The 231206-nt window shown below is 44.4% G+C and overlaps 6 protein-coding genes and 1 long non-coding RNA gene across 10 annotated transcripts; 5 read left to right on the top strand and 2 right to left on the bottom strand.

Annotated features, from left to right (window-relative positions):
* Positions 1 to 2950: 2950 nt before the first annotated feature.
* GTF2E1 (general transcription factor IIE subunit 1) lies at positions 2951 to 52224 on the bottom strand. 2 transcript variants are annotated; one of them, XM_085572303.1, is made up of 5 exons: positions 52068 to 52224; positions 43322 to 43799; positions 12634 to 12835; positions 7722 to 7969; positions 2951 to 4707 (listed from the first exon to the last, which is right to left on the bottom strand). In XM_085572303.1, exons 2-5 carry the CDS (start codon positions 43767 to 43769, stop codon positions 4277 to 4279), a joined length of 1329 nt encoding a protein of 442 aa, XP_085428429.1. In that variant the 5' UTR covers positions 43770 to 43799; positions 52068 to 52224; the 3' UTR covers positions 2951 to 4276. The 2 variants fall into 2 exon arrangements, with proteins under 2 accessions (XP_085428429.1, XP_021404649.2); XM_021548974.4 differs by lacking the exon at positions 52068 to 52224 and adding an exon at positions 51354 to 51429.
* On the top strand, positions 51647 to 63395 carry RABL3 (RAB, member of RAS oncogene family like 3). The gene is made up of 8 exons (XM_021548808.3): positions 51647 to 51714; positions 51894 to 51985; positions 53607 to 53736; positions 56592 to 56706; positions 58258 to 58408; positions 59050 to 59121; positions 59940 to 59978; positions 62581 to 63395. The coding sequence occupies exons 1-8, from the start codon at positions 51669 to 51671 to the stop codon at positions 62644 to 62646; spliced, it is 711 nt and encodes a 236-aa protein (XP_021404483.1). The 5' UTR covers positions 51647 to 51668; the 3' UTR covers positions 62647 to 63395.
* A 150-nt stretch (positions 63396 to 63545) lies between these two features.
* On the top strand, positions 63546 to 94024 carry HGD (homogentisate 1,2-dioxygenase). The gene is made up of 14 exons (XM_021549007.3): positions 63546 to 70910; positions 76055 to 76126; positions 78936 to 79024; positions 80684 to 80789; positions 82808 to 82867; positions 83345 to 83436; positions 84020 to 84054; positions 85166 to 85245; positions 85375 to 85474; positions 87799 to 87923; positions 88195 to 88299; positions 89426 to 89552; positions 92886 to 93067; positions 93653 to 94024. The coding sequence occupies exons 1-14, from the start codon at positions 70896 to 70898 to the stop codon at positions 93782 to 93784; spliced, it is 1320 nt and encodes a 439-aa protein (XP_021404682.3). The 5' UTR covers positions 63546 to 70895; the 3' UTR covers positions 93785 to 94024.
* Positions 94025 to 97769: 3745 nt separating this feature from the next.
* NDUFB4 (NADH:ubiquinone oxidoreductase subunit B4) lies at positions 97770 to 100478 on the bottom strand. The gene is made up of 3 exons (XM_021549026.4): positions 100253 to 100478; positions 99487 to 99633; positions 97770 to 97935 (listed from the first exon to the last, which is right to left on the bottom strand). The coding sequence occupies exons 1-3, from the start codon at positions 100451 to 100453 to the stop codon at positions 97870 to 97872; spliced, it is 414 nt and encodes a 137-aa protein (XP_021404701.1). The 5' UTR covers positions 100454 to 100478; the 3' UTR covers positions 97770 to 97869.
* Positions 100479 to 100495: 17 nt separating this feature from the next.
* LOC110480739 (uncharacterized) lies at positions 100496 to 141050 on the top strand. 3 transcript variants are annotated; one of them, XR_014952993.1, is made up of 5 exons: positions 100496 to 105157; positions 123490 to 123620; positions 128821 to 128882; positions 129665 to 129812; positions 130980 to 141050. It is a non-coding gene; the product is annotated as an uncharacterized LOC110480739 (long non-coding RNA). The 3 variants fall into 3 exon arrangements; XR_014952991.1 differs by having other exon boundaries at positions 129665 to 130301; positions 134506 to 141050; XR_014952990.1 differs by having other exon boundaries at positions 129665 to 141050.
* A 6058-nt stretch (positions 141051 to 147108) lies between these two features.
* Positions 147109 to 199292, top strand: FSTL1 (follistatin like 1). The gene is made up of 11 exons (XM_021549021.4): positions 147109 to 147183; positions 147282 to 147341; positions 184819 to 184923; positions 186141 to 186270; positions 187429 to 187461; positions 189032 to 189162; positions 192120 to 192238; positions 192982 to 193094; positions 193889 to 193999; positions 195714 to 195811; positions 196085 to 199292. The coding sequence occupies exons 1-11, from the start codon at positions 147181 to 147183 to the stop codon at positions 196127 to 196129; spliced, it is 948 nt and encodes a 315-aa protein (XP_021404696.1). The 5' UTR covers positions 147109 to 147180; the 3' UTR covers positions 196130 to 199292.
* Positions 199293 to 201850: 2558 nt separating this feature from the next.
* Positions 201851 to 219358, top strand: LRRC58 (leucine rich repeat containing 58). The gene is made up of 4 exons (XM_021549047.4): positions 201851 to 202407; positions 211522 to 211650; positions 212945 to 213222; positions 214667 to 219358. The coding sequence occupies exons 1-4, from the start codon at positions 201890 to 201892 to the stop codon at positions 214873 to 214875; spliced, it is 1134 nt and encodes a 377-aa protein (XP_021404722.1). The 5' UTR covers positions 201851 to 201889; the 3' UTR covers positions 214876 to 219358.
* Positions 219359 to 231206: the final 11848 nt, after the last annotated feature.

Here is a 231206-nt window from a genome sequence, read left to right as displayed (position 1 = left end):
GATGGTTGAACTAATACTCACTGTTCTTATGTTTTTTAATGAGGTACCAGGTGCTTCCAAAGTCTGATTTTTGTTTGAATATAAATTAGGCTCATTCTCTCTCTCTCTCTCTCAATCTAAATGCTGGTAAATAAGAAACTGCTTTCTGGCAGCTCATTTAGGTATCCCAAACAGGCAAAAGCCCAGATTTCCCTGGGTAAGTTTGAAAGAGAGATAAAATAGCTCTGCCACAGGGACAGGACTATAGTCCCGAACAGTCTGGTGCTGCTGGTACTCTGCTCTCTGCTTGCTAGCAGACAGGCAGGCAGCTTTCCAAGAGCACCAGCACTCAAGACATTGCTCCCCACGCTTTGGGCTGCCACTCCTTTTAGCAGTGGCCTCTCCAAGACTCTCTGTGGATTCACATCTTAAACAGATTCAAGTATCTGGCTACACCTCCTATCAAGGCTGCACGAGTGATGATCTCCTAGGACTTTGTAAATATTGATCATTATTCTGGAAGCAGCTCAGCAGAGAGAAGCTACTCTTCAGCCCCAGCTCTTTTGCTGCTGGAGGAGTCTTGTCTCACAGTCAATACCTTTAAACTATTGTGATTGTTTAGGGATCCTTGGCTGTCCATGCTCAGATCAATATTCCCAAGCCTCCTGTAAACAAGCCTGGGGCATGGTTACCTAGCCCAAGGCTTCCAGTGGGACAAAGCAGTACCAGTCCTGGACAGCTCAGAGCAATAACCTGGAGCACTGTGTGACATGCCCCTGCTCCAAAGGACAGGGCCCAAAAACTCCCTTGTTTATGCTGACACACACCAGAGAACTGAGGCTGCTGCTGCTTTGCCCCTGCAGCCCGCCCCTGGACAGCCCGCTGGCTCGCCCTGCTGTCAACATGTCCTTCCACCTCATCATAACCTTTCTGTTTCCATGAAGGCTTTGTCTTGCATTTGATTCCTGAGACTATTTTCTCTCTCCTCCCAGGGAGGCTCAGTGGGAGACAGAGACCCAAGCACAGCAGGCTGCTTCCCCTGCCAGGCCCTCTTAAACTTCACAGCATGTCCTGGCGCTGCAGGCATCACCGAGGGACAGCTCCTCAGATGTCTCAGGAAAGAGCTGATGCTATTTTTCTGCCCTCTAGGATTCCTCCAAGGGATCTTCAAATCCCTTGACTCTCACAGAGAAGCCGGTTTAATCCAAGTCTGAAGGAGGCAGCAGTACAGGAAGAGTTGGATGGATTAAGCCAATTTTTGGAAGCTTAGCAGAAAAGATTGTAATGCTTCTGTTCTTCAGGGTTGACAGTGCACATTCCCTCCATCAACAGCTTGGCTAATCTGCTCTGGCCTGGTCTGTACCTGGGCCAGGGAGCACATAACTTAAGTAAAGATGCAGTTTTCTTGACCTGCAGTGGTAGCAGAAACAAAGGCAGCTCTCACCCAGCTGGGAGAGGCACCTCTGACCATTGGGAAGAAGAGCACAAGCAGCCTGAAAAACACTTCTTTCTAGAGGGAGCTCCAGTGCCCTGCCCTCATGTACATCCACAGAACCATGGAATACTCTGAGTTGGAAGGGACCCACAAGCATCATCCAAGTCCAGCTCCTGGCCCTGCACAGGACACGCCCAACTGTCACACCATACGCCTGAGAGTGTTGTCCAAATGCTTCTTGAATCCTCAGGTATCACTTATCGAATAAAATGCACTTTATGTCAGAAGCAGATGCAGAAACTGGTTTGGAGTTAGACAGAACATCTACCCAGGAAAGCTTGACAGCATTATTGGGTTAGCGTTAATGCAGCACACGTGGTCCAGCAGGCAGGGGAAATGGCTGGGCCTTCCTCAGAATTAATGGCTTTATCCCTTACATTATCACCAACTTGCTGGCAGTGCCTGGCTTTGCTTGCAGAAGCTGTTTTTCCCTTCTGCCATGCGTGCAGAGCCCTGTTCAGCTGCAGGAAGAGGGCACTATCAACTGGGTGTTCTGTTCATTCAAGCTTGATTGTCATGACAGGGAAGCAGCAGTGTATGGCTGTCCTTCCAGAGCCCAAACTAGCTGAACAGAGCAGAGCAGCCACCCTTTCTAATGCCAGAACTGTTGGAGAGGGCAGGAAACAATGGCATCTGCTCATGCACCTTTGATCTTTCTAGTCCTCCCGAGGGCTGCATCCTGTGGTGGATGAGAGATGGAAGGCAAACCCCACAACACTGCTCTGATTTCCCCATGTGCAGGATGTGCCTTGCTGAATGACAAAAACTGCAACCGCTGCACAAACCACAGTTAAATGTATTTATTAAGAAATCCACTACTTTATAGATGTTTATGCTGGGTATTTCTTCACTTCCTCTTAACTTACAGCTTGATTTTGCAAACTGAAAACTCAGTATACAGTCCTGGTGAGTTCAGAGTATGAGCAGTTTTCTGTATTCAGGATTAGTTCTCAGTTTCTGCTTTTGGCTCCTTGTAAATCTACCTGCTTTTCTCCAGTGATAATATTGAATTCAGACAGATTAAATCTAGACAGAATGGGTACAGTACGTTTTTTTCTGGTAGCTGATCACTGAATCTGACTTATCAGCTCTATGACTTGATATCTAGAAGCTCGATACAAGATCTTGGAAGCCTGTCTACACAAGAACACCATTTTAACCAGCAGTACGATGTCTGCAAGTCCTCTACCATCAGCCTATGCTTCCCTTGAGGAAGGAGGAAAGAAATGGAAGTGGTGATCAAAAGCAGCCTCTGTATTTTACATAGCACCGATGTAATGAAACAGTCATCCTGGAAATGCAGGAGATTTCAGGAGGCATTCAAGGAACCTCTGCTAAGGAAAAACAATGTGCAGTGGGATTTCAAATGGTCCTCTCAAAGGAGACCTCAAATTGTTTTTTTCTTCTTGAATCCAATAAATCAAAATGATAAGCAAACAATATTCCCAACTAGGCACAAGACAAACTGAAACATGATAAAGGGGAGAAGTTTCTGTTTATTTATTCCTCTTTAAAATTACTTAAAAGAAAATTCAAAACACTATTTAAAAAGGAGGGGATTCAGAGTATTGAGAAGCTGAAAATCAAACCACAAAGGAGGCATTACAAGGTTAGCAGAACATAGAAAGCATAGTTAGTATAAAAGAGATTTACAGCCTCAGTGAGCAGCAAATTTGTACCGCCCATGTAAGTGGAACAGCACATAATGCTGCCCCTACTCTCTGGAACACAGAACTCTTTTATAATTTTGTTTTATTGTAGCACTGTGTAGGAAAACAGAACAATTTTAAAAAAGCAACATTTTCAATTGAAAGAGAAAAACATTAAAAACATTATATTGCTCTATAGGCACTGATAAATGTCTTTCTGTGGAAAAGAGTGTGCCAAGCAGAATTCAAAATTGTATAATTCCTCTTAAAATCATATAGCCCTAGTGAGATTGCAAATAAAACTTAGTTATGCTACTTCTCTGGCACTGCTGGACAGCAGCTCTGACCACTGTGAACTGTCTGCATGTCTTCATGGACAGGGTTAGGCAGAAGCAACAGGCAGCAATATTGGAAAATGAAGGTTTCTCCTGGCAAGTCAGAGCACAGGCAGCTCAGATCCATGGAGGGCATTTGTTACACTGACAAGAAGTGACTGACTGCATGTGCTTGCCAAGGCTTTCACTGTTTCAAGTTACACCTGACCTTGAGGTGCTGAGTCCCAGTAGGAAGTGAACTGGAGCAAGAAAATGTTGCAGCCTACAGGCCTGCTTAGAAAGAGCCACTCTGGTGGCCATTGGCTTCTGGCAGAGGGTCAGCTACAAGCCCTGTCTGAGCTTATCATCAGGAGACAAATACTTCCCTCTTCTCTCCCCTTGCTGAGCACCAGCAGCTGTATGTTACATATGCCCTCCTCTGCAGAGCACTCTGCTCAGACTATGGAGCCCTTATGTCCCCTGAGAGCAGGGATGAGGACATCACTGGGATCTGCAACAAAAATCAATTAAAGCCATTGGGAGAAAGAACTGCTAGGGCCTTGGAGAAGGTTAAAGCAGGGCCTGTGCAGGGCACCCTGAAGCAGGTTTTTACCGTGCAAGCATCCTCACTTCTGAGACTCGTCCTCCCCTATGTGTTTTGGCACATGCAGCTCTGCTGCTCCCCTGCTCTGGCGAGCAAGATGCCTGAGATTAGCAGTGCTGAGCTGCAGTTACCCTGCTTGTGCACAGAGAGGGAAGATGTGCTCCAGTCTTCTGTTCTGCTAAAGAGTCTCTGCCTTAAAAAGTCAACTTTGAAAAAACGCCCCAGCAGGGACCAGTTAATCAAACATGTCTTCAAACATGCGTTGCCCCATGGCTATGTAAACCTCTTTTTCCTCCGGTGTCATCTGGGCCACCAGCTCAGGGCGCTGGCTCACTTGGCTGTAAGAGTGCGGGCGCCCAGCCACTGTGACAGTGGGGTCTTCTGCCACCACCTCAAACTCTTCATCCTCCTCCTCCTCCTCCAGCCCATACGTTGTGGTGGCTGTGGCGGCAGGGTGGGGAGGGGACTCCTCCTCCGACTCACTCGTTTCGCTCTCGGAGTCGCTCGCGTTGCCGCCAGAGAGAGGAGCGGCACCGCTGACGGTGACAGTGGAAGCAGAAGGCGTCTTCTTCTCGTGGATGAGCAGGGCACGCATCACCTCCTCATTGTCATCCAGGGCTGCCCGGCTCTCCTCACGCTCCTGGAACGCATTCAGATCCCGGCCCCCTGCAAAGGGACACGAGGGAATGAGCATTTCCTCACAGACATCTGTGTGACGGACCTGAAAGCTTTCTTAACCTTCATTAATTACTGCCACTGAGCTCAGTTGGAAAAGTCACACCCTTTCTCTATACCAACTCCTCCTCTCCCTTGAAATTCTGAGACAGTTATGTCTCATAATGGCAGAGCAAGTACTGACATTTCCTAGGAGCCGGGGGGCCTAGAGTCACCATGGCTCCCAGCTGGAAGCCTTGACCAGGAGCACACTGCAAGTGAAGACAACAAATGCATGATGGGCAGGCACCTAGAAAAGACTTCCCCAGGGAGGTGTCCTACTCAGGCACTACAGTGAAGCAGAAAGCAAAGCAATCCTTAAAATACAGACCCCAAGCCCAGGTCCTATCCTGCTGAGCTCCCTGCCTGCAAGGATGAACACAGAGAAGAAATGGATCCAGGCAGACAAAGAATACGTGGAAATCATGTGTTATAAAGCAACATTTAGAGCAGCCATGCCTAGTGAGCTCAGAGGTGCACCTATACCAGGCAGAAAGGGGAAAAGCTCCTTACAGGAAGATGGTGATGGCATGGAGCAGATGCAGCTGACAGCCTGCAGCCCAGCTGTGCAGCACAGCACAGAACTAACCAGTGCCTGCTCTCCAAGCTGAAACACAGCCCAGACAGTCCCTGTGGCTCCCTACCTGCACCTCTTATCTGAAGCAGACTACAGTGTCCCAGCTGACACACCTGGCCTGTGCTCCTCTTTCAGAAAACTTGGCTGAACAACAGCTGGGAGGGCTCAATATGGCTCTGATAGGCAGGATGTCTGCAGTTCATGGATTCTAAAGGTAAAATTCTGCTCAAAAAGCAGCATCCCATAGAAAACCTCTCCTAATCCTTCCTACCTTTGGTGAGAGGGCTGTGAGTCCACCTAGTACTGAAAGAACTACAGGCAGTATGGGACAAAAACCCAAAAGACCTCAAAAAGCACCACAAAACAAAAAACAGAACCAAAAATTAAATATGGGGGGAAAAAAAAAAAAAGTCTAAAAAGTAGGACAGGCTCCCTGTGGCAGACTTTCTGTCTTACACCAAAAGATGTTGCCCATGAACAATTGCTGGAGCTGAGGTTTTGGCATTCTGCCTTCATACAGGCAGCCACTTGCCCACTCTTCCAAGACACAGACCCTCGTGGTTTCAGCACCACATCCAGGCAGGCAGGTCCCAAGTCTTTCCCCTCCCCAGTCAGAAATGTGCTGGTTACGAATTTCAACTTGAGATTAAAAAATAATGTGAAGGAAGTAAGTTTTGCATTTAGCACTAAAAGCCAGGGCACTTTGTGGTCACTCCTTTCCTGTGGTAAAATGAAGGCCAAAAGAACCACACCTAATTTCACCAGAATTCTGTTTTCACTGTAAATAAAGTTGTAGTAATGGGTGATGACTACAACTACTAATACTAGAGCACTGCCAAATTCCTGAAAGAAAGAATAAAGGCATTGTGTTGGCAGTCGTGTGCTCAGCTCACTGCTTGTGACTGTGGAGCAGAAAAGGCTGTAGGAGAGCATCTCTGTGAAATAATATAGCTCATCACACTGAGAGCTGTGAAAGGACAACAGCCAGAGTTAGCTCCACAAAGGCTGACTCTGTGGCTCAGAGGGGCTGTATGTTGCTTGCAAGAACTGTTTCTGCCAGATCCAAGCAGTGAATCTTTTCTGTCAATGGTCCCACGTTTCTGTCCTTCCTGTTTATGTGTTGCAGCAGCAATTTCAGGCTATTTCCACAAGCTCCCTCTTTGATCTCCAGTAGCTGAGGAGGTTAAGCAGTGATGCCAATATCCTGTAAGGAGATATTCCACCTCCATGTCCCTCAGTGACTTCTTGGGAAATATTTATGCTGTGTATATCAAAAGTTGTCTCAAGGAGTTGATTTAAAACTACAGGTGAATTGAATGTCTAGCAGAAAAATGGGGTGAGAACTCACCATGGCTGGTGAGTAACAACAAAATCTGCTACATACTGCAGGAGCAGGTTGTTCAATCATCTCACTTTGCTTAATCTATTTGAAAAATGTTTTGGATCCATAATACACTTGAAAGGCATTACATGTGAACAAGTTCTTTGGGTATCTTGTGACCATTATATCACATCTATTTTCTTCCCTTCTGCTACACCTAAGTAGTCCACTCCTCCCCTGAACATGGCACAAGTTCCAGGGTCACATACTCACACACATGATTCCCTTTTGCCATATTTTCCTGCTAGGGCAACAGTTTCAACAGTTTCAGTCCATAATTCTAAAATTTATCTATTGACTCAATCTTGTAAAAATCAAAAAAGGTCTCCATTTCCAGTTTTGGCATGGAAGCTTAAAAAGCACACATACCAACGCAGAATGTTTCTACTAATGGTTATAAGACCATTAGTCTGTGGATAACGTGACTCCCAGATGAATGAAAATAAAAGCAGAGATAATGAGAAACAAACAGAAGGGAATAAAGACCCACCTGTCATGGTGACAGACCTTCCAACTGTACTTTCAGAAGCTGTATTTCTGAGTATTGTTCAAATATAACGAGTTTTGAGAAACTATTATCAAGAAGACTGGGAGTATATAAACAGTGCTGGTAGATTTAGTAGACTTCAGGGTCACTGAACATTAATAAATATTATTTTTCAGCAGTGACCTATTAGGGAGACACCTTTCTAGATGAAACTGAAAGAACTTAATCTAGAAGCAATAAACTCTCAAGGTAGAAGACAACAGTTATTTAACATTTTAGAAACCCCCCCAGAATTTCATGGACAACTCCTCAGCTTTACTGACCTAGATTTCCATCCTGGATCTAAGGAATTTTTACATCTGCCTACACACAGGTGCTTTGCACAGCAGAGGGGAGCAGACACACCAGTGTTGGGAACAGCAGCTGCACACACACACACACACACAGCAGAACATGTTTTTGACAGCACTGTAAAGGCCTTGTATAAGCCCAGCAGTACTTCTGCTCTGTGAATTTCTTACCATCTTTGATTTCATCAGGGTCGTAAGCCCCCTGCACCGTGCTCTCCCGCAGCCAAATGGGTCTCTCTCTGGCTGGCTTTCCTTCACTTGCAGACCGGTTCAGATCCTCCTGGTCCTCCATGCTGATGACAACATTCTGGGTATACAAGTCCTCGTATGATGGTCCCTTTGTAGTCCATGCTTCCCGATGGTGTCCACCTGCAAGACCAGCTGCTGCCCCTGAACCAGCACCAGCTGCACGCTCCTTGCTACATGAAAGGTAAAGAGAGAAAAACAGAGCTCTCAGAACAAGTCCCTCCTTAGACAAAAATACTTAAATGATGATTAGTTATCATCTGCACTGAGAACTTTCATTCTCAGTTCTAACATGTGCCACCAGGAATTTCTGTGCCAGCTTGCTGGTCTGGGAAACTTGCGGATCTCTAGTGGGGAAACCCTACATAGGGCCATGGCAACATCCACCACAGACACTGAAAATAAGAGGCAGCACTAGAGATGCAAATACACTTAGGTTAAAACAAGCATAAAATCCCTGAATTCCCTGAAACAGAAGCCACAGCAGCAAAACACAGTCAAACAGTAGTCTGGTATTTGAAAAAGTCTCTTTTTGGCCTTCACACAGCAACCAAATTCTGCATTAAAAAAGCACGGAAGTTTAACCAAGGTAGATAGTAGGCCCAGGGACTCAGCATGCTCAGAGCTGTGAACTGTTATTAATAACAGGATTCCTGAAGGAGTCAACTCACCATGAAAAACACAAGTCAAACCTTTGCTTGAATTGTGAGTGACAATGCACATAAGAAGACACCTCTCCTGTGCTATACAGGCGACCCATACTATCCACAGACACAGCCTTGGGAGGACTGAGGAGTCCAGGCAGAGAAGAAGGAGAGAGCACCTTCAAACCAGAGGACTAGGGCTGGACAAATAGCTTTGTGTACTGATGGAGTGCAGGAGGAGATAGAACTGTCTTCACTGCGGAAAAAGTGGAGAAGTAAAGGTGCTGACCCATGTGAAGGGTATGGCAGTCAAAGCCCAACCCTCCTTTGCTCTAAGCACATTTCCCTGCAGGGCCCCTTCTAACTCACAAGACTGATGGAGAAAAACATTCCTGCTTGGATCTGATCAAAAGAGGATATCAAGTGAAATATTTTCTGCACACTGATGATGGCAATGAGCCTAAAATACACACTGGCCTGTGCTGCTACGTATGTAGAGTGGGAAAAACCAAACGTGACTGTTCCTCTACTTCAGATTGAGATTTCATCTTTTCAGAGAAACAAATCCACTGCACACTGCACCCACCCTCAGCCATATAACTTCAATCATCCGATTGACAGGGGTAACTACAGCTTTTCATGAGGAACAGCCCTTCCTTGACTCCTTCTCTTGTCCAGATGAAATTCATCAGGGATATACCAGGATGCCAGCTGAGCTGACAGTTGTCATCAGTGAGCATGGTTCAGTTGCTGCTGTCTACCCAATGACCTTTTCTCCAACCAAGAAGCTTAAAATAAAGTTGCATTTGGAGAAGACCTGATTAATGTGTGGGTTTTTTAGTTCAGCAAGGACATTACCGCTTTAATTAGTTTGATTAACTAATTCTGTTGGGATTTTTAGGGGTAAACAGTGAGGGAGCATTACACATGTAGGTGAACATTGCTCTTCCCCAAATAAAAAATATCAGTGTGTTCAGCCACAGTGTTGATCAAGAGCTACTCACAGCCTCTCAGTAGTGGAATGGCTGGGATCTGTTAACAAAATACTTCACAGCATCCTTGTTAGCACGAATGGTGTCCTTAGCAATCCTGCAGCCAGCTCGGCTAGGAGAGCTTCACAGCAGCCTTGAATTTTGGGGCAGAAGGCTCATGCGCATGTATTGCTTATGTAACCTAAGGAACCACACAGAGACCTTCTCCCCAACGTGTTATTTCAAGTGTTGGTACCTTTCAGCTCTCCAAGACAGGCGTGTGTTCTGTGAAAAGCACCACTCTGCTTCCCACACAATAGAAATCTCTAACTAGCGTTTCCCTGACGATTTTATGTAATCCACTTTCCTCACAGGATGCACAATGCAGCTCTCCCTCCCCATGACTACAGCGTGACACTAAACCCTCAGTAGTGCCAGGAGCTACCTAATAATACTTCTGCACAGAAGCCCCTGTGAGTGTGCCTGAAATTGACTTTTTTCCTATCCAGAACCATTTAACAGCAAAACACTTATTCCATGACGTCAGGAACGTTTCAAAAATGAAAGTAACACTTCTAAGAGACACCTACAGTACTAATTACTTCATGTCATCTACTGCAATGTCCTACACTTGAGCTGGAACCATCTAGACACTTTCTGTCTAATTTTGGACCCCAGTGAGCTTTGCAAGTGTGCTTCAATTGATGTCTCTTTATCTTCAGTGATGCTGTTGGTAGGTGTGAGCATCACCCCAAGACTACCTGAGCAGGGAAACACTTCATTCTGCAAGAAGAGAACTTACTGTTTAGCAACCAGTTCCAAAGTACAGGATTAGACACCATGGACCAGGCACCAACAAAAGGCCAGGTGTGGGAGCTGCCTTACAGGCAGCACAGAGCAGATAAAGGGACCTCCTAAATCCCTTTCTCTCTTAGATCCACAAACTACTTTTCCCCTACCTTGCTCTAGACTTCACATGGACACCCTGCAGGCAGGAACTGTGGCAGCTCAGTGGCCCAGATGTGGCTACTTTTAGTCTGTTTTATTCACCTCGATGGAAATCCCTTAATGAGTAGTTTAGCTGTCTCTAAAGGCAACATAAATAGCCCTTGACACAGCTGAGGTATGGCCCACAGAAACCACACTGTGCAGTGGGCAAATAGCTTCAAATTTTCATCTCAATCCTGCCCAGACTATTAAGAAAGGTCTTGGATAATGGGGATAACTCTCTTTTTTTTGCCACATTTGAGATAAAACACATTTTCACTGTGCTGCCCTTAAGAGCTTCAACTTCACAACAGACAACCCATGGTTCTTGACAGCATGACCACAGAAAATTAATTCTGTGAAGATTTTTGTTAATTGAATCATGCTATTTTGACATAAGGAAATAGAAGGGTTATTAAAATCCATAATTTTTCAAAAACCACTGAGAAGGGCTTAAGTAAAGCAGGTTTATTTTGAAACCTGTGGGGCTAATTCATGCTCTCCCATGATTAAGAAAATGAACAGTCTTAGGAAAACATAAATGAAGATCAACCCAGTTTCCCAGGGCAGGTGAATGACAGTTATGCAGTGCCAGTGGGACCACTCATAGCTGTAACTCTCCTGAAAACACGTGAAGTTACCTAAGTTACTGCAAAGAGAAGATGCAGGCATTTTGTGACCTTTTTGGTTTGTTTTGGAATCACCAACTGTCAGTTTTGTCAATAATTTCAGACACTCAAGACTCCATCAAAGCAGAGAGGATAAATAACCTAGGCTTGGCACTTAAAAAAAATCTCACAGCAGTGTTTTCATGGAATTAGCTGCTTTGAATTAATAAGAGTTAATAAATAATTAAATCACTGTATGTGCTGAAACAAGTTGTGTTCAAGTACGCATTTAAAAAGCTGCCTATTTATTTTGTCATTTCTTGCACAGAGTAATTAATCATTTACGATGTTTTTTAAGTATTTAAGAGTCAAGTGAGTGGGCGCTGCTATTTAATCATGGGACTGCACCAGGCCTCTGCTGTGATAATTTCCTGTACACAAAAAGGGAAGACTGAAAAATTACTCTCTTTTTGGTAGGGTTATCCCAGTTCTACTACTTAAACTACTGAAAAGGGATTTTAAAGCAAAGTCTAATGATTCAGCTTGGGTATAAAGGCTTCAAAGAATTCCCCATATCACCAAAGACATGTTGAGTGACCTTGGAAAAATCTTTTCTGCTCTTTATATTGCTTCTGTTTTTCTATCAGAATGATGAGGAAAAATAGCTACCTTCTTGGCTAGAAAAAGACTATGAATAGACAAAGAATTTTTATTATATTAATTAGAAGCTGTCTAGCATGAATATATGAGGAACATTCTTTCTCAAGGTTAGCCTGAGAGAAAAGAAAGAGTATCTTGCTTGCTCTCCTATTAACTAAAGTCAAGCACCCCAAGGCACTGTGGGAATGCTTCCCCTCATGGTACAGTTCTTTTCCCCCATGTGTATAATTAATTTTTTTTTAAATACAGAGAAGCGCATCACATTTCACCACAGCTGACAAAACTGACAGCTCCCCACATCTTTTTGCATTATTTAAACATCATCTGTTTTTGTAAAGCTAGGAATGTTCTGAAAGAAACATTCATATCATGGGTAAGAACACTTAAAGGAGTTTTTTGATTCCAACATGGTCTTCTTCTGAAAAGAAGAGGTGTGTAACAAGTTGGACAAAATCAGAAGAAAAAAACTGCTTATTACAAGTATTGTCTTCAAACTAGAATGCTGCAATATGAGGATTTGAAATACAAGGTGTGGACTGCAGATAGCTTTATTTCAAAAGCTGGGTAGGAGCAAGGAACAGATGATAGCTAAGTATTTGAGAGATAGAAGACAGCATAGGTAGCACCTTCAGAGCTTTGTCAAGCAGCTGCATTTTTTAACTATTGGGCCAAGGGCTTGGTGTGCATACCAGCTGCAGCATGGCAAGCAACAGGCAATTCAAGCATCCCACCTCACTGAAAAACACATGCAGAGGGCTGACCAGAAGAACAGTTATTTGCCTTGTTTAGTAAAAAATGGTTACAGCCCTCTGTCATCTTGTAAACCACACATCCCTGGGACAATCTGTCAATTGTTTCCATAGATGCTGCTGTACAAGTCTTGCACAAGGTTTGGGAAAGCCCCGCAGAGCAGAGGAACACTCTACAAGGAAGCAGTGCTGTGAGGAAAGACCAGGCACGCTCCCACCTCTGCTTCAGGGCAGGAATCTCTGTGGGTTCTGGCTCCAGGATTTCATAGGCTAAGTTAACGTCTTCCGTCTCACGAAGCAGCGCGTAGATGGGCTCGATCTGCTCATTAAATCGTGCCACGAGTGTCCTTGCGTCCTTTTTGGGCATTGCCGACTCATCTTCTTCCACTTCAGTCTCACAGAACGTACAGCGGAAAGTTCCTAAAATGAGAGAAGTTGCTCAGTTGGAAGGAAAGCAGCAGGCCCAGCTCCTCATGCAGCCTTCCCAACAGCAGTATCCTGCTGTTCCCTTAGCTGGATGCTAAGGAGTTCTTCTGCCCCGAAAATCCCTTCCCACACACGGTGTACCTGGTTATTATTCAAGCAGACAACAAAGGAAGCATTTTGATACCAGCCAGGGATACCCAGCTGGGTACAGTTTCTTGCTCTGAAAAGCCCAGATAGGCTGCAATACCTCTAGTGAGACATCTCCTAATCTCCCCCCTTCCTTGCTGCACATTTTAAATGTCAGCTATGACTGGGCTGTGATAAAAAGCTACACAGTATCCTCTAAGGAGTTCAAATATCTTCTGTTTCAGGTGCCTGCGCTGCTATGCCACACCAATAGGCTGATTTCACAATAAAACAGTGCAGTTTTACACTGCACCAACCAGACTGCAGTAACTGCTAATCTAACCATTGTCACTTTGCAGCTACTGCAAAAAAGAGATGGCCTCTCTTTCCATTTCAGGGCCAAATCAGGCAAAAAAGTCATTACTGCAGAGCAGCCAATGCGAAAACTAATCCCACCCAACTCCCATACCAGCTTCTTAAAATCACAAATGTTAAGAAAAGAATCATGTGAATAGCAGTTAAAAATAAGTTTGTTTTGCAGACCTCATCAGGATCTATAAAAACAGGTCAGACTGAAATGGCTACATGGCAAAGCAGCTACAAAAAACCCACTGAACCCCTGCACAGCAGCTTTTGGGTTTCATCACTCCATCTGTGAGCAGGGCCCTTGGGGTGGTACACGCACAGTTGGACCTTTCCATCTGGTCTGCTAGGAGGGAGCAGAACACTGTAAAGGCTTCGTCTTGCAAGTGCTGGACTGGGAACATACTCCTGCCACCTCAGAACATGACATCCAGAGTGATGCTCACAGGCTTCTTGATTTCTCTTTCCCCTGGGTGATATTTTTTATTTATCCATTCTGTGACACCCATGCACATCTAGCCTCACCTCTCAATACCCCAATGAAGAAACTACAAGATCTTTTCACCAAGAAGAAGCCTGAGGATAGGTCCTCCCACAGAAATTATAATCTTATGTATAAAAATCAGAATTAGAATCAGTATTGAAGTCTGCTATGTCACCAATGCTATGGACAAACACAGTCAAAAGAACAGGGCTTGCCAGGGCACTTGGGCATGATGTAATGAGACAGGCTGGCAAGCCAGGGCTTCTGGTATCTTGGTTTGCTGCTTACACAGATTTGCTAGTGTTGTCACTTCGTTTTTCAGCAGACCTCCTTCCCTGCCTGTAATGCAGTGATAAACGCAGACCTAACTTCTTCAGTGCCGGTTGTGAGGGCTAGACAATGCTCACACTCGTCTCAGCAAACACAAAAAGCACTGTTTATGACAGAAGGGAGATCTGTTGCCTCTCACCAGTCTGTAGAGATGCAGTTTTTGTACCCTGGCACCATCTGAAGCAGCTTTTGCTCATTGTTACTCAGAAATTAATGCATGCTGTGTATGTGGCCTGTAATATGGACACATTTCCTGCAATAAAATCCTCTCTTTAGAAAGTTTGTCTTACCGACATGCAAAAGCCAGAGCAGCCAACAACAGCACTATGCAAAGTAAAAGACAAGTGGATAAAGTGCTCTTCTCTCTTTTCCAAGCACAAAACACTTTGCTTACTTTTTTCCAGGCTGTAAAACCTGTCCCTACTGATTCAGAACTGTCCATTATATAAGCTGTCAGTCCAGTAAAAACTGAACCCAACATTTGGTCTCCTAATCCCACATCTGAGACTATCAGTGCGACATAAATTGAATCAATTAAAAATAATTAGTACATTTCAGTTCCCATAATTAACTACGGGAACAAATGCAGGTTAATGAAGAACACTCCCCTCTTTTTACACACCCCCCAAGTCCTGTTACATGTTCCTGAGACAGCTCAGACTTTTCACACTTCCATCTGTGAACCCCATGAGTATCTGCAAAAGATTAAGATCATAGGGAGAATGGTTCCAATTCAGAGTACCAAAAAATCAGAAAGTAAATACAGCTCTAATGAAACAGAACTCCTAAAGCTATCATGGATTTGCTGCAACTTCCACCCCTCAGGGTTCATAATAAGCAAAAAAAAATTAACAGATGAATTATGTAAAGAAACTGGGAATGAGTGAAATGACAAGCTTCCTCCATTAATATGCTGTTTTTTTTCAAGGTGATGCAGCATTTCACAAGAGGCATATGTGATTAGAGAGCTGGGAAGCTGCTTTGCCATGGCAGATGGCATTTACAAGTGGCAAACCTCTTCCATTAGTTTTTAAGAGGTCAGAAAATGTCACCAAAGCTTTTATGACATGGCACATCACATCAGCAGTGACACATGTTCCTTTCAGATATGAATTGCATGTGACAAACATGAAGTGGAGGCCATCCAAAGGCTGAAAACTGCAATGTTTCCACTCCAACTATGTATTTTTTCCTTCAGCCCTTACACAACAGAGTTTTTAAATTCCAAAATGCTGCATAAACCAGGACTAACGGATATCCTGGAACAAACAGACATGAGGCTTTTCTGCATCTTGGAAATGCTAACAGAGAGCACATACATCCCCTTCTTTGAACACATGCTCAGGCACTGAACAGACCTCTTTGGCTGCACACTAAAAACCAGCCATCTGAAAGAGATCTCATATGCTCCCAGACTCTGGGGGGCAGATATGCTGGCTCCCCAAGGCTTACCAAGATTAAAGCAGCTGAAACTCTGAAGTATGGGGCCAGAATATTTAGAGATAATTCCTAATGACTTGATTTCACTTGAGAGAAGGAAAAGGTCAACCACCCACACACACTGAAGGCAGGATGTCCAAGTGTGCAAGCAGCATCTGCTACAGTTAACACATTTAACTGGCTATAGACTCCTGAGTCTGAGCCCAGGCCCTGCTTACACCCCTGTCAAAGGATTCAAGCCTCACCCAAGCCCAACAAGGGGTCTTCAACTCTGTCCTTTGGGATGCTGCCCAAGACTCTCACTGCTCTCTTAGAAAACTATTTGATTTTCAACCTCAACTTATTCCCATTCATCTCAAACCTAATGACTGTTTTGCCAAGAACTGTACCTCATCTCATCAGGTTTCCATCTTGCTGTTAATCCTTCAGGTGTATTTACAAACGGCGGTCTTATTCATCCCTCAGTCTTCATTTTGCAAGTCCATATATTCTTCTTTACCTTTTAATTCTGGCCACCCATTCTTTTGACTTTGCTAACAGTCTCACTGTCCCTTTGTCCAGTTTGCTCTCATCTTTCTGCTGTGAACACTGAAGTATAGACAAGTGTCCAGATGAGATCTCCCAAAAGCTTAAAGGCATTAGTGCTTCTCTGATAGCCACTGAGACCTTTTAAAAGGTCTCAGTGTAAGAGACCTTAAGGTCGCACACTGTAAGAGACATCATGAAAGTGATGCCTCAACTATCACAAGTAAGCAATGTTCCCAGATATTTCTTTTCCTTTGTATCTTTCCTTCTCTGTAGTTGTTAGTTGATGAACTCCTTGTTTACAGCAGACATTTGCATTAGATGGTAGGTGCATGACACTACTTCATAGTATAATCTTTCAGCTCCTTTATATTCCTCCAGCTTTCACCCTTATCCAATTCTTTTTTCTTGACTGCATCACAAAACATTAAGTTAATTTATTTTCAAAATCTCCCACAACCTTCTTTTAGAAGTAGCATTATTACCATTACATGGTGAGTGAGCTGAGGCACAGATGGCATAATTTCAGAAGTATTTGCTGATTTGAGCAGCACTTGATTTGAGATGCTTTTCTGAAACTTCCTTTTCAGAACAGAACGTGCAATATTCTTACCATTCTTCTTTCAGACTCTAGGATTGGGCATCTCCAATGAGTTACATACAGTAGGTAATGACAGCCTCTGAAAAGCTTAAAATGACTAGTTCAACTTCACACAAACTCAGATGGCCTGGAAGACCAGATCATGTTCTTGTGGCTTCTAAAAGCCACTTTCCTCAAGTAATTCTCTGACTCTTACACTGTATTTTTTCTTTTTCTGCAGCACGCCAGACAAAAAGTGCATTCTATAAGCATAACTCCTCTCTCTCATTGAGCAAAGCATGTTTTGGCAGAGGGAGGAATTACATCACAGGAAAAAAGTTACAGGATGCACAAGCAACTTTAGTTTAGCACTCCTTAATCCCAAGCGCTTCACCTGATGTTAAAATGAAAGTATAAAGACCCTGAGGAAAGGACAGGAGTTTCCTAGGTCCCTACCACCAGGAAGGCAGACAAATGGCTCCCACCACGGGATGCTGTGCCAGCAGCCATACGGTTCATCTGCAGACCTGGAGCCCTCAGTTCCGCACAGGCCTCTGCCACTTGACTCGCCAAAGGCAAGATGACAACCTGCTCATGCTGCAGGGGAGAGGATGCTGCCTGCTTCCTCGAAGGGAGCATGAGAAGGAAACACCTTGGGTGCTGCTCTAGCTTCTTGAAAGAGAGGTGCTTTGTGGGAATCTGCTATTCTACCTGCTAGCCCAATGCCTAAAGTTTCCTATCCAGCTCTTCCCATCTGCTTCCTATCCCAGTTCCGGGCTTTTCCTTCTCTGATAGTCCTATTCTCCTCGCTGTCCTGCTTTTTCAGCCTGGGCTTCACTCACTTCTCTGTTCATTCTTCTTTTCCTGGACTTCTTTTTCCAATTTCAGCCTCTTCTCATTCCTGTGCCTCTCTGCCCCACACTCTTAGATCACCTAATTCTGCCTCTTGATTTGAGCTCTGGTCACCAAACTAATTTCCTGTTTCAAGCCAGAGAGATGGAATATCTTTTCACAGCACCACCTATCATTCAGAACAATACTACATAGGCAAAAGAATATACGTTTTTCTGGTTTCCCCTTCCATTTTCTCATCAGCCCATTCTTCAATACAGCCAAACTGTTTTTAATTAAATTTTCCTAAGCAATTTAAACATAGTCAGACACATAGAATGGGAAAAACTCACCATACAGTAAGTTTTTGACAAAGTTTTGAACAGAACAAAAATCACAGAACAATTCCTATGCCTTCCCTCCACCAACGAGCCAATCTCATGTAATGAAAATACTTAGCAACCTAAGTAACAGGCAGTGCTGTCAGTACAAATTATAATTAAGTTCCTTTCATTTAGCATTGATTTTTAAGATTTAGAGGACGGTTTACAGCAGCACCTAAAGGCATATCTCTGCTGAATCATTAAAGACACAAATAATAGGCCAAGTGGCTACAACAGACCTGGATCATCAGTTACCATAATGTACTCTATGTTAGGCTATAAGGACACTCAACCTACTAGAAGGGGCAACCTGAGGGGTTAAATGAAAGCAAAGAGAGTTTTAATGACCTTAATGGACTGATCTGGTAACAAAGCTAATTGTTAAATCAGTTGATTGTTAACTGGATTAATCATAATGCAGATTAGACTGTGGCAGCTGTTGTCCTCTAGTGACTCCCTTAAACAGACTTTTCAGCCGTCATCAAACTGTTCTCACCTTCTCAACGAGAAAGCAATCCAGTGTGTCCGAGTGGGAAATGCACTCCTGCCACACAGAAAGATGAGTCTGCCGTTTATTTCCTAAGTCAGCCTTCTCTGGCCCCATCCTCTTTTCTCCCTGTACTGGAAACCCATAGTCCCTAGTACATTCCTATTCACATATGAGTTCCAAAAATGCAGCTGCTTTAGGTAAAAAACAAGATAAAAAACACCAACAAAAACTGTCTCCTGAACACCACAGCAATACACCATTCTCTCCTGCAAGTAATTCAGTGATTCTACACATGCAATAAAAGAGACGGTTACAGAGCACAGTGTGTTACATAAAATGTAATGCCACTTCTCGTCTTTCTGAGACAGGTTTCATGGTCCACTGGATCTTAAGCTCCTGGGGCCACTCCACAGCCCAGGGCTGATTGCAGTACTCTCTCTTGAAATGTGACACAGAAAGTTTACTTTCTTATATTAGTCCTGTTTGGGATAGCCCAGAACAGACCCTGTTGTCAGAACTCATGGTATGAAAACAAACACTAGGCCACGTGTAGAAAATGTCAGCATTTTGGGAAGATTCGCTGACCCGCTTCTGTAATAAAACATCCAGTTTTCTAACTATGAAGAAGATCTGGGATATTGCAATCGAGATCAGTAGCCTTGCTCAGAGATGGTGACAGGGCAAATGCAGAACATGTGGGTGATACCTGAAAGCAGAGAACTGCGCAGTTCATGGGCCAGTGTGGCCCAGAGAAGGTTACTGCAGTGCAGCTTGGAGCCAAGCACACAGCATCCCTCAAACAGCACTGCACCCAAATCACCATGCTCGCTGCATGAGGCCCGAGCAGATGCTAAATACAGATCCTGCCCCCAAAACTGACAGCTCTCCTAGTAACAAGCTCATGAACTACAGCATCTTCTCCATCCCCCTACTCTTTTTCTGAAGACCTAATACCAGATATATACAATTACCATTATGGGCAGGAGGCACAGCAACAATCAATACTGTACACTGCTGGACACATCCTAGAAATTCTGTCAGATCCTAGACAGAAATTTGCTAAAACATTTTTCTATCACAGTTCTGCCTCAGACAATTGAGGAAGCATGTGGAGTGCACATTAGAAAATGTCAAGCATGGCACTTTAGCTAAAAATGGGGCTAGGAACAAATAATGTAAGTAATACTATTATCTGAAGATTTTAAACTCTTTATTAACTTTTTCACAATATCTGAATTATTTAAAAATTGCGTAATCTACTTTTTACAAATGGGATCAAGACTCCACAATGAAGTAAAAACAACCCCTCCTTTCAAGTTTATGTGCCCCAAATCTTGATTCAGTTTTTCTCAAGTCTGTACATATTCTAGCATAAATCCTACTGAGTCAACAGCTATGAGACTGATCAATCTCAGTATCAGACCATAAGGTTTTAAGATAGGTTTCTGTGAGTTAGAGAATGAGTAATGACTGTTCACCTTCTAAAAGCTTGTCTTCACTGAACTGCTGTTCAATATGAAATGGGACTGTGTAGTGGAGATAGGAGAGTAAAATCCAGGTTCCTGAAACAGCATTCAACTCCCTAGCCAACAGGTTTGGGAAGGAGTCATACATACTCCTACCCACCAAATCAGCCTTTGAAAATGGGTGATTGAAAAGAGCTTATTCTATAAATTTATTAAGTAGAAAACCCAGTTTTCTACCATACAATTTAACACAATTTCATAATACATGCATACCAAGATACAGCTCTGACTTTTGAGTATCTATTTTGAGCCTTAATAATGCTTTTAAAACATTTTAATATTAAACACGTTTAATACAGATTCAGAGTATTGAATTGCCCATCAGGTATTAAACAAAGAGTAAACATTTCATTTGGGATAAATGTCAATCAGTTTCCTTTCAAAACTTCTATTCTTCTAATATAGATGTAGCAGCCACCTCATTTAAGGGCACTCCTGCAGTAGCACTATTTCTGATTCAGATGAGGTAATGCTGCCAGAAACGTGTTCAGAAGATTTCAAAACTGCAACTCAGTAACACATGAAAAATGATCAATTTGTTCAAAAAAATAAAAACAAGATGATAACAACAGCAACAAAAGAGATAAAGGCATACTCTTCAACACACAGCAGGAATAGAAAAAGATGAAAGAAACATATTTTATAATTGTCATTAAACAGTGCCTCACTATAATCAGAAGGAAATTTCACTTAGCCATTGCATATGTTCATGTATTATTTATTCTTCCAGAGAGCAGTGTGTAAATGTATAAAAATTGAGGGACTGGCAGTCCTGGAAACAGAAGGTCCCTCTGTTAAGCTGCAGAGAGGATTTTACTCCAGCAGTTACATTATCCTAGGCATAATTTGGAAGAATGGTGGTGCTAGAATGTTGTTACAGATGGCTAAGAATAGTGTTCCAGCACTCATTCCGGACTGTCTCGGCACAAAATGAACCCTGCAGTTAACAACAGAAGGAGGAATTGCCAAGATAAGACACCCTTGGCAACACCTTCAAATACATAGGGTCAGCATTCTTCCTTGGAAATCTCAAGTGTTTGGGGACAGGAAAACAGAAGGTTTCAGAGGTTTCTTCTAGAATGCCCTGTTTCAGGCAATGGCAAATGTTAAATACCTTCCCCATGCCTGAGATCCACTTGTTAAACTACACTAGCCCTGCTATTTTCTGAGAGAGATCTTTTCTTCCATGTTCACTGCCACTACCAAATCCCTTCAGTAATATACATGTTCCTGAACAGAGAGATCCAGAACTCTGGCACATCTACTGTGCTACTTATACTCCAAGAGCGCTTCAAATTCCACTGCTCATAAATGGCAACAACTTAAATCCTTTACTTTCAAATTCTCCTCAGAGAATTCAGAATCAGAGTTCAAGCGCAGCAAGAAAAATCTCCCACATCAGCACCCAGAGCCACCAACAGAGAACAATGCAGATTAATTTTCAAAATGGCATTTTTTGCCTTATTATAATAAACTCCAGTTAAAAAGAAGGGCACCCAAGGGACACACACTGGATGCTGAGACTTTGCATTTCATATAAATCTGCTCCTGTACATACCAGAAATCTACTTAAGAAAAAGGAACAAGAACAAAATCCTTAAACCATGGTCCCAAGGCAGTATTTGAAAGGCTAACGGGACCAGTATCATAAGTGTGCTTGGGAGGCAGCAGCTGGAAATAGGAAGAGAGGAATTAAAGGAGGAGCTCCAAGCCAGCATATTGTTTCCAGTCTTAGTTTCAACAGCATCACATAATGGAATGGGCCAATGCCAAGAGGACAAGCTGCTCTTAAGTCTACTTCTCACTTTTTGTTTCCAAGATGTTTTGGAGGTCCTTAACAATAAACAAAGCAGTTTTTTTCTGATGTTGGTTACTTAAGAATAAAGACAATTACCAGAACAGATGTCACACTACCCTCCTTCTTCAAGGTCTTGAAATAATTTATGGACAACATTGACCAACTGTTTACTGGTGGAAGAGATCATGCTCCTAGCTTGCAGCTTTTGAAGGTGCCTCAGCACTGCAAAAATATACATCAGTATGTGATAAGAATGAATGCTGCTTTTCAGCTGGCTTTCTGCTGGTAATGTGAAGGATGATGCAAGGCAGCATTTTCTACTCAACTAACTAGGATTCTCAACCATACATAAGGTAACAGATCTCCTTAAGAAACTTCTGCACATACCCTTTGCCTGGAAGTGCCACCTTTTACCTGCTGCCTTACATGGTATTTTTGTCAATCTATCGATGCATTCTGTATTTCTCACATTTTAGCACATGAAGCCTCACTTTTTATCTGCCATGAAGGAAACAGAAATACCCATGAATTCTTTTTTGTTCCTTCAGACTTTTTTCTGGATAGTCAAGCCACCTGCTGTTCTCTTTTCTCCTTAATGTTATTATGCCTTTTAGAAACTCCTTTGTTCAGAAGTTCTTAGTTCTTTACTCTCAAAGGAAGTATCTTTCCCCTGCTCCAAGTGAAAACTACATGCCACATGAAACCAAGTTCCAGTAGTGCTCCATGAAGGGCCACCTCTCCTGGCTGGGGAAGGATTACAGCTGAGCCAGCTCCCACCTGCAGGACCCCCTGCACATAATCTGGGCCTCAGGCCAGAGCTGGCAGAAGAGAGAGAGGTCCAAAGAAGTGTGATGGACAAACTTCCTCCAAAGACAGCACTTAGTGCTAAACCACCCTTCTTCCCTCTGTCCATGCAGAGCCATTAGAGTAATGGGAGCAGCCCTGAAAGCTTGGGCAGTGCTTCCCAGAGGCGACCAGGGAGGACTCCATTTTCTCATTAAATGTAAAGGAGAATAAATGCAAAGACAGGCTCCTCAGGACTAAGCTGAGCTCCAACTGCAGGACGGTGCCAGAACTGCCATGGACAGAAATAAGGTGGCGGTTTCTAAGTGAAAAAACTGCAAAAATGCCAGGAGGGAACCTTGAGCATAAGGGGAAACTAACACAAACTAGGACTACAAAAATGTTGAAAAAAGAAATTAGGAAGAAATAAGAGGGCACCAGGTGAAACATGCAGGAGAAATTGCTGAGGCTGCTCAGGTACTGGCCCATTTTACAGGGCAGGATCTCTTGTGAAGCCTGGACTGAGGTCTGGGTACCTCTCTCCCTCACTGCCTCAGGGAAAGAAAGAGTAGAGGAGGTGTATTTTTTACCTTCTCTATCCTTTTCTTTTGAGTCTTGCAGGGGGAACCACGTGGGCCTGTACAGGCGAGAGGGACTAAAACAACAGCATGGCCTGGTGAAACACTCACAGGTGCCACAGGCTTTTGTTAATAAACAGAATTTCTGCTAACAACACTTCAAAGACCAAATTCCCAGCACTCTCACTTCTACTATCTGCTTGGAAAGAAGGTGCTTTTTTTCAATTACTGTTCTTCTACAGCTAAAGGCAATTTTTGCCTTCTGTACTGCAGTCTCTCATCACGGGTTTCATGGTAAAACTGAGTAATGCTCACCCATGGAGCCAGGTGCCTCCGCACTGCAGGGTTTGTACAAAACCTCACCAGCATCCAAGCACTTGAAAAGATTTAAAGAGAAAGCCACCCCACGTGCACACAACTTCCTTTAAACCATCCTCTCACTCCAGCAACATGCATACCAAAAGCAGCAGCTTGCAAGGGCAATGAAATAAACAGGTTCCCAAGATTATTTCACTTAGTAAAAAAATAAATAAATAAATAACAAAGGAGATTTCAGGTACTACAGATGCCAAATAGTAAGAGCCTGACCTTCCTGCAGCAGCACACAGAAACAAAGCCAGTGAGACCAGTTTTCAGTTCAGTCTGATTTATGCACATTAATAAATACCCCAGTAAAAAAAATTGTTTTAATTCTCATCATTTCCTACACCAAGCAAGAGAAAATGACTTGGTAGTATCAGGAATACTTTAAGAGAGTTCCTGATCTACAGATTACTGCTGTTGCACATAACCCACCAGTGATCTGCCATCTCAGTCATGAACTGTTAAAGACAGAGGCTGATGAAGCTCATAGCAATGCCAGACAAAGCAACAGGAAGTCTGACACCTGCAAATGTTGAGTACAGAGGTACCACCTCTCTTTATGCCATTCTATCTTATTTCTAATGTATCAAATTAGACCACCTGAAAAATAAAAGCTGAAGCAGTTGAATTCAGCCTTGCCTTGCCTTAACACTCCCTGTTCCATATAGACAGAGCCCTCAGATTATGGTATAACCTAAAACAGCACTACTTTCTCAATAGAAAGTATAAAAGGAGAACAGATTAAAAATCTGAAGAAATAGCAAATTTAACCCAAATATTTGTATTTTTTTACTGCATATTTGTGGAGAATATGCTATTTAAGATAGACTGTACAGACCTGACAGTCTTAGATAAAAAATACTTAGTATATCATCTTTCAAAACAAAGCATAAATTTTCCACAAATTACATCCCAGCAAAACATATCTTTGGACATCAGCTTGGGTGGACTTTGAAAGGAGATACCATGACATAGCCTGGACAACAGAAGCTGAATACACAAAATAAGAAATTTGGTTTAACACATGTTAGTAGCTTAACAAAACAGACTGACAGGTTATCTAAGTGGGCAAATTGATCAAAAACTACCATTCTTTTTTATTACAAAACAATAATCAAGAATGTACTTCCTGTTTTATTTCTTCATGTGATCCATCACTGCTAATTCTTAAACCATTTCATTAACCCCTTTAGTGAAAAAGAAGGTAACAGGGATACTACCCTTCAGATTGCTAAAGCATCAGAACTGATACTGAATTTCAGCTCAGCAGGCTGAGTCAGCTTTTGCCTTGTCTGTTTTGTGAGTGTAGAGATTTAACATTTGTGAAGTGTTTTGAGCACAGCAAGTGTCAAGTCCTTTCCTCTGACACTGATCACAAATCCGAAACAGGTGCATTCATGGATAACATTTCACACTAGCAACAGAGATAGTGCTTGTAAGGGTCCTATAAACCTCTTAAATCTTTTTATTTCGGATTATCTACAACTCTAGTGAAATAATGCAAGAAGAAAGTGACCAAATTTTCCCAGTTGCTTTTCAGAAGCAAAGCACACCTGCAGATATATAAAAGTGTTAGTACATTAAAAAAAACCAAAACAAATCCTAAAAACATTCCTGTTTTGCTTATTAGAGTCTTTTCTCCATCAGAAACTTTTTGTATCTTCAAAACAAGTGATTTTCCAACAATTTATTTTACAGAGCTATTTCTCTGTTCTTTCTTCTCTTTTTCAGGGAAAGCAGTGGCTTCACTGATCATGTGTCACAACAGCTTCTGATTAATTCTGATCGACAACCAGCAGTTAGCTGGCACATCATCATCATCACCCTAGGATGAACAATAATCTGCCTCACCATCTGCTCCCAAATTTATTTTTAACCAGCCCCTGCTCCCTCCAGTGCAGAGCATAGCAGGAATGGCAGCCTTCCCCTGGGAAGTGCTGTGCTGGGAGGTGGTGTCAGGGGCCAAGAGGGGACCATCCTGTCACACACCCCTGAGCACCACAGTGGATGGGAAACAGATGGATAAACGCAGCATCCCAGGAAGGAAAAAGGGCTTCTGCACCAGTAGGGCTGGCAACTGCCTGTTCTCCTCCAGCAGATAGGGAACACCTGCTGGTTTTTCAGTTCCATGGGCAAGTTAGATAAGGTTAAATGAACAGGCCAAGGTGGTAGGAGAACTAGGGGAAAGTGATGGATGTGGACCAGTTACTGATGGGAATATGCATGCCTACTTTTTCCAAGGTCCACCCAAAATTTCAACATAAGAGCTTTTTTGAACACTTCAGCTCACCTCTGAAACTTAAAACTGTGCAGCATTCACAGACAGACACTGGCCCAAGTGAGCTGTGCTGCTGTGCCAGTTAGTGTATGACATCTCTGGTGTAGCACAGACTAGATTCAATAATTTCCTTTGAGAGGGAGCACCAAGATGCTACATCTCATGGAGAAGGAAGATGGGAGGCAGAAGAAAGACAAGCAAAGGCTTGATGAAGGCACAGGTGAGTGAGAAGGTTAATTTTGCAATTGCATAGCCCTGCTTGCAACCTTCAGAAGCATAGTCCAAAGGTGCCAATTACAGGGTCACTGTGGGTATGCCACTGCTCGTAAGTGCTGCTGTCATCAGCAAACTGCCCAGAGACAACACTGCAAGTGGGCACTGATATGTTGCAATAGAGAAAAGAAGGAAATCAGCTGGAACCTAAGCTGTGCACAGCTGGTAAAACAAGTTACACATCTCCGATACACCATCAGCAAGATCTGATGATGATTCCCTCAGAGAAAACAGGGAATTGTTGAAAGCAGGCACTGGGACATGAAGAACTATCAAAATCTCAGGACAAACATGAAGAGTAAAAAGACCAGATCTGAGAAAGAATGGAAACATAGATGGACCTTAGCATGTCTCCAGTTCAGCCTCTTGCATAAATGAGGGCAATCAGACCTGACTGCTCACAACTCTATCTACTGATGTCTTGAAACCTCCCAAGGGTGGAGACTGCACATCTCTGGGTAGTCTTGCTCAAGGTGAAAAGGTCATGTATCAGTTCAGACCCTCTTGTCCTCCAGCCTGGCACGACTGAATATCCTGGCTTTGTCTTCCTGGAGATCACATAATTACAAACACTAAAGAACAGGTATTAGGTGTGATGCAAACTGATGCTGGACTGTCCTGAAAAACATCCTCACTAGGGAGAAAGGCTACAGGTGAACTGACAATAAGGAGGATGTACAACTGAAAAATACTCTCAATATTCTCAGTAAGTAGGCATTAATAATTTGTTATCAGGTGGGAATGAACCAAGGCCCTGATCACAGAATTTTCTAGTGAGTGTCAGGTAACTAAATTTTGTGAATTTAGCTCACAAGTTAAATAATAGGACTTATCAGTGCTTTAGGAGACAGGACTGCCATTCTAAATGGAGAAATGCTTGGAATGAATATAAAGAAATTCAGTAGAGGTTTGTAGAAAATATAGCACTTGAGTTAGGGAAAAAAACAGAAAGAAGAGAAAAAAGAGAAAAAAAAAAAAAAACAAACGAAGGGGGGTGAACCAGAAGGAGAAGGGGGAATTGTTTTGGCAGCACACTGCAAAGAACCTCAGGTTTATAAGAGGACAAAGCCAGGAAGCAAACTTGTTGTGCTGCAAGGAAAGGAAGAAAAAATCTGGCTGCTATGTATATTAATAACTATGTCGTGCATGACTATGACTGTTACTCTCCACAGTATGCTACCCTGCTTTATTCTCCCCTATGAATATCTCCTCCTGATAAACCAGGTGCAGCTTCAGATTCCATACTTGAAGATAGGGACCAACTGTAAACATTCCAAATAAACAAAATGACACAGCTTAACACGTTTCATTAGGAAAAAATTGGAAAGACAGACTTGTTTAGTTTTAAGAAAGTGGTGGTAGAGAACATCAAATTTTGGGTATTGCAGTAATGAAAACAGTGACAAACTCTTCTTTCATTTCACACATACATAAAAAGATTACTCACAGCTTTAATTCGGGGTAAAAAACCCCTTTAGGTTAGGGTATTATGAAAAACTGAGGATAAGAAGCCCAGAATATGCCAACCATGAAGGTTAAATTTACCCTGCTTCAGAGAAGGATGATGACATGGCTATCTCTTCTAGCCCCACACTGCATCTGAAAATAACCTTCAGCATATTCTGAAATGCTGATACTTTTACTGTATACTCATTCCCTATTTTGTATCTACTTTTCAAAGCAGAAACACACATGTTTTTAAAGCCACAAACATAAAATTAACAACCAAGTATGAAAAATTGAAACAGAACTTCCCTCCCACCACTGAGGGCTGTTTAATAAATAGAATTGTTAACAACATCTTTCCTTGGAAAATTTGATTCTGCATCAACATTCTGGTTCACAAATGCTGTATCTCTTGTTTCAGGCTTTCTCCTGTGCATTTTAATCAACAGATTGCTAGTTTTAGACTATGTTTACGCTGGAAGCCAACGAGCCAGGGTCACAGTAATTGAAAGGCACCAGAAAGCACACTCCTCTGAAGGCCTATATGATTATCCATTCTCCCTGGCCTTCTTGTTAGTTCCAATAACTGATATTTTAATCAATACCCCACAGAGCATTAATTACTTTCTTGCCGCCTGTAGCAAACACTTGCACCAGTACCTTACACATGGACTGACAGACCATCTGCTAACCTGTTCAAGTGCAAGTCCCAGCTGTGTGTTCTACTTTAACAGGTTATTTTATGTCTGACTTAGCACTGAACATCTCTTGATGCTCTGTTTTCCCAGTCTCCAACACATGCAAGCTGAAAGAAGAGTAAAGAACTGCAGGTTGATTCCTATGACAAAGTCTCAATCCTCACATTTCTTTTCTCTTGCTCCTAGCACACTCCCTTGCAAGGTATGCTGAGGCACACTCTTCCTTTGGGAGACTGGATAGAGTGAACCTGCTGATTTCAAAGCTGGAAGGGAGATTAATCCAACTTGAATTCATTTAAGCAATGACCACTACAAAACCCAGACCAGTGAAATGCTTGTCCAGGGCTCAAGACAACAAAGCACACATGAGGAATTTTACCTTCATACTTGAAACACTGTACAGAATCTGAGCCATGATATTTGTGACCTGGTTGCTACTTGTGGTTTTAGTAAATCAAAACAAAGCACAGCTGAATAATAATGATTAGCACAAAACTATCCTAAGTGATAGAGTTTGATTTCACAAAGAAGAAGTTTTACTAATGAATAGCTGTCTTGAAGAAAACTAAACCCTGTTACTTCTGTTGCACAACTCAATGTCTCTTCTGAATTGGGTTGTTCTACACAGAAGTTTAATAGACACCAGACCATATGTGAGCTTAGCTTTAGCTCATGCCAGTTTAATAAGTGTTCCAGAGTCACAGAACGAAATTGGCATTCCCATGGTGCACATGACAGGCAGAAAGAACTTTCACCGAACTTAGGACACTTAAAACCAGACAAGAACATAGGAGTTACTGCTGTGCAGGGCTCCCTTCACTGGTAGCAGAGAGAAAGATGCTCTGTTTACAGTTTTCTTCTGCCTCAAGTGTTCATGTCTGCTCTGTAAATGCTCAAAATTAGAAAGATAAATACCTTCCCTAGTGTCAATGCCCATACTTGGGAAGAAACTCTTTTTCTCTCTCTCCCATTTACTGAATTGTATTACTGGAACATTTTCTAATGTTCTGCAAGCAATTTTTTTTTTAAACAAAACCATTGTTGATGCTAACCTTGGCTTCCTTCCAATGTCTTCAAAAGAATACAAGAGATATCTGCATCAGTTTCCTGAGCTGCATTTTCCTTTTACTTTAGCAGAATTAACTAATGAATAGTGTCACTCTAAATATCATATTTTGAAGCACAGGCAGATGAAAGGTTCTACAGTTTCAGACAGTGGCATCAGAAAGAAAGTAACAATATCCCAGCCTTTCAGGTTTTCTCTGAGGATAATTTAGAAATCTGAACTCAGAGTCTCTTTCTAGGTTTGTCACCAAGTTATTTCCAATTAGGAACACATCATACACCTACCCATGCTATTTATTTACATTTATATATACTTTCACAAGACCTCACTGTAACACTGTCAATTATTGCCATCAGAGATGAACACTACTGACACAATTATTAGTTCTTTCTAATTAATTTAGCTGCTAAGAATGACAGCATATTTTAACATTATACATGAAAAAGCAGCTTAGTGCAAACATACATTATCTGATACAGCATACAGGGCAGAAAACTCATTTGCAGAAAAACAGTATCTTGCATTTCTTCTGAGAAGGGCATATGCAGATTGTGTCAAATGCTTATGTACAGAAGAAATAAGTCAAAAACCTACCTTAACAATGGTAATTTTCTGATTTTTTAAATACCAGTTTTTCACTATTCTTAAACCCAAGCCAGAAAACTCTTTCTAGATATTTCATGTTCATCACTGCAGTAACTTGTAGAGTCTCATGTCAATAGACCTTTTACTCTGTCTTGCATCCTGAATAAATTTTTGCATGTCTACATTTTTGCAAAAATCTAAAACAGTTTTCTGAGTACCTCTCTATGCCTATATTAAACACACTTTTTTGCAGAGCAAGTTTCCATCAAAAAATTATCTTCCTACACAGATAAGCATCTTTCCTTACTTACACAATCCAAGATCCTATCACTTTTGCTGGTTTTTCTTTCAACCAAAAGCTCCAACTTTCATACATATTTCCAAAATAATTTTTCCTCACTCACAACAACCTGAGGAATGAAGCAATTTGTTCTGGTTCCATTTGAACACACAGGGATGTTCAGGGATGTCATAGCCTTAGAGCTATGACAAAGTAAGGTAACAAAGGATAAAAACAAAAGCAAAACCTCAAATCACATAACCTTGCTCAGCTGCAACCTGCAGCATTAAGAAGAGAAGAGCTTTTAACGGGAAGCAGGCACAAAAGCAATCACTTGTTATCGCTGCAATCCCAAACTGGAATTTGGTCAATTGTGTCAATTCTCTTTGGGCAGAAGATGAAGAACAGCACTACAAAGTTAGTGGCACCCTCTTCTGTGTGCTTCAAGGACTACCTTTCAGCCTGTTCATCATGTAAGAGCCACAGCAATCCTTTTTATCTGATGCACATCCAAAGGGATGCACGGAAACACGTGAGACAGATTAAAGATGCCAGAGATATCTCAATTTCACAGCAGCGTATTCAGCACGTATAAGGAATCTATTTCAGGGTCAAGGAAAGCCAGACAAAAGATTCCAATGGAAGGAAGAAGAAACATTCAGATTTTTTACAAAAGCAGTCAGCAAGAGATCAAGGTGCTTTATTAAAATCCATGCAAGCCTTCTCAAGAGCACAAAACACTGCCTTTCAAATTTATAAACAAACCAAGAGTGTGATATAATTCTCAAGTAACAAAATCATAATGCTCTGGATTAAAAAAATAAGGATTAAAATAACTTCCATAATAACATCCTGATATGGGCAAGGGACTGGAAGTTGTCTCTGGAAGAGAAAAGAAGAAATTGGAAGCTCCAGATGACTTTTTTGATTGCACATCCCATCAGTAAAAAAAAACTTTTGAGCAAACTTTAAGAATATTTACTTATAAATTATATATGTAGTACTGTAATGATATGCTATATATTATAAAGCATACACAAAAATAGAATTAGGGGCAAGAAAAAGATGAAAAACTGTTTTAGAAGATTTTTATTGATGTTACAAAAATATTTTCTTAGTATTCCTCCCACCGTCATGGATTGTTTTGCATGCATCCCACTTTGGAGTGTGCTGCAGATGGCTTTTTCTCCTCCTTCCTACTTACAAAGACATTATCTAATCCCTTGAAGCTCAGTGAGGAATAGCATTTACCTGGAATTAATGCAGAGAAAAATAACAACTATGATGGCAGAGATCTAGTGACTGGAATTCAGGACTGGGGAAGGGTGGAGGACAGCTGAGACTCAGCCCATTTTGTTAGGGGTTATACTCCAGAACACATTCAGGAAACTGGATATTGGTGAAGGCTAAAGCATGGAAAAGAATTTACCCATAAGGAGGGAACTGATCAGGATTATGAATTATAAGAGGAAAAAAGAAGTGAGGTGAATTTTAAGTTTTAGAGAAGGATAATGAGATAAGATAAAGGATAATGAGAAAAACAGGAAGAAATCTATTTTGTTTGGGAGAAGAGATGATCTTCAACTGTTCTGCATGCTTATCAGCAAACAACAGAAACATCACCCAGATAAATTAATCACAAAATTATTGCACACCTGGTGGAGAACACCACTTTCAGGAAAAAAATCATTGCTTACTGTTAGCCTTAGAAGGCATTTCAAGAGTCTGTCCTGGTTCACTTCAATTTCATACTTTCTCCTAAAGACTTTTGAAGGTAGATGCTATGTACTAACAAGACAAAATTGGAAAAGGTGGCAAATCCTCGGCAGAAGACACAACTGGAATGAAAAACTGTCTTTATGAATTACATAAATTGTCATTAGTGAACAAGATGCTGTCTAGTTCAAACCATCCATTTATTTTTTCCATACCTGCACTTACTTTCTAAACAGCTTACAGATGATGGTTGTGAGCCTTATAAAGGCACCTTTGGATTGGCAGAATAGGTATAAAAACAGCATCTTCTATCACCATTCAGACTCTGCAATACTGGGACATGTGCAAAGACTGATGCACACAATCCAAGTGAGTGCCTATGCCTGCAACTATATCACACAGGATATTCTCAAACAAAGTAACTTCTGACTAAGAAATCAATTCCAAATTTTAACTGCTCTAACCTGAAAAGGTGTATCAAAAATTATATTAAAGGATTTTGCATCACAGCTGACAGTAGAATGAAGAGCTATCACAAGTTGAAGAATCAATGTTTTGACACCATGAAATTCTACAGCATATTTGTAAGCAGACATTGCCATCGCATTAAATAAAGTGACTTTATATAGCCTTAATAAAAAAATCAGTGAATACATATTTAAAATGTTTTATTGTACAAATTCTGATGCAGGCAGCAATCTGAGAAGAGAACAAACAACAACTACATAAATTAATTCTCAGATTTCCAAACCCGATTTCCTGTCTTTCAGCATTCAGTAGCTTACAGGGTCTTAATGCTCTTTCAAAACTGATTATAAACAAACATACGGACATTTATTGCAAATCCTTGAGCCCTCACTGGGAGTTTCAAAGAGCAGGCCTGCTGTGCTGTTTACTTGCATTTGCTTTCCCTCTCCTTAAGCATGCACTCATGCTTGGTGCCACAAATGCTTCCATCAGAGCAAGCAGAATTGGCGCAACTCCAAGGCAAATTGTCATTTTGCTATTAGAAATGCACCAGAGATAATAAAAGTGAGCTAATAAACTAAAATTCAAATAAAAAGGGGTTAAGAGAAGAAAGCTCTTATTCCTTTCTTTTACAGGTGCAAGAGCAGCTGTGCTCCAATGATCTTGAATCTGAGATACAACTCATTACCTGTACTCTGAGGAGGGAGAAGCACGGTATAAAAGATTAATTTATCAAGGTAACAAAGTCTCTTTCAATCCAAGAGAGCAACAAAAGACAGAAGAACCACAGAAATTTGTAAACACTTGTTTATAATTTTGTCATCTAGTTAAATATAAACATAAAATTTCAGAACAGTGCTGAAGACCAGCAGAGACTCATTGGTATTCATGAGGCATTGGTCTTACATGACATACAGAAGTTCAGAATTGCACAGAACCAGAGTCCTGCAAAAAATATTTGGTAGAAAGTTCTGTTTCAAAAATTGTCAGTCTAACCAGGCAAATCAAGCAAGTGTGAGGAAACAGTGTTATTCATTTCTCCCATTTGGAAGACAAGAGAACCTAAGTAATAAGTGATAAAGCCATGTAAGGATACTGGAGCTCATGCCCAGTTTAAGCTCTGGTATCTAAACAACACAGTCACCCAAGGAGCATTTAGGAGGAGCTAAAAGCTGCATGTTGATGGGCACAGGTCAAACTCGGGCTCAGTCACATCTTCCCTGGCTCCACAACTGTAGCTGTTTTCCCTGCACTAGACTGTAACCACTGCAGTCCTGAGAATACACAAGGCAGCAGACCCTTAACACTCCAATTCCTGAACGAGTACTACAGATTCAGATGATGACCAAGATCATGTTTTGGAATCAAATACTAAACTGCTGAGAAGCACAGCAGCCTTCATTGCCTGAAAGCATCAAGTTCCTGTCAGCTTTACAAGTTACTGCTTTTGTGGGTCATTAACTTCCAGCTCCAGGCAGATTAGGATGAATCACCAAAGCATTTACCAGTGGCTGAGAGGAAGGACCACATGCAGGACTGAGGAACTCAATCCTGAACAAAAACATTCCGGCCTAGACACGAGATGTTCAGTTATCACATAAAAACATCTGGGTGATAGTAAGTACCTCAACTGTGTCTTGATACCACACAGATTTCCTTGAGTTAAATTCTTTAAAATGTAAAAAAGGATCATGTCAATCACAGAACCCAAAGGAATCCCAAAGTTTTAGCTGATAGAGCATCATATACAGCAGGCAAGAATTACTGCCTCCTCCATCAGCTTCTCTGACATTTTTAAGATTTTTTACACCAAGATTTTTACATAGACACACAGATCAGCCAATTTAATTACAGCTTTTGTTGTCTTCTCATACAAAAAGAATGTTCAGATGAGTTTTGTTGGGTTTTATTTAGTTTTAAAATTAATGTGTTAGTTTTAATATTAATGTAAAATTAATATGATTATTGTTCCCAACAATAATCATATATTCATGTGATCTTGTTCACAAAGCAGGAAGAACCACTGAGACTGCCATCCCTCCATTTCAGCTTGAGTGAAGATTCACAAATCACCTAATGTTTTGTCTTTTATGGTCAAGTTACATCCTTGTCCTCACTGCTTTTTAGGCTTCAGGGTAGATAAACAAACCCTTTTTAATCCATTTCAGCAGCTCAGTGCAATTATTATGGAAATTAAAAAGGTATCTCTTCTTTCAGCTTCACTGAATTACATTCAGAAGTTGCTAATCTCTTTGCAACTTAAAACTACAGTATTCAAGTATTCCCATAATCATGGACACTAGGAGTTTATATACTCCAGTCATGCAGTAAAACTACTAAAGGCATTTATCTACTTGTCAACAGGATTGTTTTCAGAAGCAGAGCAGTTTAACTCTTTTCCCTAGCCTGAAGTCAGCAAACTGGATCATATTGTTTCAGACTAACAGCAAAAGGAATCCAGAAAAGACGGCCTGCCTTAGCTCCACCTGTAAGCACAACCAAAGAATGTGATTATTAGCCAGTTGTGTTAATTCACATTAAGTCCCCAAGAACAACAAGAAAGTAAGAATAAAACTATTAAACAGCCCAAGAGGAAGAAAATTTTTTTCTGTGAAGAGAGAAAATGCTTCCATGATGCAATTTTAGACTGGCATTTTCAGAACAGATTTGTATTATTGAGCTTTCTCCTGTTCCATCAAAGCAGCTGCCTGTTCCCTTCTGACACCCAGATTTCTTTTAATCAATGAAGACATGATGCTGTGTTCTGATGAAATGCCCTTCCTGGCCATCCCTAGCAGAGAGAATTAAAAGCCTTGCCAATCCTTTTGAAGTGCAAATCTACACCAAGTAGGTTTCGTGCCTCTTGTTATTGTTGCCTCTCTCAGGAGAACACAGTTGAGCTGGAACACTGAACACTGGACTGTTTACTTATCTTCCAAAGCACATCCTGCCTTCCACTTGAGATCCCATGATCTCTGTCTGCACTTCCACTCTCCTTTTTCTGCATTCCCAAATCTTGCATTGTTCAAGCAAAAAAAGCTTTGATAACTCTAGACTGCAAAACAGCTCATTCCTGAAGTGGCAGAATCGCTTACCTGAACATGGGTTGACAGATTTTCTTTTCTTCAAACTCCATGCCTGACCTCTAATTTGCTCTGGAAGACATGTATCAGTACAGGATGGGCACACTTGAGCCTCCAGCTTGTACCCTGACAGCACTTTGGGAGAAAACACACCCAGCTGTATCACTCTGATCTTAAATTGAAAGCCAAGAAGACACCAGCTTTTTTCTGGCCGAGAACCAAGTGCAGCTATACAAAGACAGTCCAGGGGCCCAGTCAGCAGTTTAAAATACATTTCTCTAGAGCACTGTAAAGGATACAAGTTAATAAGCTCTGCCAGGGGGCCACAGCAGGTTATCAGTGGAGAATGAGGCATGCAAGGTGCTCTAATGGCAAAGTAGTGCTGTAACTCAGCTGTGAAATAGCACCCTGATCACAGACTGCAATGTGTATACAGAACTGCCCCTCTATGTATTTATTTATTGATCAAAATTTCGGCAGCAAACTTGAGAAAATTTAAGATACCAACCACATTTCCTTCAGCATTTCACAATGACATTAACCTATACTTTGTTTCCCCTACAGTTTCCCCTTCCTGATGAGCTGGATTTGCAGTTAGACAAGGGGAACAATTTAACCTTTAATGTTTAAAAAGAAAAAATCAGCACCTGAAGAACAACTTTATATTATTTAGAGGAACACCAAGTTGCTCATTCATCTCAGTGTGCCGATCATTCTTAGCTCAACTAAATTAAAATTACAATTTTTAAGCAAAGACATTTCTCTTGAAAAGGTAAATTAAACATTCAAAAATTGGGCTGCATGAGACACACATCAAATTATTTTTAATTCAGAAGCATCAGATGATTTAATCTGTATTCACTATAAACTGGAAGAGAGGAATCCTTGTCTCCTCTCCAGAAGCTAATACTGCTGCAGCTCGTATGCCCAAACTCAGCAGCTCTGAGCAGACAGCTCTTCCTTTGGTTCCACTGTGGATAAATTAAGCCAGACACTAAGGCAAGAAAACACAACTGGACAGAGGGACTATTCAAAGGAAGCCTAGTGAGAACCACAGATAGGTGTTTTTTCTTTCAGTCAAGAAGACCACACCAAAATACCAACTGAGCCAACATACTATACCCTTGAATTGCATGCAATAGCAGAGACACTCCATGAGCTCTAGAGCTGACTTACAGATGCCCATGCCTAAAAGAGTAACACCCTTCGCAGACAAAATTACTAAGGCTGCAGTTTCAAAAGAACAAGTCACTAGAATAAAAGAAAGGAACGCTGCAGTTCAGCTTTCATCACTATAAATGGCTTACAATATTAACAGATTTCACAGAGATCTTCTTGCTGCAATCTATTTCAATTTGCAAAGCTAAGAGAAGTTAAAGTGATAACCTCTACTTGAAGGGCAATTACTTCTTGTACTTCAAATAATAAAATGCCCTTCACAGATAAAACAAAAATAAAAAAAAGGGCATCAATATTGTAAGTCAGGGCATGCATTTATCAGATAGGTTTTTTAATCTGAGAGCCACAAGCATTCCAGCCAGAGGTCAGTGTGGAATACAGGGAAGTGATCAGCCAGCATTCTACAGGCAGCAGCTTATCCTCTTGGCTGCTCTTCTGCATAGAACAGGTTCCAACCTATTTCCCCATCAAGCTGAGAGATCCATGGTTAGACCAGCTGGTTATTTTCCAGACAGGGTGCCCAACTCACAGAGAATGGGTTCAAGTTATAGATGCAACCTTTAACTCACTCTACAGAGTATTCTTACTTTGAGGAAAATATGCATTAATTCTAGTATGTTTTTCTCAGTTTTCCTTTCCCTGTGGCTCCAAACCTTATCAAGCTGAAGCAGAGTGAAGCTGACAGGAATACTCTTGTAGATTTTGCCAGGAATTTGAATAGAAATAGAAAAACTAAACCGAGCATGGACACTTTCCTTCTGCTGGTGTTTGCCAAAAGCTCTCAGTGGCAGCAAAGACAAACAAAATGTGCTTGTAAAGTCAAGGAAAATAACACTGATGGGTTTTCATGCACTTGGAAAGCTAACAATAATAACAAAAACACACAACTTCACACAGCTTGAAGTTGTTCAAAGGAGAACTGTTCTGAATCCTTTCTTTTTCAAGACAAGTTTTAGTATGCCTATTTACATTAAGACTTGCCAAGTCCTCATTTTGGCTGGTTAAAAGCTGTAAATTGTTGTAGTAGTAGCATCATTTACCACATACATGGAACTACATGGCAGGCAAAGCTATCCAGAATGTCTGAAAATCATTGAACTCAAAGGACAAGAAACAACAGCATAAAGATCAAACCGGACTGGCTACATTGTATGAATATATATAATAAATATCTCCATGTGATTTTTTTTTTTCTAGTGGCTGGAAGGGACAGAATACAAAAAGAGATGTACTAGAAATGGACACAAATGCTCCCAAAGAAAGGGTAAGGCAAAAAAAGGAGGGAAAAAGGGAAGGATAATAAAAAATTAACAAAATAGATAGGACAGGCTCAAAAGCAATTTGAATCAGATGAGGAACTTTTGAAGCCAACATAGAACTTGCCTGAGGAAGTGGGAATTCAAAAGAAGATGAGAAGACAGATGTGTTCTGAGCAGCTCACTGGGGATGAAGTGAGGAGCTGAGCACTCAGGAGAAAAGGCAGTAGCTCCAGAAGTCAGCACACAAAACCAAAGCAAAAAAATGAAAGACTAATCAGATTTCTTATCTCAGAAAAAGGGCCCAAACCATACAAGTGCTCAGCTGCACACAGGCTGCCTGAATGTGATATTAAGTGCCTTGTGACAGGTACACAAAACCAGTCTCTGAATGTGTTATGTGCAATTCTGTTAGGAAGTACACAAAGGACATGTGAGAGGCTGACAGTAAAACAAGTGGGTTAAAATTATATTCAAGGTGCTGTCTTTCCTTCTAGAAAACTGATATTGTCACCTTCAATTTGTTCTTCCCAAATTAAATTTCTTATCAGTACACAGAATAAAAAAGGCATATAGATACACAGTATGTTACCGTTACAGTGCATTTATAGGAACAGCAAGACATTCCCACAAAATCACCCACCAAACCAAGAGCAAACTGTGGGAGGACAAAGAGCAGACAAGTAATTGACTGCTGTGATTTCAAAAAACAACAAAATATTGCAATGATTACCACTGTGATTAAGAATATCCCAACAAGCATCACCTTTCTGATTCACATTACCCACTTGTCTTCCATCCATTTCATTCCACTACTATTCACACCTTATCTAATTGAATATTAGGGTGAGGACACAATGTATAGATGGACGTGAGAGATCAACTGTAATTACAACATACTGGTAATATCTGTATTTTTCTTCACAGTAAGAGAAGTGAAAGAAATTCATGACTGGGTAAAAATTATATTGTAAAGGTGATAGAGAACAGTGGAAAAACGACTTCATCTAGCCTTACACTTTCTAACATCAAATTCACTTTCTGCACTGGTGAGTATCCTAACAGTTTGATACTTAGAATACCTAAGAAAATCCAGGGCTGAATACCGGTGTGATGCACTGCAGAATCTCATTTCTGCCACTCCTTGACTTCCAACTCGTTCTACCTTTTGCATTTTCTAGTCACATACTTTCTTTCAAACTGACCTTGAATTTGACAGAACTCCAACACCACACTAAGATTTACAAATATGATTAAGGTTTGAGAATAGGATACATTAGAGACCTTCTCCAGCCAGATCCAATCAATCACACTACAGAAACACACATCTATGAACATAATTTCCAGTGTTGTGACATTCTATAGATTAAGCAAGCCAAGCCCATCTGTAGAGAGAAAAGACAGAGCCCTCTACCGGGTGAGAAATGCAGCTCCTCCCGTGCTTCCCCCGCACACCACTGCACACACGTGGGCGGATTCAATTCTCCAAACATCCAGTCCTCAAAATGGTATCGAGTTGTTTAGGTTGATCTGCAATTCAAGGGATTGACCTGCAGAAGCCAAATTTCTGCAGTTTCCACATTAAAAGCACAGAGAAGAACATTCTTCCCATAGGTTTAAGAGACTAATGTAACATCCTATCTTTAAGTGAAACAGGAAAACCCAATGTTCCTTTGTGCCAGTGTCCACTTTCGGCCCAGGGCTGGCAGTAGACAGAGTTCAGCAGTGTTATTCACATCACACATCTAACAGATGGCTTTACTGCTCCTCAGCTAAACTTTTTCCTTGTACACCCCCTGCCTCAAGAGACAGCCTTAATCTTGTTCAGGGGAATAGCTGAAACTTTCCACCTCCATAAGCATTCATCACAGCAGCAGCTGCAAATTCATGTGCAGAATGAGGAGTGATGAAATACCAGAGTACAGTCAGACAGCAGATGATGGAACAAGAGAAAGGCAAGGACCAAGTGCTCATAGTAGGGTATTCCAGGAAAACAACTATCTTTTTCTTTTCTCAGTCATCCTATCTGAAAAACAAAGCTAGAAGTAAAGACTTTTCATTCATCAGCACTATTGTTTTCTCTCCTGTAGATTTCAAAACACTCACAGAAGTGGCTGCTCAGCCTGTAACAACCCAGCCTGCACCAATTCCCATCCATAGGCAAACTCTTCAATCAGAAAGTTTTTCTAAGGTTTGCTACAAGCTTCCATTGCAAACTTTTGCACAATAAAATCATGCTGTGTTCACACTGTTTGCCTCTAAAACTAGGGGTTACTGATACAGCTTCTTTGGAGGCAACAGTGAAAAACACTGAGGAGAAAGTGTGACACCTAGAGATCTGCTCAAGCTCCTCCTGTAGAGCAGATGGGGCTAAAACTCCTGACCTGGGCATGCCATGCTCAGAGTTAACAGACACTGAACTCACTGGTCACCCAACCAAGCAACTCCTTCAACACAGCATGCATTTCTTTCCACTTTTCAGAAGATCGCCTTGTGAGTTGAAGCAGCAGAAAAACTCCAGTTTTTGGCATCATCTTGACTTTCACTGTCACACATCCTGTTCTTGAACTTCCTTCAAGTACTAGATATGTTGTTCAACCTTTGACAACACAGAAAGTCTTTGGAGGCTTTTTTGCGTTGAGACATTTAATGGTAGAAAAAGGGATGGAGAAAAAAAATCTTGCAATGCTTTTAAAAGCAGAGGGAACACACTCTCAAAGTAACACTTCTACTATTTAAAACTACTGTAGTGGCAAGCACACTACTTTGTTCAAAATATTTTTCCCAAGTTAATTGAACAGCAGTCAAAGCACATCCGTACCTACATGTCCTGAAAACAAAGCCTTCTCATTATCAATTATTTTTTCTCAGCAGACTCATGCTTACCCTCCAACACCATCAATAATCACATTTTCTGATGAAAAAATACACACTTAGGTTTATTTCAACACTATTCAGAGATGGAGTAAAGGAAAGAGCCAAAAGAGAGCTACTTGACCCATAAGAAACAAAGGTCTGCTAAATCCAAGAGCTAGACACAGATGCTGTGATAAAAATTAAAGAGCTCTACAGATCCAAATTATGAACAGGCTCTTTATAAGCACTCTTAATTCACAAATTCCAGTATAATGACCACAGTCATGGAGTGGCTCTGGAAACCTCTTCACCCATGCTAATAAGGAAGCGTTAAGAGCAACTCTTCCAATTCTGCAATTGCTGAGAGTTTGCATTTGAGCTGTAGATAGGAAAGAGAAAAGCAAAACAGATGAAAACACAAGACATCTAAATCACACCCCTCTCTGAATGACAAGGACAAAAGACAGGCTGTGAAAGAGGGTATGTTTAAACAAAATACTCTCAATTTAAGTGCAGCTTGGTCCAGATTGGTGCAGAGAATGCCTTCCACATCCTACCTGCTCCATGGATTAAGAGATTTTGGCCCTGCAGGCCTTTTAATTCACAAAGTTTTATCAACACAGCTGCAGCCTAAGAACAGTTCAGGTCAACTGTGACTGAAGCTATGTGGCTCTCAGCTACCCTTCAGCAGTTGTACTGCCACAACTTTCCATGAGTGGGAGAGGTTTATCTTTAGCACTGACAGGAGCTAAAGACATTCTTGGAAAAGCACAGCTCTTCACTGTATAATAAACCTTTTTCTCTGCATGCCTTGACCTCATGAGCTTCCTCTGGGAAAGACCTAGGGGTCTCTCAGGTCTTTTCTGATAGAGAATTCAGAGCATCAGGAAACATGGAGACACAATCCACTGCAATATAAAGCAGACATACAGTAGTATCATTGTGCATTATCTAGATGGAGCTATCATTGACTCAAAAATAATATAAAAAGAAACAGAATATACGTAAATTCTATGCAGGTATGCTCTTACTGAAAGTAAGTGGAGGCAAACTGACAATCTTGTTATTTGCACAAATACTGACAGAACTCCTGGGAATTGCTGAGAAAACAGCACTCAGCCTTTTCCTCCATCAGAACATAAAACACTCCATGTGCCAGTGAATTATTTCACACTGGGGACACAGCCAGTGCCTGTACTGCAGGCAGACCCTTGGTTGACCTTATCAGTTCCTGGAGTACAGGCCTTGGTATCAAAGCCAAATCCCAGCATTATTATTTTCAGCACCTCCCTGACAGGCAGTTCTTTGCTCTCAGAACTCACTGCCCACACAGGCTGGGAGGCAGTGGCCACAGGCCTTTGCCAAGTGCTACAGGTCCCCATGGGGTGTCTCACATTCCCCACTGTGTGTGTTGGTTCTCTACTCTCTCCTTACCAATGCAAACTGTAAAAGCACCATTTCCTTTCAGCCAACACACACAACCGTAGCCACCACAGATGACCATTAATTGTGGAGGGCACGTAGAGTTTCTACCCTCAGTGGTGAGCACAGAAATTCTGTGCGGGCACTGCTGGTTTGGTGCTCTACAAGGAAGCAATTTCTACTCAGCGAGCTGCGCTGGATTTCATAAACAGATGTTACTTAGTGGATTCTGCTTCTCTAGTACTAAGTAATATTTTCATGGTTGCTCAAGTAAAAGGAGTTTCATAGCTTTTTAACTTTGGAGGCATGAAAAAGGGAAAATGAAAGGCTGAACATTTCTTGGGTGTTTCCACTTGGCAGATTAAACATCAGTAACCCCAGATTAAAAGATTCAGTGTTGCTAAACAATCAAATTTACAGCTTCTCATTATGCTAACTGACACAAAACATCATACTTAAACGTATCCAAGAGCTCTCCTAACTTCTATCCTCTTACTTTTCTGAAAAATTAAAATCAGGACACAGAATTCCAAAGAAAAAATTTAAAAAGTAAATGAACACCTAACCCTCCCTGCCTTCCCCCCAAAATAATCCCAGATTAGACTAGTAAAACAGTCTCATCGGGTGCAGGTGTGCTTCCTTTTATTCCCTGGCACAGAAGCACAAAGTAGACAATGACACCCAAGAAAGACTCTTATTTCATATGCATGTGACAGATATACACTTCCACTGATACTTAGACATGAATAAGAATCTTCTTTACTCCCAACCACAGACAAGACTGTAATTAATTTCTTTTAACTTTTGTGAGACCGCCTTGCACCGGGGAAACAAGGTTGTGCAGTATAATGCACTAGGCTAGAGAATATTAAAACAGAAACAACTCACCTCTTGCATGATCAACTAAAATCAACTCTACATATACCCCCTCTGCAAACTATCTGGACAGTTTACTGGCGAGACCAGGTTATACTGAAAAGCCATCAGCTTCCAACAAGGACAGATTGCGTTATTCACCCTTGAGTGACTTCAATAAGACTTCCATTTCTCTACTTCTTGTTACTCAAAAGCATTTCACCAAGATTCCTCTTTGTCTGTATAAATCTGTATACACTCTTTTTGTGTTTTGCTCAAACATTTACCACCTGCAGAAACAGAGTGCCCTCTAGCTCTGGCCAAACTAAAAGAAAATTTTCCTAAGGCTCTGTCTCCTTAAAGTCCAGCACGTAGAGTCACAGGAAACAGCAAGAGCAGTCTGTTAGCTGTACCCTTACCTGTCCTGGGGTCAAACAGCTGGTTGGCCTCCAGATCTGTGAAAGTGCTGAAGCAGATGGGGCATTTAAAAGAGGCGCGGTTGGTGGAGTCTCTCTCGTCGGTCTCGATCCTGCGGCGCATGTGGTCCAGCTTGTACTTGACCACATTGACAAGCAGGCGGTAGTTGATGAAGTAATAGTTATGGCGTGTGGTCTTGCCATCAGGAGCTGTCTCGACCCTCATCCTGCATTTGATGAACTTGTCACCCTTGAGGGTGTTGAGGACAGCCCTCAGCTGCTTCCTGTCAAACTTCAGGAGCTCCAGCATGTCCTCCTCCTTCACACAGGGGTTCCTGATGAGGATGTCCAGAGCCAAAGCATGCTCGATGCCATAAAAGCCACGCACCACATATTTGGCAAGGCGTTTGAGAGCTGCTGGGACCTCAGTGAGGACGTCTGGGTCAGTCATAGCAGGTCCAGATCGTGAGCTTCATGTATACTGCAAGGACAAAAAGGCAGATGGATCCTTAGCTAGTCTTCTAACTTCCAAAGTTCTTATTTATCTTACGTAGAGGTAAGAAAAGGATGGGGTGTTTTCCATTTCCCTTTGCTAAGCCTTGTACTTTCTCCTTAGGTGTCAATAATGCTACAGAAATACGAAATGATACCTCTCATTCAAAGCAAAACAATGTAAAACTTTTTTTAAAGCTCACAATAAATTAGTACCAAAACATACAGCAGATTTCATTTGTATTCAGTCACAGCCAACACAGCTTGAGTAAGAAAGCTGTCCTCCAGAAGACAGCTTTGAGATAACTGAGACCCATAAATTGGGAAAAGCAGAAAATAGCTACAGAAAGAAAGGTCGTAAGACAGTCCAAGAGTGGAGTCTGAGGGCCTCAGCTGACATCACTTGATTCTAGTGTAAGCAGCCCTGTCTAGTTTAGCATCTCAGCCATCCCTGGGCAGAGATGCCCTATGAGGACAGCTTGCTGTACAAGCTGGGATGCATTCAAGCAAAAGCTCCCAGCTGCACCATGAGAAGAGATCCTTGCTCATAAACAGACCTCAGTCAATTATCTGCAGCATGAAAACCATTAGCACTACCAACTCCTACACCACAAACTGCTTCAGTCTTGTTCTTGTATGAGCAAAGAGGTGCTTATAAAGGACTGAACCTTTATTTAAAGTCCCACATTCAGGCCTTAAAAGCCCATGAGCATTGTAAATGAAGAAAAAGTCAAGACATACCAAACATGATGTGTTAAAAAAAAAAATATTCCATGAAGTATCCTTTGAGTTACTTACCACCACTTACCAGGCTGCCTGTGACAAGACAACTATTTCTAACTACTCTATTTTCACTTCACTTTTCTCCACCATAACATCAAATGGCACAAAAGGTCATGACTCTGACATATATGGCAACATATATAAAATCACATGTAAGGAATTCCTCACATTGTCACCCTTGCCAGATCTAGCTCACAGACAGCACCAGTGATTCAAGGGAAGAACAAAGTATTAAAGGTGCTTTTGAAATAGTCATTCAGAAGGTTACACTTCCAGATTACATTAAATAAGACTCTCAACTTTTTCAGTATGAGTTTTCTATGCTAGTTTAGGACATGAGTAACCATTTCTTCAGCAAAAGGCTGCTTCCACTGAAGAAAACCCCCCTCACCCTAATTTCTGGTTTTTTTCGTCATTGCTATGCATTTTTTATCTGTGAACTAATATATTAAATTGTAAAATTCTACCAATGCTTATTTTCACTTCCATTAGATGCTTCACACACTGTATATATACCTCCCCAGTATTCAAGCCTATCAAATAAAGCAAAAAGTGAAAGCAGAAGAAAGGATGTGGATGAGTATCCTATTTTTTTCATCACTGTCATAAAACCACTGATAGGCCTTTTCACACACACCATTACACAACCTTTGTCCACTCCCCACACTAAGACATCCCTCTGAAATCACCAACTCTCTAAGTAATCAAGCAGCTGCTGTGTCACTTCCATCAGCTACGATGTCTCAAAAATCTGTGATCATTTATCACAGTAGTCTTGGGTATTTTTTTCTCTTATGATAAACAGTGTCCTTTCAAAAAAGTGTAGCATTACCCACTGAAGCTTGCTCTCTTCCACCCCTACCCTCTCCTGCCACTGAGGAGGGATGGTGCTCTCAAGGGTTATGGTACTGGCATACTACAAAGCAATTAGGCTGTGGAATGTGAAGCTTCACAGAAACTAAATTAAGATCATCCTGTCTTTTATGCTTGTTGGATAAGAAAAACACCACCTTTGTGGTTTTCTTTTAGAACACTTCCCTATTTGAGCTTTGCTTTTCCTCTAACTTAGAGCCAAATGGTATTTGCAGTGCTCAAACTGAAATTAACTGAATGACATTTGTTGACTGCTGGTGCCCAGGCTGACAATAGCTCACAGCAAACAATGCCTGGATGTCCAGCTACAGCTTCCCTTTAAGGAAATTCACTTAAAACACATCTATCACACCATGAATTAACTATGAAACACGTACTTCTAAGAGTCAGCCAGGTTTCTCTTTCATGCCAGAGACACAGGGATTCATCTCACACAAAGGAGAGTTTTACAGAGCTTTGCATTGAAGGTAAAAGTATTAGCAATAAACAATGTCCCACCAAGACTTAGCCATGCAGTATTTTGGAATCTCGAAGTCAGACCAAATCTAAATACTGTCACAGGATATTGTCTCTAAAGATTAATGTCATTCTGTTGTTATTTTTACAGTCTTTCAGTCACTTAAAGACAAATCTTGGTTTTGACTGTATCTGTCAACAACATACTGACACTATAAAACAATGTCAATGCAGGAGCTGGAGGGAAGCCTTGATTTATTCAAAATGATGAAATCTTATTCAGAGTTAAAGAACAGTAAAGAATAAATGTAAAGATCAATTTTAAATAAAACCTGGCACCCCAGGAGAGTTAAAAAGTCAAATTTTTAAAGTCAAAAGCCTGTTAAGTGATGAGAAGCTGATGTGAAGAGCAGACAACTTTCTCTCCTCAACAATCCACTTTCCCTAAAACTTCCTTGCAGAAAAACTTGGTGATGCAACTTGCAGGGGCACAGTGACCTTCAGACATCAGTTGAAATAAAAAAGAGAAAAATGCTTTTAAATAAGCACATCTCACTCTGGACACCTCATCTGAGAGCTGATGGAAAGCACTTTCTCTGCATTGATAAGACAGCTGCAGATCTCCACAGATACTTCCAAAATAGGTTTAAAGTACAATTTCCTGAATAATGCACTCAAACAGCTTAAACAGAGACTTACAAGGGACCAATAAATAAAACCAACTCTGTGAGTTTTCAGCAACATTCAGAGATTGAATAATATTTCTTAGTGTCAATCACTAGAAAATATTCTTTTTCATCTAGTGGGAGTAGGACTTTTAACAGTTTCTTTTACTCTGCTGGAGATTTTGAGTGATGTTCAAATCTTCTGCATCCTCAGGTTACAGAGGGCATCTTGACTGTGGCACTGTTTTCTTCCAGGTGGGGATATATGGAAATACAAGCATTCTGAAAACACCAAGAAACCATTCTCTCCTGTTATCCTCCAAAAAGTGGATTAACACACTAAATTCTAAATCCTGCAGAAAACAATCTTTGGGTGAAAAAAAACAACTGACTAGTGCCATCTCTGAAGGGAAAAAAAAAAAAAAACAAAAGCAAGTGCATACCACTGCCAGATCTCACCAGGCCAAGCTAATGTCTTGTCCATGAAGAACCCAAGACTTTTAATCCCTAAACTGCAAATTTTTACCATCTTTCACCAGGCAAAAAAGACACTGATTCAGCTCACAAAATTCAAACCCAGGGGAGTTTACTACTGCATCCTTCAGCAATGACTTCACCTTCCCCTGAAGCAGTAAGTCAAACCTGAATTAATTACATGTGCCAAGAAATATGATAACACCTTTAACAAGGTTTTAATGGACGTGCATCTGTTTCATAATAATGTCTGAACTGACCTTAATAATTTATGAACATCAAGGAACATTTTCAGGGAAAAAAAAATGCAATGGCCAAGATACTCAGCTGTGCCAGTAAGCACCTACAGCATCAATAATAAGGCACACTGGACAGCATCATATTCAGAAACAGCCAAAAGAAGAATTTCCAAATTTAAACATGGACTTTATTAAAAGAGACAGTTGGTGGGGAATTGTTCTGGGTAATCACATTAATACAATTCAGTATTTTGTGTACAGGAGGAAAGCAGACCTGTCTGTGTTAACACAGTAGGACAGCAAACCTAAAAACACATCTGTTGGGTTCTTAAAATTGCTGTAATTGAAAGAATTAATATTGATGTGTCTATAAAAGGCAACACTGGAAAAAGAGTTACAGTTACACAACCCAATCAGATCTACTGAGTGAAGAAAATAAAGGTACTTTCTGCAAGATTTTACCTGAGGTTTAGTAAAATGTACGAGGCCTTCAGTATAATCAGAGAGGCCAGAAAGGATGTCGGGGGAGAAGAAGTGACTGCAAAAAAACCCTTTGGTATGATGGGATCAGAGACCACACAGAAGCCAGAAACTGAGCTGAGCACTTTCAGGACTTTTCTGATGCAACATGAAAACAACTGAACTCTTCTTCTCCACACATAATTTCAAGAGTTTCCAATTCAAATGAACAGGAATTGTGCTAATGAAGTTAGATCTGTTTTTCTTCATGCTTTTCCTGACTCAAACTGAGACAAAAAGCGCTAGCAGGGTGGTAACCATTGTGGTAGAAGCCACAACATAGATGAAAACAGTACTAGAAAATATGAAAATCTACATCAGCCAGTACATTAATATGAATTTTTATCCAATACTGCAAATGTAGATCATCCTGTTTCAATGTGTAACTTCTGAGACTTACATTCATTTTACCTAGAAAAATAAATGGCGTCACTATTCATATATTTGACAGGGGATCTTTAAAAGCAGGATCTTAAAAAAGGAAGCAGATTGCTCTTCAGACTCATATGGATATACAAAGGTTTTGTATCACCCCAGATCTCTTCTGGAGGAAAACTATGGGGTTGCAGGTCTGGCTGTGAACACAGGCTATCAGACACACTGTTAACACTTGCACAGGTGCTTCCTGTTTTTCCCCAAATTTATTTAATTAGCGTTCTTTTCCACTAAATCTTTGAAACCAGCTTTTGTTGATTTGCTTAGAAAATGCTTCTGCAAGCTTCTGACACACAATTTTTAAGAAAGGGGAAAAATATTACTTGCTTGCACCACTGACATAGTTTCTTCAGGTAAAATCAAAATCAGGTTGTAATAACAGAATCCCCTCTCCCGTGAATGTAGCAGGTACAACAATATTCTGCTCCTGCTGTCACTTGCAAACACCAGATCCCAGCTTGTAGTCTCACATTCTAACTTGATTTAAAATTCTGCTTTTCAGAAGATGATGCGGTTAAGCTAAGAGAAGAAATCCTGAATCTTCCTGAGAACAGGAAGGAAAGGCATACATTTCAGAACTACAGTGGGAAAATATGTCATCAAGACTTTCAATATCTGTACAACGTAACCTCAGACACTATTCATTCTTTCCAGAAAAGGGCACAGAATCTTCCACTTTGGAGTTTTGTTTTTACTTGCATTTCTCTGTAGTGAGTCTATAATTGCTTTTATCCCACATCAATTTCAAAATAAAGCCTTCTGACATTTTATCAAGAGCTTACTGAGTTTGATTCCCTGGAGAGTTCACAAATGCTGCTGCTCAGCCTTCCTCCCGCACAACATCAGGATGAGAAATAAGTGTATTTTCATTGCAAGACCTGCCTTGAAGTATGAGGGCAGAAAAGAACAATCTTCGTCCACTGAAATCCCATCGTCTTGTTGGCTTTCCATAAACTGAAACCAGGAAGCCTCAGGTATCAAAGGGGTTTATTCACTCAGCATGAGAAGTTGTGCTGCAGCTGAACACAGAAAGGCTGAGGGGCTTGGCTGAAATGAGGGCTTTTTCCCCTAATTTCACAAGTGAAAACACATGGAACCAGATGTAGTAAGGCCACAATGTTTAACCACACCAGGCAGAAACTGAACAATGCAGGCTCAGGATGTAATTCTCAATCACCTTTATAATCTTAACCCAGCATAAACAATTGCAAGGTGTCAGGAAATTAAAGGACCACCTGTGTGGTCCTTTAATGGATGAAATTTCCTGTTGCAGCTAAAGTCAAATTTCAACTTCCCTCCCCTAAGGAAGTCTTTCTTTTCCTTCCTTGCCTTTAGCCACAAGCCCCACCTTTCTGTCCTAATTCTGGCAATTCACTAATCCTGTAGCAACAAGAATCAATTGATAAAAAGTGAAAAACTGACATATCAAAATAAAAAGTGGGACATTTCAGAGAGAGCAAAGGGGAAAAGTTCAAGAATTTAATCATTTATGTTACCAGACTAGAGCCAACACAAAACAAAGAAAAGAATGCATAGCTAAGGATGTAGATAAGTGGGGAGCTTTCCCCACAGAGGCAAAACTGACCTAACTGTAATGTGAGGCCATTAGAAAATTTTAATTATGGATACCAGAACCTCTTACAATTTACACTCTGATCTGAACCTACCAGGAGAATATGTGTTATTTCAGAGACGTGTAAGCATCAGCCCTCACACAATGTAGTTGTAAGGTTTAGGGGGTTTCTTTAAAGGGAAGAAAGTAAGATCATTTCTCTCACATATCAAGCCTGGGAAGTCATGATTACGCCAAGGCAAAGAGAGCTTAACCCAGCATTCCTTTCTACGTTTCTGACAGAAAAAAAACCACAATAATTGCTTTTTCACATTATGGATTCAATAAGACCTGTAATGCCACACTTTTCATCATGATAGATGATGTGAGCAATATTGCCTTTTGGAAATTCCAGAAAGACAACGAAAAATTATGGAATCATTGGGTTAAGTACAGTTTTAGTTAGGTGAGTATATACTCTGGATAAAAGCAATAAAGAAACAAAGAAACTAAGTAACAAGACACTAGATTAGCTTTAATTAACATAGTTTCTTGTTCAGAAGAATCCCATAAAGCATCCTGTGAGAAAGTGAGCTGTATGTGACAGGAAGTGGAAGGCAGGAATGCAATTCCCATCAAGCCTCACTCTGGCCTGAAAACATGTTCTCCTTCCCAGGCATATGGCTCTGCCCTCACAACACCACCTTGTGCACCAAACTGATTGCTTAAAGGTAGGAAAATACTTTTTTCCCCCCTCCTTTTTGCTATGTTTTCCAAGTTAAGTGAGCTGGTGGTGAACTCTGATGAGCAAGAGAACCAGCACGTCCAGAGAGGATGCCACTGCAAAACTCCACCTTTTGTGGATGAAAAATATTAAGCTATCTAGAGTTCAAGAAAATGCACCTTAGCTGTGCACGGCTAAACACCCTTTTCAGAATAATCATTCTGCTTTTTCATTGGGAGCTGCTTGGAATGGCACAAGCCTAATAGCTGGAGCCATTGAACAGCAGCTCGGTGCCACTATGAGATGTGATGTTGGCCTGCTACTCGGGGAACCAGCACGCTGCTGACACCAGAAGAAATATAATACACCAAAAAAAAAAAAAAAAAAAAATCAAAAACAAAGCAGGAACGAGCTCACTTTGCCAGGCAGCTACTCCTGAGATGCCCGTCAGCCCGCATGCCCCTCCGAAGCACACACGGCAGAGCTCCGGGCGTACAGCAGCACAGCGAGCTGCAACGCCAGCCTGAGGGGAGAATCCCTCCCCGTCTGCACCGCTTCCCACTCCCTACCCGCTTCCATGTGCTCAGCTTTAAACACCGAACTGTGTGGGATTCTGTAGGGCAGGAGGAGGTCAGCAGAACCTCCTTTTTAAAAAGGGAAAAAAAAATATATAGAAAACAAAGGAGCCTCAACAAACACCGCAGGAGGAACGGCAAACGGTGGGGAGGAGCCAAGGCGAGGAAGGGGCCCGGACGGGCACACCGTGCGCGGAGCAGGGGCCGCGGGCCGCAGGCAGCACCCCGCTCCCGGGGCCGGCACTGACCTGGCGCCGCTTCCAGCTCTCCCCGGCTCCGGGCGGCGCCGCCCGCCTCACCGCCACGCGCGCCGCCGCCCTCAGCGCCACCGCCAGCGGCGCGTGCGCCGCGCCGCCCCTCCCCGCCCGCGCCTGCCAAGCGAGCCAATCGCCTGCCCGCACAGAACCGCGCCTTCCCGCCCTCACCGGGGATCAACCAATCAGAAGTGACAACCGCGCCGGCCGCTCGAGCAGGCAGCCAATAGGTTGGGAGGAGCGGGAAGAACACGCGCCGCGATTGGCGGGCGCCCCCGTGGCCGGGCGTTGTTGCTAAGCAGGGTAAAGATGGCGGCTCTGGACAGGGTCAAGGTGCTGGTGCTGGGCGATTCCGGTGAGTCCGTGTCTCCAGGCCGGGTGGCCTGCGGCCGCTCCTCGGCCATCTGCTCCTCGCTTCCCTCCCCGTCACCCGCTGAGGAGCCGGGACCGCCGGGACTCAGTGCTGCTCCGGGCCTCGCCACCTGTAACCTTGGCACCGCCTCCCAGGAGTTGTTCTCTTCTGTGCACTTGCAGGTGTCGGGAAATCGTCGCTCGTCCATCTCTTGTGCCACAACCAGGTGTTGGGAAATCCGTCCTGGACAGTGGGCTGCTCCGTGGATGTGCGAGTAGGTGACGTGCACGGCCTCTTGGTGGCCCTGAGCCTGACGTGTAAAGGAAGGGCCTTGACTTTTTATTTTAATTACTTACCTCCCCAGAAAGAGGTGTACTTTGATCATGTGTTTTGCTGAAGGCTTAATCTTCTGATGCAAGTAGCGTCAAATGTGAGCCAAGCACTTGTGTAAGCGAGTTTTGACCTTCCAAGGTTGTCACAATCAGACAAGACATTTGACACTCTTTGCTCTGCTCCCTGCTGCAGTGCCCACTGGTGTGTTACAAGTCACAGGGTGGCCAGTTCCTTGAGAAACAGGCAAGGAACGGCCAAGTTGTCAGCCAAACACAGTGGGAGAAAACACTTTGCTTGTTTAGGTTGTGGGAGCACAGGAAAGCTCTAGGTCATGCTCATGTGTTAGAAAAACAAATTAAAATTTAGGGCCTGGCATGCTTCAGTGCTCTTAGGGCTGGGTGAGGAAATTGACAAAAGAAATTTACTGTTGAGACCTGGACACCAGGAATGCAGAATTTATAAACCACAAAGACAAGTTACAGAAAGCAGAGCTGAGGAAGAAACTAACAGACAATTAATAAGACTGTCCCTATCTGGGAAAAAGATAATAAAAAAGGCTGAAAAAGTAGGCTAGTTATCATGAGAAGTGAGAAATCAATAACCAATAGAAGATCAAATACTAATTAATGAAGAGAACTGCATTACTTGTAAGCCAGTGAGCACTAATTCCTTTGTTTGCCAAAATGTATTAAGAATTTTAATTTTTGGTGACTGATGTACACATTTGGTGAAGTGCTACTCATGTACCTCAGTGCTGAATAAAATAGTGTTGATTTTCTAAACTAACTGGGTTAGAGAGTTTATTTCCTGGATTTTAGTGACAGTTGTGACCATGGAGTTGCTTCTCCTCCTGACTACTTGCTGCAGGACCTGCTGTGGGAAGAATGAGGATGTCCATCCAGCAGTTATTTGGCCCAGCCTACAGCCCTCACGGGACATTGATAAATGCTCTTCTCCTTCATCACTCTTTGCTGCATTCTCCTTGAAATGCATTGCCCTAGGTTAGGAATGTATTTCCAAAATCTGAGGAGAGGAACGTGGCAGTCCTTTTTGACTCTGGAGCAAAACGACTCAGCAGATCTGGGGGCAGAAGTTGTTGATTAATTCAGTTGAGATGCCAGAGTTTGGGTAGGAAAAAGATGTGTTCAGTTGGCATCCAGGTCTGTCACCTGTGTTTATATTCTTGCAGTGCTGCCCTGTGGGTTTTAACAACTAAGAAGTCATGACCTTAATTTTTCCATTTGCTTTAGCAAAACACCGTGTCCAAGCACATCATGAGATGTTGGGTTTGTTAATACTGAGATGCAAAGGGTGCTCCCCATTTACTCACCAGGCTCCCTCTCACATGAGATGGTGATCTCCATCTCTGTGGTGCCCAATGGCTGCTGCTTGGCTCATTCCATCTCTCTTCCACTCAAGAGGTTTGAAATAGTGTGTCAGCATGAGAATTTCCAAATTTCTATCCAAGTGCAATAATCCTTCCAGCTGGAAGTGTAAGTGCCATGTGGATTAACTCCTGTGACATGGTGCTGTGGTTATGTATAATGTGAATTTTTCATCAGATCCATGACTACAAAGAAGGAACCCCAGAAGAGAAGACCTATTACATTGAGCTGTGGGATGTTGGAGGTTCTGTGGGCAGTGCCACCAGTGTGAAGAGCACAAGAGCTGTGTTCTATAATTTGTTGAATGGTAAGTGTGCTTGGTGTAAATATGGTTTTTAATTCTGTTTCTGTTAGGAACTGTCCCTTGGTTCTGGGGCAGAGTTTCAGGCAGCCTGCCTGGAGGCTACATTGTTCTCCTTTCTGATTTATACAGGAACAAACCTGATACCATTCATAGGCAGAATTTTATGGATTCAGTTGTGAATGGCAGATACTTCAGGCAAACCTGGGCAGATGAGCTCTATCAGCCTCCCCCTTCAGTCTTATGCAGCTGGCACAGCAGGGAGGCTTTGAAGGTGCAGTGGTTACCTCCATCTTTCCGGGTCTCCTATACTGCAGAAATATTATTTATATTTTATAAAGATTTTTTCATGATTTATATTTTCTTATCTGTTTGGTTGTAAAACTTACAGCAGAAAAATTACTGTTCCAATTTTTATGACTTCAATAGTTACATCCTACCCTGGCAGATTTGAGCTGTGTCCCATAAAATTGCCATATGCTGATTACCATCTTGCCTCTGCTCATTTAGCTTACCAGCTTATTTTTAAGAGTTAAACCTTGCCACTTACTGCATATGTAAAAAGTAGTATTTTGTGCCTTCTGTTGAGATATTGTCTTAAATGCCTAGTAGTTAATTTGTGTCTCTAACAAGAGCAAGTAAGAGATTATAAACATAACAGTGCAGTATTTCAATTGTTACTTTTTGTCATCCCAGGACAGTTCACTAAAAATAGATGTGTATCAGACTAACACCAGCTTATGAAAATCTGGCTCAAATATTGTGTTTGATTCTCTTTGCTTATTCCCACTCATTTGAAGATTTTTCAATAACATGTTAAGCCACACAATAAACATTTTTGGGCTATGATTAACTAGTTATTTCTTCCTCCTTTCTCAGGGGAAAACTATTAGTTACCTCTTGCTTATACTGTTAACCAGATCTCTGTGTATAAGACTTGAGTTGAGCTATGCCCTCAAAGCAAGCCTCTTTAGGATATGAAAAAAAAATTGATTTCTTTTTGATCCCAAATCTACAGTGTGCCAGGAAGTGTGGGTCAGACTTGGAAATACCTTAGAACAGCCCATTAAAAAATGAAATCTTGGACTCATGCATCTGAATTATAATTGATGACATTAAAATAGAGTTATTTATCTCCACTGCCCAAAAGATACTAATTAGACAGCTTGCATATGAAGAGTTGACTTTGGTAGTTAACCTTGGGTCTTGTTTCTTTCATTAGATTAATTTCTCCATTAGAGCTTGTCTCACAAATTGCCTCTGCTTGGCCTGATTTAAGAAGAGAAGATGAATACATTCCTTCTGCTTGACTGCTTGTGCTTTCTGGGCTTGCAGTGGTCTGAAAGCCAGTCAGTGTTTGGTTGTGGCAGCAGCTGTGCAGGCTGCCGGGTTGTTGACAGGGCTGGTACACTTTGGTTTTGGATTATCCACAGATCTTCTTCTTTGCTGAATCTCCAGCTGGTGTGGGGACTGTGATATCTGTGGACAGTGACTGGGCAGTAAGGCTTTGGCTTGCAGACCTTGTTGTGGGAGGAGCATTTCCCTGAGTAGTCATTGGTCCTGCCAGCTCTTTTTGGATGTTGACAGTCTTTTTCTGCTGGTGCAACTAACTGGGCAGGTTTTAGGTGAAGCAGATAAGGAAACTGACCAATCAGACATAACTGAGGGAGAGTGTGTGGAGGTGGGAAGTGTTTCTCACAGGTTGTGCAGCAGTGCCTCTGGATCTGTTGCTGTAGGCCAAGTTATGTTGTGTCAGGCATTTTCTCTCTATGCTGGGGGTGGACATGCAGCAGAGTTGCTTTTTTATACTGTTACTGAGATAAATGCTTGAAAATAGGGCTATAGCTGTGATATGCTGGGAACTCTCGTGGGAGAGCCTGTGCACAGTCATGTGGGATAGTGGAAAATATTTGTGGAAATGCAGTTTGTTCATGGCGTGTACAGTGGGTGGCACCTCTGGAAGTTACGGTGAAAGATAAATTACTGAGTTTTTTCCACCTGTGGGCTGTGAAGTGTTTTGAGAATGAATCCTGATGCAGATAAGGGATATAATTGCATTTTATCCTTGAATTGATGATAGTTTGAAGTCTGGAGGAAGTGGGAACATTCCACATATTGCAGAAGGTGTGAATAAATAGAATAAATTTGCTAGCAGGAGTTGGTAATTGAGTTAGGAACTGTGGTTATCAGAAGTGGGTGTCTGTTAATAGCACAGCTAGGAAGCTTGACTCTGTCTCAGGATTTACATTTTGAAGGCTCATAGTAATGAAAAATGCTAGAAACTTAAGATTAAGTGCAGTAAGTCTTATTAATTCATGCTTTTACCAGCCATTTAGTGGAGTATGAAATTTTGCCAGTGTCTGTTTCCCCTTTGGATACCTCCCCAAATATATTTGCATTAAGTCTGGAAAATGTAGGAAGGCAGTAGTTCTCTCTGAACTCTTTTGAAACAAAGAAAAAGCCTTCAGACTTTATAGATGGTGTGATAAAAAATAATTATGTTTACCAGAAAAAGGCTAAAATTTTCTACTGCAGTAATATAGAATTTCAGTATCATGAGAAGTAGACAGACTCAGTGAATGCCTGCGAGCCTTTTGCAGATTAAAGCCTGAGATGGCTGTTTGTTTCCTGCTTTTCCTGATTTTTCTCTTAGCTCTTAGCCAGTTCTTGATAAGCAGCTTTAAAAAACCTGTTGCATCCTGATATTTTCAGCCTTACTTATTCACTGTAACTGAGCTGGTTTCTCGTGCACACATATTACCTTCATTCTCAGATATCTGGAAACCTGCGGGTGTCATTTTGGTAAGATAAGGAGGAGAATATCTTTAAATGGCATCTTGCTGTCTTGTCTTTCACTCTAGGGATAATTTTAGTGCATGACTTGACCAACAAGAAATCATCCCAGAATTTGTATCGCTGGTCTTTGGAAGCACTCAACAGGGATGTTGCTCCAACAGGAGTTCTCGTGACAAATGGGTGAGTGAAAAACATGCAGAGCTCAGACATGGTAGTTCCAAGCAGTTGTAGAAGCTTTTGTTCATTTCTAAGGCTACTTGGTCTCCACTGGAAAGTAGATGTGGTTAGACTCAGAAGAAAGAAAGAAAGAAAGAAAGAAAGAAAGAGAAATGGGGAGTATCAAAAAAAGGTGACTGTTGATTGTTCTTGTTATTTTATACTGCCAGGCAGTATTGGGCGATTCTGACAGCAGATTCCCAAACTGGGTGGCAGAGACCTTGCTTTAAGGGAAAAGATGCTTATACATCCTTTATTTGTCTGAGGCCTCTGTGAGTGAGTCCAGTCCCAGTTACAAGATTTCTCTGTCTGCACTGAGAGATGCCATTGTACAGGAAATGTCATGGGATAATGTGGGCATTATAATATTATAATATAACATTATATTATAATGTGGGATAGTCTGGGCAAAGAGGCATTCCCACCATGCACCAACACTGAGGAAGTTCACTTCATACACTTTTGGTTTGGGTGGTGGGGGAATTATTTTAGGAGCATGGCTAAAAGAACTTAGAAAACTCTGCTTAAACAACATGTTCATAATTAGCTCTCCAACACTTGTCAAGGATTTCCTCCTGCACTTCTGTGCTCCTGTCATCCATCTAGTCAAGGAGGTTTTAAAATCATTGCTAAGTCTCACACATGAGCAGGAAGGAAATAATGAGTAGCTTTTTGTGGGAAGAATATCAATTGTTTGTCTGTTCTGGTACACAGGTGTTTCTGTAGAAGGGTAGGAGATGGGAAGGAGGATTTACATTGTATAAAGTGCAAAATTTTCCAGTGTCTCCACAGATGGGTTCTTCACAATTGTTGTAATTTTCAGAAATTTAACTTCTGTCAAGGACAGATGTTCAGCCACTAGCAGTTCCTTGCTCAAGTTGTTGCTGTTGGTTGTAAAATTACTTGCTAGAAAGCTTTGTTCAGGTAAAAATTACAGACAAGTGATTATCCTAGCTAAGGAGAGTGATTGAAGCTTGGATTACTATTTAGTGACTTAGATGCAGAAGCCCTTCCTTAATTTTAAGATATTGTATCATTATTGGACACAAATTACACAAACTCTTGGTACGTTCAAAGGCCAAAAAAGAGAGTATTTTATTCAAGTATCAGGTATTTATAGAATTGTAGAGGTGACTGTGGATTGGAGGATGGAATTACCAGCTCTCCAACCACACTGGTCAAACCAACAGTCAATCAATTCTCTCTTCTTACAAAGAAGAATGCAAAACAATCATTATTTACATGAACAGTGTGAGAACTCTAGGAGAAATATGTAAACAGATCAGCAGGTTGAAGAAGTTTTATGGGAACTTTAGAACTTTCAAAATAACTATAAAAGAAAACTTTAACATTTTCAAAAATCAGAGCAACAATATAGCACATTTTAACTTAGATAAATGGACTGTTAATAAATAAATTACTGATTTTTGAGAGGTACAGGGGAGGTGATGTTATATTTGTGCCCACTTATGTGGCCATTGCCTAATTCAGGATTGTCTTTCTTTCCCTCATCAGTGACTATGACCGTGAACAGTTTGGTGATAACCAGATCCCACTGCTGGTAATAGGAACTAAACTGGACCAGATCCCAGAAACTAAGAGGAATGAAGTTTTGACCAGAACAGCATTCTTGGCTGAGGATTTCAATGCTGAAGAGATAAATTTGGTTAGTATCCTTGTCATCTTTGTTGTTTTTCTTTTGTATGGGAGTGAGTCCAATTTTTAGTAAATAAAGATGTAACAAAAATTTGGCTTTTGGACATTTTTCCAGTAGTGCCAGTCATTCACTTTTCTGTTGGCTCTGCCCCTTGCTTGATGAGACACATATCTTTGTTTCACTATAGGGAGATGTAAGGGGTATTAGATAAGGTCACTTAAACTTAGAATTGTTGGCTGGGAGTTAGATTTTCTTTTTCTTGTTCATATTTTTGATATAGACTGTCTGAATGAAACATGAAGATGACTTTATATAGATCTGTGGGTATAAAAATATACATGTGCTGTATAAATGCTTGTATATACACTCCCAATCTCAGGTGTAGCCTGTACAAATCACTGCCTGACTATATAGCTGGTGGTGGAAGGAAGATGTAGAGCATATGGGGGCTTGCTTGGAATTTTGCAGCTGATTCAAAGAGCAGTTGGTCTTTTCTCTGAAGTGACTGTGGATCAGAAATCAGCAGGTCCATTGTTTTCCCTTGCTGATGGTGTGTGTCAGGGGAAAGGGTATGTTCCATTTCCTTGTGTTTGGCTTCCTTGCACTGATTTCCTTGTGCTTGGTTTGTTGTTGTCTTTTGGGTGTTCTAGGACTGCACAAATCCTCGTTACCTGGCTGCAGGTTCATCCAATGCTGTCAAACTAAGCAGGTTTTTTGATAAGGTAAGTCAATGAAATGATGTTTTATTGTTCTGTGCATCAGATGTTGGGATTTGAGCTTGAACAGCAGTGTAACAGTTTTCATATTCCACTCTCTGAGTTGGTTAAAGACAGGTGTGGAGAGGCCAAAGATAGATCTGCTTTTGGAACCCTACAGAAGATAGCTGATCTCCTTGAAGATTTAGTTCCTGATCTGCATAGAGTAGTGAAAAAGAACTCACAAATGTGCAAAGACACTCTGCTTATGCTTTTGAAGTTGTCTGGCAGGCCAGAGGGGTTGCAGCAGTCTGAGCTAGTAATGTGAGGAGATACAAGACTGGTTAGCTCTGTTGATCCTAGTTAAAGCAACCTTTAGGAATTAAGAAATTAGTTAAGAATATTATTCTCCCTTCCTGAAAAAGATACCATTAAGGTCCACTGTGCAAATGAGAAAAGGAATGCTCTGTTTTAAGCATCCTCTGAGCAAAGATAGCATAGTGGGGCTACTGTGCAGTAGTAGGAACCAATATCCCTGCAAAGGGAATGGAAGTAATTGAGTCTGAAGCAGGAGACACACAAACCATCACCTCCATTACCCAGGAGGACTGTGTTGAAGTTGAGGATGATTAGACAGCTTAGACAGCTTGTCCAGGAATGGCTGTAGGTGGCAACTGCTGTGTGTGCTAGGGCACTGCATAAAAGCAGTAGGCCTGGAGTAGAGATGTGGGGTCAGACCTTGTCCCAGTTAGCCATGAGTGTCAGTGCTCATGTGTGGAGTGTTGATTGCAATCTGAGGTTATGCATGTGCTGTGCAAGCTAAGATCATTCTCTGTTGTTTCCAGGTCATAGAGAAGAGATACTTCTTAAGAGATGGCAATCAGGTTTGTCACTTTTCCTCCTCTTTTGTTTCATTTCTCCCTGTGTAATGTGAACTGCTGACATAGTCCTCTTTAAAACACAAGCTTCAAGCAACCTAAATGACAATCTGTGCTGGTAATTTAATTCTTGTATCTGTGGGAGCACAGTTGTTAAGAATGAATGACTTTTGTAAGCTGAAGTATTTGCCTGTAAAGTGATTGGCAGTAAAATACTTAAGTAAGCTAACATAGTAGAAGTTAGAAGAATGAGGTAAAATGGCCAAATATGATTTCTTGCAGCTCTGTCAACTTCAAGCTGCTTGGTTGCAGATTAAGGCCATAGATGTTATCCTGAAGGGCAATAAAAGGGTTTTTTGGACAGATGGAATGAGATTTTAAGTTTAATACAAGTAGTTTCCAGAGACTCAGTGGAGCCACAAGGAAAATGGCAGTATGATATCAGCTTGTAATTCATTCCTAAAGGGCTGAATTAAGTGTTTTCAGACAGCTGGGGAAGTACTAGCAAAATGACTTCTGGTTTGAGCAGGCCACTTCAGCTTTTGTGCTCCCCACCTTCTCATGTGCAGTCTGCCATGCTGGGAGTAGTGAAGTTGCATTTACCATATGTAAAGTGTTGCAAATTAAAACCACAAAAAGCATCTCTGAAGTACAGTCACACCTGTTCATTTTTAGAGGTAGCTGTGCTGAAAGCCCCTTGAGGAGAGTCGGGGGAAAATAGTCACAGATTACAAAATATTTCCTTTCTTTGAGCACTTTTGTCGTGCATTTTGAAAATAAAAATTTTTTTTGCCTCTTTCAGTTCTGCATGATGCCATTTTTTTGCCCCCTCTCCCCCTTGCCTCCCCACATTCTAGTGAAAGGAAGTTTCTCTTTCATGGGAATAATATCTTAATGCAGAAATTTGCTTGTGTGCTGGTTGTCTTTGATGCATGATGTAAGATTTTTATTTTTATCATTTGATCCTATTTAGTGACTAGCCAGGGATTAACTATACATTCCTTTTGGCTGTGTGCCAAAGATTGCAGCCTGCTGATGATTATCTACTTCCCTGACAGGAGCTCAAAAGCTGAAAACAAATCTTAGACAGCAGTCATGCTTAAAGGGGCAAAATCCAAGTTGGAAATGGAGACTTTAATACAACCTCTTAATGTTATCATTTGAAGTTATCTACTTAATGTAGCTCTTACTAATATGTTTGTGGGTTTTCTTTGATAGGTTGCTATTATTATTCATGTTTTGAGGTCATGTTTTGAGGTATTTCTGTTATAAACTTCAGGATGAAAGGAATTTTAAGTTTCAAATTGTTCATAGCTATTACTTAAATCAGATACATAATAAATAATTGATGTAAAAAATGCTAAAGCGGATAACTTTTTACCTATGGTGTTCAGGTACTTTTTAGTTATATTATGATTGCATTTTTCCTCTTTGAATTTCCAAAGCAGTTTTCAAGAGATGAACCTTGATACAAAATCTGCCCAATTTAATCCTTAGAGATGATTGCTTTTCAGAGATGAATAAACCAGTACTTTAGTGAATACCTTGTGTATTTGAGTTTTGGGCCTGAAAACACCAAGTAAATTTAATCTGTGGAGTTTTTAGTGGGCTTTTATTTTGGGACAGCTCTTCAGCTCTCTGCTTACTAGTGAAGTGTGTAACCTGAGCAGTCTGCTGTGAATTGTAGATTATGCATTTGTCCTGTACCATCCATATATGCCCATGTTCTTCTGGCATGATTTCTAGGGCTTGGTTGACTCCCTCCATTTTAATAGACTGTATGGCTATGATATAGACTTTCCTATGAATGTGTGGAATTGTTTTGGGAGGGTGTGTCTACAGGGTCTGCTGTAGACACACACACAGGGTCTGTCTTTTCTGCTTGTGTGTAGTCAGTAAGGTAAAAGTTACTCTGGTCTGTAATCAAATAGTTTTATTATGCCAGTAGGGTAGATATGCAGTATTAGAAAGCAACACATCACTTTCTTTTGGGGATTCACAGGTGCATTGGATTGAAAATCTGCCTGAAGTGCTGTTAAGGCCAGAGAAGCTTCTGATGGTTTCAAGTCGATTTTCTTTGTAAACATCCATTGTCACTGTGTAAGCAGTGTCTGCAGATGGGCTGCAAAAGCAGGAGTGCTAATCCTTTGTATTGTTGCAGCCAGTTCTATCCTAATGTTTTTCTTTAAGCTTGCAGCCATTGATAAAACTGTACTTTCAACAGCCACTGAAGTGCTGCTGCCCATGTTTGAAGGCTTAAAGCCTCAACAGCTCTTTGATAGGACTTGGTTTATATTGTTTTATAGTTTTAAAAATGAATAGAGGATAAATCCTTCTATGCACTTGAATCTGCTTTGAAATCTGTCATTAGCTGTGTTAGGATTGAGGTTTTCAATTTCCCTTGCCAAAAAGTCTTAAGGATCCCCACAGAACAGATGAGCCATAGTGGAGTTAGGCATTGTTTAATTAGTAGTGCTCTTCTAGCAGAAGTACTGTGGCCCTGATTCTGGAGATGGTGTGGAAGATGTTGCACTTGGCTTGGTAACAGTGTGGGCTAGAGGGAGCTCCTGCTGATTCTGACATGAAAACTTGTCTTCCCTGCCTCTAGATTCCTGGCTTCTCTGAAAGGAAGAGGTTTGGAGGAGGAACACTGAAGAGCCTTCATTATGACTGAGCACTGAAGAAGTGGAAGATGACTTCTCCGAGTTCCTAATGACATTCCCATTTTGACTGGATGCTCGAAGACAGTAATGCTTCTGTCAAGCAGAGTAAAATTATATTACAGCTGGCTAGCCTGCTGAAGCTTCTGTTGTTGGAAAAGACTTGGGAAAGGTTTTCCAAAAACATAATTGGGAGCCTAGAGTTTTGCTTAGGATTTGCAGACTATCTGGATCTATGGAATATCAGGGGAAAGTGTGCAATAAGTTGAATACTTCTCACTGCTGTGGGAAACTTCATCATACACAGCACATATACGTGACATCCTTGTCTCCATTTGGAAAACTTATGGACAGTCTTTGCAATGATTTGCATTCATTTTACCTCTAAAGGAAAGATGACATTGAGTGGGCTTCTCATGTACACTAAAGTGACCAAAACAAGTGAACAAAACATAACAATGGGTAAGGAGTGGTCTGGAAAATAATGGAATGCCTTCATTAGATGAATGGATTGTTGTTTCGCCTAGAGCACGCTGTTCATTCCTATTCAAAAGGGATAAAAACAATAGGCAAGATATGAAAAAAGATTTGAAGCCTTAAAAAGCAAACCATTAATAGCAAACAACTGGTGTTAGTTCTGCTGCTTAAATTAAAATTGTTTACTTTGGAGAGGGCAAAGTAAATCAGGTTCTCCTGTTTATCTTTTCATAATTGATTGTGGTCTTGTTTTTATATTAAAAATTAAAAAGCAATTAATTGAAAACTGATGGAAAAAGTATGTTTTTATACAGTACTTATTTGGATCAAATGTGACATCGTCCTACTGAGCCTGAGGACTTAGTGGTTTCAGAAAACATGGAATGTAAGTAAATCCTCTGAATTAGAATGGGTGGAAATTTAGAAAGTATATAAAGATGGGTAAAATGTAGGAACTGAGCATGATTAGGAAGGGAGTTCTGTGAAATAGATGTTTCCTTTACATAGTTCGCATTAAGGATGAAGGAAACTTGGTCTGGTCTGATATCCTGTACAGGATCTTGTTTTCTTAAATAGCCCAAGCTTTGCATGGTTTCTCCCCTTGCTAGAATTCCATGGAGTGGTAAAAGCTTTATTTATGGCAGGTCCTTCTTTCCACACATTCCTCACAGTCACCTCTAATGGTTAAGCCTCTGGCAGGGAGCAGAGTTCTGCAGTCTCTGGTTTACCTCTGCCTGCAGCTCTTCTGGCAGCTGCTTGGCAATAAATGGAAACCTGCCTCCTGCCACTAATCAGGCACAAAAGTGACAGCTGAGGGCACCAATCAAAGTTATTAAAAAGACGGATGCTTTGCTTTTCCTTAGGCCATTTCCAGAAAGGTCTGGGAGCAGTTGTAAACGGTGAGTGCAGTTAAGTTTTCAGGTGCTTGTGTGAAATAGTTAGTTTACAGTTAGTTTACAACCAGAAGAAACAAGATACAAAATATTCATAATAAAGAACACGTCTGAGCTGTACAGCTAGTGACAGCACTAGTGTCTGTCTCTTGATCCTTTGACAATGAAAGCTGGAATTGTTTTCTCAAGGTCAGGTGCAGTCTTAGGGTAACCAGATCTGGGCTCCCTCAGGTTTCTAAGGAACTGCAGACCAAGCAAGCTGTAGTGCTATTTCCTCCTTCACCCTGTGGCATCTTTAGAGTGGCCAAACCCCTGGCTGCAGCTCACCTGTCTGCATGATATAAAGTAGACCTCTAATCCAGAATCAATATCTTGTTTGTTTAGATCTCAGCAGGTAACCACAATGAGGTATATTTTTTTTCTTCTTAGGACAAGGTAATGTGTAATAGAGTTGTGTATGTAGATGATGTTACATTTATTTTTGCAGGAAATTCTAGCTTCTTGTCAGAACCAGGAGTATGTGAGCAGCTGGAGTTAGTTATGTTGCTTTTCCACCTTACCTGTTTCAGCTGTCCAAAATGGTTCATTTGCAAGCTTAGGGATGTGACACTAGACAACTTTTCTATGTCACACTTGTTTTATGTGTTTTACCTTCCTTTTCTCTACACACATACACCTCTTCCATGCCCTGTGACCTTCCTGTCTGTCTTGCCTCTGTCTGCCTATACCTCATTCCCTGTTCCTCCAGCTCCCTTTCTCACAAATACTATCCCTCTTTCTCTCCCCATTTGCCCCGTTTGTCTGACCCCTCTGTATCACAAGAAGTCACAGAGACTCCTCTTTGCGCTTCCTGCTTAGCTGTCTGGTTTCCCCTTTTTTCCCATTTTCCTCTCTGTTTCTCTGTGCCATGCTTTGTCTCTCTTGCTGTAGCACTGAAATTTTGTTTCTCTGTTTTCTTTCATCTCTGGTCCTGTCTGTCTCTGGTTTGTACTACATGCACACACATTTCACATCAAAACATTGTTACCCAGTCCCTTTAAATTGAAGCTACTCAATATCTCTGTTATTTCCTAGGCAGAAATAAGTGCCCAGATGCTGTGTTCCAGAGGTGTCAGTGAAGGTGGCTCATGCAGGTACATGTGAAACATGCTGGACCTCTCATGCACATGGAGGTGAAATGCAAAACAAATAAACCATGAGCCTCCCCTGTTCCCAAGGGGCTTGATCTATGACCACTTTGATGACTGGGCGGATAATCAGAATGAATATGAGTATGTTCTTATCATGGAAAATTTAGCAAGGATGCCACTGACTTTTTAAGCATGTGAAACCTATCCAGTAATGGGATTTTGGGTGCAACCTTAATACAAATTTTCATTATTGATTATATTTGCAGGGGCAGCTGCAATATGCTTCATTTGTCACAAATGAGAGATGAACTGCTGTGTCGTAGCCTGCAGTTGGTATCAGTCAGCTGTGGTGAAGTTGGGTTTGGGTTCTCATTTCTCAGTGGATAACAAGGTGACAGTTTTCACTGATTGAAAACCTGCTTCTGCTTTTCAGCAAAGGGAGCTTAATCCTTCTATTTCTTTTGTTAGTCAGTTCCCTCTTGTTAGAAGTCATGTTTCTTTCTCACTATCCTTATGAGGATGCTGGTTACTTTGATTCCTTTGTAGGGCTGAGCAAGTGTGTGGCTTAGTGCACTAGTTTGCTTCGACAGAAAGCCATTATCATTATTGATGAACCTGTCACTGGCTGGCAAGCTACCAGGAAGTGTGCAGAGGTAAAGCTTTCCTTAGGGTATGCTTTGCTGCAGCACTCTGTTTTAGTCCTCAGACACACAAGGATTTTAGGGAAAAAAAAATCACATAGTTTTCAGGTGGAAGAGGGGAAGAAAAATAAAAGCAGTTCCAATCTTTAATTTCAAGTAGCAAGGGCAAAGTTCTCCCATCTAGTGAGGGCCTGTGAGGGCCAAAAGTCTTATTATTTATTATCCACTTGTGCTACTGTTTTTATTCTGGCATCTGATCAGGAAGTGTGCAAAATATATTTCTTTATGGTACATGAGGACGCAAAGGAGAAATTAAGAAGAGTCTCTCTCACTACCAGTGGCCATGTGAGCAGCATAAGGGATTTCCAGTTGTGCAGGCAAAGCTGCAACAAACAGCAGTAGTCAGGACCTGATTCTAAATTGATCTTGAAATAAGATGTAGCTCCCTTAACAGAGTGATGATGCCTGAAACAGTAATTGGGGGGGGGGAAAAAGCAGATTTGCCAATGTTTAGGGTTTTTCAGAGTAGCATTAGTTGGGAAAGGCATGCTTTAGCACAGCTTTGAGGACAAGTCCCCAGCATACTTGTAAGGAAGATGCTTTCGATTTTCAGAGCTCTCTGTGGCAGCAAAGAGACTGTGAAATCCAACTTTGGCAGTTCAGCTAACACCTGCTGCAAATACCATTAAATACAGAAATGTGTTTTCTTTTTCCTACTTTGGCATTGTGTCACCGAGGTAGAGCTTGTTGTGTCCCTTGGCCTTACCAGTGCACAGAAATGCTGGTTCCATACCTACTGGAATTGCACAGGGAAGTTTATTCTTAGCATACCACCATGGACTTCCCTTAAAAAGATGTTGAACACAAGACAAGCTTATAAGTAAAAAGACATGCTCTTTCTTGACTAGATCAAAATGAAGTCTGGACTGTGTGAGCAAAACAACTTAAAATTCAGTCATATTTTTGAATAGGAGGAGCATGAAGTAAAATAGTACGTGATTAACCCATGCACATCTATGTTCCCTTTGACCTGAAAGTTAATGTTTATACAGTGGAAATTCACTGCTGGCTTTGGGTTAAAGATTGTTTAAAGGACAAGGATGCCCAGTAGCTGTGAAGGCTACAACTATGGTCAGAGCTTCTATCTTTCTGTCTGATACTATCCGCTTTTCCTGAGGCTTTTTCTGCTGTGGGTTTGATGGATTGTCCTACCCTTGCTGAATAAAAAAATCACATCACAAATTCAGTGGCTGTCCAAAATTAGCACCAGAATGAGGAAGGACAGAACAAAGCAATGTGACTAAATTTCTGCTGTCTTCTAAGAGTGGTGGTTCTAGCTTGCAGGCAGAAACATCACAGCAACATGAGCAGGTGGCTTCTCCAGCTTCTATTCATGCAGCATCTGCTTTTTGGCAACAAGGAGTGTGTGCTTTCTGATACAGACAACTTTTATGATCTTTCCTGCACAAATAAATGATAATAATTAACCTGTCTGGCATCTCCTGCTGAACAGTCCCAGAAAAATGACAAGGACATATTTCATAAGATCCACTCTACAGGAAAGTACATGTTATTAAAAAGAGCCTTTTTTAACACAATGCTGTTGGCAGTGATTAAAAAAAAGTATAAACATTATTGCTTTATTTTGCTGTATGTGATGAAAGGTTCAAAAAAGAGATTAATTCCCCTGGTACTAAGTAGTAACTCTCAGATAAACAAAGACAGCTGCTCTAAGGGCTCCTGTCCCATTTAGCAGTGTGTAAAGGGTTAAGAAGCAAAGAACAGATGCAAGCTGGGGAAGTTGGGATCACAGGGACAGGAGTGAATGAGGATATTTATTAATACTTACATCACAGATGCTTTTTAGCTGATGAAGATAGGAGGAGAAGTTGGTCCTTTTGGAAGCAGGGTGTATCACTGTGAAAAGCAACAGGTTGTTGCAACAGGAGGGGCACAAATACATCAGAAAGGATCTGCCTCAGTCACCCATGACGTCTGTTGCTCACAGGAGAGATCTTGGGACCTCACAATGCCTTGCTGCAGGAAGCAGTGGCGAGCTGTGTTCCAATAATAGTTCACACTATGCCCCTACTACCTGAATCAGCAGGAAACAAAATGCCTTTTAATGCATATGCTGTGAATTCAAATTTTTTTGTCATCTTTTTCTGTTGAATCAAATGCAAGCTGCTTCAACTTCTCATTGAAAAAAAATATTTTCCATTCTCCTCATCTTTCATTCATCACCAGAATGTTGAACACTAGCTGCTAAATTTTCAAGCAAGCCCTTTGGTATTTCCATGCTGCCTCTCTGAAGTAGATGAGCTCTTTGAACACCTTTTCAGATGCCTCTGAGAACAGTTTACAGGTTAGAAGCTGCTGGTATGCAAGTACCATTCAGTTGTACATGCATCATGTACCAAATACAGTGGTATTGATGTCTTTTGCTTTTTGACATATTTCTTTTGGGTTTTGTTATGTCTTTCAGCTGGCATCTCCTTGGAGTAAAAGTATGCACTGGATGATGTCATGAACCCAGAAAGGTAGCTGAGAAAACACTGAATGCTTTAGTGTTTATTCTTCCAGGCTTAATTCATTGTGTTTATGCCCTATTTTTATTGTCCTGGTTTAGGGCAGATTTGGGAGGAAGTCACCCTAGGACATTTATGCAATAACAATTCATTGTGTTTCTGTGTTTCATATTTACATGACAATGAATACAGTTGCTAAAATATTAATGAAGTACATCTATACTTCATGTTAGATAAGATTTATAGTCAAGATTTATACTACAACTAAGAAAAGGAGTTGTTTAGGCTAAATATCTCATCCAATCCCCTGCTTAAGCAGGGTCAGCTGGAGCAGGTTGCCCAGGACCATATCCAGATGGGTTTTGAATGTCTTCACTAGTGGAGAATGCACAACCTCTCTGTACAATCTATTCCAGTGTTTGACCACCACTTAATATTCACATTTATGTGCAAGAAGGGAAGTCCACAGAGCTACAGATCAGTCAGCCTCACCACCATCCCTCAGAAGGGATGCTTCAAGGCAACTAATCCTGGAAAACATTTTCACACACATGAAGGGCATGAAGATGATTTGGAGGGATCAGCCTGGATTTATGATTTCCCTCTTGAATTACCATTCAGGAGGGCTAGGACAGAAAGACAATGTGTTTTAGGATTTTTTTCCGTATTTCATATAATTTGGGGATTAATAAATAAAGAGACATTTCAACAGAATCTTACTAAATAACATTTTCTGTGGAATGGAATGGCAGGGTTAGGCAGCCTAATCAGCTTTAAAATACTACTTGGCCATCAAGTGAGTAAAGTGACAACACCTTGTCTGTTTTTAGGAAACAAAAACAACCAGGAAATAGGCCTACAGATAATTAAAAAGCAACACCTTTATTTTTATCTGTCCCATGAGAAGAAAACAAGAGGATGGAGCCTGTAAGGAGATGTGAGCAAGGTGAAATGTAGGCTCTCAAAGGGAAATGTAAGCTAAAATGTGATGTTCTCTCTCCTGCTGTGTGTTTCAGTAAAAGGATCTTGGAAGCCCATGAAACTCTGCAACTGCAGTTTGCTAAACTGTAGTCAAATGTGTAATTCTTCACTGTCAGAAAATAAGCGAGGTGAACTTTTTACTCTTAAATCTTGTCCAGTAGAAAAGGAGTCTCAAGGGTAGGTGACAAGTGCCAGGTACTTCATTTCTTTGGGAATGATGAATCACTGCTCAGGGTGAGCTAACATATTCACAATCTCTGCCTTGTCCTGGAGAATTCCTCCCTGCTGGAGCATTTTTTTTATGGCAAAGCTAGGAGAGACCAGGGTATGGAGAGAGCTTTCCTGGTGTACAGAAACAGAGACCTGAAGAAGACGTATAACTTAGAATCTGTATTCTTCTAGAGTCAAGGAAACTTCTACATCCAGAACCGCTCTCTCTTCATACAGCCCATCTTCTCCCTCAGGGGCAGCCAGCCTATTTTACCAGCTCATAAAAGTGGCAGCTCTCAATGGCTCAAATGTATTAATCAGAATGGTGTGAGGAGCTACCAGTTTTCAGAGAAGCAAAGGTGATTTAAGACCTGCCCCTCTTGCAGCCCAAGCTCAGTGACTGCTGTGGGGGTCTCTAGGCACTGGTAACTGCTTTGAGGAGGAAAGGCTTCCAGAATGCTCTAGGAGAGGAATAGACATTAATTCAGGATCGCATTCAAATTTCATGGGTGCCTCCTAGAAATTTCCTCCTGGCAGGGCATATAAGCAGAGCAGGTAATGGAAATGGAAAAAATGCTGCTTTTTCTTTTCTTCTTTTTTAAAAGGGGGTTGAGAATTCAAAGTAAAAAAAAAAAAAATCAAATAAAATCAATTGTGTTTTTTTCCCCTGCAACTTCTGGAGTGCAGAACTGCATTCATTAGTATGCTGTAGCTAAATGCTTGCTGCCACTTTTTCTTCCCCAGCAACAGCTTTCTTGAAGAATATTAATATTTCAGAATTTGTAAGTTCCCCTTACTAGCTCTAATCACAGGAATACAAAATCCTCCCCTGCTTTTCGCCCCAAAATGCTGTGTAATGTTGCCACACAGTGTTTCACAAATATCACTGCCTTCACCACCATGAAGATGTGATCTCTTCTATCTCCGATGTAACATGACACAGAAGAATTAATGAACAAGTATTTGTTACACATTTAGAGGGTTGTGTCTGAAAATTGCCAGAGATACAAATTACAAAATATACTTATAAAACAGTTGCAAAGTGGCTTTTCTTGGTTCTAAACACCTTGTTCTTTTCCCTTCTCCATGTGTGGGACCTGTAACCTCTTTTTTTTAACATCTAAGGGGGAACGAGGGTGATGAGGAAACCCAGTCCCCCTCACCCCCTGTTTATTCAGATCAGTCCTTGGGTTGGTTCTGTAGAGAAGGGCGTTTGGTTAAACACAGACTGGGCTGAGCAAACAGGTTGAAAATTCCCTTGGACTTTCTGACTCCCAGCACTGTCAGCCTGCCTCCAGCCCAGCTCAGTTGATCAGTGAGCAGCCTTTGCTTGCCAGGTTGCTTTGGCCAGATACCTGCTTGGGGTTTGTGTCTGCTCCAAGAGGAGGATAACCAGGAGGAGGATGACGGGCCTGCAGGTAAGAGGTTGGGTGCCTGGAATACACCAATGCTGGCTGTAACACCCTTTCTCTGCTTACACTAATTTTCTGGGGCTCTGTTTCATTTTATTGTGCCCCTCTTTTGTGTGCCAAGGTGTGTTTTTAAGCCTTTGTTTGGATGAAGTATATTGCTGTGTTTCATCTATAAATAAGCATTTCTCTCCCTCTTCACCTCCTTTGGAAATCATCTGTGGTCAGGACCTCTTCATGGTGGGAGTTGTCCTTTTCCCACACTCAGCATGCACCCCTCCTCCCATCCTGGCTGCCAGGGGGTGTTTCCCCCTCAGCCTATGAAATCTAGCTGGCAACATCTTCCCAGATGTTGCAACCCTGGCCACCATCTTCCCTGGCATCCCCGGGGAGTGGCTCCATTCAGGGCTGGTTCTCAGGACTCCTTGCAGGGCACCCTGGAGCAGCAAGGCTGTGGCCATGCTCTCCTCTCCAAGCCCCAGCAGGGCAGCTGGCAGGAGCTTTCCCTGCACCATTTGCCTGAGTATAGGGGAGCATTGAGAAAATGGTTTGATAGGGTGGGTTTGTGGCTCAAGCATAGGAACACGAGACTTACAACCATGAATCTCATCAGCACCTCACCACTGTCTTGGGGGGGCCAGCTGCCCCAGGGCCATTGGAGTGCATGAGCTGCTGCAGCACACAGGAGTGGCAAGGCCTTACCCCAGGACATGGTGAGTCTCAAGTACTTGTGTAGGATTATCATATTTCTCCCTGGATTTTCAGGATGTTATTGTTACTAAGCCTATTCCTAGTCCTGGAGATACATGTGTGTGCTTCTTCACCACCTTCTGTAATGCTCATTATTTTACACAGTGCTCTTACAGGTCTCATTCACCTCTGAGGAGTCTTGTCCTCAAACACTAAGATTTCACTGTGCTTCTTCCCTGCCTGTCCATGACACTTCCTAGCTCTCACTATCCTCTTTCAGCAGCAGGGCAGCCTTGTCCCTGTAGCGTTCCAGATCAGGATCCAGCTGGTTCATGGCATGGCTGTGACTGCATCTTCTACGTCCATCTTTGACTCACTCCTAGCAGCCCAGAACACTTTGTTGGCCATTGTGGCTGTGGCTGCAGGCTGATCATGGGTCTGCCTGGAGCTGCTCATGGGAACATGCTGCTCTGCCAGCAGCTCCTCTCTGGGATGTCACATGTGTCCCTACCCCATCAGCACCTCACTTGCTTCACCTTGTCTTGGCACCTCTCCTCCAAAACTGTTTGTTTACCCTTCCTCTCCACTCCCCTGGCATCCATCCCTCTCTTCTGTTGTCTGCAGAGTGTCATGTCCCATCCTAGAGCTGAGCAGGTCCTTTCAGGAAAGGTCTGGTCCTGGACCATCTCCAGCACTTTTGGAGCACAGGGATGTTGAAAAGTCAGGGGAGGTAGCAGCTTCTTCTGGGGATATTGGCCCTGCAGCACCAGGGCAGAGAGCTCTGGTTTCTGTGCTTTGGCTTCAGCCTTCAAGGAGGCTGTGGAGCCCCACACAGGGTGAGAGACCTGCTCTGCTTGTTGCCCCAAATATTCATGTCAATGTTTCTGCATTTGTGTTAAACACTCTAGGGCTGACTGGACTGAGCTGATAAAAAGTGCCGTGCTTCTTGTTAAGAGAGGAATGTTGTTTCCCCATGTCCTGCAGCAGGAGCTGATAGAGAAATATATTATGCAGTGTTTGAAGAAGGGTCTTAATTATTTTGCAGAGTATGTGTTCAGACTTCAAATGTGTTTTTCCCATGCCTGCTTCTAATCTGGAGAACAAAAGGTTATGGTTTATAGGTCAGAGCACGACACCCATTGCAAGCACTCTGCTTTGCATCCCAGTTATTCCAATCAATGGGCTATGCTGAATTTTTTATGCTGTGCTGGGCTTTTATCTCTCTGATTTTATCGAAAAATTACAAAACAAAAACCAAAGTGGAGTCAGATGAATACCCTAGGTCCTAGGCATAAAAATCTACAGGATCTTGAGCAAAATAACAACAGCAGTTAAAAGCAGCACTGAAAAGAAAGAGCCACAGAGACTATTTTGTGTAACAGAGAAACCAGCTGCTCAATTACAATAGTGCTCATTAACCTACCCAACCTGGAGATTTCTATAACTTATCTAGGAACTGTAGAGGCCAGGCAGAGACCTGGGGGGAAGTGCTCTTGGGCTCAAATCATGGTGCCACTTCATGGAGAAGGGTTGGGTTCCATTTTCACTGATTTTTCAGCCCAGGAAGGATGCTCTGCTGCTGGGCAGGCAGAAAGTGGCCATTTCCCTTGGCTTGGGAGCACCTTGTGCAACAGAAACTGGGAAGTGAGAGTGGGTTTGGAGGGTTGGAAGGGAGAAAGGCCATAATGTGCCTGGCCCTTTCACTGCTGATCCCACCCAACCTGTATCAGCAGGGTCCCTGCATGGTGCCCCAGAGCCCTGGAGCATGATTCCAAGGCATGCAGGGAGCACATGTGGCACAGCTTTTTGGGAGCCCACATAATGTTTGACACCAACCCTCTATGGGCATATAGAGGAGAGAAGCCTCTCTGAGGTATGCTATAGGGAAAGAGAAACACAATCAGGGAATAAGAAAAGCCACATCCAATCTCTAGGCAAAAGTCTTGGAGCCACACTCAGGGTGATAAATCACCAGCAAGGCGTCTCCCCTCCAGTGGCTGCAGTCCTGCCAATGTCTTTTTTTCAGCCCTCAATGCAGTTACCTGAGAATTCTGGGGTTTTTTTCCCTTGGCAAGAAAGAATTTATTTGACCAAACCATGATGCAGCAGCTTCTGCTGCCACTCTCAAGGCAGCGGGGCAGTGCCACCTTCTGCAGCCGCTGGTGCAGCTGGGGAAGGCAGCGGCTCAGCGGGAAGGTGCCCCCTGCATTGCTGTGCTCGGGCAAGGTGCGCTGCAGCGCCAGCGCGGGCACAGAGCAGCTGCTGCACAAGCTGCTTGCTGCCGAGTTGGTTTTCTTTCTTTCCTCCGGCCCAGCAAACAGAGCAAAGGGACTTTTGGGGATCGGGATGGGCAGTTCAGATGTGCAAGTCACCAGCTTTTTAGCCTGAAGGACAAGGGGCGAATTTGTCACAGCAAAATCTCTGTGCTCCCTTTCCCCCGCTCCCCAGCAGCGTGGCGCGGGGCTGCCGGGGAGCACACGATGCTTGCCAGGCACAGAGACCCTCCGAAGAACCACCGACTCTGCCCTCCAAGCTCTCCATCAGCATTCAGCAGAGCCTGTCGAACCTTGCTGGCTGTGCCTCCAGAAAATCAGCTTGTTCCCTCTTCGTCCTCTTCCCCCTTTCCTCCCTTTTCACAGGGCTGCCCGAAGGCAAAGGCTCGGACAGCCTTTATGTTACCGATAAAGGAGGATGCAGCGTGGAAATCTCAGTTAATTCTGGAACTGCTGCAGTCCCATCAGATATTGCTGCATTTCCGTTTAAAAGAAGGGAGGGGGGAAAAAAAACAAGGGGAATGGGGGGGAATGTTCCAATACAATACATTTGCCAAGGCTGCTTAGGTGACCTACTGCTTTGCATATCAATATGCTTCTTGCAGAACCCAGCGGAGAGCAGCTCCTAGCGATGTATATTCATTTACAAGACGAGAGAAATATCCTCCCTGAACCTAGGGAAACCAGGATATTTTCAGGTTCAGGCTGAGCAGGGCTTCCAGCCAACCTGGGCCCCCTGGGAATGGTCTTCTCTTACAAACTGCTAAAAGGAGCCTAAGGAAAACACATGATTTCTCAGGAGGTTTCAGGCTTGCTCTCTGAGTGTCTGCTACACTGGGAAAATTATAAGGGGGCTGCAAATTGCCCAAGGCTGAGCACCGCTGGGGGGAATAATCCAGGTGCTGTGATACTATATATAAAATAAACCAGGTATTAGGGCTTTGTCTGTCCACTTTACTCTCAGACCTGTGTCTCCCTGGGGGTTATACCGTGCTGAGCATGGTCCCTGTGCCTGCCAGGGCTGCTCAGTGCTGGTCACTGGATGTGTGACAGCCAAGCCCTAGGGCTCCTGGGTTTTGCCATCCTGGCACCGCTGTCTGAAGGCTGATGAGCAGCCCCGCTACTCTTGCAATTGTTAGAGGGCAGCATTAATATTTAACTACCTCCCCAGGCCATGGGGCTGAACCGCCAGTCTCTGCCAAAAAACACCTCTGCGTTCACACAGAGTTCAGCAGAGCTGCTCTGTGGCTTCCTGTAGCATCTGAAGGGATTGTATTTACATTTCTGACAGTGCAAAGCTAAGGTCTCTGTTATTCCTGCTTCTGTTGTGTGTCTCAGGCTTGCTGCGGGGCTCTTCCCAGTGCTGCAAAGCTGGGATTCGCATCCACTCTACCCTGTGGCTTTTAGCCACACTCAAGCCATGACAGCTGTAGGCAGGGCAGGTATGGAAGGATGTGTAGGTCTGTTCTAGCTGTGTGTCTTTTGGGAATTCACTGTTCTAGAGACCCAGACAATCACCCAGTAATGGGTTAATTATTGCTTATTACCGTGGTGGACAGTTCATGCCTAACAGGACAATGCTTATTTAGGGCAGATCAGTGATGCAGTTTAACTTGGCTGTGTTTCCCTTCATCCCTCATCCCATCTACATCCTGACCTTTTCTTTGAGCATGGGGATTTATCACAAGGCATGCCAACCAAATGATTCCCAGTTTCATTCCCTAAGAATCTGAGGACCCAGTGAACAAATTTGCAAGGCAGTCTGGAGATTTTGGAACACCCCTGACTGAAGCAAAGTCAGACTGAACGTGAATGGTGCTAGCACACATCCATAATGTTGGTGCACAGTTCTTCCTATTCATCACCCTGTTGTCCTTGAGTCTGACAGTATATGTGATATTTGGGTTCTTTCTCGAGTACCTTGATGGAACAGAATGCAGTCAAAAAGACATGCAGTCTTGGGAGAGCATTTCCTGTCTGTGCCTCCCAGCCCACCACACAGATAGCTAATGAAGCAAATCCAAGAGCTGTGAAAATGGTCTGTGGCAACATGCAAGCAGATCACTTGAAAAAGTCTTAATGCATACAAAGAGCCTGGAAAAAATGCATGGGAAAGTGATGGGTGGGTTGTTGGGAGAGTTTTTGATTGTGTTTTCAAAACAGTGATGAGCTGTGTGGTTTATTTTACAGTACATGTCAGGATTTGGAAATGAACATGCTTCTGAGGATCCACGCTGTCCAGGAGCTTTACCAGAGGGACAGGTACTGAGGTTTTTTTAAGTGCTTTATCAAAATGCACTCTTGAGTGAATATCTAATCCTTTGGCTTATTTTCATCTTAACATGTTTTCTTTCTCTCTGCCACCATGAAAATCTCTGTGAGTCTTCTTTATACAAGACTGGAATAATAAGATGCTGGCAGAATTCAGAACTAAAGATTTCCATTCATACGTTCTATTTTTAAGTTATTTGGGAACTTCCAAGTTTCATCTTGGGTGTTAAGACCTGTCTAAATTACCTCTGTTCAGCAACAGGGTTTTTTCTCCTAAAGGAGTCTGCAATACAAGTGGCTCAGCCACACTGAGGAGGAAGCCACCAGCTCTGGATTAAACCAGAGCAGAAGTCTGAAGATTGGCAGAGAGATATGCTTATGCAGGAGAGACAGATTTCACAACTTCTGTAGGAATGGGGTTCAATGAAGCTGACATACAAGTTTCTGGCAGGGGAGAAGTTTCTTTGTAGGGAGGGGACATGAATACCTGTAGTACTAAACTGACAGATTCATTTTTAAAAATAACTTCTGAACATTTTTGATGAAAATAAATTATGTGGGGTCATTTTAAGGAAAGAAATTGCAACCAATGTGGTGCTAACCTCTTGGTGCCCAAAGGCAAGAATGAGACCCTGAAGAATTAAACCTCTCTCACCTCCTTTTGTGCTGGTCTCCTTTACACCAGCACACACTCTGAGGTTGCCTGTGGCTTCCCTTGGATGTCCTGTAATCTTTGGACTTGGGTGGCAACAGGCTTAGAGGGTTTGGGTTATTCAGCCTGGAGAAGAGAAGACTCCTGGGAGATCTGATAGCACCTTCCAGTACCTAAATGGGGCTACAAGAGATCTGCAGGAGGACTTTTCACAAGGGCATGTAGTGGATAGGACAAGGGAGAGTGGCTTTTATCCAAAAGAAGGCAGGCTTAGATTATATATTAGGAAGAAATTCTTTACTATGAGAATGGTGCAATGCTGGCACAGATTGCCCAGAGAGGCTGTGGATAGCCCATCCCTGGAAATGTTCTAGATCAGGTTGGATGGGGCTTTAAACAACCTGGTCAAGTGGGAAGTGACCCTGTCCATGGCAGGTTGGTTTAGGGTCCCTTCAAGTCCAAACGATTCTAGGATTCTGTGACTTGGTGCTAAGCCAATTACATCCCTTGGTGCTCCTCTTCCCCATCTATGCAAAGAGGCCAGTAGAATTAGGGTCAAATGGAGACTTTTTCAACTTTTGCTTTCCTGAGTTTCCTGGATTTCCCCAGTTTGGATATTTTGCATGTTGTGTGCCAGTAAGGACACCAACACACAACACAGGGCCATGTTAAATACAAATGTCCCCTAGGTGTGCATGGCAGCCCACAGTGTACTCACAAGAAAGACAAACTGCTGTGCTGGCTCAGGCTGGTAGTTTGGCTGGTGCACTGGCTTGTTACTGAGGCTGGCTAGAAAAAAGGTCAGAGGCACTTAAAATTGGAAGATCAATAATAGTGGCTGCTGGTCTAAAAAGGCAGTGGAATGTGGTGGATGTGCTCTTTGAGGATTTCCACAGTAGCACCACTTTCCAGAGCAGACTCATCCAGCTCCTGGCTGAGGTGCTCTCATCTGGACAGAGTGTGGACTCTGTATCAAAAGAGTTAATAGAAAAATCTGAAAACAAGCTAGACAAAAAAGATTTTCAGTATAGGAGTGGATCCTTTCTCCGATGCAGTATTTATAAGACTGGCATCTGCAGTAGTGCTGGCTAAGATAAAAATTCCAAGGGTTATTGATCCCCCTGCTTCACTGCACACCCGTACTGACAAGATGGAGCTGGAGGGCTGGAAGCTACATGCACTTCAGAGAGCTTTAGCTCTCCCCTCTGCCCGCCTCTCAGGGCAGGGTTTGATACTGTATGGATGGCTGGTCTGCTCAGCAGCAGGATACAGGATGCTATAGCAGACCTTGCAGGGAGGGAGATGGGATAGCAAATGGTGTATGGCTATCCCACTGGTGTGTTTCCTGCAATTCTCAGACATCTTTGCTTCTTGCTGATCTCAAGCAAATAGATGGTGGCCTACTTAGATCAAAATGCTTATTTTCTGTTCTCTGAAAAGGAGGAATCTATCCTCCAGTTATGAACTCATAAGGGTTGCTAAAGTCTGTGCTAGTTGTTCCACAGCTCTGCAAAGGGGGAAATGCCCCTTTTGTACTACAAAGGAGGACTCACTGTGCAGAAACTCTGCAGGAAAGCAAAGGCTGCTACACAGGTCACTGATGCTTTTGGGCAGCAAGCAGCACTGTCAGAAGGAAGCAGTATGACACCAAAATGCCTGCTCTGGGCACCGGTTCCATAGGCAGGGGGCAGGAGAAGGGAGAATTCAGTGCATTCAGCTTCTGTGTCTTCTGTGCCTTCTGGAAAGGCAGTGAGACATGGTGCTCTGGGGTAACCCCTCTGAACACTTAGTCTGATAAAACTTTATGCTCAATAATGGTGTGCTTTTCAATCTATGTTCAATTATTTCCTTTTCCCTGATACTCCTGCTTCTGACCCTGTGCAGCACTGCCCCTTGCAGCTATTGCTGCCTCAGTGGCTGTGCTGACTCCTTAGGGCACTTTGTGGCATGTGGGGGTGGTGTTTAGGCTCTGGCTGATGCCTCAGAGGAGCAAGAACACACAAGCCCTGGAGCTGAAGCCCAGCCCCGGGAGAGCACAGCACCCTACAGCATTGGGGTGCTGGGTGCCCAGGTCAGTGCTCTGCTGGAGGCTCCAGAGCCAAGTTCATGGCACTGCCTCTGACTCCTTTTTCCTTCTCCTCCATGCAGAACAACCCCCAGGTGTGCCCGTACGGGCTCTACGCGGAGCAGCTCTCGGGCTCTGCCTTCACCTGCCCCCGGCCCACCAACAAGCGAAGGTACCGTGAGCCCGGGCAGTGGGGGGAGGTGGCACTTGGGAGAGCAGTGGGGAGGCTGCCTCAGTGCCACCAGTGCTTTCTGCAAGCCTAGAAAGGTAAAAAGCCTCTGCTGTGCTCTGGGAAAGGGACAAGGACAGAAGACCACGGGAGGGGGACAGAAAAGGCTTTGGTGGTACAAGTGGGTTAAAAAAATGCTGAGAAAGGAGTGATTGGGGTGGGAAGGAAATGGTTTTCTGAGCAAGATGAGGAAGGAGGGGGAAGTTCCTAGGGACCACGGAGTCCTGAATGGGTTATGTGCGCTGTGGGAAACAACCTTGGGGTTTCAGCCCTGATGCTTCTACGGAAAGATCACCCCTGGCACTGGCACTGGTAAGCAATTGATGATACACAGTGTCAAAGCCAAGCCTTTGAGAAAGATTCTTTCCTCCTAAGGGATGTGTCTGCACACTGGTTGGGGCCAGTGAGCTGCTAGCTCAGTCTGTTCCCATTTTGGGGCTGCCCAGAGCCTCAGAAAAATGCCAGGCACCCAGCATGATCTTTAACACTTCAGCAGAGCCGGGAACAGCTTGTTCCAGCCAGCAGCAAGCTTCCCAGAGCTCTGTCCTGGTTGTCATGCTCCAGCCATAACCAGATTGCAGAAGATGAGTTTCTCTTTTCGCTTCTCCCACTGTGGCTCTTCTGTCCCTTTTGCTGCTTGTTCAAATGAAAGGCAAATGCATCATCTGAGATGCCTCTGCTCTCCAGGCTGGTGCCAGCTCTCAGTGTGCGTGGGAAAGGGATGAATCATTGTTTGCTGCACAAAGTTGTCCTTGATGGAATTTTTCAAGCTCTCAAGGGAGAGCTCCTTTCCTCCCCTCTCCCACTTGCCCAGACTACAACTACCACTGTTAACACATCGAAAGCACTGGCTGCCCTGCCTAGCTCAGGCTTTTCTGATCACCTCTGCTCTCTCACCTGACTGAAAGCCCAGATTCGGGCTTGGCTGCAGTGTGCAGGTGTGTGGATGCTGGAGTGGCAGTGCTGGCAGGGCCCACAGCCACTGCAGGCAGCAAGGAAGGAGAGTGACGGTCCCAGGCAGTGACAGAGGCATGGGGGACCTCCTACAGCAGCAGGAAGCACCACATAAAACTCTGGGCTTTGTGCACGGGCATGGCCAACCAAGCATAGGATTCTACTTTTTGTAGAATTCAGATACAGGCTGTCTCCAGAGAGCTCCTCTGTTCTTTCCATTGGACACTGCTCATCCTTGTCTTGTCTGAGCTGCTTTATAGCTGTGTTTAAACAAGCTTCTTTTTCCAGCTGTGAGATTGCTGTACTTCAGCAACAGAAAAAGCTGTATCTTTATTTTTTCATATGCATATGTGTGAATGTAGACATAAGTAATTACACATAAATACACATATAGATATTTACCTATATAAAGCAGGACATGTTTGTATTTAGAGCCCATAATAAAAGCCATCTCTCTGGAAACCTCTGGCTGTAAGCTGTTGTTTGCTATGTAATTTTAATATTAATATTATTAATTTGATCTTTAATAAACCTTTTGTTCCAGTTGCCATCCATGTAAATATTATTCTAGGAGCTCAGTCAGCCAGCAGCTACCCAGAGGGTTTAACCTCCCCCCCAGGCTAATCCATGCGTTTTCCTTGTTTGTAGCTGGCTGTATCGAATCCTACCTTCAGTCTGCCACAAACCCTTCAAACCTCTCGAAGAGGGCCACTTGACACACGACTGGGATGAAATTCAACCTGACCCAAACCAGGTAATCATGCTGGAAGGAGCCCTGGTCCTGCCACGACAAATGTCAAATGTCAAACTAATCAGAAGTGCAAAGGCACTGAGTTGCAAGAAGTCTGAGGGGAGCCATGGGTTCCTGGGGGTCTGACCAATTCAAAAGCAGGGTATTGCCTGCCACCTGTACATTGTTCCTCACCACAGTCACCCAAGGAAGGACACCCTTGATGCTTGTTGCTTCCCATCTTGAAAGATCTTTGTGCTGCTTCCCAGCATGACTACAGTGCCACAGAGTTAGATCTGTGCTACCTGGCATCTCCCCTGGGGGCTCCTGCTGGCCACCTTTTAATCTGCTCTCTCTTCTCCTTCCGTGTCCCCCATCAAATTCTCATGCTCCAGCTCAGCCGGCAGAGCAGCTGCATGTCCCTGCCATCCATCCTCTCCTTCCCTGCGCTTTTGGAGAGGATGCTGGCTGCCAGCCCATTTCTCTGCAGCCCTCATGGGAAATCTCACTTCATTCTGGAGAGTCACACAGAGAGATGGCATTTGTCTTCCTCTGTTACAACCTTGCCATTGTCTTTAATCATGATTTCTTCCCTGCCAGCCCCAGAACATTTGGTTTCGCTAATCTGTTGCCATCTCCTCTCAACATCATCTCATGGTCATTGGTTTTCGCTTTTCTCAGGTTTTGCCCTTTGATGCATCATGATTAGCTAATTTCCAGCCTCCCGGCAGCCTCACCATTTGTCTAAATAATTTCCCAGATCTGCTGGAATATGTTTTCCAGCCATTGACCAAGGAGCAGTGACAGGCTCATATTTACATGCCTTTGGTGCTCCTTCCCAAGAAGCTCCAATGACTTCTGTTATCACCTCATCCATCCTTGATGTCCTTTTTTACCCTACATCTGCCTTTATGATTATTTATGATTACAGTAATTCCAAGATACCCAGCTCTCAAGCATTTGAAACTATTTACATGTAGTACTTTTTTTGTCTAAGGAAACAGCAGCAAAGCTCCTGCCCACTCCCTCTCTTGCCACTTTCAGTGGCAACCACCAAACCCAGAAGAGTTATTTCCTGGCAGCAAGTGGGAGTCACCTTCCTGCATTCCTTCTTATCCTCTCTGAAGCAGAGCCAGAGACAAAGTTCAGTTTGTTGGACAACACCTACTCTTCCCTGAAATGCTTTGTGTTTCACCCAAGTACTTAAGGAGCTTCAGCAATCCTCATCCATCTAAAAAGATGGCCATATGGAGGTGCCTTATGGAAAGTCAATGGGGAAAATGACATTTTAAAATTACCCAAGGACAATGGTAGGATTATAAAAGATGACAAAACTGAAAAGGAGTCAAACATGATGAAAAAATATGTGGTGGCATCTGAGCAAGAAATGCTGAAACAGAAGAAAGCTCTCCAGACTGGAACAAAGATGACAAAGGGAAGCTGTGATTGAGAGGCAGGGAAAAAGCAAATACCAACAACAAATGTCACAGTAAACAAACAAACAAAACCAAACCAACCAACCAACCAAAAAAAAAAAAGCCCCAGACAAATATAAACTATCAAATGGCTTGTGAAAGGATTCAGGTGATTTCAAATCCAACAAATATTTTGGACTCCTGTGGCACCTTCTGCCTGAGGACCTTGATAGGCTCTGCAAGAAGTAATTAGTGCCACTCATGGCTCCTGCTCATGCAGGTAGAGCTATTTCTGCTTTGGATGTGGGGAAAATGAAGTGGAGCCAACAAAAATGTCATGTTTGGGTCACAGAAGGACTGAATCATTTAGTGTGGTGCACAGGACCATAACAATTGACTGTGGAATGCTGGCTTACCTGAATTTCTTTGCTCTCAAAAGTGTTGTTATTAATAGAGACAGACTTTAAACAGTATTTTTTTGACCTTGGCACTACACAGACCTGCCAATTACTTTACAAAATGATGATTAAAATTTTTGAAAGCCCCCCCAAATAATTTTTTTAATTACCACCATCTGTGTTCTGATCATTGGCACATCTTTCTTGTTTTTTGTTTGCTGCAATCTAGCTGCGATGGAAACCTTTCGAGATTCCAAAAGCCCCTCAGAAAAAGATGGACTTTGTGAGTGTAAGTTGGGGAACCAGGGCATCTGGGCATCCTCCATCTCTGTTTCCCCTTAGGGGGTGGGAGGGCACACAAGATGCTCACAACTGGGGTAATATTGGCAGTTTTGAAACCACTGGGTTTGCAGAGCATCTATGAGAGGGGAGAGGATTGCAGATTTCAAGCATCTGGCAGTGGGCTTGATTTTCTTCATTGACTTTCAAGGAACTCTTAAAGAAAATAACAGCCCCAACCCTCAGTTTTCCCAGATCATTGGCTGGAAAACACTAGCTTACATGGATTTTAAGAAACCCATATTATATTAAAGAGAATCCAATATATTTGACAAATATATTGTCAAAAGGCCACACAGAGAATGGCTGGTAGCAGTGTGGGAAGTGAGAGAGGAGGTAGACCCAGCAGGAGGGTGAGGGGAGGAAGAAGGGCTGCCCTTGCTCCCCTGCCTTCTGCTCACCCCTGGTGCTTTGGGTTTGCCTGTAGGGACTGCACACCCTGTGTGGTGCCGGTGAGCCCAGAGGACGCAACGGCATCGCTGTCCATATTTTTGTCTGCAACACCTCCATGACTGACAGGTCAGTGCTTGCTGTGCTGGTGGCTCAGACTGCTCTGCCACCAACTTCAGTCCAGCTCCCAGCGTCCCTCTATGTCCTGTGTCCCTTTTTTTGCACAGGCAAATGCATTCTCCATGTCCACAGCGGGTTGTGCTCTGTGGTCAAACACCGGAGGAGTGGGTGAGGAACTGCCAAGAGAAGTAGGCAGCTGGACATGGGGGTGCAGCAAGAGGAGATGTGTTGAATTTAGGTCTTCTAGCTGCTCCTCAGAATTCAACACACATACAGCAGGCATTGCTGCTCCCTGCAGTGGCTCAGGGGGGAAATCAGCCCTACTCCCCAGCTTACAATAGCTGATGTGCCCATGAGTACAAAGGCAGGGAGCTGTCAGAGATCAGAGAACATCCTGCTTCCAGCCTGGGCCATTTACTTAAGAGCTGGACTTGATGATCCTTGTGGGTCCCTTCCAAGTCAGAGTATTCTGTGAATTTGTGAAACTCTGCCATGTCAGTCTCCCAGCTCAAAACTCCCCAGTGTGGCTGTGGTGTGCACAAATGTATGGAGCTTATAGAACCTTAACCTTACTGTTTCCCTTTTTCTTTAGATGCCTTTATAATTCAGATGGTGACTTCCTGATTGGTGAGTTGATGCTTTGGCTTCTTTTGTTCTCCAGGTGGTTCTGCCTGGGCTACCACCTGCCTGCTTCTTTGTCGTTCCAGAACCTGGGGCTCTACAGCCAAGACTTGGAGGGGAGGGTTGGCTTCACCCCCATGCAATGCATCAGCTCAGCTGTTGGGCAAGTTGCACTGCTCCTCAACTTTTTGAGCAGTGACCCAGCTTCCTCACCATGGTGCTCAGGGATCATTTCCTAATGCTCCCCAGATATTAGACACGCCACAGGCAGAGGTTTTCTGGAAATCATAAACCTCAGGATTTCAGAACAGCTTACAGTTAGATAACTTTGTTGCTTTAGCCCAATATTATTTGGCATGGCAGCTTAGCTGCCATGCTGTGCCAGCCTCAGGCAACCAGACTGCCACAGTGAGTGTGGAGGTTGACACATAAAGTCCACACATGCTGAAAAATATTCTGAGTGGTATCAGAAGGCAGATATTTGCTTGTATCTTCTTGAGTAAGGAATAGGGATGCCTTCGGGACACCAACAGGAACATTTGTTCCATCAAATAGCTATTAAATTGTTCTCACTCACCTCCCTCACTACTGTGAAGTAAAAGTGCCAGAGCAGGTTTTGTAAATCTGCTAGTTTTTCAAGTCAAAATGTGAGCTCTCCTGTGCCAGAACAGTCATGGAAAACAATGCAGATGTTGGTAGAGTATTGCTTCTACCATCAGGAAGCAGTTATTCCCAGACATCTCACTGCTACAGTCCTGACAAAGATGGGCACATGCACTGTTTCATATGAAGATTGTGAGACAGAGAGGTATGGACCCAAATGTATCAAATCCCATTTATTTGGGCTGTAGTGCAAACCTTACACCAAGGGGCCATGAAGTTTTGGCTCGTACAAGTATACCTTCTGTGACATGGGGATGATGGAGCTGGTCAGGAAGCTTCACTCCAGCGCACGTGTCTCTGCTGCAAGAATCTGCATGGGAGCCTAGACTCACTGTGTAGCTGCACCAAAAAGGGCCCACTGCTCTTTCTTGGAGCCTGGGTGCTCTGACAGGGAGAGAGAACATGGCAATCACCACACAACTTCAGCTCCTCTGCCTGCACTTTGTTTCCACAGTGCCCCAGCAAGGAAAACTGCTCATCACAACTGAGTTTGGGAAGATGCTAGTGGAACCCAATGAAATCTGTGTCATCCAGGTAAGGGCTGAATGCACCTTGCCTGTGGCTCAGAGCCTGATGTTGGAGCAAGCCAACTCCTGCACTCAGCTGCTCATGGTTTGTCAGTGAAATCCTGGGAGGATCCTAGTATATTTCTTTATTTTCCAGCAAGGAATGCGTTTCAGTGTGGAGGTGTTTGGAGAGACCAGAGGTTACATCCTGGAGGTGTATGGGGCACACTTCGAGCTGCCTGACCTGGGACCCATTGGTAATGATTTCCTGTTACACCTACAGCGAATTTCATAGGGACAGGCACAAATTGCAAGCCCAAATGCGTCACATTTTCCCATGCACATGCTCCTTCACAAAGTTGCTTTACATTCCAGCACTGTTATTCCCCAGAAGAGCAATCATCTGCTCAAAAAAAGGTGACAGATCAGCTATCCAGAGATACCCCTGGCACTGAAGGGACCTCTTTTCTATTATTTTCTTTTCAGTTCTGGTCAGCATGTCTCCATCTGCTGGCTCTGAAACTTTTCCTACCAAAAGAAACCCCAAAGGCCATCACCACTGATACCTCATGCTAACAGATACGGCATAAACTGGAGTGTTAGGAGAGAATTTTCCTAAAAGGTAAAAGGAAGGGCAGATTTCAGAGGCAACTGAAAATGAGATATTCCTGAAGGCACATTTTAGCTTAAATCAAGCAGTTTTTCCCCCCCTGCTTCTGTTAACAGAGGAACCTTAGAGCTCTAGAGTGCTTTAGTGACAGAAACTGCTTCCTGGAGAATTAGAAACCAATAAAATGGACAGCACAGGAATTGGATCAGCAACACATTCACATCTCCATGTGGTGCTGCTGCTGGGGAGGATCTGCTTTCACTGAGTGCAGGTCTAGCTCTCATAAATCAGAGATCCCCTGTGCCAGATGCCTCCTGTTCTGTGCAGAGTCACAGATCATGAAGGCCCAGCCTCTTGCTGCCATGACAAAGATATTGCAAGCATCTGAAGGCCTGCTGCCCACATCGTGATTACCCAGTCAGCTTTCTGGCAGTGCTCAGCTCAGGTTATGTCACCTTCCTCATCCTTTGGGTACTTGCCTCCAAATTTATCTTGCTGAGAAAAACACCTCCTGGTTGTTTCTACTAAGATTGTCCTGGGAAAGAGAAGTGAAACTCCTCTTGTAACAGCTAAAATAACTACAAAACCAGAGCCAACAGTTCTCCACTTTCAGACTGGTGTTTTGGGGTTGGTTGTTTAGTTTTAGGTTGGATTGGGGTTTTTTCCCCCACTAGATATTTTTAGCTGTCAGCATGATCTAGAGGACTGGCCATGCTTCAATCAAATTAACTGGTATTGACAAGCTTGGTGTGGCACATCTGCATTCAGGGGCATTTGTATCTCATGGCCATGGTGAAAGTGAAGCTGGTCCTTCTTTCAGTGGAGAACCAACCCAATCTGCAGCATCCAGTGGAACCCCACTAGAGCATCTCTTTTGTATGACATGCTGGGCACGTAATTTTCCACATGGAGCCTACAGTGAGTTTTCAACAGCTTGCCTTTTAGCCAGCTGCAGCTTTCTGCCATCCCCCACTTATCATACCCTGTGCCTGCTCCACTTGATTATTGATATGGCTGTCCAGCCTGTTTGTAATAAGTTTCCCCATTAGCTAGTTTTCCAGACGCAGTTAAACTTTCTTTGGGATTTTGGTTTGGGTTTTTTCTGGGTTTTTTTTGTCTCCAGAAGGCAGGAATCTATTATAAGGCTTACTTTCTGGAGAAAAGAAAAAGACTGCACTTGCCTGTAAACCTTTTCAGGAGGTGGTAATTATAAGAGCTCCTCTTCTCACCATCTACCCGCCTTCCCCTCAGAGACCAAGATCCTTTGTATTTCAGTCTTACTTTATTTTAACTTCAATTTTCACTTGAAAAAAATGACAGCTGGAGAAAAGCAGTGACTGTTAAACCTTAGCAGCAGGTAGTAATGTCTGCATTTTTATCCAAGAAATTCAAAACCACTTTGTAACAATAATACTAACGAGGAGAAGAATGCACCAGCACTTATATGGTGCTTTGCACTTTGAAAATACACTCTTCACATTAAGCAACCCCTCAGTATGCCCCTAGTCTGTAGGTATCACTATTTTATTGCTCTCTTTGTTAGCATTCAGAAATGTATTTGGCCCCCTTGTGACATGCCTCGTAACTTCTGCATGGCTAAGCATCCTGTCAGCAGGATGTCCAGGAACAGAGCAATTCATCCTCCATTTTTCACTTAATTCCTGGTTGTTACACGCCTTTAATTGAGGATGACGTACTAATCTTGTTCAGAAGGCAACTGGTGGGACCTCTCTTAGTCACAAAGGGAGCATGGACTTGAGTGCTAGGATGAATTACAATCAAGTACTCATAGGAGCACGAGAAGTACATGAGTATTTCAGATTTCATGGTTGGCCAAGAAGTAGTTGGCTCATTCATAACACAGAAGGGCACCCACAAAACCAGGAAATTGCACCAGCCTCTCCCGCTAGGGAAATTGCACTTCCCTAGCAGATTGCCCAAAGAGCTTTGTCACCTCTCCTTCTTTCCCAGGAGCCAATGGCCTGGCCAACCCACGTGACTTCTTGGTGCCCGTGGCATGGTATGAGGACCGCCAAGTGCCAGGGGGCTACACAGTGATCAGCAAGTACCAGGGCAAGTTGTTTGCAGCCCAGCAGGTGAGGATGCCCTGGGAGAACAGGTAACACTGAAGTGCAGTGACTGCCACTGCATGGCCTGGGACATGCAGCTCGGTAGCATGGATGTCATCTCACAAAGTCCTGCTCACTTATGTGGAGCAGAACTGAGCCCTTGTCTTCTTGGGCCATTCATTTTCCCAGCTGAGGATCCTCAGTCTGGGACAAAAGTGTTTGTGAAGACTTGGTTGTCCAAAAACTCAACAGTGGTCTTTGCTATATGTGGTAATCCTCTGTCTCCTTGCTTTGCTAGGATTACTCCCCCTACAATGTTGTAGCTTGGCATGGGAACTACACACCGTACAAATACCACCTGGAAAAATTCATGGTCATTAATGCTGTTGCTTTTGACCACGCGGTAAGTTCTGGAACTGGGCAAGGCAAAGCAAAATTTTGTGGCTACCATAAGATGCAAACCCACTCTGATCTCCAAGGGCTCTGCACCTCTTAAAAAATATGTTGTGCTCTAAGCATCAGTGCGAAATCTTTTCTGTGGGTCCAAACAAAGATTTCATAGGAGAAGACATCCTTTTTTGTGGTACAAAAACATAACTGGAGGTTGATCAGTTTCTTAAACAGCTCTGTGCAGCTTAGCATAGAATTTCTGTGCCCTGGAGGAGGAATGAATACTGATGCCAACATACACTGTGCAACTCAGCAAAAACACCGTTGCTTCAAATTCTTGCCTTGATTTATTTCTTGCTATTGGACAGATTCCTTCCTCTGGTTCCTCTGAGTCCAGCAGTGAAATTAATTTTGAAGAGCTGGCAGCTTTTATTGTAATAATTTCTAGATTTTATGGAAAATAACTAAGGTCAAAACTAATGTAAGCAATTCATCTAAAAAAGAAACCAGTCCAGTGGGAGAGATGCCCACAGCAATGCAAGTGGGTGTGCAAGGGAGACTGGAGCATTTCTAGTGAGAAAACCAACAAAACGTATTGTTTAAAACTCCAGAAAAATCTGCCAGGAGAAGGACGGGTTTGGGATCAAAGCCCAGAAAATTATTTTACTGGACTAGAGATTTCAACAAGCCACAGTTTCTCTGCAATTTCTTCTCCATTTGTAAACTAACAGGGCCATGAGGCTAAAATGCCTCTAGCAGGATGTTCCTGTCCTCTGTAACTGGCTAAGGAAAAGGTGTGGTTTTGTGGTAGGAGTGTTGGAGACTGCTCCTGGCATTGCAGTACCTCATCTTGCAGTGTTGTCCACCCTCCTCATCTATGCTGCTAGCTCCAAGGGCCAGGATGGGAAGGATTGTCAAAGCTGCTCAAAGGAAGAACCATCCAGACCCATTTCTTGTCCTCCCTGTACAGCATGGAATTGAGTGCTGTCCCCCAGGGTCCCAAATTCCATCCACACTATCAGGTGTGTGTGTGTGACAAAATTGTTTAGGCAAGGGAGAGGCTGTATCAGTCAGGTGACCTGAGCAGAGAGCTCTGAGCCCTGCTCCATCTCATACTTTTTTGCTTTGCTTTTTTCCAGGATCCCTCCATCTTCACTGTCCTGACAGCCAAGACGACCCGTGCTGGAGTGGCACTCGCTGACTTTGTCATATTCCCCCCGCGATGGGGGGTAGCTAACAACACCTTCCGCCCGCCGTACTACCACCGTACGTCTGTGCTTCCCTGGCTGTGCTTGAGTCCAGGGCTGCAGGAAAGAAACAACTCTCCATTTATTTGAGAGCATGTGCAGGGAAGCAGCAGTCTGGTTTGTTGTCCTTGGCTCAGTTAGTCAGCTTCTTGGAGTCAGGCAGTCCTCCCTGGAAAATGGACAAATCCAAAGATGTTCCTACTTAAAGAATCTCATGAAAACTTAGAGGTGATGGGCCATTGCTTCTGCATAGATGGATGTATCTGTACTTGAGGGTCTCCCACAGAGCCTGGGTGTATATTGAACTTGGCATTATACAGATGAGTCAGATATTGTCCTGTCACCCAGCCATGAATCACTTAATATCTCATTAGAGTACATAGATAAAGAACAGGAGAAAGGGAAATATCATATTACAAGCGGTGAGAAGCATAGAGGGGTGTAGACCTGGCACTTGTATAGTGAGATCAAAGTTACAGCAAAGGAAGGAATTGGCTCTCCACAGCCCTTCTTCACCACCTGCACAGTGATGGAGGTACTGCTCACATTTAAGAAGCCAGTGATGAGGAATTGGCTTCTCAGGCAGGGAGTTGGTTGATATTTTTTGGATTTGATTGCCATCTGAAGACCAGATTTCTTTTTGAAAGTTTTTTTGATTTGTCTTGGCAGAGTATGGCAACATGTTGCATTGAATAGATGCTAGAAATCCAGTTCCTGACATGGGACTTCCCTTCCAGGGAGAGGATGAGACACTCTGCTCTGTGAGATTGAGTGGGAAAGCTTGGCCATCCTGCACCCCTTACAGCTAACAGGCTCCATCCCAGGAGCTATCAAGTGACCACACTGTGGTCACTTTGAAGTGCTGAGAGGATTTCTGCACACTCACTAACCACAGCTTAACAGCCAGTTCCTTCTGCCTCTTAAATTATTTCCAAGCACCTTGGAGGCCAGCAGAATTAGTGGCACTTGCAAACATACCAGGCAGCTCTGCAGTCATTTGAGTAAATCCCACAGGCAAAGTCCTGCCCTATCATTCTGCTTTCATTTGCAATAATGAGGGTGACAGTAAAACACATCTCCTTACTGGCTGGGATAGTGCCAAGACACTTTTCCTAGACCCTAGGAGGTGAGACACATTGCTGGTTAACTACAATGAAGTTGCTGCTCATCAGCAGAGCTATGCTAATTTTACAGGGATGCATTGTGAGCCATAACAAATATGAAGTTGTTCAACCTTGCTTCTTCTGTGCTAAAAGACAGAAAGAGCCCTCCTTCTCTTGTCCATGTTGTGATGATCTAAGAGCACCCCCTGAGGACAGCTGTGGCTACCACAGCTATCCACCTGACCACAGCACCTCAGGCCTAAGCTTGAGCACTAAATTCATGATGAGTAGGTTGGTTGTCTGCTCTACCCCAGCCATGGAGGGGAAGAGCTTGAGTGAGTAAGGCAGACATTGTGACAGCCAACTATCAAGACACTGCACACGTTAATTCCTTCTGAAATTAGTGCTGTGATGAAAATGTTGTTGCATTAAGAGAGGTACAGCAGGACTGAGCAACTCTGGGGTAGAAGTACCATATTGATTTCAGCAAGTTCAGTTCTGTTGAACTCCCTTCTCTCCAAGTATTTCACCAGAGGATTATTTTGCTTGCCAGAAATCCTTTGTTGCCTCCTCTCCTCAGGCACAGTGGAAAGCTTGTGTTCAGAGAATTTTGATGCGCTCAAGAGTTATGGTTTTCATATTTCATTATCTTTGCTCCAAGTATAGCAATGGTGTTTCAAAAATATTCCTCTTATACACCATAACAATTTCACATACTGAAGGGGTTGTACAGCTTGTAAATACTGACTTCTCCTGGCTCCATTTACATCCTTAGAGGCTGTGAATTACTCCTAAGTACTTTTGAACCTAAATTGAAAGATCTGATATACTTTTTATACCATGGGCATATATTACTTTTGTCTGAGAGAGTGCTTATGTGATTCTCATGATGGTGGGTCCTTAATACCTACTGGCCACCGAGAGATTTTAAGTTCACAACATCCTGCTTGTAGACGACACTATTTAACTAACAGGGAAGGGAGGCACACCTGAGTTGTTTGGGCTCACATATGAAATTTGCAAGTGAAAAAGAGACCGGACTCTTCTCATCTCCTAAGTTCCAGGCCGATTTCCTACTTACCTGCCCAGTCTTCCTAAGAGATACTAAAATTCCTGTTGCAGACAAATCGGCTATCTAGCTCTCAGGATCTGTACTGCAGTTTAAATGCACCAAGTGCAGTACATGAGCTGGTTCAATGAAAATCTTGTAACTATCCAGTCCTACATGAGACATTGACAACTTGGAATGAAAATTAATGAACGTTTGCATACATATATAGGCCAACCGTGCTTTGAGCTAAATTAGTTGTGCTATCAAACATCTCAGACCCTGGATTGTACTTAACAAAGACTGAACTAGTGGTTAAAAAGGGCTATATATAAAACAGTTAGGGAAGCATGTCCTGGTTTTGCAAAAACTAAGTGCTGAGCAGACAGTTGCCATATTGTTTAGTTACATCAGGTGTAGGAAAGCTGAAAGCTTGGATGACAGCTGTTAAAATATTTTCCTTACAGGGAGCATAACTCAGTAAGTACTGAATGATTAGGTATAACTATCCTTGCCTAAGTTAGTGATGTTACTCCAGTGGTTTCAGAGGGTCTACTGAAAGGTATTCTTCCTCAGGGAAGGGCAGAATTTGGCTCCTTGCCTTTGGGCATACAGTGGCTGCAGAAAAATAGGCAGATAATGCATGAATTAAAAGGATAAGTTAGTGAAGTGCCTGACTGCACTAGAGGTGGTAGAAGAGTATCAAAATAATTTCCTGCTTATAACCTGGGACAGCAGAGCAAGCTCTCTCATGAGGCTGTTCATCAGGTATATTGTATCTGTAACACAGGGATGATTATGCAGAAATTCCTTTCCAATGCTTCACAATCCCTAATCCAAGTCTGTAAAATCAGGTTACACCATGCAGTCCATAAGCAGGTGTATTACTACCACAGCTTGAAATGGTAGGAAAAGCACAGGTCTACCAACGTCATTTAGGGATGGATGGAACCCCCTTCATTAAGATGATTTCTAATGAATGTCCTTCATCAGGGACCTCTGTTTCTGAATCCAGGTAGTAAAATCCTGTAAAACTTTACAAGCATTGCCTGTAGGATCCCTGATGTCCTCTAGCATGATACCCTGCCTAGAAACTTACACTCCACCCTCTGCTTGGCCCAGCTTAGCTCATGGGTTTCACAGCCTGTCTGTGATCCCTCCCAACCACCCTTTTCTGCAGCCTCTTCTCTGCCTCCTGCAGGGAACTGTATGAGCGAGTTCATGGGGCTCATCAAAGGCCACTATGAAGCAAAGGAGGAAGGTTTCCAGCCAGGAGGCGGCAGCTTGCACAGCATGATGACCCCTCACGGGCCAGATGCTGACTGCTTCGAGAAGGCGAGCAAAGCCAAGCTGGAGCCAGAGCGCGTTGCAGACGGGACCATGGTAAGGAGCCAAGGGAGCTCGTAAGAGTTGGAGTAGAGCATGACATAGTGCCCACTTCTAAACTAAAGCCTAGTACTGCTGCTCCTTGCCGGCCAGTTGGAAAAGTACTTGGACATATCTGCTGCAGCATTCAGCTCCCTTACCAATGAGCTCCCAGGAGTTCCCCTGGAGACATCCAATGCCAATGCAGCTTTGATCATCTGCCCATGTAAACTGCTGCCTGAGCGGGAAGCTGGGAATTTCATTTTTGTCTAAGTCTATAGGCAAAGAAGCAAATGCCCTGACTGGCCTCCTGTCTCAATTCCCTAAAATCTAATGATGGTCATCAACAGACCTCGAACCAGAGCTTTTGGAACAACCTGGCTTTCCTAGGCAGGCAGGGAGTCCAAAGTCACTCCTGAGACTGGACTAATTCCAGCATTGCATTGCCAGATCTGAAGAGCATTCTCCACAAGATGGTCAGGCTGAAGAAAGAGCCTGGAAATAATGGACCATAAATACAAATCCTGTTTGTGGTAGAGCAGACACCTTGCCTAGATTTAATTTTTTCCTTTTATCCTAACCTACCTTTCCTCTTCCCAACAGGCCTTCATGTTTGAATCATCCCTCAGCCTTGCTGTCACAAAATGGGGCCTCCAGACCTCAAATCGCCTAGATAAAAACTACTACAAGTGCTGGGAACCTCTGAAAAGCCATTTCAACCTTAAATGCAAGTAAAGGGAAGTGCTTTCTGCATGCAACATGAGTGAAGGCAGGGAAATCCAGCATACCTATGTGTGATGGAACAGTCAAGTCAGGCAGTGCAGAATGCTCCAGCACAGAACGGCACTTCCACCAGCCACCGAGCCATGAAAACAATCATCCCTAAGTGAAATGGGAAATGCAATAAAACCCATCATTATTCTTAACTTTCAAGTATCCAATTAAAGCTTTCCTGGTGATATGTTGAAGCTGAAATACTTGCGTGGCTCTCACCACATGGAGCTGGTGTGAAAGCTGCACCTTGTGTGGACATGAGGTGCCAGCTAGCTCCATTCACAGGGCCTCCTAAAAATACAACCCAGTATGTCTTTCCCAGGGAGAAGCTAGGGACTGACAAAGCAGTGTATGCTGCCTGTATGGGAGGAGCTTTATGAACAGAGCTGAAGGCTCTATCAGGCCTAAGCCCGCTATCAGAGCAAGCCACTTCAACCTGCTCATCCATGGAGGGCTGCCAAGGAAAGACTTGGTTGTCAAAAAAGTAGACCGTGCTCTGGCCATCCTGCAGCATTGACCTGTTTGTCAGCACTTGGCAAATCCTCTCCCTAGTTCTGTGCTAATCTGCAGCATTGCAAATGTGAAAGGGCTTCTGTGAGCAGTCCAAGCATTTGTTCCTGGAAGGTACCTGGAAGAAAGCTCAACTGCAGACACCTCAACATTGATTGAGTATGCAAGCCTCACCCCCAGCTGATGAATTCCACAGGGTGAAGGGAGCAACCAAAGCCCCAAGTAGAGTGGGAACCAGGAGCACAGCCCAGGCACCCCACACTTCAGGCCTGTACTTTAGCACATGCCCACATGGAATTTTCTAAACCTGGTGCCACAAGATCTATGTTTCTTACTTCCCCAGAGAAGCAATTTTCCCGAAGAGAAGGAAATGTAGATCTGTGACACACAGTTATCAGTCAGTTACATCCATCATCAGTTTTAGATCTGCACCAGGTCCTTGGGGAAAAAAAAGGCATCCGCTTTGAGCAAAGTATAAAATCTACACAGAGACATTTACTCTAAAATAACCAATTCAGAATAGGACATTTGGGAGAATCAATTTGCCAGAGAAGCTGATTTAATCAGACTGATCCAGGGATAAATAAGGTCTAAATGTTTCACAGGCAGAGGGGAAGAGCTTGTTTTCTATTTGGGACCTAAATTATTGTCCAGTGACCTAAAGGCTTGAATTTCTCTCGTACAGAAAGATCACCAGAGCATATATGGGTGGCAACACATCAGCCAAGGGTAAAATTCCACAAGGCACATTCACTTTCCTACCCCCACCCTATATATCTGAAGGGAAACTTCTCTTTCCTTCCTCACTGCACCCAGCACCACTGCCCCAAACACCAACCCCACCTCCAGCAGCATGACATGCTCATTTCTAGCAAGAAAACAGTTTGGAGAGTTCTGGAAATAACAAGACAGAAAAGTAGGGCAGCCTTTCCCCAAGCACCACATTCAAATCTGCAGGGATGTAGCATCAGACTCAGGGCTGGAAAGGGAAGGGCTGTGGCAGGTGCCACAAGCATCAATCCAACGTTGCCCTAAAAGACCAGAGGCACTGTGCTCATCCACAACCCATCCTGAAGCATTTGCTCAGCTGGCCTGAAACAAATACAGCTGCAAGGGAGAATTTACATGTGTGGCAACTCAAGTTCCAATTAGCTGAGGAAATGGGTCCTGGGAGATCAAATTAGTTTGTGGCAGCAAGAATAGCTAATTTAGCATGCTCAGACAAGCAATTATTTCTTTCCCTAAATACCACTCTCTCCACGCACTGATGCCTCTCTGTGCTGGTCCACAGCCCTATCTTGTAATATCATTTGTGACAGTCTTTTAGGAGCTATTCTGCAGAGACTAATACGGGATTGCTTTAGTTAAACTAGCAGAACAAGCTGCAGAAACTGGTGCAAAAAGGTTGCTGGGAGCACATATGGATTGCAAAACCTAGCATTGACTAGTCTAGTTTACTAGTCTAGTTTCTGTATACATTAGTGTTAAGCTCCACACAGTCTGAATGTTTCATGGCCCACACAAGAAGAGCTGCAATAGGAAACACTTAAAAAAATATTAATTAAAAAACCAAAACAAAAACAAAAAAAACCCAAAACAAACCAAAAAAAACCTAAGCAACAAACCCACAATCAAAAAGAATCCACACAGTGAGAGTGATTTTATTGTGAGGGCAACTAAGCATGGGCACAGGTTGCCCAGGAAGTTGTACAGTCTTAATCTCTAGAGATACTCAAAAGCCACCTGTACATACGTGGTCCCGGACAACCCACTTTAGACGGCCCTACTTGAGCAGAGGGGAGAACCCAGATGACCTCCAGACGTCCCTTCCAACCTCAGCCAATTAGTGAATATGTGGAAAAGCTCATCAACTCACTCTGCTGGAGAGTGACTGCAAACAGCCCATATTTACATCTTCATCATGCAGGAAAAGCAAGGATGCAGCAGACCTGGTTTTGTTGACTTCACATTGGCTGCTTTCCCAGCAGGAAAAGGGAAGTTTTTAACCTCTGTATCAGACTGACCTTCTGGCATGAACCTCAATGCCTGTGAACAAACCAGTCCCATAATCTCTAAAGAATGAGGGTCGTTTGGATCATGATGGCACCTACAGGCCATGTAAAAATTCAAGTATGCATCAAAAATCTTTTCTTTGCACTCATACCTCAGTACATTGGCAGTAACAATTAAAGTCCTCTATATTGGTTGATCTGGGCAGGAAAACTTGTGTTCTTATAGAAATGAACAGAAAAGGCATCTTTGCAGGCATAAGATTCAGTTGTTGGGAAGGATGGATAAATATAATTATTCATAAACAATACAGCCAGGATGAGAACAGTCCTCCTTGCTGGCTGGACAATGCCCCTGCCTACGGATGGGTCCAGGAGTCAAGTGGACTGTTCCATCTCACCCCCCAAAAATGTATGGTTCACCCTGCACCTGTAACCCTCCCCTAAAACATCAAGTGCCTGTAACCCCATGGGCCTGAGCCTTGTTCCAGCCCACCTTGAAGCCCCCTGATAAGGGGGCCAGACGCTCTCTTGGAACTTCCCCTCTCTTGGAACTTCCCCCTTCTTAGGACCTCCACCCTTTCCTAAAGCATCCTCTTGTCTCTCCGCTCCCCCATCCCTTCAAGCTTCGCCACGTGCTGCGTCTGGCAGCTCCAAGCAAGACCTTTCTCCATCCCTAATAAACCTTATATCCCAAGAGCAGCTTTCAAAGATTTCTTGTCTCCAGTCATCTAAACCGTCCTGGAGCACAGCGCTCCCTACATTCAGTTATGCTTTTTGATGGACTTTTTTTTGGAACATAGCCCCCTTACAGGGATGAACTCTCCCATACTACAAGATAGTGTTAAAGTAAAAATCCTTATCTTACACTTCTTGTCCCTCATTCACAAGAACCACAGAATTAGTGGAAATTCTGTTTACATACAACACAATAACATTGAGCTCAGTATTTCCAAATCTGGTACTAATAAAAAAATAAAATTTTACTGTAATAAACAAACACAGGGTTTAGACTTGTATCTAATTAGGGAAAAAATAAAAATAAATTCAACTTATTGAGAGCAGTCAGGCAGACTCCTAAATTCTTAAAAATGTATCATGCAACTTGCCTATTATCCAGTTAGGGCAAAGCGCACAGCCAAAGTGACACCTACAGTCAAAGTGACACCAAGAAGAAACATCTGGAAGGCAAGCAGTAGTTCCTTTAGGAAACTGCTTTGGTCTTGCTTAGCATTTTAGCCTGCTAGTAATTTTAAACTTCAGCCTTCTTGGACAACAGCAACTTCCATGGTTTAAAAGGATCCTCTGAATGTACACTAAAAGAGAACAAAGGCTGAGTTCCAGACACCCTCTCTCTATCCATCTGGTTTAGATATAAAGATCATACATTTTTGCACTTCCCATGATTTTTAAAGATGCAAGACAACCAACAAGCAATTAAGATTTATTCTTGTGACAAAGAAATGTCATCACATAATGTATCTTATTTTATTTATATCCCAAGAACATCACTGCAATTCCAGGTACTTAGAAGAATACACTGAATGGTGATCGCTTGAGTTTACCTTCCTGGATACGCTTCTCTTTACGATCCTGTGGAAGAAAGAGAACATTTATCATCATCCTACTAAAGAAGGACCTTCAATCTCCCTGGGATAACAGAACAGCAGTTCTAGTATTTCAGCACAGACTACACAAAGGTAGCACCATATAGGATTTTAAGGGTCTTTTACATCCTAAATGATTCCATGAGCACAAGCTGTTTAAAAGTAAAAGATAACAAGGCACTTAGCTTCACCTACTAAAGACCTGCTCAGACTGACCTCACATCTAGGTACTCTCACAGGCCAGCACAGACCAATTCCTGAAAGGCATGTTTCACTAGCTCTGTCTCATAATTTGTACCTTAGTTTCTATCTCCTCCTTCTGGCTGAATAACCCAGCTTAGAGATCTAATTATAGAGAAACTTCTTAATAACTTGCCTAAAAGTACCTGTGCTCGCTTCCTACCCATTTGTACCTCACTCTGCAGTCATGCACCTTTCTGACAGGTACCATTACAGTACACAGGCACTGTGGATAACAGCCAGATTCCTTCTGCTGGATAAAATCAGAAGATTTACTTACAATCTGGTAATTTATCTCTTGCTTTCCCAGACACACAGCAAACATTCCTCACAGAAAAGACTATGACTACCATGCCTTATGTACTACCAGGAAAACAAGAAAAATCCCCAAATATCACTAAAAGAACTGCAATAAAGGAAAGTGAATTATCCTGGATACTAATTAAAGACTTCAGCATGGCAAATTACTGCAGAGGTACTGAAGTCTCAAGAACTTTTATATCAACATATTCACATGCTTCCTAAAAACTGAATTTTCAATTCACCCTTGCAAACAACATTCCCTACAAATATTCTATTAATTTATGTTAGTGCTTTGTGGTTTATGACTTGATCTAAAATGCTATTTCTTTGCAAAAGAGGGAAATAAAAGTGGTTTACAACAGCCACAAATTCTCTACTAAAAACAGCCACTGTCTGCCTGTTAGCATTTTTTTATGTACTTAGATAGCTGAGTTTTTTCATAATGATCTACCATTGCTTAGATTCTGACACTCATAGTTTAGGAGTTAGAATGGAAGCAAGATAAACTTTCCAAATTATTAGGACATCCAGCTGAGATCAGACAATGCAATTGGTATAATTACTCCTCCCTATTTGTTCCACTAAATTAGAGAAATGGTCAAGCAACTGCACAGAGACATTGCTAGGTCTGCCATCCATAAGCTTCCTGTGTATTTTAAGTTCAAAAAGCATAGCTGATGTGTGTCAACTGCTTAAAATAAGCGTAACTTAGGATTAATTTTCACTCAGTGCTACAGAGAGGTTTGTGACTGTAAAATAGCCTGACCAGGCAAACTGTGACTGAGGGTACAATAAAGGACTCAGAAAAGGTCTCTGCAACCAGTAACAGGCTGTGAGACAGCAGGCTCGCTACCAGCCTTCCTTCCCTCACTACTTCAATGGCATTATCATTCTTAGGCACACGAGGATCCCATAAACTGAGAGTCCAAGCAGGTCTACGTTTTACAAGCTGGTTGTGCTGTTCGCTGATGTTCAGCGCTCCCGGCCGACTTACCCTGTCAGCTTTTAACACAAAGATCCAGAAGAGGAGGGGGCCTAACCCATAAACAGCTCCTAGAAAGGACGTCTTGGGCGTCGGGCGGAAGGTAGGGTAGACGTTCTGCGACTTCGCATAGACCCAGCGGAGCAAGGCGGGGTTTTCCTGGGGGGCAAAGACACCGGCGGTGAGGCCGGCGGGCGGACGGGTCACTGCAGAGCCCGGCGGGCCGAGGCCAGGCCGCAGCGGGAAGGGCAGCGAGGTCACGGGGAGGGCGGGCAGCGTCCCGCCGGCACGGCACAGCCCCGGGCACGGCCCAGGGCACGGCCCCGGGCACGGCACGGCCCCGGGCACGGCCCCGGGCTCGGCACGGCCCCGGGCTCGGCACGGCCCCGGGCACGGCACGGCCCCGGGCACGGCCCCGGGCACGGCACGGCCCCGGGCTCGGCACGGCCCCGGGCACGGCCCCGGGCACGGCACGGCCCCGGGCACGGCACGGCCCCGGGCACGGCCCCGGGCACGGCACGGCCCCGGGCACGGCACGGCCCCGGGCACGGCACGGCCCCGGGCACGGCACGGCCCCGGGCACGGCCCCGGGCTCGGCACGGCCCCGGGCACGGCACGGCCCCGGGCACGGCACGGCCCCGGGCACGGCACGGCCCCGGGCACGGCCTCACCGGCCCCGAGCACGGCACGGCCCCGGCCCCGCTGCGGGAGCCGCGGGTGAGGCGGACGAGCCCCGCGCCGCCCCGCCGCCCCCTCGCCCCTCTCCGTCCCCACTCACGATGACGGCGGGCGCGCTGGGGTCGTTGAGCTGCAGCAGGTACTGCCGCTTGAGCCGGGAGCGGATCGCCAGGCGCTCGGTCTCGGCGCGGAGCTTCTCCGGCGACGTGTCGTAGGTGGCGGGGTCGAGCTCGGCGGGCAGCGAGACGAAGCGGTTGGGCCTGTAGAGCTGGGCCGCCGATGGAGGCGGCGCCCACGCCATCTTGCAGAGCGGCGCTGCCGGCAGCGGGGGCGGTGCCGGGCCCGCCCGCTGCGGGAGCAGCGCCCTCCCCTCACGGAACCGGCGCCGCCGAGTGCGGTGCGCTGGGGGCAGTGTGAAGTTCATCATCCTCTTCCAACAGCGCTCCCATAGGCAGGGACACCTTCCACGAGACCAGGTTTATCAAAGCCCCATCCAGCCTAGCCTTGAATATCTCCAAGGCATGGGGCGTCCACAGCTTCTCTGGGGAACCAGTGCCTTACCACACTCAGGGTAGAGGATTTTTTCCTCTAATATCTAACCTAAACCTACTCTTTCGATTTGAACTCATTCCCCCTCCTCCTCTCACTACATTCTCTTGTAAATAACCTTTCCCCATCTTTACTCTGAGCTCCCTTCCAGGTAGTGGGAGACCACAATTAGGTCACCTCAAAGCCTTTTCCAGGCTGAACAAACCCAGTTCTCTCAGCCTTTCCTCATAGGAGAGGTGCTCCATCCCTGGGATCATCTTGGTGCTTCCTCTGCACTCTCTCCAACAGGTCCATGTCCTTCCCGTGCTGTGGCCCCATAGCTGGATGCAGCATTCCAGGTGGGGTCTCACGGAGCGCAGGGGTAGAATCCCCCCCTTGTCCTTTGGATGCAGCCCAGGACACGTTTGGCTTTCTGGGCTGCGAGTGCCCGTGGCCAGAGCATGTCCAGCCTCTCACCCAGCAGCACGCCCAAGTCCTCCTGGTCAGAGCTGCTCTCGACCTGCTCATCCCCGATCCTGTGTTGATTCCGGAGTTGCTCTGACTCAGGTGCAGCACCTTGCACTTGGTCTTGTTAAACCTCATGAGATTCCCAGGTACCCACTTCTCCAGCCTGTCCTCACCTGCTGTGGCTCAGGGCACATCAGGGGCAGGTTTTGTTCTCACAATCACAACAGTCCCAGCAGGTAAATTTTTCCTGTCCCCTGCAATTAAAATCGTCTTCAGGATGAGTCATAGGTCAGGAGTGTTGATCTCTTTGAGTCTGCTGGGACAAGGAAGTGCCATTGCTGTGGTGGTGTTTACTGCGCTTTTAACAGTATTTCTATGTTTTAGAAAGTGTAGTTAATGTATGTCAAATTGCTGAAAATAAGTCTTTTAAAATTACAGGATCACAGAATCATAAAATATTCTGTGTAGGAAAGGACCCACAAGTCCAACTTAGCCCTGCACAGCACCATCTCCAAGAGCCACACCATGTGCCTGAGAGCATTGTCCAAGTACTTCTTGAACTCTCTCAGGCTGGGTGGTGTGACTGCTTCCCTGGGGAACCTGTTCCAGTACCCAACCACCCTCTGGGTGAAAGAACCTTTTCCTAATATCCAACCTAAACCTCCCCATGGTTAAATTTAGGCCACTCCCATGGGTCCTGTCACTGTTCACCAGAGAGAAGAGATCAGTACCCGTCCTTCCACCTCCCCTCACAAGGAAGGATGGCAATTAATTTACACTGTCAGTGCTAGAGAGAGCTTCGTTATAGCTACATTTGAACATTAATTAATTTTTGAGCTGAATAAAAAGTCCCTACATTTGAACAGTATTCCGTGTTACACAAGAGATATGTTGCAGGCAGATTGGTATTTGCAAAATCCCACAGTTACTGACTTTCACTTTCAGCTTCAAATTGTCCCTTTGATTTTTTTAACCAAGGCTGAGCTGACTGGACAAGCTGCCAGGTAACCTCCAGGATTCTCAAGAGGTGAAGGTGACTCACCACCTTGACAGACTTTATTGACAGGTTCTGAGCTGGATTCACCCTCTGCTTGGTGAACACTGGCCAAAGAAAAGAAGGGTTTGACCTTGCACTGCTTTTGGCCAGTGTGTGCCCAGGTGGCCAAGAAGGCCAATGGCATCCTGGCCTGGATCAGCAATAGTGTGGCCAGCAGGAGCAGGGCAGGGATTGTCCTCCTGTACTTGTCACTGATGAGGCCACATCTTGATAACTGTGAACAGTTCTGGGGCCCACTCTACAAGAAAGACATTGAGGTGCTGGAAAGTGCCCAGAGAAGGGCAACAGAGCTGGTGAAGGGTTTGGAGCACAAGTCCTGTGAGAAGCAGCTGGGGTTGTTTAGCCTGAAGAAGAGGAAGCTCAGGGGAGACCTTATTGCTCTCAATAACTATCTGAAAGGAGGTTGTAGCCAGATGTGGAATTGGTCTCTGGTCCCATATAGCAAGTGATTGGACAAGAGAAAATGGCCTCAAGTTCTACCAGGGGAGGTTTAGATTAGATATTAAGAAAAAAATTTTCACCAAAAGGATTATCCAGCCCTAGAACAGGTTGCTCCAGGAAGTAGTGAACCTTCTCCATAGATATCTCCATCAAAAGACATGGCATGCGGGGACACTGTTTAGTGATGGACTTGGCAGTACGGGATTAATCATTGGACCTGATGATCTTAGAGTTATTTTGTACCCTTAATGATTCTTAGGCTTTGCCTTTAAGAGGTTTTTGTCTTGTCGGTATTAAGAACTTTGGTGTCCAGTGATGTAAAGAAAGACAATGCAAGTTGTCTTTCTGGAGACAAAGTAGCCAGTAAAGAAATTTGCTGTTGTGCTTTCTTCTCCTACTATACAAAACAGTAATAGTTATGCTGATTGGGACCCAGTAAATTAATGGCTGTGCGTATATAGTTATGGCCTGATTTACACTCTGGTAACTGCAGACTCAGGTAATGTTGGATGAGGGATTACAATTTCCTCCTAATCATACACAAAATAATACTGCTGACTTTATTTAAGATGCTGTGCTTTGGCAGTGCAATAATAGAGCACAAGCTCTTCTTCACATCCTACAGTTTCACCCTTTTTCCTGAGCACTTGGAAAATAAATGACCTCCTTTTGGTTTGAGCAGCTAATGAGGAGTTGAGACTTGCTTTCAGCAGGGTGAAACACAAGTTAGATGTCTCTGCAGTTTGTGTACCTTGAGCACCCCCACCATAACATGCAGTATTTGGTGCATTGCCATCTCAGAAATCTCTCCAGCTTTTGCACCCTCATTTTCTTCACAAACGTGTCTGAAAATCCAAGTGAAAACCAAGCTACTTCATTCACAGTCATCTCCCAGGGAAGTACTTAATATGTCCTGTAGCTTTTTCTCCTGGGGCTTTCCACTTGGGTCAGTGGCTCCTATAGCATGGAAAAATATATTCCCTTTTCTTCCCATTTTGTGACCATTTGATTTAGTGAGCTCCGTGTCTCCAGCTCCATGATTTGTGTCTCTTCATAACTGGCATGTAGAGAGCTGCTTTAGCAGCATGGTACCTATACCAGCAGCACTGCCATGTGGCACTCCTGTGGTACATTCCTCTCTGAGTGTTCCCAAAGACTTGGCAGCCTGTATTTCCCAGCCCCTGCACGGCCTGCTGCTTTTAAAGCTGCTCTTCCCCCCTCTCTCTTATTTCTTAATAAAATGACACGTGCAGCCTTGAAACAGATTGATTCCTGGCAGAAGCAGAAGTGCAGATTGGATTAGCAAACTGGGAAGGGTTAGCTGCTCTGTGGGAAATGGTGGGGGTTTTTTCCCCTCTTTGCTGCATCACAGAGTGGAACAGAAGACTCCTGTTCCTGCAGATCTCCCAAAGGACTTCAAAATAGCCAGATGCCTTTGCCCCAATCCGCTGACTCTCGAGGCCTGTCTATAGTGGTGTGTGATGGTTCCTGTGGGCAGGAGAGAGATGGTCTTGTGAAGTCACTTGGCAAAGGCAGCGGGTTCAGCTCCCAGCCCTGTTGCAGAAACTTTGTGATCTTATCAGTGCAGGTCCAAGCTGTGCCTGTCCCCAGAGCTCGTAGCTGTGAGTGTGCATGCTCGGCATGCAAACAGTGCTGGAATCAATTCTACTGGGAGAAAAACAGAAGGTACAAAGCAACATTTCCATTAACGATGTAATGTACAATATTAGAAAACCGAGCAGCCAGCTGCTATGCTGAAAACACCTTTGCATTTCATCTCCAGCTACTAACTCATCCTCCTTCCCAAAGGAACAAAATCCTCACAGGAAGTCTTTTCTGAGATGACTCCTGTTTCATGGGGTAAGAAAATAACTAAATCCCTTCCAGAGAAATGTATTCTCTGACACTGAAGTCTGTGTGTTGCAATTTGTTGTTTTCACTCTTCCAGGGAGGAATTTGGGCACTTTCTTTGTTTTGTAACAGCCATGTTTCTAACTTTAAAACACATCCTTCAGCAAAAGCCTGAGTGACCAATAGTCAGTGTCTCACCCTTGCATAAAGCAATGCAGGACAAAGACAGAAATGCTGCAGAAAAAGCACTTGACTGAAATCAGTGATTTCTTTTTCTCCTGCTGACAGGAACTGCTGCACAGAGGAAGAAATGCTGCGGTGACAAACTGTCCTCTTGTGCAGACCTCCTGCATCATCTGCTCCCCCTGGACCACCCTATGGTAGCCTCTGAACACAGTCTTGCTGCTACTGCAAACCACCTCTGAAACAAAAGACTTTGCAAGGATGAACGAGACCCTTCCTGTCCCTGTGTTGTCAGCCAGATCTTGAAGCTCATTTGACTCTCCTGACTGCTAGCGTTGACCTAAGGCAAGCAGCAGGAATACAAAATTAAGCTCTAGTAAGGGTGGGGCTAGTCTCAGTAGGGCACCACAGGCTTGAGCTAGAATATGTTGTTCATAAAACCACATCCTCATAGGCTCACACACCAAGGCTTAAGAGGTAAGACCCCAAGTGGTTTTTATTTTTTTTAATCAGGACTGATGTTTATTGAATGTTCCAGGTTTGCAGTATTAAATGAAATTGACAATTCTTCTATGAAAATGCCTTTGAAGTCATCATCTGTTTTCTTTACCATCAGCAGTAACCAAAATGGAAAGAACAGTCAGGAAAATTAATCTTTGTCCAGAATCCCATGGAGGGCTGGCCTTAACTGACTGCCAGGTACCTACCCAGCTTCTTTCTCACTCCTTGAAAAGGCTGAGGGAGAAAATGCCATAGAAAATCTCATGGTTTGCTAAAAGCACAGTTGTTAAGAAATCTTGTTTTCTTAACAAAAAACACTGCACATGGAAGCAAAGTAAAACCAGGAATTCATTCACTATAACCCATCAGCAGGCAGATGTCCAGCTATTTTTTGGGAAGCAAGGCCTCAATAGGCATAGCAGTTTCTTGGGAAGATAGATGACATCACCACAAATGTCCTCCCATCATTCTCCTTTCTTTCAACTTTTATTTCTAAGGAGGACATCATATGGCATGGGCTATCCCTTTGGTTATTTGGGTCAGTTGTCCCAGTTATTCCCTCTGCCAATCTCTTGTCCATCTCCAGCTTACAGACCTTCAAAGTGGTTGGTGGGGTGTTGGAGAGAAAGCCCTGACACTGTGCTAGCACTGCCCAGCAATACCCAAACCCGTGTGCTACCAGTGTTCTTTTCTACCTACTACAGATGAAAGGAACAGAACCTCTAGGTTGCTGTGCAGAAAGTTGAGTCTATCCTAACCAAACCCAATACAAAGTCAGTTTGTAAGTTGTCTGACACCTCTGAATTTCAGACTATTCTCATACAAAGTAGCCTGGGATCAGACACACTTCTATGACTCTCTTTGAAGCTGCAACTTATGTCCACCTAGAGTTTAAAGTAATCCAAGATACCTTCAGTTTAGAACTGTGTGATTCTGCTAGTGGCTTTTCAGTCATGCCCTGAAATACACAGACTGGATTTTTTGACTGTATACTCAAAGTCACTCACTCTTTTCAGTGTGACTAAACTGATTCTATGCTTCGAGTGAATGAGAGAAAAATTAACCTAAATCACATACCTGTCTGCCTAACTCCAAGGTGACCATGCATGATGTTTTCAGAAGAGACAGGTTAAATATGCTGTCAATTCCAGAAATACTGGTGCCTGTCAAACTTGTGCTGAGTTCTTGCAGTTGTCCTGTCAACATGTTGGTGGGCTCTATTGTGAATTCTCACTGGTCTTTGCAAAGAAAGCAAGCTGGAAAATGGAGGAAGCTGACAAAATCACTCATATCACAAGAAGGTTCCTGAACAGAAGCCTCTTACTTCTAATTCCTATATGTAATGGCCAAGAAGGGTAATTTGGCTCCTGTTCCTGTTTTATACAAGTGAAGAAATATTGCTAAGTGTGCTGCTGCCCTTCTTTTGAAGGGGCATCAATATCAAGTATTCATGTGCATGGATATATCCATAGTAAAAGCCAAATGAATACAGAAGGGGAGTAGTGTAAGAAGCATTAGGATCCAGCACAGTTTATTTGAACTCAGAATGAGTGCAGCTAACTGCAGCATATAGCTATATTAATAAATTTTCCAGATACATGTAATTCATTCTGTGTTAAAAACTGAAGTCCCCAGTATCTTTATTTTATAGTTGTTTAAAGGAAGCCTAGCATGCAAAGGAAGGAGTTAAGATAGTTAGGGGAATTATGAATTGTTAGTACAGCCAACAGGCCACCCATAAATGTGTATCAAATGTTGAGCTCAGCAGGAGTTAGTTACAAAACTAGGACATTTAATGAGTCATGAAGTGCCAAGAATAATGAGACATGGCATTAAACAAACCATTCCTGACTCTCCTTGGCTTGTCCAGAGACGATGGCAAGAAGCCCTCTGCTGTTTCAGCTTTTCCTGTCAAAAGAAAACTTTGGACTCAACTGAATTATAGCCATGGCTGAGCTGCCTCAGCCAGGGAGCTGGTGCCGCCTGGGCGGCTCTGGTGACAGAAGGATAAGCTGGCAGCCAGCATACCTTCTCTATTCCTTTGCAAGTCATTGATTGTAGCATTTAATAGTGTTATATTCTTAGCTCTCCCTCTGCTTCCAGCTACTCACATGAGAAACTATTAATAGTTATATATCAATGAAGAGTAGGAGAGGAAGAGGTCTTAGAGTGGGGTGGGAATTTGAAACATACCCTGCATGTCTGAGGGTAAATCCTGTTGTTGGTTAAGTGTTAGGAGTGCTTAGCCAGTTGAGGGCTAACACTTCTCCTAGACTTCCCCTCACAATGGCTGTCAGGACCTGGAGTATTCCAGCAAGTTGTCATTGCTCCAACCACCCTCCACCTGGCCCAGGTGCAGCATAAAGCTGAGATCCTTGCCTGAGAACTGGCCTGAACTGTGTGAAATGCATGTTGTATCTAGGCTTGGCTCAAGTTCCTAGCTTCACCTCAGGCCTTCCTTATTACTTTGGCTTTGCCTGGACAGCACTGGGCTGCAGCTGGTTATGGCTATTGCCACTGGACCTGGCCTCATCACCTTGTCTGGCTCCCAGCTCAGCCCAGTATTGCCATTCCTGGACTGCAGTGTCATTCATGGAGCAGTGCTAACCTCATGGCTGTGGGGATTGTATGTGGTGCCAAGGGTGAACTCTGATGGCTGCCAGTAGAAATTCACAAAGCAGCTGCTAAATAGTGAGAAGAAACTAAAGTGTTGCAGGAAATGGTTCATGTAGCATAAGGGGAGGTATCTTTCCTGGCCTGCTGCTCCTGACACAGACCATTACCAGAAGCTGATGCTTCTTTGTTTCCCCATTTCTCTGCAGGTGTTCTGCTCTGCCCACAAAAGAAATTATAGATCTGCCTCATTAAGTTTGGGTATCAGAAAAGTAACAGTGCTTGCTGTGAACTCTGCCTGCTTCTTTCTGACATGATGGGACGAGTTTCAGATGGAGAGTCCCCTTAACCCAAAACATGTCTGAGAGGTGAACCATCCCTTAGAAATTAATTTTTTCTTCATGGGTTTTGTTTAGAGTTTAGTGTAGCCCAGATCATCTCCAGCTTCCTGAGTCTCCACTGTGTGACAAGAGTGCCATGGCGTGTGTAGCTTGGAGTAAAATGTTACACAGCCTTTATTGCACATGGAGGATGCTACTGTAAGTTCTTCTCAGACCCACGGGTGAAATGCTGGATTTGCTGAGGAGAGTCCTATGAAAAATGGCTCTGGCCCACAAAGCTTGCAGATTGCCTGCAATGTCTTACCTGAAGTCACCTGATGGGTTTAGCTGGACTTTCTTTCACGACCAGAATAAGAGTGTAAAGAAAAGCCTGCTGTGTGAAGACCCAATCAGAGGGGCCAGGGAAACCTTATTCCCCAACAGACATGGCCACTCCTGCTTGTCAAGACAAATACAGTGCCTCAACAGTTGGTTTGGAGTTAGGGACTTTGCCTGTCAAGGTGGAGTCTACTTAAGAACATTATCTTGGAGGAAGCCTCGCTTTGTGGTATCATCAGGTCCAAAACTTATCCACAGCCTGAAATTAATTTTTAACTCAAAAAAGAAGTAGGACTTTATAGACAATGATTCTTTTAGAAGTCACAAATTTTTCCCTTGTACAGGAAGACACTCCAGCCCTGTGTGGGGAAAAAAACCTTCTGCCTGAAATCTGTGATAGATGAGCCTTGAAGGAGAAGCAGCTCTGTTGTACTTCTGTGTAGAACAAGACACTCACTTTGTTTTGTTTTATATATTTTGTTAGAAGTCTGGATCTTAAATTTTAAATCAAGTCTTTGGGAGCACACTGTGAAGCCGACCATCAGTATGAATAAAATATGTTAATAGGAACATGTTGAATTTAGTGCGACTGTTTGGCAATCTCTGTATTGCAGTGGGGAAGGATTTAGTTGTGGCAATGCAGAGTGGGTTTTTTTTTTCTTTGCTCAAGTAAAAGACAGAATACAAATGAGGTTGTTGCTGCAGAATGCCAGATAGTGGGAAAGATACACCATGTCCAGACTGGGTATTTCAGTGTTTAAAAAAAAAATTATGGCAATACTAGAACTTTAAACTTCTAACCCATAGAGATAGAAAGGCAGAACAGTGATGTCCCTAGATTCTTGTTATCGTTGTATAAATCAGGAACATTTACTAAACAAGAAATATGCCTTTGCATTGCAAAACCCTGTATCCATCAGGTTTCACCTGCCTTTTTGGGGAGACAGGGTAAGGCAGCTGCCAAGGTTAAAAATTGCTTCCTAATTAATGTTTCCATACTTCCCTAGATAACCTCTTAGCAGAGGAGTTTGCTCTTTGTGTAAACCACTTCTATTTACAGTGCCATAGCTCCCTAATTCAGCCAGTGTAGTTGTGATTTCAGTCCTTAACAGGAAGATTTCTACATGTGGTGTGACCCTTGCAGGACCCTTTAGACGCCATGCTTTTCCTGCTCTCCTACTGACCCCACTCCATCCCCTTACATGCATCTGCTTCCTTCCTACTCACTTGCATATATTTTAGTCCTACCCAGTTCTGTTCTCCCACATTCTCAGCTCTGCTGAGGGGCTCTTTACTCCCTCAACCTACTTCAACTTCCTCTGCCTCCTTCACTTGCTTCTCAGTGTTTTCCCGGCTCTCTACTCACTTTCATCCAAACATGTTTAAAAGATCCAGCTGTAGCGGCAGCCACTTGCAAAATGTTTGACAGATGGCAACTGATGACTTTTTGGTGCTCTGCTCCCTGATTCTTCTCATCTTCTTTGAACCAGGCAATGTGTACACAGCACATTGGCAGCAGGAGCATTCAAAGTTCTTCCTCCTTTGCTTTGAATTATTTCAGAATCTTCCTGGGCCTGAAGCTAAGGGAAGTTCAAGCAGCCACCATATTGCTTGCTGGTTCTCCTCAGCACAGGGGTGTTGATCAAACTCAGTTTCTACTACTCAGTTTTTAGTTTTACTGACCAGTATCATGGTGAAGGCTATGGAGAAGGGTCCATCCATCTCTGTACTAATGCTTTTCATGGTGAATCCTTCCTTTCTTTGTGTGCAACATACTGCCAGGAAAGAGTTTGTCGTGGCTCAGGCAAGGCATGGTATCCCCACCTTTTGTTGCTGTGTTGGTCTTGCTGCAGGCTCCAGGGAGGCAGCCCTGTCTTGTTCCCAACGTAGTCCACCAGTCCCTGCAGTGACCAGAGCTGCCCACAGCACAAAGTCACAAACAGAATGACTCCAAGGGAAATTGCAAAGCTAGGTCTTTCACAGCTGGCTGAGATGCCTCTTCTTCTGGACCAATTAATAGGGAGGTTACATTTCTCCATAATTTCCCTGAGGACTGAACACATCTCAGCAAGTAAAAGAAAAAGGGTGGTAACTCACCTCTCGACCTGCTTAATTCTTTCCAGGATAGTCTTTTTCATGAAGAATTGAGGCTGTCTGGGATATACTCATGAGACAAACCAATATGCTAAAATCTGTCTCAAATCCAAATGAAAATTTGAAATATGATAAAACAGTTGCAACACTACAGTCATCAAAATTAAAGTGCTTTTTTTTTTTTTCAGTTATATAATTTCTCCCCAGCACAGAGCAAGACCCCATTTTCCATCCCTTTGTTTTGCCTTGTGGGGCTGAGTCAACTCCTTGACCCTTCCTTGTTTTACTTCACTCTAGAAAGAGCTTGAACAAAGCAGGAAAACTGAGCCCCTAATCCTAAAAATCTCCTGCATGTTTTTTAAGATCAGTGAAATTATGAAACTTTGGTTTCCTTGTTCTTAGACATAGTTTTTGCAGAGGCATCACAGGGGTGAGATCTGCGCCTAACAGCAATGCTGCCTTTTTTTCAGGCAATGATAGAAAAGGTCTTTCTGACCTGCAGAGCAGTCTCAGAGCAGAGTTGCCTCTAGCTGCATTGTCCCACCTCTTACATCTGTCAGGCAGTTGACAACTTCAGTTGACAGCTTATGGATTTTTATTCTATTTTCTTGCAGCACAACCTCTTCCAAATACCAGCATCTGTCTCTTCTCTGAGGGGACCTATCTAGCATCTGGCACCAGCTTGATTTTTGACTCTGTTTGGGACAAATTCTTCTGACTTGCCTATCATGTAGCATACTGCTCACACAGACTTTTTAGATGTGCTGTGCATGGTGCACAGGAACACAACTGCAAGATGTGACACTGTGCTGAGAAGTCTCTTCCCTGGAACCTCTTGGAGGGAGAAGCTCTCACTCACTGCATTATCTTGACCTTGTTCAGAAGCAAAGGTGCAAAAGTATTTCTTGGTCCCAGAGTCTAGACAGTCACAGGTTTGATCAGGACTGAATTTAAACTGTTTCCTACAGAGAGTACTGTTGTGCTCATGGCCCTATGGTGACCTTGGGGCACAGCATGCAGAGGAATGTCCCTAGGAGTTTAGGGCTGACCATGTTGTTAGCATTGTCTTTTCCTTGCCTAATACCTTATTCTTGAAATAAAGGAGTCAGGATTGAGTGTCCCTTGGACAGAACATTAGCTGATCAAAGCATAGATATTTCAAAGTGATTTATTCTGGTAAAGATTATTTTCTTGCTTGACAGTTGCTTATTGTTTGTGCTCTGTGGCAGTGAAAGGCCAGTATGTGATGAGGAATAGGTGATCTTTAGTTTAGAACAGGAGAAGTGAATCAACAAACCAATAGCTGGAACTGCATTTGGGACATTGCTTGGCACCCTCCTGTTCTTATGGCTTGACTGTGTCTCAGGATTTCAAATCTTTGGATCCAGTCCAGGATTTCTGAAGAAGTCATCAGTCTTTCCCAGCAGTAAGAGGTAGTGCAGAGAGCATCGTGGGTTAATGATGATAAAAATACCAATAAAAATAGTCTGACAAAATTACCCTCAACAACCATTTTCACATATTTGTTGTTTTGATGCAACATTTCTGGGTTTATTGACAGAAACAGAAGCACTTTCTCATCCTTCCATTTTAAAAAAAATTGTTTGTTTATTTTTCACCTCCTTTTCTCCTCTCTAACAGTTGCTAAGGGAAACAGAGGAGTAAACAAGAGGAGGAAATTGAGAGGGATAAAGGAAAAGAAAGCAATTCAGATTTTGTTATTTTGAATAAATTTTTTCAACCAAACCCAGCTATATCATCATGACAAAAATACAAGGAAACTCCTTTCAGCAAAAGCTGCTGGTTCTCTGTGCTTTCTCAAATCAATTCCTACTGCATTGTGTCCCCCAGGTGTAGCAAAGGCTAGCATGAGGTATCCAGAAAATGCTGGCTCCTGATAACGTGGTTGTTTGGTTTTAAAACTGCAGAAATGCAATGCTAAACAGCAAATCTTAAGTGTTTTCTTAACAATTATCAATAGCTGCTGCTTCACTTTACAAAGTAACTTTAGGTTGCTCCTTTCTGCACCAGTGAACAAACCCTCCTGAGATTCTGCACATACTGGTCTGGTAGATGTGCTGCAGGTGTGCTGGAGTCCTGCTCCAAGAGGATTACTATTATTATTATTATTATTATTATCATTGGTGAGAAACTTCGGCTGCCGTTCTTGAGCTGAAATCAATGAAGCTCTGCAGAAAATAGGAGGTGAATAGCAGTGATGCAGCAAAACTGTTTCCTAGGAAAAAAATCTTTTCTACAAGGGTTCCCACTGCTCTGCAGAGACCAGAAGAGTCAAAACAAGTTCTGTACACTTTTAGGCAGTATCAAACATATTTTAGCAAAACTGATGCTCTTTATGGAGTTCTAGACTACTTTTCCACTAGCCAACAATTATGCTGAATGGGGAAGAAGGTTTGAGCCATGCAGTCCCAAACCAGTAAAATAGCAAAAGGTTCAAAAAGGAAGTGATCTCTGATCTAATGCAAAACTTGATATATATTTTCAAAATACATCTTGGCTGCAGCAGCAAAGTAGATAGAATCAGAAGTAATTCTGACTAGTATGCTGTGGTTCAACCCAAAGAAAAAATTCTAAAGGGAAAAAAAATGTATAAAAGAATACACTGAGCAAAATGGAGCTATCATAAATAATATTCCTTCTACACCTTCATTCTTAACCCTGAGCTGCATTCTGTGGGTAAAAATAGCTGCTGCTAAGCATATTAGTTGCTTTAAAGAAGCTGCAGTGCCATCACTTCTAGAGGAACTTCCTGTTGTTTCTAGGTACAGTGTTAAAATAATATTCAGAAAATAATATTGGGGTTGCAATAGAACTCTTCCAGTTGTTGTTAACTTTCCCAAAGAAAACAACCTAGGAGGGAAATTAAAACACACAAGCCTTATTTACACAGAGGCCAGTGTAGCAACACTGAATACTTAAGATCTCAAGCCCGGATGAGAAAGAGCTTCAGGGATCTGTCCAGAGGGATCTTTGTCAGAGGGCCCTCAGTCTCCCAAGTGTGTTGGCACAAAGGCACAAGGGAAGAAGGACAAAAGCAATCTTCCCCAATCTCCTGCTTGGTCTGGTAGCCAGCATAGGTTAAAAACATGCAATATGTGGGAGGGCTGGAAAGAGAAGAAAATACACTGCCAGGCCCAGGTTGTGGTGGATTATTAAAAGTCAAAACACCTTGCCATCTGATAATGGGATCAAAATTCATTCTTACGGCTGCTTCAAGAGGTCCATGCACATGTCATGCTATGAAAGGATGAGTAAGAACTCTAGGCTGAAGCAAAAACTTACCAACTTATCATGCAAAAACTTATCAAAACTTATCCCCTCATCCAGAGGGGAAATTAATGTTCCCCTCCAGTCACTGAGTAAGGACCACAAAGCAGATTCTCACAGGCTATAATTCTAGATAGAAAAAGTTTGACATCTGAGTTATCTAGGTCCTTAGTGTACAAGGTCAGGAGTCAGTCCAGCTTTTTCTGAGTACCTAATTCAGAAGTTTTGCCTAGGGATGCTGTACATTGCTCACGTTACCTGTTATTTGAAAATACATACAGAAGCATTTATAGCACATTTCCACCCAAGATCAATGCAGTGGTGCCGCAGTGCCCCAGAATCCCTCAGTACCACAATATTGTACCACAATATTGGCAGAGAACACTAAGAGCCATTTGGCAGTGGAAGAGCATATGTTTAAGAAGGGACAAAGAAAACATTTTTAGTTCCTTTATGCTAGGCAGGAGATATGGAAAGAAATAATGGATCACATTACAGGGGTTTCACCGTGATGAGGATGTGTTCTCCTTGTTCCTGCTTCCTGTGACAGGACTGTCACTGCCAGGCTGCAGATCAGGCCTGGAGGAAGAGCAGTAGCTCTATTGCACCATGGGCACCTTCCCACCATTTCCTTGGAGACCTTGCCTTGGGCTTTGCAGTCCACAGTTTTACTGCCCAAATTTTTTGTGTCCTGCGGGAGGAACTCCACCAGTCTCCTGGGAAGGCACCCCTCATCCATGTTGTGCTCCTCTTCACTGATGATAATTGACTTTCCCTTTCTGAATCTCCTGGGCTGACTCCCTGGCAGCTCCACAGCCTTGGAAGCATCTGGTGCATGTAGAGAGACAAATTGTCAGGGAGAGAGAGTGAAAGCAGATGTTTAAAACACCCGTAAAAAACCTGCTGGTGCCTGCTAGTGAGCCTCATGGAATGCTGATTTGTATGAATTTCTGCTTATATAAAGCTGGTCCTTTCAACTGCCTGGTATTTTTAGTAGCCTAATCATTTGCATAAGAATACAATCTTGGTTGCTTAGGAAAATTGTATGTCCTATATCACTGCTTCAAACTCCTAACCTTTTCCAGCATAACAGGCTCTGATACTTGGCATTTACACACAGCAATATCTTGAGCTTTTACCAGTGAATTGCTAGTCTCCAATTCAGAGTACCTTCCAATATCCATTTTTATCTTCAAGAAATAAAAATAAATTTTACTCTATTTCTTCCTTTAAAATATGTGGCTGCTTTGGTAAGATCATGTTTGCCTATTTTGCATGGACTTCAGTTTGTATGGATGGAAAATTACAGGTATTTATAACTCCATACATATTTGCATCTAAACAATTGTATGCATCTTGTTCTAGCATTAACTAAGGAGAAACAAAATCTTTGTTCATCAAACTAAACTTGACTTTTAATGTCCAAAACCAGAGTTTGGTTATTCTAATCATCAAGCCAGAAAATATACCACTGTTGAAGACCAGGCATATGCATCTCATGAGGAAGTGCAAGCAATTTCCCAGCACTTCACAACCTAAAATACATTTTAATGAATTCCTGAATGAAGACTCATCAGTGCAAAATACCTCTAGGAAATTAGTCCTGAGTCCTCATACAGCATCAAAGAGGCCATGCTAGTTTGGAAGTGCTTTTCTTAGAGAAAAGGTTAATGGCTTTGCTGCAAGCTAAATTTTTTTGCTTCCCAATGGCTGTTGGAAAACCTCACTGTAAATTGAGTAGATCTGAACCTCAGCCTAGTGCAAATTACCATGCATTCAGTGTTTCTTCTTTGTTTTACTGTCAGTGTTCCTGAACTTGCTTTACTCTGACTTCCCAAAGGCATGACTAATATCCTGTATTTTAGCCATATTTTATTTATGGTTAAAAAAAAAAGAATAAGGTGAAAAAGGTTCAAATCTGTGGCTGCTCTGGTTAGATTTCTATTGTCACATCGAAGGAGCGGATATGCTGGTTCTCATGCTGTGTTGGCAGTGGCTATTGGAGAAGAAGTAAAATAGAATGTGCTGTTTACTGAATGGTCACTGCAGAAGAAGGTCACTGTCCTTTTGCTCTCTGCCATGCATCTTGTATTCTGAAGTGGCTGTGAAGGAGGAATGAGCATCTGGTTCACAACCCAGCTTGCTACCGCAGGTCAAGAGCTGCAGGAAGCCTCACCCTCGTGTGCCCAGGCTTTGCCGGGTGCCTCAGCGGCTCTGAGGCAGGGCTGTGGCTGCTGCACAGATCTGTAGCGGTGCAAACGAGGCAGAGCTGAAATAGGAAACAGGGCGTGTTGGCAGAGCTGCTTCTGAGTGGGCTCAACGGAGGAATGAGACGTGTCAGATGCTGTCTCAAGCCGTGCAAAGCGACAGCCGGCTGCTTTCCCTTCCACCTCGGCTAAAGTTCTCAGGCTGTTTTCTTCTTAGACAGGGCTTCAGGTCCAGCCAAGAGTGTGAAATGCAAGTATAGGGAAGGTGGGAGAAAAGGGACATCAGACTTCTCCAGCAGACAATCCCCCTTGTCCTTGCAGGCTGGTGCATCTCCTGGCAGAGCGGGGAGCCGTGCCCTCTGGTGGCAGAACTGGAGAGGGAGAAGTTTAAAACCTTTTCAAATGTCCAGTCCGAGAACACCAAAGCAGTCTGAATGTTCTGACCCCTGCCAAAATATTCGGCCTCTGATTAGGTTTGTACTGCACTTGAAATTCAAGCAGCTTCCGTGTGAGGTGGGGTCCCTCATTGCAGCCAGGTATTTCCTTGCTGCAGTCAGAAGCTCACTTGTGCTGGGAATACCATTATCCAGGTGGGATGGCAGATTCTGGAGTCCTCCAGCTACTCAATGAGAGCATGTTCCCTGCCAAGCACAGCTATTGCAGCTCAAAGAACGCAGCCAAGGCTGTCGGCATTTGAGTGCTTCAATACTCAATCTGTCTCTCTTTGTAGTGAGTCCATCACACAGCAGAGTTAGGGATAGCTCCTAATAGTTCATACTGAAGGATTAGGTTGATTCGGATTCAGATGTGGGAGAAAAGCAAATAGAAGAGGTTTCCTGCTTGCAGGGAGAGCACAGTCCAAATAGATTTTGACAAAAACACCTGTGATTAGAGTGAGTGATCTGTTTATCAAACTGTGAATGTTTTGTCCTTGAAGAATGAGTATTTTACAGTTGCTTTTAACCTAGAGGAGTGTGGCAAAAGCACTTTATGTGAGCTATCTCAGCACAGAACCTGTATGATGCTTGAACAACTGACCATCCCTTTCCATCATGCTACAGATGCAGCACAGTACAGGCACATCCATCCCTGCTGAAGAAATCTTGCAACCGAAATTAGAGGATCCTCAGTTTGCAGACTTTTGAATCCTGAATAAAATTATGTTGCTGCTCCTAGGCACACACAGCCTCCACAGAAATCCTTCTAAATTCTCATTCCGAATGAGCTTTACCACTAGAGGAAGACAGCAACACCTTTTCTCATGCAAAATTTTGGCTGCTGGACTCTCCCCTCCTGTATCTTCATGTGCACACGGTTGGGTTCTGGCAACATGGGTTCATGACAGGAATCAGTGTTTGGAGTTAGGAAAAGATAGAAAGAGGAAAGTAATTCCTGAGCATCAGGTCCCTTGACCTGTTTCCTTATCAGTACTGTAGCAAGTTACCATGAACTATAGTTCAATACCTTAAAACCTGCCAACTTTAAGAGGACTTTCCAAGTAAAAACTTCACACAGTTTCTCCTTTTCCTCCTCACCTTCAGCCTTTCAGCAGAATGGAGCACTAGAGCAAGGATGCTTTCATCACAAGGCATCTCTCTGCCTTTTTCTCCATTTTCTACCAAAACAAGCCCAGAGCTCAGAACTTGGTATAACTCCTGTTGCTGGAGGAACATGGAATATGTCCATAGATAGCTGAAAAAGTCTGCCTGTGACTGTGGTTGCAAAGATATCTCACCAAATGGATCTGTCTGTGCTTGGATATTATGTTAGCTGCCTATGAGGGTTTTCTGTTGTGGAGGGCTCAGGAGCACTTAGATATGTGTATAGCAATCTTTGAAATAATTAAAACAGCTTTTGTAAGGAGACTCCATGGTTAGTCACACCTAAAATGAATTACCAAGGAAGGCTGGTGCAATAGTCTGTTGGCTAAGAAATTATTTCTTTAGCTCTATGCACAGCAGGAGGCTCAGTTCACTAAACCAGTGGATCTGGAAACATTGGTTTCAAATGATGAAATAATTGATTGAGATTTATTTTATAGGTGAGCCAGAAACAGTAATAGAGTGCACAATCACAGGCATTTTGTTTCTTCACAAATATGTTAAGAGCCTAAAACTGTTGGCTTGTTGTCTTAATGGGTTTTTTTCCTGCTTTATTTTTGCTTTAAGTGGGAATGCAAAGCCTAAAGTTTCATCAGGTTCATAAACAATTTGCCAAAGTTCCAGTAGTGAAATAGGAATGTTGTCATATCCAAACTGAAAGACCAGAAAACTTATATTCCCCTAATTGTTTGTTTGCCATTCAAACAAAACTTTTTTAACAGCAAGCAAACAGAAATAATTTTAACAAATTAATAGCAATAGAAATTACTTTGCAATTGAAATTTGTGCTCACTGGTGTATTACCTGTATGATAGTACTGCTAATTTTTTTGTTGCTCACAGACATTTCAAGAAATCAAAAATTAGGAAATTCAGAATCATCTAAGCACAAGCAGGACAAAAAAAAAAAATTGCTGTTTTTTGCACAAGAAACAAAAGATATTCTTGCCATTTGGAAGCAACTTCTATGGATTCTGAATTGCTAGAAAAGAGTCCTCTCAGTTTCTAGTCTATTCTTCAGTTTTGCATAAATGTTTCTTGTTTGGAAACTGCATATTTGTGACATGCACTCAGTATGTTAATCCCTTAAACTATTTATTTATTTATTCCATTATATATTTAAAACCAGCCTTTTCTACCCAAACAGACATCTAGCCTACATAGATTCAACTTGCAAAGGGATTTTTTATAACTACATACTAACATACTGTCTCGGTTCATTGGTCCCTGTATGATCATAGCAACAATGCAGTAGCAAAAGATATGGAAAGTCTGTTTCCCTGCAGCTGATGGGGAAACATGATTTTGTAGAAGAGGCTTCTTTTCTATGCAGTGGAGGATCACAGACAGCAGCCTGATGCTGGGAAGGTTTTCTGTCTGGGAGGTGACATGGCTGCATGTTTTAATATTTTAGAATTCATTTACTTGTAACTCCCACTTCCACCACACTAAAAAACTCATTTTGGTGCCAGACTAGTCACTTATGGGAAGTCTATTGTATATCAGAAGGTGGTTTAGTAAACAATATCTACCCTTCAGGAAATATTCCTGTATTTCCTATAGTGTCTGGTAGACTATAGGCTCCTATAAACTCTTATATTTTATTATGTCCTCATTAGATGAAAACAAAATGCAGAAGTGCTCATCTCAGGCAGCTTTAAATCTTTGTTATTTAGCGGATGTTGCAATGTCATGTGTTCATTCTCAAAAAACGCCCCCAACTTTTGAAAGAAACTTCACACAACATTCTAGCTGTTTTCACATGCTTTAGCTGTGAAAAGGAAAATATTGCACTGGGAACATCAGCCTCAGTTCTTTTTCCTTTGCAAATTCCCTTCATGGTCCTTCAGAAACCCTTGTCCAGTGGAAAGTGCCCCTCCCATAGCAGAGGAATTGAAGCTAGATGGTGTTTAAGGTCCCTTGCAACCTGAATCATTCTATGTTACTCTGATTCTAAGGATGAAGTAGCTCTTCTTCAAGGACTAGTCTTCTGCAGTGTAACAGGATGGTGAGGAGAGGTGTGCAGTGCCTTGAGAGCCCCACCTGCAAGTGCCTCCATCTCCCAGACTGCTTGGCTGGAGGGAAGATCAAAGTTGTGACTACTGCACTGGTGTGAGTCTCAACAGTAGCAGTGTGCTCCCACCTTTCCTCTGCCTCTGTACTGGAGGAGTGGGCTCAGCAGAGCTGGGGGATGAAATGCATCAGCAGAGGCCGGTGAAGGAGTCTGCTAAAGCTCCATCTCTCCTGTGCCTCTGCATGAGCAGCTCTTCACGTCCCTCAAAAGAGAAGTATGAGTACTGCCTGAGTGTGGCAGAAGCATTTATTTTGTTTCCCAAGCCTGCACTGACTGTGAGGCAAAAGATAAAATTTGAAGGAGAAAGACATATTTTTTGAGTTGTTCCTTATTTCAGATGTTCAATTCCACTTCCAGTCTTAAACAATGCCTTTGTTCACAAAGCTAGGACATTTCCCTTGCCCAGGAGGGAGCTTAGACACTTCAATTTGCAGATAGTGCTTGGCATATGGTTTTGCTGCTGCACACAGAAGCATGAATGAAATGAGCTTCGGGCTTCCAGGAGATCTCACGGCACCTCAGCCAGGGATATTTGTTATGCCTTCCCTGTGCTGAGTGATCCTGGTTGACACACACACAGCCCTACATTAAAAGTTTTAAACTGAGTTAGTTCTCTTTTAAACATGTTTTCTCTTTATTGTTATGGCTTGTTTCCAGGGGCATGGTTTGCCCTTGGCTGATTGAACTGGCCTACCAGTCAGTCAGAGCCTCTGCAGAAGTGCACCAGGTCTGGCCAGCTGTGTTAGCAGAGGCTTTGTCTATACTGGCAAAGCTCAATTTCCATATGACTTAATGGTTATATTCCCTGGCCACCCTTTTTGTGCCAGTCAGCTCTGGCCTGGAAAATGGCTGCATACCATTTAAATGAGAACTTGGGGAAGAGCAGTTCCAAATTATTTTCTTATGAACTGATTAACCCTGAGTCTGGTGTCAGTTTCTGTTCACCTCAGAGCTCCCTGGATAGGTCTGGGATCAAGCCCAGGATGCACTTTTAAGGCTCTGAAAAACTTACTGCATGAATATAGGTAGCACCTTTCCTGGTGTTTGGCAGCATCTCTAGGTCTACAGATGTACCAACAGGCAAGAGGGGTTTGAACACAGCTACCCTGTGCTGGTGGAGAATTTAGGTGGCTCGACATGACTTGATGCCCATGTCCCACAGCCCTTGAATCTTTCATTCTGTTTTATTTAATAATAGAGACACAACCTGACCTTGAGGGAGCCATCACTTGGCTAAAGCATTGGTGAGGACAACAGGCAGTTCTGCAGCTGAGAGAGACACAACCTTCCCATGCATGGAGGGACAGTGGTAGCTTTTGTTCACCATCACAGAAGCAATGCTGGGGTCAGGGCAGGAGATTCATCTGCTTACCATGCAGCAGCTTCCAGCAAGTCTCCTTTTATTCTGTAGTGCCACTGGCTGGCATTTTTTGTGGTGGTTTTTGGAAGATACTTCTATTTTGATAACCCTTTGGCCTCCGCAGTATAGATGCAAGTCTCCATGAACCAAACTCTGCATGGTGGTCTCAGCAAAATAAGTTTACACAGGTGACATTTCAACACAAACAGAATCTGCAGCAGAATATAGGATTAGCATTCACCCTGAGGGCACGATGAGCTTTTCAGTAAGAAAAATGGGAAAAAAGAGAAAATGGAGATCAGATTATGTAAACCATCTCTGCTTCACCCAGCTAGAAAAATCAAGCAAGGAAAACCAATGAAGATCTCAGCTGTCTTACAACCTTGACAAGTAGCAGAGCCTGGAGAAGAGGCTGGTGACAAGGAGCAGTCAAGTGCCATAGTTAGTGGCCTGCCAGCCCTAGAGTCAAAGCTGGATATCTCTGACTGTGGTAGGAAGGCAGGCAGGAGGAGAGCTGGGGGTGAACAGCTGCTGTGAGAAGGTTCTCTCTTTCTCCTGCCCCTGTCTTTTTGGACTCACTGTTGTTTGAGTGGAGTTAATGTTTGCTCTGGCCCCATCTGCTCTTCACAGAGCTTTCAGTAGTGAATCCAGCTATGGCAGCCTGATACTGCTTCACAAAATTAGCCCTCAAAAGTCCCTGGGACAGCTGCTGAAGGGAGAGTCACACCTCAAAGAATGGTACAAAGCTTCCAATAAATGAGGTGGAATTGCTCCCTATCCACAACACAGGGACACATTGGCCATAGGCTTCCTTAACATAGAGTGGATTCCCTCAGCTCTCAGCAGAAACTCATAGCAGGGGTTTTGTCCTCTGAGCAGCATCCAGCCCTACAGGATCCTGGTTCTCAATCACATTTTCGAGATACTGGTGACACATAACCAGAGCTTTCTGTATCTGTCTTCTATGAAATGAGAGGTTTGAAAAACTCAGAGTTGGTTTCTTACTGGCTTCTTCTCTCACATCCTGCCCATGGTGTAGCCCACTGGCCTAATCTTCACCCGTGCCACTCAGTTTTTTGAGTTTCAAGGTTGTAGCTACAACCACAATGTTATCTTCCTAGCCTCCTGCTGTTCCAGGCTGTCAGGATCAGATGTGGAGTCCCCCATAGAAGCATGGCACTCTGCCCATTCATACCTTCAGATTCCTCCTCAATCAAGATAAGCATTATGTTGAAACCTGGGTGCCCCAAGAGATCTATTATCTGGATGTTATTTTAGCTAGCACTTGAAAAGCTATTCTGTATTCATTCTACAAGGGTACCTATACTAATCTGCTCCTGGGATGAGCCTGCAGGGATTTCGATGCACAATCTGAATTTCTCTCCTTCTGAATACCTTTAGAAATAAAATTTGTCTCTTTTCTTAGTCATATTTTACCTTGTTTTTATTTTGTAGTTGGAGGTTGGTTATCTTCCTGTTTGTTGAAATCTTTCTTACGATGAAAATACTTTATTCTGCTTAATAGCCATACTTCTTCCAAAACACCTCCTAAAGTCTCACAGTATCTTTGAGGGTGGCATCTGCTAGATGGTACTTTCAGAGGAGAGACAAATGCTCCTCTTTATTCAAGTCAACACAGAATAGATGTACCAAATTCCTCACACTCCCATTTATTTTATGGAGGGGTGGGCAGATGAAAGAGAACATCTCTCTGGGGATGAATGGATGCTTCCCAGCAGACCAGGATGGTGTAACAAGGCTGCACAGTGCCTGTGTGGTACCAGCCCATATTGCAGAAGCTATTCCTGGAGCTCCTGTTCTGAAAGATGAGGACGGAATCCCTGCCTGTCTCCTGGTATAGACTGATGTCAAATACTGGCCACACTCTTATACTCAGTCCTAGGTCAGAGATACAGTCCCAGCCAGCCTCTGCAGTGCAGTATTTGTGCAGCAATAGTTCCCCTGTCCCCCCAGGACTGCTACAGCTCCAGTGTCTTTTGGCAGGGCTTCTGGGATGGATGCACTGTGCTGCTGGGCATCCTGCCCCCACCTACCAGATTCTCAAAGCATCTTTTATAAGAATTCCTCCAGTTCTTCCAAACTAGGAATAAAGGCATAATTTAAGCAAGCAGACCAGATTTCATCTACTGCCAGGAGATTTCTATCCTGCTTTACCTGCATGGAGGATTGCAGATCATTTCATCTCAGAAAAAAGCCTTTGCTCTTGAACTGGCTTGGATGTACTGCAAACTGGCTGACCTTTACTGCCCGTGTACTTTTCATATGTTTGGCTTCCATCAGCTATCCAATGGGTGCGTTGAAGCAGATGAGATTGGCCCAAATTTACACAGGTAAGACAGAAAACACCTTGCTTAAGATTTTTCAGATGACTAACGTGACTTTGTGGTTTCAGATCAACCTGCCAGAGAAAGACAGGTGCAGTGGAGAGAAGGCAAATTTTATATTGGAATGTCACTTCACCCATCAATTGATCTCCAGTCTAAGAGCAAAGCAATAGAAATGAGGTTGGAAGGAGGAGAAAGGGTAAGTCATCTCTTTACTCTGTGTACAGACTTTTATTAATGTGATATGCAAGATAAGCTCTAATTCTCCTCCTCCCTTTTCAGTGTCCTTTGAACAAAACCTCAAGGTGAAAATACTTTGGTTCTCTAAATGTGAAAATTGCTGCCAGTTTTCCTCTGCCTCAGCAATGGTGGTGCTGAGCACTCCAGGTTTTTTTGGCTTCACATCTGTCCAGTCCCACTGCATATTCTGGCTGTCTAGGTCCTTGGTTCCCTGTTGAAACCAAAGGGAGACCTGCACAGATACCCACAGGGGTACGGAGCTGTAGGCGATGGCAGATGTGCCTCCTGCTATCCTAGCCCTGCTATGGAAAAAGACACTCAGTGGAAGAACACAAGTCTACAAGGTTGTGGCAGAAGCATAGTAGCCCTCATTTACTGGACTGGGCCTCTGAGAGTTGGAAACTTTTCTCACTGCAGCCTTTGAATGCTGCCCTCACCTACATTTCCAGCCTTATTCCCCTCCTAGGGCACAATTTGGTCAGCAGAAGTGCTTTGGCCCATACAGATTATGCTGTTTCCCCAAAGAGAGCACAGTTTTCTGGCCAAAAGGATTTTGTGGCCAACGTAATCACATTCACATGAAGGCTTTTTCCAGCTTTGCTATATTGTTTGGGACTAGAGAATGGTCTGAGGGTAAATGACACTCCTGGAGAAAGAGCTTTGCCAGAAGAAGTTCTAGTGCCTTACTCTTAACAGCTACCCTTCTGGTTCTGTATCTCTGATTATTTTTAGCTTGCCTTTGCAATAGACAAACCCATACCTTTCTCATGAATAATGTGAAACTTTCCAAGTTCAGAGTGCACATTTTAATTAAGTCAGTGTTTGCTTGAAAGAAAATGATATTGCTGCACTTTCATTTGGTAATTCAAGTAATACTCGCTGAGTGTTCACTGCTGACCTGCAAGCCTTCATATTTAAAACAAAATGGGAGGAGGGGGAGAGGAAAGGCATTTTTTTGGCAAGGAAACTGCTGCCCTCAGGCTATTAATGCATCTTAATCCTGAACAGAAAATGAAATCACTTTGGGCGGGTGCCAAGCAATACAGTGACTTTCCTCTGATTTTAAGGAGTTCTTGAACAGCCTGTCCTGCATAGACTAAGAGCCATATTCTTCATTTTGTTCTGATTTTACACCCATTTTATACCCCCACCCATGCAGTGTCCCATCAGAGTTTCCCCATATTAGCAAAAAAAAAAAAAAAAAAAAGCAGTCCTCGTTGCTGCTGTTATTTATTACTCTTACTGTGATTCAGGGTCTGTGTTACTGTTGCTGATACTGGACTTCATGCCTGCAGAGCCAGTGGGCACATTTTTTCTTCTGATTGTGCTTTTGAGCAAAATTACCTCTATATGGCTTTTTCTGGTCCCCTGATAGTGTTACTTAGAAAAAAGTCTAAACATCTTCCTGCATGGCAAAAGACCTGTGGTAGTCATCAGGCTGCTCAAAAAAGCTAAATAGCATCTCCTTGTCATTGATTTGTCCCAGGGCATGATTCATGGTCCTGTTTAGCTACCCTAATGCTGCAGTAGTGACAAGAGGGGCTGTCTCACATTGTTTTTTCTGCTCCCCTGGGGGCTTCTAGTTACCTCTTATCAACTCGGACCTGGCATGAGATTCTGTGATCTGAATCAGATGAGCTGAGTTCTTTGGCTGGAAATTACCCCAGGAAAATGTATGTTGGATGAGTGTGCTGATCTGAGTGACTGCCCAGCCATGCATTGATGTGGAGGTGCAGGAGCAGGATGGTTTCAATTGCTGGCAACACACACTTTAATGTCCTCTGATCAGTAGCTGCTATGATGTTAGTTCTCTCCTTGATGTGAGCAGAAATGCAAGCATTGCAAAAGAGGAGAACAGGACATGAGGGAAGGAGCAGATGGGAACAGAGCAGGGGCATGGGGGGCTTCTGGAAACACAGCAAATGACGTGGGCTGGAGCTGGAGGCTTTGTGGTGACTGGTGAGAAACTCAGGGCCAATGAACAAAGAAACAAAGCTCAGCAAATGAGCTGCATAACACTAATTATCAAGGAAAATACCCAAACCTATGCAGGAAGAGCCCAGTAGTGGGTGGAGAATTGAGGCTTTAAGGAAAATTCTGCTTTGACAGAGAGGAATGGTGTATTGAAGGAGAAGGTTTTAACAGGGTCAAAACAGAGAGGGGCACAAGGAAAATTAGCAATGAAGATCCATTTAGCAACTGAACAGAGGGAGCTCAGAGAGCACAGGCATCATTGAGAAGAAGTTGCGGTGGTGTTACCTCATTAGATGAAGAGAAGGACAACAGAGTGCCACAGGCAGTGCTGAGAGGGGAGGGAGGTAGCAGAGGTCATGAGCCATACCCAGCAGTTAAAGAGGAGCCAACAGCAGAGGCAGATCAGCAGGACATTGGTGTGATGCATCGCACTGTGCAAAGCAAAAAGCAGACCTGGCTCTCCACAGTCCAGGTGAGAGCTTGTCATTTGAGCAGATGGAAAGGTACCTGGCCACACCCACAGGTGTGACTGCAGAGGACCTCCAAGGACAGCACTTTAGGAGCAGTGACATTGCACTCTTCCAGTGCAGGGCCAGGAGTTGCACTTGATGATCCTGATGGGTCCCTTCTAACTTAGCATATTCCATGACTGTATGAACTTCCATGATATCTAGGGCCTAGGAGACACACTGGTGACACTGGATCTTCTCATGACTTTACAGGCCAGTTACCACCCTAGGATAGAGTAAAGGAGAAGCACAACCTGAGCTGTCCCATGAACACCGTTGTGAGGGCTGATAGGATGCAGAGACCTGCATTTGGCACAGCAGGGAAATGCAGTGTTGAAGACACACCATACATCAAGGTGTCAAGTATCTCCAGTGCTGTGATATAAAAATGCCAGGAAAACTGGTCCTGGGACAAAAAATTTGATAAAAAAATTCAAAATCTGCCTAACAGAAGAGAAAACCAAGTGTTTTCCTGGATTTTGAAGACATGGAATGGAGAGTTTGTCAAGACCCTGAGGGCACTGTCTCTCTCCTAGGATTTTGGTTGGCAGCTTCAGACCAGCTGGCTGGTCAGAGGTGGTGAGAAAAGAGGATCTGGGAGAAGCTTTTGTGGAGGATTCCCTGCTAAGCTCTACTGAGATATTTTCATGGGAGACCCCCCCTTCCTTATCCTGGATGCTGCTAGAAGTCACATCTCTCTCATGCTTGGCTGCTGCCTGAGCTGCACTATGGCTGTGTTCCTGCCAGGCTGGTACCCTGCTGATGGGAGCCCTGACCCTGCCACGGGCTCTCAATTTCCCATCTGAAACTCAGGCTTGCCTCTTCACTTGGGTGTTGCTGCTCCCTGCCGTGGTTTCATTGTGCCTGCCAGGCTGGAATGGGGCACTTGTCCAGCAGTGGAGCTGTGCTGCAGCAGAGAATGATGGATAATTTCTCCTCTGCTGCAGGAGAATTGAATCAGCAGGAATCATTGAGGATGACATACCAGGCTCCCTTGGGATTCGAACACAACCCCTCCCTGCAAACAAGTAGCTACTGCCTAAAATGAACACACACCATGGCATACACCAGCAGCAAGACTCAGAAAGGACTGGGGAGCAGAGCCTGTGCTTCAGCTAAAGACAATTGAGCCAATGGAGAAAGAAAGCACTGGAATGGTATTTCACAATAATCACAGGGAAAGAGAGAAATATCATTATAATCTGTAGTTGCAAAGGCTATTGAGACAGAAAGAAAGCAGTAAAACATCACACTTTACACACCCAAGATGAGATCACCTATCTGCTTTCTACACAAAATATACTACGTGTACTTAGTGTTCCATCTAGGTACAGGCAGTTCAGGCTGGACAAAGGCAGCAGAATATTAATGACTTTAAGACAGCATTTCAATTTTAATCCTCTTAAAATGCTGCCTATGCTGGAGATATTTCCCAAAATATTCCTAAAATAATATGAAGCTGATGAAGTGCAGGAGTCACTTTGGATAACATTCTTATGAATGACAGACCCAGAGAAAACATGACAAAACACCTCAAAATTAACAGCATTACCTACAAGAAGCAGAGACTGCAGCCTGAAAATGAATCACAGCAAAATGCAAATCCATGCAAAGGAACTGAATTATTTTGTCCATGCTGCAGAAAGGGGAGACATCAGATTTGATTCAAAGTAAAGAAAGCAGCTAATGAACAGCAATTTCCCTCTCAAAGTCAGCAACTGCAAGGAATATTGACATACCTATCAAGATTTATACCATGAGCAGCATAAATGCATGGCTCATGAACTGGGGGAAGATATAAATTAGAAGAACTAAGAAGGGATCGTGGCAAGAAAACCTTGAACAAGACCTCCAAAGCAGTTTCTTTGAAATCAGGCTAAATCAGCAAAAGCAAGGGAAATACCACATCAGACAGTCAAAGTAGTAGGAAGAACCTCTGGTAGTTTATAGATTACCTGAAGCTAATGCTGCAAAATGAGATTCCTGGAAAAGTCCTTGTTTGCCATTGTCTGGATGTCAGAGTTTTCTCTGGCACAATGCTGGGCCACAGGCTAGCATTGCAAGAAATTTGCAGTCTCTTAGGATATGTTCTTCACAAGCGTCATGCTCCTGTACAACCAAGTAATTCACATGTAACTCTAAAACTAGAAAGATTCAAATTGAAAGGGAAAATATAAACAAGGAAAACCAAGTTCTTCTGATATATCCTCCTTGAAATTTTATACAGATAAGGAAAAAAAGAAGAGTTTGAGGAAAAAATCCATACCGATAGTCCAGCACTTAACTGTGCCTACATTAAAGTTATCAGAAATAGCAAGAAAAGCAGAATTGGTATGTGCTCTGTTTTAAAAGGAAGCAAAGAGAGCAGAGTGACCTGCACAAGAATAACAAGCTCCCTTGGCTATTGCAGACTTTTGGGATGAGCAAAACATTGTCTGCAGAGAAAAGATTAAGGATGAAACATAAGGAGAAAGTGATTCCTAGAGAAATGGATCTGAAAAAAGAATAGCTAAAGGGGATTGTTGCTATAATGCTTGACAAAAAAAAAAATAAAATAGAAAAGAAGTGTAAGTTTTTGACATGATGTGAAACCACAGGTAGGAGGAAATATGGACATTAGTGCTCAGACCAGAAAGATTATTGCAAGAAATTAATCAGAGTTTGTTTTATTGGCAGAAACTGACAATGATGTATTCTCTAGAAGAGATACCACACTCATTGTGAATTATTGTCAAAAGGTAGGTGTTGTGTAGCTACACCATTACCTAACAAATTCTATGGCAGTGTGCTGAATCCCACAAAAGCAGCATTCACTCAGCATACAATGATGCCTGCAGTTCATCAGGTAAAGACAGCAGGGTGAGAGAGTCCAGGAGAAGTCCTTGGGATGTTGCGTGCTGTCTGTGTGATTACTGTTTTGGGAGGGTAGGGGCACACTGTGAGGAGCTGGGAGCCAGCTATCGTTGGAGACAGACAGATTTGTACTGTAGCGAGCGCTGCTGCTCCAGGACGGTTTAGGTGAATGGAGACGAGAGATCTCTGAAGGTTGCTCTTGGGATATAAGGTTTATTGGGGATGCAGAAAGGTCCTGCCTCGAGCTGCCAGACACAGCACGCGGCCAGGCTTGAGAGGATGGGGGAGGGGAGAGACAAAAGGAAGCTCTAGGAGAGGAGGAGTTCTAAGAGGAGGGGAAGTTCCAAGAGGAGGGGAAGTTCCAAGAGGCCGCCGGCCCCTCAGAGCCCCCTTTTCAGGGGGCTTCAAGGTGGGCTGGAACAAGGCTCGGGCCAATGGGGTTACAGGCACTTGATGTTTTAGGGGAGGGTACAGGTGCAGGGTGAACCATACATTTTGGGGTGTGAGATGGAACAGTCCACTTGACCCCTGGACCCATCTGTAGGCAGGGGCATTGTCCAGCCAGCAGGGAGGACTGTTCTCATCCTAGCTGTATTATTTATGAATAATTATATTTATCCATCCTTTCCAACATTGTACCATTAATTTTTATCATCTTTGGCCTTAGAAACATTGTCACCAGCCGGAAGACCATTCACACCGAAAGGGCTGTGCTCACTGAAAGACACAATAGAATTCAAATGCAGTGCCAAGCTCTTCCTCTTCTGTCCACCGCCTCCTCCAGCTGCCCCTTATTTGAATCAAATGGCAACAAGGTATGTCATGCTCTGAGATTTTCCACTTTGTAGATGGGATGTAAAATAGGGAGGTGAGTTTTAAAAGACATTCAGCAAGAGATTCTGGGATCCCATTTCCTCTTGTTTTGGTGCAGATGTGTGCAAGATTTCAGGCATTTTATATGGTATTAAGTGTCAGACACTAGACAGACTAGTGACTACTGCAGTTTAGGGACATGGTTTAGTGGGACTTAGCAGTGAGAGGTTTACAGCTGGTCTCCATGATCTTAAGTATATTTTCCAACCTGAGTGATTCTATAAATTTTAACATTCATTAATTTAAAGAAGAAACTTGCAGTTTCAGGTGAAATAATAGAAAATGTGACCCAGCTAGAACCAAAGCCTAAAAGACAAAAGAAAAACTTGGCCAACTCCTGTTTCTCTGAAAGCCCAGGATGAAGCCCCTGAATTTCCCATACTTCTATGAAGGGACAAATAAGCACTGAAGCAGGATTAGCTCAAGCAGAGGTAATGTTTTTATCTTCCCTTTGAACACCACACCATATTTTGCATTGGTCCCAGCTTTCACCTAATTTTTGGCCCATCAGAACAAAAATGCAACAGTGGCAGGAAGATGGACAGCAGGATTGTGCAATTGCCTTCTCCAACCAGAGCATGCAGGGAGAAGAAAAGAGAGTTAATTCTGAAGGTGGACTAACCAACATCACATCCAATATGCATTTGCAAAAGTAGACAAGTCAGTCCAAGCTTACCCAAAAGTTCCAGGCTCACCAAAAATACCAGCATCTCATGGGATCTGAGATGTTTTCAAGGGTCTGTAATTTTAACATTTTAGGACATTGAAGAATGTAAATAGTTCAGTGAGATCTTCCCTGAAACTTGTGCTGCTTTCAGTCCTGCTGTGCTGTCTTTGGAGGGTTGAGCCAAAAGGTATCAGCAGTCTGAGCTCCCAGAGAGTGGGGTTACTTAACTGGAAGGGCTCAGACTTCTCAGGTACTGGTTTTGAGGGACAGATTTGGTAGAAAAGAGGGCCTCAGGGTGGATGTCACCAAGATGAAAGAGTCTAGGATGTCATCCCAGAATGGATGTCATGTAAGAGGAATGAGTCTGGGAACATGCACTTGAGATTATAAACTGTGGAATTTCCTTTACTGCAACTGTGCCCATTGCTTCTCATCCTTTCAGCTTGGACCCCTGTGAAGAGTCTGACTCCCATAACCCTCCTGTTAGTCAAAGACATCAAGTAAGTCCCCAACAACTATCTTTACTCCAGTATGAGCAAACGCAGGTTCCTCGGTCTTTCCTTACACATTAAGTGCTTCATATTCCTTATTTTCTTGGTGTACCCCACTTAGTATATGAATATCATTCATACCCTGGGAAGAAAAGAACAGGAAAGAAGGCTCCAGATGCAGCCTCATGAGTGTTGAACAGAGGGAAATTATCCCTTTCCTTGACTTGCTCTCTTGTTTCTGCAGTCCAGCATGCCCTTGTCCTACGTAGCTGCTGAGTGCACTTTTGATTTTAATCAGTAGTCTTTTGGGACCCTAAAGCCTTTCTGCAGAGGTGTTTCCTGAGCAGTCAGCAGACAGCCTGCACTGGCAAGCACTGCAAAACTTTCTGCTTGTCACTGTTGAACTTGGTGAGATGTCTGCCAACCCTTTTCTCCAGCTTATTTAGGTCCTTCTGAATGGCAGTGCTGCCCTCCAGAACACCCACCACTATTCCAAGTTTGTACCATCTGTGAGCTCTTCAAGATGTTCTCTGCCTCCTTTTTCTCTTGTTGATAAGCATGTTAAATGGTATTAATCCCTTGAGGAATGTTACTCCTAAGTAGCTTCCCATTTTCCCATTAGTCTTTGGAATGTTGACCTCTACACTTTGAGTTCCCCTGTCCAGTGTGTTTTTACTCACTTTGTAGTCCCCTCATCTAACCCAATCCACCTTGTTCTGTCTACAAGAATACTGTGGTCCAGTGTTCTAGTAATCCAACACTATTTCATATATATGCATGCACCCAGACATCAGTAATCAAAGAGTTTTCCTGTATCACATTCAGCCACATCTTCACACCTGGCAATAGATCAGCTGGATCAAAGTTCTTTGGAAAGTGGCAGGACACAGGGCCAGAACTTACACATGGCAATAAAACTGTCATGGAGTTGTGGCAAGTGGCCAGAACCACAAGCTGTGCTATGCCAGTCACAGAGAGGAAATGGAAATTTGTGACATTTTGTATTTAAACCCAAAATCTGAACAGATTTTCATGAGACCATATTACAAAAAGTTATCTTTTCCTGATATATGTACCCTACCACATTTCATAGTCTTGCTACAACACTGCAAGTATTGTAAGAAAGAGTAAAGCCATGAAAGGGTGGGAGGAGAGCTTTTTGATTTCTTTTTTTTATATTAAGGAATGTACCAGGTTGCCAAGTTTTAGGAGAGTGAGCTCCTCTGTAAAATCAAAGAAATCAGGATCCAGTTTTTAGCCAAGGTGTGCTGGTTATTTCTATCAGCTGATCACAGGAAGCAGTTAGCTGTAGCCCAGAAAGACTGATATTTGTGCTGATAAATTCAAACAGTTTCCTGAGGGGTCTGTTAAGGACAGTCAAGGATCTGGTGGAAAAAAAAGGAAAAAAAAAAAGGGATTGGATCCTCTCTCTCATCTAAAGTTATTGCTTCAGCTCCTTGAATTTCTACCCCTTTCTGGAATGGTTGAAAAAACAAATCTGCACTGTTAAAACTATTCTTTTCCCAAGCCCCTTTCAGAACACAAGAATGCTATTTCTGTAAGAATTTAAAAGGAAATACATGTCTGAGACAGAAAGCAAGAATGGAAAATTTCAGTTCAAATAAACGGTGAATGTTTGGCAGCCAGGGCAAAGTTTTGTAATACACTGTAAGAGAGAGGTTGTCTTGTTGGCTCTACCAGTGGTCAGATTTCTAAGGAAAGAAAAGAATGTGCCTGTTGGAATGTTTTTTCTTTTGCAGAAAATGCTACAATAGGCTGCTATGGTGGAGAAATAGCAGATATTTTTTCAGATGGAATATGTTCCCCTAAACATGCCTCTCCTCTCTTTCTCTTTCTTTACCTTCCTTTACCAAGTCCCAGCCTTGGCCAAACATTTTAGCCACAAGTTCTTTTTCCCCTCCTGCTGTACTCAGCCTTCCCAGCTCCAGCCTATTTCCTTCTGCCTTTATTTTACTGAGATCAGCCATGCCAGCAGCATGGAAAGGGAAACAAATGGCTTTATCTTGTATTTTCTTCACTCTGTGAAATGCTGGAAAGATTTGGTGCAATCTTATCTGTCCATCAGGAAGATCAAGTTGAAGTTAGTTACTATTATTAGGAATGCAGGACTGCAGCCGCCAGTTTCATGGTCTTTCTCATCTCCTGTCAGAGAATGACCCAAGGTTGAACATTTCTCCACAGAGCATCTATTGCTTTTCCCAAGGATACAAATCTGGCTGTCTTAAGAGGGCTTTGCTTTAGTGTGTTTCCACACACAAACACTAAAATGAGGCATTTCCACTACAGAGCAGTACTTCTGTTTGAAAGATAATCAACCATAAGGAGGTAAAATGGAGCTGTGTCTGAGGAGGGCACAATGTCCATATCTCCTTGTCATCACATCAATTGAAAGCCACTGCCATGGCCCCCACACTTCTCACAAGCTGGATGGGTGTGTGGGTACCTGCTTTGATCTTCCTAGGTTTGGGTGAGGGCAGCAGCAGGAGTTTGTTCTCAGGATGGACAAGTTTACCCATTGTTTTCCATTTGGAGGCAGGAAGTCCATTATTTCTGTGCTGTTCTGATGCCTTTGCCAGTTGCGCAAGCAACCTGGGAAAGGAAAGACATTTACCTGTAGTGCAGAGTAGGGAGGACCAGGTGGGAAGAAAATGGATTATACTGGGACAAGCCTCCTGGACCTGAAGCAGGGAGATGTCAGTGATTGTGAGTAGTGAAGACTGACCAGGAACATGTAGTACAGGAACTGTAGCATCTGGAGCACAGAGGGAGATGAGACTGAGAGTGGGAAGACACAGCCAGAAGCAGCTGAGGTGGAGGGGCTGTGGACAGCCTGAGAAAGGAGACTGGGAAGGGTGAGTGACTGGACCAAAAGCTGGAGGAAGGAGTCTAGGATCAAGAGATGGATGTTTGGGGAAATGGTGGTGAGAAGTAGAAGGAGGCTGAGCCTCAAAGATGAAGGCAGATAGATACTTTGTGGGGCAAGTAAAGAAAGCAAGCAGGGAGCAGTTATGAGGAGGGGAGGCAGTGACTGGAGAGCAAAGAGGACTGGAATGAGAAAACAGCTCTGAGTACAGGAAGGACCAGGAAAAGGTAGGAATGAAGGAATCAGACTGGGAAGCTAGGGCTGGGTCACAATGTCACCAGGAGTGGCTGGGCAGCAGACACCCATATACCTACCAACCTCAGTGGGATGTGCTGACTGAGTACAGGCAGCAGCCTCTCCTCCAGCCAATCCATTTACAGAGGCCCCCTCTTAGAAATGGCTTGAACCCCACTATTGTTTTGGGCAGTGATCCATCTGATATCACACTATGGGGGTTTGGTGTCGTCGCTGTTGATTTTTGTTGGGTTTTTTTATTGTTTTGGAAGATAGGACAGATGAAAGTCTTGCCAAGTTGAAATGCTTTGAACCTGCAGGACATGGAGAATTATTTCATGTTTTCCCTTGTATTGCAGTGAAACTCTAATGACCTCCTTACACCAGCTGCTCTTCAGGAGCTCCACACATAGCTTCTTCCAGCCTGTCTGCTGTCACCTCATCTGGGGCATCACTGCTTCCCACTTCCCTTTCTCTTCCCTACCCTTTTTATGGGCTCTGTCTCATCTGGATGGCACACTCTCCTTTTTCCTTGAACAGGTACATCAAAGACATCTCTGTGTGTTTACTGTGTGATGGAACCATGTGCTGCTCCTGAGCCCCTGTACCTGCAGTGATTGCAGTGTGCCCTCTGCTGTCTTGCTATCTGCAAGTAGTCTGGAGTTTCTGAGAATTACAGAAGCTCAGTCTCTGCCCAGAAGCAAAATCAGCTGTGACCCCCCTGCCCTCGTATAGCCTCAGCTGAGGGAGCTGCAGCATTTCTTGGCAGACAAGAAAAAGTCAGAATTGCTTTGGGGGAAATGTCTGATCTTTGCTCTGACCAAGCAATGTAACCAAGTTGATTTTAATTTTGTTTACCTTACCATTGCAGTATAATGTATGCAAGAAAAGAATGAATGAGGCATGACCCCCAAAGTGGAGAGATAATCAGCTAGGTGAAGAAGTATACCATTATTCTCAGATAAATTGGCCAGGTTTTCCTGCTGTTGCTGTACCTGTGCTCAAAAAACCAAATGCATTTTACCAACCTTGTGACTGATCAGAGCAGGAGAACAGGAGCAGAAGGTGGCTGTGTGCAGCTGAATGCCTATTATTCACTATGAAAGAAGGAAATGCAACTGGAAGAATTTGTAGAAAAGGATTAATGTAGTTATGCATTTTCAGTCAGCATTTTACATTATTTTTAGGTTTGTAGTGAGTTTGGGCTATTAATGTGTATTAATACTTATTATTTTTATTATTATTACATAATAATATTTGTATTAATAAAAATTATATCATTACCATAATTCCGAATTTTAGCCATAGACTAAATTCAGACTAATTCCTGATGTCAAGTAGAGTGTAATGCCAGAGTGACTCAGACTATCTATGGCCAAGATCTGTTCAAGTGCAGGAGATTTCTCAGAGCAGTCATTTCAGACCACTGATCTCCTATATATGGAGACCCCTATAGATGTCAAAGAACCTCATGTCTGAGGATGTGAGAAGGGGTGTGAGTAAGTTTAGAGAGGATAAACACTTACAGGTTCCTGATACAAGGATGTGTCATTGTAACAAGTGCCCAGGGAGGTAGTAGAGTCACCATCTGCAGAGATCTTCAAGATTTGGTGAGACAGAGGCACAGCCAACCACATGAGTGTTGGCCATAGCCCTGCTTCAGGTAGGAGGCTGAACCACACAGCCACCAAGATCCCCTCCAGGCCAGCATTTCTGTGATTCTGCAGGACTGCTCAAACCCACATATAGTCCCAGCCTGGCAGAAGTGCTCAGCTCATAATCCCTTCTCTTTGATAGTCAGTTCAACTCTGCAAACAGCTGCCAAGGAAACTTTCTCTCCATCTTTCACCATCTAACCAGGTGCTCTGAGCTTGTATGGTGTTGGTGAGACATGCATCTAGGCTTAGGATGGCAAAAAGGAGACACCAGGAAATATGCAACACATCTGTTGAAATCTTGGGGCTTGCAAGTGAGAAAAAGTCAAACTCATCAAGCCAGTTGAAACGAGGTCTGGTTCCAGAAGGTAGGGGTCATGAGCTCTGATCATGGAAGCCAGGCCTGCCTAATGTGTTTTGCTTCCCAGAACATCCTGATAAAAAGCAGAATACAGCCATTGGGAATACAGTACTGCCACTCAGACCTCCCTTGTCCTAGGGCAGTCCTTGCTTGTGAAGCAGCAGAATTCTTTCACATTAGGATGCTAACAGAGGAGTCCTGGCAAATTTTCCTGCAGCAATGTAAGCTGTGGTCATGACTACCTTTTTGACATCTACTGTAGCTTTATTTCACTGTCTAGAGCTGAGTTGGAGGGAAGGGGTCATGTAGGGAACCTAATTTAGTTTCTTATGGCTCTCATCAAGTGCCACCTTAACTTTCTTGCAAACATGAAATAAGGAATTGGAGATTTTCCTTCTCAAGGTAGATGAGATCATGATGGTTGGAGGAACTTTAGCAGAAGTCTCCAAAGACCAGAATGGCAAAGTTATGTGAGGATGCAGAAAGGGGCTTCGTGGGTTCTTCAGATGGGTCCTTCCATCTTGGTGACATCCTCTGCAGCTGAGCTCAATGGAAAAAGGAATCTGCAGAGCAGAGCCTGATGCCATTCCAGTAGCTGGTTTCTGTTTGCAGGAAGGAAGCTGCTTGGCTCTTTGCAGTAAGTAGGTGGCCCAGCTCCATACATCTGTCCTGTATGGACCTCCAGCACAGGATGATATTGTGGGAAGGGTGGAGGGAAGAAGAATCCAAACAGAATGCCACCCTGGAGTTTCCCCTCCCTTCCTCCAACCCTGTTTGGTAGTTTCCTATAGCAGGGGCAGTTTGACTCTCAGACAGAAGCAGCTCACAAAATATGAGTAAGTCTCGGTGGGGGGGGGGGCAATACAAAGGCCCTTTGTAGTGTATGCTGTGGAGTTAATCATCAGTCACTGTTGTCTACCACCAGTCTCTATAGTCAATTCCACACAATGTGATTATACCTCATCAAAGTTAATTTATCAAGCTGTTTAAATGCCTGTACAGTACAGTGAGCCTCCTCCCACCACTAGCATCTCTTTCAGCTGCTCCCCTGCTGAGGATGCTTCAGTCTGGGTGGTCCCAACAGCACCCTAAAGCATTTTTCAGTCTTGTCAGCAGCCTGGAATAGGGTTATTTCTTCTGAGCTTTTGGCTTCATTTCCTAGCCCCAGTTACAGGAGTCCTGTGGAAAATGATTTGAAGGACAAGAGGCAGCTCTGATAATGGAAAACGTCTGTGAGGGATTGGAACATTGGCTTGTAATCCTTGGACAAAACTGCCTCATTCAGAAAAAGGGAAGGGGGGAGGGAAAGCATGCAGAACAAAGATCTTATTTCACTTCACGTGATGTTTTCTCTGGAATGCCTCACTAACAGACAGGCCCAGATTTTCCAGGGACCATGGCTTTTATTTAAGCTCAGACAAGGCCATAAATGGCTGTGAGAAGTATGTACACTCACAGTTTATGTTAATTTGTCATTTCCAGGCTCCATGCTAACTCAAAGCCATGTCATTCCCAGGTTTGCATTTCCTGGGGAGTGCGATGATGGAAAAGGTCTCTAAAAACCCTGCCCCAGAGCATCTGGACAGATGTTATGTGCATTACACACAGATTTGCATGGGCACAGAGTTACAAAGCACAGCTCCATCCAGACCTGCCTGTGTCAGCCAGCCATTGAATTTCTCCCACCAGACTGGGATAGGTACCCACAGGAGCCAAAAGTGCCAAGCCAGTCATTTTGTTTGGAGCAGATGACCTCATACTCACTAAAGGAAGATAGGGGCAAACTTGTAAAAGATACTGGAGATGTGGGTTCAGTGGACAGGTTTTATTTAGCATTTTGGTCCCAATGCCATGTTAAACAGTTGTACCTCTTGCTCTGGGAAGTCATGGATATAGACATTTTAAAAGAGTCAGAAGTTCAGATCCAGTGGGCACACTCCTTTCCTAAAGGTAGGATTGTGCTACTGTTAAAGTCAATGAACTTGTGAGTGTTGGATATCCAGATGGGATTTGGGAAGATGTCACACTTCCACCATGTATTTACCCCCTCCTCCCTCAGTCTTTCAGAGCCAGTCAGGCCCCTCCAAAACCGTGCCATTTAGCTGGAACCTGTCCTTCTTTCCAAGCCCTCTGATGGTGCTTTCATCCTTTCTTCTTTGCTTATGGCTTGCTTTGCTCATCTCTCCCATTCTGTTGTTCTGCCAGAAAGGTCTGTCACCTCCTTCACCTTGCTTTCCGACAGAGTTCACTGATCACTGGTCCAGAGGAGCATGTCATTTGAGCTTGCCCATCCAGCTCCCTCAGTTTCCATTCTCCTGGGACAACTCATTCAGTTTGTAATCACAACTTCTTATCCACTTTCCCTCCTATCACTAACATTTCCAATTCAAAATTTTTCTCTCACACAGGTTGAAAGCAGTGACCTTTTCCTTTGGATTGGCTTTGTTTACAGCTATTTATCCTCTTCTTACAAGTTTAAAGGTCTGGCATAATCCTGACCCACTGGGTCAGCTTGGCTGCAGCAATTAAAGGCCAACATGTTCAAATATGGCTGTCTAAGGTCAGATGCTTTCATTATACTTACCACCTAATTCAACAACCGTATTTTCAGGTGCTCAGCAACTGCACTTGCCAGTCCCTGTAGAGGGGCTGAGGGTGCTTAGCATCTCCTAGGGAATGATAGCTCTGGTTAAAGGCAGACATTGCTCCTCTGTATGAAGGAAAACTAAAACCCCTTGGTTTCCATTGTCTAGCCCAGGGCTGGGAGGGGAATATATGATTTCATAGCATTGCTAAGCAATGACAAGTGCTAATCTCTAGGGTGAGCTGTGTTTACTGACACGTTGCCCATTTTTTTGCTTAGAAGCATAATTTCTCATTTTATAAGAGTCCCTGAATTTGTGTTTATGTTTTAGGTCATCTGTCCAAACTTACATGGCCAATTCCCAAGCTTTCTCATATATACACCACTGGAACAGACATCCTGAATCTGTGTACAGAACATCTCATCAGTCTGTACTTTTTAAAGGCTGTGTCGACCTTTCCTTCAGGTCTCACAGACCCCTGGTGACTCACAGAGCTGCTGCTCCACACCCAGTCCCCACTGACCCAGGCTCGACTCACATAGCTCAAATGCGTTTTGGGCAGCAAATTCCTGAACGCCTTCTAGCAAGTATCCCAGGCTCTTCCTCAGGCTGGGACAGATAGCTTTGTGTGTGTGATCATGTTCTATGCTAGCAGGTTGCCCATCCTTAGAGGATGAGAATAGCAAAATTATTCAGAGTGGCTGGAAGAACCCGAGAACCCCTGTCTTCTAGACCATAGAAGTGACTGGCACAGCCCATGAGGTTTTTGTATATGTATAATGTCAGGGTAAGGAGAAAGTAGCTACAAGACCTGAGTTTGAGATGTACTCTTGTGGAAGGATGGATTATGAGAGAATAGAGATAGTGCTGAAGACAATCTTGCCCCTGAGGAGTTGCAGCTGTACTAATTACCAAAGAGTAGGAGCAGCCCTGCCCTTAATAGGGCACAGCTGTGTCCAATAAGGATGGATGCTACAGAGTTATAAAAGAGTGGGTTAGCTGGTTGGGAGGAGAGTTGGGGTTTGTTGGCTGTGCTGCTGTGAGAAACAAGGGTCAGGTTGTTGTGCTAGGGATGGTAGGGTTAGGTGGTTGTGATAGGGACAGAAAGAAGTCAGCCAGCTGTGCAGAAGAAAAAGAGAGAATTAGTCAGAGTTGAGAGAAGCTGCCCTTGGGAACTCACAGAGAGAAGATATGAAAGTTTTACAGTAAGATAACAAACTGGCAATGACAGTTTCCATCCACTGTTGATTGGTGCAAAGCACCAATGCCAACAATTGGTGGCCTGTATGGGGATGAATCCTGATGTACTCTGACGGTCCTGTAGCATTGCTGAGAGACAGGATCTACTGTTGTGGCAATTGTTTGAATGGATTGGTGACATCTTGGGATGCACTCAATTTCTATTGCACAGCAGTGGACAGATTATGCAAGTTAGGAGGCAGCCTTAGAGCTGCTCAGTGGAGCGTCACCTCAGTGGTCTCCAAGGTCCCATACCTCGTAGATGGATTGTGTGGTGTTGAGGCACACAAACGCCTCTACGCAAACTCTTCCCACACCTCAGTAGGCTCATTAGCTCTGTGTCCTTGCCCTTCCCAAGAAGGGGCTGGCTGCACACACCCCAGCATCTTCTGTGGCATTCATATTAATCCTGGAAATGCCCAATGGCTCTTCCAGCACTTGGTGCTTTGACTTGGTAGCCAGGATCTGTAGATCCCACAGCCAAGCCACAAGTGATGAGCTTTGGCTGATAAAGAGAGAGCCTGCTTCTTTACAGCAGGATGGCAGGTGCTAGCATACCTCCTGGATTTTTTTCTGGATATATCATTCAAATGTTAAGCTTGCCCCTGCATGACAGCAGCAATTGAGAGGTGAGACAAGTGAGTGACATGTGGAACACTTGTGTTTTGTTGTGATATAATTGATAGATTATAATGGCCTGTGCCTGAGCTCAATACATCCTGGGTTGATTTCCTGCTATATCCATGAGCACAAACCCCCTACTGTTTCAGCTAATGGAGGAAGTGCTCTTAATTGTGTGAATCAGGATCTGCTGGTGGCAGATAACTGCTCACTCTGCAGCAGTAGTGTGGGAACTCAAAATGTCTCTCAGGCATTTTTAGAGGTTCCAGGCCTTGGTCTGAAGCATTCTAGACCCTGGCAGACAGCTGAAAAACAGCTGTGATTTTGAGTTTGAGCCATGGAATGAATTACCAGCTTTGGAGGTGGAACAAGCAATCACAAAAGGTTACATAGTATAGTATAAGTAGTTACAAAGTAGAGGGGAAATTTTTTTAGTATTGTACAGGGGGGTTTTAACACATGTACAGGGGGGTTTTCACTTTGTACATGGGGGTCAGAAGTTCTAAGATGGAGGAAAGTGGGCTGATCCTGTTCTTCCTCCTTCTTTTTCCTTACCTCCATGTTCTTGGTGATGTTGGCACTCACAGATTGGTTTAGAGTAGAAAAACACTTGGCAACATAGGTAGTAGGTATTGGGGAATAATTGTAAACATGTTATACGTAATATATCATATAAAAGGTTGCAGCAGCCCTGGGTGGGGAGAGAGACGAAGAAGACAGCAGATAGAGAGGATGTCAGTGTGTGTGTGCCTCTACCCAGGCCGCTGATCAAATAGCTGCAGTCCAAGAACATAATCTGTTAGATAACTAGCAATAAACTGCCTTGGGACCGAACAGCTAAGCCTGCGGAGTTTTTCTTTGGAAGCACGGGTTGGAGGAGGAATTTCACCACCACATGAGGCCCCAAAGCAAGGCCGGGGTTCTCACACAGTAGTATGTTTGGAATAGGGTGACTGGGTTATTGTATGGCATATAGCAGGGCTGAGTACATCTTTGTAGCTCAATGATGCAGAAAGACAAAGTAGCTGAAATTTCATCCAGCCGCAGAAGAGTCCTGGGTTTGACTCTGTGGTCTGACAAAAATGACCTTAGCAACTCCTCAGTGAAAGCATCTGCAAAATGAGGGAGATAATGGGGAAGGAAGTGGAAGGCAGTGATGCTTATTTCCTCACTTTCAAGGAGTAGTATTATATGTAACAGTTTGCACTGTGAAGTGCACGTGACATTGGCAGATGTGGAGTCAAGCTGGAACTCTACCCTGCAGTGTTTTTTCATGGCAGTGTGTGCCTGCATCCTGCTTTGTGATGTAGAGTTACACATGTGGAAATCCATATTATGAATTGGACAGCCCATTCAGCTGCCTATACAACGGACAACTCAACTTGCCTTGATACCAGTCCTAAGACTTAATTTGCTAGGCTTCTGCAATTGCCTGTTGTATTATCAAACTCTCTCTGAGGGGCTTTTGGGGTCAGACCCAAATCCAACAACTGAGGCAGTAGCAAATAGGCTAGGACCCCACAAAATAACAGTGGGTACAGATATCTTGCTAGTGACTGCTTCATTTGGATGAAATAAGGGGTTTGCTCATCTAAGTGATAAGCCACATCTCCTCTGCACCAGGTTAGATGTGCCAAGCAGTCTCTATGAGTCAATCTCTGTGACCAGTCATCATCTACATAATGGTGGAAGCACACATCTGGAAGCTGGGATAGCTCTTACTCCCTATCAGGCTGAGGGACAGCCTTGTAGATTATATTGGACTGTCTGAGAACAGTGTTTCCTTCATGCCAGCTGTTGCTCCAGATGTATGAGACCTGTTCTTTGTACATGAAGAATCACAGTAATTCTTACAGGCCCATATGTCCAGATCACAGCTAGTGAACTTGGCAGTTCTGAGCTGTTTGGCCATGGACAAGCACCATTCTAGGGAGCACTTTCAGGGAATTGAATCAAACTGCTTTTGGATAAGTAGGACTTCTTTTGTGAAAGTGATTTTAGTTTAAAGGTTGTGCCAAACTTAAAGAACCAAACAAGTTCATTGAATAATTCAGGTTGGAAGAGACTTCAGTCTACCCTCCTGCTCTGAATAGGGTCTCTTCTCTGGGCTGAACAAGCCTTGTGCCCTCAGCCTCTTTACAAAGGGGCATGAGCAGAGTCAAAAGCAAGAGTGTTTAATTTATCTGTGCTGCATCCTGGCCTGACAGCAGTGCAGTGAACTGGCACAAGCAACATGCTGAGACAGAAGCATGCCACACTACTGAGGACAAATTGACTGTTTCCACACTGAGGCTTTGAGACTGATTTTTCTTTCTTACACCATGACTTGGATCCAAGTGTACTTGTGACCATCCATGTGACCATCAAGTTAGCCTCAGCCAGGCTGTGGCAAAAGCAGAGTAGATATAGTTACACTGTCTGGATATGGATGCAGCTCTGTGTCCTCTCAGAGGACATGGCTTACGTGGGTTATTGCACCTGGTTGCTGGGGCTGGATGAATTCTGTGAGGAAATGCTGCCTCTGGAAGCTTGTCTGAAATTAGAAAAGCTCACCTTGAAAAAAGAGATACCAAGGATAGAGTTTAAGGGCTAGGTTGTCAAAGTATTTAGGCATTTTACTGCTCTAGCTAATGGAATATCCAAAAGCCTATCAAATGCATTAACCATTAGAGAATGCATTTTATACCAACCATGCAGCCTGCTAGTGCCAGACCTGTGTGCCCTTTGGTCAGCAATGTTCCCAGTACAACCTGCAAAATAAAGACATCTACTAGGGGAGAAAAAGAGGGGAAGGTATAGCACTTTATTGCATCAGGTCTGAAATAGAGCTTTAAGGAATAATGATTAGTACAAATACTGTAGCTGGATCAGGAGCAAGAAACAAGGAAACCACAATGAGAAAGAAAATTACAAGAGCAAGGGAATGAAGCAAAAAGCAAAGCCATAAATAGAAAAAAAATCTGCATTTAACAAAGTGCAGTCTTCAAAGTAACCAAACTCCAGAAAAGTAGTTACAGACTTGAGTCAGCACTGCCAGGTCAGGGGGACACCTGGAGAAAGCTGCTGTGAGCCTGAGTGAGGTGGTGAGGTGTCCATGTGTTGCAGCTCTGGGGACCCTCATGCTGGCCTTGTGGTCATCCTAGAGTTCATCTGGGTCTGATGCCCACATCTTTGAGGGTATAATCCTGCTCCAGGCTTTCCCCTCATGTCTTATAGTCTTGGCCTATGTCTGCTGGGAAAACCCAGGCATCCCTTGGTCCTTCCTCAGGTGCTGGCAGTCTGGTCCATGAGGAGTCACTGCTCACATAGCTCAAGACAACACAGATGTCTCCAGTGCCACACAAGCTGAGCCTTCTCAGCTACAGCCATAACAATTTTACTACTCAAAAATAATTCCCTGCTTCTTAATTCCACCAAATAATGTTGCTGCAAATTTCCTGCTCTTCAATGGGACAGATTGTTGTCCTGTCACACAGGCAACTATTGTCCTGTCATGAAGGCCACTTGCCAAACAATTTGGTTTCTTGAAATGTAACCTAAAACACAGTGCAGGCAGGGCAATCACTGACTTCATCACAGCAGTGTGAGCACAACCCCATCCCTTAGGGCAGATGTTTCATATGGCAGGGGAAATGGGGAAACATGAAGAATGTGGGTGGTGGATAGGAATGAGGTAATATGGAGAGGGTGATATCATGGTACAGTCACAAGGGTTGGGTGAGGGTTTAAGAAGTAATTTTTGGCTTGTTTAGCCTCATTACCCTGGGAAATGAGGGTTACAGTATAATTTTGGGTGTATGTGTGTGCACATGCTGTAATAAGGGAGAGTCTGAGCCTTCAGAGTAACTCTCATGAGGCACCAGAAATCCAGGGGAAGTGCCCCAAGAATGGAAGAAGCTTCTATTGAAGCCAGCATTTTATTAAACACAGGAGAATGTATCCACCTATGAGATGTACACTTGCATGTGTCCAGGCTTCCCTTGATCTGCTTCTCAGGCAACAACTTGTTACTGAATTTCAGTTGTGCAGCCACTTGGGGATAAGTATGTATCTCAAAATTTGCAATCCCATATGTGTAACAAAATGTTTGTTTAGAAATGCCAGTGACTGGAAAGTAAGCATCAGCAGAAATGAAATAGTGGTATATGTAATAGAACAATAACATCTCTGTAGAGCAATGATTCCCAATTTCTTTGGCCCACCAGAGCATTGCAGCCTTCAAAATTTCAGGCAAACATCGTTCAGTCTTATAATGAAGCTTTTAGCTGAAAGCATTTTTATGATCCTTTGGTTGTGTAGCCAGCAATGATGAATTACCTTATCCATTATAGCCACAGCTTGAAAACACAACTGTAAATGCATTTGCTTTCCCCTTATTCTAGTGCCTCTGATTCAAGCTGCGTGTTTTGGGTCCATCATGAAAGAGCAAAGAGTCCCATCAGATTTATTTGTCATACATTCAGGTTGTACAGACTGTTCCTTTGCAGTTTACGGTTTTAAATGGTGAAAGTTTGGGGAAAAAGCGAAAAGTTTGTTGGATATAATGTATTTGGTTATAAAATGTGTGCCTTTGTGCACAGCAATAAGGCTCTGGTGTTTGCACTGAGATTTTGTCTTGCGCTCACCCTTTCTGATGCTTGTATGAGAGGTGCTTTTTGGGTTTTATTTCTACCCATTTCCACATGATAGAAACTAACTTGAAGAAATATATTTTCATGTACCTGAATGTCAACACAGAATGGGAGATTAAGTCCTTTAGTTTCTGTTCCATATTTAGGCCTTTGAGTACACAGAAGAAAAACCCATGCTCCTGGTGACCTACATAATCCAGCAGAGTGCCTAATCACACCTACATGAGGAGGCTGCCTGTGGTATCAGTGAGGGAATGCGGGCAATGGGAGACCCCTGCTAGTGCTCTGTTCTGAAGGCTGATATGAGTCACTTTTGCTCTCTGGAAACAGAGAGCCTCATGTAACACAGCTTCCACAGAGCTGAGTACCAAGGTCACAGAAACTGATTAATCTTTTAAAATGTATTTATCATTTGCTATTTGTTTTTTTCTTATCGTGGCACTCACTTCAGGGTGACTCAGGGTGAGCTTCTGCAAACTAGAGGCCAGCTGATTTCAGCCATAACTATGCATGTGCTCTATCATGAGGCAGGGCAACCAGTGACTCCAAAACAAAGAGGTATATCATGAAAGGTGAGTTTAAAAGAACCAACACCAAGCAATGAAAATCATATTGCTCAGCATCAGCAGTGAAATAATTAGACATCTCTTCAGGATGGATTTATAGACTAGTACCATTCACAGGCAGAAGCAGAACATGCTGGAGAGGATGCTTTATAAATGCAAAATTAGTAACAGTAGTCCTAAAAACAAAACTGAGTAAGGAAGCAGAACCTGAGGAAGCACAGAAAAATGGCACAGCTGCCATGAACAGACCAGATGTGGGTTGATCTAGGGTAACTCTTCTCAGAGTTTTCTCCTTGCAGTAGGATGCTGGAATAGTCTTTGGTCTTTCTGAATGAGGGTGCACATGCCAGCATCTCCCTTGGTGCCTGCCTGCATTGAGGGCACAGAATAAAACAGGAAGAGAGCTTATAGGCATGCTTGGTCAGAGCGAGATGGTATTTTAAAGCCAGGGGTGTCATTTTTGGTTACAAAAAACCTCAAAACTCGAGAAAATGCCTTTGACAACTGGTGTCAGTGTTGCTTGTTGTGAGAGAGGTTTCTGAATGTGCCCAAGGCAATGGGTCTCTTTGCATTGTCACATCCTCTCTTCTATCTACTGGAGACTACTGAAATTCAGAGATAAAGAGCTGAAACAAGAGGATCACAGGTATTTATACACAAATGAGCACCACCAGGCATTTCAGGTGGGATTTTGAGCCCCTGTGCCTGGCGTGAAGCCCTGGCTGCCTGTTTTGCTCAGATTACATCTAAACCCTTATTTTTGAACCTGCCTACATCCCGACACGAGTGACACCTGCAGCTGTGGCCAGGACTTCAGTGGCCTCAGGGCTGGAGCGTGGGGGAACAGTGGGTTGAGTCACTGAGTCCCGCCTGTGGAAAAGCCACCTCGTGCCTCAGTTTCCCCTTTTTTTGTGACAATGCGGGGGGCGGCTGCGACCCCCCGGCGGGATGCTCTTGACCCGGCTGGCGGGCATCCGCGCCCCGGCACGGCTGTCGCCAGTCCTGCCGAACCCCCACGGGGGCAGGGCTCGGGGAGCCTCCCCGGACCCGTGTTCTGCCCGGCGGGGGTGTGTAGCCGGGCGTTGTGGGGCGGCAGCCGAGTCCCCCGGACGCCCCTCAGCCTCCTGCTGCCTTCAAAGGCCGCCGAGGGGCCGGCGGCGGGAGGGACGGGGGCACCGCCGAGGGGCGGCGGGGAGCGGGCGGGGGCCGGGGAGGAGTCGGCCCCGGGGCGGGGGTCGGGCCGGGCCGGGCCGGGGGTGGAGCCGTGGGCTGGCGGGTCGGGGCGAGGGGGAGCCCTCCCCTTCCCTTCACGAGCGAGCCGGAGCCGGGGAAGGCGCCTCCGCAACTCCTCCTGCCCCGCCGGTGCCGCCCGCAGCATGGTGAGAGGGGTCGCCGGGCGGGAAGTTCGGCGGCGGCGGCCGCCCCGCCGGCCCCGGCCCGGCCCGCGCTCACCGCCTCCCCGCTCCCTCTCTTGCAGATCTGGAAAACTCTCCCGCTGCTCTGCGCCCTGCTGGCCGCCGCCCGCCTGCGAGCCGAGGTAGGCGCGGGGCCCCGGCGGCGGGACGGGGAGTGGGACGGGACGGCGTGGGGACAGCGGGGGCGCCGCGGCACCCGCGGGGGAGCAGCCGGGACCGGGGAAAGTGGCAGCCGGGGCGGAGAGGGAAGTTGCGGGGCCGATGGGCGTCTCGGTGGGGCGAGGGGCTGTGTCCGCGCCGGGGCCGGACCTCTGCATCCCGCCACCGGGATGGGCTCCCCGGGGCAGCCCCTTTACCTCCCTCCCTCCTTTTCTCCATCCCTCCCTCCCTCCCTCTCTCCCGCGCGCTCTTTCCCTCGCTCTTATTTTCTTCCTTTCTTTCATTGTAATGACATTGAAAACCTTTGAAAGACCCCAGCTGCAACCCCCCCCAGCTCTGTTGACAGAAAACAAACGGTGCCTGCATTCCCGATTGCGACGGTCTCCCTAAAAAGTGAAGTCAGAAACAAAATATTTGATAATTACGGCAGGGGAAATGTGGAAGTGATTTGAGGAAAATGAACTCAAGCTGGGCTGGGAAGGGAGGCCGAGCCTGCCTTCGGAGGAAAGCGGTTCCACTCGGGGGGCAGCTCGTCCTCCCTCCGTGCATTTTTCCTCTCTGCATATTTCTCCCAGATGGTGAGACCCACCCTAGAGCATCGCAGTTTGGCTCCACGGAAAAAAAAAAAAGGCATAAACACGTCTGGTTCCCTCTTTCTGCCTCCCACCCGTGAACTGTGCTGCCCGGGTTATGGTAAAGAATTGGATTTAGAATAGAGCCCATCGCTGTTGCTCTCTGTCCCTGAGCAAAGCTCTGTGTGAACTCCCTGCAATGGCCAGGAGGAGATGTGAGACAGGAGGAGCAGATGTGAGACAGGGTGGTTGTTAGCTGAGAGCTCTGGTCGCTGCTGTCATGAAAACCGAAGGGAGTGGGAATTAGCTGTAGTATGGACCAGCATTTCACATCTGCCTGTACATGATAATATTGTAATACACATTCTTCCCAAAGTGTGACATACTTATGTAGTGAGTGTTTCCATGCATCCTCTCCAAAGATATCCTGAATAAGCTAAATCATGTTTATTCATTTTCTTAGGAACCCTAAATAAATCTTAATCAGTTCTGGTCAATATGCACCAGCACCTCTGTAGGAAGGAGGTGCACAGCATAAGAAAAATTATAATAACAGCTAAATAATGATGACACTGGTCTGAGTAAAGCCTTCTGGGACCAGTAACCCAGAGAAACAGCCAAAATATGTCTGGCCCTGCACTTGTGATTTCATTGGTGTCACTAACATTGTCAAAGTGCTAAATCCTGCTTTTTGCCTAATGTTCTCTAATTTGTAGTACCTGGATAGCTTCCCAGATGTAGGTACTGTCATGTCTCTGTGTCTCACCTGCAAACTGAAAGTAAGAAAAAATGTACAGCCATCATGTTCAAACTTGGTTTTAAAGGCCAATTCATGCTTGAGTGACTAAATGAATTATTATGACTGGCTTCAGAGACAATGGTCCAAGTGACAAACCAGTGAATGTTTTGGTTGGATTCCAGTCTAAGTTCAGCAAAACTTGAGACTGATGACTGCGGTCTTAGTCCGGTTTCAGGGAAAATGGACACTTCAGGCAACTTTTGTTTTGGGGTTCAGTTTGATTCCTGTTTGCTAGTGGCTGCCAAGCAGTGAATATCAGTTCAGTCATGGGTAGCATCCCACTCTGGCATATTTAGACCTTCTCATTTTCTAGGGAGTGGGATGTGCTTGAAGGTGAGCTGCTTGTAATTCAGAGACAGCTTTGATGGTTGCCCACTTCTAAATGTTTCCTGTTACTACTCTACTGCATACTGGCATTCAGTAAGGTTAGTGTGACATTTTCCTGTGTGGTTTTCCCTTTCCAGATTTTGGAAGCGATAACCCTCTCTGTGCCTTCTGTTTCTGCTGCAGCTTGCACTTTGTCCCTTTCAGTATATTCAGAATATTAACACTGAGCCTTAAGGTTCTAATCCTTTTGTTAGCAAAACTCTGTGTTGTACTGGGGTTCTTGTACAACATTCATTTCTACAACATTGTTAGGTGCATAATTAGAGTCCTTAAAGAAAGAAAGAAATTGTTTCAGTAAATGTTCCTGGCATAACTTCATGCAGACTGGAAAATCTGAGGCATGCCAGAACTTTGGAGCTTTTCTTGGCCTGGTTCAGCAATAGTCACAAGAGCAATAGACGGTGAACTGTACTCCTCGGATGGAGGCCAGCCACCAGCTTCAGACAGCCCCTTTTATCTCTCTCTTCCTGGGTCAAACTCAATGAGGTGGCTGTTCACTTGTATTAACAGGGATGCTACAGATGTGAAGTTACTCATATTCTCAGCTGGGGCTCCCAAAGCATATGGAGTGATTTTTGGGAAGCATCCATCGTGAAAGAGGAAAAGGGAGAGGCTTGAAATGTCTGTTAAATGTATTAGAAGTCCATCAGTTGTTCACATCCTGCTGGAGTAAGTTACCTAGTTAACACTGGAGAGGAGTCTAGGTGCTATTTGATTCTGCACATTGAGGTCTGAAGGGTGGTGTGTGGGACCACTTCCATACCAGCATCATTGTGTGTTCCACTAGGTTATTTGCTTCACAATAAAAGTGACAGGTTTTCTTGTTTTCATTTTCACTTAAACCTCATTCAGAATCTTTGAGAAAGTGGTTTTCACCATAAATTTTAGATGTTAGCAAGGAGGTTTATGCCAGCATGAGTATATTGGTGTGAGCTGTGGATACAAGTCCTTTCTTGAATCCAGCCTTGCCAAGAGGAGAGGTCACTGACCTGGCCTGCCTTCTGCTCCTTGCAAGTTTTCTGGCTATTCAGAATAATCTCTGGGGCCTGTAGCTGTTCTTCTGGAATAACCTTAACCCATTTCTGGCCAAATGAGCCAGTCTTTGGAAAAAATTATGTGTAAATATTTTGACCTGACTTGTCTCATTTTGGCTAAAAAGTGCAAGCAGAGGAAGGCCAGAGTCTCTTCTCTTGTGAGATGTACAGACAGATCTGAGGCACTATAACACCTGAGCAGCACAGTGATGACAAATATCTGGAGGCAGATTCACAACCTTTTCTAAAAGCATGGTGTTTGCAGTATCTACATCTGCTGTAACTTTGGGATGATTTTTTTTCACCTGACCTCTGTTTCCCTCTATGTCATTTTTCTATATGAAGAGCTGAAAAGGGATGTTAAGGGGGAGAGAAACAGCAGAGGTTTCTGTTTGCTTAACTCGCCTAAGTGCTTCCTCTTGATCCGACTTGGCTGCTTTTTCTTGTAAGGAGAGCAACTCTTCACCCTTTCCAAGACTTGTGCCCTTTGCCAGCAGAGTTCTTGTGTGCACTAGGGGATTTGGAGCTGGGAATTCAGATGGTCTTCACAGGACTTGGTGTACTTCCTTCCACTGGGCTGTTCACACAGTGTGGCCAGCATCAGGAGCTTGCCTTGGTCAAGCTTTTCCCATGTTTTTGCAACGGACAAAACCTAAAAAACTGATGTCTTAATAAATCAAACAGATTAAATTTAAATTGAGATTCCTATGTAATTGCATAACTGTATTTGGCTCTGAAGCCATCATTTTAAGAAGCCTGACTTTTGAAATTAAATGACAGAGACTTTATCAATGGTTCAGCCCTGCTTTCACTGATAATTTAGCCAGGACAATGGACAGAAAAGGCAGCATGGTTCCAATGATGTGGGTAACTGAGGCTGTTTTTAACATGCACTGGCTTTGTACAATACAACACAGCAGTACCGCATTCATAAAATAATTTAATAAAAGTGACTTCCCAGGTCTAGTCTAGCAATCACATCTTCAGAGGAAGGAAAGATTGCATCTATTTTTTTTCTTGATCTGGTTTTGGAGTGATAGGTGTCTTCCTTCTTGAAATCCTTCCCTTGAGTGCCAGACCAGGTGTTGCTGGAGCTGTATCTCAAGACAATAAGCACCTTTTAAATGGGGAGGCAGGGAAGAAATGATTCTTCCATGGGAACACAGCAAAGGCTCATCAGTGCAAAGCCTATTTTTTAAGGTGCGTGCTGTGCCACCAGGCAGCTGCTGTGCTGCAGATGTCCCAGGAGTTGGAGTCTGGGAGATGGACCAAGCAGTTCTGCCCGAGGCACCTCACTGTGCTGAAGTCACTGGCCAAATGCCCTGTATAGGAGTGTTTAAACAACCTCCCTGGTATTCTGAAGGGGCTGTAACCTTTGAGCAGCAGCATGTGTGGCACTGCAACAGACGCGATGTCATGTAGCACTTACATGTGTGTGGCACCCAAATGTTGCTCCTCAGATGGAGCTGCTGTCAGAGCCGTGCTGCTCTGTGCAAACGCGCCAGTGGCTGAGTGAATGACTTTATCTGCCAGAGTGCAAATTCCTTGCCGGTAATTAACAGGGGGCTGCTGCTGGGGGCTGCCGAGGAGGCAGCTCTGCTCCCAGCACAGGAGGAAGGGACTGGCTGAGTCTCCTGTTGCATTTTCCAGCTGCTGTTATTGGTACAGCTGCTTACCCATCGGGAGGCTTCAGGACACCTTTGATCTTTCTTGTGTGGTGTTACATGAGCTGGGGAGTGTTTCTCTTTGTACAGAAGAGAGTTTGTCACGAATCTCGGCCAGATGTCTCTTCCCAGACTGATGAGACTCCCATTAACCAGGCTGTGTTTCCGCCACATGTCCTGTGAGCTAGATGAGATTGGTTCCCAGAAATGCTTTGTTTACCTGGGTTGCATCAATCTTTGCAGGGAGGCTGGCTTCTGTTCTACTGTGATAGCTATGCTAATCTGAGAATAACCAGCATTTCCTTGGAGAGATTTATCTCTCACAGCGTTGTCTCTGAGTTTAGCAAGCAAAAAGAGCAGTCTGCTGTTGTGCTGTGAAACGTACTTCCTTCTCTAGCTGCATCTGGGTGGTGACAAGGAGTTATACACATCTGGACTTTACCAGAGTTTGGTAGGTTTTGCCACAATGGTGTACAGTTAGGTGTGAGCTGGTTAGAGCAGGGGTGTATTTGCTCTCAACTGTGGGGTTCTGATTGCAAATCCTCCGCAGTTAAGTAAGCAAATGGCATAACAAGTCAAGAGGTGTCCATTAAAGCAGAGATGACTGTAGTACAAGCAGCAACTGTGTGGCATTTTCTTGCTACTTTTTCTCAAATGTGCTTCCATAGTGATCTGGGCTGAAGACAACAGGCAGCAGTAACGAGTGGCTGTCCCTTCTGTGCCTTGCAAATTAGCTACCCAGAAGTGAAGTTCATATAAGCTGCTGTGAAATTTTGCTATTGTGCTGTAATATTGTCACTCATTACAGTGTACCTTTTGGTTTTGGCGTGGGCCCTGTGGTTGCTTGGGGCAGTGGTTTAGATGAAGGCTGCCTGTAAGAGTTGATGAAAAGCAAATTCATACTCCAATCTGCAAATGTGAAATTACTTGCTGATGTCTGCACCTTGTTTGGAGTGAATCAGGAGGCCTATAAGCTAGAAACAAATTGGAGGCTCCTCTTGGACAAATACCTTGGAAAGAGCAAAGGAGTTGGGGTGGATGACTGGAGAGGAGTTTAGTATCTTGTTAACTCCAGCTGGAAGTGAATCCCATATTTCCACTGTTTGACAGCTAAACAGTGTTTTCCTTGGCTGTACCCTCTCAACTGCTATCCCAGAGATGGACCTCTAACCACTTTCTGAGAATACCTTAATGCTGTGTAATGGACCTCATAGAACCCAGCTTTTCTTATCCCTTCTCCTTAGTCCTTCCCTTTTGCACTGCAAAGAGCAGCAAAGCAGTTTGAAGGAACAGTGGAGAGAAACAGATAAAAACACCAAGACAGAGCCACTGTGTTTCACTTGCAGGAAGAGAAGATTTGCACACCCTATGCTCCAAGCATAGAAGGGCTGTTTGGACAGCTATTTGCTGGTTGTCCCTAGCCAGTGCATGTTCCTTCTGATCCCATCTTTGTTTCTTGCTTAGAGTCCTGAGACAGGATCAAGAGACCTTGGGAATATGAATACTGGTAGAACTTTCAGTGCTTAATCAGCTTCTTCCCAACAATGAACAAGAAACAGTGATTTGAAGATTGTTTTATAGCCAGAAACAAATTCTTTAGTTTTGTATCTGTGAGGAAACCTGGAGAGGTTATGGAAAGACTTGCTGTGGAGGTACCCATGGCAGTAGTATGACTCAAAACTGAAAAGGTCTTAAGTCTTACAAGTCATGGAAGGGGAGCAGAGGATATTAAAGTCTTTGATAAGAAGGGAAGCAAGAGTGGGGTGACAGGAGTGGGCTGGCAAAGGTACCTGCCTCTGATGGAGAGATATACTGATGAACCTTGTCCTAATGAAGGAGCCCAGAGCCTGGGTGTACTTCCTGCCATCAGAAATGCTATCCTTGCCTGCCTTTTCCTTGTCACCCTACTGCAATGGGTGAGATATTTTGGGGCTTGAGTGTCAGAGAGTCAGAACAAGGAATTTCCATCGATCCACCAGGATGGGCTTTGGCAGGCACTGGCCAGCTGATAAGTTTGCCTCCAGTGCTGTGTTGTCCAGGGATGGTTTTGGCAGCAGAACCTGTTGCTGTTTTCCTGACAATGGATCTGGAGGACTGTTCTGGGGAAGGTGCCCCTCCATGCTAGAGCAGCCCCTGCCATTTGAGCACTGGTAATTTTTAGCCCGAAGCCAAGAGCTTTCCTTTTGCATGATGTAACTCCTTGCATATGTACTTCTTGCTGCTCTGGGACTTTTTTTCCCCTCCTGGTTTTGGCCGTATTTTCATGTTTATGTTCAAGGAAGCTTAAGTATGAGGGATTGGAATTGTTGTTTCGTTTCCTATATGTAGGAGGAAGCGATTTCATTGGGGAATTTTTGCAATGTCTGGATCATTTAGTTGTCTGGGTGAGTAGAATTCCTCCGGGATAACTGCAAAGGTTGTGACCGAGCTCTGGTCTGCAGTTCATGCATTCAGACCCAGAGCTCTGGAAAATTAAGGTGGCAAGGGACCAAGCATTCATGTGGGAGGCATTGCCTTCAGCTTGGCAGAAAAGCTGTGGTGTTCTTGTGTGAGGACAGCATGTTTGCTCCATGATGCAAGCTCTGGGGTATTCCAGTCCTAAGACAATGCATGCCACATGAGTAGTATCAGCCTAATCTTTAGGCAGTTCTCTCCCTCTCCAATTGCTCTCTGGATGGATCATGGAGAAGTCAGGCTGTAGCAGAGACTCAGTTTTTCACAAAGCTCTTTTTCTGTCATCCCCAGGACTGGGCCTTGGACCCCTTTGAAGAAGATGATGTGTAAGGGTAAGGAGGAGCAGGTTAAGAAGGGAGTACTTTTTTATTCTTTACTTGCTCAGAAAAACAGGCTGTTTTTTCTACAGGGTATCACTGCATGCCCTGGGATTAGTAGGTGCTTGTACAAACCATAGCCATTAGTGTCTTATCAAATCCAGTTTTACACATCCCTGATAAGTGATGTCCCCCCTTCCTGTTCTCTGAAAAATGATACTATGCTCTGGACTATCTCAGAGTTAGTAAGTATATCTTCACAGTCCTCTTCTGTTAGCAAGTAGACTATGGTCCTAATTACACCCCTGTGTTCATTGATAAACAGTGCCTCCCCCATGTCATTGTACATTATACACATTGTACATTATCTCCACCTTTTACATGTAGGCAGTTTATGGGCCCCCTCAGCTCAGTGCTTAGCACACCTCTTTTTACCTCCCTGTAGCTCCCTTCCTCCTGTCAATGCAGGAAAAGGAAACAGACATGTATGTGATCTGATTCTCTGTTTGGTGTTACCTTTGAACCTTGTCAAACAACTTTTAAACTAAAAAGCCAGTTTCAGTCATGTTTAGTGAAGCATATTAATTTCTTTCAGGATACAGTGTTGCTCCAAGTTTTGTAAAAGTAGGTGCGGTGCTGCAGTACTTGCTGCCTTACTAGAGGAAACAGCTTGAGTGTGAGATCAGCTTCTGCTGCAGGCCAGAGAAGCAATTTATGAGCATTCCCCAGCGATTGTAGTTCATATCTTCATAGCCACTAAATGCCATCAGCCTCAAGACAGAAATCTGCGGGAAGCAGTTTGTAGAGCAACTTACGGTTGCTCAACTTTGAACTTGGTGCTTTGTCTTTCCTCTTTGGCACTCAGAGCTGTGTGCAGACCCCCTGGAGGATGTCATGGAGGAAACTGAGCCTAAGCATAACTAATCAAGGGGCACAAAAAGTGGTTTGTTACACCTCATGTGCATCCACACCCACGCGCACAGGACCACTGTGCCCAATCCTGTTACTTGCCGGTAACTCCTGCAACCCAGACCTGGGATGGGACAATGGAGGCTGTAGCAAAATTTGCAGCCAATGTGGATTATTTGTGGATTTCCTGTCTTGCTGGGTGAATGTTAAATCTCACTGTGGTATGTGAAAAGCTTGAACTCACACAGTGCCAGCACCGTGCCTGGGCTGCTCCTGGCTGTGTGCACGTGAAAGAGATGGAAGAACAGCTGGATGTTAACTCCTCCTCACAAATCACTGCCAAGCTCCTCTGCAGTGCAGCAGCACACATCCAGATGCTGGGGTGAGTTAGGCCATCCTGGCTGCAGATGCAAGGTCAACAGTAAACCAGCATTAAACAGAGACAACTATTTGAGGTTTTGTTTCAGGTTAATATTTATTTGCTATGGGGTTTTGGCAGGGTGGAGGGACTACAGCAGACCGAGCATCTGTGGTTCAAACACTTTCAGAGCCTGTGAGCATCAAGAAAATGGAAACAGACTGTTTGTAGACCAATTGTCCTCACTCTTAGCATGATGCCATGATTTGTATGTAGGCTTTGGGCAAGGCATCCTATTCCTCTAAGACATGGTGCTCACATCTGTAAAACAAGAAGAATGATGGTGCTGTGCCTCATAGCAGGGTTTATAAGGCTGAATGCATTCCTGTTAAGAAAATTTTAAAAGCTCTCATGTAGAAGGTGCAGCAGGCATTGCTGAGGATCATTTTCCTTGCCAGCAACGATAGCAATAGTAAGAAAAATGGAGACAAAATGTGGGCCAGGGGGTGATACAGCAATTTCTAGCCAGCCAGTAAAGATGTGCAAAAAGGGCTTAATATGGGCCACCTTAAAGTTGTGAGACAATGGCTCACAGATGCAAAAGAGGTGGTTGAATGTTTTGATGAAGCCAAAGAGAGAAAGAAGCAAGTCATAAAGTGGGAGAACTGGGGTGTGTCAGAGGGGATTGTACTTCTGGGGTATATTTGCTCTCACAGGAAAGTAGTAGCACTTCTTCATCCTCTAGTATCTCAGAGGAAAAAAACTAGAGCTCTGCTGTAAGGGGAGCACTTGACATTATGGCAATGTAGATTTCCCAGGGTTCTGGTTCACCAGAGAACCTTACACAGGGCATAATCCCTTGCTTTCCCTGACAGGTCTGCCAGAGGTTGACAAGGGAGAGAAGATGGGTTAGTGATTTCCATTGGTTGTCATGGAAACTAATGGAAATTACTTTTTTTTTCTGTCTGTCATATATGAAGATTTTGTTAAAACAACTCTGAAGGATTTTTTATTTTTCTGTTTTGTTTTTAACACTTTAATTGCTGACTTCTGCTGTTCAAAAGTATTTTGTTGGCAGAATTTTGTCAGGGAAGTTTGTATATAGTTTTTGCATGCTATAAAGTTTGTATTGGGGATGAGCATCTGAAGGAGCATCTGAAGCTGCTGGTCGATTCTGTGTTCTGAGCTGCTTTCCACTCTGACAGCTTCTTCAAGGTACCCATGTGACCATTTTCTCACTAAAAAGCTTAAAGGTAAGATGGCAGGTAGCCTGAGTGTTCTGTTTCCCATGTAAATGGTAAGCAGATGTTAGCTACTCTGAAAAAACACAAGGTGGGTGAAAGGGGGCTGATAATGCCAATTTATCAGCCAGTGAGTTGTCAGGCTTGCTGACATAGTGATGGTAAAGAGCTTAGAGAATTTCAGATTTGAGGTGTGGGTGTAGCACAATGTATTATTTTTACTATTTCATGTAAACATCAGAATGCCTTGTTGCTAAAAATGTTGCTCCATTGACACTAAAAGGGGCAATTTTCCCCATAGATTGGTAGATGGTGAGACCAGAAGGAGCTATTGTGCTTTAGTTCCGCCCTCTTGCACAATACATCCCATATACCTAGGTTTTTTGTTCATTCCATTTGCTCTGGACTCTACCATGTGTCTTAAAAACATCTAATGTTGATTAAGTAATTACTACAAATGGAAAATACCACTGTGTTTGGTATGTTGCTGCAGTGGTTAATTACCCACATGCTGTTACACCTAATTTCTGGCTTGCATTTGTCTAGTCTTGATCTACAGATGTTGAATCTTCTGTTTAATTCACTAAACAGAAGCAGCCTTTAGTCCAGTGTGTCTCTTCCCCACTGCTCTAACTGTGGTCTGCAGAAGGACTGCTCCAAGTCTTGTCTTTGGCAAACTGAGCAGTCTGAGCTCCTCAAGCCATTCCCTGGCAAGGTGAGTTTGCTAATCTCTTGCTCAGTACTGGGTCTCATGCAGTGCATCCCCTTTGCCAGTGTGTTAGTGCTCCCTCACTCTGTGATGACAGGGGCACCTCCATGTGCTTGTTACTGAGAATCAGTAAATACTGGGCAATCTAAATTGTGAAAAGAAGAAAGGCAAAACCACTATGAGCCCTGATTTACTACTAGGGAGTTTATATACATTAACACACACACCACCAGGAAGCACAGCTGGTGAAGTTTTCTTAATGGGGGTGTGTTCCCTTAGTACACAAATGTGCTGTTGTTACCAGCTAAAGCCTTGGGTTTGAGTTTCCTAAAATACATGCTTAAGTTAAAGGCCAATATTTGGAGTCTTTCTGACCCTCTTGACTTCACAGGTGAGATTTGACTGGTTTGGGGGCCAGGAGGTGAGCTCAGCACAACTTGTGTCCTCTAGGAGGCAAGCAGCCAAACTGCAACACCTCTGCCAGCTGGAGCCTGTCCTCAGGCAGCCTCAGCTGAAGGTTGCTGGGGCTCCTGTGCTCCCCAGCCAGTGCCCTGAGCACGGTCTCCCTTTGTCTTTAACAACTTTTGTCTTTAAGTAGGGATGTTGGACTTTTTTCTCCTCTGAAAGAAAGTAGAAAGCTGGCTGTGTTTCTTGACCTCAGGTCCCTTCCAGTTCACATCTTGGAAAGACTAAAGGGCGAGGTTGAAGGTTTGTGCTTGCATAGCTTTGAGCCATCTTCCTGCATGGCAGCCTTTACTGGGCAGCAGAGGCATTCAGATAAAGAAAGCTCATGCGCTTTATCTGTGGGCAAGCTAGTTGGAAGTCTTTTTCTGTCAGTGATGATAGGTGGAAGGAGATAGTTCCCTTTCCTGAGGTGATGCTTTCACCCTGTGCTCTGCTGCAGGCTTGAAACTAATTTTTAATAAAAGTCTGGCAAGATGGCAACAAAGCCATGTTTCTCAGGGCTGTGATTTTTAGGCTTGTACCACACTTCCTTCACATGCATCTAAAGAAGTGGTTACAGAGCCTGTGAGCTGCCCTGAAGAAAGGTGAGCATCTCCTGTGCTGCTTTGTCTTTGTGCTTCCTCTTCTTTTTTTCTCTGCCCTTAGGCAGCTGAAAACTGAACTCTGTCCCCAGAATAACTCTAGATGTTGGGGATGAGGGTGAACATAGTTTTTATTTTTTATCTTTACAGGCATGAAAGAAAACATTGGAAAATGGAGCATAGGGAGTGCAAAAGAGGTGCCCTCCCTCTCTGCCCCATCACATTCCCTACAGCCCCTGTGACAGAAGCCCTTTGCTGGCTGCTCTGTCTTTTGGATACAGGAGAGAGCCTTAATGCTTTTTCAGAGAAGCTGTTGTCTGTCCCCATGGTTCCTCTCACATAAAACCTCTCCTTCAGAGCCTCCAGCAGCATACAGGTGAGAGGGGATTTCCACCTCCCCATAGGACATTTGTCCATGGCCCCCTGCTGGAACAGGGAGTTTGTTAAGTGTTCATTTATTGCAGAGGCAAATTCCAGAGGACACTAGGTGATGTACTCAAGGACACAAGGTACCATGACTGAAGGGTGGATGCAGAAGCATTCATCAGCTTAATTCCATGTGAGAAGGGCTTTGTGTCCTTGCTCATACTCGTGCAGTGAACGGCAGGAAAGTGTCATGGAACACCTGCAGTTGTTGGTAGAAGGTGAGGATGGCCTTACCTATCTTGTTAGATTTCCTACAGCCTATGCATTAGTAGTGTAGTGTACTGTCTAGTGTAGCTTTGTTTAGCAAAGCAAGTGGGGCAATCCAGTACATGAGATTTATGTCTACAATACACAATTATATGTACTTTTAAGGTTTTTTTCTAAGTGTTCAGTGATTTCCTGGCATGGACTTGCAAGGCTTCCCACAGACTTCCCATGTGGTATTGGATTAGTGCTGAGGACAGATAATGTATCTAACATTCATGGACAACAGGGGAGTTAGTCTCCTAAATTATGATAGTGGTCTGAGCCTACTTCAAGGTGGGTGTTTTGGTAGAATTTTCCTCATCCTGTGTCAGCATGTAAGATTCTTAAAGAAGAGCTTTCTACCCCATGTCCATATTTAGGTGATAATGCAGTGCAGTTCATGCCTGCTTTCAGGAAGCAGCTATCATACAGTAGTAAAGAGTGTGAATACAGCTTTCTCAGCTTTCATACCTAGGCCTGTTTGTTTAGCCAGCAGGTGTTCACACAGTTAAGTACCAGGAATCCCAAATTAGCCTTTGTCCCATGCAGCAGCATTATGTGTTCCTAAGAGGTTGTTGAAAGCATTAGGATGTCTTGGGGAGGAGTGCCCATATTTGCATCATTATTTTTTATAGGATTTAGCTGTTAAAAGCCAGGCACACTGCATACTGCTGGCTGAAGTCCCAGTGTTATTATAATCTGATCTCTGCAGTTGAATAGTTTCTGACAGGGAAGTGGGGAGGGGAAGAATTAAAATGTCTTAGCTCAGATGAAGACACAAAACTCAGATAAGATGAAGAAACATGGTGAAGTCCATGTATGGAGTATGCGGAGGTGTAAAACAGGTGTTTCACAAACTATTGCTCGCTGTGTTTGATGACATATGAGAAGGTGAAGGAACAAAATTTAATGGAACATTGATGTGACTGGAAGAACAGCATCCCTTATAGCAGGGCTATGCTGGCATCCTGGCATTTTGGAGGATATGAAGCTCATGAAAGTCAATTTTGTTTTGCTGTAACAAAGGACTTGGAGGATTAGGCTTAGACAGCTGAAGTGCAGTGTGGCCGTGGCTGCCTGCACAGCCTTTGGCTGAGATTGCCACCACACAGCAGAGATGACTGAACAGGTCGTGGAGCATGTCCTGAAGGGCTTATGGCACAGTGTGCACTGGTAACTGAATGTGGGGCAGCTTTACCATGGGAGATGAAGCAGAGAGCTGCAACACCTTGGCAGGAACTACTGCACAACCAATTGGGATACCTGTGCTGTGGAGCATGTATTCATTGCTAAAGGGGAGAAGGAAGCAGCTGCAAACAGTGCCCCCTTAGAGACTTGATTTTCATCCACACCCTGGACTTAATGTTGCTGACTGAAACTTTAAAGGCTTCTTGTATAAAGGTTCACTGCTGGGACTAGACTGTGTTTGTGTATGTGTTTCACAGTGTCAGGGCTGCCAAGGGCAAGAGCAAGTAAGACATGCCTGGGTAAGGGTTGTGGTTCACACAGTAAGTGAGAATTGGTGTCAAGGCCTCATGAGTGAGAGGTTTTTAAAGACCAGCAACAATGTGGAAGACATCCATGTTAACAGTAAGATATTTAGTCTCTTTTTGGTGAGTTACTGCATTGAAGTGGCTCAGGAATTACAAGTGCTGGAGCACTTAAAACACAAGGAAGAACATAGAGCCAGCAGCTGGATTTGCCTAGGCTGTGATCAAGTTGTTGGGTGTTGTGATTGCAGTAAATCTTTCATTACAGGCTAAGGTTATTTACTGTACCTTGCTTTTGCCATAGGCTAAAGGAGCACACACACACACCATCCCTTCAGCTTCGTGAGACAGCTTTCTAGGGCTGCTATCTTACCTGTTATGACCTGAAGTGCCTACACACTCAGAGGGTCTGGGTGTTTGGCAGGGAAGGATGGGCACAAGCTTTGCAATTTTTATTCTAGGAGTGCTGTTAGACTTTCAGTAAGGAACTTTGGGGCTTCTTTGGGTAGTGGGGTTTTTTGAGTGGGTATTTTTGGCGTTGTTTTTTTGCTTGTTTTTAGGTTATCTCAAACTGAGCTAACCCAAGTTACTGGAGAGCTGAAAAGTAAGACTGGCTTTCTTTCCAAAACAAACCAAAACCTCAAAATGTTCCATGTTGAGTTCCTGAACATTTTGTTGCACAGTATTAGACTTTCAGTAATTGCAAAACTTCCAGATGGCCTGCAGCACCTTACATGGGTTAATTGTGGCTCAATACATTGCTACAGTATCACATGCTATTTCTAAAATATTTTTGGATGAAACTGATCATTTTATCTTGTTAGATTTCCTACAGCCTATGCATTAGTACAGGTAGTGTCTAGTGTAGCTTTGTTTAACAAAGCAAGTGGGGCAATCCAGTACATGAGATTTATGTCTACAATACACAATTATATGTACTTTTAAGGTTTTTTTCTCAGTATTCAAAGGCTATCAGTGATTTCCTGACATGCTTGTCAAAGCTGGCTCTAGGGACATATTTTAATAAATGCTTTGGGTGTGTGAATTTCCTAGGTTTTCTTAAACCTTTGTCAAAAAATAAAATCTATTGTCCCTTCTAAATTTCCTATCTTAATTTCTTTCAGCACATTGCATTTTACTTCTGAAATCTGCTCTGCATAGGAGTAGAGGGCCTGGTTGCATTGGGAATTGTAAGAATAGACTGCTTATACATTCAGGGGATGTCATTCCTGGAAGGGAGACCTGGAAGGGGAGAGCAGTGTCAGTAGTGCAGGTATGAGGGTCAGGAGGGCTTCCTTATACTAAATTAGGTGGTGGAGGATGCTCCTACTTTTACAGTGGTCTCTGAGCTGGTGGGAGCATGAGCAGTGCTGATAACTCTGGCAGACCTGGCTTTATCTTTTGCACCTACAGTTCCCTGCCCCCATGGGGAGCAGTAAGTAGCCAAACCAGCCTTTCCAACAGCAATGAATGCTGCATCAGTTTCTGTGGAATCAATATATTTCTTTAGTTCTTTAGCACCTTTATTTGCCTCTTTTCTTTCAAGTATTTTCTAAGCCCTTCATGACAAGGATGACATTTTGTTCTGTTCTTATCTGTTCTTTCCTTCCTTCAATATACAGTCTGGGATCTTACCAATCATCAGCAATGCAGTCTAATACTTCAATGGGGCTGCAAACTGTAGTGGCTGAGGCACAAGCATGTATTTCTTTCTGCTGACTTTATTAGGGGAGCAGTAAATTCTGGCTAGCCAACAAGGTGGACAGCCAAGGCTGGCAGGCAGCTGTGCAAGCTAATGTCTTAAACTGCTGCAGTTGGATTTGCCAGAGACTGACTTCTGAAACCTTTAGTCTGCCTCTGGTTTGTGTCTATCAGAGTTTATTTTTTCCCCCCAGAAAGTAATGGCAAAAATTGGCTTGTCTTCACTTGGGTTCTCCAGGAGAACCTACCATCCTACAGTGATATTTCCTTTCACCTCCCAGTGCAGCCTCAGCTGCAAATGAACCACTTAATGTCATACGTGGACTTTGCTAAAGTTGTGGCAGAAGCTGGGGCTGTTCTGTGCTTAATGAAGACTGCAAGAATAGTGTGGCCTTCTCTTTAGTTATTCACTGCATTCATTAAATGGGAAGTTTTCTGTGGAATGCTAAAATTGTTTATACTGCATTAAGCAAGGGAAGTTTGCCAAATATTTTATGCTTGTTTAACTTAAAATATGTCCAAACTAAGTGCACTCCCCTGCCTTTGATTTGATTTTGACATAAAGTATGAAAAACACCAAGTTTCAGCCTGCCACATGTCTCTCTGGTGTCTAGATAGTTCCACAAACAAGGAGGTTTGTGGAGAAAGATTAACTCAGCCATTTCTTCATTGTTGCAAAGGGAGAATATGGACACTGCCCCTTTTCAGATCAGAGGGGATATTTTCAGGCACAGTTAGGCTGGTGCTGTGGGCTGGGTTTCCAGCAAGGCTGAAGGCTTTTGTTTCCTTTCTGTATCACTAAGCATTTCCAACATCTGTGAATGTCAGGCTGTTTGGATGAATGTTCTCCCCTGGCAGAAGAACTGAAGCAGATCAGATGATTTTCTCTTTGAGGGAGGAGGTTAAAGGGAGACTGGATGCAAAAGGTAAAAAGGGGAATGTCAATCTTTATATGGTTCCCAGGAGGCTGGAAAGCCAAGCTCAGATCATCAGCAGTGTCACCTCTGATTCAAGGAGTAGCAGCTGGGAGTCCCAGTGGTCGAAAGCATGGTTAGGGTTGTGTTTCCAAGTTGCATCACAGACACTCCCTCTGATTAGGGAGGCTACCAGAAATTCACGGTGTCTGGCTTCTTGCTGTTGTACGGGGAAAGAAAGGCACATAAAAAATGTTACCACTAAATGAGCAAGCAAAAAACCCCCATGGAAATAACCTGTCACTAAGCCAACTGACCTGGCTTTGGTAATTAGAGATCTGCTGTCTGGGCAGAGATCTTGGCTTCTGCTGCTGCTATAAACTTGTAGGTTTCTGGGACATTTCCCAAAGTCTAGAAGTCTAGCACAATCAGCTTCATTGCTCAGGGAGGAATTGCTGCTGTTCAGGCACCCTTCACGTCTGTGGGGGCCATTGCCTTGTCATGCATCTTTTTCTACTACCTTTGCTTTGCCTTTAATACCCCCCTATCCCATGTTCCTGAGCTCAAAGGTGTAAATCTGCTGAGCTGCAGCTCCAGCTGCTATGGAAAATTTTTTTTTTTTTTGGGGGGGGTGTTGGGGGGAGATTTGTGCTGCTTGTGTGGCTGCTGTTTGTGTGATCAGGGCAAATGACACTTGAAGGTGGTGCCTTGTGTTGGCAAGACCTGGCTGCCCAGAAGGACCCTGGCTCTTAGAGGAGTAAATTACTGTAGGTGAGTGCTGTTCTGGTACTGGGGAAGAAGACACGTGGGACTTGTAGTCCTGAGCTCTGGCTGCAGTTGGTTTGATATTCCTCAATGTTTTTTTCTTCTGTGGTACAGAGCATCTGTAATTTTATTTTGCTGTCTGCTGTATCATCTATCTCAGCCCATTAGAGCATTCAAAATCATAGAATATCCTGAGTTGGAAAGGACCCACAAGCATCACTGAGTCCCACTCCTGGCCCTGCACAGGACACCCCAAGAGCCACACCCTGTGCCTGAGAGCATTGTCCAAACACTTCTTGAACTCTGTCAGGCTTGGGGCTGTGTCCACTTCCCTGTGGAGCCTGTTCCAGCTCCCATCCACCCTCTGGGTGAAGAACCTTTTCCAAATATCCAACCTAAACCTTCCTTGACAAATTTTCATGCCATCCACTCAGGTGCTATCACTAGTAACCAGACTTTTTGCTGCTTAATTTACTGCTTAATTACTTGAGCAGCTGTCAAATCTCTGTAAGGTAGGCTGTTACTCCGTCTCTCTTGCTTTAGCCAAAGACAAGCAAATAAAGTCATCACATCCAGGTGGTTTTCATCCTCTGTCTAGAGATGTGGTGGCAATCACTGACTCTTTACTGTGAAGAGCACAGGGCTATGCTTCTCTTTTGAGAAAATATAAATAAGAAAAGATGAAGGTCAGACATGAGGGTGTGAGATGCCTTTGTGCTTGGCTCCAGAGTGCTTGTTTATGCAGTAACTAAGAGGGAATTTTCACGAGTGGAGCAGCAGTAGCTCAGCCATCTTCACAGGCAAAGGGTTTGTGGTACCTGTGAATTCAGACTGCTGCTGTACTCATTCAGGCCCTGAGCTTCATTCCACTATGTGGTTGCTTTTTGAGGGAGCATAAAGCACACGCTGGGATCTGCTGCCACACGACCCAGGTCCTAGGGGGACTCTAGCTCCAGGGGATGATCATGCCCTACCTGCCCAGCTTCTTCTCTGTGCTCTCAGTCATGTCCTGAGCCTGCCTCTTCTATGAAAACCATCTGCTGAACCAGTTCTTCACTCTTGTACTATTTGTCCTCTTTTCTTCTGGCCTCAGCCTTGCTGGTTGTAATGATGGATGACCTGGAAGGGAGATGTAGCCCCCCTGCCTTTCATTTCATTGCTCCATGCTCTACCCCAAGCAGCAGGTGTCTGTGAAATCCTGCAATCCCAGAAGAGAGCTCATTTGGCATTCCTGTTTAGCTTGTGTTTGAGCAACGTAATTTGGATCAGTGAGCTGTAAGGGGAAAGATTGTTCTCAGCAAAGACTGAAGATTTAGAAGTAAAAAGGTGCTAGAATGGTCACTGTGTGTAAATTGGTGATTTTCACAAACACATACTGAATTGCTACAGTCCTTGGGAGATGTGGCCTTCTCCCCACAAGCAAGAGGCATCAGGCTGACTCTCCCACCAAATTCAGGCTCTTGCAGAGGTGCTGAGGTCTGTTCTGTGTTCTGAGCACAACTTTAACAATTCCTCAGACATGGACAAAACAACTTAATCTTGTTCTTAGAAACCATTGACCTTTTTCTGTTGACACTTTAAAAGGAAAAGTCACCCTGAGGCAAACTTCTGACATGGAAACATTTCAACCTGAGCAGTTCCGTGCTGGCAAAGTTCTCAGCAGTGGAAAAGATGTTTTCATAAGAGAAAATGTCAGGCTGTTTTTAACCATTGGGTGCTACCTGTTACACCCATAACAGTGGGTGACACCTTGAGTTCTGTGAATCTGCTGGCTCAGCTGCTCTTCATTCCTCAGAGTACCTTAAGAAGAGGTCAGGCTGTCAAGTAGAAACCAAGTAAAGTTGGAGGGGTTTGAGAGCTGCTGTTTCATATACACGGCTTGGCATGTCTTTGTGTTTTCCAGTCATGAGGTTGTCTTGCAAATTCCAGATGTGTGGAAAATTATGCCTTTACCTTGGCCTTTACAACATTTCCCATCATGGTACTTGACTCCTTACAGGCTGTGGCTGAGATTCTGCCATGGCTTTGGCAATGTCTGCATTATTAAATTAAACATGTATGGGTTTGCCAACTGTGGGGCCAAGGGAGACCAAATGGCCAACATCTATGCTGCTGTTAGACTGTCTTAACTCTTACCTAGAGATGCTGAATGTGAATTACTTCTTGGTCACTGGGGGTCTGTGCTAACCCCTAAACCATGTCTGAGAACTTGCAGATCACACCATTAGCCTTATTCTCTGAGCTTGGTTGCCTGGGGTTTTCCTGCTAGTGCCTGGCTCTCTTGAATTTCCCAAGGTAAGTACAGCCTCTGAGCCCTGGTGCTCGGTTTCCATCCCAAAACCATGCAGTCCCTCAGTTTTTCTCTTTGTGGTGTTCAGGGGTGGATTGTGCTCTGTCAGCCCCTGGTGGCTTCTCCTGCTGCCTTGGGGTATTCCTGTCCACAGCTGAACTTCAAGGAGCTTTGCTGGGATTAGTTTAGGCATGAAGGATTACTGAAATATCTGTGATATCTGTTACAAATTCACTCCATTTAGTGCTCTAAACTCTTCCTCCTTACTCCTGGATTATCAGCCATAGCTATAGCTAACAAGTTTGTTAGGAGCACCAGCAGGGAGATGAGCTGACACTGATGAATTGACATAGTTTATTGTGTGCCATGGAGGAGTCTTCAGGTGGTTACAGTCTCCAGTTCTGGTGACACAGCTGCAAGTAGCATAGAGGCAAAAGCTTGTGAACCACAGTTATCTGGCATATAGATTGTGTCCGTGCTATGAAATCTTGTCTGCATTTCTGAGCAATGGAGAACTATGCAGTAAAATGAATTTCCCACGAAGACTGCTCATCCTGCTATTTCTTCATGTAAAATTTCTTCACCAACAGCTTCAAGGACAATGCTGTATTGCTCAGACACTTAATGCTGTAGAATTTTTCTTGGGAAATAATATAATTGCATTTTTTTCATAACAAAGCCATTACACTGTCAAAAGCCTAATTTTCTGTTGCATTAGCCGACAGCCAGCAGAGATTGCTGGGAAAAGAAAGTGCTTAGCTTAACCTAAATTTCTTGCTAGCAAGAAAAATGGAATGAAAACAAAATGAATTTATAATGAAATGGATTTATTTCTGGGCTTTCCTATTGTGCTGTTGTTTGCTTTCTTTGAGGGCATTTAGAGCTGCTTAGCAGCCCTGGAGACAGAAGTCCATTATTTACCCAAAGAGCAGCCAAGAATGGAGAGACAACAATGCAGCTTTCCTCCCTCCCTTTTTTCTCTATCCCCTGCATCCCAAAACAAGCCTCACATTTGCCCAGAAGGGAGCATCCTTCATCGAAGAGAGGACAGCTAAGCCTGTGTGGTCTGCTGACTTCTGTTGGGGATGCCAGCAGAGGATTTGCTGGAGGTCTCCAGTTCCTCGGGGTCAGGGCCCCGTGCTGGGGAGAAGCATGGGATGCCTGCCTGGACTGTGGGAGGCAAAGAGCTGGCAAGGGTGTCTGAATCCATCTGTGCTTAACCAGCCCTCTGGGAAGCAGGATCACAAGGGCTGTTCGAGGAACAAGGAGGACAAAGATGTGGTCTTGCTGAAGAGATTTTGCAAAAGACTGCGCAAAAAAAATAGTTTCTTTCCATGGGAATTAAAGCTAGGGGAAAAAAGTGGGAGAGCCAGATAGAAGCTGGTCTGTGGCAGCATCTCAACCCTCCTCCTCCTCCTCCTCCTCCCTCGGTCCCCGGAATTGTTCCTGGAATCTTTGCATGCTCTATCTGTGGTCCATGGGCACTTAGATACCAGCAGAGATTCCAAGCATCCATGGAAAATGTTGCCTGTAGCATGGCATTTTTAATTGCAGGTTTAGAGGCAATTACAAATAATTTGAAACATAGACCTGGTTTATTGGAGAAGGTTTACAATGTGGGGACAATGCTGTATTTTGTCTTTCAGCTGCCCATTGAAGTAACAGCATCACCAATAATGGATATCAGCTCCAAAACAGTAGGGGATTTAGTTCTGGAGGTGGCTGTTCCCACTCTGAAACAAAACAAGAGCTGCCTCATGTTGCTCTGTTTGCTCCCAGACTATTGAAACCATGAATAAATCCATTCTACTTTTTCTCCATCCCTAATCTTGCATGTCACATCTTATACAGAGGATTCTTTTTCCCTGTAAGGAATGGGAATTTCATGATCATAGTTTACTGTCCTGATTAGAACCTTGGCTAAACTTGCACTGTAGTGAAAATATTAAATTCAGGTTTGTAACCTTTCTTTGCCCTCTTCTGGCCATAAAATGGTGTTAAACTATATATTTTCACCTCTGATTTGGCCTGCCCCCCAGATTTCAATGCAATGGGAGATTTTTGGATCTCATGTTTCTTTAAAGGTATTGTTGACAACAATCAAAACAGAGATTACTTTCATAAAAGAGCATTATTTATTAAGTCAGACATCTGTTTTTGCTTTCTCTTTTCCTCCCTTATGCTGAGCAAGACAAGGGAATGAAATGCCATGAAGGGAAATATGTTGTTTGAGTTAAAGTATAGAAGTCATATGCTTAGAGTTGCAAAAGCATAGAATTTATTCATTCCTATTCCAGTGTGAATAAATATGTATGAATCAGCCATGAATAGAGTCAGCCTTGACATTAGGGGAAAGCTTATAACTAAGACAGTTTTGAGACCAGGCTTTCTGTGGATATGAGATGGCCAAAAATAGCAGCCTTTAATCAGTCTCATGTAAATGGAGTTGCACAAAGAGGGAGCACAAGTAACATAGGGATGGACTTGGTGACTTACAAGGATTTGGTGACTCCCAGCCCTGTGTACATCCCAGCTGTGTGACCCCATTGAAGGCAAGAGTTGGTGATAGGGACTAGTGTTGGAGGGCAGGAGGAGCAGCGTGCTGGTAAAGTGGGCAATGAAAGTCATCTGGACAGGCAGGGAGTGGGGAGCTGAAGTTCATCTTACTCCAAAGCATTAAAAAGATATCAAAGATTGTGACTGCCCAAACACCTTGAGGAAATGAAGTCTCCACAAGGACAAAGTTACAGAGTAAAAATCAATCATGAGAGGGAATGACGCCGTACAGGAAGCAGACTACAGTTTGACAACACAGAGCAATGAGAGCTGCTGGCAACTGGAGAAAGTTCAGTGCTAATGAACAGAAGGTCTGGCACTTGAGAGAGAAATTAAACAGCCTGTGGACAGCAGAAAGGGTTGCGTAGCAGAGAGACACTCCAGGTGACTGAGTTATTACCAGGAGCATCCTTGCTGAAAACCTCACACTGCATTGGTGGTGTGAAGAAAACAACACATTTCTCCTCTGGAATAGTACTTTTTCTCTTCCTGCCTGGGGTTCCCTTATCCAGGGCAATGCTGAGGGTGGAAAAGACAGAGCCAGGGGGCCAGAGGTTCAGCAGCACTGGGATGCAGGGACAGAGCTGTGCCAGCTACAGCTCCTAGAGCAGCCATGAGTTGTTTTAGTGATCAGTTGGATGGCACAAAGACACCTTTTCTTGCCTTGTGATTTCAGTAAGGTGGTATGGGAACAGAGCCATTTGACTGCCGATGTGGTATGAAAAAGAAATAATTGTCTTGAGGAAATATTAGGAGAAAGGGTGTGTGTGAAGAGGACACACAGAAACAGCCGCTTGTTTACTGTGGCTATAATCTGTCTTGTGTGCATATGGCAGCTTATGCACTCACAGAAAAAAACACATGCAGTTAATTCAGCCCACCTCGGAGACATGACAAGGGAGGGAAATAGGGGAGCACTTGCCTCAAACAATATGATAAACTATATGACACATGGCAACTGCAAGGACATTGCTTTTCAAAGCATTCACAACAGGGACAGGCCAGCCCCTGTGACAGGGACTCCCTTGCACAAAGGAGTGTACTGACTGGCCAGCTAAGGGAATACCATGGATTCTGAAGAAATCTCTGCCCCATGTCTGTTAGTGTGCCTCTGGTTTTAATGTACAAAGCATGAGGGCATCAAGATTTCCCCAAGACATTGGATCCAGCTGGTTTAGTGGTTACTCTTCCATAGATTCTGGTGGGTTTTGTGTTGTTTTGTTTTGGGTTTTTTTTGACATGGTTGTGTTTATAATTCCCTATCTTAGTTATGTGAGAAAGGGCTGCAACTTCCACCCAGGCTCTGAGCATATCTCTGCCAGCACCTGGTGCTGTAGGCTGCTGTGATCCTTCAGAGCTCCCTTTCTGATCTCCTGAGCTGTGCCAGCTTCATCCTGTCAGAACAAAGGGCTGGATTTGGAGGGGTACAGAGGAGGCCATCATTCAAGGAGACACCTTTTTTTGCTGGTTGTGGAGGGTCAGAGCTGAGCTCCTGCATCAATGCTGAATTTAAGTGGGGACCACTGAGGGGATGGTATGTTGGGCTGAATTTCTGCCAGGCCACTGACAGAATCTCCCTGTAACATTGTGATGGGGCTGAGCTGCATGCTGAGACTATGAAAAAGCTTCCCTTCAGCATTTGGGGTTGGGAATTTGTTTTGGCTTGTGTTAGAACTGGGCAGGGGAGATGGATGCATGCAGATGTCTGTATTGCAGCCCTCCATGTGCCTTCCCTACTGACTACTTTGGTGTTGCACAAACCCTGAATTTTCTGCCCAAGACCTCGAGTGCTCTTTGGGTTCCCTCCCTATAGCACACATTTCCCAGCTGTGGGCAGTGGTGCTTCACATGCTTGATTTGTGATGCGCTCTGGGAGCCATGAGGACAAAACAGATGAGAAACACATGGTTTTTTTGAGCAAGTTTGCGTGCTGATAGCATCATGGCCTCTACATTTTACACCATGTCTCCTTAAGGCAGTTGTAACTCTCAGGGAAAGCAAGAAAGCTGCCTTGGTTTCTGCTGGGCTAGTTGGGGGCCCAAGGGGGTCACAGCTGGTCCCAAAGCCAGAGGGGTCTGTGCTGGGATCCTGCAGCATACCTGGCAAGCTGGGGTTTGCAGCTCTCTCTGGGCTGGGAGGCAGCTGCTCCTCCCTGGCAGTGCAGCTGCAGCTGCTTCGAGGAAAACTTTTGAGCCAGGAATGCGTAAGGATGCCGGCATCTGTGTGTGCTCACAGCCTTTCATCTCTGAAATGCAGCCCAGCCAGGCCACAGGGCAGAAAGCAAAACGTCCTGGGAAGGGCTCAGGAAGTATTAGAGAATAGTTCATGCTGTTGGAGGTGATTCAAGCAGTGATCCTTCTTCTAGGAACGCAGGCTGCAGGAGGCATGGAGAGCCTCGGGGTCACTAGCAGGGCTTGGAGCCCTCTCCTTCTTGCCCAGGGCATGACTGAAGCTCATAGCAAGTCCCTAATGCCTCATCACTGTCTCCAGGGCAGGGAGGAAGGTGAGATGGGCAAGTGCTCAGATTGTCATCATCACATGTGGCTGGCACCAATTGCTCACCCTAACTGGTTTGGAGCCAGACAGGCTAGTGGAGTTCAAAAGCCCTGTGGTCAAGTGACTGCAGTGACCTGCTCAGGTCCTTTATGTCTCTGCAAGTTGAGCCACCTCTGGGTGTGTGTAGAGGTGATGGCAGTGTCTCTTGAAATTACCTATCATGGGAGGAGAGCTGGGAAGACCCAGGCACTGGAGGCAGTGCCATGTTGTTCCTGTGTAAGTCCTGGGTGCACTCTGCTTCTCCAGGCAAGCCTGCATATCTCTGAGTGCACATATCAGCCTCCCAGTGCCCATTAGCTTGCCCAGCTGGGTTTGGATGGTGCCAGCAGGGCAATGATATTCTCCTCTGCTGACAGCTGCAGCACTCACTGTGTGTCTCAGGAGGCAGGCATGGGTGTCTGAAGGATGAGAATCAATGGAGCAGGAGCAAGTGTTTGAGAGGGGAGCAGAGCAGGGATGGGGTTTGCAGCCCTAGCAGTTTGGACTGGGAGCTGCCTCATTAAATTACTGCTTTGCTGGAGTGGCTCAGAGGAGGGGATGCCTTCCCTGAAGCAGCATCTCTCTGGGTTCTCATAGCCATCAAATGGAGATGTGGCTTTATTTTTCTGTTTGTTTGTTTTTGAAAGTTGAGCCATGGGAGTCAGCATCCAAAGTCTTCCCAACTAGACAGGAAAAAATTCCATGGCTGCAGAGAGAGGGGGAGAGCAATGTCTGCAAGAGTCCTTGGTTATTTCCAGACACAGTCACAAAGAGCCAGATGGAAGGAGATGAAAGAATTAGAAGAATAGGTTGCTTTTGACACCAAATAACAATGTTATAGGAACAAAGCCATTGGAATAGCTTATTGGTTTTGTTTTTTTAATTTCCTAGCTGAATCAGAGAGTAAACTCAAAAATTGCATTTTAGGTCAGTTGAAATTCATGTTCTATATCCAGCAGAAAAAAATATCTGGGCAAACAAAGTTGCTAAGCTTACCAAAACATGTTTTTATTTTGCTTTCTTTGACCTTTAAGCTTACATACATAACCTCATGAAATATATTTAAAAATAAGAGAGGGAAAACAGTTCACTTCATCTTAGAAACCATTTTGGAATCAAAGCTGTTCCCTGAACTAGGCACAAATTTCCAAATAGTTTTGGTCTACCTCAAATTGCATTTCCTAGTGAATTAGGTCTCTGTCTGAAAAATGTTACCCAGACTTATTTAGGAGTTATAGAAAATCAATAGTCACTTCTCTTGTTTCTTAATTACAGAGTTGCCTTTGGGCTGCAAATGCTGCCAAGTCTGTGCTGTCAGCCATGGGGACATAAAGGAAGCTCTGCTCTGGCAGAAGTGGTGGTGGCTGAGTCTGGTTCTCTGAGACTACACGTGTGGGTACAGGGTGTGCCATTTCTAATGAGCATAGCAGAGGTTGTTTGCTTCATTTCCCCCTTCATTTTATATACTGCTCCTCTGCTGGGGGGGGATTGTAGTGTGACAGGTGTATCTTCCAAGCAACACATCATAAGCTAACAGGTCAGGGGGGTGTTGGGGGAAATACCATCCAGCTTCCTCACTGATAGTCCACACAACATAATTAGCTCTTGTTCCCTTTCTGTTCAATGTGTGTTAAATCAGAAATGAGGTGGGGACCCATGAGGACACACCAGTATAAGCACAAACAGCTTGCCTAAGATAAAGCCTCTGTGTTTGACCAATCTTCTTGAGTGACATTGGGTCCAGCAGAAGCTGCAGGGAGCAGTGTAGGGGCAAAGGGGCCACTGTTGGCTGTGGTGCTGATAGCCTGGAGAGACACCCATCCTTGGGGCATCTATGGGAAGGCTGGAAGCTCTTGGACTTGAAGTCTTTTCCTATCCTTACAACTGTGGCAGTTTCCATAGTGACTCTGTTTTGTAGCCTATTTCATGGCGATGCTGCCAGTTTTCTCATGGTCTTCTTACCTTATCAGAGCTTCCTCTTGGCTATCTCAGTGAAGAGGTCAGTCATTAAGTGCAAGTCAGAGACTTACAGAGCTTTCCTGACCACAGAGGAAAGTCTCTTGAGGATAGGCATGAAATAGTGTTGCACTTCACAGGGATGGTTTCAGGTGCTGGTGACTTGACTGGAAGCTTTCTGAGTGATAATAGGGACAGCAGGAGTTGAAAATAATGCACTGATCATAACTTGGGTCACAGTTCCCCTTGTGCTGGGTCTCACATGGCCCAACATTGCTATTCCCTGATCTCACTGTGGGGCTGTGGGCTGACTGCCCTTGCAGTTTAATAGGATTTACTTGCTGCTGATGTGATGTTTCTGAGAGCAGTGAACACATGCTCATCTCTCCCTGTGTACCTCTGCAATCTTCCCAATGTCCCAGCTTCAGCAAGGATTTTCACTTAGTTTTTACAGCAGAGTTTTTCTCTCCTCTTTCCAATACTAATCAATTAGTGCACACACCTGCCAGTTGTCAGGTCATCTCCTGAAATCCTAGTTTGCATTTTGCAGGTGCAGTGTGGTAGAGCTTTGGCAGACTTGCCTTCAGCTCCCTCTGGCTACAGGGACACAGTTTAACCTTGGATGGAGCCATGCCTTTTTGGGAGATGTACCACTCCAGGTTACTTCTACAGCCTACTCAAACTTCTCTCTTTCATGTTCACCTTACTTTACTTCTAGTTTCAGGTGTTCCTGTTAGTCTGATAACCATTCCCAGCTATATGATTTCAGGAAGGGGATAGATGCTCCCTCAATACCACAGACAAAGAAAAGTTGTCTACACAAAATAATACCTAATAATGAGGGGTTTTCTGAGCTTTCCTCACTGTCCTCACTGTGTAAAGGGGATTTCATGACTGCATGAAGTATAGAAGCTTCAAAGGAGCAAAATGACTGTGACAGAGCACTGTCCCCTGGGGATTCACTCTTCTAGAGCTGCCTCCAGCAGAGCCATTGGGTAGAGCAGACCCAAAGCTGCTCTGCATTAACAAGGAGCTGAGCAAATCCTTCAGCAAGGCTGGAAAATGGGAAGTACAGAACTGGCTTATATCCAGCTCTGTTCTCATTCTCCCACACTGAGGCTGACTCAGTGTTTCCCCCCAATCACACAGCGATTTCCATTGGTTTTTTTGCAATGTGCTGTGGAAGAAGGCGAGTAAAGAAGGACTGTGGGACAGAGCTGGGAAGAGGGATCATCAAATCCATTGCAATTGGATTCCCATCCCAGTGAGGGGAACAAAACCACTGAGGACTCTTGCACAAGAAGCTGGAGCCTGCTGGTAAACCTCAGCACTTCCTGCAAGCTCCATTCCTCTTGTGTATCCAGTTACTGGAAGGGGTGTGGATATGCCATAAGGTTGTAAATTCTAACTTGCCTCCCACTGCTTAGCTCACTCTTTCCTTCTCTCTGTTGGAGCCAGGTGATGGCTGAGAAATGTGCCAGATTTGGATTCCATTCAGAAATATATCATCCCTGGTCAGAAAAAAGAGGCAACAAAACTTATTGGCAGGACCAGTAAAAGTTGCAGGACTTCAGAGTGTGGGAAATTATGGGAATGAAGGATGAAAAAAGAGGGACTGCCATGAAAGAGCTGTGAGTCAAGAGAGATTTAGGGGCTGAAAAGGGAGTATTTGAGGTTGTATATGGCACAAACTGCCTCAGATTGGGTAATGGGTATGGGGCAGGCAGCTATGTGAGAACACCTCAGAATGGGGCAGAGGAAGGAAGGAGCATACACCTTTGGGGAAATGCCATCTGGCAGAGAAACCTCCCTTTTACAGTTGAGCCTGGGTGTGCTTAGAGAGAGAGGAAATGGCGCCTATATTAATTTGCTAGCAATGGTTTGTGGCTTTTCTCTGGTGTGGAGGCCCTGAGGGTGAACTCCTCATCCTCCTGTTGCCAAGGGCTTCCTCTGATCACGCTTAAGAGCTGTGACTTGTCTCATGTGCTACCCACATACAGAACATCACCCACCTGTTGGAATTCAGGAGTCAATGCTGGTCTTGTTCCTATTTTTGTTTTAAACAAAATAGGATGGAGAATTGTGATTCCTAGGCGTTCAGCCATGGCAAAATAGAGCCTGGCCCAGGGCACTCAGGATATGGGAAGAAGAATCATGCCCCAGTGAGGAGTATGACTTGTACATCATTCAGTGAAGCGGTGCTGGCTCCAGAGAGCAGAGGGAGCTGAGCTGCTGTCTTCTGGTCATTCTTGAGCAAGTCTTGCACCTTGGGCCTTTCCTTTCCAGTCTTGTCACATGAGAGGATGACACTAATTTCATCCTTAAGGCCTGGTGGGACTAACTTCAATTATGACCTTTCATGTGCACCGAGATGCTTCCCTGTGCGTGAGGGTTATTTTTCTATCCAAATATGAAGTGATTTATTTTATTCCTCCCTCTAAGAACCATGGTGCAGCAGAGCATCATGTCCTCTCTTCTTGTGGGACTGATTTTGCCCTGCATGCAGCTGAAGCCTCTTCAGCTGGTTTGGTATTCACAAATCAGTCACACTCTGAACTCCTGCCTCCATGCCTTGCTGGGAGCCAGCACTAGCAAGAAGATCCCAGTGGTTGTGGAAAAGCTGGCAATTTCACCACATGATGAAGCAAAAGGTGCTCCTTCCAGAGGTGCTGTAGGGATATGTGGAGGGAATAGTGCTGAGAGAAGTGCAGCTTTGGGCCATGGCACTTTGGATGCTGTGAGGATAAGGAGTGTTTTTGCCTGAGCAGCTGAGAGGCTGCAGGAGTGTAAGTCTGCCAGATGCAAGCTCCCTTCCTTCTAGCAGCCATTTTCCAGACTTGTTTGTAGGAGAGATTTCCTCTTCCCCAGACTCTCTTGTCGTTGTTCCCCTAATGGGGCCTCACTGGTCATTGCCTTGTGGTGGAAAATATGAGGTTGTGGGGGCCAGAGCACAGACATTCCTTCCAGCTTAAAAGAGAAAACAGTCCTTGTGCAGCGGAGTCCCCAAGAGGTGTGTCTGGCTCTGCAACTGTTTTAGCAGCATCACGCTGTAAGAGACATCAGCTGTTTGGCAGATGCCTTTTTGCTCTTGGTTAGGTTGTGGGGAGAAAACCCTCCTTCCCAGTTCTTGCTTCCCTTTCTGTGCAGGCACCAACTTCTGCCTGCTCTCTATGGGACATGAGAAAGCCATGGCTGGTGTGTGAGGGCTGCTGTCCCTGCCAGCAGTCCAGGCCATGTCTCCACAGGGGTCAGTGGGGAGGTAGAGCTCTGTATCCATCCTGCCAATGTCTGCAAGGCAATGCTGCCCAGGCAGTCTTTTTTTAGTAGCAGTACATGCATCAGACATCTTCATCTCCATTTCCCTGACAGGGTCGTGAATGAATTCCTACAACCAGGTTTTCACAAGCCATGTTGTTTTTCCATGGCCTCATATAGAGGCCACTGACCTGATGGGCTCCCTTTATCACAAAGGTCAGTCAGAGCCTCAGCCACTCTCCTGCTCAATGCTCACATGATGGATACATCTGATCCATGGATCCTGGACTGAGCAGCCAGCAAGTTAGGGAGGGTCTCACACAAATGGGTGAGGTACGGGTTTACAGAGAGGGAACCTCCTCTGAGCTCTGGGAGTTGCAGTTCCTTTCCTCTGTTGCCTTTTTTTCTCTGTGTCCAGATTTTCTGGAAACACACCCTGATTCCCAGTATGTGCAGAGATGTATGGTCTGGCTTCTTTCCCATTAGCGAAGTCAGGTGCCGTTAAATATTCATCTCACAAGCATTCCAAAGCCTTTAAGGAGTTGCACTTGGTGTGATGTTTTAAAAGTCCATCCTAGATGTCAGCTGAGAATAGAGATAGGAGCAAAGTATTGGAAAGAGGGGTTGGTTGGTGTCTAGGTGTGTGGATTGGTGGATTGGGGCACATACTGTCCTCCATGGCAGGCATCCCACAAGGAGTGAAATAGCTCCTAACACTGTGTCCAGATCGCTGTTCACAGCCCTTGATTGAAGCTTGCTGAAATACCCTCGTGATGGAAGCTCTGAGGGGGCAGAAGTAAGATGGGGTCTGTCCTCCATCACAAAGAAAATGCTGTAGGGGAAGCACAAGGGTCAGTGGCAGGGAGACGGCAGGGGGCTGGAGTGAGGATCTGTCCTCAGAACTGCAAGCAGCAGTGACATTGAGTCTGTCAAGAGGAGGAGCTGAGCCAGAGAACTATTTTGTGGGGCTCTGCAAAGGAATTACTGCCTGGTTCCCTAAGGAAGCAAAGCAATGTCAGCAGGCTGTCTGTGTCTGCCTGCCTGTCTCTGGCCTCCAGCAAGCCTTGAATCTATGGGCCTGTTTCCGGCACAGCTGATAGAGCGGTGGAGGCCTCCGAGATAATGGGATCCAGCTGGTTTTGTGACTCTAGGTGACTGCCTTAATGAGAGGGGCCTGCAAAGACCTCCCCTGAGGAAGGAGTCCATGAGCTGCCCTGTAACTAGCTGACAGACAGGCCGTGCAGAGAGAGCAGTTGGAAACTGGCCTTCATTAGTTCTGCCACTCGCAGGATGGCATTAGGAATTGGGGGAGGGGGAATCCTGCAGTTGAAATTGGCACTGGACCCCTCTGCATCCAGCACAGACCCTATATTGACACCCTTCAAATAGGATATTATTAGCATTGGGAACATTGTCAAATGCATCTGGTCACAGTCCCTTGGGAAATCCAGCCCTGGTCCAGACTTTGCCTGACAAACATATTTTTTAACGACCTAGCTTGGGGATAGCCTGGTTTTGAGCCTTTCCAGATGCCTAGCACACCTTTGCTGGTGTGAGCAGCAGGACATGTACCATATGCCTTCCAGAGACAGATGGGGAACTCCTGCAGCAGGGGAGAGAGGCATTCCAGAGGGTGCCACTTTGAGTTCAGATAACACCAGAACAAAAAAGTGTGCAAGAGATGACCCTGCACCAGGGTGTACAGCAACCTCTGGCAGCAGGCTTCCTTCCAGAGTAGAATATGTATTATTCCACAGCCTACTGTACCGTCCCAATAGTGATGATGTCCTGGGATTGTCCTGATGATGTCTGGTTTTATTGGAGAGCTGAACTGGGAATAGCATGATTCAGTCTCTACTTGCTGGACTTATCTCCATCTTATTTTTGCTAAATGAAACTCAAGCCTTCCAAGTAAGCATTTAAGATAATTTGTGTGGATTTTCTTCCAACCTGAGGCAGTAGCCCAAAGGAAGCAAAATGGTAATGGTCACCTTACCTATCTATTTATGGCAAACCCAGTGTCAGGGGTGCCTGCTTGTTTCATGCTAATCTGCTCAGTTTATGCTGCTGCTAAATTTCCACCCCATCACACCAGAGTGATAGTGGATCCAGGGAGCTGCCACAGGAATTGGGTCAGGTTTGCAGGGAGGAACGAGTGCTTTGCTTGTTAGTTGCAAACCAGAACAATGGGACAAACATGCTGCCAAAACTAGCTGCAGAAATGACCAGAGGTGACAAGCTGGCCGCCCCTTCGTGCCCTCCAGTGAACATGGGATCTGGTCTCCCTGGAACTCTGCAGGAGGACACTGCTGCCGAAAGAGCTGTTCCACCTGGAGAAACACTTGGGTAATGGGATGAAATGCATGAGCCAAATGCTTTCTCAGCGCCATCACTGTACAGGAGTTGCTCAATTTTCCTGACTACCCCTGAGCTGCTTTGCTGCCCAGCCCTCTCTTTTGGAACGTTGCAGCATAATGTAGTGCTTCTCCCTTCCAGCTCCATAACAGGAGAGGAGGGAGGTTTGGGAGTCTGAAGACATAGCTTATCTCAGCTTTCTGCATCATTAACCCACTGCCTTGTGTCTCCTAATCTTTTTGCATTCAGAAGAAAACATTGCCAAGATAATAGCTAGGCAAGGCACTAGATTTCATGGCTGGATGTTGAGTGGGTTTAGAAATTGTGCAGGCTATGCAGTTTATAGGTGGCACCTTGGCATGTTCAGAGATCCCTTACATCCCTACTCCCATGTTAGTTGTGGCAGGGAACAGGCAAAATGGAGGACTGGCAGAAATATGTAGCTGCACAGCTTATTTTTCTGTGCTGCATGGAGGGGAGTCTACTGCGAATTATACTGATTATATCTGAAAACTTGCACCCAGCTTTTGCTGCTGCCTTCCCTGAGGCATGAGAATCTGTGTATGTCTTGAACCCCAGACATCATTTTGGTGCCCTTTAGTTTTGCCTTATGTGTGTAATACTCAAGTTTGCATAATACATAGGATTGCCTCCCATAGGAGCTTTCAGCGCTCCAGCTTTAGAGCACTTTGATTTCCTTGCACATCACGCAAGGCAAAACCACAAAACCTTGATTTTACAGCAAACAGCACAGAGCATTATGTGAGGGTCAAGTAATTTTATGGATTTCCAGAAAGTGATGTCAAAAGAAGAAAATACCTGCTGTCACTGCTAATACCAGAAAAGGTTGTTACTTGTATCAATAGGAGCAGGACAGTAGGTACTATTGCTCCAATGCAGTATGGGCTGCTGAGAAAAAGACTTTTGAGGTCTCAAAGAGGAGATTTTGTGCGGAAAGATATGCAGAAAACAAGGCAGTATGAAGGGTTGTTGTGAAGCACATTAACTCCCCACCTAGCAGCAGGACAAGCTTTCTGCTTGTTTCCCAGAATGTGTGTAATGGCAGTAATCCCTGCTGCTCTCTTTGGGCAGTGGGGTACTGTGGATATGGAGCTGCATGTACAGCTCTTCTCTGCAGGTGGAATCTTGTTCTTCCTTACAGAGGTGTTTTGTCATTGAACTGTACACGGTTTCAACTTTAACAGGCTGGTTGGGAAAGTCCCTGTTCCCACCAAGGGACACCAGATAGTCATGGCTCAATAGGGGCTGGGGGAGGAGGCAGCCAAGGGAGAGCTGCAGTGGGCAGTTCTCTTGCAAAGGCAAGGAGCTGTGATACCTCTTTTCTGTCACATGTACAATCACTCGTATCTCACTGCAGAGACTGCACTGTTTCCATGCAGTCCCACCAGTGCAGAGCAGGCACAGCACCTGGCAGGACCTTGGGATCCCATGCAGACCTGGCACTGCATTCGTGTGTCAAATCACACTTGGTCCTGGACATCCAGGCACAGGCAAGGACTCGGAAATGCTCCGGATGTCTGTGCTTACTCTGTGTTGGGCGTCCAACTTCTCAGCACCCAGATGCTGCCAGAGATGAGAAACAGCCCTTTCCACTGCCTAATTTCCTAATTTTAGCTCTCCACCTTGAAGCCCTGCATTGCTGGTTGCCATGGTAATCCTTCACCACTGGCATTGCCTCTGGCTTTCTCGCCTTCGGTGCCTTTTTCCTCCTTGTTCCTCAGGAGGCAACAGCTGAGGCAGAGGCATTGCATGTGACTCTGTACTGTCAGCTCACGTCTTCTGCTTAGTGTTTGCCTGATAACATGCAAGGAACCTTCATCCATGTGGTTACATTTCCCAGCCCTCTAAAAGCATTGTACATTCCCATCCCCATTCAGTAGACAAGCTAGGCTATGCATACATGATGCCACCCAGCTGCCCTGAGCTTCTGACCCTTGAGCTTTCTCCATGGTCTTTGCCTGTGGAGATGTCTGGGAAGGTCATGCCCCTGCAGGGTGAAGAGTCAGAGTGCCCCTGTGCTATGGCAGACATTCCAAAGGCACAGGCACTCCTGCCCTGACTTCATCCTCACTGCTTTTACACCTTCCTACTTGCTCTCTGGGCAGCAGAGGAGTACGTAAAAGCATTGCCCAGAGAGAGAGCTTGGGCACCTCACTCGAGGCAGAAGAGAGGGGAGCTGCCTTGCCAAGGCTTGCAGTGGAAATGCCACCGTGCAGCAGCTAATAACAACTCTGCCCTTTCCCTTCCGCCTGCCCGAGCGCGCTGTGGACTGGAACGGGTGACACTTCCCAAGCACAGGATGACAGAAAAGGCAGTGGCAGCTCTCAGAGACAAAGCAGTGTAAAAGCTGTGATTCCAACCCCCAAATCCTGATATTAATTAATTTAAGGGCAATGATGTTGAAACACTATGGAGTCCTTTTTTAAAATTTAAAATTTTAAAAATTTGCTGTTTATGTTTTCAAGCTATTACAAGGCAAGTGCAAGGATGGGTTATTTAATATTAAAGTGGCAGCTGCCATCCTCACTCACATGACTCCAGCAAGTGAAGCTTTATAAAAAGCAAACATGACAATGTTCAAGGTAAGATCAGAGTATCTGTCACAAGAAACCAGTTTGGCTGGTAGCTTCTGGGAGATCACCAGAGAATGGGGAGATTATAAAGCCTTATTTGCAGACTCCCACTGTACTCATACAATCATCCACCTCTATCCCTGTTACACTCTCAGCAGACTCCCACATTTGCTCGGAAGGCAGACAGGAGCTGCTAGAAAGAGCTCCCACCCTCTGGTATGCCACAGCTGGGTTTGAGAAACCCTGTGCCAGAGAGGGCAGGCAGAGCAGCTTGCTTCCTTTCTTCCTTTGGCTGAATCCTGAAGTGGAGAAAGCCATGCTGGAATGTGGCAATCAGTCCCAACCCCCTGCCAGCCTAGGGCAACTTAAGGCAATAAGAAGAAGCAACCAGAACATTGTATTGCTTTGATTAATAAGAAAAATCAGAGTAATTGGCCTTCTAGCCTGGTAGGAGGCAGAGTGTCTTCAGAAGCTGTTCTGGCAGTGTCACCCTGCCAGCATGCCCAGCTCAGGTTCCAACAGAAAAGCTGTGGGATGGTTCCTGGGCTTTAGCACTACCAGGGAGGGAGCTGTGGATGGCCACATTGGAGACTGGGTTTCCAAGTGAGTTCCCATGGGGAGAGGAGTCCTGCAATCTGAGCTCAGGCACCGTGGATGCTTGTTGAGGCCAGCTGCATTGTAGCAGTGCCTTAAGTCCCAGACAGGAATCAAAAGCCAGGCTTGGCATTGGTGGGCATGGTCGGGAGGTGGCTGCTGGCAGTCCTGCCTGTCCATGGTAGAGGCAGAGTACTGCCATCTATTGCCAGGCACCTGGATTACAGACCTCACTGGGTGGCCATTCAAAGCTGTGCCCAGCTGGTTTCTTTCTGTCTTTGACTGCTTGAAGGGATTGACAGCTTGTTCAAAACCCCTAAAATGGATCAGCACTTTGGTAGCTACATTGCATTTTTGATGTGTGAGTGCCCAAAGTCAGACTCCAGCCTTAGACAGTTTGGCTTTTTTCTTTGTGCATTTTGCAAAATGAGCTATTCTTCCTTCTCTGCCCTGAGCTGCATGAGGTTGCTTTGTGCAGTGAAATAATCCTGTTGTTTCATCCCACCTCAGAAGCACCTGGTTCATTTACCTCAGCCCTCCACTGGAAGGTGACTAGAGAGAGGTGGATGCAGTAGAAGGCATAGTGTGTCACTTGTAGCTCAGAAACAATATGTGAAAGGAGATAAAAAGGCAGAGGGAGAGTAACACTGTCTTCATGGGGAGAACAGGCCTGGGACATGGAGTACATTTCTCAGCTAAGACTGGCATGTCCAAGTACTGTATTTGACAGAATAAGCAGCAAAATAGGAACACCTGCAGAGAATACCAAAGATATTTGTCACTATGTGAACCTGGAGGGATGCCTGCAGTGCTTTGAAAAGACCTTCTCAGGTCTGATGAATTGTGCAGTAGGCCAGCAAACAAACTATTCTGAAGACCAGGGCAAGGTTATTCAGAAAATGATCTGGTTGTCTCTGTGGGCTGTTCAGTATAGACAGCACCTCTCTGTGAAATTGTGGTTTTAAAAGCAAAACAAACAAAAAACTAGAATAAAAAAAACAAAACAAAACAAAACAAAAAAAACCAGGAATTAAAAATGTGTTCAGCATTTGTCAATAATGCTTGCTCTTCTGACAAATTCTGTTCCTTTTTCATCACCTATTTTCAAAAGTATGTGATGGAGGTACAAAGATGCCACAAATGAGCAGAGTATAAGAATAATACTCTAATGAGAAGGTGAAAAAACATTTTTTTATTAGAGGGAAGAAATACAGCAGATGTGGTTGACTTATCTCACTGATTATTTTTTGTTCCTCAATCTTCTTTCTGATGCAAAACTGTTGCAGAAGCCAGTTGGCTGGCATAAATCAGATACTCAGCATATAGGTGGAAAATATTAGATGAAATGAGTCACAAAGTAAATTAATGACAAAGCAGGGAATTAAGCCAGGCTTTTCAAAGTCTGAACCCTGGAACTACCTTCTCTTTTAAAAGTCTATTTTAAATGGCCTTAATGGATAAAAATAAGTGATAGTTGTATCAAAACCATGACTAAACTATGGAAATGTTCCATGCTAGGTGTTGCCAGTTTAGGAATACTGTGGGACACCAAGAAAAAAAAAAGAAAATATTTGACAGTTATGTGAACAACAATACTTGTGATGACTTTGTCTAGGAGAAGACTGTAAAACATATAAATTGTGCTGCAGGATGTAAGTCAACTGCAGGCTGTCAGGAACCAGGAAGGAATTTTCATTATGGCAGGATTACTGGATAATTATCTCATCCATGACAGTCTTTTTCCTTTAAAGTGTTTAATCTTGACTAGTGAAAGCAAGATAATGGATCGTGTAGTTTTGTGACTTTTTTTGTGACAAGGACATTATCTGGTGCTTGATGGCAATTTCTTCTGCCTGTTTGTATTGTACCTTTCTCTAGGGATATGTTCACCTTCTTCCTAAGTATCTCAAGCAAAGACATTTCTACTCCCTACCCTCCATGAAGAGAAATTTTAAAGACAGCAGTCCTTGACATGAGCAAATTATTCTTGCTAGACTTCCTCTTGCCCATGTTCGCTCCACTTCTCCCAGGTGATTTTCCAGGAATGACCTGAAGGAAACCCTGGGACTGTAGCCCTTGTTCTTGTGTCTGTTCCTTCTTATTGTCTGAGCTGTCCATCTATTGAAGTCATGTCTCTTGTTCTGCCACCCCCACTTAAACACCGTAATACCTTTTGGTCCTGATACCAATGAAATGTGCTAATTTTTTTTAAACTGTGTTGTTACTCCTCTGAGTAATAATGTATTTTGTGTCTCTGACTTTGTATCTTGCAGGAAGAGCCAAGGAGCAAATCTAAGATCTGTGCCAATGTTTTCTGTGGAGCTGGGCGTGAGTGTGCAGTGACAGAGAAGGGAGAGCCAACCTGCCTCTGCATTGAGGTATGGGAACAGCACAGGTTCTGTGTCTGGGACAGGTGTTACCACCATCACTCACCTCAGATGGGTTTCTGTCACTGGAAGGATCCTGTGAAGGAATAAGGCTATGGCTGTTTTGAAGAAGCTGCAAATTCACAGTGGCTCTTCAAACAGCAGGACTGTTTCCAGCGTTGTGTGGGGGAAGAGTCCTGTAGGGTAGATATAGTCTGGAGTTGCAGCTGTGCTTCTTGCAGGACTGCCTAGGGCCTTTACATGACTGGAAGTCTTTTGTTGGGAAAGCCCAGTGGGGTATGGATGTGCAGCTGGCTTTGAAGGACACTCTAGGGAGTGGTCTGTGACCTCCAAGACAGCCTGCCCTCACTGGCACCTTGTTTGAGGAGGTTACGAGTACCCTACTGAAATCAGCTTTTGTAAAATTGAAATAATTGTGGTAGAGCGCTGTTAGGATGAATAGCTTTATCCATCAGGGAGTCAGAGATGATTAGAAGAGTCTTTCCCAGCTGAGGGACACAATGTGTCCCTACTGCGCTCTGTCCCCTGCTTTCAAAACATTTCTGCCTGGCTCCTGGGAATGGCCATGTAGCTCTTTGTTCTCCCTTCCCTCAGAGCTTGCAGCTCTGGCATGGCCAGCCTGGGCACTGGAGAGTGAAATGCTCTGTTAGTAGGAAGAGAGTCTGTCACTCTGGGTAGGCTTGGCCAGACCAGAAGGGACAGAAGAAAGAAGCTCATAGCCTGAACAGTGGCACTGGTGAACTTTCTCCTTGCTGTAGGCTGTGCTGTTTGTTCATGGCTGACGGCTTATTCTGCCATTTGGTTGCAGAAGGGTGGAGCAGAGTCTACAGAGAGATGCAATGGAGCCAAGCGCAGGTGCAGAGACCAGAGGCACAGAAACACCTCTGGGCGGGCATGGCCATGGCACATGGAGCAGCAGTTGCAGTTGCTCCATATTTATGCTGAGCATCGATTTCTCTGCAGGGGTCTGCTTTCAGAAAGACTCCTGTCATGCTGGTGTTCATGGAAACTGGGACAAAGTGAGGCCTTTGAACTCACAGACTTCCCTGTGTGGGTTTTTATGGGGAAATGATGGGTGAGTTAGCCTGGTCCAAACACAGGGCCAAGGGGACTGTGCCAAGGACTCCTCCTGAGCTGGGCTGATGGTTGGGCTCACCAGGCTGTCCCAAGGAGGCAGGTGAACACTGTGTTCTCTGGCTGTCCCACAGAAATGCAAACCTCACAAGAGGCCTGTGTGCGGGAGCAATGGCAAGACGTACCTGAACCACTGTGAGCTGCACCGTGACGCCTGCCTCACCGGCTCCAAGATCCAGGTGGATTACGATGGCCACTGCAAAGGTAACCCTGGCTAGGAGGGCTGGCTACACTCTCAGGGACAAAGAGTTAGAAGGGAAGCATGATAACAAGGCAAGGCAGAGGCTTCACCAGCCAAGACATTGTCCCACAGTTGATGAGTGGGGTAAACAGGGCAAGCCTCTGAACAGTAGCCAGGTTCAAGCAAGAGTGCAGATGAGCAGGCAAGCTGGCAGTGATGAAGTAGGCCTGAAATCAAGTCATGAAGTCAAGGCTGGTGATTCTGGTAACCAGAATCAGACAACAGCCAGATGAGCTCATAGTGATGCAGTCTGTAGAAAGGCTGAGATCAAGGTGGGAGCACAGTCACCAGGTCAGACCTGGATCAACAGTCTGTGGAAGAAAGTGGTTGCATCAGAGCTAGAAACAGGCATGTCTACAACATAATAATCACAGGCAAGGAGTAGCTGAGGCATCAGATATGAAATGGAGTCTCATGGCCCATGGTTAGAGTATGGACAGAGGCTCTAGGTGAGGCCAGCAGGGTCATTGAGGGGCCCCCATGAGTGCACTCAAAACCGTGACCCTTGTGTGGGGGGGACCTCTCTCCAAGCTTCTGGGAGTGTGGCACTCAGGAGAGCAGGGCAACCTTTTGCTCCTGCTGGTTCACTCTAAGCTTTTGGATTCAGCCAGGTAACTCTCTCAGTGTAATTGCTGAGGAAAAGTCATGCTCTGAGGGTAAACTCCTAAAACCAATACTACTATCATCCATGTTCATAAGGAACCTCAATAACTTTAGGAGCAAGGATTTTGCCTCATCGATGGGGCTGTTTAACTCACACACACACAAAACAGCTGCATGGTTTTCTTGTGTTTGTACAGTTTCATGTGTTTGAATGTGTGTCCGCTGTCTCTTGCCCTGTCACTGAATACCATGGATAAAAGTCTGGTGCAGTCTTCCTCATTTCCTTCCATCAGATTTTTATAAACATTGATAAGATTGTCCCTGAGCCTTCAGTTCTTCAGACTAAACATTCCTCAGTATCTCCTCAGGGTCCAGGAGATTCTAGCCCCTTAATCATGTATGTGGGCTCTCATATATCCAAAGACTTCCAGGTTCCTCTGCTTTTACCCATGGTGGGAAGAGATTTATATTGCTTCACACTGCATCAGAAATGTCCTTTTCTGTCTTTCCATTAACAGAGAAGAAGTCTGAGAATCCAGCTGCAAGTCCAGGTAAGAAGATGTCTCCTGTTTGGCTGAGGTCTCTGTATGAATTTGCATGCTCTGGGAGATGGGCAGAGGGTGTGCTGGGGGACTGCAGAGGTCTGTGTAAAAGTCATATCCTGCATGGGCTGTAGAAGTCTGAGTTGATAAATCAGCTGAAATGTGATTGCCCAGCTCGTTATTCTTGGGTAACCTTTCAGAACTCATACATCTCCTGGGCTTTTCCCTGTGCTGGGATGTCTCAGGGACTCAGCATAGACAAGATGCAATGAAACCCAATTTGCCCCCAGGGACTCAAACTGTGCTCATCAACCAGACAGAGGGATGGAGCACTCTTTTAAAAGGAAACTTTGCTTTAGGAGTGATGAACCAATGGGTGCAGAGGCAGAGTCAGGAGTTACAGCTGAACTGCCTCTACCATCAGCCAATAAGATGATCTTAAGAGTCTCTTCTAACCTAAATGATTCTATGATCACCTAAATTATAAGTCTCTTCAATTCCCTGTACTTGGTTTCTCCCCTTATGTATTGCCTTGTGTACTTAACACTGGGTTTTAGGGCCATGGCTTGTCATCAGGAGAGCGTTTTCCTATTCATGATCTCAAAGTACCAAAGCTGTATAATCATCAACTTTAACTTCCTGGGACAGATGAGAGCAAAGCCTCATACAGACTAAAGAGGAAGGACCATGCCAGAGCATGGCCACCACCCTAAAGCAGTTTTAAAGAAATACAAAATTAAACATGCAGAATCCCTACAGAGCTGAATTTTTTTTCATCTCTCCATGTGGTTGTGATAGTAGTCACTGGATTCAGAAGATCCTTAGTGTGTGTAAAGTGACATGAATACACACTGATTCCTTTTCTGGCTTTGATGACCACTGGGCAGGTGTGACAATTTCCAGCTAGGCTTTCAGTTTTGTTTCTAAATGCACAATTCAATTTGTACTAGCACACAAAGTGATAATGGCCCTGGAGAAACCTGTGACACTGGCAAGCACTGTGAGTGAACAAGCCTAACCTGACCCCCTCTCATTTCCAGTCAGAGTGGACAAATCAGGGCTTTGAAGAAACAATATTTCCTGAGATAGTAGGCCCTAAAAGTCAAGTCTTGGAGACAGAGTGGTAAAGAGGCTACCAGCCTAGTCTTCCGCCTTGCAGAGGATAGAGGTTTTGGTATTTTAGGATTGACAGCTGAATGACGATTCTACACAGTGTCAGGAAGCCCGGGGACATTGTCAATTACCTTCCTCCCTCAGTCTGGGATTCTTCACACCAAGATGAGTCAGCTCCTGGTTGTTCTTGAACAAGCTTCAGGAATGGGGAGGAAGAGCTTTGGCAGGAATGTTGTTTTCTGGCCATGCCACATGGTGTCACCAACAGCCCATCCACTACTCAGCACATGACACATCTGCTTGGATCTGGCAGTGATGTAACTCCAAGGACTGGGCCGAGGGGCTGCAAGCTGCCATCAGGGTGGGCTGGCTGGCTTTTCTTTCCAGGCTTCTCTCTGTGGTCTCCCTGCCAGCTTGATTTCTCTCACTCTTGTTTTTCCTTCTACTGCACTGTCTCCCATTACAGTTGTCTGCTACCAGTCAGACAGGGACGAGCTTCGTCGCCGGGTCATCCAGTGGCTGGAAGCTGAGATTATCCCAGATGGGTGGTTCTCCAAGGGCAGTAACTACAGCGAAGTCCTGGACAAATATTTCAAGGCAAGTAGAGCAGCACCTGCCTCAAAGCCCAGACAACATTTCTTGCCTTGTCACTGTATAACAGCTGCTGTGCCCCCAGCTGAAAGGCTCCATTGTGTGTGATGTGCCTGTTGAGCTGGGGACCAGAGGGATCTGATAAGTCCTACAGCCTGATGTGTTATGGGCTGCTTGCAGCAGCCACTGACTGAGACACTGGCACAGCTTGTGACAGCCAGATGTGGAGCATCTCTGACTCCTGGTGTCTGACCTGCCTTGGGGAAAAGGAGGAAGGCAAGCCACATGTGCCTGTAGCAGAGTAGGGAACTAATCTCAGGGGTAAAAAGCCAGAGGAAAAGAGATGAAAGTGCTGGAAATGCAGGAAGCTGTGTCAGGGGCTACTGATTTTTTGGTCTAGATAGTCCCAAGGCCATGCTGAGATGGGTATAAGGGACACTTGGGAGCTTCAAGGAGTATGTCCCATTTGTGTCTGAGAGCTGGCAGTTCTCTAGTATTCTGCAGAGTGAAAGGAGACACTTGAGTCTTGGGCCTTGCAATAATCCTGTTCCTCCCTCCTCCCTCTCAGTCTGTCCCTCAGCCCATCTGCACCCCCTTCTGTAACCAGCAGATCCCAAGCTTCTCCCATGCTCCTGCCACATACACTGCTGTGTCCCTCCCCCTCATGCTGGGCTCCTGACAGAGACTTCAAAGCATTCAGGATGGAGCTGGAGGAGCAGGTGGGGAAGAGGGGAGAGCGTTTAAATCATGAGCTGTTGACAGCAAGAGATTAATGGTGCCTGACAGGAGTTAGCACTGCAAGCAAATTTGCCATGGCAATGGCACCCCCTGGTGAGATGGAGGAGCTGGTCCCCTCACTCCACAGACATCCTCACATTTGCAGCCTTTAATGCTGCTCTGTCTGTGGCAATCCACTGCCCTGGGCACTCCTGGCAGTACCTGCCAGTGCTCAAAAGTGGAAGTGTCCTGTGTTAGTCACTCTCCCTGCAAATGTGCTGTTCCCAGCCATTTTTGCAGGGTCTCCCCAGGTCATGGGCTTTGCTGAAATGCATGAGCCAGCCACAGGCTTGTTCCACTGTCACCGCACAAGCCGTTCACACCCGCTGTCCCCACGCCTGTCAGCATGCTGGCAATATCCTGAGGCTGCAGCTCAGAGGCAGGCAGCCTCGTGTTCTCTTTACTGTCCCACTTTTTCTGGAGCACTGATCCCAGCCACTGGGTGAGAGTTCTTATGGCAAAGAAATATCTCTCTTTGTACCAAAGGGGGAATTTCCGTGGCCAAGGTCAACAGTATGAGGTTCAATAAGGGCAAGTGTCGGGTCCTGCATTTGGGTCACAACAATCCCAGGCAGAATTACAAGCTGGGGAAAGAGTGGTTGCCAAGGGAGGTGGTGGAGTCACCATCCCTGGAAGGGGTCAAGAAACAACTGGATGTGGCACTTGCTGCTCTGGTTTAGTTGATAAGGTGGTGTTCCATCAGAGGTTGGACTCGAAGATCTCGGAGGTCTTTTCCAACCTTAATGATTCTGTGATTCTTTATCAGGTGATAATCTACCTTTTCAACTACCTTATTCTTAAAGCTTTGAAATATTTTTAAAGAAGAATTCAGAGTTTGGAACAACTTGGGGAAAATCAAGTCAAAGCAAACTAAATGGCTTCAAATACACAGAAATTGATGTCAGCAACAAGTGTGTGCTGTCACTGGAGGAATTTTGTCGTGGTAAGCTGTGGGGCTCTTCATGTCCTGCATTCTTGTAAATGGCCTGATTCCTGCCCTGCATATAGGAAACACTGGAGACATAGCTGAAATTAAGCTTTTCCCCTTTCTCCTTCGTGGGGAGATTTGTAGATGTGGCATTAAGCTATTTCCCTTCTGGAAGCCTGACTAGTGGGGCTCACTGGGATATGCTTTGTTCATCAGGCAAGTCATGACTTTGAAGGACATTATTTCAAGAGGAGCAAGACCAGTAGTGGGAAGCTGCTCCATTTGGAAAATCTCTGTGGGAATGCCTTAATGTAGACCATAACTTTGAAAGGGTCATTAAGAGAAATGCAGTCATTTTCACAATAAAAAGCAGGACAAGAAACTTCAAAGTCTAGTGGAAGTTGACATGTGGAGCAGTTACACAGAATAATTTCCATAGCCCTAGATGTTTCTCCTGAAACACTTAGAGGTTTTAAAACAGGCAGTGTCTATTCCAGCATTCCTGAGAACACTGCACAAGGAGCCACAGCGACCTGCCCCAATCACACATCAAAAAATTAGGTGGCAGCAGTCTGTGTGCAGGATTAATTTTCCACTAACAGCAATGCAGCTGTCTCTAAGGGGGCACAGCAGTTCCTGCTGAGTGCCCAGCACTGCAGTGTCACATCTTCAAACAGGAAAGCAAAATGCAATTACTTCTTTGGGAATATAGCCAGGATTTTGGGGCTAAAAACACTGCTCTTCAGTGCCAGGAGTTTTGTCAGGACCTTAAGAACTTGATGGTGAGGTGTTGTGCTGTTGCATTAAAATTTTTTCCCTGGTATCAGCAGAAAATTTCTTCCTGTGATTTTTCCCTTTTGTCACTGTCAGAGTCCAGGCACAGCTCTGGATTTACACATATTGGAAAGCTGACACCTCCTTGAATGCAGCTGGTCTTCTTTAAGGCAGGAGGTATATAAGAAAGCTAAGAGCTGGCTGAAACAATGAGAAGAAACAGGGCTAGAGCCATAAATCAAGCAGCAGGAGGTGAATGAGAGGCAGTGTAGCTTATCTGTGAGAACAAGGCTAAGATCATATCTCTCTCATTCTGAGGCTAATGTGGATATGTTGCTGCTTTTCTCTGAGCCTCTTTCTTTGTGAAAAAAGGGATAATGGAACTGAAGTTCAAAATGCTATGTATGTATGGAAGAGGAAGAAGGAAGAGGTACTTTGAACTGATAAATTAGACCCTCTCACATATTCCTATCTTCCCCTACAGAGCTTTGATGATGGTGATTCTCGCTTGGACTCCACGGAATTCCTGAAGTTTGTCGAGCAGAATGAGACTGCCATCAACATCACCACCTACATGGACCAGGAGACCAACAAGTTGCTCAGGTGGGCAGTGGACAGGATGCCAGAGGGAGGGCAGATGTGGTAGAATGGAACATGGAAATTCACTCGTGGTAAACATCAGTTAGGGCTTGCACTGACAGAGTTAACTGTGTTTATGAAGTGGCTTCCAACTTAAATAGGTGTGAATACCACAAGAGGAGCAGTCCTATCTCTACCCTTCATGTTAGGCAGTATTCCAATCCTTTTGCCTTAAATCTAGCATTTGTGCAACCAGAAGGGAGGTGGGTAACAGAAAATTTGTCATCTTCTTTCTATTTCCTAATAAATCAGCTTTCCTGGGGACTCCCCTCATCTTTTCCTAATATCTAGATCCAGTGCAAGGAGGATGGTGGGAAAACACCGTTCATACACAGGCTTATAGTTTGAGAGGTTTCCCTCTTTCTTTGTCTGCCACTGTGTGAAAAAAGTTAACTTTTGTGGTTATTCTGTGCTTATTGTAGGCTGCTGTGTGACAGCATGTAGATGTCAACAAATGTAGATGTCCCATTCCTGCTGTTCTGAATATCCCCCCTCTGCCCAGCCCGTTGCCAGACAGAGAATATTTTGTGACTGTTTTGCTTTTTTCTGTATCCTGTGAGATTTCCTTAGAGAAGCCACTTCTGCCAGACACCTTGGAGTCTCCCTAGTTATTACTGTTTTTACTCACCTGCACTCTGAAGACAGTGGAGCAGGGGCTGGTCTAGCACAGCCCTGTGCAGAACAAGCCTCTCTGTGTTTCCTTTCAGGGGACTCTGCGTAGATGCCCTCATCGAGCTGTCAGATGAAAATGCTGACTGGAAGCTCAGCTTCAATGAATTTCTCAAGTGCCTCAGCCCATCCTTCAACCCACCAGAGAAAAGTAGGAACTTCTCACTTATCTAGGGGAACAAGAGGGCTCCTGGGAAGGGAGGAAAGAAAAGAGATCAGCTTCAGGCCATACATTGTGTGCTGTAACTCCACAGCCAGAGATAATTTTAATATATGCTTGCCTCTCATCAAACAGCACCCTTTGTCCCTGCATTGTTGAAAGTACTGCTTTTACTGTCCCAGAGCTCCTGCAGCTCTTGTGATAAGAAAGGCTTGTATTTTAGAAACAAGGACATAGGTTTAATGGTTATGGTATGCTTGTAAGGTCAAGGCATGTATTTAACAGTGCAGAGGTCAATCATGTGAGGAGTTCATGGCTGGATAACTTAGGAAAATCAGACCAAACAAAGTTCTGCTATGCTCTGCCTTTCACATAGAAAGCCTCCCTGATGACCATCTCAAAGTTCACTATCCTTCCAAATAATTTCCCCAACTTATCCCCACCTGGGGATAAGAATAACCCAAGCTTTCATTTCAGGGGTTCTTTTCTTTGTGTAAGAGGTAAGGAAATTCAAAGTAATCCAACACTGAGATTTCATTTGGAAATGAAAAATTGAAATGTGTTCTGAGGAAGAAAAAGGGTTTGGCTTTCCCAAATTATATTTTGGCTGATTTCACTCACCAAATTCAGCATGAATATTTTAGTCATAAGGAAACTTCTGGTGGTTGGGCGAAGGAAGGTTTTCCCCTTCAACCTCATCTTCTCTCTCAAGGCATCTTCAAAGGATGTTGTCTTTAGCCTGCTTGCTCTCTCACAAGCACTGCCCTTGTTTTGTGCCTCTTCAGAGTGTGCCCTGGAAGATGAGACCTATGAGGATGGAGCAGAGACCCAGGTGGAGTGCAACCGCTGCGTCTGTGCCTGTGGGAACTGGGTGTGCACCGCAATGACGTGCGAGGGTCTGTATGCTCTCTAGAAAATTACTGTGCTTGGCTTTGGACAAAAGGAATTCTCACTCTCTGTCTTTCCAAAGGCACTAGCTATCCAGAATTTTTCTCTCTCCAGCTTTTCCTCAGCTTCTCCATGGGTCATTTCTGCATAACCCTCACTTGTTCCATATTAGTCAAACCCAAGCTAATACCGTTCCAGAGGTCAGAAAGTATGTAACTGAGCTTGGGGCAATGCTGCTGGGGTTTGTAGTTTGGATATGGTGTCGTGAAAATTTAGCACTAAATCTTCCAAACTAGAGCTACTCTGCATCCAGCTTGTGCAGACCAAATAGGCCCCTGGCTGCTAACATACATGTAGGCATAAACAAGTCAGCTTTCCTGTATATGTGTCCATATGCTCACTGTATCTGTGTTAATGGAATTTGTAAAACAGGATCTAGGATCCTGTCTCGATCAAGAGGGGATATAGGAACCTTCACCCAATGCCAAGAAAGAGCTTTAGCTTCTTGCCACAAAAACTGTAGAATAATGGAGATGCAGGGAGGTGGTGCCATAGTAAGGCAGGATTGTTTGTTCCTCCTGTGGAAGGCCCTTAAACTTGCACAGCCACAGTACAATTGTGAGAGGTCATGGTGCAGTTGTGAACAACAGCTCTCTGTTTTTCCTTCTAACACATATTTTGGGGCCAGTGGAATGCCACCCGTGTTGGCAAATGTATGAGTCCTTCCCAAGGATTCATATCCATCCTCCTAGCATGGTGCTGCATTTTTCTGGCCTTCTTTCCTAGAAACCCAGCCCTTGCTGCATTTTTATATCCTTCTTCTCTAGAAACCAGGCCCTTGCAGGAGCTTTGTTTCAGAGCTGTTTGGGACCTGCCAGGAGCACCCTGGTTCAGATCGATAGTCAGTAGCTTGGGCAGAGCAGGAGAGAGGGAAACGGCAGCAGCGTGTACAGAGCTTTTCATGTTTATCTGATCTTCTGCAGCAGAGGCTTCAGGATCACCTCAGCTCAGACTTAGTTGTAGCAGCAGGAACTCACTTGAGAAAAGACAACTGTAGTATTAATAAAGCTGCCGGAGGAGCTGTGTGTAGGTGTCATAGATTAAGCAACAGAATGAGAGGCTCTTTTTGCTGCCTTCCCAGAAACAGCCTTCAAAGTTGCTATGCAACACCTGTTCTTGCTACCTACTTTGTTGCCTGCATCCATGACAGAAGCATGCAATGGGATAACAATCCTTGACTTTCTGTCCATGTCAGAGCAGCAGAGGGGTTAGAGGCTATTGTTAGAGGAATAATGAAACTGAAGAATCAGATCAAACACATCAGCAAGTTACATCTTCATTGAGCGAAACTACCTCTTCATTAGATATCAGTTATTGCACTTGGGTAGCACTGAGCTTCCATTTATTCCCTGCAAGAGGCCAAGGTGTTTGAACTAATTACAGGTGTTTCTTTTCAATAATATGCAGCCTCTTGTAAGTGGCTTTATTATCAGTCACATGGGAGGGAGAGACAGGGACAGACTGCACACCCAAGTTGTGAAGTCCCAGGCAGCCACAAGGCCTGTTCTCTTTCTAAGAAGCCAACCCATGCCATCTTCCAGCAAAGGCTACCTAAGCTTGAGAGATGCTGTGGCTGACCTGCCTCCCTTTGTTCTTCATGGTTCAGCAGCTGAAATTTGCATCCCCTATTTGTGAAACACTCAACTCCATTTCTGCTTTTAGGGAGGAATGAGAAGGTGGCTGCTCAGAGACACCGACCTGATCAAGATATGACTGAGGAGGAGATGGCCAGATACGTTCAGGAACTGCAGAAGCATCAGGTTAGCATGAAGCTGGGAAGGTCTGCTTGCACTAAGCCTCCCCTTGCCATATGAGTTCCTTCTGTTTCTGTCACTTGGAGACTTCTAGAAGTAGAAGGGGGTAAGAGGTAGAAGGAGTAGCAGAGTAAATCTCTTGCCTGTGGGGACAAATACAGGTGTGGGGCTTTCAGATACAAGCAAGTGTTGGCACTGCCAGTGGTGGACCAAAGACTTCGGGGTGCTACCAATTCCTGTGTCAGCCTAGAGCTTCACTTCTGTGCTCTCTCTCTCTAGGAGACGGCTGAGAAGACCAAGAGAATGAACACCAAGGAGATGTAAGGGGCCTCCACAGCGGAGGAGCCCAGGAGGATGGGCCCAGCCTGCCACCCTGTCCTCCAGTGCTGATCTCAGTATGCACAAGTGTCTGCTACAGTTGCCCAGTCACAGATATTTACATGTATAGCGATGGGTTATTTGTTTTGTAATACACAAAGAATGGGGCCAGGAAAGGGGAGCAGAGCCCACCTGTTCAGGGAGCTTCATTGCTGGGACCTTGGAAGGCTGAGAGGGACTTACAGCAGCCTCTGGGGCCCTTCCCCAGAGCAGACAGCTGCTCCCTCCAAGAGCTAACAGGGATTACTTGTTCCTCTAGATCTGGGGAAAGGATGGAGGTCAATGCTGGATAGAAAAGGGGTCTTCAGTCAATACAATTGTCAGCACCACCCTTGGCTGCAGAAATACAGGCCTGGCAGTTTTGTGGCTGAACACGTGTGCTGCAGGGCATCACTATCCAAGGACCTTACCCTTTGCTTTGAGCTCCTCAAAGCTGGTCAGCCTGGTGTGACTCCTGGGAGTCATGGTGCCATGCTGCTGGCATGAGTCCAGCACATTCCTCCTTGCTTTCCACCAGACTGTCCCCAGCAGCTCCTCCAGTACACTGTGGGCTCTAACACAACATGGTTCCTTTTGACCTCATCTCACTCTTACTCTCCCTGCCCCCTCCTTAGAGGTGCTATCGTATTTTTTTCTTATCACATTCACATGCTGACTCCCCTTTATTTTTTTGTTTCGGGTTTTTTGTTATTTTATTTCCTATGGTAGTGATTCAGCTTTTGTATGTTTTGTAGCTCTAGATCTTTCAAGAAAACCCAGCGTGTGGGTTTTTGTTGTTGACAGTGCTGTAATGCCCATGCACAGTTTGTATCGCACTGCGCTCAGCCGCCACAAACACCACAGGCGAATTGTGAGCCTTGCACTACAGGGTATTTCCCAGCTGGGGGGTAGCAGTGTCCCTCGTGGGAAGAAGAGACAGGGCTGGATGTAATTAGTTTCACCAGACACAGATTGCCACTGCAGCTCTCTAGCTCTCGCTCTCTTAGCTAGCATTGACCATGTGCTCAAAGTCCGTGCTCATGCCTCTAAATTTCTCAAAGCAGTCTACAGATAGAGAAACCATTAGTACAGTATCTTAAAAAGCTTAACTATGTAGAAAACTGTTTAGTTTTGCTGTTGGCATCATCTTGGGCCTTTCATCTTCCTCTGGGGTGAGGCAGCAGCATTATTCTTTGATTCCAGGTATGAGTTTGGAGTCAGGGCTGGAAGCCTCATTACTGATGCATTTCTCAGTGTTATGGATCAGACCACCTTTGACCACTCTCACATTCTTTCATGGGTCAGTTTCATCCCACACGTTTCCCAGAGCATTGGTCCTAGATGCAAATGAAATACTCTTTTGTTGATAGTCACCTCTGTAACTTGAAGCCGAGCTGATTTTTTTATGCAGTTGTCAAATGTACTTCATGCACACCTGAACATCCAGGTTCCCTTCATGCCTGTGCTGTGCTTCCCAAGCAGTTGCATGTGCCCTGATCCACTGCCTGTGACTTCCATCTTTCTGTTTATGAACAATTTCAGCAGTTGTTGCTGTGTATCTTGCAGTCTCTATTGCTTACTCAAGCAAAATTCCACTTGCATCTGCAAAAGCATGTCTGGTTTGAGTGAAGAGCAGCAGGACTTGAGTCCCAACCCTCCCCTTTTTGCACAGTGTTTTCCTTGGAGAGGAGGAATGAGCTCGTACCTAGAAGTATAGGAAAAGAAGACAGCTTGCTCCCTCCTGTGATCTTTCCCATGAGCCAGATGTATTAAAGGCTGTCTGGTCTTTGAGCTGTTTTCCTGATGTGAAGCTACAGGACTTCCATTGACTTTGGCATAGTTCCACTTTTTCAGTGAGAACTATAATGTACCCTGCCACTGAGATTTTGGCATCATAAATACAGAAGGAGACTGGGTTTTTTTTTTCTCATGAGGGCCTGGATTTGAGTAGCTGTCACCTGTGAAGGAGAATGAGTCCATATGAGCTGAGGGTAATGTGGACAATGCTACACTGGGACAGAGTTATTGTTTGTGTTCTGGTAGCACTGGAAGAAATAGTTGGTGAAATAGGAGCTCCCATTAGACATAGGCTTGCTCCTTCCCGAGAGTATGAGAGAAAGGGCTTCATGTGCTGCATCTGGAGTCACAGGAACATTGTTAATAAATGTTTTGCTTTATTCTAGTCCTGCTTTAAAAGGTAGTTAGTGCCTCCCAGATCACTTCCTTCCAGCTCGGGTTGTTGAAGTGCCTTAGAGAAAACACAACAGCTTGCCTTAAAGGCTCTCCCTGGACAGGGATAACATCTTGTTCAGTCAGGAATATCTCCAACTGTGAAAACTAGAGCATGTGCAGGAAGGGGAGGTGAATGCGTGGCTTCAGGGCTTCTGTAGGCTGCACTGTTCTCTGTCCCCTCCTGCCTGCTGTGGCTGTGCAGCCGTGCAGATGGGGGTGGCTGCTGGGGCAGCCAGAGATGTGTGCTGGCAGCTGAGGTTTACAGAGCTTGCTCTTGCACTGAAGGCAGAGGGACGGGCTGTGCTCTCCGGCAAGCAGAGCTCTCCAAGAAGCCATACAACCGATCCCAGGGTAGCCTAGGGCAGCAGGCTGGGAGTGCAGCAACAGTCCCTCTGGCAAGGGCTGCTGCCTGTGGAGCCTCCTCCTCCTTGTGCCTCTACAAAGGGACCTGGTGGAAAGTGAGGCCCATTCTAAGGGCAGCACTTCTCAAAGGGGACCAAAAGATCTTGGCTCCCTGTGCAGAGGGGAAGGGCAGCCCAGACTGAGCAATGCCCAGGCTTCTGCAGGCTGGTCAGTCACTAATTCCTGCAGGGTGACTTGGCTGCTGGGGAAGGAAGTGCTGAATTTCAGCCATTGCCCTCTGGGACGATTGCTGTACAGACTACAAAGGGCAGGGAAGGTGTTTTGTTTTGTTTTGTTTTTCCAAAAAACCCCAAATATAAGCAACAAACAAAAAAGTCCCACTCCTTCCTCTATATTCCCTCCTGTATGTGTGTGAAATTTATCAGTATTCTGTAGGTTTCCTTAGTGCACTTACTTTACTTGATTTTGTAATTTTTTTGAAGCAGGGGGGTTTGGATATTACTGCCAAATAAATGAAACAAAATTTAAAAAATAACACTTGTTTGGTTTATTTTTGACAAGCCACACAACTTGTTTTCAAAAAAAAAACCCACATCTGTCTTCGCACATTCATACACCTATCTCAGTGTGTTGGACAAATGGAAGATGTCACTGTTTCTGTTTTATAGCTGAGGAATCAGGTGGAAAGAACCCATAGGCAATTAAAAACAATAACTAAAGGCCTTGACTGAATTGTGAAATAGCCTTCAATGTTGTTGTATGACAGGAGGAAGTGCCCTACTATTCATCTCCCCATAATGCCACTGCTATGAGTGCTTCTGTGCAGATAATGGTCTGACAGAAGAGAAAGCTGCCTTGCTTTGTTCCACTTGGTGTGCTCCTTCCAAAGCTGTTTAAAAAAGAAAACCAAACAACTCACAAACATGACTCTTCCATGTTATTTTTCACAACAAATGGCCTCTTTAGCATATACCAGCTGCTGCACATGCAGTCTTTTCTATGCCATTCCCTGCCCATTCACTGCTCAACTGCAAAGTGAGGCTTTTTATTACTGCAATGTCTACTGTGAGAATTTCCCCAGATTTTAAGAAGAAACTAATGGAAGCAGCAGCCACAAATTTAGCTAGCTGGCACTACAAATATTTTGCCTCGTGCTCCACGCACATTTACTAAAGCAAATGGTTTTGAGGTGGGAGAGAGGAAAATCAAAAATTCTGTTGCCTGCTGCTTATAGAGGCCTGGGAAAAGCTCTGACCTGTTTATGGAGTTGTGCACATCTGAGTATTAAATTACTGCACTATAGTTACATACCCATAATCACAATTCTCCAGTGTTGTTAAGCTTCATGTTGAGAAATAGGCTATTTAAGTAGTAGATCAAGAGACTGAACTGCATTTGTAAGGTATTTATTAACTTTAGTTCTGAAGACAGGAGCAGACTGATCTATAATAAGACTCAGTTCCTGAACCATGTCACAAGACACACCTTGAGGAGAATCAGGTTAAAGCACTACAAAAACAGAGCAAAATCCAGATGACCTTATTATTGTGCTTACTTAAAACTATCCTGGAACAGCATAATGTTTGTAAAGTGGGAAAAAATATGTTGATAAGGAATTAAACTATACTGGCAAAGTGTCTGTTCTGCAGCTATCTCTGGGTTCACATCAGGGCTTATACTTGTGAATCCACAGACTCTTGGAAAACAAATGAAACAAGTCCAATGGAAACTGACCTGTTCATTCCTACCCACTGGGGCACACTTTCTTGAAGGCTGGGCATAGCCCTGACAACTTCCTCGTCTCAGCAACAGGAGCTGTCATGTCAAAATATTTGTGGTGATAAAATCCAGAGTTCATAAAAGCACCAAAGGCAGGACAAGTGGACCATGGGTTTTGTCCTTAGTATTCTGGACACCTTTGAAGTCAGCATTGTTGCTACTTCACATGTTGTTTTAAACTCTTGGCTGGTACCTGCAAACTGTGATTTTGTGTGTTTCTTCCAGTCTAAGATGACAAAGACTTTTGTGTACATGAAGTGCTTTGAGCAGGTGGGAGGTTGCTATTCCCTTCTTTTTGGCTTCTCTATACATAGCAAGGAAGCAAGTCTGCCTCTTAAGCCTGGACTTAGTTGAGGCAAAAGTTCCCCTGGGTTGTGAATCTTATTGTTATCACACATGGCTGCTGCTTCTTCTGGTTACTGACTACACTGATGTTAGTCTGTTCAAAGAGCGATGAACGGAAATCACAGATCCTGACCTCCCGTTTGCATACGTGTGGTACAACAGGGGTCAGCTCCACGCCGGTCGGTGGCCAGCGTCAGACCGCTTCGTGTCAGATCGCTTCGCCCGACAGACCCGTGTGTTATGGATTAACTCCTGCCAGGGCCCCTCGAGAACAAAGCTGTCTTTTCAATCCAGGCAAGGACACGCACTGAGGTTCTTCTGGGAGTCCCTCAGTGCCCTTTTGGTGCTCCGCGGCAGCAGCTCACAGAACCACAGAATGTTTTGGGTTGGAAGGGACCTAAAGGTCGCTCAGTTCCAACCTCCCTGTCCTGCAGGGACCAAACCAGATCAACCCTTGGACAAAACACCCGCTGGCCAGGGATGCTGGGCAGGCTGCCCCACCAGCTGCCACAAGGGAGAGGCCATGGGGCACAGGGGCTCAGGCAGCATCTCTCTCTTCTTCGGGCTCCGAGGATGACCGAAAAGGGCCCAGGAAAGGCTACGCTTTAATTTTACACTGAGCAGCTCTGGTGTCCCGAGCTTGGAGTAAAGCACTTGGCAGGGAGCGGGTGGCATTTCATTTGCAGCCGGCGGTTCCGCACCAGCACGGCAAGTCCGGCCCGCCGGGAGCAGAGCGCGGCCGCAGCCGGGGCGAGAGGCGGGACGGGGCGGCCGCGGCCCTCGGGCAGCCGCCGCCACGGGGCGCCTCCCGCCGCGCCCGCCGCCCTCCGTGCTCGTTCCGGGGCCGCCGGACGCTCCCTCTCCCTCGGCCGCCCACCCGCGGGCGCCCCGCAACCTGCATGAGAGCGCGCCCGGGATCGAGCATGCGGCGGGGGGCGGCGGGGCCGCGCTGTTCCGGGGCGGGCCGGGGCGGGGTGACGCGCGGGGCCGTCGGTCAGTGCGGGTGGGATGGCGGCGGCTGGCGGGGGCAGCCCCGAGCTGGAGCCGGCGCCGGAGCCGGCGATGGAGCTGGAGTCGGAGCCCGAGCCGGAGTCGGAGCCCGAGCCCGAGCCCGAGCCGGCGCTAGCGGCGGAGCTGGCGGCGCGGCGCAGCGCGGAGGCGCGGCGGCTGGTGCTGTCGCCGCGGCGGCTGTCGGGCCCGCTGCCCGCCGGGCTGTCGCAGTGGTTCCCGGCGCTGGAGGTGCTGGACGTGAGCGGGACGGGGCTGACGGAGATGGGCACGGAGTTGCTGTCCCTGCCGTGCCTCCACACGCTGCTGGCCAAGAACAACCGGCTTGGCGGGCCCGGCTCGCTGCCCAAAGGGCTGGAGCAGGCGCCGCTCGCCCGCTCCCTCCGCGTCCTCAACCTCAGCGGGAACCGCTTCTCCGAGGTGCCGCCCGCGCTGCTGCAGCTCCGCGGGCTGCGCAGCCTCAGCCTCGGCGGCAACCGGCTCCACGGCATCCCGCCCGACATCCAGGAGCTCCACAGGTGAGGGACGGGCCCCGCGGGAAGAGGGACAGCCTCGGCCAGCTCGGCCGGGTTTCCTGCCACGCTCCCCCTCGGGGGTCGGTTCTCTTCAGCCTCAGGTGTCTCCAAGCACTGCTGCCGCTAACTTGGCTCTTCCTCTTCGTCAGTGTTGACTTACCGAAACTCCAGGACGTTCTTTACCTCACCCACACACATGTATAAAAGTATCTAAAGGGTGGACATTGAGGATGAAGGCAGGTTCTTCTTGGCGGTGCCAAGAAATAGGACAAGAGGCAGCGGGCAGAAAATGATGATGCACAGGAAGTTCCTCCTGAACGTGCGGGAAAACTTTAATGTGGGGGTGACCAAGCACTGGAACAGGTTACCCAGAGTGGTTGTGGAGTCTCCCTCACTGGATGTGTTCCAGTGGATGCAATTCTGTGCTCTAGGGTGATCCTGCTTGAGCAGGGAGGTTGGAACAGATGACCTGCTGTGGTCCCTTCCAACCCAGCTGATCCTGTGTACTGTTGAGGCAATGATGGGCCTTCTGTGCTCACAAACCGAGTGACTCTTGGCGCTGCTCAGTCCCTGGGCTGCCCTGGTGCAGGGCCGCTCTGGTGATGGTGTGCTTGGTCTGAGTCTTGTGGTTTTCTTCCTATGCCCACCCACATCTCTGGGTGACAGCGAGATAAACCCCATGTGTCCTGCAGCTCATGGCTGCACGATGAGCTGCACAGGAGGCTAAAGATGAGCTTGTGGCTCGTGAAAACAGCAGGGCCTTTCTGCCCATACAGCTGCAGTCCCCCTGGGGGCTTGCTGTCATGGATGGGGTTCTGTGCTGTTTGTCTCAACCCATCAGCTCATGTAAATATGACAGATGCTGACAGACCCGAAGTGTGGAGCCCAGGCTGGGCTTGGCTGCAGTGGCACATTTGTCTCTGGGGCTGCATCCTGCCACCGCAGGCCGGTCATACAGAAACTTTCTGAATCACAGCAATTGGAACAGCAGTGGGTGGGACACAGGCCTTAGCACAGGGTATTGGCTGCCTGCACTGGCCTGGGTTGGGTGCTCCTGAAGTCTGGTGTCCTCCTGGGCCAGCAGGATGCTTGTTGTGGCTTAAGTGACACAGGCACCTCAGTGCATTCTGTTGCATTGACAAACCTCAGGCTGGCCTCTGTGTGGCTCTTTGCTAAGACTTTGGATCTGAACTTTGTATGTTCCAGCTCTTTGCCAAGGGACTTGCCAGAAGCAGCCTCTCTTATGCAAATTCCAGCACCCTTGACCCTAAATACCTGGATTCACTCTGATGGCTCAGCAGAGCTGCATCCAGTGGAAGCACAGGATGTGTAGAGTGATGTCTCCCATGGGTGTAGGTGGGAGGTATCAGAACTGCATGAGTGCTGTTGAGGAAAGGTTTTGTCTGCTGCGGTATAATACAGTTGGGTTTGTGCCTTTTGTCCAGGTAGCATAGCATGCACCTGTTAAGGATTTGAAGCAATTCTGGGTTAAGCTCTCTGGGCTGAGAGATGCTATGAGACATTTTGAGTGATGGAGAATGCCCATATTCCTCTTGGCAGAGTTGTGATACATCCTGGTTTGGGCTTGTAATGAGGAAGAGGAAGCTCAGCTTTTTTTCTGTGTGGGAACAGGTGCTTCAGGGATGAAAAAGGAAACGAGGCAATGGAGAGGAGGCCAGTGGAGGAGGGCAGTTGTATGAGGAAGGTGATCCACACTGTCTCCATAACATGTCTGATAGCATCCAGGATGTGGCTGGGATCTGATAGTTGCTCCCACCTCTGAGTCAGAGGCTCCCTGCTGCTGTTTCTGTGGTCTCTGTGGGTTGTGAGGTTTTTCTCTCTCTTCCCTTTCTTTCCCCAAGAAAGCAAACATCAGCCCTGTTTTTCTTCTGTCATGTCCCCGGCAAAGTACTGGGTTCCGTGGCACCGCACATGGTGCTCCAGCAGGCTGTGACCTGTGCTCCATGCTGCACTTCTGACACTCTGCTTTGTTCCTCTGACCTGCCCTGAAGCAGGGCTCCTTGTTGTCCTGTCCTGCAGCTTTTCTTGGACTGGTCATGCTAGAATCCACAGAAGGAGAATTTGGAGAGAACTAATGCAGACAAAGCTGTTGAACTGTCTGTTCATCATTGCAAAGTGACATGTTGGGTGGAAAAGTTACACTTAGACACATCCCATTGCTTCTGTCTGCTGCCCACGTTACCACTGCTACTTCATTGAACTTCTGCTAACACATCAACGTAATACAATTGAACTTTAGCTCAAGATAGCAAATCTGTGCCCCACCAGGATTGTCAGTTTCTTTACCACTCTGCCGTCAGTGACTTCTCTATCTGGGGCTGCTTAAGTAATGAAAGGGAGCTGCACAATGCTTTTGCAGCACAGGGAGAAAACAACATTTTTTAATGTGTTGTTTCTCCAGAGGGGATCCTGAATCTATTCATTGGGACCCAGATAACCTTGCCAAAAACATAGAAAGTATATTCTGGAGAGAAACTGCTGCCAGACTCTGCTTCTACCTGCTGACAAGAGAAGTGTCATAAGTGTGAGTGTGCTTGTTGTAGAAGTGGGTAAAATGAGCCTGAGCAAGGACAGAGCAGAGCCAGCTGTTACAGCACAGCAACACAGAGACCTCTGTTAGTTTCTGAGCTATAGAAGCTGGAGATGGGACCTGGTGTTGTGGTTTCTATTAACCTCACAGCTCAATCTGCAAATGCCAGTCTTGCTGTTGCTGCCAAGCCAAGACCTTGACCCTTTTTCCATGTGCAATATCTCATAAAAAGAAATGTTTCTTTTATCTCAGGGACTCTGAGACTACAGGGGAATGGAGGCAGCACTCTTACTGATCAAATTCCTCCTGCTACTACTAGACTTCCTGAGACCAGCAGTGATTTCTTCCCATGACCCTGGCAGCTTCCCATTTCCTCCAGTCACTGATCATAGAGCAGACTGGAGTTGCAGAAATCTAGAAATGCTTCTTGGATTTCCAGGGAATGTCTGAGCTGTGATGAGTTATTTTGTTTTTTTTAAATACTCTTGATAACTAAGCTTCATGCCTTTCCTCTGCACCCCATAGATCCTGTTTTAGTTTTTGAAGGATCAGCATGTCAGTTTTAGTGAAGGCCAGGAACGTAGCAGGTAAGGAGTCTGTGTATGTGGTAAAGTTGAGTGTATAAAAAGCTGCTGGGTCTGAGCTGCCAAAGGAGAAGGAGCATGCTGGTGACTATGAATGCAAAGGTCCTGGAGCAGGATATAAGTGTGCCATGTATTGTTACTCACAGGAAGATAATAAATCCACCACTTCACACAAGCTCTATTTGGGTCAGAGATATTGTGCAGAAACTTCCCTGGCATGTTCCTGGTGTCTTGCTAGGTTAATGAGGTTGGTGATAAAAGCCACAGCCAGTCCTGCTGCTGTCATGCCTTGCTCCTTCTGGCTTCAGCCATCTGCCCCATCCTTGCCCACTCAAATGTTTTGTGTGCAGTGCAAGATCCTGCATGGAAAGTGAGTGCTGTGTTCCTGATTATTGGTTATCTCCTAGGCTGTTGTGGAAGGAACACCAAAATGCTTGAAGTTTCTTTTGCATGGCTTCATAAGTATATGATTGTGATTGCTCTGGTGATGGCAGTAGGATGATGCTGATCATAGCAAGCTGGCACCAGGGGTGAATAACCTTTGCTTCATGTTTTCCATTAGGAAAATTCAGTGCTCTCTCATCATAGTTTCACTGTAAGCATCGAGTGTGACCAGCAATAGCCTCCTGTGTTTCTGAGAAATGTAGACGTTGAACCTGCTGAGGGCTTTTTCTTGATCATGTTGAGGCCATGCCAGGTCCTTCTGTATACCCAATATCCCCAATTCCTGTCAGCTGGTGTGTCAGTACAGTGCAAGACCTGAGTATTGGCTCTTGCTGTGAATTTAGAGTGAGGAATGCACCAGACATGTGAGAGCAGCCGTCTTTGCATTGCTTTCCTGTTTGTTGCCAGATAAAATACAAGCTTAGCATAGGCAGACACAAGTGTTATCTTCTCTGCAGTTCTCCCTGCTGACCTTGCTGTGTTTTCAGTGGGAGATGTTATGGTCAGTCACTCTCTCTCAGACTCAATCCACAGCCCTCAGCAGCTCCTGAACTGTGATCTGCAGAGAGATCCCGTTGCACATTGGTTCTGCATATCCTCCCTCTGCTGATCCAGCTGGGGATGCACTATGGGGCAAGGTGTGTTACAGCTGGTGAGTTAGAAATGTGGCCATCTACTTGTGCCCATCCTGGAACAACATTTGTAGGGCAAATCTGGTAAAACAGCTCTGATCTTCATGGTGCAGCTGTTAATTTTGGCTTAAAGGGTGCAGGGTTTGCCCTGATCAGTGTGCAGGCCTGGGGAAATGTCCTGCAGGTGTCCTGTGAAATGAATAATTCTCAAGGGCCTAGTGAAATGCAGCTGATACTTCAGGTCTCCCATGGGAATTTTGAGTTTAGTCATACTCTCCTGGTGAATACTCTCATGCTCTGTAGAGCCCTGGGAGCAGGCAGAGCTTGGAAAAGACCTGTGTGTGTTCCTTTCCTTCTTGCTGGTATTCCTCTAATAAAGCCTGGCTGTGCGAGGGCTGGGATCAAAGACCTCAAACGCCTGACTGGATTCATGCAAGGTTTGTGTAAAGGCTTGGGTGCATAGAAAACCTGAGCGTTTGCTTTCATTCGTGGGTAGCATTAAGCATGTTAGACAAGCATGCACTTAAAGGACGGCTGTTAGTGTGGGAAAAAGGGCAAGCAGAGCTTTGATAAAGATACAGCATTAGGAAATCTGCTTGCTGTCTCCCTTCTTCTTCCCCTCTTCAAACGTTTTGCAAATAGCGTTCAGACGACCGTTTGATCTTAAATTTGCGTGTCAGCAAAGGCTATGCAGTTCTCTCAGGAATTAGCAAATCGTAGAACAGGGTTAACAGGAGTGTATTGTGGGCTGCTTTGAAATTCCTCCCTTGCATGAGCCTCAAAACTGCCCTGGAAATTTCTTGCTAAAAAGTTTATCTTAAAAAGACCCGGAGCTATTTCAGGCAGCATTGTTGGTTTGAGTTTTTTTTATATTACCTATTTAGATGCATCTGTTTGATGTCAGCTGTTACATTTTATCCGAAGAAGCATCTGTGGGGAAACAGGGTGGATTGAAAATTTGAGTATCTCTTATGCCTGAAGACATTATCCCCTTGAAATATGACTGTGGGAGTGCTGTGGTAATTGATAGGGTATAAAAAATACCTCTAGTGCTCAGAGTGGCTCTTCTTATTTACTGAATGTTTGGGGGCTTTTGGATTTGATTTGTGCTATATGATAACCTGGAAACATCAAGGACATACTCAAGTGAGAAGGTACCCTCTCTTTGCATGTTAAACTTTGCTGCCGTCCCTTGAATTTATCGTAGTTGTTTGAGCATTTCTCCACTCATTTCCTAGTAAGTAAAAGTATTTTCATTGCTACCCTACAGCCCAGTGGTGTGAAATGCGCTGCTGGAGAGGAGCACCACATGATGGGCTCAGTTTGGCAGCAATTAGGACTGGTTGTGCTGAGCAGGGGGCTGCTGAGTGTGAGGCTGAAAGGGACTCTGGCCTTTTTTAAGTGTATTTGTAAATATTGGTAAAAGACAGGAGAGAAAGTGTCAACCCTCATTAGTAACTCTGTCACATGGTTGTTGGGCTTTTTTTCAGATTCTGTTGAGATTGATTTAGTTTGTGTTTGTCCCCTCATGAAACTCATTCAGCTGAGTCTGTGTGGCAGGTTGGAAGTAAATCACTCATTCTAGCTTCAAAAATTGAAACTGAGCCTATGTCTATTTGGTGATAGTTGATCTCTGGCTTTTTGAAGATTCTGGACTGTTGAAAGTGCAGGAAAAAATCCAGTTCTACCTCTGTGTACACAGCAGTTCATAAGACCTTAGCTGATTGATCAAAACGATTGTACAGATTAATGATTGTCAGAAGGACTAGGTCTAAGTGTGAAAGGTTAGTTAGAAGCATTCGCCCAGCTCAGTGCCATCCCTGCTGTGGTCCTCCTGCAAAACCTGGGCTGAATGCTGTGGATTGCATTACTGCAGGCTCTTGTGTGAAGAGGGCAGAGCTGAGCAGTGCTTCTGCTTGTCTTACTGAGCAGCAAACTGCCCTGCCCTGAGCAGGACAGCTCTAGAGCCAGCATCACCTTTGCCTCCAGAGACATGCTTAGTATGAGTGTGACATGAATATCAGGCCAGGAGCAGATGAGCTGGGAACAAACTGTGTCCCAGTGCTGTGGTCAGTGCTCTTGATTAAAGGGTCATGCCTCTTGAAAATCCTGTGTCATGATTAGCTTCGCTCAGACAATTCTTGACATTTCAGTTTGAAAGACACTTCAGAAATGGCTGTTGTTGATTCCTTCACCTTCATCAGCCTAGTAGCAAATTGTACTTAGAGGGATGGGAGTTAAGGATTTTGTTTTCCCGTTGAGCAGTGTTTCAGTGGAAGCTATAAGAATATCTTTCCTATGTTTGAAATTAGTTTCTTTGTAATTTCAACACCTCCTTCCTGTGTTTTTTAATAAATTAATCATCTAATTAATACCACAAGTTGATGTGAAAATTCTGAATTTGCTGTACCAGACTGGGCCCCATGAGTTTTCAGTCTTCTGACCTCAAAAAGGTGATTCAGAAGATGAGTAAAAAGAAAAAAAAAATTAAGAAGCATTTTGTTGCCAGTGAAGGAGTTACCTTATTTAGTGGGTTTTTAGTTAGAGACAGTTTGTATTCTGATGTTAGGTCTGTATATCCTTCCTGGTATGACTGAGTGTTCTCATTACAGACTTTAACAGGAACAGATTGGAAGCTGTAAGAAGTTTGTAGGCAGTGTTTTTGCACACTTAGTTTGTACAGTAGGCTGCTCTTGAAACACATGCATCTTATGCCTTGAAATGAATTCCCAAAACATTTTTATTGTATAACTTGTGCCCTCTTCTCCTTCCCTGGTAGGAGGTGCCTAACCTTTTCCATGCCATGTCAGTTTACAGGCATTAGTGTCCTCAAACACAAAGGATGAGGAGTTAATTATTCACTTCTCCTAGGAAGTGCAAACTCGTACACCTCTAAACCTTGTTTAAATATTGAAATCCACATTGCTAGAATTCCCTTGCCCAACAGCTTTTGGTGTGGGCTCCAGCAATGTTATGGAGTTAGGAACTGTATGGAATTGTATACTAAGCAGTTAAGTCCCTAATGAGAGCCAAGCAGCCTAAATCCACCTCAGGAAACAATGGAAGTTTGAAGGAGAAATTTTGGTTAAAACTCAGAGCTTTGTTAGGGGACCCAAAGTTAATTTAAAATAATCTCTCCTTGACATGGTCTCTGCACAGCAGCCTTCCTCCTACCCCCACTCCTCAACATACAGATTGTCAAAGAGAGGTTAAGGTTACTTTGAAGCAGTGGCAATTGGTGGTGGTTTTTCACTGTGCACTTTCTTGCACCTTCAAATAATGGAGAGTAACCTCCAAATGTGCTGTCCCACTTGGTCTGGAGTTACTGCCTTCCATATAATCAAATTCAATTTAAGGCTTAATTTGCTGTCCACTTTGTCCAATTCTATTATTTAGCTTGCCTTTGATATACTCAAAAAATATAGGGGAACCCAGGGAAAGCTGACCCTGCGAACATCTCCTGGTGTGTTGCAAAGGTCTGTCCTTGCTGGTGGGCAGGTACATTTGTGCTGCAGTAGTGGCCACTGTAGCCCAAGCAGATGCTGTCATTGGATCTCTGGGGTTCAAGTTTCTTGCAAGAACTGAGCAAAATAGACTCAATGTGCTGTTCTCCTGCTTCATCCCAGGGGAGGTCTCAGGGGGGAGCTTCTCTGCGCTCCACATATGCTGTGATCCAGAGTTTCTGGGTTCAGACCTTGTCTGGATGGAGCACCATGTCCTTTGGGTGCTCTGGTCCTGTGTTTCTGTGCCAGTTGTATCCATAGCATTTCTCAGTTGCTGGGATGAGACGAAGATGTCGCCTATTCCAAGGAAGTTATAACCTGTACTTAAAGGAAGGCTGATGGAACCTGGATGAGTTCACTTTCCCTGGCCTGTAGGCAATGCTTGCTGGATCAGAGAAGGCCAAGGTGCATTGTAGTTAGGCAGCCTCAGTGGGTACTGGAGATACTGGACCAGGACTGTGGGATCCACCTTTTTTCAAAAATGGGAAATATCTTGGCTGGACTGTGGTTAGCAAGATGTACCCAAACTGAGCCTGCCTTTGCTCCTCTTTCAGACAACATCTGAGAACAGGGAAAGAAAGCTACCTGAGTCTGTGGAATGGAGACTTTAAGCTATTATGTCAAAGAGAAATGCTTGCCAGTTTTTCTTCCTAGAATGGCAGGGATGTGCAGCACATACTGGCTACTCCACCTGGCAGAAGGGATTTAGTGCCTCTCTCTGTTCCTGTCTCCCATCCCCTGAGTTTTCACAGGACATCCAGTGATTCTTCTTTTGGGCCCAAACTGCAGTGAAGCCCAGCTATGGTTTCTGGTTTGGGCTTTATGACTTCAGAGCACTGAAATCAATCTCTCTGAGAAATTGTGTGCATGTGCTTGTGTGACTTAGGTGCACTCTGTGCTGTTGTGTGCTGTTGCAGCTGTGGTGTTGGTATGTGAATTGTATCAAAGGGGGACTGCCTGCCTCTGACTAATGGTTCCAGTCACTGAGGAGTCAGATGACTCCACAAAGAGCAACTAGTGCTGGTGCAGGGCCAGGATTTCCAGGGAGAGACACTCGTGCTTCACTCCTGCTGAACTGAGAGCTCCCACTGGCTGCAACAGGATCTCTGGAAGTGCTGCAGACCCTGTGTTTGCAGGCTGCACATCCTTCGAAATAGGAACAAGAACTTTGTGTAAGGGGTTGATGTAGGAATACACAGTTGTCTGGTACCTACCTGCAGGTGTAAGGGTGACTGCAGGAGTCTGGAGGTAAAAATCTCAACATTATCTGTTGTGAAACAGCAGTTCTGTTGTAATTTTGATGTGCAACTCAGCGGATTTTTTTTTTGCTCTCAGCAAAGAAAACCTAAGTTTTAAAGGAGAATTGAAATTAGTGAAATCATGCATTCTTTTCTGTTTTTCAGTTTAGAGTTTCTGTACCTTGGAGGGAATTTCATTACGGCAATTCCACCTGAATTAGCAAAACTGCCTTCTCTGAGGTATCTAGTTCTGTGTGACAACAAGATCCAGAGCATTCCACCTCAGCTCGCACAGTGAGTATTTAGTGTCATTAGCCACCAGCTGTAATTAACTCTTTGAACTTTTTCTTCTGTGTGTGTGGATAAAAGTACCTGTGAAGATCTATTTGTCCTTCAGTTTGTTAATGTGACTGTATTTGAAAAAGAACATCCTTGGCATGGTGCACTGCAGGCAAACCATGAATATATGATCTGGAAAACTCAATGAAAGGGTTATATTAAAAAACCATCACTGAGATTACACCTTACAGTGAATTAATAGATTTTTATAGAGGACCCTGAAAAGTACCTGGGCAACTCAGAAAATATAAATTGCTACCTTAAAAAGTAAGAATGGTACTGTTTTATTAATAATGAATGCTTGATGGGTTTTGCCTTTCACCCAAAACCTTTTTGTGTGTACTTTTGTCTTGTACCATCCCCTGTGTTCGCTTGGCATTCCTTACTTTAGGATCTCAGAGTGTTGCTGTAATCCTACAGCACAGTTCTAATGGCTAGATTACTGCTTTGTCTGTTCATAATGGGGGAAGGAGGACACTGCAGATCTGTATGCGTAGCCTAAGATGGGAAATGAAAATGGGATGTATAGCTGTAATCCTAAAAGCAATTGAATGGCAGCATGGAGTTCTCCAAGTTGGAATTTGAGGGTGTAGTGGGATTATTCTTAAAGTACAATGTCTTGTAACTTTTACAAGTTTGGGAGCAGCCCTGGGTGCTGTGCTGGAGCACTGCTTTGTGCTTCCTGAGAGGAGAAAGCCTTGTCCAAAAGAAAAATAATTGCTTGTCCCCTGTGCCACTGCTGGCCTGACCTTGTTAAGATCTGGTGGTATCAGCGTGAGGTGGTGCAGCCTCAAGCAATGAAAACATGGGGCTTTCCAGGGCTGGCTCCCTCCCAGCAATCATCTTTAATGCATGAGACAGAGCAGGTGACTTATTCAGAGCACTGCATGGGACTGTTCTTGATGCATATGCCGGGTACAAGGAAACATTATGTCCCCTGAAAGCACTGAGTTTGTACACTTTTGTTCTACCTTTTTTGGGGGCTGTGTGTGGGGAATACTGAGAGGGATAGCAGCATGTTTAAGACTGTGTTTCTTTAGCAGGTATTCTGGTGCTGAGCCGAGTTCTCTAGTGCATTGTGTGTACTGGAGCAAGAACAGTTCTTTTAGCATGAATTTATGTTTTAAAAGGGAGAAAAGCCAAAGAAAAAGTAATTGGTGGGAGCTGAGAGAGTAATTAGGTCTGCTTAATGCAGCTGTGGGGCAATTTTGCTTGCGCATCTTGACAGGATTTCCATCTCCATCCTTAGGCTGCATTCCCTGCGTTCCCTTAGCCTGCACAATAACCTGCTGACTTACCTTCCCCGAGAGATCCTTAACCTGGTTCACCTGGACGAGCTGAGCTTGCGTGGGAACCCGCTGGTGGTGCGCTTTGTGCGGGACCTGACCTACAATCCCCCGAGCCTTCAGGAGCTGGCTGGACGCACGATTAAAACTCGCAACATTCCCTACGCTCCCAGCGATCTCCCAGAGAGTCTTGTCCGCTACCTGAGCTTGGCCAGCAACTGCCCCAATCCTAAATGTGGGGGTAAGTTCACCTTTACAGCTCTGCTTCCTGCTCTTACCTTGTGGTTTCCTCTCCCTCTGACTTGCTGTGACTTTATAAGCTCACTCAGGTTCAAAGTGTTACTGCAGCCACATTTTGACTGTATTTCCCTGGCTCCAGGTCTCCTGGAAACTTGTCTTTGATGAGCTTTGTTCACTGAGGAACAGTATTCAGAGTTGCAGTGCTGGTTTACTGTATTTGCATGGGAATGTAAGACAGCACTTCTGTCAGAGTGTTTGTAGCTCATCCCAGCACTCAACTATGGTTTTATGATCTGAAGTTTCCAATCCATTTGCCTTGAAATAACTCAGAGCAAGTAATGGACAGCAGAACTTTTGCACATACCCTTGCTGAATGGTGAGCATTATTTCTAGGTGGAAAAGAGGAGAGTGGCTCTAGTACTTAGCAGTTACCAACTGCTAAGTTGGTAATTTGTTTAGCTCTGTCTTGGGACCACTAGCCTGCAGATCTTGGAAGGAGAGGACTTCATAAAACGGCCTGGAACAATTTGGCTTAATTTGGCTCAATGCTTGATCTTTAACCAGAGTAAATGATCTGCACATTTAGCATTTAGAAGAGTAAGGGAAAAAAACCATTAATTAGTATCTATCCTGCAGTCATAATGCAAGCTGTTATTTTCTTACAGGACAATATCAAAGCATGCTTCACAAGCAAAGATGGAAGGGCCAGGACTTATATAGGGGAGGGGAAGAAAAGTTTCTTAAGAGTTTTGCACAGCTTGGATAACAGTGCTTTTGTGCTTTTTCACTATGTTGTATGAACTTGCACAGTACTGCAGCATTGCTCTAGCACTGCAGGAGAAAAGTTTTCTCCTGACCTGCTAGGACTTTAAACACTGCTGGAAACTTCTGAAAATGTCAGTGTCTAAAATCACTTGCTGTGACAGGAAGAGAACATAATTGTGTGTTACATCAAGACTGTTGCCATGGAAAGTAGCATCCAAGCTCAGCATGGTGGCTTCACTCAAGCAGAAGAAGAGTAGAGCTGTGAAGGTCTATTTGTGAATGCATTTTTACTAGCTGGTAGAAGAGGTTTTACAAGTCTGAAGATAGAGTGCATTAATTCATTTGATGTTGAAGAAGTTTGCAAATTCTCAGCCTGAGTTTTCTCCCTAAAGGTTAGAAGAAACTGCCGTGTTATTTGAAAGTAAGTGCCCTATGTCTTTGTATGGAGAGTGTGCTGTTCTGAATCACCTACCAAACACAGTTTTACAGGAATTTTTTACAAAAGAAATGTCACATTTTCAGAGTTATCCCACCAGCAGCCCTTGTGCTCCTACATATAGTGCAGTGCAGTGCCAGTGAAATCCTCATTGAAGGCATACGCTCCAGGCACGAAAGCCCTGTGGAATTTGCAGGGCTCTGGGTACAAGGTCTCATGCGTTTCTGTTCCCTCTCCCCCACAGGTGTGTACTTTGACAGCTGCGTCAGACAGATCAAGTTTGTTGACTTCTGTGGGAAGTATCGGCTCCCGCTGATGCACTACCTGTGCTCCCCAGAGTGCTCCTCTCCCTTCAGCTCTGCCTCCCAGAGCTCCACTTCCCAGAGCGAGTCTGACTCTGAGGACGAGGCCAGCGTCGCCGCGCACAGGATGCAGAAAGTCCTTCTGGGATAACGGGCAGCCAGAGGGGAAGACGGGAAGGAAAATGGATTTGAAAAGCAATAGGGGAATGGTGAAGCATGAGCCACCGGCCTGAAGGGCTCATGAGAAATTGTCCTCAAGTCCATGCAGGGACAGAACATCTTAGCAAGCCTGGACTTGCTTGGTGCAGTGCTGCTTAGGAGATCTAACTCAGTAGCATGCTGCCTGTAGGTTGCCTGGGGTTGTTAGAAATGTCTCCTGGCTGGGAGGCACCCCCCTCCCTCGGATGGGCTGGGAGAGGGATTTGTTCTCACTGGCGGATTCAGAAGGATTTTAATATATGAAACTTGACTGGACTTCAGTCATCCTGCAGAGCAAAGGAGACTGTCCAGATCTTTTAACACTGTGGTAAATCAGAAACAGGCTAATGATGCCATGTGAGTATGTATGGACCCCAGTGTTTAATATAGCAGTTTGATTCCTTTCTGTCTCCTTTGATCTCAGTTACAGATTTTAACCCATCCACTGAAAAATGAAAGTTGTATTTTTTTTTTTATTATTCAGGACTAGATTTTTCCAAACTCTGGTTACTCTTCCTTTGCCTAGAGGTGTAGGGTTTCTGTACTGTTACAGATGTTATAGCCATCATAGAACTGAGCCACCTTTTTTTCTCCCTTGTTATACTGAGCTGCTCTTAGTGTTTCCTTCTAACAGTATTTGTTATTTTTCCTCCTCTTCCCTCTTCCCATTACACCTGAAGTGTTGCTGTCTTTATGGTGCCTTCAGAAAACAGACAAGTTGTTCTGTTGTAATACCAGTTACAGACTTGTGGCCTGTGCAAGGGACCAGATGTGATGCTTTGTATCATACTTTTGAGTCTCAGCTTACTGGAACAAATCTGCTTTTATAGCTGTGAATTGTAGGAAAGGTCTCAATTGATATTTTTTGTTTATAAACAGACACATTTTCCCACAGTTTGCTCTGCTATGCTTGATAGAGTTACTTTCCATCTTTAAGGTCATGGGCCTAAGGTACATAGCAGCTCAGTGAATTGAAATACCCAGAGAAGTGCTGTGGAGAATGTCTTTTTCTCCTAAGAGAAGAATTAAAAAACTGGTAGGGAGGCAAAGGCATGTTATCTGGGCTTCTTGCACAAGGTGCTTTTGAAATGTCTTCCTTATTTGTTTTTGCTCTTGTGGCAATAGCTTTGGCAGTCTGTTGATGGTTCAAATAATACACTCAGTTATCTTAAATTATGTTTAAGGGAAAGCTGCAGAAAATAGCTCAGAATTTTTAAGTATCAAGAAATATCTTATAAAATTAATATTACAAATTGACAGCTATCTATAAATCTACTTTATGAGGCTGTTGTGTGCTTCACTCCGTGAGAGCTGCCCCATTATTAATATTTCATGGTAGACAGTCCTTTTGATGCACTTCCTGATAGAGCAAATCCAGCTGTGCCTTTGAATGCATGAACAGAGCAAAACCATCATGTTAAGAAGCTGAAATGAACAAGAAAAACTTTCTTAACCCACTTAGGCCCTACAGGGTAATTTAAAAACCTGTGCTTTTCTCCTGCATTCAGAAAACACATATACCTATTTGAACATCTTATGATAGCTCTGTCTTAATGGTCCTGTTTAATTATGTTTGACACTTTATGTATTAAAGCACTTTGATAATTCTGCTCTTAATAACTAGCTTTAGTGATTTTTTTTTAAATTAGACTACAATTTTTGCTTTCATGTGACCTGAAGAACATGGTCTGTGAAACTTTGTATGTTCCAGCTGAATTCCTTGCCTTGCATTTCCTTGACAGAACTTTTTATTTCCCCAATTTCCCTTGGACATAACTGGAATTTGAAATTATCTAATAGTAAATTAATACCCTGTTCATTGTTAATCATCGCAACTTAGTTCACACACACATGTGATTCCTTGTGTGCATTGATCCACAAGGAATTAATTGCATGTGCTCTATGCCTTTCCAAATAATTTTTTTAAAGTATATTTTTAAGACACAATGAGGTGTATGTGCCAAGCAACTGGATGTCTCTTTAGCAGATTCTATGAGGTTTACTTGGGAAGAAGAACTACAGGTTTTGAGAGAAACCAACTGCAAGCTGTTAGTAAAATTGCAACCACTGAGTGGCCTGTTTTGTTCATCTCCTTGTCCCAGGTGAACAGAGGCACAGCAATGCTGAATGACAGTAAGATGATTCCAGAGCCACAATTTTAACTTGCCTGCTGGTATAACCATAGTAATCAACTGAGTGATCTAGAGCTTGACTCTCCTGCCAGCAAAAGTGAGCCACACAAGTTGAGATCTTAAGATCTTTTGAGCTCAGGGCCATGAGGTACCACCTTCCTTTCTTGTGTTTAGCAGCAGCTGCCTTGAAGTCATGAATTTTTTCACTTCACAAAGCTAGATTTCATCAGAGTTCCTGCTTTCACAGTAGCACTTCTGTGTGTGATGAGTTCAGACCAGTGGTGGCTGGTTCTAATTTAGCTCGATTCTTAACTGTAGTTTCTTTCCTAACTGAACAGGCATCCCACTTCTGTCCAAATATTATATGGTCTATTAGGGTAATCTTTTTTTCCACAGATTCTTCACTGTAGCCAGATCAAAACTTGGCAGCTTACACAGTTGATATCTATGCATTTTTAGACTTGATAAAATGCGTCTTAAATTTTATATATATATATATATATATATATATATATATTCCTGAATATAGCAAGCAAGTTTTCTTTTTGCTGCTGGGCTTTAAAGTGCAATTCAAGTAAGTCAGAATTTAAAACAATCAAGAACTTGTATGAAAAACAAATTGTTGGTTGGTTGGGTTTGAGGTTTTTTCCCTCTGAGGTAATTTCGAGAAGACTAGGGATGCAGATATATACTGTAGTGCCTAACACATTGAGCCCCTGTGAGTCATTTTTCAGCAACTGTTCACCCCCAAAGACTTGAAAATGTACTGGGCAATAAAATAGGTGAGACACAACTTGAAAATACGCAGGTGGATGATAGGCACTAGTTCCTACCTCTCAGGAGCCCTGAGAAGTAGGCAGTGTTTTTGCCACTGTCTGTCTGTTTGTTTGTTTGTTTGTTTTCTGTCAGTTTTTAGCAGATTTCAGCTCCTGAAAATATATCTTCAAGTGAAGTCTTCAGTCAATGTTTTGGTATCAGTCCCCTTGTTGCTGCAGCAGCCCAGCATGACCAGCTTTTGAAGCTGTTCTTAAGCTGAGACACAAGTGTGTTAAGCAAAGTTGCTCATTCCTTTTTCCATGTGGGGCTGGGGCCCTGCCTGCATTCATCTGCTGCCCCAGCAGGCCTCTGCAGGGAGAGCTGCTGGTGTGTTTCTGAATGCAGGTACTTGATGGGAACAGTGGGGTCGTGTTTAAAAGAAGCAAAATCTCAATTCGATGGGAAGCAACTTAGACAGTTGCCAATTCTTTTATGTTTCTTTAATAAGAGGTGAGACCTGAGGAAGTCAGTAATGAATATTTAAACATACTCTGAAGTGGCCAGATGCAGGTTTTCATGGGCTTCTGTCCTGGTCATTTTAAGTCTTTGAAATCTTGTGTTGAATTATAATGGGACTGGGGGGGAGGGAAGGGAGAACCTACTCCTTTTTGTTCCTTACTCTTGTTGGCAATAATGAATGGAAGGAATTTAATCCAATGAAAGTAATGAAACTTAATCCTTGCAATGCATCTTTGTTGCCCAGTTCAAAGAACTATTTTAATGCATCTTATTCACACCATGCCCTCCCTCCTCAACTGAAGACACTTCAAATAGACTGCTCCACAGTGCACACTAATACAGCAGTAACTCTGTCTTGGAAACCTTTCTATTGATTATTTCACTTGCTTGCCTGACTAGAGAATTGATCATTTACTGACCAGAACCCTAAGGGTAGAAAGGGTTCTCATCCAGCCCTCTTGTTGAAGTTTTATATAAGCATTTGTTTTAGGACATCTTAAAGTGCCTTATGATTTTAAAACTGTATTTTGCCTGAAACATATGAATGTAGACTATCTCTAACAGTATTTCATTATAAGCTGTAAAACAAATTGCAAACACTAAACCTACAAAAATGTTATTCCTGCTGTTGTTTGTCCATTATTTCCTGACATGTTGGTTCTGGTGTTTCTGCAGACAGAAGTCTTGTAGGATTAGACGCATTAAAAGGGGGCTGTATGTGGGAGTGGGTGGGATTTGATCTGTGCTGTGTAAAACCACAGAGACTTCCAAAGGGACTGCTGAAATTCCTGGTTCTCGGGGCCCACTTGTGACACACCAGTGTGTGTTACAGAACCAGACACTGTTTTACTTCTGGAAGAGTGTTGCAGAGATTTGCTCCACAGTTCAAAGGCAGAAGTAACTCACAGACAGGATACATACCTGAACAAGAGCAAGTGATGTCATGGTGGAGTTTTCCAACAATATGGAACAACAGTTCTAAACTTTGTGAATTGTTTCCTCTTAATATGCTAACCTTGAAACCTGTAATTGACTTTTTGAATGCTAATTTTCTGATCATGTTAACTGGCTAATGTGTTCCCATTTATTGAGTAATCCCGTTTCCTCCTACATCCTGAAGAGTTTTGTGATCTATTGCCAAAATGTTTTGGATCCTGCCATGCAATTACCAGTTGTCAGTGCAGAAATGTGCTGTATTGGAAAATGGGACAGTGGGAAACAAAAATTACTTGATACTCACTTCAGCAGGGACTATTTCAGAAATGGTTCAACATCATATGTAAGAAAAAACCTCTCAAATTATGCAGCAGCTCCAGTTTGAGAAGCATAAAGTAGAGAGGAGTGCAATGATGTTGCAGTAATAGCCAGGCTGAGAATATTCTTATTTCCTTTTGTTAACTAATTTAAGGATACACTTTTCTTTGCCTTCTTAATGCCTACCTTATATGTGGAAACAAAATCCTTGAAGTGATGATTCCAGACACAAGTTGCCCATGTTTTCATCTTTAGGAGCAAATCTTGGCTCTCAGACCCTCTCCTCTGCTGTTAGCACTAAAACAGCAGGAAGAGTACAGAGGAAATGCGAGTGACTAGGTGGCTGAACCAGATGCTCAGAATGTCAAAGTGACATTTTAGGCTCATGCAGTTGCACAGATCTAAAGGGAAGTGTTATGTTGATGCATTGGAAGTGTGTCATCATAAAGTAGAGCTGTACTTCTCTTAGACATGCTGCCTTAGGTGATCAAGACAGTTAGAGCTGAATATATGCACCTTTTTCTCTGCACTAGGGTTGTGAGTTGCAGTTGCCAGCCTTTAAAAATAAAATTCTGGGAGAAAGTCCAAGTGCTGCATTGAAGAAGGGTAGGGCCATCTCGTTGTCCTGGCCTGGGACTTACTGGTAGCAGCTCAAAGCTACTCCCAGAGTGCTGAAGGATTAATGTATCTTCAGAGTGTTGTCCAAGTGCCCTGTCCGTAATCCCTTCTTGATTCCATGGAAAAAGGAGGACCCGAAGTCAGTACTGGTAAGTGAGTTGCACATTTATCCTAAATATTACCCTTTCACCAGAGTTTCAAAAGGCTGGCTGCCATTTTACATACCTCTGAAGACTGTTGTCTTGGCAAATAAATGATTTCATGGAGCTCTGTCACTCCTCCTGTAAGGGAATGAGATGGAGCAGAGTGGATGGAGAGGGTGCTCGCCGGAGCTTGGCTTGGGCACTAATGAACAGGTGAGTTGGGAGGGAACAAACCCTTCATCTGGGTGATAGCTTAGCTGGGGGCAGGGGGTCAGAGTGAGCCCAGCAGGTCAGCACGTCACCCTTGCATCTGCAAAGACACAGTTACTGCCGGTGAAAGGACATGTATGAAAGGCACATCATTGTTTTATTTGGGGGTTGTCCCTGAAAGAGTAAATTTCAGACTAATGCCTTTGACAATGGATAGGAAATGCCATTGTGGAAAAATGTTTTTCACTAATTCCTGGTGTTCCTAGCATCCCTAGTAAAAGTTAGTGTAACAAACATGTACAATATTGAGCAAACAATGTCCTTTTTGCCAGCCAATGTTCCGTGCTTGCTCTAAAGCCTTGCTTTGCAAATGCTCTTTGTTGACTCAGAAGGGCAGCCTGTGGTTCCTCAGGAACAGCCATGTGATGGGTGTAGGTGACCTAAAGGATTCTCCTTGTGAGCAGGGTTACACTGAACAAATCTTGACCAAACTGGCATTTCATGGGAATGGGGCAGAATATGGATGAGGGCCTAGATGCTATAAATGAAGGACCTCTCATTTCCCTTAACAATAACCCTCTGCTTCAAACATGTTGGTTATTTCTTGAAGACTGGGGCAAGTATCCTTTTGTGGACATCCTTTGTATCAGGTTAATGGGTCACTGCAAGTTGTGTACTTTCTTGGCAGCAGATCCCCCTGGGCCACTCAGGACAGGGCTTTGTTTCCCTGTGGATTGTTCTGCTCTCCCTGAGAGGGCCCTGAACTCAACCCCTGCTCATAAAACCTCCCCACAGGCACAGGAGGCCTGGAGAAAGCACTGCCTGAACCCAGCACTTTGTTTCTGTTGTGAGTAGTTCTGTTCTGAGGGCCTTGCTGGAAGACTTTAAAACATCCCTTGCATTTATAAAACCAAACACCCTTTATAATCTAAATCAGACCCGAGTGGTTTGCTGCAGTGGATTTTATCTTCAAATAAACACTGCAGTGTGTTTTCCAAAGTTGGGTTCCCTACTTACTCTCTTCAGGCATTTGGAGTTAAATTGCATTTTTTTGTTTGTTTTTCTTTCTTTAAAGCAGTCCTGAGTCTTTGACTGAGAGATATAATCATAAAAGGCCTTGCAGAAAACCCCATGCAACTGGGCTCGTCAAAACACGTTTTGAAATGGTCCAGGAATGTCTGAAACTTTATGTTGGTCTTTCACAACTTGCAACCCCATCTGGCTGCCTTGCACTTTGAAAACCTGTTCAGAGATGACCCTTTGCCATGGTTTGTAGGGAAAGCCCACACTGCTGCCTGGCCACAGCTTGTCCCTAGTCCCACACACAGCCCTCCAAGAATCCTGCCTAGAAACGCTTCATAGCGCTTCTAGGAAAAGAGATTTTGTTTGGTGTGTATGTGGAGGGGAGAATTACAGCCTTGGGAGGCAAAAACTGCCCTTGGCTGAATGCTGACAGCAGGAATACTCCAGGCGTGTCGTGGCAGCAGCTATTTTCAACCCTGTGCTCAGAGGTTCCTACAGCTGTGGGCCATGAGGAAGAAAATCACTGTGCAAAATGTCCAGGAGCATCTTGTTTGCTTCCACACCTCTCGATACAGGGCTGTGGGCATGTTACATTTAAACTCTGCGTGAATAAGGCATCTGCTTTGGTTTATTGCTATAAATATGGTCTGTATTAATAGTGCCTAGCAAAGCCCTGATGGGATATATTCCTGCTCCTGTGATCCCACTTCAAGCAGGGCATTGTGGCTAGTGAATTCCCCAGAGGAAAGAAGGCAAAGGCAGAGCATCTCCCAGGGCCAGCATGCTCCTGCAGCGAGGAGGAGCCTGAGCTTGTGCTTGCTTACCTGCACCAGTTGCACATAAATGCCATTTGCACAGGAGGGGATTAGCAGGGCTTGTCTTCCTCCAGCAGCCTGGAAAAGGGCATGTGCAAGGGCAGGGGGTACGACTGCAATTGCTGTTGATGCTGCAGGTGGCTGGCCCAAAAACAAGTTATAAGAGAACTGGCTGCTGGTGAGGATGTCAAAAGGGCCCATCCCTATATGGTCCAAGGGAGGCTCATGTCAGGTGTCTCCCTAGGATTGGGAAATGGCAGATGCCTTTGCCATTATACAGTTGAGTTTTTGCATCCAAAAGGTCATTTCTCATGGAGAAAGAGGTTCACCAGTGGCTGCCTGCTTCTGCTCTGGGTTGTCACAGGAGCTTTGCTCCCACAGTCACAGATGTGCCCCTCCAAGGTGACTCCCGTTGAGAAGCGTATTGAAAATGGGTGGCAAAAGTGTCACTTCTGTGTCACACTGCCAGTTACCTACTTTTTTGGGGATTCACATTATGAAATAACATTGACCCCAGTAATTCCTCAATCCCAACACCAGCTTCTGAACCAAAGCTGTCCTGACAGAGAACACCTTCCAACATAATTTGTGGTCTCCTGGAAAAGGAGAACACCAGGGGTGATCCCTGCCATCCATCATGGGCTGTGAAGGTGGCTTCTGTACCAGGTGAGTGAGAAGGAAATATCATCTTTAATGACATTTTCTGAATGCCACTCCCTCTTCAGACAGGGAGTGTCTGAAGGCACTTTCTTTTCAACATTTCACATTTCTTTTCAACAAATATGCCTTCTACACCATTCCACACATCGCAAGTGTCTAGTGAGGGTGTCTTGCATGATGCTTTTTAAACCATCATGGTTTTGTCCCCAGATTTCTATAGCCAAAGGTGAAGCCTGATGATAATTCGACATGACAAAAAGAGAGCCTGGTCTGACATGACTAAATAGCAATAGTGATGTGACAAAGGGCCTTTGGATAGAGCAGAACATATTTCATCATGTGTAAATGTAGCAGATGCTGCTTTTTCCATGGAAAGGGATGTAGGAATATGGAAATATGCCCCACAGATCATTCTTTCATATTCATTAATGCACCAGCAGATGAATCCTCCAGTGATACCTGGGATAGATGAGGAGGTTCATGGTTATCATGACCCAGCAAATCTTTAAGGTGATGGCTGGTTCATCACCAGCAGAAAAGCCTTTTGTCCTTCCACAGGCTCTGCAGACAACTTTATGTTGGTTATAGTCTTTTTCCAGGCAACCACAGAGGTTGTGCATGGGTCTGCAGTAACTTTGTTCATCCACTGCATTCATTTCTGAAGTCCAGAGTAATAGCCTGGCAACAGAAAGACTGGAATGACATTTGAAAAGGCTGTTCCAGCCATCTTTTGCTACTGCTCCAAGCACCAGCATAATGTATTTTCACAAGCCTGCTTCCCAGAAGCCTGCTACATCTTTGGATTTAACTAACCATTTCAGAAGCTGAGTTGCTGTTTCATGAGAAGACATCAGTGCTGGCACTCCTGGCTACAGTGATAAAAACATCCTCCCTTGCCTGTGTTTTCTCCTTGTTGTAAAGTGCCTGAACATCCCAGATCTGAGAGCTATTTCATGTACATGGCAGCCCAGCCATATCCCCCCCTCTTCTCTCTTTTTACAGTAACAACCTTTTCATACTTGCAAGTCCTGTTGCTTTTGTCATGAACTTTTCTTCAGAATTCTCCAGGGTGAATAAAGCTGAGAAATGTCTTCACAATCTTTTATTCAGCAACAAGTGTCTTCTTCATGCAAATTTCATTGGCAAGCATCTAGTCAAACTTTTTCAAAGACATCCATTTTTTCAATTTCTTTTTAAGAAAAGGAAGGTGCGTTTCTTTTATTTTTAAAGCATCTCATGATGAATTGCTTTCAGAACCTTCAGAGAGACTGAGGAGTTCACAACTTCAAGGCTGGTGTGTGTTGTCCTATAAAGCCTGTGATTATAATCCCTTTAAAGGACAGTAAGCAGAAACTCTTGTGAGTTGTACAATATTTTCCCATCTCAGATTCTAAATGTTGGGGTAAAGCAATCAGCAGTTGCTGCTTTGTATTTCTTAGTAGCAACAAAGCAGTGAGCTTATTGATCAAAGTGCTTCACAGCTTACTTAAAAATTCTGTACTAAAGGTCTGTGATTTTTCAGGTACATGTCCTTGACTCAAAATAGCTTTAAAGGCCATAGAAAAACTATCATGTGACTTGTAAAATGTGGGCATACTTAGATCAGCATCCACCAAGGGTAAGGTGTACTTTAGTCATTATTAAATTGGCTGTTGCACATCCACGGAAAGCTGTATTTGAAACAATAGTTTCGCTTCTAAAATGTGTTTGTGCCAGCTTTTACAGAGAATAAGAAACAACTGTTTCCTTGCATGCCAGGCTTGCATTTGTCTTGTTTCTCAGTTTTCACCCCTCCTGTTCCTGCTCTACTTCTTCACTTCAGCTGACGAGTTCCTGACTTTTAACTTCCTATTTACTGAGTTATTCTTGGCATTATGGATGCCCAAACGTAGATGGTGGTAACTTTCATTTCCTGGCTCTGTTTCTCATAACCCCTTCTGCCTTTGTCTCTGAAGTCAGCAGTGCTGTCCTTGTGAAAACTAAGGCTTTGCACTGACTTAGCAGACTGATTCAGCTTTTCAGCATTACAAGCTTATCTTTACTCCTATTTGCCACCACACAGCACCTCCTTCCTGTCTTCTTGCTCTTCACAAGGATTTCTCCATGGCCCCATGGTAACCCTTTTCCTTTCCATTCCTCACACAGCAGCCCCTTCTTTGGCAGCTCGCACAGACATCCACTATGCCAAGGAGCCCACTCTCATGGATGTGCTTTTCTACAGGGCTTGTTGGTGCAAATTGTTTGTGGCCTTTCCTTCTGTCCTCACATCTTAGTACCTCCTCTTCTTCCTCGAGAAAGCCCAGAAACACCTTCCACAGCTGGCCCCCAGCACTCCATAGCTGTCCCCATGGGGACAGAGAAGGACACAGGCAGCGAGTCTCTGCTCCAGGTTGGTTCATTCAGGATGGACGTGGGACCCTTCTCATTCAACACATCCCCACCAGCACCAGGAACTAATCTTGAGTGATGAAATCTCCCCCCAGTGCCCTCTGTGCCACAAGGTTCTCAGCCTCAGCTTGAAGTCTTTGTTTCAAAAGACTGCCATGAGCAAGAGGGCATTGTCTGTGAGGATCTGGAACAGGGATGTGCAGTCCTTACATGGCAGCAGAGTGCTTAGCATCCAGGGAGACAAGTGCCAGGCCCCTGCTGTGACAAGGGAACACCTTAAAAGGAAGGTAGTGGCCTGTTTTTCCGGTTCTTAGATGGAAAAATATTTCAGATGTGGCAGCTAGAGCCAGAAACAAGAGATGCTTCTGTTGTGCACCGCATGTGCATTAGATCTGTATTAATGGGGATTTGGGTTTGGTTTTACTCTCTACTGTTAGAAAGAAAAACATCTTCACTGTGTCAGGAAGAAGAAAGAACATGGTGAATAACTGAGATGAGATCATTACATGACTTCATGAGTAGTCATGGACTGCTACAATTGAAGGAAACTATCATTTACCACTTGTTCTTTAGCAGATGGGCACAGCTGAAACTCGGCTCCACTGCAAACTTTATTGTTTCCCTGTCAAATCCTAAGAGGCTGAGATACCTCCCAGGAGACCACTAATCACTGCTGGCACTGGGTGTTGCTGGCAGCACGAAGGGAACCTTAAAAGCTTTGGTGGTTCAGATTAGCATCCAAAAGGCTGAATATTTCCCCTGGGTTCCAGGTCATGCTAAATGTTTAATATAAATCCTACCTTAAGACTCAGTATGAAAGGAAAGAGTGGGCAAGCTTATTGACTGCATCTGGCATGACCAGTCTCTTACCTAAAATTAGCTGAACTCCTGCTCTCCTGTGTCAGCATGCACTGGAGCTTGGGCAGAGCCTGCCTGGTCCTTCAGGAGCTTAGACCTCTGCAGCCTTTTCTGCAGTGTGGTACCAAGGCATGGCCTTTCACTGAAGCACCATCCAACCTTGGAGGGCATTTGTTATTCCTTCACCAAAACCAGGGGCTGATGAAAACCAAGTCTCCAACAGAAAATACAAGTGAAAAAAAAAAAAAAAAACCAAGAAGAAAACTGTATGGTTCTTCTTCTGTTTCCTTCCATCCCACCTGCCCACCCTCCTGCACTATTTTTTATGTAATGGTAAATAAAATGTGTCAGCCTGTGGACAGCTCAGTCAAGGATGCCCTGTGCTCCCACTGGCAGAACCTGTGCTTAGCCATAAAATATGATTCTGTCCAATCCCATTCCTGTGAGAGGGATTTGCTGATGTTTAATAAAAGCTGTGCATGTGCTCCAACCCTATATGGAAGAGGGAATGATCCACCAAGTTTCTCTCTCCCCTTTGTGCTGGTTTTGGCTGGGGTAGAGTTAAGTTTCTTCACAGTGACTGGTATGGGACTGTATTTTGAATTTGTGCTGTCCACAGGGTTGATAAGATATAAATGTTATTGTTGAGCAGATCTTACACAGAACCAAGGCCTTTTCTGCTTTTCATGCTGCCAGGCTGGGGAGGAGGCTGCAGAGTCCTGGGGGGTTGGTCACAGCCAGGACAGGTGACCCCAACTGACCATGATTCAACACCCTGTGACATCATGCTCAGTATGTAAAGTGGAGGGAAGAAAGAGGAATGGGGGGACATTTGGAGCGATGGTCCTAACTGTTTGGAAAGGATCTCATCAAAGATGAGGCCATTTGTCTCTGAGTCCCAGGACCAGATCTGTATGAACATCCTTGCTGGTAGAGCCATAGAGCTGCTTGGTGCCTCCTCCACCAAAAAGCTTGATCACAGCCTCACTTGATTCCCACACAGTCTGACTACACACTGCGGCATAGGATCATCCTGCTGCTTTCTCAGAAGCTCTACCCTGGCTCCCTTTTCCTTGCCACAGTACCTAATTCATAACCTCATGTTTTCCCCTTGATGCTATCCCCCAAAAAGGCAGTAATTAGAAAGCATGTGGGAAAGCTTACAAAAGGTTGTCAGCCTCTCTCCCACATCCGACAGACTGACTGAGGGTTTTCTCCATCCAGCTGGTCCCCATCCAGCAATGCCACTGGCAGGATGCAAAGAGTCTTCACACAGAGAGCTTCTAACACCCCACAGATTGGCATCATGGATGGAGCAGAAAGGATTAGGGAGAGTTGATGGAGACCAGCCTTTCTTCCAGTAGTGAGCACCAGCTTCACTTCTACAGGGGGCTGCCAAACAGCAGCTTTGAAGGAGGTCATGTCTCAGGCCCAAGCCCTCTGTGACTTTCTGACCTGGCCCCCTGTCAGATGATTCTGGGATTAGCCTTACTTTGCATAAGAGACAGGCAGGATGAGCAGGGTGTTGCTAACAAACCAGTTTTCATGGGTGGGAGTGAGCTGCAGTTCTAAGCATGGTGGAAACCACGCTGGAGCTGATCTTCCTGCCCTAGACAAGTTCAAAGTGCTGTAGCTTCTACTACAAGGGGATATGGGTCACATGTCACTTTTCTTCACATGGTGTTATTCTTCCACCATATTCTTGATCCATCTGGTTTTCCCCACTCTTTCCTATTTCTTTTTCCACCTGGCTCACTCCTAATATCTTGGCTTGTCTGTCTAGCAACACTGGGGTCCACATCAACCATAGAAAGATCATCTTTCTGAGAGACTGATTCAAATCTGGGAAGATGCAGAGCCTTGTACGACAAACAAAGGTTTTTTAACTTGCCTTGGATGGAGAGGCACTAACTGGGCTCAAAATTTTATGTGGCATGAGTGAGTTACAAAGTTATCTTACAGCAGTTCACAGAGCCATGGAAAATGGGCTTTAAAGGGAATGTGACCTGGTTCATATTCATGTCCTCAGTTGCACCCAACTACTCCTGCAGAGATTACACCATCTGAGTGGACAGTCTTCCAGGATGTACTGGGAGGACCAGAGTGAGCAGTGGGAACCTCCCTGAGGGCAGTTCTTTGTGTAAGAATAGTCCACACATGTTCCCAGTTGCCTTATCAAGGTAAATGGTTACAATGGGGAACTTGTGTCAAGGGGAATGAAGAGGAGTTGAGGTTGTTTGGAAAGTGTCAAAAAGCCAACAGGATGGTATGGGAACAGCAAAAGACTGGTCAAGTCTTCAGAAATCTCAGGAAAGTAGAAAAAAAGTCCAAGGTCCTGCTCCTGAGAACTGGAGAAGAGAATAGAAACTCCTGAAGGCTGAAGAAGTGGCTGGTGTTTGCTGAGAGGCTGCACTGTGTGGGGCACAAACCCTGGTTTTTGCAGATGGGTTCTCTGGATGGCTGGCTGTCCAAAGTCCAGTGCCCAACCTCATGGCCTAGAAATGGGCTGGGAAAGGCAGGATGGCTTTAATGAACCTTCAAAAACTTAAACCATTTACACCCAAGGGATCATGGACTAGGTGAGTATGTGAAAAGAAAATGTTCAGTTGTTTAAACTCCCAAATAGGAAACTTTGTAAGAGGAAAACCTGAAGTTTCCCTTTTAGGAAGGTATCGGACAAAACTGATATTGCCTAAGTGTGGCTAGATGCTTTTTTAAAGGGGGATGTTACAACTGCTGGCTGCCACCTGCTGAGAAAGGAGAGAGTGCCTGAGAGAGAGAAGGCTGCTGCTTCATGCTAATGGCAACATTACCCGTTCGACAGCGGGAACTTGGAGCTGACTGTGTAGATCAGGAAAGCCCAAGCAGAAGCACCGTGTGCAAGCCTGTGTGTACCTGACTGCCTCATCAAACGAGGCCCAGCACGGGTCTCTCTCTACAGGCTCATTTGCAACGTGTGAAAAGAAAACTGTATTTGCATAGATAATTTAATTCTGGGACACATCTGTGGAGATTGCCTGCAGGCCACAGTCAAGTCCCATGAGAGTTTCTAAGTGTGCTGGATGATAATTTCCCAGCAGAGGATGTGTCCATCCAGCACACCCTGTCTCCATTTTAGATCCATCGTGGTGGGCAGAGACAGTGGAGCTGAGCAGTTGCAATGGACTTGAGCAAAGTCAGGACAATCATAGGTAGTCATATATCAATTTGGCTTTTCCAAGACACTAATTTTCCCCAAGATGAAGTAAAAACTGAATGCAAGTCATCCTAAAGAAAACTGACGCAAATTTAGTGAAATTTGACTGCAATGTGAGTTGCTTAATAAGAGTTTAGCAGATGACCAAAAACTGCAGTTAAAGTAGTATTTTTGACATTTCTGTGTGACACCCTGGTTGGGTGTGAACTTTTGAGGATGGACAAAGAATAAGTGTTAAATGGGCTAAAACCCTGAGCCAGACCCCAGAAGAGAAGTGTTATTGCATTATTTATACCTAATGACTGTCAAGCAGGGGGGGGTCTCAGTCCACAAAAATCAGCTCCAAGCCGCCTTTTTCCAACCGTAAACTTGAAACAAGTATCCAACCCTTGTGTACATCTTGGAGCAAATGATGTGGGCCAGACCTCCAAAATGAGGTGCTGTGTCCCAGGTGATCACAGCTCCCACAAGGGATCCAGCAGGTGTAACATGTAAGTGGCTCTATGCAGGATGAACAAGGTGCTAAAGATGAAGAGCCAGAGCAGCAGTGAAGAGGCATGATCAGGTGGTTTATCCTTCTTATCAGGCAGTGTTGTGATGGATACTGAACCCCTCCAGGGAGCTCTGAATTCAACTCTTCAACGGGTTGTTTAAAAAGAGTAAGGGCTGAGAAAAGACATGGAAGACAGATGGAGAAAATTTCATCCTGCCTCCCCTGGCAGTTTCAAACGAGTTCAGCTTTTGCTTTGCCTTCCTAGGACCCAGCCTCGGGCTGAGCCATGCAGCTGCTGGGCTCCAGCTATTCTCTGGCACAAGGTGATGTGCTTCCAACATGGGGCTACTGACTGTGCTTTAAGCACAGCAGGACCCTCCTCCCTGCAGAGTTTGTAACACAACTCACCTTAACTATGGGCTTTCTGCCCTCACTTGTGCCCTTTCCAGACCTCCATTCCTTCCTGCTCAACAGCACAAATTCTTCTTTAGTGCATACCTGTACTGCAGCAGGCACTTTCCTGCCTCCAGACAAAACACCCAGGCATTTTTCCCAGACTCCCCAACATCCTGGCTGCAACTGCATGTGCTCTGACAATGCCAAGTGACACCCAGAAGGATGTCCTAGCTCTTGTAGGACTGCAAAGCTAATTGGGATGAGGTTGTGGTCCCACTTCTGGTGGGTGAGGAATAAGAGGTGATGCACATCCACGTGTCTGTAACAGTTGTCCATACCTCCAGAGCTTTGTTTTGCTTTTTTTTTTTTTTTTAATAGCAAAACTGAAGCAGGCGCAAAGTGGCCATTTTTCATTATCACAGTTTACAAAGTGCTTAGTAATAAGCATGAGTCAGTGGGGCAACAGGAGTGCTCTCTGCTAGCTTTGGGAGAAACCAGAAATAAGTCACTTCACTCCTGCTCCAGCGTGAACAGTCAGGGTCTCACTCCTCTCCCTTCACGTCCTGCTGAGAGATGTTTCTACTTATGGTCCTGGTTTCATGGAGGCAGAGGCCAGAGTGTTAAGTTTGGTCTAAGAGCCTGCATGTTTTAAAAGAGATAGATTTCCAGAGATTCTGAAACATGGTGACCTTCGTTATAGCCATTGTGAACTGCAGATAATCTTCACCTCTGTAAATTGGAGGGCTGCTTTCAGTGCCAAAATTCGGAATTAATCCATGGGCCTCCATATTTTAAATTGCTGGACCTTCATCTCCCAAGGCTT

The sequence above is a fragment of the Lonchura striata genome, chromosome 1, assembly GCF_050655825.1.
Source record: "Lonchura striata isolate lonStrDom1 chromosome 1, ASM5065582v1, whole genome shotgun sequence".
Classification (NCBI taxonomy): Eukaryota; Metazoa; Chordata; class Aves; order Passeriformes; family Estrildidae; genus Lonchura; species Lonchura striata.
Note: the sequence above shows the minus strand (reverse complement) of the source record. Positions and strands in the feature narration are given on the sequence as shown.

What these genes read in the sequence shown, in the direction of transcription:
- GTF2E1 (XM_085572303.1), bottom strand. Translation starts at nt 43,769, where the DNA reads ATGACTGACCCAGACGTCCTCACTGAGGTCCCAGCAGCTCTCAAACGC. An exon ending in ATTCCTGCCCTGAAGCAGAG is followed by an intron (nt 7,970 to 12,633) that starts GTGGGAGCGTGC and finishes CCTTTCATGTAG; the next exon opens with CAAGGAGCGTGCAGCTGGTG. An exon ending in CCCTGATGAAATCAAAGATG is followed by an intron (nt 4,708 to 7,721) that starts GTAAGAAATTCA and finishes GTCCCTTTGCAG; the next exon opens with GGGGCCGGGATCTGAATGCG.
- RABL3 (XM_021548808.3), top strand. Translation starts at nt 51,669, where the DNA reads ATGGCGGCTCTGGACAGGGTCAAGGTGCTGGTGCTGGGCGATTCCG. An exon ending in GTTCTATAATTTGTTGAATG is followed by an intron (nt 53,737 to 56,591) that starts GTAAGTGTGCTT and finishes CTTTCACTCTAG; the next exon opens with GGATAATTTTAGTGCATGAC. An exon ending in ATGCTGAAGAGATAAATTTG is followed by an intron (nt 58,409 to 59,049) that starts GTTAGTATCCTT and finishes TGGGTGTTCTAG; the next exon opens with GACTGCACAAATCCTCGTTA.
- HGD (XM_021549007.3), top strand. An exon ending in GAGCTTTACCAGAGGGACAG is followed by an intron (nt 76,127 to 78,935) that starts GTACTGAGGTTT and finishes TCCTCCATGCAG; the next exon opens with AACAACCCCCAGGTGTGCCC. An exon ending in AGTTGTTTGCAGCCCAGCAG is followed by an intron (nt 87,924 to 88,194) that starts GTGAGGATGCCC and finishes TTGCTTTGCTAG; the next exon opens with GATTACTCCCCCTACAATGT.
- NDUFB4 (XM_021549026.4), bottom strand. Translation starts at nt 100,453, where the DNA reads ATGGCGTGGGCGCCGCCTCCATCGGCGGCCCAGCTCTACAGGCCCAAC. An exon ending in CCAGCGCGCCCGCCGTCATC is followed by an intron (nt 99,634 to 100,252) that starts GTGAGTGGGGAC and finishes TTTGCCCCCCAG; the next exon opens with GAAAACCCCGCCTTGCTCCG. An exon ending in TTGTGTTAAAAGCTGACAGG is followed by an intron (nt 97,936 to 99,486) that starts GTAAGTCGGCCG and finishes TTTCTTCCACAG; the next exon opens with GATCGTAAAGAGAAGCGTAT.
- FSTL1 (XM_021549021.4), top strand. An exon ending in CAACCTGCCTCTGCATTGAG is followed by an intron (nt 184,924 to 186,140) that starts GTATGGGAACAG and finishes GCTGTCCCACAG; the next exon opens with AAATGCAAACCTCACAAGAG. An exon ending in GAATCCAGCTGCAAGTCCAG is followed by an intron (nt 187,462 to 189,031) that starts GTAAGAAGATGT and finishes CTCCCATTACAG; the next exon opens with TTGTCTGCTACCAGTCAGAC.
- LRRC58 (XM_021549047.4), top strand. Translation starts at nt 201,890, where the DNA reads ATGGCGGCGGCTGGCGGGGGCAGCCCCGAGCTGGAGCCGGCGCCGGAG. An exon ending in ATTCCACCTCAGCTCGCACA is followed by an intron (nt 211,651 to 212,944) that starts GTGAGTATTTAG and finishes CTCCATCCTTAG; the next exon opens with GCTGCATTCCCTGCGTTCCC. An exon ending in CCCCAATCCTAAATGTGGGG is followed by an intron (nt 213,223 to 214,666) that starts GTAAGTTCACCT and finishes TCTCCCCCACAG; the next exon opens with GTGTGTACTTTGACAGCTGC.